Source organism: Leptosomus discolor, chromosome 14 (genome assembly GCF_034619465.1).
Source record: "Leptosomus discolor isolate bLepDis1 chromosome 14, bLepDis1.hap2, whole genome shotgun sequence".
Lineage (NCBI taxonomy): Eukaryota > Metazoa > Chordata > Aves > Leptosomiformes > Leptosomidae > Leptosomus > Leptosomus discolor.
In genome coordinates, this window is record NC_141404.1 from 15,654,615 (window position 1) to 15,879,184 (window position 224,570).

A 224,570-nucleotide genomic window follows, 5' to 3' on the forward strand; every position below is an offset into this window, starting at 1 on the left:
CAGGGAAAACATCTTTCTTTCTTCTTGTTCCGCGTAAAAACCAGGCAGAAGTTACCACTGACACTGCTTTTTCAGCAAGGATTTTTGCTGTCTTTCCTTTCAAGGTAAGAGCCGTCTGCTGTGGATTGCCGCTGTGGATTGCGCGTGGTGCTTTCAGGAGCAGCGGGAGCTGAGCCGCATCCCTGCAAGCTGCGTGCGAGTGTGCGAGCAGGCATGCGTGTGGGGAGGGCAGCAGCCCCGGCGTGGGCTGTGGCACCGGTGTAACGCACAGAACACGCTGCAGAGCAGCTCCGGGCTGGGCTGAGGTGCTGCTCAGAAATGCTGTTGTGGAGCAGGGCGATTGCGATTGCCGTGGTCAGAGTACTGTCCCCCTCTCATCTGCCCCTGCTCGGTTCAGTCTCTTCTTGCTGCCTCTAAAGCCCTTTTAAATGGTAACAGGCTTTCGGTCAAATGACATTTTGACAGCATCTGATCTGCTTTTTGTGCTCATACCTAGCACATTTGCCTGCCTTCCTAGTCTCAGTATTTCCCTGTTTCTGGAGCAGGCAGAAGCCTGTGGCACACAGGTAACTTTCCTGAGGCCAGGAAAGCTGGGGTGGTGTTGGCCACACTGCTGTTCCTTTTTTAAAAGGAAAGAGGCTGGCCTCGGTGAGGAGCCCAGCTTCTTTGGAACTCTTGACTTTGCTTTTAAAGATGCGTTTACAAAAGCCTGGAAGCTGAAATTTGTGTCTGTTTGTTGTGCAACGAAGCTGGAAGTAGTTGTATCCTTTTCTCTTATTTATTTATTTAATTTTAGTGTGGTTTTTTTCCTTTTCTAAATACCAGAAGTTATTTTTTTGTGGAGGAAGAGCTCAAAAAATGTGCAGTAGCAGCTTTTGAAGTGCAAACATCCCTGAATGTGGTTGGTTATGAACAAACGCTGCTTCCTGTCTCAGTGGCTGGAGCCACTGCTCACGTAGGCAAACCAAAGCCAAATCACTGTGGGTCTCCAGTTATCCAATGCAGGAGGAGCAAGGACAGCGCAGACCGTGTTTCTGCTCGTGGGAGTGGATCTCGGCTGCGCTGGGAGGCTGACTCAGAGCTGCACGGGGCCAGCGCTGCGCCATCAGGGTCTGCGTGTGAGTTAGACTGGCCGGCGATCTGCTCCGTCCTTCTCAGATTTGTCTTGCCCTTGGTGATTTCATCCAGGGGGAAGCAGCCTGAAGCGCCCATAGCTGCTGCCTGGGAAGAATGGCGCTAACAGACCAAATCTTTGGGTCTCCAAGCAGTGCAGGAATTATCTGTGACTGTCCTCTTCCTGGCATTATCTATTTTATGGTCTGTTAGCATGTGTTCAGCTAGGACCTGTTCTGGTGGGGTGATGTTCCCTGGTCCTGCTGCGTGCCGTGGTTCAGTTGTTTTTCACAAGTGGTGCCCACCATACCCGTTTGGAGAGCAGGTCGGGTGCACAGACCCTTCCTCTTGCTGTGTTTGAATCCCAGACCGTTTCCACAGCGATCCTGTGTGATGTAGCAGAGGGAAACACAGCCAGTGGGGAACAATTGGACCTTAACACATCAGCTCCTCTCATCGCTGCTGTAAGCAGCTGGGAGAGCTTTGTGGTTTTGGATGTGTCAGTAATGGGAACCGTGGGCTGTGGGGTATTGATCCCTGCTTAACTAGAGCCGGGGTTGCTGAGCACGGGAAGGAGGTGGATTAGAAAGCCTCGTGTTTCCTCACATAGGGCTGTGTGCTGCCCCACTGGCTCTTTGGCTGTGCTCACTGCTGTAGAGAAACCTCAGACAGACCTCTTGGGGATGGGAGTTATGCCCTGATCTGGAGGGGCATCTAGAGACCTGTTGCCACAGGTTTGTTTTTCTCCTCGCCCAAAAGCTGCCTGGAATGAGATCCTGCGTTGACCAGGGAGCACAGAGCCAGCCATAGGGGAGGACGCACAGATTGAAGGTGGATCCAGGGAGGGCCAAGCCCTTTCTGCCTTTGGGGCTGCGATGGAGACGTGCTCTCCTGGTTGTGTCCGTCATGCTGCCGTGCCCCAGCAGGGCTAATGGGAGCGGTGGGAATCTGGATCTTTTCTCTTCTGTTTTCTTTAGCAGATCTCCAGCCTAGCCTACCTGTAGGCTCCCATGCAGCTGTGGTTTAGTCCCTCGTGTCCATGCTGAATCCGAGCCACCCATAAAGGCCACAAGCTCTGAGACAGTAGCTGTCTAGAGGTCACTGATCTGGCCTTGAGGGAGATGACGGGCTTGCTCTGAAAGCACAGTGCAGAACTACCCTGCCGGAGCTCGGTGCGCTCAGCCTAGCGGACCAAAGTCTGAGTCAGGGTGTGATGGCTGTTTGCAGGGAGCGGAGGAAGCTGTTCAGGCTCAAGACTGACTACAAATAAACTGTAAGGCCATCAGAGCAGTGGGGGCCTGGAACAGGCTTCCCATAGGAGTAGCAGGGGCAGGAGAGCCAAGACACTGCTGGCATGTGAAGGGAAGTTTTGGGGTGTTGTCCCCAGAGAGGGAGAGACGGATGGGCTCATCCAGTGGGTCCCCTCTGTCCTCTGATCCTTGTCCTGCTTGGTTTGTCATGGTGCCAGCCCATAGGAGCCCTTTGCTTGTCTCCTATGGTTAACAGGAGCAGTGTTTGCAACCATTGTGTGGTGGGTTCATCTTCTGTAGTTAGTTTAAAAAGGAGCCAGTAAAAGCTGCTCTTCCAGTTGAGAACAGCTAATCTACATTTTTAGCTGGAAATAGCATCTCCTCTCTCCATCCTTTTACTGGTAACTGACTCCTTTTGAGCCTTATGATTTTGCAATGGGCCCTTGCTCCAAAAGGGCCTGCACTAGACATTGGTGATTCCATCAGATTTTGAACTTAAGCCTGGTAAACTTTGCCAAAATGATTTGTAAAGCTTTTATTTTTCCCCTAGGTGTTCAGCTGGTCTATAAGCGTGGTTATTCTAGTAGGCATTAGTGCGGATGCAATTTCTGCAGTCTTTGGGAATGTTTCTTCCCATGTGAGAAGAGCTAGTTTTGTCTAAGCTGTTTTCACGACACACAAACGCACTGGTGGTTCGGCTTTAATAAGCGAGCACGGTTAACGTGGGACAGCTTTGCAGCGTGCTGGCAGAATGGCTCGTCGTGCTGGCGGGGGTGGCTGGAGATCCTGGGGCGAAGCGCAGCCTGCCAGGGGCATCCTCCCTGGGAAGGGTGCACCAGGCTCTGCGTGCCGCAGAGTCTCTGCGGTGAGCTGCCACCGAACTCCCAGCCTGTCTCTCTGGTGGTACCATGGGCAGGAGAAGTCTTGCTTCTGTTTTGTAGGACAGAGGGAGCAAAGTAAGTCATCTTTGCCAAAAGCTAGTGGGTAAACCCAGAAATGACCAGCAGCAAGAGTCCGTGTTACGGGGGATCATGCTATGATGCAAAATACTGCCATGGTTTTGATGCAAAATACCGCTGTGTTTTTGTTCAGTGGCTGGATCTTCCAGCTCACCTGCCTGTGCCCCAATGCCATCAATCTGCTTCAGCCCAGAAGGGCTCTCCTGCTGGGGCACGCTCCAGGCTCCGCTCTCTCCTGCGGTGGGTGGGTGCTGCTCAGGAAAATGCTACCTCTTTGCAGGGGTGCTGCTCGCTAGCTCCCGAGAGCAGGGTTGCCCTCTGCACTGCCATGGAGTTGCTTTGCTTTGTCCATGTTGCTTTTGAGAGGGGATACTGCAGGGCCATCCGTGCCAGTGTGGCGAGGGATGTTCAGGGGTAGCTGCGTGGAACAAAAGCCTTGTGCCCTCCATCTCCCCATGGAGCTCTCTGGCAGAAACAGGCTGGGGTGGATTTTGTGCTTCTCACATTAAGATAAAAGAAAGTGCAGGAGAAACAGCTTCTAAGAGGCTTAAAAGCAACAGGCTTTCTTTTCCTCCTGGGAAGGGCACACAGCCAACATCTTGCTCTTTACAGCTCTCCCTTAATAAGCAGAATATTGCATTAAGAGTGACTGAGTCTGCCACATGTGAGCGGAACAGCTCTGCAGCCCCTGCAGCTTCCTCCATCCCGGTGCACGCGCAGCTCTGAGGTCTGCTGGCCGTCACCCTCTTGGCTGCCTTTTCCCACTGGTCAGGGTGGCAGGATTGATTGCTGGCTCGGGCTGGGGCTCTTGCTTCGTTTGACGGGTGTTTCTAGAGCGGCTGGTGGAGCACTGAGTGGGATTGCCTCGTGGTCTCCTTGTCTCCTGAGATTTCTCGCCAGCTGCTTTGATGATGGGGCCGGGAGCAAGGCCAGGGAGTGGTGAAGGATGTTACGTTATGGGAAGGCAGCGCCTGAGCGGTAATGGGAGGAGATCGTTACGTTAGAAAAGCCGTGGGCTCGGCTGGCCTGTGAGGGCAAGGAAAGCTCCCTGGCAGGCTGGTGTCCCCAGGTAAGGACTCGGGGATGCTCCGGTTGGGCTGGGCTCATCCAGGAGCCCTGCAGGCATGGGGACAGGAAGGTCTGAGGCCCCTAGGTGTGCAGGGTGGGTTGGTTGGCTACTTTCAGACAAAGAGGTCCTCCTTTTCTTTACATCCCAAGTGAAGCTAAAAAGAGCACGGCCCAATTTGTTGCTTTGTAGGTCACTGAAGGAGAAGGAGGGCTCTGCAGTGCGCTGCACTTCAGGTGCTTTCCTCCGCCTGGAAGCGCTCTGTGCCATGGCAGCTCTGCTATACTCGCTGCACAGGCCGGCTTGCCTTCCCCTGGCTCTTAAGGAAGAAATTGGAGAGAAAAGCAGGAGGAATATAACCCCCAACTGCCCCAGTATTACACTTTGAAGTTGTATGTCTGCAGCATACCACTTCAGACCTCTGGGGAAAATATAAGTAGATATCAGTAGATACAGACATCCTGGGGAGACTGTTCGTGTTGGGGCTTTGCTCAGCTCCTGGGGGGACAGGCACGCTCCTCCGCAGGCGGGGAATGGTGCTGCTCCGCGATCGGGAGCGGGGAATGGTGCTGCTCCGCAGACCTGTGACCTGATTAGATTTCCTGCCACCTTCCAGGGGGCTGCTCGGAGGCAGGGAACATGGGTTAGAAAAACAGGAGTGGAACAAAGCAAAGCCAAGCAGGTCAGGGAGGGATGAATCTTCCTGTGCTTGCCGAGGCCTTGGCTTTGCGTGACCCAGGAGCCGCAGCTGGAAGTGGCTGTGCTCCACGGGCACCTCTCCGGGCACACAGCGTAGGTGGGGCTGGGGTAGCGCTCGCTGCCTGTCCTGGTGCCCCTGGAGGCTCGTGCCGTGCTGTGGAGGTTGGCATGTCCTAGGCAAGTGGCCCAGCATGTGCTGTTGGTGCCAGGGCTGGAGGGAGCCTCACTGCCTCCTCCTCCCTAAGCAGTGACCCCAGGGGAGTGCTGCCTGGCTTGGCCCCGCTCTGGCATCCCTCGGCCCCAAGCTCTCTGGGGCTGAGCAGGCAGTTCGAACCTCGCCAGGGCTGCAGGGCAGCCTGGCCAGTTGTGCCTCAAGGTGGGCAATGTGGCAGCAGGGCTTGCTTTGGCTGCCTTTTGGGGTCCAGAGCCACACAGCTTGTGCCCATGGGATTTTTGTGGGCTGCTTGTAGCCTGGGTGCATTTTTCCCGCTCAGGTGGGGAGCTGTTGGAGTGGGACCTGTGGGACCGGCTGAGAAAGCACCGTCCTCGCAGCATGCTGACCTGCTTCGAGGAGAGCAGGAGACCAAGGGGAAGGGGACAAGCAGGGTCATGTTTGCTCCTGGCTTGTCTGGTACAAAGGATGGGACGTTCGGGTAGCTGCTCAGACCACAAGGGGAGCTCCTAGCACTGCTTCACGGGCACTGACAGCAATGTCACTGCGTCCCATGCCTGATGGCAGCCTTCCCAAGCACCGAGTGAACAGCCTCTTGTTGGTATTTCCCAATTTAGTCACGTCCTACCAGTTATAACTGAGCCAGAGTAAACAGGGAAATGATGCCGTTGCACTTCCTTGGTGTTCAGAGCATGTCGGTCCCACGTGCTGAGGACGCACACAGCCTCGTGCCTGCCGTTGAGAGGGCACACGTGGGGTGGTTCCTGCCCAGAGCCGCTCTCTCCATGCCTGCACCAGGGAGAGGAGGACGTTTGTCGTGACGGCCAAGGCCGCCCTGTAGCACTTTGTAACTCGCTTGCTGTCTCCTGTCACACAGATTCGGTGGGGTAAGCCAGCTTCAAACTACGCTACTCAGAAGAATTGTTTTTCTCTGCTCTGTCGAGGCCTCTGAACTCCTTGCTGCAAGGAAGAGGACAGGTAAATTTTACCCCAAGTAAAATAAAGTCTCCAGCTGTTAAAGATGGTCTTACCTTAATTCACTGGAGAGTATTTAGAGATGCTCTCTGTGGGTTTGTGCCCTCTGCCCCAGAGTTTGTGCTTCAGGCTCAGGGGGACCTGCCATCCCCTCGGGGTACAGCGTTGTATGTCAGTCTGCTGGGTGGAGTTGGGAGGCTGTAGGCAATGTGGGCAGCTCTTCCCCATCTCTGGTACCGAGGAGCTTGGCAGAGCAGCTTCTAGCCCAGTACTGCCCCGGCGTGCGGGCCCTGCAGCCGTGAGCCCCACCGATGAGCCGCTGTGCCCCACGCGTGGGCGTTACAGGGGAAGCCCTGCGGAGCCGGCAGGAAGATGTTACACCTTGGATTCGCTGCCTGGGTCGAAGCCTGCCCAGCTTTGGGGCCACAGCCCTGTTTCTGCCCACGCTGGGTGCTGAGGCCGGTGCAGTGGCGGTGCCAGCTCCGGACCCCTCCGTTACCTGCCACCTCCTTCCCCAAGCACTGTGCAGCTCCGGGCAGGTGCCTGTGTGCAGCCAAAGGCTGGTGTCTCTTCTAAAGGCTTCTGTCCTTGCAGGGCCACGCTGAGCCATGTCCAACGACCCTCCGCCACCCTACCCGGGAGGCCCCTCGGCACCGCTGATAGAAGAGAAGCACGGCCCACCCCCTGCGGCAGGTACTGGAGGGGGGCTGGTCCCAGCTGCTCTGGGGTGTTGGGGTGACGTTGCTGAGCGGGAAGGAGCCAAGCAAGTGTGGTTTCCCTGGGAGCGCCCTGGCCATGGCCTCTCCTTGCAGCTCTGCCCCGTGGCATGCAGCGCATTGGGGAGGGTGATGTGATGTCCCGCTCCATCTGTCACCTTACCACCCTCTGGAGAGGCAGGAGGTCCCAGGGGCAGTGACAAGAGCAGAAACCACTCCCTGCTCAAAGCCTAGCTCTGCTCACTGCTGTGGGTAATGTGGGATGAATTTGGGCTTCATGTGGCCCAGAGGATGAGGCGGTGCCACCCACCCCGTGTTGTGTCCCCGTTCCCTGCTGGGGCCAGCCCCTCAGACCACTCAGCCAAACCACCATCTCCCCATCAGCTCTGCTCCTTCCTGCCCTGGCTGCTGACTCTGTGTTTCCTTTCAGATGGCGTCGCCCCAGTCGTGGGACAGCCCCAGGGGGTTCCCATCCCCCCTCCTGAATTTGGGCCACCCCCATACGAGCCACCCTCGCAGCCGGGGTTCGTGCCCCCCCACATGCCCACAGATGGCTCCGGGCCCTATGTGCCGCCTGGTGAGTACAGCGAGGGGCTGCATGAAGCAAGGGCTGGCGATGGGCAAGGACACCCATGATGCACGTGTCTCCCGGCGCCCCAGGGAGTGAGGGGGGGACAACAGGGTCTTGGGGGCTGCTTTTAGGGCCTAGGAGCAAGGCTGCTCCGGGTGGGGGGCAGCCTGGAGCAGGGTGTCCTGCTGCCCCCATATGGATCTGGCCTCTCCTTCTGCACATGAAGGTCTTCACCTGTGTGTGTGTCTCATTCCCAGCAGGTTACTACCCCCCGCCAGGCCCTCACCCGCCTATGGGCTACTACCCTGCCCCGGGCCACTACCCGCCTCCCGGCGGCCACACGGCGACGGTGCTCGTCCCATCAGGGACTGCCACCACAGTGACAGTGCTGCAGGGAGAGATCTTCCAGGGTGCCCCTGTGCAGACGGTGTGTCCCCACTGCCAGCAAGCCATCACCACCAAGATCACCTATGAGATCGGGCTCATGAGCTTCCTTCTTGGCTTTTTCTGCTGCTTTGTGGGGTAGGTGCTGCCTGAGAGCTGGGGTCTCCCTGATGCCAGCAGCCCTGCAGTGATGGTGAGGGCTCAGCCCTGGTTCTGGTGCCCCCAATGCTGGTGACCTTGGCTGAGCTATTGGGCATGGCGGGGACCTCGGCACTGAGGTGTTACTGGGGCAGCAGCTGGGTTCCTGGGGTGACAGTGCCTGGAGACCTGAGCTTCTGTCAGGGGAGGGGAAGGTGCCACTTTCAAAGAGCTGTTGTAGAACCTGACGTCAGAGCAGGAGCTGTCTGTCCCCCAGCCCCGAACCTGCTGCACTGCAGAGTGGCACGGTCCCTCACAGCCAAGGGCTGGCAGCACTGGGGGCTGTGGGAGGGGAATGGGGCGCTTGCCCTAGCCCCCTGCCCCAGCAGTGAGGTAGGTCAAGCCTCGGTGCCTGCCTGTGTCTCCTCAGGCTCTCCCATCCCTCTGGGCGGTGCACAGCAGCACACCCCAGGGGCAGGGTGCTTCAGCAGGGGGTCGGGGTTGTCTCCCAGGGGCAAGTACTCCCCATGCCCTAGAGTGAGCCCCAGATATGCCCCGACCCCATGTGCCCAGGGGCTGCCTGAGCTTACCGCACTCTGCCTCTTCCTGTGCTCCAGGTGTGATCTCTGCTGCTGCCTGATCCCCTGCCTGTTCGATGACTTCAAGGACGTGACACACACGTGTCCCAACTGCAAGGCCTACATCTACACGTACAAGCGCATGTGCTAACAGCGCCCTGGGAGCCCGAGCCGCTGGAATGCCACCGGCCCCTCTCCCGCTGCCATCCTAGTCTACGCGTGTGCAACACTTCTTCGCTTAACCCTCCTCCCGTGGCGTGTGTGTGCATTTCCCCAGCTCCCTCCTGCTCAGAGCTGCGCCCACCTTCCCCGCGCTCCGGTCCTCGCTGTGAACGGGTGGGAGGGTGACGCTGGTGCGGGTGCATGGGGGAGGTGGGCCCAGGCCCCAGCTGCTGTGTGCGGGGCTGCCCTGCAGCATGCAGGAGTGTGTGTGCGTGTGGGGGAGCATCCCTCTGCACCCCATTATGCACCGGGGTGCTTGTGAGGCCCCTCGTGCCTGAAGCAACCGAGGGAAGAGCAGCAGCTCCTTGAGGCACCCACCCCTGCCTCCCCCCTGCCCCTGCAGCGCAGGGGGTGCCTGGCTGCAGGGACATGCAGGGAGCTGCTGCAGGAGGGAAGCAGTGGGGACCTAAGCAGCCCATGGGGAGGCAGCATGGCCCTTGTGGCACGTTTAGGAAGGGGCCCAGTGGTGGCTCAGGGAGGGCAGGGCCACATATGCCAGGTTTCAGTGTGGTTCACAGTCCTCTCCAGCCCATGGGCAAAGCCCCTTCCCAAGGGGAGGCGGGCAGAGCCGCCTTCGAGGCACAGCGCGGGGACAGCGGCAGCACTGCACCCTTGATCAGCACCTCCGTCCCGCCAGAGCGGCCACCAGTGCCGGGTGGCCACGGCTGCTCCAGCTGCATGCGCCTCCTCCCAGCCCCTGCCGTGGCTCTTTCGGGGAAGGAAAGCCCCTGGCAGTTCCTCACCCATCTGGCAAACTGTTAGCAAAAAATGCACCCGGCATGTCGCCGCCCGCCCCGGCGCTGTAGATTAGAGGTTTGTTCCCAGGCCGCAGCTGGCTCACAGCTCTGGAGCAGACCCGTGCCCACCTGCTGCGGAGCCACGTCCTGCAGCACCCGTCCAGCCCCCCACCACGGCTGCACCCTGTGGGGTTCCTCGTTGCATGTGGGTGTAGGGGTTTAGTTTAACTCACTTGATACCGGGCAAGCAGGCAGTGACAGGAGCTGCCCACAGCACTGTGACGGACGAGGGCAAGAGGACCTGGGAGCCATTTTCAGCCTCTCGGGCTGCACCTCCTGCCCCCTCCCCTGGCCCGCAGCCGCGGCAGCTGGAGCATGCAGCCCCCAGAGCGAAGCGGGGGGGTCTCTCGGTACGAAGGTCTGCGAACGCAGCCTGGCCTGCACAGGCAGCTGCTGTTTGCTCAGAGGTAGAACTGTGGCACTAGTCATAGTTTTTAATGTAAATAAATAACAGACCCTGAACTTGTCTAAGTCTTTTCTTCTCCCAGATCTGCCCTAGGGGTGCTGAGGAGGGACAGAAGGGAGGGGCAGGGCCCAGCAGTGCCAAGCACTGGAGGAACACCAGCAACTTCCTTACCCCAGCCCAGGGCAGGGCAAGAGAGGCCCTGGAGGTGACAGGAACCTCCCCTGCCCCTCCCTGAGCTGCAGCTGGGGCTGCCCCTGCTCTTGGGCCCAGGCACTCAGCTGAAGAGGCAAAAGCCCCTGGCTGGGGCTAGAGGAAGGCAGAGCTGTTCCTAAGCCCAGGGATGTTCTGAGGCCCGGCCCTGGGCCAGAAAGCAGAGAGTAAGGGGCAGTTGTGTCACCCAGAGCACCTCCCCCAGCAGCGCAGGAGCCCCTTGCCAGGGGAAAGCCCCAAGCCCTGCTAGTGCCTGGCTGTGCCCCTCGAGCAGGGGGAAAGCCCAGGGGAGGCAGCAGGGACAGGGTGGGGGGTAAGCGCAGGAGAGTCTGGGCCCAGGTGAGTCAAAGACACACGTACAGCAGCACAGGAGTCTGTCCCCACTCCACTCCTCCCCGTTAACCTCCTCCCCACCCCTTCCCCCATCCCCCCACACCTCCACCTCACAGCACAGTTCACTCCTCCCCACCGTGCTTTTGGCTCTCCCCAGCTACAGCACTGCAACTTTTTATTCCAGTCAAGGCTTTAGAAAAACAAACGACAACCCACAACCTCAGTGTTGCACAATACACATTTGTCACCCCCATACTCCCACCCCTGGGAGCTTCCTTCAACCCCAGTTAGATTTGGTCCCCAGTACACGGCCCCCAGCAGGACGCTCCTCTGAGCTAAGGACCGCCCCCAGCACAGCCACTTTGGTTTCTCAGGGTAGGACAGAGGGCTCTTCACTGAAAAGCCTGGTGACACTCTCACGTTGCAGCCCGCGGCAGGAAACTCCCTCCAGCGCCTGCTCTCGGGGAGGAGATGGAAAGCCACGCACACGAAGCCTTTGCCAGCACAGGACAAGACATCTCAGCCTTAACAGCTGCCCCAGCCGGGGTAGGGCCGTGCTGAAGTGGAATCCTCTCCCCGGCTCAGTCCTGTACCCTAGTCAGCTAAAGCCATTATCTTACAGCGCGTGCGTTACTGGTGTGCAAAGAGTCTTTGACAACCCCGCAGGATTCCCGTTTATTTTCGTACTTGCACCCTGCAGCCAGCTTACCACCAAGAGCAAGGGAACAGTTCGGAGGAGGACAGGGTACGTGTCTCAGAGCCCCTCGCTGCTCTCCCCATCACATGAGGTACCACGCTGCAGCTCCTGCTGCCACGGCCACGCAGGCTGCCAGGATCAGCTGCACAAGGGGCTGCTTCGCCAGGGCTGCGGCAGCGTGATAGGGGCAGCCAGGTCCTGCCTTGCCTGCAGGGACACAGAAAGCGCCGTTAGTGCTGCCAGTCTGGCGCCACGCGCGTGCGGCAGCTCTGTGGTTGCCCAGACCCACCTAGTTTGTCCGCATAGTAAGGGCATTTGCGCAGGTCTCCTGTCCCATCGTAGACTGGAACGCCTCCGTCTTGGGCTTCGTCTGTCAGTGCCCTGCCGAGCTTGTCCAGTTCATCAAACACCTGCAAGCAGTCACGGCGAGCATGTGAAGCGGGCAGAGCCAGGCAGCTTTCACCCACACCTCGGGAGAACAGGCAAGAGCCACGGCAGGAGCCGCTCCTGCCTCCCTCCCCCAAAGACAGCCCAGCTACTCCTTTCGGCGCGCCCTGCAGGCAGGCCTGTGGTGACAGCTGGCACATGCTATGGCTCTGGGAAGGCACAGCCCATGCCAAGAGCATCAAGTCGGAGCCAGGAGGGAGCCAGAGGCAGCATCCCTCTGCGGTTTGCCTCCCAGCCTGCTGCGGGTGGGAGTATGAGGCAAGATGCTCTCCCCTCCCTGCTGCGGACCCTCTCTGGGGCTCACTGCTCCCCTTCAGGCAGCGGTCAGGCAGCCCCTCCAGCCCCGCTGCCAGGGGTTTCTGTAAGGATCCTGACAAAGGAGCCAACCACATCCCACCACATTTCTGTCCAGCTTAAACCACACCGGCCCAGACTAAAGCTTTCCCACAGTAGCAAAGACTATGTTCATCCCCCTGGGGCAGGGGGGGGCAGCTCAGGCAGGTTTTATTAAAGGCAAATACCACGGGAAGGAACAAGAGGCTACAGACATTTTTGGCCCTTGGGCAACATGTCAGGCGTGAGACAGGAGATGAACTGTAACCAGCGCGGTGCTGTATGTTCAAACTGTTTGAGGCTGTCTTGGAGCAAGAGCTCTGCTACCCCAGCTGCTTCAGAGCCACACGGCCCAGGGGAATCTTGTCGTGAAGTTGTCTCAGTTTTGCCCTAATCGAAGGCTCGGCTGTGGTGTTGGAGCATGGGAGGAATTTCTGCCCTGCATCACCCACAGCTCCAGAAGCTAGCAGAAGAGCTATTCAAACTAGAATCCCACCTCCCCCAAGAAGGAGGGGCTCTGGTGGTCTCAGACCCAAACTATTGCCTGCAAGAGCAGTCTGACTGAATTAATCTGGGCCCAAGAGCTAGTCCAGACCCAAAGGCAGCAGCACGTACACGTACAGGGGCTGGAGGGCTTTAGTACCTGCATGTTAAATCTGAAGGCTTGGTTGGCCTCTTCCACGATCCTTTCCTTGGTGGTCTTGTCCAGGTCTAGAGCATTCATCCTCGCTCTGTAGAGCTGCTTGAACTGCTGCGCATTGGAAATGTTGTCAAACATGTAGAATTGAATCCCTTCCTCAGTACTGGGCAACTTCAGGGCCCTCTGGGCTACTTTCTTCAGCACTTGGCCACCCGAGAGGTCCCCCATGTAGCGTGTGTAAGCGTGAGCCACTAGCAGCTCTGGCTCATGTTGTCCCACATGATGGATTCTGTCCACATAGTGCTGAGTTGCCTCTGAACACTGGATCTTCTCTTTCCAGTCTTCTCCATAGAAATATGTCAGGTCTTTGACCAACGCTTCTCTCCGGTGAAGCTCTAGCGGGAAATACAGAGGAGCAAAGACTGGGTTGTCCTTGTTGCGATCCATTTCCTCTTCCAGAGCAGAGTACGTGAAGTAAAGTGCCACGGTGGCCAGCTATGGACAAAGCACAGCTTACGTGAGAAGCCACTCACTAGACCAGCATGTCTCACCTTGTGACTGCTCCCCCCCCTGCACGGAGTTGGGGTAAACAAGGAGGAAACCCCCAGGCTTGACAGAAAACCAGCCTGGAGAGCCCGTACCAGGCACGCGTCACTTGAAAGATCAGAGGCTCTTCTCTACCTGTGGTCATAACAACACTGCCTACCGAGCATGAGCTAAGAATTCGTCCAGTGTGGCCAGCCGTGTGCTCTGGGCCTCCTGTCCCCTTGACAGCAAGGCATAGGGACTAACTTCATCCAAAAGGTACAACTACCACCAGCTGCCTGGTGTTACAGCAGGCAAATGCCAAGATCTTCAGGTTCAGACAGTGCTGCTCTGACCCAACAGGGAAGAGAAAGCAGTCTGACCTGAAGTCTACAGAAAACAGCCCAGTCTTCACCAGATGGATTCAGTGCTGTAATCCCACCAGGATTTCACTCCTGAACAGCTTATGCCACTAGTACCTGCGCTGCAGCCACACCTGCCTTGAGGGGTCAGCAGATGAGTGGCCAGAAGCCCAGCACTTCCAGCTAATCAAACTTATGCTGGGCCAGCAGGCTCCTCACCCTGCTGGGCCCCAGCTGCAGGATACGTCAGGCAAAAGGCCTGGACAAGGGCCCTCCTGTAGTTTTAAGCGTGCCCCCTAGAAATTGGATTCCTCCCCATCCCCTGCGCACAGAGCTGCAGGGCTCTGCCTCAGAGTCTGCCTCAGGCACTGGATACGTCCAAGAGCTTCTCTACCACGGGAGCAGAGCAGCGCTCACCTTGAAGAGCTCCTTCTTGATCCGTCCTTTCAGGAAGTCTTTGACAAACTGAGTGTTCTCTGCACGGTCGTGGGATTCCTTCGTCCCCTCCTTCAGCAGCTCCGAAAGGTCGGTGGGACTGCAGGCAAACAGGGAGAGCTCCTTTCACCCCACTCCCACACGCAGTCATGAGTTTGCCCTGTCCCTGTTGGGAGGGATCTCCCCACTCCCTACCATCCCAGGTCCCAGTGGAGAATGTACAAGGCGAGATCCCTCAGCCCCACAGGCTGGCACCGCCAGGAGGAAGCAGCAGGGTGGCAGCAGCCACAGGCTCCTTCCACAGACACGGGTGCCCAAGTGCCACCCAGACTTGACATCCTGGGAGGGCTGGGGCTCACCAGGGGCTCAGACCCAGGAGGCTGAAGCAATTGCCAAGGATCCTCTGATCCCTGCACCATTACTTTCACTTCTCATCCATGTGAGCCCCAACACCACCACAAAAGGAGGCCTCAAGTGTATGAAAACCAACTACCAGGGGAGGCTAAATGGCACGGGAGCCTCAGTGGTATCCTCCTTGGTCACTCTGGGGAAGGAGAAAGGCTCAGGCGAGAGCAGATGCATACACAGGCAGGACCCCAGCTTTTCAGACTTGGGTATCAACTGCGGGAGAGGAGAGCACAGCCAAACGACAAAACAGGGCAAGAACGCCCTGAAAAAGTTTATGTATCCTGAATCACACTGGTTTCGCAGGTTTCCACAAGTTGCCTTTCTAAAAAAAAAAAACCAAACTCTATCATTTTAGGTAACAGCCACTGCACCTACCTGGAGTTTGGTACAGAGTTCTCAACACCTACACTCACTCAAAATTATGCCAAAGTGCACCTTAATGGGGTTCATGACTAGTTTGCCACAGATCAGATGTCTGTGTCAGCTGTCAGAGAGACGGACTTTGAACACTCCAGACCCACTGAGCGGCTGAACACTGCAGCCAGCAGGCTAGACAAGGCCTGGACATGCCAGGAGAGCCAGGTAGCATCAACTTCTCATGAAACTGAGCCTGGCAAGTCCAAGAGAAGTCAACCAGCCTATCTGGGTGTTCTGGAAAGCACCCTGTTCACCCTTCCCGTGTTCCAAGTCTGAAGCCTTGGCTTTTAGCACATGAGCGTTAATTTATTTTTTTTAAAACTAATCTCCAAGAGAAAATCCTTGCCTAGACCAGCAGGTATTCTGCAAAGGCAGGAGAGGCAGCTCACTGGAGCAGAGTTCACCTCTAGAGTCATCTTTCAAAACAAGAAGCTGCTATCACATGAGACCGCTCAGCAAGCCATGGAAAATTGGCTCACGTCAGCCAGGAAGGCACAAACACAACTGTCAAATGGTCAAAGCATTTCTGAAATGCAAGTTTGATAGTAGAGACTAAAAAACAACTGCTTGTTGTCAGCCTTTGCCAGATGGCTCCTTCCCATCCCTTCCACCCTTCTAGTACACTTTGATTAAACAGATTTTACTGCACATACATTTGATTAATTACCTATTGGAGTCCCTTGCTCCTTTTCAGATGAGGAGACAGATCACTCCTTCACCTTGAAGGTCTCCTGCCTTGTTCAAGACTCTGTGTGTGCCATGTTGAGACAGGACTCACCTGACATTGTCATCTTCTGTTTCGTCGTAGCGCAAGATTTCCCCTTCTTCTCCCCCCTCCGAGCCCTCCATAGCTGATGGCATTACTGGTCAGTGCTGGAGGTCAGACAATCTGAAAGGCAAAATCAGAGAGGGCTTTTAGAGGGAAGCTGCCTGAGCAAAGGGATGGGAATGAAACGCTGAGCAGTTTAGCAAGGAGCCTCAGAGCTGCTCCACCACACCGGGCAGCAAGGAGCAGCCACTGGCCATTTCCTCTGCACACCAGGCGCTTCCAGTCCTGCTCGTTCAGCTCAGCTGCTGCAGGTGAACCTCAACACCAACACCCGGTTCACAAAATATTAACCTCAGAGGAGACCTACACCACAGCAGGCAGCCTGCGTTAGCTGCCCACTGCAGGATGGCTCCTGGCTGAAGGTGATCAGAGACCTCCCCGTTCGCAATCTGCACTGAAACTGTGAGCAAGCTGCTTTCCACTGGTGCTACCACGTATCTCATCCAACGTGAGACTCCGAGCAGGGTAACTGGAAAGGGAAGCACCTCTCCTTCAGCCAGGAGGAAGAACAAGCTATTTCGTTTCCACAGCAGTACAGAGCCTCCCCTGGAAGAAAGCGGCCGTGAATTAAGCCAGCTAAGCTCTGAAGTCAGGCAGCTCACTGGGGAAACAAAAGGCTTCCCTGCGACAGAGTATATGGAGAGGAGCTTCCAAAGCAGGGGCAGACTTCACTGCTCTGTCTTCCCTGGGCCATGTTCCACGAAGAATCAAAGCAGCCACTCTCCGAACAGAGGGAGCCGCAGATAGCTCCTGCTACCACTCACAGACTGCTTCCCTGCCTAGTAGGGTTTGCTTCAAACCCCAGAAGGAACTGGGTTCTCCCTCCTCTTTTCCAAAAGGAAAAAAAAAAAAAAAATCTTCTCAGGTGTAGCAGGGTGCACAGGACTCACCCAGGAGCAAGACACCTGGCTCACATTCGCTGAGCGCCCCTGTCGAGCCAGAAACCAGACACCTCATCTGCACAACGGGCCTGTAACCAGCTTGGTGCAGAGCGGCACCTCCACTTACAGGCAGCCCTGCCCGATGAGCAAGGAACCAAGCTGCTTGCTGGCTCTTTGGAAAGCTCTTTGGAAAGCACTCACCCCCCCTCAGTGGGCTGCACCCGCAGGCTGGCAGAACAGCAAACAAGCAGCTGCAAGCTCGCCAAGCGTGTTAGCCCAGGGCCAGCACCAGCACATCAGCTGCTGGCTCTCAGCTCACACCAGTTATAAATTAACTGCCCTCCAGCTCCTCACCCCCAAGTTTCACGGCCGCTCTCGCTGCCCTCCACAGCCCTGCGCGGGACTTGGCCAGGAGGGCTGGGAGCCGGGTCTGAGCACCCACCCCTGGGTGCAACACAGCAGGGTCCCCGGCTCGGGCACAGCACTCAGCTTGGAGGACACATCTCCAGAGTGAAGATTTCCCCTGCGATCCCGCAGCCTGTGGGCTCACTGGGACAGAGCCCTCTCTGAGGGCAGGACTGACCAAAACACGTAACTTGGCGATGCCAGCTGGCCCAGCGCAGCAGCAAAGTCGTTAGGGGTGGCAGCTCTACAGCCCCATCACCCTGCCCCGCAGGACAGGGCACGGCACGGCCTCCCCACCCTTGGATAGAGATGTTCAGGGCAGGATGATGCAGCCAGGGCAGAAAGGGCTCAAACATGTGAGGAAACCCATTCCAGGTGCTCTATTGTCTGCTTGATCACTCACTAGACAGCAAGCACCTTCACACCAGGTCAGCAAACGGGACCTGCCTTCACTCATCACACACCTTCAGCTTCAAACATGGGGCAATGCCCACCGTGGGGAAGGGAAATGAAAGCAAAGAGGCAAATAACCCGCCTGGGCTCAGCGAGGGGAACAGCCTCCTGCCCGTACAGATGCCCGAGTTCTGATGACACCCTGGCTTCCTGCTCAGCTTATTTCAGGCCAGGACTCCAAAATTAAACTAGACAAACTGGTTCAAACTTATCTTATACTTCCAGAAAGCCGGAGTCCTGGAGGCAGGGTGTGCTGCCTCTGCACACAGTTGCCGGTACAAAGCGGTAGGAGAGAGCAGAGCTACAAAGCGCACGTCAGCATCGCTCATCCCTTGGAAGACGCCTGAAGGTCGATGTTAAATCGAACCCAAAGGAACACACCACATCAAGCCTCAGAAGCGAGGAGCTAACAGCAGCGGTGGTTCAAGGCTCCCAATGGGCAGACACACAGAGCATGGCTCCCGAGAGCATCGCTGCATAAGACAGGTCTGCCAACGTACTCGTTACAGCCTCCACACCCTCGTGTTTAGCAGCACTCACTGACACCAGGACTTCGCTCTCCATACCACACAGGGGGCATCTGGTGGGGTCTCAGGGGCCGTTACCCAAGCCTGTTACCAGTGTTGTAGAAGCACAACGGATCACAACAGTGAATTACTGTCCCAGTAGCACTGTCTGCTGTTGGGACAAGGGCTTAGGACACAAAAAAATCACTTAAGGACTTCAGTGCACTCTCAGACTTGCATCTCCCCTGACGTTTTGCATAGAGGCTCAGTCTGACACGTCCATCTCTACAGCAATACGCAGGGCAGTGACCACACCAGTCCCTTTAACCCAAGGTGAGGACAGTACATGTACAGGAAAACACGGAAGCTTAGATTTTTCCTGATACAGCCTCTAGTACAGACAGCTCCCCGATGAGCCATGAACTCAAGAGACAAGTCCACACAGATCAACCCCCTGTCCTTTTTAGTATTAGGATACTGCATGAGAACTGGGAGGAAGGGAAGTCAAAATCATTCTCTCTCTCTTACCACCACACATCACTGCTTGTATTCAAAAACTGGCAACTGAAAGCCCACAACGTGGTCACTGATCAAAGCCCTGGTTTCTCAGGGCATTCTGCTCCTCTGAAAGAGGCAGTGTCCTACCCACCAAGGGAGGTTCAGGCAGCTGCCCACCTCCACTGCAGAGGGCGGAACGCTGTTTCATTTGCTACGAGGAGCTCTGTTCATCAAGCGCCTGGCTGACGTTCAGGGTAAACACACACCTGCCCCGACAGCAGCCTGCTTGGGAGAAACCCAGCAGCTACAAGAGTTGGGACAGCAGGGCTGGAGCGTGGAGACAAGGTTTGGTACAGAACACCTCAGCACTCCAAACATTTCTTTCCCAATAACGGTGTCAAACCCTCTGTGAAAACATCCCCATCTCATCTAGCCAGCAGTGAGTTTGCCCCTACACACATTTACACAGCAAGCTTCACACTCAAGATGCACAGCCGTTCTTCTCAGGGTAGGAAGACTTAATCCCAATAACTCTTGCTTTTGAAGGAAGCAGACACTGCTGCTGCAGGGAAGCAGGACTAGGAGCCCTGGCTTTCCTTGGGGACCCTCAGGAGAAGTTCGATAACTCACAAACGCCCAGGCAGAACAGAATTCACATTTGCTGTTAACTAACATGCAACTCCAAGGTATTTCCAACACGCAGAGCTTACACCCTTGCTTTTACAAGCAGCAGAGCACGGCTGGACCTGCCCAAGCACCACTGGCGAGCCCCAGAACCCCACGCCTGGCAGCCTGAAGAATCCTCACAGAGGTAACCTGGCAATCACATCAGGAGAGCTTCACATCTCCTCCTCCCTCTGGGGGGTATTTGGCACTGGCTGCCGCTGGAAACAGAGCCTCACAGAATAAGTTACATTACCTGATCCCAGGTAGGTTTAAGACTTCACCTGGACGCAGCCTAAATTTAGGCAACGATTCAAGTCTAAGACACTCTAGCAGTGCTCATGCAAACGTTACTGCTGTCCACCAGAGCTGCAGTCCAGCACCTCAACAAATTGACTGACGAGGGAAACCCCTGGTGAGTTCACAGGTCTTGTCCCGTTCTGCACTTCGGTAAGCGGCGCTCAAGTCAGGCAGTGCATCAGGAATCTGTTTTCTCACATGGGCTAGGAGAACAGCGCAAGGGGCAAGTCAGTCAGGGTTACCTTTGGGGAGAGGAAGAGCGCAATACCACAGACACACGCGAATATATCAAACAGCCTTTGCTCAGGGGAGAGGCAGTGCTCGCCCTGCCTGCCCCAGCACACAGTCAGCTGTGCCCGGGACACCCCAAGCAGGACTGGTGACAGGCACTTACGGCTGATGTACGCAACACAGCACTGCGTGCAAGTGCTAGGCACTGTGAGGCTTGAATAAGACATTTGTTTCACCCAACAACAGAAAAGCAGGGACCACAAGAGGCCTCAGAGGCCTTCGTCATTCAAGCTCTTCACTAAGCTCGGGTGTGTCAAGAAAAGCCACCGGGCCAAGCCGGCGCAGGGCTCCCGTCCCGAAAGGCTCGGGCACCCTTCACAAGGAGCTGCCCGCAGGCCTCGCTGCGGGGCCAGGAGGCGGCTGCAGCCGCAGAAACGGCAGGAAGAGATTAGGGAGGCCCGCATCGCCGCCGGAGCTCGGCCAGTCACGGGCACGCAGCTCCTGGCCCTGGAACAGGCCTGGGGAGGACCGTCCTGCCGCGCCCTGCGATGCGCCGCACCGGCGCCCCCGCCAGCGGCTCGGCCCGGGGCGAGGCGGGCAGGAGGCAGAGCACGGCCACGGACAGAGCTACGGGCCGAGCGCTGCCCGCAGGCCCCGGCCGCCCCAGGCCCCGGCGGGCAGAAGCGCACGGAGGCGGTCCCAAGAAGGCCTCGGCGGGTTTCCCGGCCGCGCGTCTCCCCGTCGCAGGGCACCGGGCCCACCTGTCCCCGGCAGCGGGGAGGCCGCGGCCGCCGCCTCCCGCGGCAGCTCCAGGGAGCGGGGCCTGCCTCCCTCCCACGGCAGGGAAGCGGCGAGGGCCCGGGAGCGGCGGAGCAGAGCCCCGCGGGGGAAGGGAGCCCCGAGGGCCCCGTTACCTCTGCCCGGTGCCGCTGTCGCCCCCGGCCCGGCCGCGTTGCCATGGAGACGCGCCGCATGCACTCACCCGCCGCCGCCGCCCGCCCTCTGCCCCGCGGCGCGAGACAAAGGCTCGGCCCGGCCGCCCTGGATTTATTGACGATGAGGGCTGACGGCACGGCCAATCAGGAGCCACCGACGGCACGCGCCGGCGCAGCCGATTGGTGGACGTCACCCAGTGGTTCTAGCCCCCGCCCCACCTCGCCGCGCCGTCAGCTAGCGGCGACCTCCAGGGTCACGCGAGGCCCCGCCCCGGGGGAGTGGCCGGCGCGTGACGCCGTGCAGACGGTGCCGGGCCCGGGGAGCGGATGGAGGCGGCGGTGGAGGGAGAGCGGCGGAAGGGCTGGGTTGTAACGGCGGTTTTATTGGGCAGTTTTAGCAACGACCGCGCCCCCCGCCCGGCTCCCGCGGGGACACCAAATCCCGCACGGCCGGCGCCGCGCCGGGGGCAGCCCCGGGGACCGGCAGCCAGGCGGGCCGGGCCTTTGGCTTGTCGGGGCTACCGGCCCAGCCCTCGGGCCGAGAGGGGTGACGCTGCGCCTTTGAACAAAGCAGCGGCAGGGAGGGAACGCAGGAGCTTCTGCGTGTCCGGCAGAGCGCTGCGGGCTCCGAGATGGTCCATCTGCTTCGCTCCGTAAAGTGTCCGAAACGCGGGCGCAGAGGAAGGGCGGGTGTTCACCGTCCTCCGAAATACACCACCGAGTCCAGTCCAGCCTCTTCACACGACTTCCTTTCTCCCCCTCTCCCGAGAGCTCTCCCTCCCCACACCACCTCCTGCCCCTGCTCTGGCACATGCTCTTCCCCAAACTTCCACTTTAGCGCCTTGCACCGACTCTCCCCCTCTTTCAACCTATCTCTTTTAGGACTCGATCTCCTAAAAAGAAATTCCTTTCACCCTCCGCAAGCAGGGTAAAGGGAGAGGGACACTGGGCTTTGCTCCCCAGGGATGCTCAGAAGGTATCAGACCTAACTGCTCCCCATGCCCGCTCCTCCTACGGCTTCCCACCCCTGTGGATCTGCTGGTGCCGGAGGAGCGCGGAGCTCACAGTGAAGCCCTTCCCGCAGTCAGCACAGGCGTAGGGCCGCTCCCCGGTGTGGATGCGCCGGTGCTGGATGAGGTGGGCGCTCTGCCGAAAGCTGTCCCCGCAGTCAGCGCAGGCGTAGGGCCTCTCCCCAGTGTGGACCCGGTGGTGCCGGAGCAGGGCTGATCTCCACAGGAAGCTCTTCCCGCACTCGGTGCACTCGAAGGGGCGCTCCCCGGTGTGGAAGCGCCGGTGCTGGATGAGGTGGGAGCTCACGGTGAAGCTCTTTCCACACTCAGTGCACCCATAGGGGCGTTCGCCCATGTGGAACCGCCGGTGTTGGATGAGGGCTGAACTCACGGTGAAGCTCTTCCCACATTCGGAGCACTCGTAGGGCTTCTCCCCGGTGTGGACCCGCTGGTGCTTTAGGAGCTCCGAGCTCTGACTGAAGCTCTTCCCGCACTCCGCACACTCATAGGGTTTCTCCCCGGTGTGGACCCGCTGGTGTCGCGTCAGGGCTGAGCTCACACTGAAGCTCTTCCCGCAGTCGCTGCACTCGTAGGGTTTCTCCCCGGTGTGCACTCGCTGGTGCTGGACAAGCTGCGAGTTCCCGGAGAAGCTCTTCCCACACTCGGCACACTTGTAGGGCTTCTCCCCGGTGTGGGTTACCTGGTGCCGGATAAGCTTCGAGCTCATGCTGAAGCTCTTTCCGCACTCGGAGCACTCGTAGGGCCTCTCCCCTGTGTGGATTCTCTGGTGCTGGATGAGGTGCGACCGCTGCCGGAAACTGTCCCCGCACTCAGCACAGGCGAAGGGTTTCTCTCCAGTGTGGATCCTTCGATGTTGGATGAGGTTGGAGCTCACCCGGAAGCTCTTCCCGCAGTCCCCACATATCGTCAGTCTTCCCACAGAAGGATTTCTCTGCTGGATAGTATCTGGCAGCCTCCTGAAACTTTTTCCACGCAACGTCACTCGGCTTTGCCTCTTCCCCAGAGGTCTCTGAACCCTTTCTGACCTGCGTGGGAGGACTGGGTCCTGTGCAGGCCTCTGGGAACTGTTCTCCTTGGAGAGACCTGAGAGTAAATCCCCAGGCTCCACTGGCCCAGGGATGCCTTGGTGGGCGTTTTCCTCTTTCTTGCTCACAATCCCATCTTCAGCTGCAATAAAATGAGAATCCAGAGAGAAGTCACAGGCAGGACAGGAAACTTTGGACAGGGGAAATCAAAAGGGGCCAAATTCTAAAAATTCATCAGATTGACTTTAAGTATACGAAGTTCTGATAGTTCCCTCCAAACTACACAGTGGATTTTTCTGAGTGTTCACAGGAACAAACCCTGGAACTAGCCCCTCGTGCTTCACCAGGACCCGAAGCTACTGAAGTTATTGGCAGATTAGAGGTAAAATTTTAGCACTCGAATGGGAAAGATGGCTGCTCTTCCAGGATGTTGTATCTGAAAACGGTATTAAAAGTTGAACTGGGGGTCAGAGGAGGGCCCTAAAGAACTGCCTTGTTCAGCAGAACATGGGCTGCAAGAGATACAACCTCCCTGCTCTTGTGCTGCTATTATTGGCAGAGCAAGAGCAGGTGCACAAAGGAGACACTGGCCCTAAGGCATGAGACCCAGAGACGGCCTGGAGCCTGGCTTATGGCAATCTTAGAGCAAAAGAAAGGTAACTTTATGCTTTCATTGGTGCAGACCAAATCTGTTGTGAAAGGTGCTCGGTGAACTGAAGATCCTCCATGGCTGATTCCAGATAACGTGCTGAGGAAATGCGCTAAATGTGGAAGGTGAAGGTAGTGCAAGTCCGTGAAGTAACACTACCTGAAGAGTTACGAACGGCTCCTGGGACGAACACATCCCTGCCCTCTTCCTCACACAGAGTCTTGCAGAAGCACAACCGGGATGAATCTATGCTGTGCAGACTCAGGCTCAGCTGGAAGCCTTCCCAAGACAAGGGGCTTGCACAGATTTCCAGGGTATTTACACAGAGCAGCGACTCCTGCCAGCCCACTGCTCTAAAGTGGTTTGATGAGCATCCCAGCGGGTTCAAAAGCACAACAGTGCCGTGGCTTTTGCTGCCAGTGGGGAAATGCAGCTCCTTGCAGGCTCACTGAGGGCTTACACACTAAATGGGCAAGACAGGACCCTTGTGGCACGCACCCTTGTGCTGTCAGGGAAGGTGCAATGGAGAGGGACGTACGTGGGATGTAGAAATGGCGACATGCATCTCTGAAGAGAGGCATCACATCTAGGTTTAAGACAGAAAAATCAGGGAAATAGATTTCCAGATGATCTCTTTATATGGACTTCCAGGGCTGAAAGATGACTTGCTGTTGACTATATGTAGACCCAAAATACGGAACAGGCTGAGGCCGCAAACACGTAGACCTCCAGGTTTACCTATTCAACGGCTACCTCCTGGTTCTCTGAAAACTTTGGTGAAACAAGCAGGGAACATATCAGTCACGTGGGACTGATGTACAAACCTCAGGTGCTTCCTGTGGTCTGGCACAGTTGTGATAGGGAAGTGCATCCCTTACTTACTGAACCATAAGTATGCAATAAAGGAAGGAGAGTGTAGAATTTCAACCCAGACTGATTACGTACACACTTAATCTTCCTCTTTCTAATCAGAAGAAGAAAACATCACAATACGATTTCACAGCAAACTCCTGAGATACCTTTTATGGCAGTTTGGTGTGGTACTGATGCCATTCTTCCCTCATACAGTTTTCATTAAAATCATCCCCTGAGAGGAACAGAAACTGGAACTCTGCTATTCACCAGGAGGCATTCCCATTTGTCTGCAGCTATTCTACCCAGGCCTGGAGGAAAAGAGAAAGGTGATATCCAAAGACAGGGCAAAAAGAGGACATTTCTGGCAGGCCAGCCTGAAGCTCTTGACCCATACGTCAGACTCACTGAGTAGACGACAGAGCTAGTGAAGTTGTGCTGTTGCAGTTGTGCCCAAAGAAATATCCTTCACCCACCCTAGCTTTGGTACGTACACAGGATTTTGGTTCTTTACACAGAACTTGAAAAGGCCTTCAAAGTACATGAGAATCAAGTCTTCTGTGGTGTTCTGTACTCTTTGGGGAAGGTCAGGAGTTTCAAGCTTCTCATTACAGCGATTATAGTCACGGCTCCAGCTCTCAATTTCTACGACCATTTTTGTTCCTTCTGAGCTACTATCTATCTTCACTGGCACCCAGGACAAGTTGTCTGTAAAGGGTTTGATCAAAATCATGATGACAGGAACTCACTGGAGGTATTTTTAAGTGGAAAGAGAGTAGGTTCACTATGCTGAGGAATTAATACTGGAAGCACAAGGCTGAACTGGCAAAAACTAATAAGCAAGAGAGATAGGAAGAATGTGCTTCTTCCTCAGCCCATGCCAATTTGGGTTGATGGTAAGACCTCTGATATGCCCGACTGCCAGTGCTACAGCTACAAGGGAAGCTCCAGGTAAGCAGAGTAAGTATACATATTGGGAGAAAACCTAAATATCACTTTAAATGTACCTTGGATCTCTCTCTCTCAAGAGAAGCAGTAGAAGGAGTTCTGGCTGATGCTGTGGCCTGTCTAGCAGCAGCAGGAGGACACAGCAATCGTCTCCAGCACCAAATTCAAGAGTTCTCAACCCATGAGAACTATTAAAAATAACACATCACCCTCACGAGTAAGCCTCAGGCTGCTGGATGACAGCAGACTATGCTGGGGAGGTGTCCCTGTATGCTTATCCCCTTCCCTGGCATCCACTTCTAGCCAGTCCCCGAATCCTTGAGACACAGCTCAGAGCTACAGAGACCTTTGGACTAAGTCAGCAGGGCTGTTCACACAACCTCAAAACACTGCTGGACTCCTGACTGTGGTACCTCACTGCCGGGGGACTGGAAGGTGGCTGATGTGATGGCAGAAAAAGGACTCGAGGGGAGATCTGGGGCCCAACATTCTTAGCAAATGAACAGAAATTGGAGTAAGAGAACTAATGGACAGACGGGCAGAGGGCAGATTGGAGAAGAGCTGGCGTGGCCTTTGGAAAGAGATGTCTCGCTTCACAAACCACTTCGAGTTCTTCAGAGATGTCACCAATTTAAGCAAAAGAGGGACCTGGAGTCCAAACGCATTCACAAAAGACATTCATCCTTCACTGAAACTGATAAAGAAACTAAGCTGCTGTGTGATGAGTGACCCTCAATAAGGTGGTAAGGGAGGGAAAGGGGAGGTGGAAACATCTGCTGATGATTCTATGTTATTCAGGGTTAAAGCCACAAAGGCTGACTATGAACTGTGGCAGAGCCTTCTGATACTGACCAGCCCAGGTGACAGGGGAATGACAGGGGACATTCACTGCAGGTAAACATAAAGAACTGCAGAGTGGAACAGCCTCTATACCTCACACTTAGACCAGGAGGGGCCTAGGATGTTCTTGGAATCATTCAAGATTAGCACCTCGGCGTTAGAGCAGATGGATGAAAACTGCAACTCCTTGGCAGCCAAAACAGCTAGTCAAATGTTAGTGATTGTTGGGACAAAAGACAAAATAAGAGAGAGTGTAACTGTGCCTTGCTGCTCAAACCCCACATCCTGACTGTGTGCAAGGGGGAGGATGGATCCCCCATTTCAGAGAAACTCTAACAGAGATGAGGAAGATACAGAGGCATGACACGAATGATCAAAGGCACGGAACAGCTTCTGTATAGGACATGATTCGTCTGCCCATTCTGCTGGGAAAGGGTACAGCTAATAGAGGATATCACAGAGGACTGTAAAACACAAGTGGCCTGTGGGGTGGGTAGGGATCCATGCTGCACCATCTGTTCTAAATTAAGAATACTGACATCAAGTGAACTACTAGAAGGCAGCTTCAAAGCAAACCAAAGGAGGCAGCGACTCACAGAACAGCTAAATAAGCTGTGGAACTCTCGCTGCAAGCTGTCATGGATGCTAAAACGTACACGACTTCAGAAGGCGAGAAAATACACAGAGAACTGCAAGATACTGAGACATCACACGTCTAGTTCAGGAGTTTCTGAAGCCACGGATTGCTCGGGCCTGGGAAGGCACACCGGGACACACCACCGCTCGCCTGCTCTTCTCTGCATCTCCAACACTGGCCATTGTCAGAGACAGCAGGCAAAGCTGGGAGGACCACAGTCCAACCCAGTACCAATGCTCTCGCACATCCTGGTGGAATTTGGGGATCCTGGAGCAGTGTTTCTCACCGACAGGTTCACAGATGACTGCACCGGCCCCTTACCTGCACAGGTGCCCCTCAGAACACTCTTCCCTTCGCAGGCGCGGAGGTGGGAGAACCACAGTTCCTCCTTCTGATCCGTGTGGGAGATCATCTCCAGCTCCGCTCCGGGGGTCCTGCTCCGGGAAAAGAAACGGGGTCACACCAGCTGGGCTTTCGCTGGCTGCTACGAGCAGAGGGGCTCCTGCACTTGGCAACCAGCAACTCCCCGCCGCGCAGGGACCCCAGCTCCGCGGGGCGCACGGCGCGGAGCACCGGGCTCCCCAGCACCCCCGCTGCCTGTCAGCGTCCCCTCCGTCCCGGGGAAACCAACGCAGCCGCAGGGCCGGGGGTGGGGGGGCGCTGACCGGGGCCTGAGCGGGCCGGGAGCGCCCCAGGACCGGGCCCCGGGACCCGCGCTCGGCCCGGCCGGCCCCGCCGTCAGCGGCGGATCCCGAGGCGCCGGCGGCGCTGTCACGTGACGGCGGCGGCCAATGGCAGGCGGCGCCTTCGCCTCTGAGGGCGACCGAAAATGGCGGCGCCGGGGGTGGCGGCGGAGCGGGTCCCACAGATCTCGCAGGCGGCGGTGCCTCCTCGGGCCGGCTGGCGCCGAGGGGCGGGCCCGCGCCGGCTCTTCCCGCGCTCGGACACCTGTAGGGCCTCTCCCCCGCGGGAGGGTTACCGGGTGCGGGATCCGCTTCGAGCGCACGCTGAGGCTCCCTCGCACTGGTAGGGCCCCTCCCGTGTGGGTTATCCGGGGCTGGAGGAGACGCCATCGCTGCCGCAGGCGAAGAGTACCTGTGGAGGGCGAGACTTCAGCTCTGCGGGTCCAGGCAGGCTCATCGGTGTTGGGCAAACAGCAAATGCCCACCTCGGGGGGCGACATGGACCCTTCGTCACAGAAGCTCAATGACCAAGACACGATAGCAGCCAGTGCCTCCGAAGCAGAAGAAAGTATCTAGAGGACACCAAAGCAGAGCTCTGGAAATCTGTACTTGGCTCAGTGCCCTGCCAAGAGATGAGGACCCACCAGGGGCTGCTGGAGCCTCCCAGGTCCCAAGAGAGGAGACGTGGCCTCTGGTGTGGGAAAAGGAGGAGTGGGCTTGCGCTGAGCTTAGGCACGAGCTTAAATCCTTAGCAGTCACTTAAATCCTTAGTGAGAATTCTTTCCTTAGTAATCTTGGCTGCCTGGGCAGTAGAGCAGCTGCAGAGGTGAGGAACCTGGGCAGAGAAATAGTGCAGGTACCTCTGAAACCCTCTTCTGGGGGACAGCAACTGAATGAAGCGATGTCTTTGCTGAAGGCTGTGTCACCTCTCCCAGACGCCCTGTGTTTCATTAAACAACAATGCAGTGCCTCTGAAAGAAATTTTATGCTGGAATGATCTCAAAAGCAAAACAAGCACATTTGAAATGTACTTCCCAAACAGCTCGTCCCCTTGAAGAACTGCAGGAAGGATTGCTCTCTGATTACCCCTTTGATATCTAAATGCTGGTGGTGTAAGTGTAATACCTGGGCTCTGTTGGCCCATAGAAGGGGAAGGCACAGCAGTGGCCACTCTGCGCTTTACTGCATTCTCGTATTTTGTAGTTAAATTGGCCCCTCCGTGGGTCTTGGCCATGGCAGAGACCACGCTGATGGATCATATCCACTCAAGAAATGCCATTGAGACAGGGTGGCTTCTGGAGTAAGTGGACAGGCAGAACTGCACCCGTATAAGAAAACAGCTCTTTTCTCACATGCAAGATTACGTAAACATCTGCAGCACAGCTTTTCAGAATAAAACATACTGAGGCTATTTTTTTCAGGCAGGAAATGTGACAATACACAAACCAACATGGTGGTGGTTGCAGGGGAGTATCCATAACCAATCCCACAGACCACTTGACTGTCACAGCAGATTCAGAAGCAGCGTTTTCCAAAGCTCACTCAAGAGGTCACATGGTGCATCTTGGTAAAACCTGTTTTCTCTCTGCAATGCCAGTAACATATCTGCTCCTTTCTTTTAAAAAACAACTCATACCTTAGTTGAAAAGTTGGGTTTTTTTTCCCTGCAGCCTTGCAAGTGTTAGACAGAAGTATCAAAATATTTTTGATAGCTGTTACTACACAGTTGGAAATAAAAAATGATGATAATGTATTTTCCAAGACAAACGAGCCTGCATTAGGAAGGTAAGAAACCACAGAAATATGTACAAATTGAACTGTTTGGCAACACGTTATCACTGGCAGATGGCACGACCAGCGTTAGCTTGGGGAGGCACGCTTTGCTTACAGATGATTGAAGCAGGCGAATGAATAATTGCTTTCAATTAATTTGCAGTGTATGTCAGATAAGTCCTTGTGGTCTTGAAGGCTGTAAAAGATTTTTAAATCCTTTTCTCATCATCTGAGAAAAGTTTTAGAATTAGAACAGACGTTTCAAGCAACAAGGAAGCATCGAGGCAAGCCTCCGCAAAGCAGTCACCTCCAAACCCTGACAGCACAGATGTGGTATTTAAAATCCTCTTTCTGCCTTAGGCAAAGACTGCCCAGTTGCAAGGTCTAAGGATGACAAAGACAGGAGGATGGAGACACTTTCAGTAACTAAAATTCCCATTTTTTTTCCTAACATGCTAAAGAGTTTTTTAGGTCACAAAGCTGGCTGAGCGATTGTGATTTATATCCACTGATCTGTGACACTGCATTAATTGAAAAATAAGATAAAATAAAGAAGGGATTATAAAATCTTTGACCATAAATATAAGTCTTGCCTAAAAACAGAACAAAAAAGCTGGGAAGGGATCTTACTTATTTTCCCGTATTAAGACTGGTAAGTAGGACTGAAGCCTTTTCTATGTTGTGAAGTGTGTACTTGAGAGAGCAATACACAGTACACTGAGGGAAACATTTCTCAGAATGCCACTTAAGACAAGCCTTTCCACGAAACAAAGTCATCTCCTGGCAGCTCTTGCACAAGAAGGTGTGGGAGGAAAAGTGATGTGACTGCCAGGGAAGAAAACTATCCCAAATTCCTGAAAATTCACCAGACATGGCAGAAGGCTTTACTTGGAGGTCCCCCCACCATTATACATGCCACGGACAGCTGACAGAGAAGAGGAGGTTCCTAAGTGGACACCCATCTCCTCTTCACCGGCAGCCCTCCTCTCCAAGGCAGACCGGACCCTTCCCCACAGACCCCAACACCTTCCCGCCCATCTCCCTTACCTTTCGGCTCCACAGCCCAGAGGAACCAGGCAGCTCGTCTCTCTCCAGGGAGCCACTTCATCAGCCACTGCCAGGTGATCCCTCCTATTCCACCTCTCCTTCCTGCTGGGTGCCTGTGGCAACTCCTCTTCCTCCAGTTCTCTGCTCGGGCTTTCAGCCAGCACGGGCGCAGACTGCGGACTCTGCTGCTTTCAACTAGACCCAACGTTACCACTTAGAACCCCCCAAGTCTGTCATAAGACATTACTTACAGTTTATCATTAGTACCTTACATATTGTTTATTGTATATAATATAAATCAAATAAAACCGAGGATATAGTGTATCAAAAAATAGAAAAAATATGTTCCCAATATATAAATACATTTAGAAACCCGGCTCCTTTTTTTGAAGTGTATTGTTTAGTGAGACCCTTTGCAGACTCAGAACTACCAGAACAGACTAAAGTCAGAAGATGTTGTGAAAGTAAACACATAAAAGATGACAATTTAGGGTCCAAGACTTCCCCGGGAGTCCCAGACAGTTTAGAATCTAAGATCAGTCTAGTTTGGAAATGAGACTGGCTTTAGAACAGGATGTAAGAAGTGCTGAAGAGATCCAGTGGTCACTATAATACTGTCTTAAAAACATCTCTGTCGAGGACAGACTCAAGCTGCACTGACGACGTGAAATGGCACTCCGAAAATGGAGCGGACGGTATCTTTAACACCGATCCAGCAGGCAGTGAACATACACAGCCGAATATTCAAATCTGAAGGGCTTCTGCAAGACATTTGGTGTCAGAGGGCACTTTCGGGAGCCATCACAAAGAGACTACAAAAACACCTCCGCTGTTTTGCAGCCATTTAAGAAACACAGATACAGGAGTTTTACCAGAGATTCCAAACTGAACCAAGGAGAGAAGAAAGGCATTGTATTTTCCACAGTGCTGCCTGCCTTAACAATCAGCAGGTCAAATCATATGCTGAAGAAATGAAGATGGAAGTCACTGGGCTCTAAACACTCAGTGCTTTACACAGGGGAGAGGGACCAGTTTCTTCCAGGCAGGTTATTCTGCTGAATACTGGAACTTAAAGGGTGAAGCATTTCACAGCCCAAGGCCAGGGAAAAGGTCTTGGCAAGTGTCACTGGGGGAAGCACCTGCCTTTAGAAGCACCACCATGAACAAGAGCTGGGGGGACCTAAAACCTACTAGAAAAATGGAAAAAAAAGAAAAGGGACAGGAGGAAAACTGGGGTGGGGGGAGAAAGAGGCTCCAGGTGACCAGCGTGCTGAAGGCAGCACAGCGACGGGACGAGTTTGTGCAATTCGGAGCAGAGGGCTGGCAAGGGGAGCTCAGTTCAGACCCACTCTCCAGCATGTCATCTGGACAGCAGGCCACAAGGAGGAGCAGTGCACCCACCGATCACAGCACCACTGCTTAGCACCAGCCGGCATTGGGTTTCCAGCTTATCAGGAAGGCCTCCATGTACAAAATTTTCAGGATGGAGGAGTGGGTTCCATTCAGTATCGTCTCCTCTGTTTTTTGTTCCCCTTTGTTTTCTGTTCCTTCTCTTTCCGGGCTCCAGCCGTGGTAAATGTGATACAGTGAGCATCTAAAAAGTCCAGCAGCTTTGCCTTGGAAATTTTAATGCCGTTCTGTTTCAGCTCTATGTGCAGATCAGCCAGCTCAATTGGCTCATAAAAGAGAATCCTGCGGTACAGGGCTGTGTTTGAGCGGATGTAGCACCTTACTGCCTCCAGCTTTTCTTCTTCTCGAGCTGCTGCCTGAGATGCTGGAAGCTCCTCTCCATCCTCCTCAGATGCAAAAGCACAGGCTTCAAATCCATTCATGAAAGAACTAAAAGCGAGATCAAGTAGACCAGAGATCAAGGAAAGAGCAGGCCATCAAGGACAGGACCAGAGCTCCCCAAATCCCTGGTGGCCAGCCCCTGGGACTACCTGCTATAGGATCACAGACTTCCCAATACCAGCACCCACAAAATGAGTGCAGCAGAAAATGGCACATCCTTGGCAGACTTCCCCATCACAGCCATGACAGCGCTGGTCCTGCTCACCCAGCCCCAGAGCTGCCTGGCACTCCTTGCTCCTGACCCATAGCACCTACTGCGGCCATACTGTGGCAGCCTCTGCCGAGCAGGGCTGTGCCATCCTCTCCCTACTCTAGCTGCAAGTTCTCAGTCAACATGGAGTGCTCCTTGTCACTTCGACTTGCAGAGACCAGGCACGCCAGATTTGGGCCTTGCCCACATGCAGCCACAAGCACTTCTGTGTTCGGAGAATAGCTCACTGGGAATTAGACTAACAAAAACAAAGCCTATTTCTTTTGTAGGAGTGTGCTGACCTTCAAATGACACGCCCAAGGAGGTGGTAGGGCTGCTGCAGACCACATGGACACTCACCTCTGTTTGCCACACTCCTGGCTCATCTCTGCACCATGGACTGTTTCGTCTAGTCTTTAGTTGCCTTACCTCTGTGAACCAAAAGAGATGTCGCTTCCATCCCCCAAAGAAACTGCAGACTGCTGAGACGCTGAGAGCATTGGTTCCTCACCATCAGCTGGCAGAGACCATCTCTCTGGAGACACAGATGACCTTTTCTGCTCTTTGGCTCCTTCTGGGTGATGTGTCACTTTAGTTCTCTCCTTGGGTGCTGCACAGCCTGTTTCACAGGATCCAACAAGGTCGTCATCAGCCCCCTGCCCAGGGAGCACTGAAGAAGCCGTAGCAACCTGCTTCCTTTTGCCCCCCGCCCTCGAGGCACTGGCACGCTTTCCACCTGCGGTCTGGGCTGCCTTTGACTGCCTAGAGCGTTTGGCCGGGGACTTCTGCAGGGGAGGCTGGGAAGATGGGATTTCATCCTCAAAGTCAGAGTCCACATCCTGGTGAGTATACTGGAATATCTCCTTCAGCTTCAACACCATCTGGCGTTTTGGGAGAGCACGAACTCCAAATCTGAAAGAGAAAGGTGGGAGCTTCAGTTAAGATAGTGCTGCACCTTCCACTGTCACAGCTCAGGAAAAGCCTCAGGCCAGGAAGCCCAGTGGTCAGCTGGAAAAGTGTGACATGACCTCAAAAAACACTGACTGGAGCTTCACCATGGTTTCAACCCCAGGAGCTTTCTTTCACGCTACCTGCCAGCAAGTTTCTGCTCATCAAGAGATGTACTCGCAGAGGCAATGCTAACCTGCTCAACTCCTTCTTCAGCTGTGGGGTCTCCATGATGGAGTAAGCTGGCATTGGTGTCACTGGAGTGCTGGGAGGCTTGTTGTTCTCCTGATGGGAAGGTTCTGCAGCAGAATGAAATTACCACAATCAGAATTAGTACAGAAAGGACTTAAAATGGCTGGTATCTTCCTCTTTTAGTGGCAGATATTGTAATAGTATATAATAATTGTTTAAGTAGCACCACTTTCCTACAAGCTCTTTTAATTGTATTTAGTGAGACACTACGAGATCGATTACTGGTCTTAGATGGAAGGAACCATGCAAGGATATGTGCCAGGCACGCGGAGGTCTGCTGCAAGGGCCCAGCACCAGCCAGCTGAAGGCAGCACAAGACAGCAGCACACCAGCAGAGCTTTGCAGGAAAGCACGTGTGGAGCCTACCCACGGGCAGGGACAGGCACCCAGCCCCAGCCGGCTGTGCTCGCACCACTGTGTAGCTTACCTGATGTCCTCGAGTACGTTAGCACAAGCATCACTTCGGGAATGCGTGCAAAGCAAGACTGTACAGAGCACCCAATACTACAGGGAACAAATAGCCACTGGCATGCAAGCTGAAGGCTGTTTTTGTGTTCTGTTTTGGTTAGGTTTTTTCCCTCCAGGCACCCATAGCTTCCACAAGGAGTACCATCGCTATCAAAGAGCCGGTGTGAATGAAATACAAGCGGCTATGCTCCAGGAATCCCACATTTTGATATGCTCTCTCCCACATCAGATGACTGCACCTTCTTTGTGCCTGGCCCTGACAACTACTTCAGATCAGAAGGACAAAAGACCCTTTCAGTGGATCAAGTGAACCACAGGTGAGATGACCACTTAAAATGAAAACAATTTAACCTAGTCCAATAAATTTAGTATCAATACAAGCTCTCACCAGGAGTCTTTACAGGACCTGTCCGACAGGCAGCTGCTGCAGCTGACAACCTCCGAGACAGAGGAAGCATCTCTGGAGATTCAGCTTCCTCTTCTCCATTCCAGTCATCCCAGATTTTGGAGTTCAGGTAACTTGGCCGACCGCCCGCTGATGAACATGCCTCAATAGGACTCTTTTCAAGACAGAGCAAAGCTGTTCTTCTGCCAACAGGACTTCCTCGAAGAGGGGTACTGCCCTTAATCTCCTGCACGTGGATTGGGCTCTCCCACTGGTCATGCCAAGAGCCCGGTCTGGGGCTGCTGGCAGCGTTGGTCTTCGCACTGCTGACCTGGTTGGAGTCCTGGCTGTTAGCTCTGACTGGTGACAGATAGTCAACATACCAGCAGTCATCAACAGGGAGTGGGGGCTCGTCACAAAGCAAGACACTGCTACTCAAGGAAGGCAGACTTACTTCCTTTTCACTGTCCTCTACCTCAACCACACTGATAATTGTTTTATCTTCCAATGACTGCTCATGGCACGGAGGCACAGGTTTGGACAGAAATGAGATCTTGGCACCTTTGCTTTTTATGTTGGTGTGGTCAGGGGAGAGGAGAACTGGATCCGCTGAAGAAACTGGTGGGGAGTTCTTGGAAAATGATCCTGCTGCTGGGCTGCTGGAAGGGCTCTTTTCACTGACTGAGTTCTCCATAGGCAAATGTTCATCTGACAATGTTGTTTCACAAACTTTTATATAATTTCCAGTGATTTCATGGTTACTATTACCTGCTGCTAAGTTCTTTGTCCTAAGTTTAGATCCTGGACTCTTTAAAGAATTAATACTTGTGACCTGAGTCTGCGTTGAGAAACTTTTGGTTTTGCTCAGAACCGGTGTGTCTGGCACTAGCCAGGAGCTGTCTGCACCTGAAGACATTTCATGACTGAGCCTTTTTTCAGGGCTCAGGTTTGGACTCTGTTTGCTCTCTGTACAAGCATCTATTTGTCTGCCAAGAGGCAATTTGGTGGACATTTTCACATCATTACTTATATGCACTTTATCTGTAATGCCACATGAGACATGGGTTGATCTCTCCTCTGTTTCAGCGACTGATGAGTTATGTTCAGGTTTTGGTATCTCAGAACCTCGTTCTATGTTTGTACACTGCAGCTGCCCAGGGATTTCCATTTTCTTCAGAGGAGAGCCTGACTCTGGCGACTTCTCGTCTTGTTGTAACTCCATTTCATCATCAGAAGATACAACGATAACATCACCCTCCTTCTTCCCCTGGGCTGCGGCATCCTGAGTTCTGGTGACCAGCGATGACAACGCTGGGACATACATATTCTTGCTTAAATCAACGCAGGGAGGGTCTGCTGGAGAAACTGTATTCTTGTTTCTTGATGCAGTATCCAGCTCGTTGGCTTTCCGAAAGTGTATTTCATCAGATGGAAATGATTTTTCCTTTTTATTTTGCTGTGCTGTTGACACATGTTCTCTAGCAAACATTCTCTCTGATTTTGGAGATGCAGGTGAAGAGCCAACAGCAGGAAAAAGGGGCACGTAAGGTTTGGGAGGAAGACTTCCACAAAAACCGTTCCTACGTGGAGAGAGGTCTTTTTGTGACTTGCTGTACGGAAGTGAATCATTAACATCAACATGTTTTTCACTAGGAGCCTTTCCTGATTCTTTGGTAACTTCTTCCACTGGGGAAGGCTCACGGTAATCTCCCTGAGTTGCAGAAAACAAGCGTTCATAACTTTCATTTATATTAGTATCATCATGGAAGCTGGGAAACTGTTTTTCACAGTGATCTGCCTCGTCATGTGAGACCTGAGATGCCTTGGAATCCTTCAGACCTTCACATCTCCTAACAGTCTCTCCTTCATTAGTGGTGGCACCATGGGATGCTACGTCCCATTTTTGAGGTTCACTGTGGTGAGGCACAAAAGTGGTCTGTGGATCATTCATGCTCTTGCGCCTATTTATATTCTGCATTTTCTCTTCTTGTGCAGACAAGTCACATTTAGATCTTTCCACATCGTTGTCATCCCTCAAATCTTTGAAGCTCTTACTTATTGAAGCAGATTCAGATCTCTCCAACTCTTCCTCCTCGGTTTGCTGGTTTATACCTTGGGCTGCCTCAGTATCACTGCAGATGCTGCAGTCTGTTCCCTCGCTCACCTCTGTTTTACCTTGAACCATCCTTCTCTGAGTTGCAGCAAACTCATAGATTTCCTCCAGCTCCTGTTCACCCACCCCATTTTCATCTTCCTTCTGGCATTCAGGGTTCAGCATAGCTACTTCTTCCTCATCTTCACCCACCCACACAGACTTCAAGAGATCTTGGAAGTTCTCAGCTCTGTCCTCACAATCTTCATCATCCCTCACAGAGATAAGATCATCTTCTGAATCCACTCCAGAAGATACCTGACTCTCTCCAGTGTTGTTTTCACACTTTGCCATCAGTTCCCTCACACCAAACCTGCAAGGATATAACAGTAACGTTATTATTTTCCTCCTCCAGTATTTCTTCACCATTTGGCTGCCTGATCACTCTTGTGAGCCTCGCAAAGCATTTGCATGAGGATGCTGGTTTCCTAAGATGTACAAGATCCAGTATACTCCTAAAATTTGGAATTCCCTTTTCCAGGTGTCACATGAAAGCACCAGGCTCACTCTTCCTTTTTTATGTTTGAGACTGAATAGCTATATGACTGCACTAAAACCCCTTTGCCATCTGCACTGGTGAGAGCCCTATGGAATGGCTGGGGCTGGATAACGTCTGTCATATGCAAGCTTCATGGCTTTTTGGAGTGACAGGGCACCTCTGTACATACATTTTGGCAAGACCCAAACATCTTCCCCCTGTATCTCAGCAACTGCTCGTATTTCAAGCTCTTTACTTAGCACACGCCTGGGATCACGACCAAGAGTATGGCTGTGTACAGTAGAGTTCTAAGCATTCAACACATTCTGCAAGTGTTGTTCAGATTAAGTGCATCGCTAGTGCAATGCTTTGAGAATCACATATAAAAGATATGCTCACCATCGTCAACATCTGCTGTCAATAAATGTCCTGAGACAAAACTCTTGGCAAACGTCTGCTGAGCAGACACTGTACACAGAAAATCTCACACACATACAACCCGAAGAGAGACTCATGGAAAAAATGGGGGTAGGATGTTCTTATGTGCAAGTTTCATTTAAGATGTAAGCAGAGGACTATGGAATTTGTAAGCCACTAAAACTGCAACAGAAGGTATCAGGTTGGGGTCTGTGTGGCTGAAAGCATGAGGGGGATCCAAAACATGCTCACGAAACAAACCTGGCAGCCAGAGCCCCGACCTGGGGCAGCAGCCCAGCAGGCACATCAGCATCAGCAGCATAAAGGTACCGCAGGAATGCAGACACTGCCTCTCCCGTCACATCACTCAGCAGCACACGGCGTGTCTGCGCATTCCCATCCTCCTCCACTAAGAACCCTTGGCTGTGAACCTGGGGTAAGAAGAAAGTAAACAAAGTCCATTCGCTAGTAAAGGAACAGCAACACCAACGTTCTTGTCCCTGTCAGCTTACTCCTGTCATTTGCCAAAGTCTTACTCCGGGACCAGGACCTGATGCCTCAGAGGGAAGCTACGATGACCAGTTATGCAGAGCTTCATACGGAACAGGCCATTTCCTTCCCGACCCTACAGCTGTTAGCTTCGGTAAAGTTTAACTACTCATTTTAGTCACACATATAAAAGATGGTCTTAAGAGTTCTCCAGTTAAGTTTTGGAATCAAATTACTTCCCAGAGCACAATTTCCAGAGTTATCTACACTTCCCTACAAGCGAGCTTCCTCTGATCTGTTTTGAATTTACCTACCCTTGATGCACTGCCAACATTCCAGTTTTCCTGGTGTCTCACAGGAAAAGAGGCAACATACAAAATACTACTCCACTGAATCCAACCATTATCTGTGTGGGTCCAACTTGATCTCAGCTTTTGGTGAACATGCATCTCCAGTTCAGCAAGGTCTCACTCCCCTTGCAGCCAAATCACGTACTGTGCTACCTGAAACTCTCTCCAAAGTCAGGGGACGCCATGCAACAGAAAACACGAGCTCTGAAGTCATCTCTGATTAATTACTGTCTCCTTGTTACCTAAAATCTTCAACAAAGAGCACTCCCTCACCTAGACAGAAACTAAACATGAAATGCTGCACTGCAGGCAGGGACTTACAAGAAAACAACCCTCTGCAGGCATAAAAAATACAGCATAGGACATATTCTGTCCACACAAATGATTCCTGGCCATGAAAGCAGTGGATGGGAATGCTGAAGCCAGACAGAGTTGCAGGGAAATAATAAGAGAACATGGCTAACCCAATAGGTTTAAAGTCCTTTCGTTTGTGGGCATATGCACATTTGCTAATAGTTGTGAAGATCCCTCAAAAAATCGACACTAAGACTGCTGTATGGCATATCCGGACTTGCTTCCCCTGCCCAAACATTCATGGACCCCTTAGAAATGGCCTGAGGCACCTTGGATGGAAACTACTGCCAACAAGCATGAGGATAAAACTAAACTTTCCAAAAGGGCAGCTTTAAAGAAAGCTCTCTTTGTCGAGAGTATGGACCAGTACGGACTGGTGGCAGCTCTGTCAAAGAGCAGAGTTCAAATGTTAGGCTCAGAGCCTTTCACTGTCCTGACAGGAGGATGCATAGGAGCAGGCTGGGAACTATTCAACCCAAAATACTTTGGGGAACATGAAAACTACTTCATTAGCCTTGCAAAAAGCACAGTTCAGTGCAGCTACCTCCAAAGCAACTGTGAGGGTGACAAAACCTCTGTGTAGGTTATTTTAAAGGACTTTCCAGAATCCTTCTTCTCCATACTCAAGCTTCCCAGCCTGGGTGACAGGCAGGACACACCAAGACAGAGACGGCAGTCTGCACTTGCACAGGTACAAAAATTCAAGGGCAAAAAAGCACTTAGGAAGCTTCCTCTGCTCATGGGCAGAATGCAAGGAAGGATCCTTGCCTCCCCACAGTCTCTCCAGATAAAGTACCACGTTTTCCGCCATTTTGTCAGGATTCTGGTTTCCTAAGCTGAAAAACCACTGCAGGTCCAGAGGCGCTCGCCATTAGGCCCAGCAGCACTCTGTGCCGATGCTGTTGCACAAACTGATTGTAGGTGGCGGCAGTTCGGGCTTTCCTGAAGCAGAGGGGGAAAGTATGTCAGCAGTACTTACAAGCTGAATGGCCTGGGGACACCGTGCGTACAACACAAACATGTGGGCATAAAGGACTTCCCCACAGTCCACCTGGAACTGGACATCACTTAAGTGGGGGTTGTTGACCATCGCACTGAAATCTTCAGCCAGCAACCTGAGAGAGGACTAGAACACAGAAAGAACACAAAGACAGAAGTTACGTTACAGCTGTCAAACATTTTGCTGAAAAACAAGAAGGGATTAACCCAGTCTGGACACACTGCTTTTGCCTCCTTAGTATAATCATCAGCTTTATCAACTTCAGGTCTTCCATATGACAGATTAGCAGACAAGTCTAACAGACATTTCTGGCTTTGTTTTCCTCCACTTTTTCACAGCCTGGCAACTGTAAAGAAAGGGCAGTCGTGTTGTATTCTATTGTGCTTGTTCTGCCTTGTATTACAGCACATTATCACCCTCAGATCTTCACCACACCATTTCCTGATGCGGTCTAGCCACTGCCTACAGCTGGCCTCTTGATCTACTGCCTTCCACCACATTTTTAGGAAACTGTAATTTCCACTCTGATGGACTTGAACTCAATTCACTATAATTAGAGTAAGAGGAAAGAGGATGACTCAGGGATGGGGTAATGAACCTTTCTTCTCTTGTTCACTGTCTGGCAATGACAGCCAAGAAGAGCAGCTCTGCGACAGGGGCCCACATAGAATGAAACTAAAGGAGGTGCCTAGTTCAAAGGAACTTACATGCTTGTTACTGCAACCCCTTTTGAAAATTCCTCTCAAGTGATAAAAAAGGATATAATTTCTATTATCATTCAGGAACCCCTTGCTTGAATTTTGGGGAAGGCTTGTTGGCTGAGCTACCTGTGACTGGTTACTGGTGATGGTAAGGTCAGGCCTGGGGCATACTGCCAAAGACAGCAATGATGAACGCTCTGTTCTGCTCTAGAGCTGCTCCCAGTACGAACCCACCCCAGCAGTCTTCTAAAGACTCAGATCCCTCTAGGCAAGTGTTGTGGCTCTCGAGGTGGCCAGAGCTTCAGGGGAGTGTGAAACACCCTCAGCTCGTGGTTGAGGGGCTGTCTGATTGTAAGCGGAAACCAGTTTATAGTTAACACACTGATCATTGACCTTGAGCTTTTCAAACCTACTGCAGAGTTCAGGAACAGCAAGTTTTATTCCAGTGAACATCTGCATGAGATGCAGTTCCACCTGGAACAACACAGCTCTTTATTTTATTAGCAGGTTTCTACATTAGCAGTAGACTGTGGAAACCCAACCTTTCTACTTGCTCCAGCATGTGTTTGCAGGCAGCCAACACTAATTAGCACCAAAACAGCAGCACACACCAGACTACTTCTTCCAGGCCTTCATAGGTGGGCTAGAGAAGATTCTGCATGCTGTGGCAGTGGTGTGGACTGATCTCCAAGGGGAAGACAGGAAGCTCAGTCTGGAAACTAATCTGATGTTCCTTGCTTTCTTATTCTTGGCAGGTAGGATACCTGCAAGACAGTACCTCAGGAAGCCAGCAAACACAGACTCCTGATGCTACGTTCCAGGCAGCAAGCCCAGAACAGCTTTCCTGCTGATGCTAAAATTATGAATCAGGACTGGGGAAATTAAATAAGGCTCGAAACCTCCTGGCTGCACCAAAAGCAAACAGACTGGTCTGAAGACAGCCCTGACTGGGCACGTGCTCCTGTCGGAGGACACACCACAACACTCTCCCCTACAGAGGAGGCCAGCTACACTGGACCCCACAGACGTGACAAGGGTCTTAAGCATGGGTGGGGGGATGTGTTACCAACGCAATGGGCATATTTGCTCTACATGGTTACGCTTGGTCTGTGCTCATCTAAAGCACAAATCTATCCCACTGACAACCCAACTCTTCAGCAACACTTCATTTGCTCAGGAAAACTATCACGGAATCAAACTAAATCTGAAAAGACTATCATACTGGTTTTGCTGGTAGCAACTGAGTTTCAACCAATCAGTTTCTGTATTGCTAAAAGCCACTGGTTTAAGAGACGCAAAAGCTTATAAAACAGGATGTTTTTTCCTGTTAAGGATTTATTTTTTTAATACCCCCAAAGAATATCTAGAGTTTCTGTAACAACTAGCTGGGATGCTCAAGTTTAGTAGATTCCCACCTCACAGAACTGTCTCCTTTTAGAAGCCTCTTCATTCTATTAGCACAATATGAAAGTGCTCTCTCAAGGCACCAAAATTTACCTGGCATCAAAAGGTACTAGCTTTAATGGCATGATTGTTTATTATCAAACCAAAGATAAGAAGTTTCACCAGATAAAGTGGATGACCCTGGTAAGAAGACAAATTAGGGTTTTTTTCTATGCACTTCAGTTGAAGAAAATTGATTATACATCCATGGGGGATTACATATCCACTAGTGCACCCGGGGTAAGATGTGATCTACAGAACACTAATGGCTTGATAAAAAAAATCATCTGTGACTTACTAGCCTGTGTTCTTCACCTAGGCCCCACAGAGAGCACACTGATTTTCAAGCTAGATCCTCTGGTACGTGTTACCACAATTGAGGATTTTCTATACTAAATCTTTTAAGAGCTCACACTAGCAGGAAAAAAATGCTCGTCTTCCACGGACCTCACAGCATTCCACATCATCTATCAGGCTTTTATGCCAGATGAGAGAATTCAGTGTGAGTCAGCCAGTCCTCACAAGAATTCTCTCTTCCACTTCAAGGCATGGTGTGGAGAGGAAGGTGACAGAGGAGGGCCAGCTCCATTCAGAACCACCCAAAGTAGCTGGGTGTGTGAGCCTGGAGGAAGCACCAGCCAGCTTTCTCTCGGATAGCCTGGGCACTAAAGCCTAATGTGGTGCAGCTGCATCCCTAGTTCCTACCCCCAAATACTCTTAGTGCCATGACATAACTCTTTAACGTGGTTCTCTTTATATAAACTATGCACAGACTGGCCTGATGTTACCTGTCATTTTAAATCATCTCTCTCATCAGGTAGGACAAGTAGTGAAGAATCCACAGGCCTGCTGGCAGGCATCAATGAAATACCACCACATGTCCTGATCCCACCTGTGCCTGTGATGATTCCTGAGTGCCTGGGAACCTTAGGCACGTCTTTGGGAAATAGTCGATACTTCTATGAATCGCACAAATGCAATAGCTTCCTTTTTTACAGTGATAAACAAATACAAAAAACGTGGAAAAAAGGATTGTCCTTACTCTTTTACAGGTGCTTGTCAGGAGGCTCTTCTCTTTGGATGGGGGCACAAAGCCACTATGTGGAGTAGTACTGGAAGTCAGTTCTTTTCCTCAAAGAAGAAAATGCACATCACCAATCACACAGAGCAGAGTGATGTAAGAACTCCTAACAGAATCCTTGCCATGACAGCTCCCCGAGACGGCTGCCATAACCAGCCTGACTGAGCTGAAGGCTCAGCCTCTCCCTCAGGCCTTTATTGGAGAGTTTGGCTCTGGGCTGTGACAGGCTGCGGGTACTCGAGTACCATTCAGCCAGGAGCAGCACCAATCTACTGCAGAGATGTGTGTGCCATAATCATCCAGATGGAGAAACTGCGGAGTGCAGCATGCTTCTTTGCTTTCAGGGCTCAGTTTTCCTCCAGTGGGAAAAAACCTACGACAGAGTGGGATGCAACACGCCACAGTCTCATCTTAGCAGACAGGCAGAATGTGTCTTGGATCCACATTTCAACCTAGACAAAACGCTGGGGGCCCTGGTGCTCAGAGGCAGCCAGTGAAACCAGTTTCACACAGCCTGAGCCCTGCGGTAGGGTGCAGAGCAACAAAAAGAATTAATGTCTTCAGAAATGGGTCCTGGTGCATTAGTGTCTGCAGTGTTTTTTCCCCACCTTGTCTCATTTACACATGCAACACACATTTATGTGTGGAAATGATTTCCCTCACCCAGGAAGCTACATCCCCACTGGAATCCCAGGAGTAGTTTCATAAGACCAGGAACCATTTGCTGCAGTTCAGTAGGGGAAGTGAGGAATATTATACCCAAGTGAAAATGCAGACAGGTGAACTTAGCAACCATGTTCTCTTTCACAGGCGAACAGGGGACACACATTCTGCTGAACAGCCAAGCAGTATTATGGGCTATCATTGGTGCAGTTGTGCACCACATGAAACTATGACTGGGGACATTAGAGAGCTGCCCACAGAGGAATTCTAGGTGGTTCTATTTTCAACCCCATACAGGTACAGATAAACTTCAGGTTTGTGTATTCAATGTACCAACATAAAATCATCTCTCTTGCACATCTCTCTCATCCAATTGTCTCAAGACCTGAAAAGACAATGCACACAACAGAAAGACTGTCCAAACAGCAGGGATGAGGATTTTGTCCCAGCTGTTGAGCATGTCCAGGCTCCCTCCTGGCAGAAAACACTTTGATACCTTTAAGGGAATTTAAAAATAAAATTTCTTATCTGCTGTCCAGTTCTCTTAAATTTAGGAATAATTTCAGAAACATCAGCTTGATTGTATCTAAAGCTTACTGCAGAAAAATGTCCCCCCAACAATATCACCTCTTGGATCAAGATCAACATCCTGTGGGTGCTGGCACGGCTCTCCTAACTTAGCACAGCCCAAGTTTGGCTCTGTGCAGCTGAAGGGCTGGGATAGGGCTCATAAAGCTGCCAGAACTTACCTGGCTGCTCCGCTGTCTGTACGTGGTCAACATCAAGGTTCCACTGTGTAAGGGTTAGTCCTTCCCTGGCCAACTCAACTAGGTCCTGTAGGGTCTGAACATCCTTCTGGCTGTGAGATAAGGACTGCCCATCTCCTTCAGGGCCTGACTTGGATTCATCAGAAGTTTGGCCTCCAACCTCTGCGCAAGTGGCCTCATGAGAACTGAGGTCAGGCTGAATTTGCTGGGATACTTTTGGCTCATCAGATCCCACCATGGCAGAGGATGGCAGAAGGTCCTCTGGCTTATGATTCTGATCAAGAGGAGGGAAAAAAAGACATCAATAAATTAGGTCTCGTTTTATGTATTTGCAGAGCTCAGAGTACAGTCTCTACTTCATACTTTTGAAACATCTAGTAAAGGATTGCAGAGCATTCCCCAGGTACATGGGCTTCTGAGGCAAAAGGTCTCTGCAGTTTTATGAAGGACTCTCCAGAGACAAGACAGCTCTGAACAGAAGAAGGAAAACTACAACAGAAAATGCAGAAAAGGTGGTTTCTCCAGGAGCATGTCTGTGCAGGCAATTGCCAAGCAGGGAGAAAGGATGGTGGAAATGCTCCCACTTCAACATCTAAATATTTCATTACAGCTGAGGTGCCTGGCAATAGTCACAGCTGAAGCTCTCCAGGTGCTTCTGTTCTGAAATGCTTTTGCAGTTACATGTAACTAAATCAAACTTTCACCTTGGAGCTGATATTTTCCAGGTTTGGTCTCTGTTTCCCAATAAAAATAGCTTTGTTTGTTTATTTCTAAGTAAAAATGGTTTAGCCATTTCTGTGAATGGAAAGAATCAGAGGGAAAACACACGCTTGCCATAATTTTAAAGGCCTTTCTACTTTCTATTTTTAAACTTCTCTGGCGGTTTTTGGCTTGAACAAAAGGTCAAAAATCTTCATAGGATGGAGTCCCTCCACTACAGCCCTAGCCTGCAATAAGCCAGTGAAAAACTCTGGGCTTTGACTAGGGAAGAAGTATTAAATAAAGCACCTATAGATGCACGGTAGTTTTTGAACAGAAGCACCAAACAACTCTTTAAGGAAAGAATAAGGGAAGGAAGAGAAGTGATATCCTTCTTCTCAGAGAGCAAGTATGTGGTAAGATGAGAGACTAAAAGAGCATTGAAAGATGCAGGAGATCTAGGTGAAAAACAGAATGAAACAGTGGAACTGAAAACTGGATCAAAGCTTATATGCACCAGGAAGCAGTGGGAAAGCCTGAAGTGCAAATGCTTCCCTTTACAACTCTAGGTGCTCCAACCTTCGCCGCCATGCAAGAAAACTATCAGTCTTTAGTTTAAACCTTTCACCCAGATCCTTGCTGAGTGGAGCACATGGGTGAAGCTCAGACTAGAACGAATCAGAGAAAAGCGCCAAGCAGGAAAATGAGTCAGGCTGCCGTAAACACGGACAAGCTAGTGGCAAAATGAGCAGCATGGGCTCCCCTTACTCATTACTCTCTGTTCCCGTCATTTTTATTTTCTGAAAGCTCAAGTAATGCCATGGTAACGTGAGCCTCAGTCTCCTCTCCAAAACAGAGGAATAAAAGTTCAAGACCATAAAACCTAAGTGTGTAAGACCAGGGGACAACAGGCACGAGCAGTGAGCGTGCAGAGGCAGGGGATCGCTCGTCCACATACCAAATGAGGAAACGGAAGGGTTACAGGGCGAGTGAACCAGGGCACACAAATATCAGAGCAAGGACAAAAGAGCATCCCACCTGCACAGGCTTCCAAGGTACAATTAGAGGGGTCAATGCAGGAGTGTAGAATGAGTCAGGGTCATAGGGTCCTGTCAGAGAACTGATATTCCATAAAAAGCGCTCCTCGGTTTTGGACAATGGCAAGAGCCAGGTTGCTTTCCCCGATTCATTCTCCAAAATCCTACTAGTGGGAAGCTGAGGGGTGGGAGGGAATTCCACCTCTTCTGCAAGCAGCATAGCTACTCGCTCTTCGATCCTTTTGCGGGCCTTCTCCGGGTCCTGAAGCAGTAATGGTGGAGTTGCAGTTGGGCCTCTTTTACGACGTTTTTTCTCTTTAAAAAGGAAAGGAAGAGGAACCCAAATAAATAAACAGCTGAACACATAAGGCAGAGGAGCTCAACATGCCAGCTCCTTCAAGTGCTGCAGTCAGTGATGACCAAAAGGCAGCTACAAGCTGAGCACAACTCTTAAGATTTCCGCAGGTAGTCCGAAGCTTCACATCACCCTTACAGGAGAAATGAACTCCAGGAAAGACTGACTCCTGCTCGCACTGCTCTGCTGCCTGTTGGAAGCTGTCACATCTCTAAAAAATCTGATTGTTATGGAAGCAGCTGATACCCATGCAGCCTACCTCCCAGATGCATGAAATGGTGCCTGTATGGCAGTGCTACACATAAAAAGGGAGAGAAAAGTGCCAACAAATCCATGAAGGACTCCTTTTCTTGTGTACTGGTCACTGATAATACCAAACCATAGCTCTCACACAAACACTGAGCAGATTTCATTTGGAAATCCTGCGTCTTACTACCTTTGCCTTACTAATGCCCAACCCCAAACCCAGCGGGGAGTACTTTTTGGCAGGAGGAGACCTGAGCACGGTCATCAAGAGTGAAGTCCCTCTACACAGCATTTAACACTCTCCCCTGGCAGCTGTTGTCCCTTTTAAATCTTTCTGCACACTGAAATAAATAGCAAAGCACGTGCTCAACAGCATGTAGTATACATATATGTCCACTACAGAAAGAAAACAGAGATAAGAGATAAGGCTGAAAAAGCTGCATTAATCCAGGTTGCAGCAGGATGAAGAGGAAAAAATCTAATGCAGGAGAAACAACAATAATCTTTTCATGTTATTTCTTTTCACTTCCACAGTTTACAAAACCCAACAGCTTATCTTAAGAATATTTTACAGATCCAAACCAATCAATCAGTGAAAAAAAGCATGAGATTCTTAAGGGATTTCACTAAAACCCACGGACATCCTGCAGCCTTTCTTGACTGTGTGTGGATACTGCATATTGTTGAAGCTCTGACAGCTTAAATAAACCAGAAACAGGGCTGTCATCCCTCCTATACCCAACAGGAAAGTTTCAGTGAGAAGGAGGCTGTGTTACATTACTCCTCCAATAACACAGCCTTTGACACTAACTTGCTTTAACACATACCTGATCCTGGCTTCCATTTGATTGGAAAAGCAGCCACTGGTTTCACATTTGTAACTGATTTTGCTTGTTCCTGCTTTTCTTGCTCCAACAGAGAGCGTGACATTGCCATAGCAACCAGCAAATCTTCATCCTTAGTCTCCATTTTGGCCCTCTTCTGCATTTTCTTTGAGTCCTCTTTGGAGGAGCCTTTTCGCTTTGACCTGCTTGGTTGATTGCTGAAATACAAGAATGCAGCAGGAAGCCCAAGTTAATGTAACTGGATCAGAGACAAGAAACACTGAGCACTCCAGACCAGCTGCTCTACTTGCTCAGAGAGATTCCCGTACCAAGGATAATGAAAAACTACTCAGTACCTTCTTCCCTAGCAGAGAGCACAGGATTTCTTCTCATACATGGAATTTAGAGCAATTTAGAGAAAGTCTTATTTTGAAAAGGTAAGCACAAGACCACAGCACTGATGTAAGCACCTGCTATCTCTACCTTGAACGCTTTTTTTTGTACCAAAGGGGAAAAAAAATCAAGCTGAAGCAGGGCAAAAACAAGATCACCACAAAATGCTTTCCCACTCTTCTGCTTCCACAGGGAACAAGCAATGGTCCTTCCTCAGCACAAAGGGTCTTATGAGCCCTTCTACAAATTCAGTCAGGCACCACTTGCTGTGCTCTGAAGATTCTGCTCAAATCCAAGACAGCAGATGAAGCTCTGTACCAAGCACGTTTCAAAACATCCTGTCTGTTTCCTCTCTGGCTAGGGGTGTAAAGCACATATAGCCAGTACAGCCACAAGCCGAATAGCTGAGGCACTGGCACGACTCGGGAGAGACTGCACACTCGTACGATGTGGTTTGCTTTATAAGCTCAAACACACCATTCAGCTTTACTGCATAATTGCCTCACGGAGCCCAAATAATTCTGACAAGCTAGTGTAAGGTTATTTACTCCCCATTTTGCTCCTGCCTGCTGACTTTTAAAGTCATCCACCGCCTGACCACTCTTGAAGGAAAGCAAGATGATTTCTCCAACTACCTACCACGTTCTCCCCACAGGATACTGGGTCATGGCTCTACTAGACCTTCTTTGGACTTGGGGCCCACCCAGCATGCGAGTCTGCCTTGCTTCTACCACTCACCCCCAGGAGCACAGGTTCAATATCTCAGGCCAAAGAAAGTAACCAGCATTTTTTATTTTCACCAGCTTACCTGGGACACTGAAGAGGCGCATCACCAAGTGTGGACACCTGCAACTGCACCGCCTGAAGCAGCAGCTTAGGAGGAACATCCATCTCGACAGCACAGCGCTTCAAGTGACTGACTCGGCTCTGTGGGGTTTGGAACTGTTTCCCACAGATGGGACATTCAGGGACCAGTGGTTTGCTGGAGGATGACATCTGTGCTTCTTCCATCTCATCCAGACACCTGTGAGACAGTGGCAAAGCTTACCTCTGAAGACTTTAAAACTGTTCATGCTAAGATTCAAAACATATTAAAGGAAGCACAATCATCTCTAATATCTGTAACAGCCAATTACTAGCCCACCACTGTGAAGACTATGACATATAACAGCTACATGGAGATTATGGCCTCAGGTATATTAAAAACATGTTGCTCAAATGCAAGTGCAGGTAATAACTTCTTCAACTTCATCAAGTGTCCATCACCTAAATCTCTCCTTCTGCATCCATTCTAACATTCCAGCTAACTTTTAAACCACCGTAGGAAAAAAAGACTCACCTTACCAGAGAAATGGTAAGTCTTCCTCACCCAAAACATAACGACTTCCTGTCCTTCTTACTACTTTTATAGGCATGACCACAGGCAGCGTCAAGAACGCAAGAGCTTTCAAGTCAGCTATCTCCCTTGACAAGGACAGTGGTTTATGTCACAGAAAAGGGAGCAGCTGAAACTAACACCACACTCCAGAGTGCAGAACTTCTAATAATTTCTGGTAGGCCAAAGCTATGTAAAAAAATGTAATCATTCTTTTACTGTCCTCTGCAAAGAGATTCAGAGTGTGAAATCTGGGATCTGCAGTGTCTATTATAAAAATCACTCCCTGGTTAGGTAACGACACATACTACCTACACGCACAGGGCTGTGTTAAGAGATCATTCATCTGATTAGGACTGGTAATTACTAGTTTGCCACTGCATCGATCCATCTGTACCTCATGTGACGTAGACTACTGTTAAAAAATCCATCGCTAATAAAACCTTGTAATCTCATCACATGAGTACATGCTTAACAGTTCAGAAAGCAGATTTAACTTCCAAAAAGCATTTCTGACACACTGTCCCTGTTTAACAGCTTCTGTCCTCTCTAGCAGCAGTAAATATCTAAAGACAGAAACAGCAGTAACACCTCTAAAGCTGCAGGTGCAGACAACCCTAATGAATGTGAGCCACTCAATAACGTGATGTAGGACTGGACAAATTAAATCACTCTTGCCTTCTGAAAGTGCTCGAATTAAGAAATTAAAACCATTCAAATGTGCTGTTTCTGATAGTTTCTCAACAGAGAAGCACAGACTTTTAATTTACAAAGAGCTATCTGTACATAATACATTAACACTACTTGGTATTTACCACTGAGGAAGCCGTTAAATTAAGGGCACTAATTTCAATTTAGTCATCGTTCTGAACAGTATCACCTTTCCCTCAGCAAACAGCTCGGATACACAGCAACACACTACATGTCCTTAGATGAACAATTTTTAGCAAAATAGAGCAAACGTTACTTTGTTGGCTGAAATTGGTAATCTCAAAATCTGCAGTAGCAGCTCCTCGTTAACTTTGATAGCCCCTTTCCAACCGCAGCTCCTCTGCCGCACTACTGACGGAAGCAGCATTGGCCTTACCGCACACATGCGGAAGCCCTGCAGGGCAAGACAATCGGCCTCTGCTTTGAGATCAAATCCACTTGCTAATTCAAGCCATAAAGGTCAACACCACTCCGCAGATTCCCCTGCCACCACGCTCTTTAGTGGCTAAGCTGAGGGAGCAGCCTGCGAGGTGAAGGGGGAGAGGATGCGGAAAGGACAGATCACGCTGGTCTTTCACCTGTTAACGTGCTGCTCTCGTCGCGTCGTGTTCATGGCCGAGAGATCCTTCTGGCAGATCTGACAAAAAAACAAGCCTGCATCCTCCAGGCTCGCCAGGGCTTCCTCCTTGGTTTCCTGCTGAAGAGCCAAGGCCAGAGCACCGTCATGTTCCATGGATGGAAGATGGTGGGTATCTGGCAAAGAAGGGAGAGATGATCTAAGACAGAAAACTAAGAATCCTGCATGAAAGGCGTGGAGCCGTTACACTTGTCATTATTAGTTCATTAAACTAGACACATAAAACTTAATTGCAATCCTTCTGCATCTTCACACCTGACCTCTCACACGGGAACGTACAAACTGTGCTCTTTAAATGCCACAGGACTGCGCTAGCCGAGGAGCAGGAGGTGGCAATTTGTTCACATGTCAGAGCCAAACAAAGGGCAAGCGTCAGCTAAAGTTTCTGGGGAGAACATGGGATCTTATACATGACATATTAAAACACAGAACCAACAGGGCCTTGATTTATAAAGAACCAAACCAGAATAAAATTGCTGTGAATTCAATTCATCTGTACAGAACATACTACCTCATAGAGTGCTTGGAGACCTACCAAAGATGGGGGCTACCCAAGAGCCCTATTTACCTAACAGCTACCTAACACTGTCCCAAGGGAAGGATGACAAAGGCCACTGATCCTGCTGGAATTTCAACCTGTTTCCAAGAAGACAGTTATCCCTCCGGAATCTAACACGAGGTTAATCCAGCCTTAAAGAAGAGCTGGGAGAAAAGTACGGATAGTCCTTTAACAATAGAGAAAGCAAGTTTTCTCAGCAATCTGGAGTGATTTACTCAGTGCTGCACACTGAGCCACGAGGCTAGCCGGGAACAAAGCCCAGGAATCTGGACTGCTGCTCACGCCACTGTTCTCCCCAGCCCACGGCACTCTTTCTGCACGTACAAGAGCTAACAGGAGAAACGTACCATTCTCTGGTGGGTTCTGCTCCTGGCTTTCGTCAGGGAAATCCCCGCTGGCTACAGGCTTTGGCAAACTATCGTCTGTGCTGTGTTTTAGCTGCTCAGGCGCCACTCTCTTGAACTGCTGCATTCTCTCCACTACCAGCTCTGCTACCCGCACCTTTGACCCTGCGAGCGGCGGTATCTTTGAGGTGGGTGAAGAACAGGTCCCTGGCTGTGTAGCAGGATGGAAGGATAAGGTAGTCTGGGAACAGCCACTCAGAGTACTTACTAGAAGGGGAGAAAACACCAGAGCTTTACCAGTCAGTTTTAAACACATAGCTGGGCTGCCCAGGGAGCTGCTGGGAAGCCTTCCCCAACAGCAGCCTAAGCCAGGCTCCGTTTTGCAACCGCCATTCTTGGAGGAAGAAGTGAACATTTAGCTATTACGTGACTTTATACTTCATAACCACAGTAACAGTATCAGGCTTCTGTGCTCCAGTGGGGTTTAGATATCTCTGTACCCCTTTTAGAGGAAAGAATATTAAGGGTGGTCTTGCCTGAAGGTCACCAGCAAGAACAAGCAAGGCAGCCCACTCTCCCCCACGTTCCCACCACAGAATGTCCCGTGGTTCCTGCTGTTCTTCACTCTGATCTCCAAACCCTATCCGTGGCTCAGACTTTCAGGCTCTGAGCTGAAGGAACCCGGAGTTCCCAAAGAGAGGTGGTAACAAGCAGGAGGCAGAGAGTATGCAGCATACTGCTGCTCTGCTTGAGGTATCCTGTGGATACGGGCAGCACACAAGATGGGACCAAAGATCTCGCCAGCCCAGTATCTTGTTTCTGAGTGCAGTCAGAAACATATACATAAGAAAGGGTGACCAGGACAGGACAGGTACAAAATGGTCCTTTTCCTGTCTGACCTTATTTATCAGTTTAAGGACTTCCTGCACTGGCGACTGCATTCTGGCCATCATGTTTAATAACCACCGAAGGACTAACCCTTTATGAATTAATCCAACACCTTTCTTAACTCATTCATATTTTTGGCCTTGATAACATCCAGTGGCAATATATTTCACCATATAACAATGTACTGGGTGAAAAAGCATCTCAACATATTCTAAGCTTGCGTCTAGATGATTTGAGGGTTTTTTCCTCAGTTCTGGTACTGCAAAAAACAGTGAATAATGACTTCCCAACACATCACTTTGTACCAAGGCTTCACCGTACTGAAGGACATCTTCTGCCTGCCTGTAGCACACTCCTAGGTTAAACCCCTAGATAAGCCTAAGTACCTAAGTGTAGGTGGAAACACAAGAGGCAAGCCTGCTTTGATCAGTGCTGCTATATGTCCCCTCCAGGTGAACTTCTGAAGAGCTCCACTGAACTACAGAGTCTTTTCAGTCCTAGCCTACATTCTGTTTGAAAGATTTCTGTTCACTCACCTGTCAGCATCCTCTGGCTACACTCACTGGCCACTGAACTCAGCTGGCTGGCAGGGAAGGGGTTTCTCTTTCCATCCTCTTGTGTAGCCTCACCACTACTACAGGCAACGGCGTCACCATCTTCTTTGTGCACCAATGTTTGTTCCTTTGGACCGAAATCTTGAAGCAAGTTTGTTTCCTTCACTGCTGGTAAGTGATGATGGTTTTGGCTCTTAGCAGCAGCTTTGCCTCTTTTTAATTTGCTTCTTGCTGCAGTGCTCATTGACCTGTTCTGAGCTCTCTTCACTGTCTCAGCACCCTCAGCCTTTTTCTTCGCTCCACCCAAAAGATTCGCCCACAACTCTTTAAAATCATTGTCCTGTTCATCCATTGGCCAGCGGGTTCTAGTAACACTGTGAGGACTGGAAGGCAGGGGGAGACACCAGAATCAGCTCAGGTTTCCATCATCCGTGACCTGCAATTATCACCAATTCCCTTCCCCCACCTCAGAGATCTCCGTTCTCCAGCCGTCAATGAGGTCACAGCCGTCAATGAGGTCAGAGTGGGCACTTCCGCGCTGTTCTGACAGTTCATTCTTCCCCACTTAATTCACAGCCATTTAGTAGAGCGCATTCTCTCTCCAAGGACCCCACTTGCTTTCACAAGCTGGTTCTTCAGAGGTCTCTAGACGATAAGCTAAGCACTTCAGTTTGTGTAGAGCATGTGTAGGATCTTCACGATATGCTATAGGGCTCCAGAAAGACACTTAACTAAAGCCCTTAAATAAAGAAATAAAAAAAAAGTGGTTATGTAGGATGGTATATGCAGATGCAGTGTGGGACAGGGCTGGTGCAGCACCTTGAACGAGAAGAGAATTTGTATAGAACAGTACGATTCGAAAAAGCACGTATTGACCCAAAACACATCGCTATAACTGTACTACAGACATGCACGAGCTGCATGAGGAAAGAAGAGGAAAGCTTTCAAAACAGGCATCTGATACTGGGTAGGCTTTCGTCCTGGAGCTCCGGATTTGAGATTGTCTTTTTTTTATATGCATTCATACTTACATTTATATAACACTAGAACAGCGAATGCAGCAGGGGAGAGGAAAAAAAAAAGTCCTTCAGATGGAGCAGCTATTCTAGAGTGCAAAATTCTGCTTTGCGACACCACAGCTTTAAAGAGGAGAGCCCAACCTCATTTTGAGAGGTAAATAAAGGCAGTTTCTGGCATTTCAGAAAGGTTTCTGGGACAAGTCTGAGAACAATTCTCATGGCTCATCCTTTCTCTCCTCTTACCTCCATGGCTGCTCATGTTCAGGATCAGCTCTCCTGCTAATACTGAACTCCTTCTCTGAGTACTCAATAAACCATGGCACTGACCATGTTTCACAACCTGCTGTCAAATACACAAGGTAAACAGACAAAACAAATGGTATTTTTACATGTAATTTTATGGTATTTTAATCTTTTCAGCTACAGTAAGAACAGCAGTACTAGCTAGGGATCACCTGGAACAGCACTGGGTACAACATCCAGATGGAAATGCCATCAACCCCCAGGCAACATTAAAACTAGATCTCTATTCTTAGACATTTTGATTGTCCTCTTCTTCCTAGTCCTAAGTTCACTATGGTTCTGGCTGTTTTACCAGAGGTTTTATATTGCTCCGATTTCTTTCAAGCCTAAACCAGAGTGTTTCACTTGGAATGGTAGCAGCTGTGGTTCAGTTTCTCCAGTAAAGCTCTGGGCACAGAAAGACTCAAAAAGCAGGAAAAACACATGCGAGATTGTTTTCTCAAATGGCTTGGCTGCAGACATGCAAGGCTAAGGAATGCCGGTTACACACTTTCATGGGTCAGCCTTTCCTATAAGCAATTACAGATGTTAATGGATTTATTTATTTTAAACTCAGGCTCCCAAACCAGCAGAGGATTTTGCTACGAATCTTGGAGTCATTTCCTGTTAGAGAGAAACTGAAGTTTTATGTAGCCAGTTCATAAATTTAGTTTTCCTGGACAGAATCTTGGTGTAGTTATCACCGCAAATTGACCATTTTCTTCTAAGTAGAAGACAGCATGTGGAGAAAAACAGAATCTCACATCCTCCATGGCTTTAAATACCTCTCACAGACACATTTGTGCTGTTGTATTATTTATGGTGAGTTCCTGATATTAAACTTTGAAACAGATCAGCACTTTTGCATTTGCTATCAATGTTCAGTGTCCCAGGTAGACTAAGTCAGACATACAAACGATGCAAAACTAACTAAGAATTCATCTGTCTCACCTCTCCCTTTCCAGACTTGTATTTACAGGCTGCTGCTCTGTTCTGCATCTCAGTATTGCTGCTGCTGCTGCTGCTGCTATGGGTGTACCCAACAGCCAGCTTTGGCAGCAGTTTGTAGAGCTCGAAAAGTAACGGCTTTGAAAATAATTTCTTTCAGTGTAGTATTCAATTCATTTTGGAAGGTTTTAGGACTCAACAAATCACAAAGCTGGTCAAATAAAACAAACAGCAGCACTTACCTATCCACTTAGATGCCCAGTCTAGAGCCCAGCTGTGCCTTTCAAGTAAACGTGGATCAGCAAAACAGTACAAAGCAGGACCAACACGAATGAGAACTGTAGCCTGCAAAATGGTAGGGGAAGGTTAGATTTAGTGTATTTTGTACTGTCTGCTCTTTCTGCTCAAGTTCCAAGTTGCAGGGTGAAGGAGACAGCAATAGCACATGCTCTAACGGTGCTAAGTTCTGTCCCTTCCATTGACCTGTGTACCTGAAATACATGAGTTAGATGCGTGGCTCAGGACCTGCTCAGCTCAGCAGTGCGTCCCCAGCAGCAAACAGCACCGCACGCCGCTGCAGAAAAAGCCCAGAACCCTTCAGGAGGCATAAGAGGTCAGACAAACTGGATAAAGCCCTGAGGAACCTCGTCTGACCCCATAGCTGACCCTGCCTTGAGTAGGACCTTGGACTAGAGACCACCTGAGGGCACTTCCGGCCTGAGTTTATCCTGTGATCCTACAAATTGCCTGTCCTTGCCTTTTCCATTTGGGACTAATTTTGTTTCCTGGTAACTGTCTTTAAACAGAGCCACAACCATTAGTTCTTACTGAAATCCATCGATGTTACTATCATAACCCTCCAGCCATGTAACACCCTCACCTTTTTCCATCCTGCCGTTTTTAGGCTCACAGGCATCTACTGAATTGAGTTCCTTGTTTAAGTGAAAAAAACCCAGGAGAAAGCATCCCTTTTCATCAGTTCTGTTTGCTTCCTTTGTACGTCCTTGACTGTCTTCTGTTGAGACAAGGAGGACAGAAGCTCCAATGGTGGAACCACTCTCGGTGGTCTCAAGACCACTCGGTATTTTATTAAATTATCGGTATGACATCCTCCAGTGTCTGTGCTCTAAAATAAGAGTCCCAGTCTTTTCTCTTTTCCTAGGTGAATCTTTCCTGGCCCCAAACCATCTTCACCAGTATTACCTGAAACTCCTTCACTCTCCATTGCTTTTTTCTGAGACACGTTGACCAGTGCTGCAGACAGGAGACTGCCGATATTGCTGATGAAGAAGTTTTATACTGTTCACCTTCCTTCCCCATCCAGGCCCCGCAGAACCCAACAAATATTTGCTTTGTTTTGAAAGCACTTGCTTGTTGAGCAAATGTTTTACCTGAACAGAGATGCCCAGGGCTCTTTCAGTATCTGGTATCATTAAGGAGTTCCATATGATTTATCTCTTTTTCCACCTCCACGCTCTACTTTACACTCCTCCTCACTGAAGTTCACGATCAGCTGTGTTACCTGCAGCTTGGAGCCTGCTGGAACCACCTCTGATCTCAACTGAGTTGAAAACACCGTGTCACTGCCCAGTGGGACCACCAGGCACACGCCGAGGCGGATTCAGAACGAACCCTTGGATGCTCTTTGCTACCTGTCAGCCAGTTTCCTCTCCCAGATCATTTACCATTCACAGTAATTCTTTAGCTCTTTCCCCTTTTCAAAGGATTTCTAACCAAGCTACATTAATCCATTCTTTATTCCTGATTCGTTGACAAATTCAAACCACTCCATTACACTACTGAGAGACAGTCTACTGGAGAAACGAGGCTACCATGTTGATAGGATGCTATCAGGTTAAAAATATATAAGGACAGACATCTACAAATAACTTGATCATCACTTAACCATGTTAATAGGAACATATAAAAGACTTACTGCCTTGTAATTAGCTCAATCATGGAATCCTTCTTAAAAAAACACAACAAAACAACAGGTAAAACATCTGCTACCCTCCCACCTTTCAGAGCAGCTTCTCTTTTAACACCTGAAAGCGTATTTCTACCAGCAGTCCGACCACTTGACGCCATCTCTTCTAAGCTCACAAATATACATCTGAGCCTGCTCACTTGCTGCTTTAAACAGTCTATTTTGTTCCAGGAACAATTCTCCTGCCATTTCAGTCTCCAAGAATATGTCACCACTATGGCTAGAAACTGTAGATCAATGCTAGGCAGGTCTCAACAACTTCTGCTCAGTAGATACCTTCTCCCCTCTCGACCCCGCAGTGGTGTCTCAGTCCATATCCTCCCCAATTCCTCATCTTTAAAGAACACCTGACTCTGTGCCCTCAAAAAAGGAAAGTGCCACGCTGCCTTGGGTTGCATGAGAAATAGTAGGGGAAGTGGGATCACTTAACACTAGAAAGAGAGGCAAAAAGTAACCTGAATTTTTTTTTCATACATAACATTTCCTTGTGGTGAAAGTACAAATGACCCCATTCTGCAGACAGTTGCTCTCTCCCCATCTCCACCAGGGAAACAGCCTGACAGGTGGCTGCATTCCTAACTGCGTGTGGGAAGACGAGGTTCCGAGTCTGCAGCACCCGCCTCCGCCAGGCAAGAAACCTGGAGTGAGGCTGTGTTTGCGTGCCTGGCAGAGTGGGTCGCTCCAGGAAGGGTGGCACCTTTCTCAGCAGGAGCACCTTCTCCCACTTCCTCCACCAGCAAGATCGACATCGGAGGGGTCCTGCCAGGCCTGTAAGGCCGGCCAGAACTTAACAAAAAGTCAAAGAATGGGATCAAAGTGACTGATATTGCCTCAGTCTTCAGAAATGAGTTAATTCCCACAGCCTGTATGAACCTAGGTGGCTAATTACAGAGTGCTGTCAGTGGCTGGGATGATGCGACACACGCTGCTGCGATGGCACTGAAAGCTTTATCGCCGCCTCCCCTTCTCTTTTTGTGAAAGCTGCGGCCTGAAGACCTGAACATTGGTAGCAAAACTTTAAATCAAGCCAGTCCAAATACTGCAAAGGGAAAGAATTTCTGCAGTGTTTGTTCTGGAAACCACACCAGAAGGCAGTCTGTAGGGATTCTTCCAGACCAAATCCTGTAACAAAAAGTCTTCCTACAGGTTCCTGATAGAGAAGAACCTGCGTGTCAACAGTATAACTTCTGAAAAAGTGAATTATCCTCCATACTTTCAGAGATTCTCTTCACTAGAGCCTGTTCTCTCCAGGTTCCTGCACTAACCAATACCTTTATCACCAACAGTACTCTGCTAAGACACAATACTAGACCTGTACGGTGCAGAGTCTCTGTGTCTGCAGAAGTGCAACTTAACACTGCGGACAGCAGCACTTGGTCTAGAAGGAGAGAACAAATCTAAGTGCAGAACAAGAATTCAAAGTCAGGTATCAACCCTCTTGCTCTGGTCTCTGCCAGCTTTCCTGTGCCAGAAAAGGATAAGAAAACCAGACGTGGAAAATAGGAAATGACAAATTAACCCATGTCTGTATAAGCAAGGAAATGATAGCTAGGAAAATCATAGCCAGATTCTAACGAGCAATCTTAGCAATGACCAGCATCAGCGTTCACTTGACAGTACCCACTTCTGTTAACTGATATCCCACCACAGTACCATGCTCATGCTTCAAGACTACACCTCCCCCTGCTAGTACCTTGTACATATGGCAAAGCACTTCATAGCCAGCAAAAAATCTATCACATTCCAGACATGAACTTTAAATCACTACTTACATGACAAAATGTCCCTCTACCTTCCGGCTGCTGTAGAAACTTTCTTTGTAAAGCACTTCACTGAAACAGAAAATTTTTCCTTTATACCTCCCCTGGAAGGGTAAAGGGGAAGTGAATATAAAAATAAAAACTAACGGTTGCTCAGGTGCAAATGCCCATTTGTATGCAAACGCAGTAGCATACCAATCAGAAGGATATGCAGCTGATGTTTCAAAAATGCTTATTTGATTTGACTGAAAACAACAAAAAATACTAATTTAAACAGAAAAATACAATTGAGAATTAAGGACTGAATAAAGACATTTCAGTAGAGGCCCCCTAAATCAATAATGAAAACAATACTTATTAAAACCTAACGTGGTATTCAGAGACAGAAAAGTAATCAGAGCAATAATAAAAACAAATCCATAAAATAACACCACGGTAAGGGAATTGGATAGCATGGAATATGAACAATTACTTGTACTAAAATGAGAAGGAGGTCAAATTACGTAAGATTAGTTGTCTGGTCAGAAAAGTTAAGGACTTTCAAAAAGACCTTTTTGGTGCACATCAAAGTCCAAAAGAAAAACCTACAAAGGCCACTAGAGCATTATAAAACCAAGTGTAGAACTGTTAATACTGAGAATACTAAATATTCTTGTAACATCCCTTCCCTGACGCTGATGAACGTCGCCTATTCTAACAGCAATCCAAAACGCACTGAACAGCAGCCACTGAAGATATTTCTGTCCACAGAATCAGATCATTTGCAAGTAGAAGTCACTGTGATTTTTCAAAAAGGACAATTAGGGAAGTAAACACCCATCTTTCAGACCGAGATCAACGCCAGGCTGACAAAGAAATGGCTTCTATGGGAATTGATGAATAACGATGGATAATAAAATTAACACCAAGCAACACAGTTTTATGAAAAACAAGATGTCCTGTGTTAATACCTTTTTAATGAGACCTCTGTGTGTTAAGAGAGAGGTAATTCTTTTGTAAACCATTTAAGAAGTATCGAGGGACAAAATGATTAATTCAAACCATACAAAACCGATACAACACATTTAAAATTACTAAAATGTAGCTAGATAGGTTTCAAAATGTAACTGCAAACAGGAGGTATTGAGCACGTATGTTTCTAGAATCATCCCACAGAGATTCATCTTGGGTTTCTATTATTTAGACTTATGAAATGAGCTAGGAGAGACATAACCCAGCACTGATCAAGCTGTCTGACGGTGCAGAGAAGGGAACTGTTAAGACAGTGCCGATGACAGAGAGGTAGAACAACACAGACCCCTTGGTAAACTAGCGCAAATCTCCACACAAAGACCCTCTTTTGGGACACGGCCGTACCCACAGGTCAGGTAAATCTATCCTGGGAAGCACCAACAACAAAGGAGCCGGAAGCCCGGACAGACAGTCGGAACAGCAGCGGGCCCCCGTACGACTCCATGCCTCACCGATACATTCGCTGTAACAGAAAAAAGGTTCCGTTTCCTTTATAGTTGGCACTGGTGAAAACTGGTGAAACTGTTCCCGTGAGCCTATAGCACGGTGTGTCCTGAGGAGGCCACAGAGGGCCAGAGGCACGCAGCTCAGGAGAGGTGCTGTCTCACGCTGCCTTGTCCGCCCCCAGCCCAAAGCCTCACTCAGCCCATCGTTCTTCCACACGGCCCACAGCGTGACCTTACCCCCGGTGTCTGACTCCGCTCCGATACGGACAGTTCTGACCAAGTCACATAGTTCTATCATCGTGTAGATCAAGAACAGAGCAATCAGCGTTACGGATGTTTGTGGCAAGAAAATCAAGCGAATAATTAATGAAGAAGTGAATACAAAGAGAAGTAAGAACACTTCAATGTTAAACATTCAAGCCACTTCTTTCCAAGAAGACAATGTTATCCTAAAGGGCACATTCACTTAAAACACTGCAAGTTCTACTGATACTACTGAGTCCATCTTCTGATTTGTGATTATGTCGAAGCTTATCATCAGAAAAGCCAAATATAAAGTGAAATTTAACACAGTATCTCGATTTCCCCACATTCTCTAAAATAGAAAGATGCTTGCTTTGAAAAGGTGACCAAACTCATCATGGATTTGTACAGGTGAACTAATAATATATCTTTTACGCTGGTGTTTCATGACTTTATAACAAGGAATAACTTGCTCTCTTCTCAGCTAGAATCACATACAAGAGCTACAGTAAAATACACACATACTACTTTGTGGATATGTTGCTTTACGATGCTTCTGTGCTATCAGATCTGATCTCCACTCTGTAGTGTCTATTACATACAAGCTTGGTCTACCATTCTGAAAATACATTTTTACATTTCTTTCTATCAAAATACCATCTCTTCCACAGACTACTACAGGAACAGCAGGAGGTCAGCCCTCAGACAGTGATGTCAACTCCCCTGTATTCAGCTTTCAGGAAAATTCCTTCTAGAAACTCTGGACGAGGACCTTGCATACAACTGAGGACCCCAAAGCGCAGTCTGAGTTTCACTAGCACGCAGTAAGTGTCAAACATCCTGTCTAAATTGCTAATCTCTACTATTTGACAGTTTCTTTGGAAAAAAAGTGTAACGAAAATTGACCCAGTAGGAAAAGCAAATGCTCATTAAGAACTTCAGGGCTATTTTCTCCCAAATGTAAAGCATATGATAAGAACACTTTCTGTTTCCTGTCTGCCTCTGACACATCCGTACAGTGTAAAGCAGTACAACGACTTCTGTCTACCCAAAAAACTGTTTTAATCCAAACAGTAAAATCAAAAGGCAGAGGAGGGACCAGGAGGGAGATGAAGCACGGGATTTTAAGTAGCCATGAAAGCCAACCACACAAGGGGCTTTTTTTGTAGTCACAACAGGGACTGTACCCAGTCTGTGACTTTTGAGAGTTTATACAGGAGCCAACAGACTGAGCGCAGTCAATGTTACTGTCTTTAGGCTTTACTAGAGTCAAACTATTTAGTACAAATAATACACGCTTTTGCTCAACAAATGCGTCATTTTGGCTTTACTGAAAAACAGCATGGTTGAAAGAAGCACCTGTGTACCTGCAGGAGCAGGGACACAGCCTTATCAGTAAAACACCCACTGTTTCCCCTCAAGCCAGGCCCATCTGCTGTTCCTCCTGCCCCCGAGCCTGGAAGAGAAAGACAAAATCCCACAGTGCTTCATGAAGCAGCTGACAGACTCCTCAGAACTGCTGTCCCCAAGAACATCGCTTGAAAGAAGTTTGCTTTGAGACTGGACGCATTAAACGAAGTTTTTAATGAATCCGCCTAGCAGCCAATGCACGCTTAACCTCCGGCACCCTCGCGATCAGGCCTTCCATGAACAACTGTGCCTTCAGCACCGGATTTTTGCTTTCGGGGCCGTGTGAACACCAAGGACGGAGGTCCGCCCTAGCAGCCCAGCAACGCGCTCCCCGTCCGACCCACCCTGACGTCCCCTGATGCGTCAGCGCTCCGAGGCCACGCCTGGAGGCGCCCCAAGGTGTCTGCTCCCGGCTGGAACCGCGATGACCCCCCCGGGCCGAGGCCTGGGCTCACCACAGGCCCGGCGCGGCCAGGGAGACCTGTGCGGACCAGGCCGACCTGTGCTGACCAGGCCCGCGGCTCGACCCTGAGCCGCGCCCTGTCCCGCCCGAGGGACCCTCCTCCCGCCCCTGAGCGGGATGACGTCCCACCACTGACATGGCATCCTCCCGCGGACGACGTCGCACCCCGGGGGTGACGCCAGACCATGGGTTCGACGCCACCGCCTCTCCGCCAGCAGGTGGCGCGGCGCCGCGTTGCTGGCGCCGGCGTCATGACGTCACGCCACCCGCCTCGCACGGCCGCCGCGGTGAGAGGGCCGCCCCGCCCGCTCGGCCCGCCGCCCCCCGCCCGCCGCTGACCTCTCCGCCGCGGCGCGGGCTCCCGCCGCTCCTCGCGCCCCGCCGCCGCCGCGGCGGGGAGCCCCGATGCCCAGCCGGAGCGCATGCGCGGGGCGCCAACCGTCTCCCTCGCCCTGCAACGGGCCCGGTACGCATGCGCGAGGGCGCCTGTCAGCGTCCCGCTGGCAGGGCCTGCGCATGCGCCTGTGCCGAGGGCCGCACCCTCCCCGCGCAGGCGCACGGGCTTCCCGCCACTGGTTTCTGTGGCGATTCCCCCCGCGGCCAGTCGCCGGTCGCGCTGCCCTCAGCGGGGCCCGGCGGTCGCCGTCCGTCCTGTTAGCGGGGGGCGAAGGCGACATGGGCCCTTCCCGCCCGGAAGCCTCCACCCGGGCAGGCGGCGGCGCTGGGCGGTGCCTCCTGAGGCGAACCCGGCCTGAGGCGGACGGTCCGGCGGCCACCGGAGGCGGCCGTGCTCCAGGGGAAGCGGCGGCGGGCCCGGCCGCTTCCCGCCGCCATGCAGAGCGCCACGGCCTCAGCCGAGCCCGGCCCCAGGCCGGGGGAACGGAAAGAGCTGGGGCGTTTAGTTAGGGACTTCGGTGAAGAGCTAGTCCGGAAAAAATACCGCGGAAAGCGGAAAGTGTGCAGCATAACATTGCTTTTTACTGTCTTTAAAGAATTCGAATCTTTCTAAATACTCGTATGTAGAAAAATATAAACTAAATAGAGAAATACCGCCTGTTCATGAGCATGGGACTATTGCTGACAGTCGCTCATGGTCAGGCACACCGCTGCAGGCTGCGGAGCCGCAGCTGAAGCCCGTTGCAGTTGCAATGCTTTGGGGTTATGGCAAGTGCTATGCTGCTCGTGTGGAAATTCCTACAAGCATTGAACTTTCCAGGTGAACAGTTATGCAGCTCAAGCTTTTAGTAAGCTTATCTGTCAAAAGAAAGAGCATTGCCTTTTTATTTCCTGCTTCTTACAACCTAGGGTTGCACAGGAAAATGGTTGCCATTTTCTCACTATGTTCAGTTGAGGCTCAGAGGCCTCAAAGTGAGTATTAACTTGGCTCAAGAACCATTGCCTCCAAATGAATAGTTAAATGTGGCCAAAGGTCTGCAGGTATAAAATCACCAGTGATGCGGTGGGTTTGGGGATGAGGAGGTTCACACACTGGATTTGCGTGTTGAAATCAGGGTTTCTTCCTCAATGCTTGGTGTGGATGCGGCAGGAACCAAAATCACTCCTGGGTAACGCTTCTTAACAGGCCAACAGGCAGAGGGGAGAGGTTTAGCGGCACACAGAACACACTGGGGCTGATGTTCCTGTTAGTTTGCTTGAAAAACATCAAGATAGGCACTGCACTAACAAATGGAAAGCACTCCTAATTGTGAGCAATACGCTGGCTCCTTTACACGTTACATTTATTTTACCATAATTATATCTTGATCCGTAATTTGACATCACCAAAAGCAACTGATGCTGTCATAGCATCGCCTGTTTGGAAAGCTCATAGAAAAAAATTAACTACAACTTTAAAAAGGTGCCATGCTGTTCCGCTTCCAGCAAAGCAATTTAATTTTTAACCTGTGCTAAATTAAAGCAATTTTAGCTGGAAACCCTTGAATTTTAAGCAAAGAATTGGTGCCCCTGGTTATTTGGCAGGACCAATGGGTGTGTTTTCTGCAGTGAATCTCCCCGGGAGGTGCAATGTGCCCATGTCAGTATGAGAATCCGAAACTGATATGAAGAAATGCTTTTGGTTTTGGTCTTTCAACACTTCTGTTAGTTTATTCAAGTTCTTTCTCAAGTTGCTACACTTATGGGAATTAGAAGCACTCTGAAGAAAATCCTGCAAGAACTTGCAAGCACACATTGCACAAACCACCGAAAAATACTCCGGCTGTGATGTGCCATGTCAGTTCCACGAGGGCGATGAAGCCAATTCACGGAAATCTTTTGTTGCACAAGCCGCTAAGTGCAAACTGAATGCAAAAGCACCAAATATTTAAAAGAATAACCAGGACTTGGAGGGGCATCTCCATCTCCACAAGGCACTGGACACCTGCAAACCCGTCGCACACGTGCGAAGCGACACCGAACACGGCAACCACGCGTGTCTTCAGCCAGAGCAGCCTCCCCGCTGCAGCTGCCAGGCAACGCTGCAGCCTCCAGCTCTGCTGCTGCATTTCATCTTGTCAAACACCGTTTTCTGTTCCAAAAGTGCTGAGGCACCCAGGAAAAGGGCTCCTGAGAAATGTGGAACATAACGATGCACAAGCATCTGCTTTTTCACCATGTGCATCCTTTAAGGCTTGTGGTGCTGAACGGGAGGAGCGCACACACCCTGAGCCTTGCGGGTGTGTGTAGATGCAGCATTTTAAAAATCTGCCTTGAAAAGAGCCAAGGGAACAGTGGGATGTCCAGTACAGATGGGTCCAGAAGCACCAATGTGTAATGGTACGTCCTGGCTACCAAACAGGTATCTGCTTCACAGGACATTTTGAGGCCTCCAGCCGTTCCTAAAGAGCAGGGACGCGGCTGCTGCGACAGGCTCCAGCCGCTGCTGGCACCCACCCTCAGCTCCAAGGCGCAGCTACAGCTACAGGCGTAGCGAGGAGCACCAGCTCGCCCAGCGTCGGGCAGCTGACCACCGGCAGACCATCTCATTTGCCATGTGGACCCACGGGACTTCTGCTCCCCCCCAGGGAACCGCTCGGTACCAGCACTGGCCTAGGACCCCAGTGCTTTAGCCTCCAGTATGACCATCTTGGCTTAATTTAACGCATGCTAGAGGTACTCTGCCATGGATTACAACTGCATAGATGCAGGCAGGTCCCTGGAATAGCAACCCTTTGGGTAGGCGTTGCGAAAGATGGGGTATTTACCATCACACTTTGGTTTTGAGCTGTCTCTGCAGAAAACAACCATTATGGAACTTGGGGACACTATTGCCAGTACTAAAATGTTTTTAAAATAACTGTGCTTGAATTCATTCTGCAATGGTATTTATGGTAAATATGTAAATCTCCTTGTCTATCTAGGTATGAATACACACATTACATATTGTATAGACATATACACATTTATCCCCAGTAGGCTCCGGTCAGCATGTCTCAAAGTCTGCGTTTCACTTTGTTATCTCTGCTCAGTCTGACGGGCAGACCCACTGGTCGGTGCTAAGACTTGTAACGCTGCTGGCTCTCTGGCAGCTCCAGATGAACTTTTTAAAGCTTTTGATACAAATTGATTCAGTCCAGGTCAGCAGTGATCAGAGAGGCAGCCACAGGGACCAATTCAAATGAGTCAAGTTTAGGGTTTGCATTAATTTATGGTATTAATCTGCCCTTCTCATGGACTCTGGCTGCACTGGATGACAGCGCTCAGCAAAATACTCAGTGCACTGAGCCTCTGGAAAGGGCAAAACAAGCAATAATGCAGCATTTCCCTCAAGAGCAGGTTTGTTTTGTTTGTTTTTTCTCTGAAGTGTGGATTTTGGGATGGTGCGTGCCACCATATGCATCTTCTGTAAGCCTGCCAGGAAAAATACATGTTTCCATTCAGTAAGTCAGACAGCACGAGTTAGCGTGTGCATGTCAAATCAACTGGCTATAAAGCAAAATTTGTCTTGTTCTCCTGGGAGGTGAAATGAATCATAATTTCCAAGAAGAATCCCCACCATTCAGTAAAGGCACTGGGCATTAGACACATGCTGAGAATCTCTAAACACTTTAAAAATACAGTGCCCAACTAGAAAATAATCCCTACCATTTGATTTCTTGAAGCGTATTGCAAGATAACTTACACCACTTGTTCTTTAAAATATCTGCCAAACCACTTGAGACAGAACAAGTCCAGTGACTGAGATACATTAGCAAAGCAGAAATCAGGCTGAATCTCACTCTGCCTCCTCTCACCACTCTGACTTCCTGAGTTTCTAAGGGTTTAATCTGGGACAGTTCCATGAAGGATTTACTTACTGATTTACTTCTGGATTGGGTTTAACCCCAATTTCCCCTCATTTGCTTGGGCTGCAAGAGAATTAAGCTTTGCTTGGCTTCACAGACTGTGGCTTTGTTAACTGCTAGTACCTGACCCCAAATCCCTCGCAGATCATACCCTGATATTTGGAATAAAGTTGGACAGATATATTCAATGGCAATTAATTACAATACCTTTTGCCATACAGATTTAAAAAGAGGAGGAAACTCTGCTTCTTTCACCAATCTTTCATCCATCCTGCTGCTGTAAATAGATTAACAGCAATGAGGCCATCAGGAGTCCTTACAAAATTCAGTATTTACAGAAGCCTTTGGTCCCTGCACTCCTGCCAACTATTTCATTTCGACCAGGACTTTTTTTTACCCCTTCCCACCTGTTCACACTCCAGACTGTTTCCAGGAACAGTGTGATGGGAACGGGTTTGAGGTAAAATTCTTGCTGGAAGGGGCTCCAGGACTGACAGGGGGAGACAGCACCAAGGAGCACCCTTCTGTCATGGGTGAGAATGGGAAAATGACTCTCCAGGCAAATAAACTCCCCTCTTGGCCTGGGCTGCATTGCAACCACAGCATCAGCTGCTATGTGCTCTAGAGAAGATGGAGGTCCACAGTGTCAAGGGGGAAGGAGGTCAAGGAGAAACAAAAGATGATCCTGAGAGCAGTGGTAGAACAAATGACCTTTTTTTTTTTTCTGGAAGGAAACCTTCCTGCTGATGAAAGAAAAGGAAAACCCATGTTTAACCCACTCCAGAAGTGTCAGAGGTGAGCTGTTCTGGGTAGAGAAAGATATTAGGATGGATTTTAGCATGCCATTCTCTTCTTCCCAAGCAAGAGGGGAGATGACCAGCTGGGAAGGGCTTTGTACAGGATCATTCCAGTAAGCATCCAAGCTTCCAGGTATTCTCCAAAATCCCAGGAATTTCTGAACCGAGGAGTTGCTGGGAAACCACGTGATTTCAACAGATAAAGTCTGGGCAGACCCGGAACTGCCCTGGGAAGAATTTCCAAATGAACAGGGTGTTGGGTAGAGATGCTCTCGAAGTTGCTGTTACATTTGTGCTGATTGCCTCATCCAAACCCAGCAGGTATTTGTCTTTGTGCCTCTGGATCTTCGAGGAGGTTTGTTTCACTTTGTGCTGGGATTCTTGAGCACTGGGCTGTGTCCCTCACTCAGAATCACTGTGTTCTTAGGGAATTTATTTAAGCTCCATGCAGACCTTATTTGTACAGCAAGAATAATTCTGACTTACTTCACAAGGAGGGTGGGGGGATTAATTAATAATTGTGAGGCACTACAGAAGTGCTAAACATTATTAATGGCTCCCAAGTTTTCTTCTTTTGGAAACACTGGACATTTCTTCCCATAATGTTTTAAACAGTTGCTGCTCAAGGAGCTTAGATTGCAGATTCCTGGCCTGTGGTTTGTCCATAAATCATAGACCTGGAGCCTACCCAAGACACTCTTGATAGTCTCAGCAGAAAGTCTGGACGAGAGAAAACTGTTCTCAGTCTGGCCCAGTGAACTACTTTATGGGCCAGTCCAGTTTCAAGGTCCTCAGCCAGACGTGAGAGGGATTCTGTCCAAGTGTAAAAGCACGAGGTCTCAGGAATGTCCTTTCAAACTGGATTTCACTGCCTATAAATATTTTCCAACTTCTGCCCTGGAGGATACAGGTTTGACTCCACAGCTGATGAGCCTGGGCAGAGCAGGAGAGAAGGCCATGCTGTTTATCACCAACAGTTTGTCAGCACACAAAGTTTAACTTGTAGGAAAATGAACAAAAAAATCCCACAAAAAACCCAACAACAAGAAAGAGAGACAGCCAGCAGTTAATAAGGTCCCAGTAAAAATTAAACCTGATGGATCAATTTTCTGCACAAAGCAGGGTTCAGCATTGCTCACAGCCAAGAAACCAAATAAGGTCCATGAGATACTTCCAGGTTGGAGATCCTCAATTCCATCCCATGCAGAAATGGGGAAATCTGGTAGAGCAAATGCAGAAGTAAAGGACACAACCAGCCCACGCTGGGCTCATCGCAGCACCGTTCCCACACGTTGCACACTCTTGGAACTTTTGGTTCACCTCAACATGCAAGAAAAATCAGGGGGCACTACGCTCGCTGCAGGAAGAAAACAAACCGGATGGAAACGGCTTGGTGATCCAATGCGTTTGAGGATGAGTAATGTAGTATCTGACTGGAGAGGGTGGGAGCTGGAAGAGCACAGGAGCTGGAAGCACACAGCCGCAGCTTCACCACTACAAACAGCACTGAAGTTCTGAGGCAAGATCCATACAGGCCACCTCTGCTTGCACAGCCTGTTTTGAGGTTGTGCAGAAAGTGAAAAACCAGGTTCTAACTCGCTTCCTGTGCCTCCCTTTTACTACCACGTTTCAAACAACTCAGCCTTTACACTGCTCGTTTACCAAAGAGCCTCTGTTGCATTCCACGTGGAGGCCCTTTCAAAGTCATCCACAGACTCACTTTTGAGAGACTCGCCTGTATTCCTGTCAGCACTTCAGTTTGTGTTCATCAACGTCCCCTTTTCCACACGGATCTGTTCTGTTAGCCATGCATAAAACTTTCACACACCAGCACTCCCTTGCAGGTATTTGCAAAATAAAAGGGAAAGCTGTGCCTGAGAGGCGAGGACCGGGAGAGGCTGCTGGTGCATGCAATGATGAAGCTTAGACAAAGCAGCATGATAAAATACCTGAAATTTGGGCCAAAGCACCCTCTTGATCCTGCTGCCACTGCTCCTTGCTGCATACAGGCTTCCAGGACTCTCGCCACCTCTCACCGTGTTTGATGGGTACAGTGACAAAGGGTAGGTTTGCACTCCAGTAACAGAAACTTTACTTGATCTTTTAGTCACAAACCTCTCATGGCAAAAAATTAGCACCTCGAGGGCTGCTGGGATTCCCTGAGGATTTCCAGGACCGGAGAGGTTAAAGACGTGTCAGACAGTTCATGCATCAAATTTTATAACCTAGCATCCAGCTGCAGTTCAGGCATTCTATCAACAGATGCTATTTTTAGGCACTTTATCAGTGAGCACCAGGTAACCGGCTTGCAGGCTAATACACTCATCTGCTGTACTGTTGGCATCAGAAAATCACCAAAGGTTTTCATTTCTTCAGTCTGTGTTCATGAAACACCCTGCACTGTGTTGTATTGCTCCTTTCAAGTGTCCTTCAAGGCTCTGAACATCCACATGTAGCACCTCGTCATTTTTTCCTGCATATTTATGTCAATTTTGATGGCAAAGGATCTTACATCCACTTGGAAGACAGGAATGCTGCCCAGTCTCTGAAGCGTATAGCTCAACTCCACATCTGTTGTCTACTTCCAGAAGCAAAACCTTACGCATGTTTACCTGTGCGAGCTTAGCTGGCGGCTAACTCTTCTGACCTTTGAGGATGGACACTTTAAGGGTATGTTGTTATTGCACAATCAAGGAATCCCAGCATAATCAAAAGATGCCATCTGCATCTTACCGCAAGCTGGATCAAGACCTGTGGCCTCCAGCTGAGCTACCCAGCTACCCTAGAATTATAGAATCGTTGAGATTGGAAAAGACCTTTAAGATCCCCAAGTCCAACCATTAGCCCAGCACTGCTGAGTCCACCGCTAAACCCTATCCCTCAGCGCCATGTCTACATGTTTTTTAAATACCTCTGGGGATGGTGACTCCACCACTTCCCTGGGCAGCCTGGTCCAGGGCTTGATGATGCTTTCGATGAAGACATTTTCCCTAACGTCCAATCTAAACCTCCCCTGGCACAACTTGAGGCCGTTTCCTCTTGTCCTGTTGTTACTTGGGAGCAGAGACCGACCCCACCTCACTCCAGGCTCTTTTCAGGCGGTTGCAGAGAGCAGTAAGGTCTCCCCTCAGCCTCCTCTTCTCCAGGCTGAACATCCCCAGTTCCCTCAGCTGCTCCTCACCAGACCTGTTCTCCGGTCCTTCACCAGCTCCGTTGCCCTTCTCTGGACACGCTCCAGCACCTCAATGTCCTCCTTGCAGCGAGGGGCCCAAAACTGCACCCAGCGTTCGAGGGGCGGCCTCACCAGGGCCGAGTCCAGGGGCACGATCACCTCCCTGCTCCTGCTGGCCACACCATGGCTGATCCAATGTATCAGAAGGGGTGCAGGATGTAGAAGGTGGCTCCTTGTTCTTCTCAACACCCTCTAAACCATCATGTTAGTTCCTTTTTTGCATCTGAATAAAAATGAAATTTTAGGTGACGTTAATAAAGCTTCTAGAATGGTGTCCTAGGTTACAGTGTAAAATGTGCCAAAAGAAAAAAAATGTATTCCATTACCATCTTCAGGAGCTGTTGAGACCAGGTGGGGCGGTGCTCCCTGCCTCCCCCCTCTGGACTGTCTTCTGTTAATGGGCACCACAATGCCTTATCGCCTGACCCATCGATAACTCGCTCCTGGACTATCTCCTGTTATTGGCCCATCAAGGAACTGCCTCATGACTCCCCATCCCATTGTGAGATGCTCTGCCCGGGGGGAAGGAGCCAAGCAGTCCATACTAAATAAAAACTGAGAGCTCGAACACCCTAGCAGCCTTCTTTCGCTGGATTCCCAGAGGAGTTTTTCCCCCACTGGAGTTCCAGAGGACAAGAGCTACCTACCTACCACTGGACCTTCGGAGGAAGACCAGACTCTTTTACCTGATCGCTGCTTCAATTATATTATATCCAATATATAAACTATATATATATTAGTAAAGAACTGTTATTCCTGTTCCCCATATCTTTGCCTGAAGGCCCGTTAATTTCAAAATGATAATAATTTGGAGGGAAGGGGGTTGCACTTTCCATTTCAAGGGAGGCTCCTGCCTTCCTCCGCAGACACCTGTCTTTCAAACCAAGACAAATGGTACCCCATGCAGCAGACCCTTTTCATCCCTCTTTGCACAGCCAGGCTTCCCGTAGCTTAAAGAGCTGGAAGTTGTCCTGTCCAGCAGAGCATCCAAACAGCTGACAAAATCCAGTTCCAGAATCTTAATCTGGCAATTTAAAGATAAGCTAAACAAGTATCATGGCTGCCTCAGAGCCCCCACTGAGCAGGAGAAAGAACACTTGTACACCAGTTCGCATGGTGTGAACCACGCCCAGAGGGAAATCTAGTGTGGCATTTTCCGTTACAAAGGCCTCTTCTGTGGAACGGCCATCGCTCCTTAGGAAGGACCCAAAGGGCTAAACTCCATTTTCAATGACAGGGCTAACGGGGTTCATAGTTACAGATTCTCCTGTTCTCCCTCCCCACTCTGCTACCACCTACTGCTGTTTTCACAGCCCTCTCTTCCCACCACTGTCCAGAGCTTGATGCCCTGAAGAACCAAGCAGCATCTGAAGAGAAAGCCAACAAATCACCATCTGGAAGACACAAAGACCAACAAAGTAAGGGGAAGAAAGAAGAATAGAGGGGTCTGGAAAAGAAGAGTAGTTTATTTATCAGAAATACAGATCAGCTAGGCATGCAGTTAATCCCACAGAAGAGGCAAAAAACCCTGGAGACTCTCCAGAAAGTCACACGCTGGAAAGCTGTTTTCCCATTTACTTCCCTTTCTCCACAGCAAGACCAGGATGAACTCAATTATCCAGCAGCTTGATGATCTTTTCTGCCATGGGATTGTACTGCTATGTTCCACCAACAGTGTCTGCTAATGGCAGCGATCAATCTCCATGCCAGCAAACTCCTCCTGCCTGGTCAGAGGTGGAGGTTTCTTAACAAATTAATTAATTCTGTCGGTGCTTGTTCGGAGCACAATGGTGCACAGGGATTCAGTGGACGGGGCGATGTGTTCACAGACCTAACTGGGAATCTTGCTGCCAACATCTGTTTTGGGAAAGGCCTTTTCTAGAAACAGTATGAAATAAGGCTCTTCAGGCTTGTGTCAAAAATTTGGGCATATTGTTTTAGCAGCAACCTCCGGATTTTGTTCCCACTAAGAACATCGTACTTTGAACAGGCTGATGACATACGATCTAATAATTACAACTGGCTCCTGCCTGTGCAGCGAGGGTTGGAAGTCCCCTGCATTATCCCTGGCTCCCTGCCATGCGAACCCTTCGCTGCACAGTGTCTGCAAGCAGATCAGCAAAGAGTTCATCCTTCAGTCTTCTGGGGCTCAGTTCTTCTCCAGGATTCTGGTGAGGAGTTCATTCAGCCGGCTCACCATTGGTCTGGGATCCTCATTCAGTCCTGCTGCTATCATGGCATTCTCATAAATCTGAAAAAGAGAAGAAATTAAATAAGCAGCAAGAGCGAGCTGGATGAGAGCTGGGGAGGAAGCAAATGTCACTCTCCAGGACTTGCATGCTGAGACCAAGCATGTCTTCTAGGCCATCTGGTAGGAAAACACATGGACCACAGGTACCAGAAATACCCAGAGTGGGGACCACAGAAGGATGTGATTCTTGCCCACTACAAGGGCTTCACCCTGTTCAATGCCACACATGGTGTCTGAGGAGGACGGTGCTGCTTCTGGAGAAGGCCTCACTCTCACCTGATCAAGCAATAGCTGGGCCAGATCAGGCTGACTGTCTTTCAGCTCGTTAAGCTTCTTAATCAGAGCGTGCCTGTAAGAGTGAGAGAGATCAACACTAAGACTTGGTATTTTTGGACATAACGAGAAATTTATTTCCATAATGAGCAGCTAAGCCGAGGTGGGACAGAAAAGGTTCTACCTAAAGGCCAAAATAGCTCCAACTTCCTTGCTCCTGTTCTGGGGGCTTCCCTCTTCTCTCCCATCCTGTCCCTGTAACCCCCATGGTCCTCAGAGGGCTGGACACAGTGTGAGTGGGTGGCTCATGTCGACTGCACCATGCAGCCTCACAGAATAAGGCACTGCAGCACACACTGCACTTCACAGGGAGGGCTCTGCTGACTGGCAACCTGGCATTGCCTCCGCTCTGCCTCCCAGAAAGACAGCAGTGCCCCAGGACTAGCACTGGTATTATTCCCCCTTACCCTGTGTTGATCTCCAGGGTGGGCTGCAGGAGCTGGGCACGCTCCTCTTGGGTCTTGGCCAGCTGCTGCATGCGAAGAAAGTGGCGGGCAGCCCCCATCTCAAGCACAGTGATCATGGCAGGGTGGGTGTCCAGCCGCGTAGTCACCTGTGGCCGAAACAGCAGTCAGTGCCGAGATGGAAAATGCACATGGGTTAGAGGTGGGAGAGGTTCAAGGACTGAGTCTCCTCAGCACAGATCCACACCAAGCCCCCGCTGGTCCACAGGCAGTAGCTCGCAGCTGGACCCAAAGCACTCCTTGCCAATAAGCCTTTCTAGTCCACAGGCAAGACAGTTACCAGCCTGGACGTTGCTCATTACACATTAAGATGTGGTTCTTCCACTGCCACGCTGACCATCCAAATGACAAATGCAGCATTCATACCGTTCACACAAAGGGAGCACGGAGAAGAATGATTTCTCTCAGGGTCCAAAGAAAAATCTGTGGCACCAGATCCCAAATCGACCAATCATTATTACCTCCATGGATCTCCTGTATTCAGTTACCCAGACACAGAACACCTACCTTAACACCAGTGACTCGAGAGCCTAAGGCATTTCTCATCCAGGCCATCAGATCCTCAGCCTCTTTCTCCGTCAGACGTTCTGCAGCTGGCAGGGGAAAAGGGCACATCTGAGCGTGCATCTATAGCGAGCTTTAGTCCTGAGCTCAGTCCATTTTGTACTTCCATTTATCTCTTCTCTTGTGGAAAGGGGAAGGCACCGCTCAGGACACACCTACGTATACGCCCTCATCCTACACCGTGCCATACCCAGGGAGGGCAGGCTCATGCCCTGCCAGTGCCTGCCCCTGTCAGGGCACCAGATGTACGCGAGTTGTTAAAACTCAAATCACGGAAACTCCTCACATGACATTCCATCTGTTTAAATTACCAAATCACTTAAACTTTGATCACGTGGGATGAAAGGGATCTGCAAGAACTGCAAGTTCAGAGTACAAGAATGGCAGGATGGAAAGGAGTGCTCTTGCTCACACGCTCAGGAGCTGCAAGAGCACCAGAGGACGTGTACCCTTGCTGGCTGGCACAGGGCAGCAGGAGCGCATGCAGCAGGAAGGGCCAGGGGAGCCTCACGGTACCTGGGTGGCTCTCCTCAAACTTCTCTTCCTTATAGTGATCAACAACAATATCTGTCTCCACCGAGATCAGTTTCTTCTTGTCAAACTCACGAAGGTGCAAGAGTGTCAGCTCATCAAACTGCTCATAGCAGAACAGGACCTGTGCCAAAAAAGGGGCAACAATGCGTTGTTTGGGACACAACAGTGTTTCCTCCTTCCCAAGACAACTCTGCACCAAACATCACAAGGGAAACGAGCAGGTTCAACCCCATCGCTCAGGGCCCCAGATGAGAGCAAACCCTTGGAGGGCTTTGGGTGACAGCTCTGCAGCTGAACAAGTCCTGCTGCCCCGTGGAAAGTGAGAACCAGCACTGACTCCAGTCCTGAAAGTGCCACCTGCCCAGAGGACACCTGTAGCTCCATTACCAGCCCTGCAGAGCAGCTCCTAGGCTGCTGCTCTGGGATTCAGTGAAGGTATTCAACACATACCAGACTGAGATGCCTGCACAAGTACTAACCCGCCTGCTCAGAGCATGAGACGGGTCCTTCCTGGCCTCACGCCGCAGCAGCCAGTCTGAGTGGAGACAGAGGGAGCCGGGGCAAAGACACCGCAGTAGCGGGGGTCCGTCACGGGCCCCACTGCCCTGCTCAGCTCTGAGATCCACATGAGCCCTGACCACTGACGCAGTAGCTCAGGGTGTTCTCCTGGCCATGCCACACAGCTCACCCACCTCCATGTCCTTTTTCTTCATGGCCTCAAAGTATGGGGAGTGCTCAGCCAGGTGCCGGTTGGGCGCACACAGGTAGTAGATGTTTCTGCTCCCTGCCTTCATGCGGGAGGCATAGTCGGTCAGGCTGGTCAGCTGACCTGCGGGCAGGGCGGACGATTCGTAACGGAGCAACTTTGCTATGTCCTCCTGGAAGAAATGTGCTCCTGTGAGCTGAGGGCAAGCAACCATAGCCCCACCTGACCGCTCCCAGCCCCAAGAATGTCCTTTGTAGCATGCAGGCCTGTTTGCAGCCCTGCAAAAAGGCTCAGGGGATTCTGAGTTCCTCCTTTCCTGCTCCAAATATTAAGGAGACAGAAAAGTGACCTAGGCAGGATGTAGGGCAAGCTCTCCTGAAAATGGGAATCCAGGCAGAGGACAACAGTAGGGGAAAGCCCTGCTTTATTGCCTGCTGTAGTTCAGATTGCATCAGGGAGGGCTGACAATGCAGGGTGCATACAGAGACTCTGCAGTGTCTCAAATTAAGTAGGAAGCAGCACCCAGTCAGAAAGAGTGAGAGTTTGGGCCCTAGAGAATCTGCAGGTCTTGTTAGACCCGGGAACACAAGTTATGGGCACGTGACATTCACAGAGAAGTAGCAGTCCCCCTCATCCTAGGTCATGATAGGAGCCAGTAATCTTTCCCATCAGCTGCAGTGCTTCAGGACTCCTGGTACCTTGACATCCTGCTCTGCTATCGTGACAATCCCCTCTCTCATGAATACCCCGTAGTCCTCAAAAAATTTGGCATATTTCTCAGGGTCCTTCTTGCTCTGGTCAATGAAGAACTTGATCAACCTCTTCTGCAAAACATCTCGGAGCTTCCTGCAGCAGGAGCAAGCGTTTTTAAAGATAGCTGCTAGACCAAGACAAGAGATTTTAGGTGAACATCTCTCCTTAGCAGTGTTTTAGTAATGCATTTGCAAACATGAGGACAAAGAAGAAACTTGGGGTCCACTGTCTCCATTCCCTCGTGGCTCTACATCTGTTCTTTGTATCTCAGTCAAGAGCAGTTCTTGAGCTGCAGCGACAGCTAGAGCTGTGATACAAACGTACTGCTGAAGCTCAAATCTTTGGGAACTCGTGACTCAATGATGCTGCAGTACATAACCAATGTGCACCTGGCATCTGCCTCACTCCCACAGCCACCCTTAAACAGAGGGAGGAAGTGGCTTTAAAAGGGTTACTCTTGGAGGAACCCTTTCTGAACTCCTGAAAAGCCACTGTGAAATGGCAGGGTTAATTTGGTGACTGTAGTGAAGACTGAGGCACTTCACCAGCTGTAGAATACAAAGTTAGCCATCAAACCTAACAAGATAACAGCACCAACGCTAACCAGTTGGAGCCTACCCATATACTTCCTTCAAGTTCCAACAATGGCAGATGTTTGAGAGGGGACCTGAAGGACAAAAAGTAAGGAGAAACCAAAGCCAGATCTAAGGGGTTCTTAGAGACTGGCCGGCCAGCAGCCAGCTTCACTGGGCCTCAGCACCAAACAAAAGCCCTGCTGGCTGGCACTTGATTTCTGACAAATATGTGAGTGAGCACAGCAGAGCTTTGAAGGAAATCTGGTAACAAGAGGCACAAGGTGCTGTTTGGAGATCTACACATAAATAATGGTGACACCAAAGTACAGCCCATCTTCCTAGTGCTGACAGCCGACTTACTGTTTGGTGCTGTTTTCCAAACCAGGCATTTTAAATAGCAAATCCACTGTTACTGCCGTAGACCAGAGATACTGAAAGGCAGCCTAGGACAGGAGGGGCACATGGCCCAAGCAGGTGGCAGCAGGTTGTATGACACTGGACACTGCTCTCATAGCTTGAGATGTGACTAGCACAGCTGAGAAACAACTCACTTGGAAATGCGACTACGGAAATTCTCAAGGATGGAAATGCTGCAACTTGCACGCCAGGTCCCTCCAAGCCTCTCTAACTACCCCACAATGTCCCCTCCTCAACCAGCAAGAAGCCAGAAGAGCCTCAGCAGTCCACAGCACCTACCTCTCGCTTACCTGATAAGGGCACTCTCCTGTAGCAGCTCCCTGCTGAGGTTCAGGGGTATATCCTCACTGTCCACAACACCTGGAACACAGAGCAACCCTTGAACAGTGAGGCAGAGGAGCGCCAGGATCGGGAAAGCAGCCCCTTGCCTCACCCCCTGTGGAAGCCATGGTCCAGAGCCCACTATTCTTGGTCCCAGCACACACCTCTAAGAAAACGCAGCCATTTAGGCAGGATGTCGGCAGCTTTGGTTTGGATGAGAATTTTGCGGCTGTAGAGGGCAACGCTGGAGCCCAGTTCCCTGCTGATGTCAAACATGGATGGTTTCTGCAGGAACAAAAGACAGAAGGGTAACACCAGCGCTGTGCAGGGTGCCCAGCTGCACACTGTGCTGCAGTATCTCTGTGGCTGCACCAGCTGACCGGGTCACACTGTGGTCTTCCCTACCAGTGCTGAACCCAGTGAGAGCTGAAACCTTGGCTGTCTTCCCCAGGGACCTCTCTGAGCCACCTCCCCACTCCTATTGTGGCTCAATATCCCAACAACTATCCTGTGGCACCCAGCCCACTGCAGAGATGCCACGCTGGATATTTCTCCTTGCTGTTCTGCAGCCTTAGCTGCCACCCTTCCCTATGGAGCTCTCAGATTTCCTCTTCTTCAGAGCAACTGGGCAGATGTCCCACTGTTCCCTGGACAGAAGGGCACGTACTTGCTCAGGCACGTAGAAGATGCTGCGGATGTTGAGGGGAGCGTCGGTCTTGTAGTGCAGGACGTAGCGGGGCTTGTCGTAAGCCTGCGCTATGAAGCGGTAGAACTCCTCGTGCTGCCACTCGCTGATGTCCTTGGGGTCCAGCATCCAGAGTGCCTGTGGAGGAGCAGGGAGATAAGTTCCCATCAGCTCTCAAGCTCTGCAGCCTCACAGCAGAGGCCTGCTCTTTCCTTCCAGGATGCCGGAGCAAGGAAGTAAGACTTTCAAACAGACAGTCTCCTCTGCACAGCCCGGGGGCAGTGGGATGTATTATGTACGGTTCAGGCACATTATCACAGACTAACAAATTACTGACCCTCAGCTGACCTCAGGTCACCTCTCACAGAGGTACTCTTGCCCTGCAAAGGCAGCTTTGTTTAGCCCAAAACAAAAGGGGTTTGGATAACCTCCATTGCCTCACACTTGCTACTGGCCAAGAGCATCCTGGAGAGTTACCACAGCTCAGCTGACTGGGAGTACTGGTCAAGTACCTCAAGGCCTGACCAGCAAAGGAAAAGTGAAAGTTTAAGTGGGTCTGTTGCAACCAGCCTGCCTCCCTGATGGAGGTTACTATCCCACCACAAGGTCAGCTGAGTGCTGGTGAAGCAATGCCTGGATTGCCTGTTTTCTGCTGATTTGTTCTGGAGCAATTCCGGAGATGCTTTGTGAACCACTCGGCCATCCCTGCTGCAGGGTCAGGAAGTGCTCCACCAGTACCGTTTCACACATCAACACGTGAACCGAAGTCATGAGCTCCAGAGCAGGTCCTTTCCCGTAGCCGTGCTTTCCACCTGCTGCTGCTCAAACCCCTCCCCGTGCTTTCTGGAGCACTCAGCCCATGCTCATATCACATTTAAGTTTTCAGCACCTCAGCAAAAGACTAGCATCTAGCAAAGATGTGGGAGGTTCTGCCCGTTTAACAAGCATTAGGAGCCAGCTAAAGAATCTCACGTTTCCAGCCGGGTGAAGCCCACTGCCCTCACTGCCACTCTTTGCCACTGAAGCCCTAATGAGCAGTTACTGGGACCAATACAAACATCCAGCCCACCCTCCACCTATCAGAGTCCAAGGGATTCAACCCTGCCATGCTGCCACACTCCTTAAAGCCTCTTCTGCCTCAAAGCCTTATTCCACAAGTGGCTTCATAACATTTCCAGCACATGCAAGTATCCTGGAGGGTTTGCAGGATCACAGGTAGGATTACGGACTCAACCGGGTACTAAGGTGCTTTAGAGCAGCTGTTGTTAGGTAAAGTGCTGCTTTCCCAGGCGCTTACTTGTAGCTACAGTTACCACAGTTAGACCAGAAAAGCCTCTAACTCCACAGTGTCAGCACCACGGCAAACATTCAAGAGCTTATCTAGGAAAGCCCACACCAGGGAGCTAACTATGGCTCTGTTTACAGCGAACTGATGCTGATGTGTGGAAAAACGCAAAACCAAGATCCTGGATAAAGAAAACCCCTGAAATGTGAGCATAATGAGAATAAAGCTGTGGCCGTATCCCAAGGGAGAACGGACTTTCTGATAAGAAGATAAAAGTACATGACTCTATTAAGGACATTTTACCCCTTACTCTAGTACTGCTTTTCTCTAGGGATTCTGTTCTATCGATTGTCAGGTAGAAAGAGAAAACAGCCGTTTAAAGCTGTTTCTGGTTTTGTAATTTAAAGGAAACAGCTAGAAAGCCTTTGGAACAGAAACACTATTATGCAGAAATCCAAATAAATATCCATGACTAATAACACCAATTACAGAACATTAGATAAATTAACATGATAAAATATTTAAGTACAGTCTTGAAAGTCTGTACATTCAGTCCTGCATTCCAGGAAACAAAAAAACCACACACATGCTCTTTACCTGCTCTCTTAGGTGAGGAAGCTTTAAACAACCAGAAAAGGAGATGCTGGAGAAAAATGATTCCTAGATTTTTGTTTTAAAGATAATTAATATCACCGAAGTGATTCCTGCAATTGTGCCAAGAACTTTTGACTAAAACGGACCTGGCTGCACTGTAATTTGAAGTGGTCCGAAAACGCCAACATCAAGCAGTCCTCAGCTTGAAACCCAGGCTGTGAGCTGAGCCACTAAAAACCGACCACTCCCTGGCACCGGCTGTGCCGTGCTAAACTAACATCCCTAGAGGCTTTATGCTGTTTCCCGGCTCCAGTTGAGGGTTACAATGGTTTATCTCCATGAGTGACCTGCCTGCGGCCCTCCTACTCACCTGCAAGGTGTTAATCCTTCTCCCATTGAGGTACAGTGGGAAGCTGATGAAGTTGCTGTATTTTGTCACCACCTCTGGAATGGAAGAGTCACGTTTGTGAAAACAACACAGTAAGAATTTCCTCAGTAACAGCAGGCAAAAGGTGTTCCAGGAGAGGAAAACCACTGTGAATTCCCCCCCCACTCGCGGCGCACCAACAGACTTCACACAGCCCCTCAGCAGGTAACGGCATTTCCCTCCTCCACTCACCCTTGACTCGGTCTTCATTTGCAAACTCCTTGCAGTCTTCTTTGAGATGTACAATAATCTTAGTCCCAGTTCTGACACCAGATGCTTCTGCAATCTCAAACATTCCTGAACTAGGATTAGAAACAGATCCCGTGTCAGCGTGTGCCTCAGATACATCCACAATGGGACATAAAAATGTTTTACTAAACGGAGAGCACACACAACACTTCAGCACCAAGAGGAAAAGGCAAAAAAATCTTGAACGCCTGAAGGCTCCCTGCGCCTCTGAGAACCCCCCCAAACATGTGGCTGTCTTCCCTGCAGACTCCAGACCCAGGACACACTGCGCTGCAAAGGCACCAGCAGCCTCGACTGAAAAGGAAACAAACTTGGAGCTGCGCGAGCTTAGCCTTCAACTCCTCTCCTACACTTCCTACAGCGACTGCAACACCCAAGGCTCCTGCCTTCTCCCTTGACAACTCTGACTTGTTCGTGGGCCCTCACTCGTACGTCCATGGGAGAATGCAGTAACTGGACACAATGCAAAGCAGCTGGGCTCTGCTGAGGACAGCCCGCTCTGGATGACCATTCCTGCCCTATTGCTAAGTGAATGCCACGTGGGGATCAAACGCTGGTGAGAGCACTGACCCAGGGGAGAGAACCCACAGCGATGACAGACAAGCAAGCCTTCAAAGTGTACAGGCTGCAGCCCACAGCAGCCTGACTGCAGCCCAAGACAGTCTGAGGTCTCAGCTACAAGATGTTTTTTCAAGAATTTGAATAAATTAGTACGTTCTTTATTCGTAGGGGGTTTTAAGGGGATGCAGAGCTTGTCACCCCCCCAGAAGCTCCAATTTCAACACGGTCCAGCAGTGCACAGCTTTGCCATCACAGATGTTTGCAACTTCAAGCAAAAAGCCACGGAGCACACAGATCCGACCGTCAGAAGACAAGTGCCTACAGAGCCACAGCACTGCGCGAGCCCTGCCTGCTGGGGGTGCCCTCCAGAAAAACCCAAGGGATGAGTAGCCCAAAGAGACTCAGTTGGTCTCTCCAGTCTGGGGCACTGCTAAGATGATTGCCTGCCAGCAGAGAAGGAACAGGAGAGGCAGGTACTCTCTTTGTCCACAACACGCTTGCTCTGACAAAGCAAGCTTGTCCCTGTGGTTTTCAGCCTGGCACATTTGGCCACACTTTGTTGCCATGTACAACCTCAGCAGGATCTAAACCAGTAAGCCTGGTCATGAAAGATCACACAAGCCCTGTCTTGCTTTGCACAGCTTTCAGTCCATGCCTGCTCTGGACACAGCCCATCACCACCTCCATCCCATTCTGCAGCCTTACCCGTCTGAAGACCAGTGGTAGCCCGGGCTCCCCGGCTCTGCAGACTGTGAGAACACCTCCACTTTATCGGCCACCATGAAGGCTGAGTAGAAACCCACTCCAAACTGGCCAATGATTTTACTACTTGCTTCAGCTTGGCTCTGCAGAGCATCCAGAAAAGCCTGGAGGAACAAAGGAGACATCAAACAGCACACAGTGACTTCGGGTGCTACTGGGAGGCTGCAATCCATCCTCCAGCTGGGCTCCTCATGCACTGGTGCAGCCCTACACCAGGTACCACAGCCTGGCAATCCAGCACCCTCATCCCTGAGGATGGTGCCCAAGGAAAAGTGTTTCTCCCACAGGAACTGCACCTCTAGAAAAAGGGAGCATTGCTTAGGGCAACACTCACTGCCACTAGCAGTAAAGGAAAACAAGCAAGGGCTCAATCAGGAGCATGAAACCTTAAAATGGGGAATTCAGAGATGAAAACAAAAAATCAGGTACATATATGTCACAACTTGCCAGCATGAGGACACAGCTGCTGCCCGCCTAGACACAGGGTGAATGCTGAGCGAGCACATGCCCCTCCACAACGACGGCTTGGGGAGGAAGGCATTTGGGAGCGAGGGCAGCCACATGCAGCAGCATTACACACGGGGCCCGCGAGCACTGCTTGGGCATCACGGCCCTCCCACAGCACACAGCAGAGACCACCAAGAGCTGGAAGACTCCACAGATAGGTTTCACCTTCCAAAAGGGGTGTAATTTCACAGCTGGGCTGGGGGCCAAGGACAAAACAGAATGAGAAATTACTGGGAGGACAAAAGTGGCTGTAATTGAGGACGACTCTTCTAAGCAGGGGAGAAGGGGTGCCTCATCCCAAGTTACCTTTGAGCCTGACCGAGCAATGGTACCGAGGTTAGAAACCAGCTCCTCCTGGGTCATCCCCATACCTGTGTCCTGAAAAGAAACAGCAACTGTAGCTGAAATATCACTAGAGCATCGCTTTAGCAAACAGCACCCAAGCAACTTCTGACTCCCACTCTCTCCCAGCCAGCTGAGCACTAAATGCAATAGCAGACTTCTAGCTGTGGCTCCACCTGCACATGGTCAGGACAGTGGACTCAAAAGGCACAGAGCTCCAAGGGGCAGCCCCAGCTGCCTGGTGGCTATAAATCACCAGAAAGCTCAGCAGCTCATGCCATTTCTCGAGAGAAGACAAAAGCATGCCAAGATGGGGAGGTTTCTACACCTCTCTAAAAATGCACAGGATGACAGCGCTGGAAAGAGATCTCAACCCAGACATGGCCCCACTGCGCCAGGTGCTGTGCACGTACGGAGACAGTTTCCATTCCCGAACAGGCCCAAAGGGGAGTTGAGGAGCTGTGAGAAGCAGCTTAGTCCCAAACCGCAGATGGGGAACCGATGCCCTCACACCAGGAACCAGTGGCAGAGCAGTGAACCCCTTAACTCTCAGGTAATGCAGCCCCTTGTCTACAAGCACCACATTCACTGATCCCCACGTACTCTTGTCTTTTCTTTCCTCCTCTCCACCTCACATTATGCTCCACAAGACTCGAGTATGAAGCTGTCAATGGCCAGGTCCCTGAGACCTGGGTATTGTGCCTGTGGGAACAGGCTAACCCCAGCTGGAAGAACAGCACAGTGGCCACACCTCACGCTGCTTTGTCCAGGCTTCAAAGGCATGTGGCCTGTTGTCATCCCCAGTTTAATCCAGATTTGCACTGCTGTGTGCAGATAAATCTCTCCCTGCTGCTAGCACAAGGCTCAGGCAGCAGACTCCACAGTAGCACCATCCAGAAAAGGCTGCAGCAAGCCTCAGACTAGGCTGCAACTTTGCCACAACACATTTGCATGACCCCAAGGCAACACAGACAACAGCGACCCTCAGCTAGAAACGGCCACCCTCTCACACAGGACACCAACAAAAATCTTTCCCACTTCGTGGTCCAATGTATTTTCACGCTTGCTCCACCCACATCTTCCACAGAGCTAATGCCCTCCAGGGTGCCACTTCTGAAAACCAAGGGCCATTCCCCCTCCCAAATCCCAGCAGCTTCTCTACCTGACAGAAACATCCCGAGAAGCCACTCTTACAGGTTCTCTGAGCTACTCTGTAAGGCAGCAGCAGCGCGAAAATTAGCCAAGTGAAAGGTGATTCTCATTCATGTGAGTTCAGCTCTCCTCGAGTACCTGTGAGCACAGTCATTGCAGCTGACAACAGCCTGCACAGGCAGAAGCGGGCTCACACGCTCCCAGTGTTGTTAACGCAGCGGTGGGATTCAGTGTGCAGGAGTCAGCAAAATGAGCTAGAGTGGAACTGGCTGCTGCTAAGTGGCTTGGAGGTCAGATACCAGAGTGACTTCTGGCACAGCACACCTCTACCACCCATGTGAAGTATTTACTGGGCTTATTTACTACACATTAAGTTAATACCGGTACATATTCTTTAATACAGTGTTTATCTCCACTGACGGACCAAACTGTGGTCAACTTGTGAGGTTACCGAGCGAGGCACCATGTGGGTAAGACATTCTTCTGCATCCCCACAAGTCACAGCACAGCGACACCTTTCCCTTGATTAAATATGTTAAGGCCAGTCAGTCGACTTGGCCGAGTAAAGGGATCATGCCCAGTTAAGATCTCAACAGTGGGAGATGAAAAGCCAGGAAAAACAAACAGGGTATGGCAAAATCTCAGGAATCTGACATGGTTGCTTCCCCCAGGGAAGAAAAAGCCAGAAAGAAAAGTTTTCAGCATCTGGTTCAGGTTTTGTTCACGCCAGACCCTGAACAGAACTCTTAACTCCTCTGATCCACTCCTATTTATAGCACAGAATGTCATACCCAAATCCCAATATGTTAAAAAAAATAAAATATATATATCCCTACCCCATGAATTTATTTGGCTATTGAATTCCCAACGCCCTGCCAAACTTATTGCAAAATGCTTAATGGCAGTTCCTGGAGACTAGTTCGATGAGGGTGAATCGCAGCGAACAAAGGGAGCACGGCTCAGAGCAGTCTGCTCCCCCAGCGGCGCCGAGCTGCTGCCAGGGAAAGCGGAAAGCGTCCTTTCGGCCGAAGATCCGGGCAAAGCAGACCCTTCCTACTGCAGGAAAGCACCTGGGCGGCTCACGATGAAAACGCCATCGAGATTCAAACCGCTCTTGCCGTGTACGTGTTTCCTGCGGCTGGCCGTGGCACGGCGCTTCTCGGCTCCCTTCACCAGATGGTGCTGCGCCGGAGAAAGGGAATAAAGTGGCGGCGGCTGAGAGACGGGAGCTCGGCTTCTGCAGAGCAGGCCCTCTTCAGCGACGGGGAGCAAACGAACCTGCCCACAAACAGCCCGCCTTGGGCTGGGCCGTCGCGAGCACTGGCAGCACTAGCTCCAGGAAACCCAAGGAAGGAGCTGGCGGGACTTGCGCTGCCTTTCTCGCATCGCTCGGCACTGCTCGGCCTCCTCGTCTTCACCAGGAATGACCGTGCCGTCACACAACCCCCCGCAAACACTTTCTACCCGCCATCGGCCAGCGTAACTGCAAGGATTGCCATTGCTCCAGCAATGTTACAGCTTTTCGTCCCTTGCAGGCAGTTTCAGGACCTCCCTTCAGTCTGCACGAAAAGTTTTATCAGGCAGAAAACAGTCACAGCAGAGTTAATCATAAAAGCACGGAGCAAACTGTACGTGGGGCTTCACAAATTACAAGACGTGAGGGATATGTTCAGACTTCAAAGTGTCAAATGCTTCTCCACAGCTTGGAGAAACCCATCACTGCACACCATGAAACGGAGTTCAGTGCGCTGACACTTCATTAGCTGAAGGTTAATTACAGAAGCCCTTCTGTTACTCAGCAGAACAACCACCTACTCACCTGGTTGAATTTCCCTTCTGGGACTTCGCAGGGTGCAGAGTTCAGCCTCCCCCTGAACCACCCCCTCTACAGCCCTGTTCCTCTGCAAGACAACACAACACGCTGCAGACCTTCGCCCCATCTTCTGAGGGACTCTGAGGAGCTCTTTGGCCACACTTGTTGAACTACGCTTCTAAACTAAGTAACATTTACCCCGAAGGGGCAGCAGCTGAACGTTGCTTTTAGCACCTTTTTGTGTGTGCAGCCCTCCCGGATACCCCCGTGCTGTTGAACTGCAGCAGACCTTTATGCTTTCCCTGCACTTCGTTCTAACCTTTGTGGCGTGGGTGCTGGACGCTTGCGAACAGAGACTATTCTGTGTAACGAGGGCTGGGTAACTGCCCGGCACGCAGTACCTCAGCGCTCCCTCCGTGAAATCCTCTGTGTTTGCTCCACAGCCCTGAGCACCTCCGTCTTCCTTGACAGAGGGGTAAAGGAACATCTTCAGCCCCACTATCAGTCTCATCAGATCAGTCAGTCCGCAGCTCTCATATTCATATCATGCTTTTTTGATAAAGCGGAAACAAACTGCACATAATTACAGCAAGAAATCTAGTTTAAATCAATAACTGGCTTAGTTTAGCTGGTAAACAAGAACCTATGTAATGTAACGTCTTTGCTCGTTACCTGAGTCCAATTTAAGGTACTGCAGAGCCTCGTTACACCAAACAATCCATTAACTAAGCATTAACCGCTGCCTTTGCCACAGCCGCATCTGAAAGAACGCTTGCAGTTAGAGGTACACATCTGAGCTATGGTGCCTTTCGTTCTGCTTTGCTGCAAAGCAAACACTTGAAACACTTTTTTCAGTGCAAAATCTCAACGGAGCACCAGAAGAATACTGACTACATTACAAAATAAGGACTTGCTGCTTTCGCCAACTGATAAGATAATAAAATCCCAAAGTGTCCGACTAACAAGTGTCCCCCCTGTTATTTAAATACCTTTCTTCTAGAGACTTAACATTCACAAGACCAGGACAGCAGCCGCGCTGGAGCAACGTTCTGGTTTAGAACCAATACGGCATCGGCAGCAGTAACCAACAGAAGAAAAGGCACAATAAAACTGATGCATACGGGTACAAGGTAATCTTGGCCTAGTGCATGGGAAGCGGTCCAAAGCAGAGCCTGAGGCTTCCTTTCCAATAATTCCCTGTGTTAACATTATTCCCTACAATGCCAAGCATTGCTACAGGCTCAGCCTCTGCCCATCCAGGTCTAAACACCTGCTGTTCAGAAAAGCACTTCCTTTTATCCATTTTGAATTCCCCATTTTTGAATGTGACATGCTCTTATTCTCACATGGAGAGGAAGAAAAGATTCTGCACTTCCTTCCCTAGGCCACAGGTTATCTGAGATGCGTTTGTATTTCTGGTTCCCTGGCTTATTTTCTAAAGATAATGCAACAACTGGAACTCTAACCCACCCCTCCAACCAGTGCCACTCTTCTGTAAGCTTAATTCCACCCAAGGCTTGTTCAAGTACAGACAGCTTTACCCCTCTGTCTCCACCTGCATTACTGTTCCCTTTCCTACTCCCCTCCTCCCTCCAGCCCAAGTGGCAGAGGGACGGTGCAATGCTGCACACAGCTAAGGACGTAACCCTCTCTCTGCTGCGCCTGGTAGCACAGGGTGGCTGCCAGGACCGGCTCCCCACCTGCACCAAGCTTTGGTGGACACGCGGGTGCACCTGCTAAAGCCCAAACATCTCGGCACCTTACGAGAGCCTCAGGACAGCCCAGTCCGTGTTGCAGACGGTTTGTACCTGGCAAGTCAGGAGAGATCTGCTCAGTGATACAGGGAGCTGTTGCGGGGAGGAGCGGTGTTTGCAGTCATTTTAACTCCTCCCAAACACAGCAAACTTGTTATTTTGTGGCTTCAGAGATGCTGATTTTGAATGACGGCAACAGTGAGAAGAAAACCCAGCAAAGAGAACTGAGCAGCCCAAGCTCTTGCAGCAATTATGCTGCTTACCCTGCTAAAACAGCAGTCACACTCCCTCACCCAGCAGCAGCAGCTATTAGCTCTGTAAACATTTCAGACAATTTCCTCTGAACTGCTAGCGCTGTCCTAGCCCTAAATTAAGCAGCAGCACCAAGCGCAGCTTCAGCCCCCAAGCTCCCACAAACCCAGGGTTACCACCAGCTGCCGCAGTACGGCAGAGCTGTGCGGCAGCAACGCCGCCTGCACCGCAGCCAAGCGCCTGTCACCAGCCGGCCACGGGCGGCCTCATGCCGGTGTTGAAGGAGAGCTCTGTGGTCACAGGGCTTTGGGGTCTGTAAGGGGTTCTCTGTTCCCACCTCAAAGGGTCCAAAAGCGCGCCTGTAAAGCCTCAGCACGCAGAACTGCAGAGCTCTGCAGGTCTCTCCTCATTGAAAACACACCCCTAACATTTGCAAGTGGATTTTCTTAAGAGATCTGACCTTGCAGGCTGTGGCTGCTACCAGATGGAGCTGTCCTAGAAACAGAACAAGGCAGTCTTCAAAGGGGTGGAGGAAACACTGCAATTTGCTAAAACAACAGGACTTTGGTGAAGGAACTGAGGTGGTGTAAGCCAGTGGATGAGACAGCGAACATTTCCCTCTCAGCAGATACAACGCTTGGCAACGCCTAGGTAGGGTATCCCTGAACGAGGACATGGTATTGAAATTCTGAGTCTTGCCATGCTTATGATGGAAATCCAGTCCTTGGCAGAGAAGTAAGCAGACCTGCAGTCACTTAACAGAGATGAATGTAGTCCTTTACTGGAGCTAGATAATCCTCCCAGGAACACGCCCGTAAGGGAGGCCATCACACATTACAGACCTGCCTTTTCTCAGCTGGTGAGACAGGGAGATGCTACAGGGCTTGAAAGGGGAGGGGAGAGATCCAGCAGATCCAGGGGCCAAGAGCAGCATGAGAAACTGAGGACAAGGACCGAGGGATCAGAGTGAGACAACGGGACCTTTCTAGAAAAAACTGGGGCGACCATTGCCACAGATCACACATGAAGGACCTGCTGCTTCTGTTTGGTGGGTCCTAGTGGGTACAGAAAACAAAACAGTGACTAAGGGACAGGTTCTTCTCTGCCTCAGGCATTGCAGGCAAGTTTTTTTGCACCTTTGCATTCCTGAAAGGTAGGGAAATGTCCTGAATGAGGCTTGTTCAAAGCAATCGTTACATGCAGTATGTTTCTTCAAGAGGTTATAAATAAACCCTTCACTGGAGGTAAGGAGCTTTAGGCACTACTGAGAAGGCAAACCTATTAACAGAGATTGGAATAGCGCTGTTCTCTCTCCCTTCTCAGACTGCAGCACTGCTGCAGTTCAAAGCTTCCCAGTTAAGACTCATTTAGTCGCATTAGAGCTGTGCGGGCAGCTAGGTAGGGGGTTATAAAAGACAAATCCCTAACACGTGTAATTGGGGACAACGTCAAACGCACCCCATCTGCAAGGTGGGCAAACAGGTCTCTCAACCAAACCGCCAAAGAGGAGGACAGCTTCCACAGTTGTTGGCCACGAGTTGTAAGAATGTCTTGACAGGTTCAGAGGCTACGTGTCCACTGTGATCGCAAGAGGGAAAGACGAGAGCCAGGCAGGAATGACACCCTGCTCGGGGCTAAGGGAGAGCTCACTAAAGAATCCGTGTTACATAGCAGTCAGAAAAATGCAATAAGCGGGTGTGATAGGAATAGCAAAGCCTCTGCATTACGGTTTGAGAATCTTGGGGTTGATGACTGTCTTGCCCACTGACGAGCGCTAACTTCCCCATGGCAACCGCAGCTGCTCGTTCTGCAGAGAAACAGAAGTATAAAATAACCAAGCAGCCTCTAACAGCCAGTGCTTTTGTCCCACGTGAGAAATATCAGATCAGGTGCTTTGTCTGTGCCACATCTCCCCTGGACCTGCTACGGTCAGCCTTCACTCACATGCTGCTGCCTGCCTCATTCTCCGCTCTCCTGAGAACAGTCCTCAGCTACACCTTCATGGTTAACTCTGGTCTGTGAGGAAAGTTCCAAGAAAACATCAAAACTGAGCCTCAGCCTTCCACCCTGAACAAGAGCAATCAAAGTGCAGAGAGACCAGCTCCACCCTCCCACTGAGGCACACCTGCGCTGATCACGCCCTCCTGCTAAGCATTTTGTCACCAGTCGGGAACAACCAAAACCAAGGCTGCAGAAAGGACAGGTAAGTGCTACGGTACTGCCACAATCTACAGTCCCACCTGGACGTTAGGCAGAGCCTCAGCATCAGCTGGACTTAGCCTGTCCTGGAGCCCAGAGACAATCAGCAATGGGAGGTTCTTCTCACCACCCCAGCATCTCCCAGTGACCGAGGTGAGAGGGAAGGTCCGCGAACTACCATGTAACACCTCAGGCTGAAGGAGGTGAGGGAAATCCTCCCCAAAGGTCAAGATGAAACCAGACTCCCAATGTTTCCACTAGCGAGAAATGCACAACAACCTAGGAAGCGCACCAGACAAGGAACTGGGAGAAAAGCTACTGGTGGTTCCTAGTAGGGAAGGAAGGAGCAGCAAATATTCCTACATGGTGGGGACAAGTGAGGAGCAGATAAATTGGTGGTTTCTCATCAAATCCTGAGGTTAGAGCCTCAGGAACCAGTGTCCAGCTGAGGACACAACACTTCTTAGGCAGGCCTGGGAATCCACGGGATTGTGCTGCCACTCAGCTTCCACTGACCCTTCACAGGACAAAGGCTAGTGACAAGAGCAGCAGGGAATAACACTCTCCTGTTACCAAAGGGAGGTACCTGGATAGTGATGGTTCCCTTTCCACTGTCTGTCTGCAGGTGGATCTCCATCTCGGGCAAGGCCTTCCCTTCTGCCATCAGCCGATGACGCAGTTTCTCCAGCGCATCGCTGCCATTGGAGATCAGCTCCCGGATAAATACCTGGGGACGAGACACAACCCGACACTGCAGCCTGTCCTTGCCCACTGCACAGGACTCCCAGAGAGCTGGGAACCCATTGCCTCCTCACAAACTCATTCCCAGCTCACTAGAAAAAGAACTGCATTTCCCCATTATCTGCCAGGAGAACAGTGTGTCCAAACTCAGTGTTAAAGCTCTGAGGCCCACAGAGTCACCTGGCCGTACCTACAAATTGCTTTGAAAACACATTTTCAAGGTGTCTTAAGAAAACGTTATTCAAGAAAGCACGCCATGTGAACAGCACCGGACTTGCTGGGAAACTGAGCAGGTATTCTCCCAGCTCAACCCTTTTGGCTGTAGCCCCTGACAGACGGGGCTTTGCCAACGGAAAATCTACCAGCAACTAGTGGGTACCTTACCTCCTTTTCTGAGTACAAGGAACGGGCAACAATGTCCAGCAGTTTCTTTGTTTCAGCCTGAAACTCATGTTTAGAGGCTTCACCTAGAATAAAATCACAAACACACTTTTAAGGCACTTCCCCAGGGTCCTCTTGGGAAGGAAGGCAAAATTGCAGACTTACCATGTGCTTCAGCTTCCCAGGAGCGAAAGCCTGAAGCGGGATGGAGCACAGGTATCTGTGGGCTCCAACAAGGTGACAACAAAGGTGGTGTTTACACACCCCTGCGAGGCAGCACGCTTTGCAAGGAGACACTCGGCCTCTGCGACTCAGCTCCTGGCACACAAACCTCAAGGCAGTCAAACCCTGCAGTGCTGGTCACCATGTCTGGGCTGCAGAGCAATCAGTAGGGACAGGCAGTTCCTCTTGCTCCTAACACGTGGCTCCATGCAATCCCCAACCACTCTCTCCAGTGCCTCCCGTGGTTTATAGCCTGCCTTCCATACTCTTCCTTGACTCAGCCTTCAAGGGAACCACCTGCATGTGCCCTGCTCCAAGACCCTCTACAGCCAGGCAGCATTTCTCAAGCCCAAACAATACTCAGAGCCTGAAGCAGAAAAAGGCAGATTCTCAAATGTCTCTGTGGAGGCGGCGAGGGAGCGCGTACGTACAGCCACCTCTGCAGGTAGCCAGCTGTGCCCAGAAAGAGAATTTGCCTCAGAAAGAATAACACTACAAAACATCTCTGCTGATGGCCTTTTAAAAATAGCATTTCTGCTGCTAGAGTCACTAGAGAACCCTGAAGCAACCTGGGGGAAGCCATGGGTCACACATCACCTCTGCCATGCCTTGCTGGCGAGGACCTGCATTCCCCAGTGACGGGGTGAAGCTGGGGTGCGGACAGCGGCAGGAGCAGTGCATCAACCCCACCGGGGGCTTCACAGCCTGGCAGTCTCAGAAGTACCTGCCAGAAAAACCACAGGAGTGTGGAGTGAAGATGCTATTTCTGTGCTTGAATAACTCACGTGACTTTGCTTCAAAGCACCTCTCCCTGGAGATGTGCAGAGCAATTCATTCTAACCAAAAGGTTGACACCTGGATTCTCATTAGACTTCCACAATCCACAGCAATGACCTGGGGCAGGCACAGGTTGCTTTTGGGACAAAATGTCTCTTTTTAGGCAAATTCTAGTGCCTGTGGAGCCTCTACGTATGCACATGACCATTAGTTGCCTGGCTAAGCCCACAGATGCAACTTCTTTCAGCAGTCTTGATGGCCTCATTTCTCAGTAAAGGCCTCTCCGATCTACATGTTCCAGTTTTGGGGGGTTGATGGTGCAATGCAAACTCAAACTGTACTCTGCCAGCTTGGATGCGACAGCCAAGACCTGTACCTCCTCCAGAGGCAGAAACAGGACTGCCGAGGGCTCACCCTCACAGTCAGGGCACAGCCGCACCTAGACCTGTCCCAGGTCTGCATGTACCCCAAAAGTGCTCCCACAGGACACCTGTGCTCGTGCCCACCTTTCACGTTCTCCGTGTTGCTGATGATGGTGTGCAGGGGCTCTTCTTCCTTGTTCTCCACTGGCTGTGTGCTGTACGTCCGGACAGCAGAGATACCAGTGGCAGGAACGTTGTACTGGAGGCTCCAGTGACGGAGTATTTGTCTTTGGAGACATGCTGCTCCTTTTGCTAGAAGACACAATTGAAGATCTTTCAGTATAAACCACAAGTATCAGCAGCAACAGGAGCTCTCTTTAAAGGTCCCACGTAAGCAATCCTGTGGGGGGTTACACTGTCCAAGCAAGACTGAAGCTCCCTTGCCATCGAACACCCACCATTTCCCTCTGGCATTGCCCTCACAGCGTAAGAAGGGCAAGTTGCTACTTTAGACTGTCTCTTTGGAACTAAAATTCTAGCCAGAAGATGACAATTAGTAGCTTTCACAACAAATTAACCAGTGAGGACAAGGCAGCCTGCAGCTTTCATTGCTGTTACCTGGCCAAGCTGAAGCAAAGAGGGAACACTTCAACTCCCACATTACTGCCAGTGAAAATGTAAAGCCCTGGTGCAAGCAAGGCAGCCTGGGCCTCCAGGAGATGCCTCTGCTGCACACACAGCTTCTCAGGACACCGTGCTAACACTCACCACCAAACAGGCCTCTAGGTACCAAAATCTATTTCCTCCTGCTCATTTTCATCCCACCAACAGCAGCCAGCTCCTTTCCAACAAGCTCATCCCATATCCAACTCCAGCCCCGTCTGGCCCCTATCAGCCAGCTGAGCAGTTACTTTATGGCAATAAATACGTGGCCCTTGGCTGTCCGAGCACAGTTAACAGAGCACAGGGATTACATCCTCCGACAAAGCCAGCTCTGGGGTCAGCAGCACACGCAGCAACAAAGCAATCAGCGGGGGAAAGAAGAGGTCAGGAAATGGCACCAGCCCCGCTAAGGACTGGGATTCCCAATTCTCCTCCTTCCATTGTGCCCAGGTGAACTGAACAGTCTTCTCTCTGTTGGGGGATGAAACAAAGCCAAACCTGGCCACAAAAAGACCACTTGCAGCACGAGAGAGCTCTGTCCAAAGGCAGTGACTTGCTGTGATTTCTGAATTGTAGTGAGAATGGCCTGTGCTGGAGTAAGAGCGCGGAGGGTGCGGATCTGAACGTGCGGCTGCGCTGGGGGCAGGCGGTGGCTCGGCCTTCCCCAACCCTACAGTGAACATAAACGGACAGGGCTGTTTTGGGAGGCAGAGGGGTGACCAGGATGGCCTAGGCACAGCGGGGGGAATCTAGGCAAGCAGCAGAAGTGGCTGGAAGTGGTGACAAGGCTTTTCTTACGACTCACTGTGCTCACGGGCCGTTTTGTCAAGCAAGGAAAGGAGGCAAACCCTACAGCCTGGGCCTGCAAAAGGCACAGTTTCAAGGGGTACTTTCTTTAGGTGAATGGGTACGAAACCACCTGAAGACTGAGCTGAGAACCACTGGCATGGTGAGAGGCCCTGCACTGCACCTGCAGCCTCTCTGGAAATGGCTTCTTTGGCACCCACAGCCCTCCAGTCCAGGCAACCCACTGGGAGAGGCCTGGCTCCCTCCTGAACCTTCCTCCACTTTGTCACAGCCCTTTCATCAACATCCCTCGTCACCCTACAGCTCACCTTAGGAGGTCTCAAGCTCCTTTCACAAGTCCTCTGCAAACCTCCTCCCCACCTTAGCAGGCACTACAGCCAGTATGGTCATCGAGAACACAAGTCTTGCTGCCCCAGACCATCAGGCTGGGCTCTCACTCACTCCAGATCAGGTGAATGCGAACCCCTGAGCTTTAACAGTGCTTGTAGCTCCTACACCTCGTCCCCAAGAGCTGATGGACAAGGCTGTCAGTGCTCATTCTTCCTCCTCCTCACAGAAAGCTTTGAATCAAGATCCATTTCTCCAGCCAGAAGCTTGAATTACTCCCCAGTCATTCTGCCCTTAAAGAAAAGAGCCCACAAATAGTTCTTAATGCATCTGAACACCTCCCACACACATCACTGTTCGCTCTCTGCGTCACAAACAGTTCTGCCGCATTATCACAGGACACGTTCTTCATCTTTCATTCAACTGCCTTTCTTGGGCTCATCTGAGAAAGCAACAAGGAAACCAGCCCGGGGGACTGAAGCGGAAAGCAGCAGAGAACCCACCGTGGGGCTGTCCAGCCTGTCAAGCCTCAGACAGGAAGGGCCTGAGTCAGCCCAGGGTTTACACATTTTATTTACGTATTTACACAGGGTTTATATATTTTATGCTCATTTTATGCTACATGGTGTAGGAAACTTTGAAAAATCTGCACTTGTATGTACGCACGCACACACATTTCCCAGTGAGCAGAAAAAGAGAGGGAATTTTGCTCCCTCCCTGATTCCGGAATCCAAACAAGAAGCTGATCAGCACCAGCTCTGTCATCAGGCCACTTCTGTCATCAGATCTTCAGGGAGCAGCCCTAGAGCCAACAAACAGGTCACCCCCCCAGCCCATAAACGCTATCTGACTCTAGAAACTACGGCTATTTATAATTCTTGATGTATTCACATTTTTTGCCTCCCTACCTCCAAAACACGATAATAAATCACTGTCCATCAATTCAGAAGTTATTTTTGGGTTTGTGTGATGTTTAGTCTTATCATCCTTAATTAAGAGCTCGTCCTGTGCCAGGTAGAGACAAGGCTCATTAAATGCAAGCCGCAGCATCTTGAGAGCGTTTGTCTCTTGCAGAGCCCTCGCCTCGCCACCAGCGGAAAGGCTCCTGGCAATTCTGGATATAAACCCCACAACTATCGGCACACAAAAGCTATGGAGAAAGTGTCTGCCGTGCAAACAGGGTAAAGCGACACTGAGAACGAGCCCGGGAAACAGATTCCTAAGACGGAGAGATGAGGAAGGCACGGCTCTTGCCCTGGTTGAGTGCTGCCATGTGCTGGGGCAAATCAGGTCTTTTGATATCGAGTTAATCAAATGCTGGGTGTTATCACAGCCCACGTACCTTCCTACTTGCATCACTGCCCCACCCGCACTGTGAAAGACGGCAGATACCCACGTCACTCTCCAGCTTCCAGTCCGCTGTGAATCCCAAGTGATCCTCTGCGTGTGGCCACAGAGCGGCCTTGCACACAGAGAACATGCCACGGACAAGGGAAGGACCCTCGGTCTTAGGGACTCCTTCCCATCCAGGCATCAGGATGCCTCAGGGATTCCCAAACCCAACCAACCACCCTAGGAAACACAGCCTCTTCTGGGAAAAGGACTGCAGCGAGCCAAGCCGAACATCAGCTAGAAATTTAGGGTGGGAAATCGAGCACAAAGCAGTACACAGCTCAAAACAAAGAGGGGAATTTGGGTCAGCAGAAATTACCATAATAGCTTGATTGCTGCGCAGTCGCAAGCCTGAGGATGCTCCTGCAGAGAAGAGCACTAGCAACGAGACGCTTCCAGCTCAGCTCTCACCAGAGGAAAGGGCTCTCTAGCTGGGCACCAGATCCTGGACGGATCTAGGGAGAAGAGAGTCCTTAACTGATCTGCTCACACCAACACACCTCCCGAAAAACTCGGCACCAGCTTCAGCCTTCAGCATTGCGAGAGCCGAGAGAAAACACTGCTGAAGGGAAGGGATGGCCGTCCCCGCAGCCAGGGATCCCTGCCCACATCCAAGTGGAAGGACACCACCTCCTGCTCCTCCCTCTTTATTCCCACCCCACACAGCCTCTGCTCACTGTTTTTCCCCTGAAGGACCTGAACGACAGGTTAAGGAATAAAACTCTGGCTCTGCTGGAGGACATCTAACCCCACAGAGGCACATGGCTTCCTTCTCGGACACGGACGCTAACAAGCCACTGGGGATTTCTGTGGTGGAAGAACTGAATTGCCCAGAAACACCCAAGTGGCACTGAATGGCATCATAAATCTAACAGCCCGACCCCGACAGTGACCCCAGTTGTCACACGATTTCCTCTGTCACATTTTCTCTTCATAACCCACAGGGAAACCACAGACCACACTGACAACCTACCAATCTGTCGATTAGGGGCCAGATGAGGAAATGCTGAGCACAGCACGGGCTGCTCGCGGAACACACGCGGGAAGCTTCGCACCAGGCCTCGCTCAACGACAGCTCCCGAGCACGTTTCCAGACCTGCGCACTACGGCCTCGGTAAGACGGTACATCCTGAAACCGAGACCTCAGCGGCTTTAGTTCCTCAGCCTTTAACCTTGTCAGCTCTTAGGGGAAATCTTGGGTGCAGCCCTGGGAAAGCCAAACCCTTCGGGCTGGTCTCAGGTTATCTTGTACTTGAAACGGCCAGAGAACAGCACAGCAACGCTGCCGCCTTCTGCTCCTCTCTCCCAGCACCCAGCTGACCTGGACATGCTACGCACCCTGCATGTATGACCCAGGACATGAGCCTGGGACACGCCACATGCCCTATATGAGCCAGGACATGAACGTGCCCGTGCTATCCCCCCTGTATGAGCCAGGGCACGAGCCTGGACACACCACAGAGCCGGACAAGCTATATGCCCTGCAGGTATGACCCAGGACATGCGCCTGGACGTGCCACACGCCCTACATGAGCCAGCAGACGACCCTGAGCACGCGACTCCCCCTACACAAGCCCATACGTCCTGCCCTCCCGCGGGACGGGGCGCTTCCAGCTGCGGCTCCCGGGGGGAGCGGGGGCTCCGGCGCGCAGCTCCCCGCGCCGCGGGGGGGCACGGCGGCACCCCACCGTCCGACTCCGGCGAGCAGGCTGCGGCGGGGCCCAGCCCAGGGTGAAGCCCCGCTGCTGGTGCACACCCGGGCCCGGGGGTCCCGACGTCCCGAGGGACGCGGCAGACGCGCACGGGGGTGGGAGCAGCCCCGGGAGCCGAAGGACCGCGACGGCCGGCGGTGCCGGCGGTGCTGCAGGCCGGGGCCGAGCCAAGGGAGACCGGACGCTGCCTCAGCCCGCCGGGGCCCGTGCCCCAGCTTCATGCCGCCCGCCCCCCCACCCGCTCCCCACCGGGCCTGCGGCTCCGGTCCCCGCCAGGGCTCCGCGCAGGTGCCCGGTCGCGGCGGGGTGACGGCGCGGCGGGGCCGCCTCTGCTCACCTGCGGGCGCCCGTGGCCCGGCCCCGGCCCCGGCCCCGGCCCCGGCCCCGGCCCCGGCCCCGGCCCGCAGCAGCGCCGCCAGGCACCGCCCCCGCCGCGCCGCCGCCGCCATGCCGCGCGCACCCGCCGCCGCTCTGCCGCCGGGCGCCGGGCGATGGCGTCACAGGGCGGGGCGCGCGGGGACGTCACGTTCCGCCGCAGGACGCAGCGGGGCCCGGGACCGGGCCTGGGCCCGTCGTCCGCAGCGCCGGGAGGCGGCGGCCCCGCGCCTGGGTGCGCCCAGCGGGCGGCCCCGCCCTGCCCTGAGGCGGCTGCGACCCTTCCCGCGGGCACGGCCGGGCACAGCCGCCGGCTGCGGGGCGAGGCGCTCCGCCGGGAGAGGGGGCGGCCTGCGGCTCCGCTGCGCTGGGTCCCTCCCACCCGGCTCGGCTCGGCTCGGCTCGGGTCGCCCACGCGAATCCCGAGCCCGCGCCGGGGGCCCTTCCTGCTGCGGGTTTTCAGGGCTCCGCTGCCGCGTCTTGCAGCCGTGGGCGCCGCTTCCAAACCTTTCCCGTTTCGATGTCTAAACCCCCTCCCATGTTTCTGCCACCCTGAGGTCTTGGCAACGGGCAGCCAGACACACCGGTTACCGAATCGCCCACCTCTCCCCGTACAGACCCCCGTGAGGGTCCCTCACCGCTAACGAGCCCGTGTGTGCGCTGCAGGGAGCCCGTTTCGTGCCACAGGTTGTGGCAGAAGTTCGGCTATTGGGGCCGGTGAAGCTCGGCGCCCTGCATCTCTCCCGGCTTTCCCCACGGAGGGGGCCGAGGGAAGCCCCCGCTGGGCTGGGAGCAGTCCCTGGGAAGCCCCCGCGTGCTGCACCTTGGCCAGGCTCCCCTGCTCAACTTGGGGCAAACAACTTACAATCTCATTTTTCCCGTTTCTCTGAAATCCCTTATCTCCTGGGGCTGCTGTGAGCATAGATAATCGAGACCTAAAGGGCTGAGGTACTGGAGAAAGGCTTTGGACGGGGTGGGGGTGAGAGAGGAAATAAACCTCCCCGGTGAGAGCCGAATCTGGGAACGCGTGCGAGAGCAGAGCCCGGCCTCAATGAGCACCACAGCCAAAAATAAAATACTGAGCAGGTCTCGTTTCAGCGAGCACTAACTGCTTCCAAACAGAGGAGATGAGGGCCCTCAGGAGGGAGCTGTGACCACCCACCGGACAGCTTTGTGATCCCCGCGCTCGGGGGAGCTCGCTGGGAAAGCTATGGGTGCAATTCACACGTGCTTGCAACTTATCTGTGGGACCGTACCGATCTGCGCGTTGTTTGGGAGGTTTGCATCTAAGAAACGCGAGCGTGCAGTGGGGCTTTGCGGTGCTGGATGTTACGGGTTAGGTGCAACAACCCAACGTGAGCCTTTGCATCGCTCCGGCACCCTTCCACCGGGCTGCATTTCCACCTGGAAGCAACCCCAGCCCCTCCTCGAGATTCCTTCTGCTGCGGCCAAAACCAAAACGACATCTGAGGCCGCTTCCGAGTGCTCCCCTCCTACTGCTGTGTTCAGCGCTACCTCCAGCTGACCCCGCAGCACTCCTGAGCATTGCTCTGCCACGACACCGTACCAGAGCTTTTACACCTGCTGTGAAACACCCGAGTCCTCCTCCTACCTCACCTTGCGCTGCGTCACCCTCCTGCCTTGGGTGCGCTGTGACCATGTAGCCATGAAGCGTGTTCCTGCAGGGAAGGCTTGGGGACGGCAGGGGATCTGCTACAGATCCTCCCCTCTGTCCAGGCTTGATTATCCGGTGGTTGGTGCCGACTGGCTTCAGTCGCTGCCCTGGCAGCACGCTGGGGGTGGCAGAGATCACCCCGCTCCCCGTTTTAACTTCCCGGCCGTGGAGAGAAGCGCAAGGAAGGGCAGGTTGTCCCCGCACAGCAACCTGCGTGCTCTGCCGTGCACCCCCACCTCCATAGTGGCTGTGAGATCTTCACTGCGCTGAAAACCACGGGCTGCCATTCGCTTTGGGAGGCACCTGGTGGGCACCCAGATCGCCTCGTGAGCCGCTCGCTGCTGGCACTCACTGCTGCACGCTGCCACCAGCTCGGAGGAACGTTACGCTGCTGCGGCTGTGGACACACACCGCTTGTGGCTTCCGACATGACTGACGGGGTGACTGTCCCCAGTTTTGGCACCTGCTGCACCCCCGGCAGGAGGGCTCCTCTTCCTCAGCCCACTGCTGCGGTCACAGCCTCACGCAGGTGAACCTCAGCTGGAGCAGCTGCAGCAGGAAACGTGCCCGCAGCCTGCTGCGGTAGCAGTGTTGGCAGAAGTCAGGACAGCCAGCAGCAGAGCACGGTGGACAGCCGAAGAAAAGGAGAGCTGAGAACCAAGTTGTTCAGGTTTAAGCACCTTCTTCCCCTCCAGAACTCGGTATGGGGGAAGGCCTTAGCCACGCCCGCTGGCGACAAGCACCCTGCACCGATCTCCAGTGTTCTTGCCTTACAAATTCTCATGTTTCTAGGATGCTGATCCTTATCACCAGTACCTCCCCCATCAAATCACAGGCAAGGACTTAAAAATCAGATGCCCATCCAGTCTTCAGACACGCTGAATGTCCCATCACCGCTCAAAGGAGACTGGAGTGAAACGCCCCCCGAGACTCCAGGGGCTGCACACCAAGCCCAGCCCCTCCTCGTGTTGGCTTCAGCTTTGCACTTCCCTCCTCTCCCTGGTAAAGCACCTGCTCTTTCCTAAAACAATTGCTCCAGGAAGCTGGGATGATCAGATCTAAATCTATCCCTTGCTCCGTGCTCTCAACATGCTCCAGGTTGTACTTAAAAGTAGCCCGTTATTTGCTTCCCATCAGGGTTTTCTCTGCTCTTCCCCAGGAATGGGAACCCCAGCGAGCCGCAGCCCGAGCGCCACACACCTCTCTGCTCCAGCCAGGACTCGGCTCATCCGAAGGCGGGAGCAGTGCCGACGTTTTTAAAGTGGATGCTACTTAAAGGTACGAGCGAGACTGAGCGCAGTGATCTTAACCTCGGGCGTCAGGCGTCGCTGATCCTAGCGGGCACCAGCCAAGGGGAACCATCCTTCAATCCAAGCAGTTTTACCAGCTTTTATTAGAAACACCAGCACATTTCAAGTTTCCTCTTTTTGATCACAAATATAGTATTTTTCCTCTTTTTAAGTACACAGCATGAGACACAGCATCAGGGCTTTCCATCTTTTTTTTTTTTTACAGCAATTTTTTTGGACAAGCTTTGGGTTAGCGTTCACTGACCTCACCCCAGCCCCAAATTTTGACATCTTGAATTGCTGAAGACAATTGCGTGGGCAGGTGAATCCAATGGTGGTGAAAAAGGTACAGTAGCTAAAAGTTTGCAAGAAGAGTTTAAGCAGACACCCTCTACAGTGAAGAGGACGGCAGTAGTGCCACGGTGCACTACGATTTCCACAGTACGGGGATAAAAGTCAAGATAAATCATTTGTTCTTCTCCCCCGTCCTCCCCCCTCCCTGCTCCTATAAAAACGTAAGGCTGGAGGAAGCGCTGAGTTCACGTGAAGAGCCACGTGTGCCCCTGCTCCGCGCCGGGCCGCCTCGCTGGGTTTGCTGCCGATCCCACGCCAGCCGCCCGCCATCGAGCAGCCTCGAGGTCCGAGTGACGGCGTTTTAGGCTAGTCGGGGTTTTGAGCTCACACCTACGCTGGGAAAGTTTCCCTGGAGTTTTTAACTCCAAGAAAGCAATTCGCTGGGGGGGAGGGGGGGGCAAGTATCCCGGGAAGGGGAGGGCATGGTGACAGGATATTAAAGGGAACATGTACATGATTTGTTATTTTTTATTCCACAGAAAACCCTCAAATCTAGACTCAGAGTTAACAGCAGAAAAATAGTGTTAAAGTCAATAGGTTCATATTTTACTGTAGACTAAATAAATTAGCCTAGAATTAACTCAATACTCTCTATTTTCCTTTCATTGGTGATCCTTCTCTAAATTAATGCAGTTTTTAAAAAGCAACGGCTATTAATAATTTATTCCAGTTAACCCTTACGGATGAACACCTGCAAATACCCCACGGCTGGGAACCACTCCCCTCTCCTCTCCCTCCCCAAAAAGGAAACAATCACTAAAGGGTGTTGTAAAACAGACATGCTACCTACAATACTCCATGGATCGTGCCGCTCCTACCGATGCCTCTGGCTGCTCTGTGTAATGAGTGAATATTCATAGCTATGTCTTACAAAGAACATGATCAAAAAATATATAAATAAATAAAAACCTTAAACATTCTTACATGGATTTTAAAGAACAGAATACATGTTAAAAACTTCAGTAATTTATATCAATTTTAAGCAATACTTTATATACAATGGAAAAAAGACATGCATAGTCCAAATACAATGTTGAAAACAGCATTTTCATAACAAAAAACCCAAACACTAAGGGTTAATACCATGTACATGAATTCAAGAAGGACCACCCTTTTTGTCTGTTGCACACAGTTTATTTAACAATATGATATTATAAGTAAGAAATGAGTTTTTGTTTTTCTTTTTTACCATTCTATACAGTGATTGAATCTTCTTGGATTTTCTTATTTATAGTAATTATAGCGCTTGCATGATTTACACTAGAATTGCTTTTCCTCATTTCAAGTTTCACACAGAAGAAAGAAAGAAAAGAATGCTTCTTCTCTATTCAAATCAGCACGGTCTAAGAGTGATCATCCCTATTTTCATCTAAAACCAGTTTTATCAGAGAAACAAAGCAACAATTTCTACATCTGCAAGACAAAGATTTTGGCATTGGCCAATGTGTGTTTGTGTGTGCAAGAGTCAATTCCTACCTTTCCAGGGGTAATACTTCAAATGTCTGCAGAGTTCACTATAGAAAAAAAAAAAAAAAAAAAATCTTCCCGCAACGTGTCAAAGTTACCGGGATACGCTATAATGTTGCATTATTTCAGGAAACAGTTTCTGAATATTATTTTTTCTTCTTTTAAACGCAAATGTTTAAAGTCTTGAAAATACAAATAAAAAATATGAATATAATGAACTTGTTTTCCCCATTAAAAAAAAAAGGTATGAGTCAACAGCAACAAAAAAATAAAAACCAAAAAAACCCACAAAAGAGACCAGATATTTTAACCGCCTGGCTTTAACAAAAAAATATATTCTTTGTATTGGTTTTTTTTTTTTTTTTTTACTTTTTATTTTAAACAGCAATTCATTCTTCCACGTGTAGGAAGCAGCAGTTCCATCTAGGATTCAAAACAACCCAGATGTCTGAATTTTCAGTACAAAATGTCCAAGAACACGAAAGGAAAAAACAAAAAGTGATGCTCCCATAATGCTACAAACCCTCCACAAATTTTTCTAATGTGTCACCGGTGGTGTCACCGACCAGAGACAATTCGTTAGACAACGCACTCCTGTTCGGGGTGTTTAGTTGTGGAAGCATTGCACTCTGTTCTGGGTTGCCCAAGTGTCCCTGATCCATGGAGCTAGCCATAGTGACTGCGAGTCCTGGGTGGGGGGAACCAGTCTGGGGAGAGACGTGGTGAGGTGACGGTTGGGGCTGTATCCTGGGTGACGGACTGGAATGTGGCGGCTGGGACTGGGGACGGGGAGACTGAACGGGTGCTGGGGACCGCACCTGGTTGCTGAGGGAGGTGGCGATCTGCTGGCCAGGGAGATGAGACGCCTGCGGTTGTCCTGAGAGCATGTGCTGCTGTGGGCTCATGGGGTTGGGCTGGCCGGGGGACCCTATCTGCTGTTTCATCTGCTGCTGCTGCAGGATCCGCTGCTGCAGGGCCTGCTGGATGTTGGGAGTGCCGTCCGCCCCCAGGCCGGGCTGGCCCATCTGGTTCAGCTGTCCCATCTGAGCCATCTGTCCCATGGAACCCCCCTGTATCGAGAGATGCTGCTGCATCCGCTGCTGCTGCATGGCTTGAGGGTACCCGCCCGGCCCTTGCGGCTGCTGGAACTGGTTGTGTCCCGCCATCCCTCCTGCCATGCCGGCCCCTCCTTGCTGCTGCTGCTGCTGCTGCTGCTGCAGTAACTGCCGCCTCAGGATCTCTCTGTACTGCGGGCTCATGTTCGCCATGCTGGGGTTGTGGCTGGGGTTCATGATGTTGATCGCCTGTCCCTGGGGATTCATGGCTCCTATCCCTTGCTGCTGGGGAGGAACGCTCGGTCTCTGCACTCCCGCTTGCATCGCGTTCATGTTCTGCAATCCCGCTTGAGCGTGCATGCCTGGCTGTTGCATGCCGGTCTGCGGCTGCTGCATCCCAGGCTGGGGCTGGATGCCTGCTTGCGGCTGCATCCCAGGCTGGTTCGCCACATATTTGGCCGTTCTTTGCTTTATAAAAGCTGCCATAAGTTGAGGGTTGGATTTAAGGATATTAAGAACCTGCTGTTGCTGCTGCGGAGAACTTGGCGATTTCAAGGTCCTCAGTAAGTCCTGAAGCGCATTCGGGGGGATGCTCCGCGGCGGCTGCTGCACGCCCGGCATCCTCGGCCCGGCCACGGCTTGCGGCGTCGCCATTGGCATAACCGGTCTCGCCATTCCTGGCTGCATGGGCTGCTGCTGCGGCATCGGGGGCGACTGCCACTGCCCAGGCTGCATGTTGGACATCACCGGGCCGCTTACAGGGCTGGGCCGGGGTACATTCATGCTGACTTGCTGCATCTGGTTCACTGAACCCACCGTCGGGTTTACTAGTCCTGGGCGACCAGGAGGCAAACCATTGTTAATGTTGTTGACCCTGTAGAGCTGCTGCTGCTGCTGGGCAGCTTCTCTCTCGATCTGCCTAGCCGCTTCCACAGCGGCCGGCGGAGGCTGAGCCGGAGGCGGAGGTGCGGAAACCGGGTTTGCGGGTTTTCCTGCCGAAACAGTAGTAGGGGGCTGAGTTCTCGACACACTGGGAAAGCCGGCCGGTGACATACTTACAGGGGAAGGCTGGGGCTGGGGAGGAGGCTGCGGTGTTTGCGGTGTACTTGGCTGCTGCGTAGGGGTACCAGGCGTTGCTGAGGTAGGAGAAGGCAAACTTTGCTGAGGCACGTTTCGGGTGTTCATGGTAGCCATCCTTCTGCGCATGAGCTGGGCCTGCTGCAGGCGGTGCTGGATCTGCTGCTGTCGAAGTTTGTGTTTGATATTGAGACAGAATGGCACAGGGCATTTGTTCTCTTGGCAGTGTTTGGCATGGTAGCAGCAAAGAGCGATGAGCTGTTTGCACACCGGACAGCCACCGTTGGTCTTGCGCTTGCAGCCCTTGGTGTGCTGGACAACCCGTTTCATCTTCTGGCAGGATGGCAACGAGCAGTTTGCATTGCGGCACTGACAGGCGTGGACAAGGGACTGAATGCAGCGCTGGATGCTCAGTCGTCGCGACTCCTGGGGGCTCTTGGACTGTTGCTCTCCTTGGCTGTTGCTCTCATCATCCAGACCCAGGCCCCACTTCACCATCTTGTGGTCATGGCTCTTAGTGTTGTAGCAGTTAATGCAGAGGTCGTAGTCCTGAAAGCAAAGAAAATCCACATTCAGTTGGCTGCAGAGCACTAACCACGGCAGCAGAAGAGCAGATGAGTAAGAGTGGTGTGAGGGGAGCAACACCAGCCTGGTGCAGAAGCCCATGCTGGGTTTCAGCGGGCACAACCCACGGAACAGACGCAGGACAACAGCCACGCGCTGTGAACAGCTCCCAGTTTGGATTTACACCTGGTACACCAAGGCAGAGAAGCGGCCACGGAGCCTACAGAGGCAGCAGGAGCGGACCTTGGGCAGAGAGTGCTGGGCAGCCAAGGGCAGAGGCCACGGCAGCTGCCTCAGCAAAGTGAGCCTGCAATCCAAGTCCTGACTACGGTGGGTAACGACACGAACAGGGGCTGTCATTGTGCCTTCATTTTATTACAAGAAAGAGTCTTGCAGGAATTGTTTGTGTTTTGTTTTTTCCTCCGCTTTTCATTACAGAATTATTTACTTTTCTGGGATGTGTACTGGGGTACCTAGGTAACAAAGGCCAAAACCTCCAAATAGTAAGACAAACGTACTGTCACTGCCTAAGAAGTAGGGCTGGGCTCTCCGTTTAGCTATTCTTAGTGTAATTACTGACTAATAATTACTACCCCGAAATATGTATTTTTTTAAATCTCTAAAACAACCCTCAGATCAAGTGCAAGGTTCATGCAAGACAAACACTTACCTGAAAACCTGTCCCCATGTTTTCACTGCCCTGTCTTTTTTTTGCTGGAGGAAGGGCACTCCCTTACAGAGAAGTACCCAGAAGAAACCTAAAGGCCATACTTCCTTCCACCACTGAATTGCCCTAGTGCGTACGATCCATTTCCTGCGGTCCTGCCTCAAGAAGCCCTGTTCAATGCTTTCCTCAGAGGGATTAATTAGGACTCTTCCACCACAAACCTGGCAGTAACTTGCAGTGTAAAAACTAGGCTGCACTTTCTCAAATTTTTTTTTTTTTGGTTCAGCTACAGGCAGAGGTCATCATGAGCCCTCTAGAGGCCACCTTCTCCTCAAGTCCACAAGCATAACTCCACGTGTAATCGCTCTCTAACATAGGTTCAGCAGAAGTCACCTCTGCTGTGAAAGGACTAGTCATTAAAAGCATCGAGCCAGGTTAGGAAGCAATTACTCTGATCTGAAGGGCAGATAACCACTAACGCTGGGCCGAAGAGACGACGATGAAGAGTTGGGGCAGCCTGGACACGTGCCTGTCCGCACTCCTTACACCACAGAGCACCATGTGTAAAGCAGAACGGACGCTACCTTGCAGGAAGGTACGCTCAATTCTCTCGGGGACATCCATTTAGTGTGGATGAGCTACTGCCCTGCTGATTCAGACTCGTTTGATGCAGCCACACCCTACCACCCAGTCCTAAAGTTCTTTAAAATTAAGTTAAACACTTGTCTATGCAGAGGAGCCCCAGTGGCATAAACGACACAGCAGCAGCCACTCCAGAGAGCTGGTGTTTTCTGTGTTGAGAAAGTAAAGACACTTACTCCAGAAGAAGAGGTACCTCCCTGTGGTGGTCACCTTCCTTGAAGGCTTACCAGCCCTTTTATCAGGATAGGCTTAATTTGGAAGAACTTTGGGCAATATCCAAAAAACCAACCCCAAAACCCAAAAAAGCTTGGCTGTAGGGCAAGAGAGCGCAGCAGTCTCTGGTGATATACACCTACCTCACAGACAGTGCAATGCCACCTTGTTTCCACGTGATGTTTGCACTCATTGCACGTATAGACAAAGCGATCCTGCCCTTGAGTGTGCAGTTCTACCAGCATGCAGAGCGTGGACCACTTGGATCGGCGTAGCGAGGAGAACTCCCAGTGCTTATCTCTGGCTAAGGTGAGGAAGGCATCTCGCCCGTCCATCAAATCACAGCTAAGTAATGGATCAGGGTCCACAATGGGAGGCAGAGTGTTAATTACAGGCCCAGCATGTAAATGAATCACAAAAAAGACCTGCAGACAAACGGGGAAAAAAATCAAGGAGGTTAGAGAACCTTGCAGGAAGAAGCTCGTGTTCTCTTGCAGTAACGGTATGCTACAAACGTTATCTAATTAACTCAGTTTAGGCTAATCTCTTCCAACGCATTGTTATACAACAGAAGAAATTCCAGTGCAATCACAAGCTTTACTCCTCCTGATTTTGCAGTTCTGAATACCATCATGCCTGGTTTTATCAGAATAAAATCTTCCCTTTACGCAGCCTATTTCGACAGTACCTCTTTATGCTTCTCCATAGTGGCATACAGTTTCTGAGACAGATCATTGGACACATTTGGCATGCTGGGTTTCTTCTTGTTAGCTCTGCTGATGCTACTCTTATTCTTGTTGGTTTTTTTGTTGTTCTTTTTCTTGGCGTTTTTGCTGTCGCCCTGGCTTCCCTGCAATAAACGCACAGGAAAGATGTTAGGCTTTAGAGAGCTCTCTCCCATTCAGTGTAGCTGTAAGCGAAACGCTTCTGCTGTCAGTAACACAACTTTGTTCCAATGCCTACAAATCGGCCGTGCTGTGTTAAATATATCCTATCTTCCAGGAAAAATCAAAAGCCAAACTGGCAGGCAAACAAATTCAAACACTGTTTAAAAATAGATTTTTAAAGTATACATATACCTTAAAGAATTCCTGTCTTACACTCAGTTTTTTCCTTCTCAAACACTGTACTTCAGCTTCCGCCACTTGCTTTACACGATCTTACAGATATTTGATGATTAAATGAGTTACAAATAAAATGGACTTAAAAAATTTCCAGAAGGGCAGCATTTTGCTTTGTTGGGCATTTGGGGTTTCACATGCTTGCTTGAGCTCTGACTTAATGGTTGGTTGCTTTTGCTGGACAAGTCTAGAGCTAGTACACAGCGAAGGACATTCAAGATTTGAAACTAACAAAATAAAAAGACCAGCAGACAAACAGGGCAAAAACCAAAAATCAAGGAGGTTAGATAATCCTGCAGGAAAAAGCTCATGTTCTCTTGCAGTAACGGTATGCCACCGATGTCGTTCTTCATCCTGAAGACTTACGGCCGCATATGCAACTGCAGAAAAAAAAAAAATCCCCAGAACGTTCACTTGTGTCTAAGTGACAACAACATAGACCACTGTGACCATACACTGAATACTAGATGTAAGCAAAGAGAGTAAAAAATAGCAGATGATGCTATTTAGATGACCTGTGAAAACAGAAATAACTTTTAGACTTCTCATGTCCTTGAAAAATAAAAACCCAAGCCCTCAGCAGGGAGCTCACCACTCAGTAAAAATCCCCTCTCCGACTGCTAGAATGTCTGTTATTGTAATATTAAAAATAAGCTACTGAAAGAATCTGATATACACACACACACACGCAAGAAAGTTTCATGAACACCAGGTATAAGCAAACACAGGGTTTCTCCGCAAGCGTGTGTATTCCACAAAACCAGAAGCATCCCAACTGAAGAAAGCAATTCTACGTACAGACTGTTGCCATCCTTCCACTCCACTCATCAGGCTCAGGGAGGAATTCCCTGTCCAATTTCAGTTTTTCTGTAACTAATTTTATTGACTTTTTGACCAAACCTGTTTGGAAATTAAAATGATACTATTTTATGGGAAACCAGAACTCTAAGTGATTTGAAGGTATTCAGAAATCAGCTATTGTAGGTTTCCACCTTGACTTCTTTTCCCCAAAATCTTCTGCCACCCTGATGGAATCAGGGCATGTCCTCCTTAGCCTGTGCATTCTACAGCATCAACATAGACTGTAAAATTTAACACCAAAAGGAAGATCAGATTGAAACTTAGCTAAGAGCATAAGTCTAAGTTTTCTTTCTACTCCACCTTTAGCACGTTTCTGTTTGCACAAAGCTATTCCAGAATGTTTTAAGAAGCCGTAAGATGGTTTTTGTACTACTCCATTTCGACAGCAGGTAACCTATCGAGCCAGGTTTGCCAGAGCCGCCACCAGCATCGTTACTCAATGAGCCTTGTCCCTTCAGAATCTTTTTCAAGCGCTTCAGAATATCTACCAGCTCTTTAGACTCTCTTTAACTATACTCACAGCACATGTTGACTTTTAAGAAGCTTCTTCTCCACTCTGTGGAGTTTAGGACTAAGAATTTGAGAAGACTGACAGATTTGTATCATCTCAATACAAGGCAAATTGCAAAGATTCATCAAGTGCTTCTACCCATGGAGATCCCCATTGCTGGGCATAGTTTCCTCCATAAAGTGACACAAGTTTAGGTGACGGCACTGGAGAAGTTCTCATGCTTTCGATTTTACTCCTCCTTCTAAGCCAAGTGGCAAAGACCACGCTGTTACCTTTTTCATTGCACTCTTGGATGCCACCGTCAGCAATCTAGAGGCAGGTTTTGTTCCCCTGCTACCCCAAGCAACATCAGTGGCATTAAGTGGGAACAGAAGGTTGTTAACAGTCAAGGCTGCCCCTTCTCACTTCAGGCAGACAGTTTGTACGCGTTTCACAGTCAGCTGTGCTGGGCTTTTAACACACCTTTCTCCCCTCCCCCTTAGACACAGAGGTTTACATGGGCATTTTCACTGGAAGGGCATGCTAGGGTTTATTGAAAGTGGTACCGTTAGCAAAGGGACTGCAATTTAAATCCCAGGCCTTGTCTTTCTGTTACTTTTATACTGCTATGTTTGTTGAAATATTTCAATAAGAAAAGTTACATTCAGAAGGAGTAAGGTGAAAACTATTAACTTTATGGTTCCATAAAAAAACATAGCAACAAACCGTATTAGCTTTGAAGGAGCTGCAAAGGTTTAATAGAAGGAACTTTCTGACATAATGAAGTTGATGGATTAAGGTCTATCACTCCACATCAATCACACGTAATACAGGCTGTAGGCAAATTGTCACGGCATCTAAGCTGAATGCAGTTTTTCTCCAGTTAAAGCTTTTGGTTCCACCTCAATCTGCCAGACTTCAGATTTTCTTACTATATTTATTTTCAAAAAACCTTGCTGCAAGCCACAAGTAAAAGGGACAGTACAAAAGCGCTAAGACCATTTGGTTATAGATACAATCAAGACAGAAGTAAAAATGAATAATGAAATTCTGGCCAGGACCCCAAAAAGCTAAGTTGTCGGGTTTTTTGTTTGGTTGGTTTTTATACACAAGGAGAGAACGCTGGTGAAGGAACACCACCATCAGGATCAACGTTTCACATCAATGCAAACCTGGGAACAAATACTTTTAAAGTTCAGGCCCCTACTGTTACAGACGACTACAAGTACCTTTGCTTAAACAATAGCAAAACTTAATTCAGCTTTGAAAAATACAGCATCTTTCAAAATGCAAATACTGAAGATGATTTGCAAAGGTGTGAACCAGAAGCTCAGGCAAATGACTGCAAGCAAACGTAGCAGTCATGATGGGATCCAAAAGTAGCTTAGCACATTTCTCTGAGAACAGAGATGCTGAACTGACATAACTGACTTCTGATTCTGTTAAAAAAAACCCCCAAACATCACAAAGCCCCAGCCATCATTTTTGTTATCCAGAAGAAAACCAGAAATGCAGTTACAGGGAGGGCTGATTGGACGTCTGATGCGAACGACCTTCTTTTCTATCTTACTGAAATGTGACTTCTCTAATTGAACTCTCTAAGTGCTAACTGTCAGCTTTGTGAGCTAGAAGCAAGTACAGCACACAAAGTTAACTCACCTCTGTTGTTTCACTAGCTGCAGTACTTTCTTCCTTTTTCCTTTCCTCCTCCTCCTGCTCCAACTCCTTAATGCTTTCTTCCAGCACATTGGGCCAGAAATCACCTTCAAAGTAAGGCAGCTCCTTGGCACTTGTCAGCCTGTCCTCAGTCGCTTGTTTGAAGATGTCCTGTTAAACGTGTCACACAATACCAAGAATAAATAAATGAAGACCACTTGGGAGAGAGAGAACCAGGGACATGCTCCAGTGCTACGCTGATCAGCTGGGCCTCGCTTCCAGCCCGTGGCCCACTCCTGGCAGGTCTCCTTTTCTGGCTGCAGCTCACACACTGGCTTGGCAATACTGCTGTCAGCCCATTCCCCGTCATCTCAGGAAGAGAGCTGCTGAGGCTCTCCTGAACCCTCACCACACAACTGGTTCCTGACATGGTGGGAGAGACTGAGAAACCCCTTGGAACACGCAGCAAACCCCTCCCTGGTAACCACACCAACCGCAGGTGAAGCGCTCACAACTCAGCTTTTCCCACGCTGCTCCCGGACAAGAGCAGGAACTGTTCTAGGGCCAGCACGTGCATCTCTAGTGCCCAGCCCTCTCCCTGACAAGTCTGAACGCGGGTAAGCACTTCAGTGCACGTGTCTGGGCTGTGCATCACTGGTGCAACGTCCCTGGTAACTCCAGGAGGAGTCGCTGAAAGCACCGGCCAACCGTTCCACACAGCAATACTCCAGTCTGGCTGTGGCAGGGGGACTCTACACTCTACTCCCTGCTGGCTGAAGCTCTGGACCACCCGGCCAGAAAGACTGCGGACCTCTGAGAGGAACAGGTATTCTGAAAAGGACAGGTACTTCAAACGGTTGTTCTGGAGCTGCCTTTTTTCCAGTGCCTTGCCTTCAAGAAGCACGTACAAGACCAGCCAATTTTCTTCTTCGGATTCATTTCAAGACGACCTTATTAGGAGAGACACAGATTTTCTAGCTCTTTGCTACGCCAGATCAGATGACAAGGCTTGCTATACGCTGTTCTATTCCACACGTTTAGTAACTGTCACTTGCAATCAAAACACCAATTTTTTCCAGCGCTGTCACTACCATTAAGAAATTCTTGTGGATTTTAGCATGTAAGGAGTGGCAAATGCTGCCTTTGCCATCTTTAACTTATTTCCTTGGGTACATGTGTGATATTCTCCAATTACAAAAATAATCCTTTTTCTCTTCAAGTGAAGAAGCTGGTTTATAAACAGTTTTTTTGATTTCACATTAGTGGGGTCAAATTAGTATTCTAGCTAATCCTTCAGGGTCACCCACCAGAAGCAAACAACTTCTATAAACCTTAACCAGCTACATACGTCCTTGCCTAGAAGACTGCAGTGAAAGACGAGTATGCAAAGGCAGGCTCCTGCACACTTGTCTTAATGCAGAAACCAAACCTAAGGAATTTTCAGTCTGAAAGGCAGAACCTCCAGAAAAATCTAAGAAAATGAAGGTACCAGGCTGAGACTAAAAATCCTTGTACAACACTACCGTGGTTTCATGCGTTACGAAACAATATAAGCCACCTTCAAATGAAAAGCCCATAAAAATTAGTTCAGGAAGTAAACAGTAGCAAACCTTGTAGTCATGAATGATTCTCTCAGCAAACGCCTTGTCCAGCATCTTCTTATACCATTCTTGCAAGCGTTTGGGTTTGGGTATTTTCTGATCAGGTGGATGGCAATGGAAAATATAGTCATCTCCTTCACTTGGGGGACAGGCCCAGATGTGTCCTGTCACATACCTGCATTTCACACACAAGAAAAAAACCAAACTTAATCATTTTGATCTTAATTAAGATCATTAAGATCTTATCATTAAGATCTCCCATCTTAAAATTAACCCAGACAAACTGAGACAGAAATTGAGACCTCTAGATGTTTTTTTTTTTTTTCTTCTTTTCTTTTTTCTTTGTAACAAAGATGCTGAGGCAACAACCTCTTATTTATACAAGAGACGAGAAAAGGTCTGGGATGTAATAATGAAGCTTAAACACCAAGTGAATCTCTGATAAAAAGAATGATATGCTCAGTTTAAGAATCCTAACATAGAAAAACCACCTTAGTGACAACAATCTGTATTTCTCTCTCCACTAGAATAGAGGCATGTGTTCAACATACTTCAGACAGGGCAGAAGGAAAGAGAGACTACCCCAAGTGAAAAGCTACTTGGCATCCTGGATTAAAAAAAAAAAAAAAAAAGCTAAGCAAAAAGATTTCTTTCTTTACAAAGATCTCACTCACCCAAGTTTCTTCACGTACTCCAAATATCCAATGAGGATTTCATGATAAACTGCAGTTCGGAGACAACGGGGGCGGAAGAAATGAATACTATCTAGATACGATATGTACACACGCCTGGAGTAATGAGAGAACGACAGAAAATCACGTATAGCTGAACATCTGGTTTGTCTACTGAGAACTGACTTTTATACTAGATACATGCACAGCCATACCGAACAAAGAAAAATTAACGGTGGCATTATTTTAACGCATATTTAAGCATCTTAACATGGCACAAACAGTTCCCAAAAAGCAAAAGATGGGCAGCATTTTTTTTAGACAGCAAGACTATACATCAAGAGGCAAAATTAAATACAGAATACACAAAATTGTAACACTTTTGTTCTGGTTTTCCCCTTCAAAGTCACCTGCAGTCACACAGTAGGACTTATTTGTGCCACAGAATTGGAATACATCTCCTAATCTTCTGTATTTGAGAGTAAATGCACAGAGAACATCTTGCTACAGTCACTGGACATGCACCACCAGTACAGAAAGGAAAGAGTACCTTGTATTTGGAGGGGGGCAATCCGAGCCATACTCCTGTACATGCATGCCGAAGAAGCACACATCTACTCCATCGATCTCCTCAAATGCAAACAGAGCTTTGGTACGGTAAGGGAAAGATTCTGACATCTCACCAGAATCCACAAATCTGAAGGAAAGGAGGGTAGGAAGGAACAGGGGGGGAAAAAAAACAAACCACACAACAAAAAGCCAATTATTAAACCAGTGTCCTACCAGAAGGAGGAAATTCTTTTCAACCTTATTTTTACCTTGTTAGAAACACTTATGCAGAAGGTAAACAGGGTCAGATCAGAGCTGTATAAAACCAGGGAATCGTGTTACTGTAAGACTCAGGAAAGACAGTTTCCATATAGTTAACGTACGATGCAGGGCACGCATCGTATAGGCAGGCACCGAGTACAAGAGCATCCCCAGGAACTGCAAGCTTTTAAATATGTTGCAGAGCAGATGATCTGATGCATGACAATGAAGTGATGTCACGTAAACACTGTCTTTATGAATTAAAGCCAAAATACTTCATAGAATAAACCTTTTAAGCTTTTCATTTATGATGAAGGGACTTAGAAATAACTTTTGAAAGCTAAAGTATTTATAAAAACACAACAAAATGAAGGAACAGTAAGGAACAGAATCTCAGCAACTGTTCCAAACTAAACTATCAATTCTGCAAGGCAGACTAAAATGTGGTCAGACTCTCTCTCAAGGTTTAGTAATACAAAGTCATAGTAGTATAACCAAAACCAGGACGTCCCCGTAACCCCTCCAAACAGTCAAGATACAACTGCCACCTCCTTCGAGTTAATTTACTGTTTACCGCCTCTTGTATCTTTCATAATTTTTCTCATGCCTAAATTGCAAAAACGTGCAAAGGGATTATGGTGCAAACTGACACGGTTTTGCAATATTTATGCAGGGAGACTAAAAAAACCCCACCAAGATTGCATTTATTGTAATTAATAGAACTAACCTGGATTTCATTCCTGGTTTAACTTCTACTGTCTTATCTGAACTTGCTACTACTCTGACAAAGACCTCTCCAGCTTCAGGATGATTCTGTCGCCGCAAAAATTTGTTAACTCTGTCTTCTAAGTGGTTTCCTAAACGCGTAGTCTGCAGCCCTAGAAATGAAGGGGGAGAACACGACAATGGAAACGTTAATACTGGAGAAATGGCTGTGAAGTTCAAGGTGTTACCATGCTTGTATGGTCCTTCATCTTGCTTCTCTGTATCGAAGTAGGCTTTTTTTCCCCTCTTTGTTTTACCTCCATATGAAAATTTGATGTTTTTATTTACGCAGTGAAAATTAAAAAAGCAAGACCATCCATGTTTCTAACCAAGCCTTAAGTGCTTCATACCCTGTTGTGGAAGCTAAAACCACTATTGTGGGAAAATTATTTAGCAAGTGAACTAACAAAGGAGGCTTTACATAGCATTTTTAAATTTGCAGGCTTATTTTATGAACACTGCAAATGTTTTCTCCTAACAAAACCACTATCTGGCTGTTTGACAGAGATTACATCACTTTATAGATCTGGCTCAATGCCACACCTTTTCAAGCAAAGCAAAGCAAATCAACAGAAATGAAAAGCCTTTTGACTTCAGTGGAGATTTCATTTCTTTTTCTTTTCTTTTCAAGAGAGCTTTTAGATTGAACAGTTACAGTAATCTGCACATAAAGCTCAAATAGTTCTTGCACAGCGATAGAGGTCTTTAGAAGTTCAAGTCCACATATTGTCCAGATCCCCCCTCTCTGTCTTTACATTTACAATTAGCTTTTATGGGGATAGCTGGATTTGCAGTATTACAGGATGTAGGGTTTTCAAGTAAATCCACAACAAGTTACAGAAATTAAGACGAAGATTTTGGTTTAAATTAAGAAAACAGAAGTAGCAGCCTGTTTTCACCTAAAGATTTATGACTATTTGTCTTACCCTGCTGTACTTATTCTACCAACTAGTATTTCTACTTCATTTTTACGGTCAATCTGCTATCTTCTCCAAAGTGATGGTACAATGTACAGATGTTCGCTATACTAAAATGCATTTAACTTTCAGCTCTCCATTGCTTCATTTTTCAGTTGTTATTTGGCTACTGACACAAGGCTGTTGGTTCTTCTTCCTTACTACTGAGCCTGTATATGGAATGCTGCAGTGAAATACCGATGCTAAAAATTATTTTAGGCGCCAATACTGTGGAAAAAAGCCACATACATTCAAAGGAAGATCTCACTTTAAGGGACTTATATACTTAAAATTTTATTTTACAATTGGTTTATAGAAATTGCCAAACACAGCAATCTTACTTTACATCTTTTGGTTTGTCCCCTTGTCCAGTGAGATTCCATGGTTATGACCAGTACAACACAGTCTAAATATCATTTACCTGGGAGCTAATAACTAAATTTAAAGGCAGGTTAAAGTAAAAATACACTGTGCTCTTTACTGATTCCAATACACTGGCCTTTCCGTGTTTCCCAGCCCAATACAATATATTGGGCTTTACATACATACTAGAAGGGGACTGATTTGAAAGGAAATTCAAGGAACTTTCTTTAAAATTCAGAAATACTTTCTGAAGAAGTTATCCTGTTTTGCTGATTTCTCCAAAGACAGAGGAAAAAAAGAAACGGTTCCATTTCAGCTAACGAGTTGGTACATTTTTAGGAAGCCATTTTGTTTAACTCTACTGTCTCGTTGTGTTTTCATTTTATCATCCTTCCAACGCTAAGCAACCAAATGATATCTGCTTCCTTCCTTATGCTGCAATGCATTAAGACTTGAAAAACAAACAAACAAACAGACCAGATAAGAAGATAAAAGAAACAGGCAGCATTAACAACACATGCACTGTAAGGAAAGGCTCTAAAAGCATGTTTTGATATATCAGAACATGCAAATTCTTTTAGAATGCCACCGGATTTTGGTTCTTGGACACCTCTGACACATGTACTTCTAATAAAATCAGAGAATCACAGAATGGTTTGGGTCAGAAGGGACCTTAAAGATCATCCAGTTCCCATGGCCATGGGCAGGGACACCCCCCACCAGACCAGGTTGCTCCCAGCCCCATCCAGCCTGGCCTTGAGCACTGCCAGGGAGGGGCAGCCACAACTTAAAATAATAATAAAAAAAGCTCAGGTCTCAATGAAAACTGCAGTGCAGACTTGAAAAAAGGCATTCAAGCCGGTAACAACACAGAAGGCTTTCAGGCTGCCGGAGTACAGCAGTTTTGTTGCAGTAGCGATGGCCAGACATTTGTAACTGGATGAGTAATTGGACAGATAGGAAGAAAGTCAGACTTCTGGCTTACTGTGACTCTGTCAGGAAACTACTTTGGATGACTTATTTGTCAGGATATCTTTTGTCTTTGAACATCTCTTCATTAACTACTGGTTAAGTAATATTTGTAGATCATCTTAGCAAGAAAACCACTTCAGAAGTCACGGATTTCACAGCATAATCCAGCTGTACACTGGTTTATAGGTTATATTTGGCATGCTATCAGTCAGCTTTACGCAACTTACTTGCGATGTGGTTAAGCAATTTTACTTAATATACATTAGGAATATGAATGTTACAGTAACAGCTGGGCAATAGCTTGCAGCTGAGGGAAATGCTACCTTGACTATTAGCAGTTGTGCCTGCCTGCTTGAGAGAGCATAGAAATACTGATGGCAATTAAGTAAGTAAAGGTTTTTATGGGGAGGGAGGGGGAGAGGAGACGAAACATGTTAAGTTTCAAACTTTCATTGCTCATGTTTGGTTTTAGGACAGTAGTAAGACCAAGGCTTTGCTGATAGCAGCAGGTTTTCCTTCCCTGCTCTTGTGTTTCCACTAGAGCACTGTTAAAGAAAACTGATCTCAGGAGCTGAGCCCACCAGTGGATTACAGCTGGCAGCAGGACCCAAATCATCATGGGAAAAAGGAAATAAGATAGACAAACAACAGGGAAAGGAGAAGGAAAAGGACATCAAGGGAAAGGAAAAAGCACCATTATTTCCCTGTCCAGACCCCCAAAGAATGGAACAGTTACCCTGAACTAAACAGCTGGTTACTCAAACTTTAAGCAACGTCACAGAACAACTGCAGACATCCAAGGAATCACATACTTACTTCAGCTAATTTACATCAATATATGCTGTGAAGTCAGCATATAACAGAAGAGACATCTATTTAAAATGCTTACCTAAAACTACATTTTTAGTTCATCATTTTATTAATGTTCTCTAACAATCTTAATCTGTCTTTAATGAGACTAATTTTAATCTCTTTAACAATACTATCTTGCATGCATCGGGTCAATCCAGAGACCGTTTTGATCACTGTAACCTAGTAAGTCTCATACAGCATTATAACTTCCAAATTATCCCCCTTCAAATCTCTTATTATGCAATCAACCACACACGAAGTTACCAAGAAGTTACACTTAATGCCAAACCACTCGTTATTACCATTTGGAAGATTCACGCTCGCAAAGTCACAGCATAACAAGGTAATGCCCAGAACTTCCAAGGACCAAAGAAGAACAAGGGAGGAATCAAGTGTACCTGCCAGTTCTAGCTGTTCAAGTGTCTGAATCGCCCTCTTGGTTTCTACACTGGTTTTCTACTTTATGCCACTGACACTGCATTCCCAATGCTAGCCTCTACTCTTCCCCCCAAACACGTATGAGTACAAGTTACCAAACTATGTTCTCTGATGTTCCATGCATACAAAGAACATCTGTGTGAGGATTACTAAGGAGACTGAGACAACTTGACCTGGCAGCTTTTGGTGCTCTTTAGTGCACATTTCAGGAAGACTATGACAATGCTTACTTCCAAGAAAATCTAGACACGTAGTACAATTGGTTACTTATTCCAGTGGACAGTTCTTATACCACAGTCCACTCCAGAAGCAAGAAAAGCTCTTCAAATACACTAGTACTTAGCAGTACCACCGTATACCTGAAAAGCAGTACAACTTGTTACTACATGTTATTTGAAGGGCACAGAGGTGACAGTCATTTACTACAGTTTCAACACTACATGGAAACATGTCTAAATATAGTCAGTAAAGTGCACACAGCCTTATGTTTCTCCTCTTCTGTCTCCCTCTCCTTTTCTTGTTTGAATCTTAGAAAAAATAAGAACATAGATGCCAAATACCTCAAGCAGCATTAAGACTGACCACAAACACATGAAGAGCAGGTCCTTAAAATGTTGATTAAAATTCTGACAGCTCCTAAAGCCTTGCGCTATGCTACTCCCCATTTTGCAAATATTCCTGTACTGTCTATCATGACAACCAAAAGTCTCAATCAAAAAAGCTATTAGGGGTGGCAGGGAGAAGATTAAACTTGAAGATAAAACCAGAAATATCAAACTCACTTTTAGCACTGAATTTGTTTTCTTTCCGTGTTCTACCAGTTTTCTTCAGACAATTATCACAGACAAACCTATTAAAAAAAAAAAATTGCCAAAAACTTAGCATAAACCCATTATTGGCTAGCTTAAGCCTAGTGTTTGAACCCATAATTTAACCATCAGAGTACAATATATTTGTCTCTCAATTTGAACAGGTTGTATCTCTCCATTTTCGGGCGACTTAAAGCCTTTATGAGCTGGCTTAATTCTGCCAAGCAGTTACACCTGCATTTGCGTTCTGCGGTATCCAAACTCACCTCCAACCAGCTTCCATTGTTTAGTAGTTAGAAAGAACCCACAGAAATCCATGTACATGAACAAGTTGGTTCCATGCACATTTTAATTTGAATATACTGAAATGAGACCCCAAATGCCAAAAAATGTATTTTACTTAGAAAGGCTTTGTCCTTTTGTACTCAGTTCTTAAAAAGGCAGTGACTGCATATTAAAGAGCAAAGGCAGAAAGTCTGTATTACATAAACTATGTTGGTCTTACTGTACCATGAGTAGAAAACTAACAAACTTCTTACCCTGAAGGCCAAATGATATCGTAATGTAATACGCAAATCTGGTGCATCTTCCGACCACACTCTTTGCAGTCAACAAACCTGAGAAGAAAAAAAAGCAGCCAATCACTTGTGGTGTTAGGCAAGCAATTTTCCAGAATTCAGCAAGAAAGAAGGACTTTCCAACCCTCTGCTAAGAATCAAATCAACTTCGGCAGGCCAAATTTACACGTCAGTCTAAAAAAATCTCATTAAAATAGCTCCAGATATACATCTATCAATCTCATGTGCAAATAAGACAGATATATATAGATGTAGAGATACATATACATAAAACCCCCCTGTAAAATGTACTAGTTTAAAAATGTGAAATTGGCATTCAAGCACAATTTCTTCTGGATCTTTTTTATCCTTTTCTAAGCAGAGTTCTGAATTTTCCCAGCTTCAAAGAATTCTGCTCAAGAGTACCTCTACAGACTTAATTTGAATTGTTGCAGTAACCACAAGCTGACTAAATTGTTGCACAGCTCCCTGTAAATATAAAACTAGTGAATCACTGTGCCAAAAAAACACGTATTAGCTTGTCTTCGCCTGCATGGGTCTCTTGTAGTCCTTTTTTTTTTTTTTTTTTTTTGGTAAAAATAATATGTCAAAATTCTTTTTTTGGATGGGAAAGCTGTTAGAAGTTTTCCCAGTCAAGATTACAGTAGTGGTTATGATGCCAAATGCACATGGGTATATCTCAGCAGCCAACCTTCAAAGGTCTAGGGGAGGAGCTCTATTAGTATTTGCAAAGACGAGAAAAGGAATCAAAACGTATTACGTATCAAACTGCCAAAGTAGCAGTAAGATAAAAGTCTTGTTTCAGTTAAGGACAGCAGGAAAAGCAGCCCAGTGCTACTAAAGAAACGTTCAACTTGGCTTTTACTGAACTTCCCGAGGGTAATGAACGCAAGGAAGGAGGGCGGACCTTTCAGCAGGCTAAGCACTCAGGTGGACAGCAAAATGTGGTTAAGACGTCTAGCTAAACCAGAAGAGGAAAACGCAGAACTCCCCCCCAGGTACCGAGGGCTCGGTGCGAGAGGCTCTGTACAACGGAGGGCCGCTTTCGGCCAGCTGCACAGTGCCTTGCAGGACACACCTTCGGAACCATCCAAGTAAACAGAACTAGAAACTGCCTTTAAAACAGGCTCACGCTTTCCTCCTGGCTATCAACGGTAGCCACCATGTCTGTGTGAGCTCTAGAGAAAGATTCTGCAGCCTGTTTGGGCAGAGATGGGGGAAAAAGGAAGACTCTTTATCAACTGCCTCATTTCTGAACTGCTGGCTGAAGAACAAGTGAAAGCGATGAGATTATCTTAAGAACAACAACAGCCTGGTACTTACGGCTCTGGATCTAGTGTATCGTTTTTCTTCTTTTCAAACTGATCCTTAGAGATGGTTCTAGAGACAAAGAGTTAATATGAAAACTCAGTAGTACTTTTACATCAGAGGCCGAGATAACATCATGCTTTTCTGAATTGCAGCAAATGAGCAAACCTCAAGTCAGAAGAAAGCATATCAGTATTTATTTTCTATTCAGAGAAAGCAATTCAGTTCATTTTATTTTAAGCTACAGAAAATATTTTTCCCATTTCACTTTCTGTGCAAATTAAAAGCAAAATAAGAGATACCCAAGTACACACATAAATTTAAAATTGTTAAGAACAAGGGAAGCTATCGTCAGTAAAGCACCACCTTCCAAAACAGCTTGTATTCCTCAAATCTCGAGAGCGTCTTATTTTCTGGTCAGGTTAAAGACAAACCATTGGTTTCACAAACCAAAGCTGTACTTCAAAAGGGGAGACATCAGAATTAGCTGAAGTCTTTCATTTGAAGAGGTAATGGATTAGTGACATTTACTGACAGAGCTTCCATCACCCCCCAGCCACATTAACTAGTGTCGGCCACCCCCTGCAACCAGCCTACGGGCAGCTCCCGAGTAGCGCAACCACAGACAAGTGACATTGTTGGGCAGACCAACAGACCCAACACAGTAATGACCGTTAATCATCTGCTACTGTAAAAATCTCCTATTAGTAAGGGAGCAGGCGTTTCCCCACAAACACCCCCACCGGCCACAGGGCTTTACTATCAAACCAGGACGACCTCATCCCTCCTATTTAAGGCATGCAGAAGAAAGGAAGCAACTTACGTTTGAGGCTGGGAAGGGTCATCACCCAGGGTGACATTCTCCCCCTGGATTTCAGTGAAACACTTCTCACAGAAGTGATACCTGTCAGCAAGAAGGCCATATTTGGGTGAACTGGTCCAGCACAACATACAGCCACCCAAGCACGGAGCCACCAACCAGAGCAGGGCAGATCACCACGACGAAAGGGGGGGCGTTGTTGGTTGATAGATGGGTCAGTGTGGACAATGAGGAGGAACAGAGGGGAGGGGAGGGCAGGATTAGAGAACAGGGGAGGGAACAAACAGCACAGACGTAAGAGGTAAGACGCAAACACCAAGACAACACAGAGCAGAAAGCCAAGGCAAAGCACAGATTAGCATTCGGTCTCATTTCACACATTACTAACAAGTTGTCGGGTGTCAAATTCAAAATTTGGGGAAGATTAATGAAGTAGCTACTAAGCGCTACGTTTGTATAGGCTTCAAATTTAAGAATTTGGATTTGATTTGCATTACTTAGGAAAAAATGCTCTTTCATTCCAGGCTTGTGACTGATCGAGTTTCCTTTGGGTAAAAAACCAGCCTGTCAAAAAGCTTTACGAACAGATTTTTATTACAGATTTAAGTAATCAGAAAATATGCTGAAAGCATTTACTGATTGTCAGTAAAAACTGTAAAAGCAGAAACACTTGGTATTGAAAAAAATCTATAAAAATATGAAATTCAAAAGTTATTTGACTGTAAGATTAAATGTGACCAATTGCTCAGCTAATAGTATTTAATACAAATGAAACCAAATCCATACTCTAGACAAACATTTAACAGAAATGCAATTATGGGTCAGAGTTTCCAGCCATTTATCTATATAAGTACAATATATGTATATATGTGAACAACATTAAATATTGTACATACATACAATATATTTATCAGACACATTAAAGATGCAGAATTAAGCTTTACAAATTGAATACAAGAGGCTAGGTACAATTTTGGTCACCAGACCAAGAGCCAATCCAAGTTATACTCAGCAAAACCAATACTGCAGTTTAATAAACTAAGCTGAGTAAATTGGAATGCAACTCTACGAAAATACAATCTGCATTTGAAAAAAAAAATAAAGTTACACCATTTTTTTGGCGTTTTTTTGTTTGTTTGTTTCAGATGAACTGGAACCAAAGTTTTCAGGGTCATTAATACCAAAAAAAAAAAAAAAAAAAAAAAAAAAAGAGGCTAAACATTTGGAAAGGATATGAATTCACACATGAACAAAGGTAACAAAGAGAGGCCACAGCTGTAAAATGCAGGAAGGCCACAAAGGATCATCAAAATAAAGGAGCTTTATGGAGGATCAAGAGTGAGAGAGTACAAGCAGCAACGGCAGCACAGTAAAACGCAGTTTTAGTACTCAAACACTAGAACCGTAACAGTGGTAAGTATAAAAGGCATCAAACAAGACTCAGTGTCACAATGAACCAACAACTTAAGGGATGGAGATTAATAAATATGGCAGCTCGCCCCTTCAAACACATACTCATACACTTAAACTGTGATCTGGGTGACAGACTTCCAAGGCTGTGCTCTCCTGGGGACAACCAAAGCCATTTACAGGCACTTATTGAAATGTATGGATCGGAATTCCCTCCTGCGACACACACTGGCCATCACATCACCACTACATGTTCTCTAACTGCCTGCGAAACACGGCGCGAGCAAGCAGGAGCGGGTCCTTCAGCAGCGCCCAATGAATCGGGGACAGACGTTCTGCAGAGCAATCTGTGTCCTCCCCAGGCTGGAGCCAGGTCTGTGTTACCACAGCATAATTTACAAGAGCCTGAAAACTTCTGCAGGCTCTGCCAGCTGGCTCAGGCTTCAAGAGTTGCTCTGCTAGCCAAGAACCACTTAAATGCATCAGCACACTGAATACTCCCTTCTACTGTGGGACTGACACAAAGAGGAAAAAGGTGTATTTTGTTGTAGCTAATATAGCCCATACTGACATATCCACCAGCTAAACTGCAAGTGACTTCTCCTGGGTCGGCTCAACTAGGATTAAACACATCACCTCCAAGGAAAACCAAGGCTTTTGGAGCTGATAATAGAACAGAAAAAGGCCAGGAGAAAAAAAAAAAAAAGTATTCCATTAATTTGTAATAATTGGTAATGATACATGTATTATGGTTATTACACAGCAATATTACAAGAGAATTTTAGGAGTGGATACTGACACTGCAGATCTCATCTATGCCTACCCCTTGCCCCACACCCCTCAACTGACACAGTATAGTCTAATAATTTAAAAAAAAAACCAAACCCAAACATAACAGATTCGGAATTTCATATCTCTCTTGCACATTGTCCATGTCCTTTTTTTTTCCTATAATGTGCTTCTTTACATTTTTCATCAATTAAAAATCCCCACTAATTATTTTCCTAACAAGGTCGCACCCTTTAAGACTCGGATTGGGAAGGACTGAAACATAGGAGGATCTAAACACAGGAGTGTGTTTAGAAAAATCCATGGTCGAGGCTACTATTAATATTTTGCTATATTTAAACAATCCCAGAAAAGGTTAATTCTGATCCATTTTCAGAATAATTTATGAGCTTTCAAAGCATTTGTGAAACTGAGCAACAAGGCTGCCTTCCACAGTGGATTTAAGTTACACCACAGAAATCTCCCTCGCTCCACCGGCACAGCTATTCCACTCTCTGCTCACGCTGCGGCTGCAGGGAGCTCAGTCTCGCGGGGACGAGTGCTTTGGTGTCAAGCACGTGCTGCAGCGACCCGCGGATGCGAAGGGGAGTGCAGGGCGCAGCATGTGCTGCAGAACCAAAGCCTCACACTAGCAAGAGTCAAGCCTTAGCCCATGATATTAAAATGAGGAAATAAAAATTGAAATACAGTGGAAATGAACCACCTAAAGATCAGGAACATTTGTCCATAAAATAACCAAGGTGAAACAATAGCTGTAACTTATTATGAATGTGGACCCTCAGAAATGGAGACTTGCTTGTAATCCCCTGACTTCTGCATGTCACCACAAATAGCCAACAAAACCCACAGAAAGCGTACAACACTAGTTATAACAGTCACAGAAAATCCAAGGAATGTACTTATTGCAACACATCAAAAATGAAAAGCTTTTCAAATGCAGACTGTTGAGGTGACTGATTCCTGTTTATCAAAGATTAACATTATGGTTCAATACCAAAACGCAGAAAACACTCAATCTGCATTAACAGGTGAATTCCCAACTGTAATTAAGTGCATTCAAAGGAAATTCTGAACTAGTAATTGGATGCTACTAGTGATAGGAAATACCGGTTAAATTTCTCAACTGGACACATGAAGTGTATTTTCTGAATGCTTACTTTAACCTAAACCTCTGGAAGCCAGTCCCCTACCAAATAATTAACTTTTACTCATTGAACTGTAGTGCCAGAGTTCATGGAGTCAATGGTGCCAAAATATTCTTAGTTGTAATTTAGTTATGCGATACGCTGGACTTTGTTCTGTAAATGGAAAAAGCCAAGAACTTTTGACCAATTACAGAGCTACTAGAACCACAGAATTTGCTTTTCACAAATTTGCTGCTCGGTTAAGAAAAATCTAAGATTTGAAGATCACCATCACAGGCAACAGTCAATTTGTTTTAGAGCAATACAGCTGAAGAATAAGGGGTTTCTATGATCTGATAGCCCAAATACACACTTAAAAATATGGTGATCGATCTTTAGAAATATTTTGTTAAAAAACCCAACCTAAACCCATTCATCACTGAAATAAAAATCCCACACCACCCCCTCAACTGAAAACCATCCCAAACCCCCACCCCTTTCTCAAGACACCTGGATGAACAGAAAGCGGCACCTACTTCTGTTCTGCTACCAGCCTGCTGACACTCAGACAAATCGCCTCCCTTTTATTACCACCCTTTCAGACCAAACTCAGTGCAAACGGACTATCACATTCATAACAGGTAGGAAACAAGTACTGCATCACCAAGTCCAGGGGAACCCACTGCCCCATCAAACCTGGACTTCTTGCTAGTAACTAACATCGCTTTCCAGCCAGTAACCCAAATGATTTAACACTAATTTAAATAGGGAAGGCATAACTGAAACAAAAATCACCCCTTTGTCAATTATTTTTGAAGTTGCTGTTCTTTTCAAATACAGCACTGCCCGGACATGCAACAAGAAAAGTATCTGAAATTCCACTCCACAGAACTGATATTTAAGGGTTATTTTTTCCCCACTTCCAGCATTGAAGCACTATCTCTTTAAATGCATTTTAATTGCTTTATTTCTCTTCAGACTGACTTTTTTTGGAGTTCACAGCAGCTGCACAAAACCTTTTATGAGAGCTCAGGAATTTACATTCCTCTGCGGCAATGCTATCTGCCTCACCAAGGCCACCTCAGACCCAACCTACAATGTAAGACGACGCGTTTTCACCTCCCACACTGCGCTGCTTCAGCTCGGTGGTACCCAACAGCCTTGCACCATCTTACAGCACGTGTGGCGAGGTGGGGATTGCCCCAAGAGACAGTCAATGCAAGCACTGACTGACTTAGTTCTGTAACTTCAGTTAGACAACAGCCTGCCCTGCACTTCAAAGCTGGCAAGACTTACAGACCGCCAGGCTGCTGGAAAGCAATTCAAAACATTGTTTTAAACAGGGAAAAGGAAGTTTGTGTCTTAGCCCATTTATGTTTTGCATTTTTTGGGGGGAGAGAAACATCTAAGAAACCAAAACCAAAGCCAAGTTTTATGTTTGCTTTGTTATTACAGCACTGTTGATTTAAGCATTAAACGGAAAATTAATATTGTAACAATTGTTTAGTAATCATACAAACACCAAATCCTAATATTAATTAAAAAAATAGTAGAAACTATTGTTTTCATAGCTTCTCATGGAGTCTCTGGGTAGTTTTTAATGCTAATTCAAAGCTCATTTAAATAGAATTGAGTACTAACTAGGAAGAGAGAATATAAATCTTGCAATCAATCACCATACCCTTCACTTTGCAAATTCTGACACTAACTTGAAAACAAACCCGTGTATTTTTACAATTCTCCCAGAACAAGGTAACACGATTTTTCAGTGCCTTTCGCAGTTCTGCCCTTTGTCTCCAGCAAGCCTCGCTACTCATTTTGTGGGAAACACGGACAACCTCACTTCTCCTTAAGCAGTGCATGGTGCAGCCTAGCTAATAGCAAGCACTTAAGTATAGTGCGTATCAAGCTGCAGTACGGGAAACTAAAGGGTCACCTGCAAAAGGACAGCATGCAAAGACACAGAAATAACTTTTTCCTGACTTAGCTGACAAAGAAAGAAAAAGTTAATAATCCTCCTCTTCTGTATGCGCAGAGAACTCAAAGGATCTCACTTCCTGAATAAGGAAACAAAATCCAAAGTCAGGGACTTACCTATTCTGGTAACTGTAGTAGGCAGCATCACGAGGAATAGTACACAACTGCTTGCCGTAGCAGCACAAGGTCTGTGGAGAAAACTCATACTGCAAAGCAATAGTGAGAAAAGAAGCTTTAAAATGTAATCTTATGTTAATCAAGTATCTATTAGGCAAACCTGACGCTTACGGGTATCGTAATACATGGTTCTGGTTATCATGCTTTTCCAAGCTATTGCAAATAGATTAGCACAGCTCTCAATTTAGTTACAATTACTAACTATACAAGCTAAATAACTGACCCTCTAACCACCTAATTTATTGCATGGGAAACAAGCAAAGGATTTTAATATTGCTTATGACCAAAAAAAGGTGTTCTTTGAGGGAGAAAAATACAACAATAATAATAGAATAGCAGCAAGAAGGATACTATCTACCTTTTTCAGCCCTTACCATGCTTATAATAAAGCCAAACTTTTAGCAACCCTTTAATTCAGTATTTCCATTTTTAAAGAGTATACGAAGTATATATATTTTATATATACTATACTCTGTATTTTTATATATACTATACTCTATTTTTAAAGAGTATACAATTTTTTAAAGAGTATACAAAGCTAATGTTTTATCTGATCAATCAAGCTAAGTTCTTTGGAAGAATACAACTCTGTCCCTGGAATACGTACCTTGCGCCCACAACAGTAGCCAAGTGATTGCATAACAGGATCAATTTCTTGTTCAAACACCTCCGCGAGTTTAGTGCAAAACTTATAGACCCTGGACGTCTTGCGATTGTAAAGCCAGGCATTGTTAAACATTAGCCAAACATCGTCCACATACTGCCAAGGTTCTTGGTACTGCCCAGTATCCAATTTACGTTTAATGGTTGAAAGATCCATAGGATTCTTCACAATGTCAAAGTAGTCCTTCAAACACACACAAACCCCTTTATTTTTAACATGTCAACTATTCACAATACATTGAACAGAAGAGACAAACTGTTTAAATGAGCAAAGACAAAACACAAAAACATTTTCTTTTTTTTTAATGCCAACTTACCGGAATCCCTAAAAGCTGGGGATCCACAGGCTGTCTGAAAGGTAGAGACTCTGGGTCCTGCCGGTACAAAGCTTCAAGGGTAGGCATGAGAGCCTGGCGCAGCTCCTCAGGTTTGAAAACTGTTAATGAAAGTCAGAAAGGTTAGAAAATTTCCTTCCACATTTCCTAACCTCGAGTCCCCCAAAAAAACAAAGAACTATGTCAACATAAAAATCTTATGAGGGATTTCCTGATTTGTATAGCTGATTAGAGGCAACACTTACAATCAGGAGGCTACCGCACACCTTTTATGTTTACTCAAATCACAGTAGGTGATATTCCCAGATTAAGGAGCTAGGAACAATTGTAGCCCGTAACGGAACATACTCTAGAGAATCCCCTTAATTTACCCAGAACCAAATTAATTCAATTGCTTCAACATGGACGAATCTTTTCTCTTCAGAGAAGAGACTAAGCATATTTTCCTCTCCCTTCCTTCTAACCTTATTTGCTATTTCCAAGCCAAGATTCCTCCAGCAAAAACCACCGTGGTGGACAGGGCCGAACAGCCAGCTCTACAGAGAGTAACCAGATGTCTTGATAACTGGCACAGGAATTTTCTGGCCGTAGTATACAAACAGTCCTGGTCTGATGGACTGTTAATTGATTTTGAAAGTGTTAATACTTCCAGATTTATATGCATCATTACAACCACTTGGCAACAGTGGCATGGCAACAGCCATGCTTCTTTCAATAGTGGATGACAAGGACAAGAAAGGCAATGCATTTTCTGAAAAATAATGATAACTTGGAGAGCTCTTTGAACATCTCAGCAGTGTAATTACATTTATTTCCTTAGGAACAGAGTCTTTAAATAGGGAAGTATGCCTATTATTGTGGAAAAAAGACAACTAAGGAAAGCAGGATGGCATCTAATATTTAACTACCTGGCTGAAACGAGAATGATACCAATAAAAAGGAACAATTAGGAGTTCTGTTGAAAGCACTTAAATCAACAGGGCTAGTGACCCCTTCGAGGCTGATCACTGCTTTTGTCACTCAAATGGTATTTTGGTAAGATACAAACTGCTTTTTTGGACTTCTAGTTAAAAAAAAAAAATCTATGATTCTTAAAAAGCCCCCCCCCCCCCTTTTTCATTTAGGTGATATTTCTCAGAGGAAGTCTTTGTCTCAACTACACTCACCAAAATTACACACAAAAATAAAGCAAGACAAGAAATGAAGTTGCCACTACTCAAAAAAATTCTCAAGCATAAAGTTCCCAATTGTTTTAGCCGTTCATAGATGCTCCTGCTCCTGGAAATCGTTAGTCAGGATGAAAATCTTAAGACCATTTCAGTGCGCTGCCTCTAACTGGAGAAAGGATTGCTGCTCATGTACACACAGGCAAGATACCACCCAAGTCACCTGAATCATGGCAAAAGACTAAGCAAGCTGCCAGAAGGCTTCTGCAGGGGCTTGCCTTACAGATACATCAAGATCTCATGCTGCTGCTACTGAACTCAGACTCGCCAGATTAAAACCCAGATGAGATAAGGAGGCCTATATTTGTTGTCACGACGAACGCAACTCAATGATCATTTCAGTTGCTGCCACAATCTCAGTCCCGACAAAATGGCAATTATCTTCCACATTTACTGATACCATATACGAAGGCACTTCCCTATGAAAGGAACCCTATCATATACGCTTAAGGTTTTATTAACAGCTACTAAGTTATATTATGGAATTCTTGAGAACAGAAGGAAATACTAAATTTCATTCATGAGAAAAAACATTCTTTATTGCTTCTGGAACCACCCTTCTCTGGCTTAGGTAGTTCATAACCTGATAATCTGAATTTTTTCATTTAATGAAATTTAAAGGTCAAAAAGCACCTTTTAATAATCTGTTCTAGCCACCTGCTTGACATTGCTCCTACAATTTTCCCTGTAGTGACCCCTATAAAAACATACCACTAAGATAAGAGTATCTTTCAAAAGAAATCCAACCTTAATTTAAACCCAAACTAAAGAGATTCAGCCCAACTTTTGCGAAGTTCCTTAAAGCCTGATTACGTTTGCTGATAAAGTTTACAACCCACTTCCATTTTGTAGTTTGAAAAAAAAAAAAAATCAGAATCAAAATCCAGTTATTATTTTGATTTATGACTTCACCTAAAAGCATAAAAAAAAGTGGCCTTCATCTTTAGCAGTAAAAAAAGCTGCTCTGCCTCCAAGGAATATGACTAATAACAGATCATTTGATCATAGGATCTCCCTATACACAGATTTTACAAGAAAGTTTCTGTTCTCGCCTCTCTCCCTTTTCCAAAATTAAATGCTCTCAGTTCTCCTCCGGTAGCCAGATGATCTTTGTAAGGAGCTGGCATCCAGTTATCCCATTTTGTCTTGGATGCGTGGGTGGTAAAAAGAAAATGGAATTTTTGCCTGAATTATGATGATACATTATCTGCCAGAGAAGAGTATAACGCTACCTCTTAAAATTTTCTTTCAAACACAGGAAATCCTGCTTACGATTACTACGGAGAAAATTTGTAAATAGAGACATCTTCAAAAGAATGAGGACAATACACCTGAATACCCCCCCCCAAACCAAGCCCTTGCAGGTTTTGCATGATTACGTATTATAAAAAAGGGAAGAAACCAGCAAAACTGAACTTGAAGGTCATCAAACTGAGGCAGCCATCTACAATGAGAGGAGGAGACAGGAGCTACCCAAGTGAGCATTACACTGTTTCTTTTGAGAAGACTGCAAGGGAAGAGGCAAGGAACCAAAAACCTTCCTTTTTTGCTTACATTACACTCACAGAAAAAAAGCAAAACCAAATCAAACCCTGAATTTGCCTGCATTTATGAAGGCAAAGCCCTCATGAGGAAGAAAATCTTGCCGAAGGGGTGTCTGCACTTCTCCAAAAAAGCTACACTACAAAAATTCAGGTGTAAGTGAATTGAGCAGACCAGCACCTCAGCAGTATTACCTTGGTCTGTCTTATAGCCCGTACAGTCTTTCCCACCACTTCGGTCAGGTTACAGCCTAGTTACGCTAAGTGAGCACAGCCAGGCTGAGGGTGTTCAGGACACCTGGATGGGTGGTACAAACAGATCAGATCCCAACTCCACAACATAAGCCACTTGCACCCAGAAAAAACCCAATCCTTTGGGGTCCAGATGAATCTTTTCAAACATTAAGGTACCAGACTACAACTTGCTCCGCTATCTTACAGCACACGCTCCACGAGGCTTCCAGCTGCGAGCCCTCCCTTCGCAGCTGCAGCACCTCTCTGCTACACCCCAGGCTCCTGCGGGGTGCGCCTCAGGCATCTGGCTGCATGGGAAGGAAGAAGAGTTTCCAATACTTCTGTAACCCATGCAAAACTCCAGAGAAGTCTCATAGGTAGTTTTAAAGTCTCATATAACCCTTAAGCACACTTCACAGTATTTGTTCTCGAATCCCTCTTGGTTTATTTAGCATTTTAATACAAATGCTCTATTAAGGTGAGACAAACTACTTGGTGAGAAAGTGTTATTGTTTAGAATTGTGCATATGGCTGTACGTGCCCACACTGCACATGTATCATACTACATGGTTAGTTAGTGACAATATTCCAAGATAAAACTGTGTTACTAAATGAGGTATTGGAAATAGGTAGTAACCCAGACTGAATCAGCAGAAGGACACAGTGCAGCTTCCACAGATGAATTCTGCAAGAAACTTCCTCTTTCAACCACTTGCCTTGGTTCACTTGCAAGCGCACTCCTCCTAACAAGCAGCAGTGACCCCCTCCACCGGGAATACAACTGCTTTATAAATGCTAACAAGCTTTCCACTCCTGGAGTTACGTCTTCCTTGGAATGGGCTCTACCAGTTAGTTCTGCAGCACACTCTCATTTGGCTGGCCCACTGTGCTACAAGCTGAAAATACCATCTATATGAAAATGTGCTTTATACTGTTTTATTATCAACAGATTATGCTTAGTAATTTAAATGCAACCCAAAGCATATACAGGAGATTAAGATTCAAGCTGCATAAAGTTTAAAACTTTGAAATTCTTTGATCACATTCTGGAAAGCACACATCCATAATGTTCTCCTAAGGTAGTTACCTGCCGTTTCCCTCGCAAAGGAAGAAAAAGTAATTAAATGGATCATCACTTTCCCTTTTTTAACATTCGCAGCATGTTGAAAGCTTACCTTTGGTCAAAACCTAAAAACTAACCATCGAAAACATCATCTCAAAAAAAGCAGATTCCAAGAGACAAAGGTCTCTAAACAGTCTCTATGGTTTTTGAGTCCAGAAACTTTTCTTGCAGGCTCTCACAAAGCCTGCACTACAAGTGAAATACTGTAAGAATCTTACTCATTTATTCCTTACTAACCCAAGGCATGTATAATCATTTATGTAAGTCCATTCAGGACCTGTATCTATGCTAATGCTGTAGATTATCTTAAGAGACTACTGACCTAACTATTTCTGAGGAGAAAGCTTTCAAATGAACACTACACTGAAAACTACACAGGACTTCAACTTTCTTAAGTCTGTTGGAGCAGCCCAGCCCTGGAGGAATACGGATTCAGGAGAGGAATTCAAGCACCTAATTCTCAGAGAAGTGAAGGCTAAAACTCAGTACGAAGGCAGTGCGTTCAGCCTCCAAAGTAAAAGCAAAGCAATGGATATTCTTGGTTACTCAGAGCACTCTTAGCTACACTAAGCTCCCTTGAAAGAGCACTGGCCAAGATGTACATAGGGAGAGGTTTATGCATATCATTTCTCCAGCAATCACTGCCTTACTGCCTTGGTCCTTCTGGGCAGAAACGGCAATGTCCGAGAAGACTGCTGGGATCAAGACCACAATGACATGCTTTTCTCACCTGTGACCCACGTAACATTAAAGGAATCCTACTTTCATAAACAAATTAGAGTATTGATCTCCTAGATCTCCACGTGCTGGAACACACGCACAAAACAGACCTCCCAGCAGGAGCTGAGACCATAGAAAACAAATGCTAGTAAAACCAATGTACACAAGAAAAACTCAGTGCTCATACACATACTTTTTTTGCGGGGCTGAGATGGTGATGTGGACTGTGAAGTGGTTCCATTAGTGCCGCTCTCCTCTTCCTCTTTAGCATCTACTTTTATTTCAGGCTTCTTTTCTTCTATTTCCATTGGCTCCTGTTTCAGTTCTGTTCCATCTGTTTCTTCTTTTGTTTGTGAAGATCCTTGTAAATCCTCCTCCACCTTAAGAAAGGATGCAATGAGATGTACTATTACATCTATGACCCAACTTCAGTCACCAAAATATTAGTTTGAGCTTGTCAAAGCACTCTTCATCCATGGCTTTCCTCGGGACAGTTACTTTCCAGTAACTACCCTCCTCTTGCCCCTTAGCTCACCAATTCAGACACATCATTAAGTGCTTTTATATCTACCACTGCTTTCAGTTAAGCTGTATAGAATCTCATTTACCTCAGTCTTAGCTTCCACTTGTGTCTCACTAGTCTCTGGCTCAGTTTCTTCAGTTTTAACTTCTGATTTGCTTTCTAGCATTGGTGCATCTGGTCCTAGTTGCTGGGAATTCGTATCAGCACTAGCAACTGAGGCAGGGGTGGGGACCCTGTTATCAATACTAGCTGCTGCCTGGGATAGCTGTTGTAAAAACAGTACAAAAGAAAGACACTGCATATATAGAAATATTTTCCTTTACTAAAAATGAACAGCACAAAAGAGACATGAGATGATATTCTAAAACAGTGCAGAACATGGATACAGGAGCTCACTGTAGCCAAGTTTCGATACCACACATTTAATAACTCTGCTTTACAGAGGAGAGGCCAAGGAAGAATTCTGCCCCAAAGAGGCTTCTTTTACAGAGAAAACACCTGCCCAGTAAAACACTGTACATTCCTTGAAACGTGCATTTGTCCTGACTGTGTCTTAAAAGAAAAAAAAAATTTATGCAAATCTCATGATCAGAGAAGGCCGATTCTGATTAAGGCCAAATACAGTATTAGGTCTGTTGTGCCTCATCTTTCTGTATGCTGCTGCCATTTTTACTTTGAGCAATTCAAAGTCATTCCATACACCCCCCTCCTTCAAACGATGCTGAGAACATCTGAATGCACACGTTTTTACAAATCTCTATAATGAACCCTTTAGTCTAAAGTAGAAGCTACTATTGACAACTATGGGCTCTACACATCCACGACATGGTGCTATCTATGCATAGGGAGAACTCTTGTGGAATGTCACTATGCAAGAAAACTGCAACTAGCTGGTACTTACTGGAGTGCCAGGCGGCTGCGCCTGCACAGATGTTGGCTGTTGCTGAGATGGCTGCGGGGTTGGCACAGACTGGGGTTGAACTGGGGTCTGAGGCTGCGGCGTGACTTGAGCCTGTGCCGCAGTCTGCCCTGTAGGTGTGCTTTGTGTCTGTGTCGCGTTGGGAACAGAGCCCGGTGTCGGTGTTGGTGTTTGTCCTGAAGATGAGACTGGTGTCGATGGCTGAGTGGGTGCTGCTGGCTGAGGAGGAGTCATTCCAGTTGGCGTTTGGTGCTGAATAGGTGGCATCCCGGCAGCAGTGGACACAGGAGGTGTCGTCTGATGCAGAGGTGGCTGGGTCACTGGTGGACACGGTAACTGCCCACTCTGCGGTCCTAGCATGTTCATGGAGTTGGGAAGAGCAGCACTGGGAACCTGCCCCTGCTAGAGAGAGAGAGATTCTGCTACAGACATGTGACTCCCAAAACTCTGGCAACCACACTTATCCTTTAAATGACAGCACTGAAGTCTTCTTTACAAGTATACTGTAAGTCTCAGATCAGCTATAAACAAATGCTGCTATTGCAAATGACTATGCTCTGATTTCTCTCATTGTTTTTATCAGCTCTTAGTTAAAGACCTTGCTCTTAGACCTAGATGTGCCACACAAGTCTTTTTACGTTAATTCTACTGGCACAAAGAGGGAATCCTCATGATCTCCGAGTAACACAGAAACCCACAAGGAGACAATCTTTAAATTATGCCATTAGCTGGGCAAAGGTCAGACTTTGCATACAAAATGGTTGTGAGCAAACACACATTTTAGGCCAGGACTCTAAAGCAGTTGTGCTTCAGAAGACAGTTCAACACATTTATCGCCTGCCCCATCTCACAGTGCAAGACTTAGGGGTTTTTTTGGGTTAGAGTTTTTTGTTTTGGTTTGGGTTTTTTTTGGTTTGTTTGTTTGTTTGTTTTTTTTTAATTCTGATTAGGCTACTCCGTATGCTTAATAAAATTGTGGATCTGTTTTTCAGAGCAGCAGCAATAAACTACTCTGGATGTGCGGACTTTTAAACTATACATTTCACTAAAGACTGCATCAGATCACTTGTGATAAAAAAAAAAAATATATCCTCAGATGTACCTTTTACTCTCAGAAATCTAAGTCAATTAATAGTTTCCTGCAGATGAGGTTTCAAATCTAAAACATGCTTCTATATTGCCTGTACATAGTCAGTTTTACCGAACTAAAGGCATTAGGAAAAAAAATTGTCACCACAAAGGTGGTCAAACTGAGCCAGGGCCCAAGAAACTGCAGATACTCTGTCCTGAACATATTCCAAACTTGATTTGACAGAGCCCTTCGTAACCTGATCTAAGTGATCTCTCATGCGAGGATGGGGCTGGACTAGAGAGCTCTGGAGGTCCCAAATAACCTAAATTACTTGGACTCCGAGTTAAAAACCAAGCCTCTCCCTGTGGAAAAGCATATACTTTGGCATCTTAAGCACAGCTGCTACTTCACTGACCGCTGCTCTAACAGAAGAATGTTACAACCCCCGCCCCAAATTTTCTCTTCAGAAGTAGAGAGGCTGAAACAAATGAAAGATCTTTCCTGACTTTAGTGCAACTCTTGACTTAAAGTTAGCTACTCAGGTCCACACAAAAAGCATATGTTCATAAACATTCCATAAACTGACTTCTGATACTCCCCCTAAAAGCCTCATCAGCATACACTTTTTTTAAAAATTTAAATCAGGAACTACAGGGCATTGCCCCCCAGTTAGCATAGGAAGGCAGGTTACATATGAAGGCGGTAGATGTAACCCAGGATCCCCCAAAGTCAGGGGTGACTACAATAAACAATTGAGATATATATATATAAAAACAAACAAACATACATAAACTAAATAAACTAGAACAAAATAATTAAGAGTAAATAACGCTTATATTAGAAAATACATCTTACCTGTGCCACCCCGGCCTGGGCTGCTGATTGACCCATGGCCACACTGTTCACATTCATGGCCCCACTGGATGCTGGGAACTGATTCTGGGGCAGGAATTGGTTCTGGGTAGGAGCCTGACCCATCATGTTGTTGGAATGAGCTCCCATCATGTTCTGTGGCTGAGGCATTCGGGAAGGAGACATTGCCATCTAAAAAATAACACCCAAATTAAAGATATTACCATTTAGTATTATGTAGCAACACAAAGGAAAATACCCTCAATGTAATTGACCAAAAGATAGGACAAAAAAAAATAAAAAGGAAAATTGCCTTCAGTAAACCAAATGGAAGTGGGCATATGCATATATAACTTCAGCACTTGTTCCACAGTATTCATGAGAAAGTTATTTTTAAACAGGTAATAGTCAAACTCTACTAAGAGTGCTAAAACTCCCATTTTGTTCTCTGAGCTAGCAGAGATAATCCAGTGAAACCGAAAATATTTTCATTTTTCTAAAGAATAAAAACATGTTTTCATGGAGGAATAAAGAAGGTAAATACACTGCAAAGACAGTTTCTGAAAAGAACTATGCTCTTCAACAGACTGTTGGAAATTATTGCATCTCTGGCACCTACCTCTGAAGATTTTTTTAAAAAAAACCAACAAACCAAAACACAAATATTGAAAACGAATGCCTCAATAAAAGCCTGACAGACTCAGTACGTCTCTGTGAAATTACCCTACAATTTACAGCACCACTCTACGACACTGTCTTTTCAGAAGAGCATTACCACTGCTAAATATAATCAACCAATTTTGAGAAGAACTTGGTAACAAGAAGTACGAACCGCAGGAACAGCGCCCATGTTGTTCATTTGTACAGGATGGTTCATTGGAGAAGCTGCACGGGGTCCCATGGGTGCTTGTGGCATCTGTACATTCCCTATGGACATGGGGTTAAACTGATTCATTCCTGCAAATGTACCCCCAAAACAACTCATTAGGAACAAGCCATCAGAATTTACGTACGTATACTATAAAATTAACATTTATTATCACTAAAGTTTGACTGCCTTACGCTTCACTCTTTCTTTTAACTTTGTTCAAATTACTTGGCTTAAGAGACAAATCAGGACGCAACAAGTATTTTAGAACAACATCAGTTAGGGTGAAATACAACTTTTGGTGTGTAAAAAAAAAAAAAATAATGCAAAAGATGAAGACTGTGGATGATATGCAAAGATAGGATGCTATTTGTAAATAATACCTTGGGATGGTTTCCTAAAATCAGGCATTTACTTTGATACAGCAAGTCTTATTCAGCCCTCACTGAAACGGTTGAAGTAAATAGGATAAAAACACATTTTATATATATATATATGAAGGCAACTTGTAGCCTCAAGTCAGGACAAAAGCTAGCAATATGCTTAAACAGGTGTTGTGGTTTTTTTAATAAAACATTTAACCCCTCCGAAAAAACCAAACTTGTCTAACAGGAATAAAGGTGTAAGTAAGTAGGGAGCTGTACCTGCCATCAAGCTTTTCTCCTACTGAAATGAATTTTAAAACAATGTAACGTCTCAAACACATTTCAACACAAGTTTCAACTCACTACTAACTCTGAACCAAGAAATAAAATAATTACGGACACTTTGGTTTTTATTTTTCAGGAAAGAAGCCACCTGTAAGTCAACATCTGCCTAATCAGTGATGGCAAGCCATCAGTGCTACAAACAAGCTACAAGGCTTTTTCAGACTTTGCATCAGAAACCAAGAAAGGGTATCATTAGCTATACAGATTCCAGGATTAATGTGCTAAATTTCCAGCTACAGGTATATTTTTGGCTAATTAACTGATGAAAGCATGCCAACATCCTCCTCCCCACCCCGCCCCTGCCGTTACAGTGTTTTAAATGAGATTATCCACAGTATTCTTGTTTGTGCTCTCCTCTTTTTGAAAGGACTGAACTACTTTCCAATCACTAGCAAAGTATTGGGTATGCATTGCCAGTTCTTGAGACAAGACTGCACTGAGACAGTTTCTGCCACAGAGCAACAACAAAGAATGATGCTGAAAAAGGGAGACCCAGTAGTTGTTTCTCCCTCAAAAGAAAAACAGAAGATCAACTTTTCCCCCTAACAATTACTTTGAACCCACAAATTGCAATTAGAGAGAAAAACACAGATACCTTGAGAAACCTGCATACGACTGATAGGCACGGTTGGCATGGACATAGGCCCATCTGCAACACAAGAGAAGACCGGTCAGATTCAAAGTCAATTTAAAGTACAGAAGTCAATTTAAAATACAAACTCAAGATTCGCATGAGAGCCCAGGGACACAAACTGTGCAGAGCTACAGCTGGAGCGCAGAAGTATCTCCCACAGAAGTACTTACTGGGCGGCCTCACGGGCTGTGCCTGGCCCATGGCAGCAGCCACCTGGGGGATACCAGGGGGCTGAGGTCCTGGGGTCTGTAAGGCTGGCTGATTCCCCAACATCCCTTGCTTATGTAGACGAGACCTCCGCTTCTCTTCTAGTTCCTTTTGTATCTTATAGATTTTCTCTGCTAATAAATGATAGTATTCATCCTAAAAAAAGAAAAAAAAAAAAATAGTACTGGGCATCAAGTATAACAAAACAGCAACAAAGCTCATACAGTCACCTGTGTTTTGTTTTTTTAAATGTATACACCTGCCTATTTAAACAAGAAATATTTCTTTTCAGAATTCTGTTAAACTGAGACAGTCTCATCACTGCTTTAAGGCAGAGAAGGAAAAACAAGGCTTCCAGAAAACACGCGAGACTTGACTTTATGTCTATCCATCATATCTACTCTGAGCAGATTAGTAGACAAAGGAGAAGACTGTAGGTACCCTGCTGCTTGGACAAAAACCAACAGGAAGCTGTGTTTTCGTTTGTAAGTCCTAATGATTTTTAAGTGTCATTTCCATAACAAGCATTTCCACTAATCCACAGACAAAAAGATGTCCCCAGCAACACGCTTACATTGAATAAACTTCAGGAGACAGACTTTAAGGTCAGATCCATTTTTACATAAAGGAAGGAACCAGTGTTTTCCTAAGGAGTCTGACTACCAGCAGTCATTGCAGGGAATAAACAAAACCAGACAAAACCTCAAAGGAACAGAGGAAATCGATGAAAAATAGTCAAGGCACAGACAACTAAACACTACATCTGTACGAGATGAAAAATCCATTTTACTCAATCCACACTGACAACGGATCAAACAAGACAGTCACAGTGCTCAATGAGGTAGACAATTTTGTTTGTCAGCAATTGCTGGACACGCATCTGCCAAGTGCATAAGATTATGCACCTGTTAAAAGGCAAAATCCCCCACAAACCCTCAAGAGAACATTTCTTTTGTGGGGTCACCTGTGCTCTTAAAACCCAGTGTTACCCAGAGCAAAGGCTGAGTGATGCTTGTCCCACAATCATTTTGTCTTCATCCGATTTTCATCAAAACTAGAATTTGTTATTACAGTAAGATTGATCTAATTTCAGAAAACTAACATAAGAAAGGTGTTCCTTACCAGCCTTATTAAGAAAGTCCAGTGTTGCAATATTAAGCTTTGGTTTTAGGTCACTTAACTCCTCCAACTATCCCAAAAATCAAAGTGTCAGCACAGACACTTTCTGCTGTCCAATTTAAAAGCACTACAGCCCTTTCCCTCCTCCTGCTCAAGACACTTCACCTGTAACTTCCCACTTGTAAATTTAATATTGTGCTACTTTCACACTGCAAAGATTCCTGAAAAAGAATGTGTTCACAAGGAGCACGTACTACTAAAACAATGTCAAGCTGCTTACAATGATGCCTCACACTAATCTGTTTTTCAGCGTCAAAGCAGAATGGATGCTCGTCAAAAAGAAGGATTCAATTCCACACGGCATCGTTAATACATTCTAAACTACTTCCTTCTTCCGTCTTCTTGCTGCTTGGAGCCAAATACATTACATCAATTCCCATAAAAGAGACTTCTGGCAACAGAGCCCTGACAGGTGTTTTAAGGGGTGAAGATACTTCTGGGTATCTGTCTGGCATAGAGGTCAGAAGACATTTAATTTTATAACCAGAAATTTACTATGCTCATCCTTACTGAGAGGGTATTTATATGCCTATGCATGTCTATGAAATCCTCGTTCTCTCTACAGCTGATCTCTAAAGCCGCAGGGTGATCAAGGGTGATCGCACACAAGTCTTCCTTGCTAAACAACCTCTTGGTAGCCACAAGCAGAACATGTTACTGTCGCTGACCAACGCTGACACAGCAGCAGCATTACAAGCACAGCCACTGCCTATCTGCCTCTAGGAAATAAACCTTGCATTCCATCTTCAGCCTTCTGTGAGATGGTCTGAGAGGCACAGACTAAGTGTTACTGCCTTGCTGGATGATTATCACCTGAAATGCCACTAACTACTCTCTTTTTAGATACTCTTACCTCATCTATGAAAGGACCTCAAGATTCTGACCAGTTAAGATCTCACTAACTACTATTACTGGTGCTACTAACACTGTCTTTACCTGATGAAAACTTTCAGGGAGTGGTTCCTTTAGGGTAGAATCACCAGTGTCATAATCAAATCGTATACTCAGTGTCAATCAACAGGGGTTTGCTTACTCTGAGTAACAGAGATTTGAACTGACACCTCTTTGCAGACAGCAAAAATCACGAACGAGAACAAGAATTCTGACTTGTTTTCCATGCACAAGGACAAACGTAGCAAACTGACTTCTTATTGAGACTTGAACCAGCTATGTGTCTCAGCCAAATCACTCTTGGTGTTGCTGAGCAGAGGGGAAATAGTTCCAACAGTGTGGGTAAAAGGTATGCAGTATAACAGGACTGAGTCCTAGAGAAAGCCTCCGATGGTAAGGAGGTATTAAGAAAGTTTTAAAACTACTATTTACACAGACTTCCAGAAAGGAGAAAGTCAGCAAGAGAAACATCAAGAACTGCAAGCTGTGCTCTGACCTTCATGCACATCAATCACACTTTCAGGAGGAATGCAAACAGGGCTGCGATGATGTCTAGTTTTCATGGAGCTGAGGGAGGTGAATTAGCTTGGAGTGACATTAATCAGATGGTTTGGGACTATACAAACACTGCCACAGACAGAAAGCATGACTTTCCTCATCAACAGAGCAGTGTAATGATTCTCTGTGGTTTTCATTATGCTTATAAGATTTGTGATACTACTGTACTTCAACATATACTGAATACCTGAACTGAAGCAACATACCCTGCTATTAGCAGATTCATACATATCTCCTTCCACTTTCCTGGCATAAGCCACCAAGTTCTCCATGCGGCGATCCTTCAGTGCTGCCGGATCAGGAGTGGGGAAGATGGCTTGGACACTACAAGAAAGGAGAAAGAACAAAAGAAAAATTCTTCAGAGAGAAAAAAAAACTTCAAACTTCAATACAGCTTTATGATACTCATTCTGGACATCCCCTTATACATCAGACATGTAGAAGTATATCAAAATTGCTTAAAACCCCCCTAAATCAGTATTGTACTATTTCCTACAAGATTAAAGCAAATTCAATGATAAAAAAAAGGGGGTTTTAACAGTCTAGAGTCTAAATACTTCTTTACTACAGCAGAGTGAATTTCCCAGCAATATAAACTAATTTCACGCCCACTCCTTAACCAGCACGAAGAACTCAAGAGGTAGGTTAAAGGTAACAGCTCAGCCTCAGCAGCCCAGCATCAGAGAACCACTACCGGTAACTTTCTCAACAAGTTTTCGGCTTAACTGTAGAACTGCTGTACTGAAATCCTCTAAAAACATTCAGGAAAAAATACCCAGTCTTGGTGAATACTCACAGTTTATGCACTAAATGATTGCGCAGGTCCTGAGTGACATGTTCATGCCATGCTTTCCTTACCCCGGTACTAGAAGGAGGTGCAGCTGTTGGCATTGAGCTGAGGTTTCCAACATTGCCAGAATTTGTGCCATCATTCATTAGTGGGCTAAAATAAAGAGCAAAGGGACCGTTACGGTAAGAGAACGCAGAGTTTTGCGGTATGTTTGAGGCCTGAAGTAATTTTTAAGTAATTGCTTTCATCACTTTTAGCTATTGCCTCAAACATTCTCAAAGTGAAATTCTGATATCAACAAACCTGCAGGACAACCAGGGACTCGGGCCCAGCCAGCAGGGGTTCATGAAGGGCAGGTCCTGCTTAACCAACCTGATCTCCTTCTTCTAGGACCAGGTGACCTGCCTAGTCGATGAGGGGAAGGCTGTGGATGCCATCTACCCGGCCGTTAGTAAAGCCTGTGACCCCATCTCCCACAGCATTCCCCTAGGAAAGCTGCTGGCTCACGGCCTGGATGGCGCACGCTGAGCTGGGTAAAAAACGGGCTGGACAGCCGAGCACAGGGAGTGGTGGGGAATGGAGTTCAGTGCAGGTGGTGGCCGGTCACAAGCGGTGTCCCCCAGGGCTCAGCAGAGGGACCGGTCTTGTTTAACATCTTTATTGGTGATCTGGATGAGGGGATCAAGTGCTCCCTCAGCACGTGTGCAGGTGACACCAAATTGGGTGGGGGTGTTGATCTGCTCGAGGCAGGAAGGCTCTGCAGAGGGACCTGGCCAGGCTGGATCGATGGGCCGAGGCCAATGCTATGAGGGTCACCAAGGCCAAGTGCCGGGTCCTGCACTGGGGTCACACCAACCCCCGCAGCGCTGCAGGTTGGGGAGGAGTGGCTGGAAAGTGCCCAGCGGGAAAGGCCCTGGGGGTGCTGGTCGAGAGCCGGCTGGACATGAGCCAGCAGTGTGTCCAGGTGGGCAAGAAGGCCAACAGCATCCTGGCCTGTGTCAGCCATGGTGTGGCCAGCAGGAGCAGGGGGGTGATTGTGCCCCTGGACTCGGCCCTGGTGAGGCCACCCCTCGAACGCTGGGTGCAGTTTTGGGCCCTTCACTGCAAGGAGGACATTGAGGTGCTGGAGCGTGTCCAGAAAAGGGCAACGGAGCTGGTGAAGGATCTGGAGAACAGGTCTGGTGAGGAGCAGCTGAGGGAACTGGGTGTGTTCAGCCTGGAGAAGAGGAGGCTGAGGGGAGACCTTACTGCTCTCTGCAACTGCCTGAAAGGAGGCTGGAGTGAGGTGGGGGGTCAGTCTTCTCCCAAGTAACAAGCAATAGGACAAGAGGAAACGACCTTAAGTTGTGCCGGGGAGGTTTAGATTGGACATTAGGAAAAATTTCTTTACTGAAAGTGTAGTCAAGCATTGAAACAGGCTGCCCAGGGAAGTGGTGGAGTCACCATCCCTGAGGTGTTCAAAAAAAACCATTGATGTGGCACTTGTAGACATAGTTTAGTGGGCATGGGGGTGTTTGGTCAACGGTTGGACTTTATGATCTTAGAGGTCTATCCCAACCTAAGGGTTCTATAATTCTATGAAACTGCAATGTCTAAAGCAGCAAACCTCAGGACTTTATAGACACGGTATGAGGGCTGAAGAATCAACACTGTTAAGGTTTTTGCACACCTAAAAATACAAAATATTCTTCCTTTGGGAATTAATTTAAAACTACTAAATATTCTAGGGCTCTCCGGTGGGGGCAAAGTGGTAGATATAGAATTGAAATAGGAAAGAAGAGCGTAGCTATAGATGTGACTCATCGTTTCCATGCCAATACAATTAGTTTTTAAAGCATGCTCTTTATTTACATTCATAAGCGTGTAAATAAATGTTTAATTGAGCAAGAATGAAAATGTGTGCATTACTTATTTGTCCCAAGGGATGTTGGAAGAGCAGTTTCAGAAATTAGACTAGCTTGCTGGTCTGTTGTTATTCCTCCGGTGGGAAGGTTCATCTGGTTGGCTCCTTTGAGACAAAATTAAACATCATTGGTACCCAGTTCACAATTTTGACAACAACATGGCAAAGCTACACTTTACTGACGCAACTGTTTAACGAAAGAAACAGTCTAACAAGTAATCAGGTAAAATCAGGCTTTTATAATATCGACTGTGGTGCGTGTACGTAGCTACTTATGGAATCAAGTTACTTTCAGTCTGAGCATTTTTTTTTCCTACAAAATCTAGTCTATTGAAATTCAAAACTTAAACTCTTAAGATTAGTTCAGTAAGTCAAAAAGAAAATACTAACAATTAAGTTCCAGAAAGAAATTAGCATTTGAGAGAGAACTGTCTGCTAGAACAAGTGAAATACCTGTTAAACCAAAATCCTTCAGCAATTCAGTCTAATCACCTGAGACAACAACAAGCTATGGACTATATTTTACAAAAAACTAAAACTACTGCTATTTGGCAGAAACAGTAGATTCAAAGCTTTCTAATATTCCAATGTAAATGAATGGTAGTGTTTCTAAAGAGTAAAATCTCAAGTTTTTAATCAACGTGAAAAGAAAGTCACTACTCTGATCAAGTGAAATACGAGACTATACTAAAAATTCAACAGTTCAGTTTATTTTAACACCTTGGTTTCTTGGTATTTTTTCCACCTACCCAATGCATTAATGGTCCTCATTTGCTGGTGAGCCTGAGGCTGTGCCGGCTGTTGGCCTTGTACCTGGGGCTGTAACTGTGTTTGAGGCTGGTTGCCATATGGCAGTCCGAGAGCAGCGTAGGCTCGTTGCATGGAGCTGGGGTCAATTGGATTAGGATTACTTAGCGATGGAGTATTCTGCTGCCCTGTGCCAACAGAACCGATGGAATTTTGGATTCCACCAGCTGGAGACCCTAAAAGGGCTATAAAAAAGACAGGATAAGAGAAAATTGAAAATCAGTGTGGACAAACAATAAACTAAATCATGCCAAGAATCAACAGAACATGCATATAGTTACATAGCATATATCTTTCTGCCAAAGGACAGAACGACACCCGAGATGCCAAGGGGGAAACTCAGCCTTTGATTCTACAGGACAGAAACCATCCTACCAATTAACACATGCAGTTTAAAGAGAAGTGCTGTAAATTTAGGGCAGATAAGCCCATAATTACTGTAATACACATGAAGTATAGCCTCCAATATAAGGCTACATAGGATTTTCATGCTTGGGACAGTAGACTAAGGGGGAGAAAAAAAATTAATTCCTCTACTTCCCTCTTTCCCATCAATCCCATTTTAGGTCAAAACATTTGGCTCCAGAACAGAGATCCTGAGTTCAGCAGAAATACTGTGTCCTTGGACACAAAGGTAATACTGAAGATCTGTTGATAGAAATTTTCATTCCAAGCAGTCACCAGATGAATCCTCTGAAGGCCAAATTACCCTAAAACCCGAGTTATTCAGAAATATGAAAAGCCCTGATGGGTTTCAGATTGTACTGACAAAATCTAAAATAATTTGAAGAGTCAGAAAGGGGATGAGCCTGCCATGGGTTTTGCCAAACAATTTAGATAAGGATATTTAGGTAGTCATTAACCTATATGACCACCACAACCAACCAACCTCTCTCACTGCACAGATGTATGGAAGAGTCATTTCCATTGTAGACAGGAAATGGAAACAACAGGGAAAAGTAGTTTTTAATAAACCCAGAAGTGAATAAAAATCTGCTTTCTGGACCTCATTTTAGCTGTCATTCTAAGTAATAACATGTCCACTGTGAAGGACACATGGAATATATCCTTCTCTACAGAGACACTGCATTTTGATAACCGAGACTCTGGTAGAAGTAATACATACTCCCCATTTTCCCCCTCATGTAATTAAGTATGTAATGGGCATTACAAATTTGTGCGCTAAACATAGCAACAATAATGGCTTCTAATATAGGCAACAATAGCTGCTTTATTGAAATATTAGGAGAGGCACATAGTCAGAAATAAAAAAAATCAGGAAAACAAGCCTTCTGAGACATTAACAGCATTATCTAGGCTTTCTTAAATCCTTACCCCACTATGGAAACTGAAAGAATCACTGAAAGAGATACGCATGCTTTCAGCTTCCACCCAAGAGAAAACACACACAAAGAGCCCAGACTTTTCCCTCTCCAAATGAGAATTCAATTTGAGCTCACTTGCTAAAGTACTACAAATAAATGTAGTCAGAGACACCCTCCCCCCAGAATAAGCAGCCCCACAGAAAACATCCATTTTTTTCCCCTCCAAGGACAATCAATAGCATTTTCAACACTGGGTTTACCATGGAAATTAGGCTAGCACAGATCTTCGGAGGATTGCAAGCTTGGCTCAAAGCTCACATTCAAGCTAAGACAGAGCTTGGAGAAGTTAACCACCTCTTGCCCTCAGCTTTGGGCTCAGCTTTGGCAGAGGGATCAGTCACTATGAAGCACAAGTTCAGCCCTTGTGTTAGAGCAGCTTTAGGAACCACAACCTAGCCAATTCTAGAGAAGTCTACTTAAGCAAGATCAGATTTCCAGGTCTCTCTTCCTGCCCCAGACCAGAGACTACTTATAAAAAGTCAGCTTGCGTACTTGTCAGAGTTGACAGTCTGAATATCACTTTAAAAGTGACAACACGGAGACTGATTCCATACTAAACAGCAAAAAGCCCCGCTGTTGCTTCATAAAACTGCAACCATACTGTGAGGGGACAGTGTATGAAGACCACTATGTTGACTTTGTTTGAAAAGTTTGAAAAGACTAATGATTTCCAAGAAGTTCCACATGTGTGAACATACCTATTCAAGCAGGCAAAACTCAGAATATTTACTAACAGCCAAATATTGCTTCAACACTTCAAACTGAAGCATTATTGTTATGGGACAGACTACGTTCTTACAGCGGAGGTACACCTGCAATGTGGAAATGAGTGGCTGTCTATTCGGTCTCCGCTTTTCAGTATTTTATAACTCAATTAATAGTATACTGTATTGAGTATTTCACATCATCAGGAGTCTGATTTTGAAGGGGTTTTTTGTCTGTTTGTTCATTGGTTCTATATGAATGTGTGACACTATCTCAATCTGTCAAACAAGAAGATGGAGGAAGAGAGTATTAAATTTCCATACTGGACAGATCAAGTGCAAATGCAGTCCCTTCTGTGGCAGACACCAGAGGAAATCCAGTCAATTAAAATAAATATGGGACTGAAACAAACAGGAGTTATCACATTAGGCCACTGCTCCATGAAGCAATGTCTACTGTGAGTTTTTTGATTAACTGATGCTTCAGACATTGATGAGTTTGTGACAGAAGCTACAAGTGTGAAGACAACTCTGTACAAGACTGTTCACATTCTAAATGCTTTAAAGACAACTGAGCTCTGTATGTCGCACTGTTACAAAGCCACATGTGTTTATAGATCTTAAGAGTGAAAGTTCAAACAAGTCAAAGTTAAGCAGCCCCAAAACTTCCTGAACAGCCCCTGTTAGGCCCTCTTGGGCATACGCATTAGGATATAATCTAAATGGTCAAACACTGTCTCCTCTACAGAATTCCTGTTTCAGCATCCAGAGTAGGTAATGCTGCCTTAATGAAACTGCATTCATGTCTTCTAGAGGGGAACCCCTCCACCCCTCCGGATGATTAGAATTTATCTTAAACACAGACTCCTAATGCTATTTTAAGTACGGATGCCCAGCACTTCTCTAACCTGACCACCCCAGCGAAAGCAACACGTTAATCCATTTTTGAGAAGTCTGATTTCAATTTTTCATTTTGCTTCCAAATTCTGGAATTGAGACTCATTCAGCAGTGTTCAAATGCTCTGTCCTGCAGCTCCTTGCTCCGCTCGTTACATCCATTCTAGCTTAAGGTGGCTGGAGCAAAAACTGCTGGCAACCTTGACTCACCTCAGCACAAGCCTGTCCTGCACCCAGAATCAGGCAGATATACAAACCTGAAGTGTACACGATCCTTTAATTAAAGGTTGTATCATGAATCAAATCATGAGGTAAGTAAAGATTTTATGAGCAACTTAAAGTTGGGAAGTGTCAGTATTAAACTTCACCCCCAATGCCGTTTTAATTTTTAAGTTAAATATTAAACTAAAAGTCTTCACAGCATAGCATCGTATCAGTCAATGAAGGAACCTCTTAATCTGTGGGCTAACCATCTATCATGTGGCTCAGTGGAATAACTGATAGCTGGTAGGTCACCATTATGTACGATTTCCAGCACCTGGAGAGACACATTTTGCTTGTAGATTTTACAGAGTTACTGACAGTAAGACTTGAGCAAACTGGATTTAATTTCCACTTTTCAAAGGAAATGGGGTCTAGTGAAGAAGTTGCTGCTTAGTCCTTCTGAACACATTTGCCTGCACACCAATGCACTCCTTCCTTCTCTAGAGAGGGTTAGTTCCCAAACGCTCTACAGCCAGGTCTTCATCTTCTGCCCATACTGAACAATGTCCTCCCTCAGCCAGCTAGCTCCTAGTCCCTGTTTCCATTTCCCTCATGTCCTGGTTTGGGCTAAATGAGAACTAATTCTGTTTTAGTGCTTTAACTTTTCAGTTAAGTCTCCTCTAACGGCATTTTCTGAAACAGCAGGATGTTTTTCCAGACAGTGACTGCTCCCAGCAGTGACAACCCCTGATGTTTATAGTTCATACCAAGGAATGGGATGCAGAGAGGCCCTTGCTTGTACTTGTTCTTACAGTGACCAAGGTCACTGCTAAATCTTGTACTCCATGTTGGGGTGCCAGGTTTGAAAAGGGTCGCACCTGCAGGGAGGAGCGAACTGGACAGGTGACCCAAACCTGACCCACAGAGTATTCCATCCCATAGACGTCATGGTCAGTATAAAGTTGAGAGATCACGAGGGTCTCTCTCTCTTCTTCGATGGCCGACATCTGAGGAGGACTCTGTCTGTTCTTCTGTTGTCAATCCCGATCCTGCATCCCTGAATCCAGTGCCTGAGTCCAGCTCCTGCATCCTATCCCTGTCTGCTGCCGAGTCCAGCCTGGGACTGCCCCAGTGCCAGCCCTGCAGTGTGGTGGGGACGTATCGTCATTAGGGTGGGGGGAGTTGGGCTCGGTATTGGTTTTGTATCTATTTGTACATATTGTATATATTTCATTATTTCCTTAGTCTTATTATTATCTTTTATTGTTATTGTTTCATTCAAGCTGTTTTAGTTTTCTTTTCCAAACCGTAAAGTCTCTCTCTCTCTCGTTCTCTTTCCTTTTCCCTTTTGGGAGGGGAGAGGGGTTAGTAGCGTCTGTCATCCGTTAGGGACCGGCCCAGCCTCAAACCATGACACCTCATCAGATTCCCACCCTTCATCCCTGAGTTCACGTACTCCAGAATTTCTGGCCCAGTCTTCTGTAAAAATCACATTTTTAGATGAAGATTAGTTGTCTCAAATGTACTCTTTCTCAATTCAGACTTTTCCTCACTGCATTTTACTTAAAATTCTCCTACAAGGGAAAAAACAAGGGACACTAGCTCCTTGTTCACAACTCCACCTTCCAGTCTCACTCAGCTAAGCAGGGATCCCACAGATTTTCTACTGTCCCCTGATCCTGGAATGAAGCATTGCATGAGGATGACCCAGGTCATAATAAAGGGTCAGCACAGCACACTTATCACCACTGGCAGAGCTGCAAGGGGAAGCATACCCAGTAGCTGCTTGGTGGCACGATACACACCTGCCCAGGCCAGGAACAGAAGAACTAAAAAGCACAACAAGACGAATCTTCAGAAAAATAACTGTTATGACAGAGCTATACAACTAGGAAATATGAACAGCTCTTTGCAAGAGTTTATAACTCACATTGCAGTGGGCTCAGCAGCGAGCAAGAAGTACTTCCTAACAAAAGCAACCCTGCAACCCCAAAACATTTCAACCAAATTTCAAGTCATTACGTCATATCACAGGAGTCACTGGCCTATTCAAAAGAAAAGCTTAATGTTTTAGCACATGCAAAGTAACATTTGTTTTGTAATTTTCCCCTACGTCGTCCCCCCCCCCAGAGGTAACACATGGTATACACAGTAAGAGCTATGTGGAACAGAAAGAGTTTCAAACTTATCCCAACACGTCCTATTAACAAGTCATGTTACTACCAATAATTAGAATAAAAGACAGTTCAAGATTACTTTAAAAAAAAAAAGTATACAAATGAAACCTGGCACAGATGTTCCTTGCAGAGAATCTAAGCACTAAAATATGGAGTAAGATACCTGTAAAGAAACAACTCCACAGCAATAACATAAAACCCAAGACTACTTTGCCACATGCAAATCCCCCAAAGAGGAGAACTAGATAGCAGCTACGAAGAGCACACGAACCACTAAAGATGGGAAGGGTGGAAGCAAGCCACCACACTGCCACGTTCCAGAAGTGCTGAACTGCAGAACTTTCTAAAAAGATCAGCACTCTTCGAAGGAGCCACTTGAAAGCCCAGCACAGATACAAGACGACTTGAAATAACCATGGTAAAACAGGCACGAGCACGGGAAGGAAGATTCTAGGACTCAAAGTCTTTAATGACCATTACATCGCCATTTGTTCTGTAAGGACGACAGCCTGAGAAAGGTCACGAGGGTCACTGTACTTCTCATTTCTTTTCCCCCTTCTAAGTGTTCTCATTGTATTCTGCCATATGCAGACTCCCTCCTCCCCACAATTTAGTAATGCTGTATTTATTTATTCATAAGAGAGCCAACATTTTCTTCAAGTCTTAAACTAACCTAGCTTAGGATAGTTTTCACCTGATCAGACAGTGTTTTCATAATGCTCATGTTAATGTACATCATTTCATAAACATTTCTCAATGCCTAAAATGGGGTATCCTTCACAATATATCCAAACAAGTATTTTTAGAGTTCAGCTTTTGCCTTCAAACAAACCACGAGGTGTTACATGTATGACTCAGAGACAAAATCCAGAACAAAGAACCTTGTACGTCAGCATACTAAGCTGCAAATTTTCATGGTTACTACCATTGGATTATTGATTAATTGAATACAGAAGAAGGAGATTTCATATTTATCTCCCCCGCAAGCAACAAGAGCGCCAAACTCTAAACGTATCCATTATAATTCTGTGGCATTCAAACAACATCCTATTTGATCCCATAACAAAATTATTTTTAAGGACTGTTTCCGTTCAAGTGCTTTCTCATTTGATGAGTTGTATGAATGATGGAGAAACAAATACTGCACAAACTACTTTTCTACAGCAGCTTGTATTGAAAAAAACAATTCTGTTGTGCTGGATGTTCTTAGCACTTTGATAACAACTGTGTAATAAGGATGTTATGCACAAATGGACCATGTCATTAAAAAGCAAAGCTTTCAATGCATTTTTCAAAGGCCAAACATAACTAATCACTTGCAGCAAATTACTACTTTCAACACACAAGAGGTTATCTTGTTTACCAAGGAGAACTTACAAACTCCTTACCTCCAAGTAGCTGTATATTTGTATTTTTTCTCAGTTTTGAAGGGAAAAAACCACCTTCCTGAAACTATGAGTATCCTCAATGTGTAATTTGGACAGTCTCACCAGCTACTCTCTCCTCTGCCTTAATCTCACCTAACCTATGAGCTCCTCTCTATCCTCCCAGGTTTGTTAGTGTTCCTCACTGCAGTCTCAGCCTAAATGGAAATTAGCAGAATGCTTCCAACACAATTCAAATGTACAAGCTTCGCAAGTCCTCCAGCTATTTTCCACTTCTTAACCCTTATTTAAATATACTTAGGCATAACGCTACTTAGACTTCTAGAACTGCTGCATCTATGCTTTAAAATTCTATCTTGGCATCTTTTCAAAGGATTTGATGAGAAGCAAACCTACCAACATAAGTTCAGTATTTTCTGTTTCAGAGCAAGAGGGAAGAAACGCACTAGAAACTGACTGCCCCCAAGCATCAGTTACAGCCAAGCTATTATAAAACACAAGCATGGGCAAACCCACTATGATCTGCAGAACTTCAGCTAGTCTATACCAGCATTAAACACAATCATTAAGACACCCAGATCTTTTCATGCACAAGATTATTTTTTCCTGAACATTTTTGTTTATTCTTAATCACTAGCATGTTGCTTTAAGTGGTTTCTAGCAGCAAGAAAAACAATGAGGTAGCTTATATCTTCCCCCAAACCCTACCTACATCCAAAACTGCATTGTAACTGGAATCTATTGACCTGCCTCGCAATAAAGCACCAGTCAGAAGTTGCTACACCCTTTAAAAAAGGATGTGTGCTTGTCCTTTTCAGTTACTGTGTATTTAAGTAATAAATTGTATTCAATGATCAGAAAGAAGAATTCACTAGTATATTCATCCTTGTACAAGATTATTAAACAGCTATGAAGTTTCTTGGGACACTGTCAAAGTTTATTCTTATGCTGCACATTTGGTCAACTTTATTTTAACAGCGTCATTCCATTGTGACAGCAGTAAAACGACGACTTACGTTGTTGATTTCTTTTGTCACTGGCATTTTTCAAAGGCAGGCACACAGGACAGTCGTGCCGAGTACAATTCTTCCAGTGGGAGATGATTTGTCTTGAAGATGCACAATGAGCAACTGTAACAAGGAAAAGCGATAGAATTAAGGTCACCCCTTGGTTAACTGCTTTTGAATTAACTCATTTTTTAAAGCAACTCTATCCTTTTCTCCTTCACAAACAATACTGCACATATAACTGAACACGGCTAAATGCAACTAGACTTTTTTGGGACCCGCCCATAATGCCATAACAAGTGAAGGAAACTTGTACTACAATCTAAGACAAAGATACAGTGGATATCACACCCCCTTTATACAACAGAGGAGACAAAGACACTTGTAAGGCTGCAGTGGTACTATTCTGCTTCTAAAGGGCAAATACTGCATTCTGTTTTCTAAACTGACAACTGCAGAGAGACCAGAAACAGAAACCAGGAAAAATAATGAAAAAGGGAGCAACTGTTTAATTAAAGAACCGGTTTTGGCATTCATTTGTGTCAGGTATAGGGATCTTCTTGACAAGCAGTGAAACACTGCTGACAAACACGCAAGAAACCCTACACAGCTCATTGGCAGAGCAGCTTCAGCAACGTGCGCTCACCTTGACAGGCCTTCCCAGCTTGACAGTGGGTCATGTGGTTGAGGACGTTTTTCATGGTCCGACAGTGCGGGAGAGCGCAGGCCCGCACCTCTCCATTCGCTTGCTCCCGTCTCTGACATTTGTGAGCGTGAAGCAGCAAAACCAACTGCTGCTGGATCAGTTTGCGCTTCTCCGGATCTGCTGTGGGTCCAGTTGCCATGGCCTGCGTCGGTACGATCCCCACTTGTTGTACTTGGGTTTGCATCTGGGACTGAGAACAAAGTTTAGCATCGCGTTTGCAAGTCTCAGTTCTGATCTTAATATTTTACAATAATTTGAGCGTCACAAGACTCTTTGCCAAGCATTCTGCTATGACTGGCTACAAAGATTATTACACCAGTCTGTAGCATTCTCAAGTATTTCAATTCTAACCTTGGAACAGCAAAAATGTATTAGAGGTTCCTCTGTTAAGACATTTACAAAGAATAGTTTAAGTAACAAGCCATCCAGAGATCTTCTGTTTATTAGACAGAACATAATTCCAACAGGAATAAGCTCTAACCAGACTTGGAGGTGGAATTCAAGTCTGTTTAGTATTATATTTTCATATTATAGGTTTTATACACTTCAATCCTAGTTTCTTACCCCCAACAGAAAGGAGGCCCATGGGAGAAGACAGTCAAAACTACATGATTGTCTCTATGTATTATGGTAAAAGGTAGAAATGATTTTCCAAGCCTAAATCAGCTTTTTTTCTCACCAGTGAGTGCTGATATTCCTTTCACAGAGAAAGCTTCCAAGGTTACAGTTTTCTCCCAGAAAGGGCCACCAAAATCTGGATTGCATTATGTTCACAGAAGTGAACTAGAATTAACTACAGGGTGATGCTAGCTTGTAAAATCCACTGTGATTTATTTCCAGCATCCATTCTTTCTGGACACACTTCTGTACCAACACCCAAGCCCTGCCTGACAAAGCCTGCATACCCAGAGATCTTCAATCTAAGACATAACTCCTAACAGTGCAGAACAGAAATAGTTTCCTTAACACGTCATTCTTCAGCACAGATTTAGAAGCTTTTCTACTACCTTCTTGGACCTTTGAAGGACAACAGATGTAGAAACCTGGTTTTCAAAATTAAACACATTCACAGCCTGCAACGACTCCACTAGCAGGAGCAGATACGGGACTGCAAAAGTGCTTAAACCCCTGGGATTTGCAGCCTGAATTCATCTCATGGACAAACGTGAAACTGTCTCAAGAATCACTTTGATTATGTACTGTACAAACAGGTTACCACAGAAAAGCTCAGCAACTTCTAAGCCACCCACGGAAAATCAGCCATTAAACCCACTTATAAATAGAACATAGGAAGAACAGGATTATACGGTGAAGGTAACAGAAAATAGTTCAGTGCTGTCTACAGAACTACTGACCAAAGCCTGCTTGCTACGTTTAAGGAAAATCACACTCAAGTGACAGAATATACCATTTGTAGCCTGTTCTATTTTGAGCTTTGAGAAGGACTTCCCAGAAAATTCCACAGCCTACAGAACAGAGCACATAACAGCAAAACCCCCTTGTTTTCTTAGGTCAACAAAAGACTCCTGGCACAAGTTCTCACTACTCCAGCAGCAAGCTTTGTCCTCAGCTTTGCCACCTGCACATCAGGTTTTAAAGAGCTGGCTCTTCTTCTGCAGAACGAAGCACACAAGATCAAGCAGAAAACACAATGACTGGTGTTTGATGGAGGAGGTGGAGACTCTGCCACTGATAATGATTATACTAAGTCTTAAATAAAGAGCAAATGCTGCATCTGTTTGTCTTAAGCTTGCAAGAAAAAGAGCAATAAAAGGAAAGAGGGTGAAGGAAACCCATCTACTTATGCTCCCAGTGCATGCAGCTGAAACGGAGTTTTCCATTTCTTCTGTGAACAAATCTACAAGAGCAGACAGGTTTCGCTGAAACAATTCTTGTGTCACAAATAGGAAACAATTAGTTCAGCCAATCTACAGAAAAAATATAGAGAACACGCCAAAGAAAATCTTGTTGGAAGCAATGTTTGCATCCCAGTCAAAGAACTGTTTCCCAAGCCAAGTTCTCCTTTTGTTACTACCCCACTAGTTAACAGACACGATAACAGCTGTATCAGCACAGATGCCCTGGCCCAAAAGGATTTCTTGATGACTGAATAACAGAAAAGCAGAATTGTGGAGTATCAGTAGTTAGATGAACAAGCAGCCTTGGTCCAGCTGACAGCGTCTGCAGGTAGGCACAAAAAAACCAACTCTGAGCATTGCCTAAGCTCTATACAGTTACGTTGGTCACTGTTTCAACCTTGTAAACCCTAAACCTGCAAATATAACAAATGATCTTTCCACCATCTGTCTTAATTTCTGGACTGTTGACTGTTTGAGGAAGCTTATCGCTTCCCTGTTAATTTGTCTTTTAAGAACAGTGGCCTGCAGGACCAGTTCAAAACTGGAGATATGCTAGTGCACTGCAGTCATGCAAAGGCGCGCAAATCCTCTATCAACCACAGGAATCATTCCACTCCAGAATGAGCAGGAGGCTTTGCCTGAATGACTAACGATCTTCTTGATGAAGTAGGAAATTCAGACACTTCTGCTCCCACAATTAAAATAAATGCTTCAACGGCCAGATACATGAGGTAAAAAAGATAGCTTTGCTTCTCTTGCTGCCTGGCTGAGCTCCACCATAAACAGAACAAAGAGATCAGGGGTTGGAAACCTGCTAAACCTCCAACAGAGATAGTAGCTTCATTAAACAGTTTTCTAGAAACAGAGTAATAACACACTTGCATAATATAAAGCAGCTATTAATACCATTTAAAATCACGGAAACTATACATTCATACAGGAAAACACGTCTGCCCTGTCCCTATTCTGAGGAGCAAAAACCTCCGGTGCTTTTGGGCAGCATAGATGCACAAATATCTCATCTTCATGGACCTGGAAGGACACAAAGTTCCCTGGTGGTTTTACTTTACTGAGATGACCAGTGATCCTCTATGTTTCAATGTGTTTATATTCAAAAGCCTCAACATCATCTATCGAGATCAACTACTACACATCTCTTCTTATAAAAGCAGGGACCCATTTCAGTAGCACTAAAAATGCTTTCAAACAGGTAAATAATCTGATATAGAACTCAGTGTCAGCCTAGCTTCCACTTAGCACTACGTTTTTAAAATACATTTCCTCTTCCATAATTTCTTTTTATTTCCACATTCTTCCCTTCTCCCTGAGAGAAAACCACCACTTTCTGGAATCACTGTATTAGGACAAATCCTGCATTTATGAAATGTCTTTTAATTCTTTAAGACAGGTTTGTAATCAACAGTGGATCTTAGACAGGTAATTAAGAATCCACTGCCACAAGGGATTACTATTTTGATACAGTTGTTTGTTTTACAGACCTGCCGTCTGGTTAGGGTGAGGGAAGGTAGCGCTTTATACTTGGGGTTTCTCACTCTCCTGACATCTTGGATTAGAAAAGGGACGTTATTTACAAGTGACAAGGGATTTTTAACGTGTTAACCACATGTGCATTTACATTATGGGCACACCCAGTCTACAATTAACACTCTAAAAAAAATCAACCCTTGCAGTATCTGCAGAGCGCAGGGTTGCATCCCACCTGGGTGAAAGGCACCCAAACCTCTTCAGTTCCCCTTCAATCACAGGCCTAAAGTGTGAACTGGAGGGTCCCTTTCAGAGAAGGGATAGTGGGCACAAAGTGGATCTACACATGAACTGCAAATCTCAAATAACACTTCTAATTAGCAACACTTCCATCTGAATTAAGTATTCACAGTGTGATCAACTCCAATCATGAACCCTGCATATTTACATTAAGATTGAAAGAAGTCCTTCCTGCAAATAGGAATTGCAGGAATGCTCTAATAAGCATTGAACGAGCTGCAAACAGCCCAGGAAGCACTGCTGTGCCATGAAACTGCAACTGCAAGGAGAGCTCAAGCAGCACCTATCTGATGGCATCAAGGAGGAGGTGTTTCTCAGTGCAGTCACTTAATGAACCCGGCTTTCTCCAGTGACTACCACAGCTTCATCACTGTGAAAGTGACACGGAATCGGTTTACACTTCTTGTAATTCACTCTAATATTCTCTATGTGAGTGGTGATTTCTCTGGTTCCACCAGTTACGGTGAACAGGCATGGTCTGAACAGCCTAGTCCTATCCATACAGGAAGGATCTTTCCGACACCAGCAACATTAGGTCTGCTTTGGCTCGAGAAGTCCAGGCACACACAGAACCGGCTGACACGAGCAGAACTACTAACAAGTGCATACAAGTGTGCCCAGCAACCCTACAGTGCTGCATTTTCTCATCCAAGCATCAGAAGGAATCAGAATCTGAGTCTGTATCATGGGCAGAAGCCTTATGACAAGGGAAAAAAGGCTTCCTGAACTGGACACAGCCTCTGAAGGGGGTCATGCTCCCTGGAGAGAGATCGACTTGAGTGGCAAGAAATGACATTAGCCTGTCAGCAGCACCAATCTGAGAGCTTGCAATGCAGCTCCAAACGAGAAGGGAAGGCGACACTCCAGCTCCCACTTACAAAGCTGAATGATGGTCTTAACGTGATGCATGGTCCTAACAGGAAGTACGCTGAGAGCCCAAGACTTATTTCAAAGCTTTGGCACTGACATGACTACAGGTGGAGTTTTCATGTCAGGAGTGAAACGGAGTATTTTCATCTTCCAACTTCCACTTGTCACTATAGAGTATACCTCTGAAGCTGGTACTGGGGAGTGAGCCTTGCAAGCCCATGGCAACCACAAAAGGCAAGAAGGCTCCTATGGTCACTCCATAGAAGGAACTTGAGAGTCCTAGAGAGCACCCTCAATGCACTCGGCTTTTAATCACCAAAAGAGTTTTCCTCTAAAACCAGCAAACGCCTCAGTATTATGCAGTTGACTCTGCTGGGAATCAAGGCTGGATCAGCATCTTTCTTAAAGACACACTTTTAAAGTTTTATCTCCTTGTCTTTATAAGCTTCTTGATTTGAAGGACCAGCAAATGACAAGAAACATACAACTAAGTATTTCAAAGCAATAAAATGGAACTAAGCTTGATACAGGACTCTGCAGACAGAGTCCAGCTCTCACACACAGGAAATTAAGTGAACAAAATTTTAAGAGCTTTATATAGAATTTACTGGGCGATAAAACAAGACTGGAGAACCATCAACATTAAAAATCCTTATCTGTGGACATCAGACAAATGAGAAATTTTAAGTGAAGGAAAGCCACACTGTCAGAGTGCTGGCTATGTAGTACTTCACCTCAACTGGAAGACAGTAAGAAATGGCAATGGATATTCTCTACCACATATATTCATATATGGAGGATGGGAGAGCGGAACATGAGCCAGAGTGCTGGGGAAGAAGCAGATCCTCTTTTTCAGCTTGTTTTTGCCAGTCTGGCACCATTATTTATCGATGATGCAAAAATTAAAATGTTCCACCATTCAAAGCAATACACGTTCCCAGGATGAACCTCTGCCCCAAGACAGAATAGGGATGCCTACTTTGCTCCCAACACAGTTAACACAGTTTCTCTGGCACTGGATATTATCTGTTAGATTTATTTCCAGGTTATTAAGATCTTTTCCTTTAGAAGACCATGGCTAAACAACACCGACAAAAGCTTTTCCCAGCTGTTTGCTAGGCTGCTGCTCCACTTCAAATCAGGTGGGATTTTCTTGAGGAAGAAGAGTGAGCATGCCTGGGAAAAAGAAACTTTCAGAGTGCAGGGCAGGCACAGGGAAGGTGAGCAAGCAAACAGCAAGCCCACCAGAGACTGGGAGACTGCTGATGAGAGCAGCAAGCAGACACACAGCATGCCTCTGGGGCGACGGTCACAGGCCTTTCCCGCAGTGAAAGAGAAGACTGAGTTTGCTGCAAGAGAGGAAAAAAAAGAAAATCACTGAAAGGTTAAGAAAGCAAGCCTTCCTCACTGTAAGGACACAACAGAGATTTTTTCATAAAGCCTTTTATTTCTGGTCTCTAGAATAAAATAAGAGTTGTCTATTTTAAGTAGCTACAGTTTTACTTGTTCTAATTAAACCCGGCCTCCCAGTTTAAAAGTTTTCTTCCTCTCTCTAGGAGGTGCACAGCAAGACACACCTAAGCATCCCCCAGTCATTGTTTTCCTCTCTTCTGATCAAAATCTGTTGATAAAGAAACCCAAAGGACATAAAAAGAAACAGAGAAACAAGGAAGAACAAAACAGAAAATTTGAGATGTAGTTTAATAAGAGATCAAGAAAAAAAATGCAAGAGAAGATGTGCCACTCCAATTCTAAGTCAAGAGAACCAAGGAGAAATCATTTTTCTTCACTTCCGAAAAGTAACATTCTCTCAACTCCATCTGCTGGTCATAAGGATAACTGTGACACCAAGCTGGTGCCTGGAAGCCAAACTTCACCCATTGCACTCCTAACCCATGTAGAAATACTAGATTTACTGGAATGTCCACAAAGAAACGATCCATCATCACCCTTGGACTATGTAGCACTGTGGACACCGCAAAGCTTCAGCAAGTTTGATGGAAAAGTCTAACATGGTTCCCCCCACTGACAGCACATCCCAGAGTCTGGGTACTCCAAAAACAAGAGGCTCCCAGCTTCTGTACAGGCTGCACACTGCGTCCAGTGCCAAAGTGCAAAGCATGGCTCACTTCCACGGTCCAGAGCTTCTGCATGATCTCACTGCAGCAGAGCACTGCCAATGCTGCATCAAACAATTTAAGTGACACAGAATCTCAGTAGTGTGTCACCAAAACTTCCAACAACGTCAGAAGCAAGATCATTCTTTTGGAAACAAGTCATTCACTCAAGATTTCAAGCTGCCCATTCTGTAAGGAAAATGGATTGTATTCTGTAGCAGCCACACAAAGCAGTAACTAATACTTTGTTCAGATCCACAGTTAAAACAAAACAAAAATCAATCCATCCATCTGGCACTGAAAATTAATACCTTAATGCTGACCTTTTAATCATTTTAGTACCATAAGGTTTGTTACTCCTTTCCTAATTAAAGAGATTAATCCAAATGTGCTTCTCAGGGTCTAGTGTAAGGTCATGCTTGGAACAAGGGCTGGAAGATGCAATGAACTAACGCTTCTGAGAACCACTTCATTTGGGAGGCGAGGGGGAAGAGAGAGTGTGTTGTCCTTAGGAGAGTGGTAGCCTGGATGTGGATTTAAAAAAATCCACTGCTGCAGCAGAGGTTGATCCTGGATCCCAGCGTGAGTGTTACGCCTGGCAGTGGGAAAGCCAGGGACAGCGGTGCCACATTTAGCATTTGAGACAGGGGCACCACACATGATGCTTAGAATAATGTGCGTTAAGAAACACACTTATCTTTTGCCTTATTTTTTGCAGCAAGTACATAAGGTTACAGAGAAAGGCAAAAGGCTGAAAGGATTATTTAAAAAATGCCTTGCTTTTCAGGACCAAGGGGTCTTAAGACAAGAGCTGCACCCTTCTATTTCCTCTTATTCAGATATTCTTAGTGGTAACCAAGGTGTTTAAAGTCATGCTGGAATCTGGTTTGCTGCCTCAGACATGCCACTTATAACTAATGTTTTCATTCACATGGGTTTGTGTCTCACATGGAATAATACTTTCAGGGCCCTTTAAGATAAGGATAGTACAGAGGGCTGGTTTGAGAAGACACGGGGTTCCAATCATCTCACAAAAAACCCTGGAGGCCTGTAAGAGACCTTGTCACAATTCTTTTAAAGAGATGCAGTTGGCCTTTTGCTTGCTGTAGTTGATGGAGTCTGAACTGATCCTCCACAGGTTCATTTTTTTGCAGTCGGTGATTGGTAACATAACGCTACACCCTTTTCCACCTCACTCCTGCCTCCTTCAGGAAACAGGACAGACGTCTCCAGCAGACCATGCAGAAGGCCAAATATATTAAATTAAACCAACCAACCCCTTTGGGGTCCTAAAGCATCACGGGACATAGCAAATGGCAAAGGGATTGCAGCAGGAAAGCTTGGCGCAACAGTTCAAACACTGCAACTCTGCTCTGGGGAGCTGCCTCTGTCACAAGCGACTTTTCACAAGTGCTGTTTGGGTCATATTTTAGTTGCCCAATGTGAGAGACAGACATCACTTCCATGAGTTATGGGAGCACAGATCTGACAGACATAAATGTTACTTCACCCTTAGATAATGTCTTAACATACAAAATGAGGAAGGCTTTAGCAAGCCAGAGCCTACAAACCTCAAGTTCAGAGTCAGCAGATTCTTCCAGTCTTACTCTCTCTGTGCTTCTCAGCCTCAGGTTTAGAACTGGGGCAACACATCTCTATCTCAGAGAGACACTGTGAAAATTAACTAATCCAAAATATATGCCTGCTCCTGTGATGACTGCCACAGAAAAGACCATTTGGAAAAGACTAGTTAAGTGAAATACATTACTGCATACAGTCAACAAGACCCACAGCTCCACACTGAGCAGCAAACCCACAACAAAACATTGGCTATATGCTCTTTCCGAGGGCACCGTTCATATTGCACGCTGCCTAAAGCAAAGTCCCCGTGGAAGGAATAGCATATGGCCATGTACGTACTATCACCAAATAATTACACTGCCTTACCCACTGCTGCCAAGTAAAGGTTAAAATTTAACAAGTCTGACATTTCCTTTTAAATTCTTGGCTTTGCAATAAAAATGTTTAGATGGAAACTTCACTTTTTAAAGATGAAAGTTCCACCCCCATCAGGACCACAATCAGACTCTAACCACCACATGACCTGTAAGCAGGAATGAGACCTTTTGGCTGAACAGCACAGACATCTATCGGCTGAAATGGCTATTACTCTCTACATTGGCTTGAGGGAACAAAAGATATATTGGACATATGAAGCTTTTGACACCTGAGAAACAAAGAAAGACGGTTTTGATTGTCCTCTCAGAAGATAACTGTTTTTTTTTTAAAGAAACTGCAATTGATAGTACTGGGAAAGTAAGTTTTCCTTACTTTCCTGTCTCTTGAACAAGATGTGAGAAAGGAAACAAAGTTTTTTCTTTTACTTCCTCCCCCAACACTAGACAAGCCTTGATGTCAAATGCCTTTTTTACACCACCTGAATACCTGCCATTACATCCTAGTAAGCGAGCACATTAAGATTTAGGCTTCCCAAAACGCGACATTTAAATGAGCACAAAATTAGGCTTCGGAATCATCCAGTCCCTGAGATGAACACAGCACTTTGGGCAGATCTGAAGGTTCTCTGCAGAATCAAGGCAATAATTCATCTTCCTCACACCTGATCCAAACTCGAAGTATTTTAAAAAAACAAAATTAGAATAGTCACACAGCAAACGGTCTTTTACAAATATTCTGCATTAGTGCAAGTGGTATTCTGAACACGGTCTTAATCCTAGTCACCAGCTCCCTTCCATATAGTCATAAGCAGTAAATTACAGATGTTATTAAACAAAGATTTCGCGGTGTAACTAAAGGAAAATTAGGAAGTGATCCTCTAAAATCAGGAGAAAGAGGAAGTTTATTACATCCTGTTCCCTCTCCTATACAGCCTTATTAGTGACAGGGAGGTAGCAAACTCACTGATGGAAGGACAAGCATCGCTTGTGCCAAAAAATAGCTGGTTTTCTAGTTAATTTTAAAAACAAGCAATTTGCATCTTATGGAAGGTTTTACAAGTTTCTATAGTAACTGCTATCATGTATAAGAATATAAAGTGCAACAAGCTGGAGTTTCCATAGAAACGACACAAGCAGTTTGATTAATACGCAGACGTACTGAGACAAACGGGAATATTTAATTTCACTTTATAAAGAAAACTCTAGTAAACAGAATACTACAAACTTCGGCAAGGTATCCTAATAAGAACTATTCTCATAAGCTTGTGAGCTGCAAGCCATGCACAGTAAAAACTGAGAAGCATGTGGTGTGTTTACCACATTAGATTCAAAGAATATGAAAGGTACTATTTAGTTTCAGGAAGCTGATAATGTATCCAACACATCCTAATTGATTTAGGAATTTAAACCTACAAACAGTGCTTACAGAGAAGACAATTTCAGCTGGTTTGGAACTAAATGTACCAGGCAAAACGAAAGGATGTAGTGTAATTCTTGTAACAAAACTCTGTGACTGCTTAGCAAGTTAAATTACTGCATAAAAACGTACACAAACTTTCTACATGCGCTGCAAGAGTGGCAGTGAGGAACCATGGGGCAGCCCTGACATTTAAGTGACCACGGAGAAGGAGTCCAGTAATGTTGCAGCAGCCGTATCACACAAGAATGTCAAAGGCACCGTCGTGACATAACGCATAAGGGGAAACAGGCAGGTACAACTCACCATATTTGGCACACTGGTGACGGGAGTACTCTTGATGTCGGCAGGAAAGGGAGACAAACTATTCGCCATGCCTGGCTTGTTTGGTAACTGGGGATTCACTCCTGTAGCTCCCATCTGCTGCCCTCCAGTTTGACTGAAAGGCTGCCCAAAGGGACTAGTGTTACCTGCCATTCCCATCTGGAAAAGAATGAATGAAATTATTATTATTTCCTTGATTCTGAAGGGACATTAAAAAAAAAATAAAACATATGTCAGATATCCATCTTTGTATTCACACAGACCAAATTCCGGTTTAAGTTGCTCAATATCAAATTCTCAACTTTAATAAAATTTAAATTAAGTTTTTAAAAAAATATTTTACAAATTTACAAAGCTGTGTGTATCTGAAGTCATGTAATTCAACTTACAAAATCATTGTGCAAATGTGAAGGAGAAAACAAGATTATCCTTCCCAATCTACATTGACAGAAATTACTTTTTCCAACACTGCAAAAACTTTTGAAAACGAAATAAACCTCAAATCCTGTAACATTTTGTGAATTCTGTGCACAAAACACGACTTTGTACATATACTAGATGGGAAGGGAGAGGAATATATAGAGGCATCTAGCACATGCTTATCTACTTATGTTCTGGTACTTGACAAAAAAACCTCTGAGCAAAAGGACATCTATCTGAAGCTGACATCCTTGACAAATAACACCTCCAAACCTCCTTCAGAGCAGCAAGCAGAAATACAACCCCCCTGAATGAATAAAGAGAACGCTGTCCATCCAAAGAGCTGTTTCGCCTGAAGAACAGACTCCTAAGAGAAGTGGTGAAATCTCTATTACTTGAGTCAGTTAATACTACAGAAGGTCCTGAAAAGACATTTACCTCTTTTAAAGATGATGACTAAGACTGGGACCCTCCTTCCCCCTCCAAATAAAGAGGAACTAGAAGTGGACAGATCGTGTTTGTGCTCCCCCTTGCCCTGCACTGGGAAGATTTCCAGACGACTTTATCACCTGTCAGAACGTCTTAAATAAAATTCAACCACTGAGTGAGTCTTTATCTGAAATAATAAACCCTGTTTTCCCCTTCCTTTGACTCCTCCAGCCCTTCCTTACATGACACACTAGTTTTCCGTGGTCCTGGTCTTTTCACTTCCCTTGCCAGCAGGGATTCAGGAGGACTGTTCCCGTCTCTGTAAGAGGGATCGTGCACATCAGCTTGTTAGTGCAGCAGCCTCATAATAAGGAATTGCTCAGTGGTTGCTTTTTCATGCTTATAGGAATCAGACTGAACGACCAGTTGATGAACCACTGGTTAAGGGCAGTAAATTTTGTCGGGACAGAGTCCAATAAACACAATTTGACTGTGCCTTGTCCTCTTTGTCAGTGCACTTTGTACGCTTGGGTTTCCGACAGCTAGCCCAACCACGCTCAAAGTGGCTTTACATTAGGAAATACTCCCTTAACCTGTATCCTGCAGAGCGACTGTTGCCAGATTCAGGCCTTTTTCCACTGCACAAAATGTTGTATCTTTATAGAACAATCTGACCCACGATATACACGTTAAAAAAAAAAAAGCTGGTACTTGGCAATGTAAGGGGTTATCATGTATATGCTGAGTTCCAGACTGAAGTTGAATAATTCAAATAGCACGTAAGACCAAAAAACCCCAATTGCTTAACAGCATCAAAAGCTCAGTAATAAAGACCGCTTTTAAAGAAAAGTGGTATTAGCTACTGTCACATTGCACAAATACCAAGAATTTTATTTTCTGTGTTTTTGTGTTTGTTTTGTAGGACTGTAGGTTCAAAGAAATAAGGTTTTTTAACTTACCCATTCATCTTAACCCACTATTTTGGACAAGGTATGAGAAAACAATCACGTGGTACCTACAGATATTCATTAATACTGTGATGGTCTATCAGATTAACAGTGAAGAAAATTTCCATAAACTAAAAGGGAGATTCTGAGAAAGTAGCTTACGACTGACTATTTAAACCTTTCAGAGGCCAGAAACGGGAACGTTAGCTCTTTGGCTGTTACTCGGTTTCCCCTTGTGTCTAAATCCCCAACTACAAATCCGTTTGTCTGCAGAAGGTCTTGGCCCTTCCAGTCTTCCTTGAACTCGCTTGCAGGTTTGGTGAAGCTTTTTAAATTGAATAACGTATTGACTATTCTGGCAACCACCGTTATACCACAACTCCTACGAGCCCCTACACCCCTGCAAAGCACAGTGGTGAGCCCGAATGGGGGGGGGAGAACTGCTGCATACACATGAACCCACTTTCACAACATCCCTGGCCCTGTGTGGGCCACAGCAGGAGACAGTGCAAGTGAAGTCGTCCCCAGCCCGTGCAGCTTCAGGCTGGAGCCCCTCAGCCACCGGGGAGGAGATGGCAAAGGCTCGGTGCAGACAGTGAAGTTGCCTAAGATGTATGTGCTGAGCTTGTGCAGCGTAATGTTATCAGCCCCTGGCAGAATTTTAAACACAGCTGAATTTTCAAAAGCAGAAAAGATTTTTTTTTTTTTTAGGCAGTGAGAATGCTAAGCAAATTTTACAAGATATGTAAGTTCTTGCTCCAAGAGAGGTGTTGTTCATCTCATTTCATTATCAGGAAAGAGTAACTTCTTTTTATGAAAGGAGAAATTCTTTAAAAATAGATTTTTAGGAGAAATACTACAAATATTTTGGTCTCAAAATACAAAGAACAGAAATTTTTGTTTTAAGTTTGTTAAAATTCTTTATCGCTAGAACATCCGAGAAGCACCAAGAAACTGCAATCCTAACAGGTACCACATGGTTGGTTTATCATATCTTAATATTTCCTTTTCAATAGATCTTGTTATTAAACATATCACAACTCAGTGCAACAACAAAGCAACCTTTCAAATCTTCCAAACTGAGTGCTAAATATGATGAGGGTAATTCTTCCTTTTCTAGGGGGTCATAGGTACTTGACTGCAATTTTAGGAAATGCCTTGCTGTTCTTTAAAATCAAGCTGGAAGCAGAGTAGCCTCCTCCTGAAACTTTGTATTTTTCTAAACCTACTCTCTGCCACACGGTATTTCAGCGTATAAAGCTGTGCTTCCCTAAGGGAAAGGAACCTAAGGCTAAAGAGTTACGCCTGTCTACAACTTTAAAAAAACCAACCCCAGCAGATAGTATGATAACATTGTAGAACATTAGACACACCCCTTAACCTACACTTCATTTTTGTAAATTACTGGCACCGAAACAAACTGACTTTTATTGTTTGAAGTCCATCTTAAAAATAATCTGCAAAGGTGGAAAGACCCATCTTTCTTATGTGGCAATGCCTTAAGTAAACACGGAGACAAAAATCAGGAGGGACTATACACAAGACGAGTTTGTAGTTTCAGGGTTTTTTTAAAACTCAGTTTTGCCTCAGAGGAGTTAATCTTATTAACATGACTGATTTCCAGAGACCAGAAGAGCACAACACAATGCAAGAACTGCTCTAATGAACTCTTATCTATTTATAACAGTCTTCAACCAAGTCTGGGATCGACAAGGAGTTTTAGTGGCAAAATAATCTGCTGCCAAACAGCATTCAGACCAACAGCGTTTCAGAGCTGTTACTGGTAACCTAAGGAGCAGCTCGGCATTTATTCCAGCAGCGATCACCTCCAACAAATGCAGTCAGGTAGGGACTCCAGCAAAGCCAACACTGTCAGCTCCTCACTGGTGAGAGGGCCACAAATAGGAAGTGGAAGGAAAGGAAGAATCAGGCAGATCCCCTGCATATCAAATACTGAAAGATATCTGAGTGCATAAGGCATTAACTGGCATTTCCTGGTTAATTATCTGAAAATCGACATCAAGTGACCTTCTGTGGAACTTTATCTAAACCACTGCTAATTGAAATCTCAAAAAAGTAACTGGTAAATATAATCAGATGATTGAGCCTGTATGTAGTAAAGATTTTTACACTGCTTATTCATTCTGCAAACTGAAACCGGCAGCTCCGAAGCAAACAAGTCAGAAGGCTCAAACACTACAGCTCCTTCCTCTGCCCCCAGGTTTTTTCCTATGTGAAATGAGGGGGCAGGTGAGGAAGGCAGATACTCAGAAGACCTTTGCTTTTATGTAATGAAACAGAACTCTGATCCCAAATTAGGTAGTTCAGGGGAAGATTACTACTAATTACAAGTCATCAAAGAAGATAAACTAGCAAGAACATGGAAGTTAGCAACCTGGTAAGAACGGCTGTTTTCATGCGAGACTCTGAGCCATCAAAGAATGTATTTTGCCTAAAGTTTGTTAAATTTACTTCCCTGAAAGGAACGAAAGCAAAAAAGCAATCCAGTGCAAATTGCTTCTTTTTCCACCTGCAACAAATGAGCACGGATGTGCATCATGGGGCTACTCAAGCATCAATACATCAGCATAACAGCCGGTGCAATTCCATTACAACAAAAGCAGAAAGCTTCTCTGAAAACCTGGGTTATGTTGCAGTTCACTCCCATTTTGTTCTAAGCTTAAGAATGTTCCCCTCCCCTGTTGCTTTCTCTTCCTCTTTATCAGTTCATTCAGCTGTCAGTTCATCTCCTTTCTCTACCCAATACAACCACCATTTTCTGCAGGCCCTGTTCTCTGCACTCCATCCCAGGGTGGCTCCTTTCATCCCTCCTCATCCTCATGTTTCTTGGGTGAAAATTTGTGCAACTCTCGCTTCCTGCCCAGATCTTTGTGGTCACAGCTGCAATGACTTCTGACGGAGTAAAGCAGACTTCTTCACAAGCGAGGTGATGGAACGGCTGCGCAGAAAACAACTGCAATGGGGGAGATGCAGGGGGGCTATAAACCAGCCCAGCACAGACCCTCAAGTCAAGGCCAGAAGTGCCTGACAAAGTAACATGATTAATGCAGGACACCAGCTCAAATACATTATTTCTACTCCGAAACAGTTCTTCTCAGACATACGATAATGCTACTCTCCTTTAATGAAAAAGAAGCATTTAATTTAATAATTCTGCTATCCCAGAAAGACAAGCAGATACTGTTCCCTTTTTTATCACTATGGCAACTCTCTAAGATACTGGAATCTATTACCGAGTGCGGATAGGAAATAGGGTTTTCACTCTGCTCTCACAAGCCAAAGAATGTACAAACTTCCAAGCTGAAAACAGAAAAACTTAAATCTTTGTTTAGCTGACTTGGACTACACAAGACATCTCGCACCGCAATGTTTTCAGCAGCAGGTGTGGGAGGCACTTCTCTTTGGTTTGCTTTTTAGTTATTTTCAGAGCAGAACAGCAATTCAATTTCCCCCAGTTCCTGGAGTTTCACAGATATTAGAGATCAAGTCTGTGACCAAATCTATATACCCTACCTGATGGTGCCACTCTGACTTGATATGACAGAAATGAGAAGTTCACCAATCTAATTTAAAAGATACCTTAAGACCAGACTAGTTCTTCATACTATGCTATTTCTTCTATTTTTAAAGCTTACTCTTCCTCCCTTCTTTATCACTGGTGACATACCACAGTACTACTTCATCTAGCCCAGCATCAGGGAGCTACTCCCTCTTTGTACAGAAACCATCTAGGCCATAAATAAATCCTGCCCTTTCCTCCTACTCTTAAGTTTTTATTAACATCCCTTCATCTCTACCACCAGTCAGTTCCCTCATTCAAGCAGCCAGAGTTACTCCATCACCATATATTCCTCTGAGGCTCCCAGGACACGCAACCAATACAACACGTTGCAAAAAACAATTCACTGTTACAGGCACGTAATTTCCTATTCACAATCCCTTTTTTAGCTTCCCCTCCAATACACTGTCATAAACCACAGAACTGTACACAGCTCTGCTCCTTGCTACCCATCTTCCTTTGGGAAACTCTGCTCTCCCTTGTTGCCCTAACCCACCTTTCACTACCGGGTTTCCAAACTTAATAAAAGGTCTGGCAGGACAGACTGAGTTCATTATCAGTCTTCCTGTGAGAGAGAAAACCCCCTCATTTGCAGGCACCCACCTCTGACGACACTCCTGGTTTTGTATCTTTCACCACCGCTGCCGACATAAGTTAATGCTGTAAGTCTGGGTTTTTTTTTAATTAGTTGGTCCACACAGATTAGTCCAGAAAAAAACCCTGATCTCTAAGTTAAATGTTGATTTTCATTAAGTTTTGAAGCACTGACTCTTCTGCACAAAAATGGAAGAAGGTTATTCTGGCCAAGTCTTTAAAAGCAAAACAAAACAATTCCACCAGATGCAGACTAGCGTGGCAGCTGAAAAAAAATACTGAAAGGTTGACATGAGAATCAAAGAACTCAAAGCAGCACAGGTTCAGTGGAAAATAAGCCTGGCTGAAGTAATCTGATTATGATCCAATCCTGTAAACTAAAAATAGTTATAATTAATATTCAATGCAGTACCTACTAGACTTTTAACTGGAAAGTCTAGAAAGTCCTAGAAAGAAAGGGAGCAAGCTAGGCAAGCTTGGCTGGACTTTGAAAGCTGTGAATCTGCAAAGTGCTTGAGCAACAAATCTGAGCTCTCAACATGACAACAAGAGGTATGAAAGGACAACTGGGTAAGTGTAAAGCAACAGCTTCACGCATCAGGCTTGATGTGAATGCTATTGTAATGACAACAATCATGCTGTATTGGTTCTTCGTGAACGATACGTAGAGATGACAGCATTCAGAGAGGCCTCAAGAACTATTCAAAGGACTAAAATGCTTGGCTACAACAGACAGTCCAACTGCAATCTAATAGCCTAATTTATTTAGCTTACTATTTAAGCTTATTAATTTGCTTATCTTCTATCAAGGCGAGGAACTGAGGTGATCCTAAAGCACCGATTGTGGGAATAGAAAGGTGAAAACACAACTATTTGCTACTTAGCAAAGACTTATCAATAGGTAAGAGATGAAGCTCTATAGCTTCAAAGCAAGAATTAGAAAAAAATGTAAGTGACCAAATAGCACTGAAATTCTTAAGACTGTATTAATCTTATCTAAATAGTGTGTGTTTCTACTCATCAACAGGAATTAATTCACAAAAGCCGCAAGGCTTATAATCAGAGGTATCATGTCTGAATTTGTACCACTGTCATTTTTATATGCTTAATTCTTTATAAAATGGAACCTAACAATAGAAAGAGAACCAGAAGTTCCCTTCTGTTTGTCTACAGACAACACAGAAGGGTGAGAAAAAAAAAGTTATCTTGGGAAGAACAAATGATCTAAGACCTTGATCAAGCTGCCGAGCCCATTAACAAAACTCAGAGACAAGTATCAAAGTCCAGGAAAGCAGAGGTGCAGAACAGAAGCCAAAAACTGCATCAAACTACTGTATCCTCCTCTGCGCCACAGAACTGTGTTAGACTGAGCATGGCTATGTGCAACTTCAGATGATGCTCTACTCATCACAGGAGATCAGACACAGGGTGAACCGTGAGACAATTTCATTCACTCAATCCAGCAGCAATTAAGTTGCCTCTTCAGACTGACACTGATTGCAGGATCACAAAACCAGTCATGTTGTTAGCTAGGTACCCTAAGGAAACCGGGCTTAAGCGATGGTGCTGTGACAATCAGTGTCCCATCTCCTCCCCCTCCTTCAAATCAATTTTTCCTCTAATCACTTTGGATGTCACTGGTCAATTTCACCCATTTTTGTTAAAGGTCTCACTGATAATTAAGTTCCTAAAATTGCTGAGTAGAGACAAGGACAGGTGGATTATGACACTCAGATTAACATCTCCCCAAAGAAAAGGCACAAAGACCTCTACCATTACCCACTGCATTTAGCAGCAGACAGCGTACCCAGGGCTCTCAATGAGGCACCATTATTGCCAGTTTTGTCCTGTCAGCACCACAGATTATCTGAGGACAGGGGAGGGACCTGAAAGCATGATAGGAAATGGTTTAGAAACCCTTGGGGAGGGGTGCTGTGAAGAACTACAGCCTCTATAATGGCAGCGTGAGGATACACAGCCAATCTGCTGGTTATGCTACTCTCAGATCTGCTTTGGCAATAGAAGAATAGGAAGGTCAGAGCCTTTTTTCCCACCCAGACGTACGTTCACATACCTCCGAATCTGACAAAATTGTGTCTTCCTCCTATAACTAAGACAGCCTTCTAGTGAGCCACCACCATCCTCGTATTATTCAGGACTTAGTCTATGGTACAAAAGCTAAAATAAATTTAACTGCAAGCCCCAGATTAATAATTTAAATTATTTCAGAGCAAAGAACATGCATGTCACAATTAAGGAAAGATGATAGAGCAGAGGCATCCTACATAGGATCTGTTTTGATAAAAAGCCAGATCTTCACAAACTAACAGCAGTGTTAAAGAGGTGCATACATGAGAGCTTGCCTGTTCAACAGAATACATTGCTCTAGTAAGACACATTCGTCACTCACTACTGCTTTTTTCTAAATCCCTTGTGTTTGCAAGGAAGGACATTCCCCCTACTTCCTCCTGCTGCATCACTGAAACAACCCAGTGTGGAATAACATGCTAAATCCGGAGGAGACAATAACTAGTTCCACCTTTCAAAAGCTACCTGTAAACTACAATTCATTATACCATAACCCATACCCTTAGGTTGACAAAGCAACTGTGCATAAATAATCCAACCCTTCTAGAGCCATTGCTACTTAGCATCTCACATGCTTCATCCAAAATCCCCTATTACATCACTGATAAACTGTTAGGGACACTCTTCCTCTTTCTCTCTCTCTCTTTTTTTTTTTTTTTTTTTAAAGCAAGCTGGCATGAAATGGAAGTTCTGCACCTCCCACTACGACCCACAGATCCAAGAAGCATCCTTTGGGTTCAGCATGAACAGAATGTGTGGGTATACAGAAATGGTATACTGCTCCTGCCTCCAAGCTACCACTGTCATAAATCACGACAGGACAGGGATTATTCAGAACTTGTGTACTTGCTGTCACCAAGCCATGCAATCCCACTTTCCTCTTCTACAGGCCCTACCAAAACCAGTCACTTAATACTCCATTATTGGACTAAGCCTTCAAATCCGTTGTCAAATTACTACATCTACTTCAACATGCAACTTGGTTAAAAAGCTCAGCATTCCGTCCCCCTTCCCTCTTGCCATCCATTGAAATGTTTTTGATACCAAGAAGTGTGTCACCTTGCTTGGCTTAAATAATTTTAACTTTCTTCCTTTTGGTCTTTCTTATCTTTCCCTCAAGACAAGGAGATCAAGCAGTCAGGTGTCTCGGATGTTCAGAAGTTATCAATTAAAGCATACAAAGTACTGTGAATGCACGAGCAGATCTGCTCTAAGTAAAGGAGGAACATCAGAAGTTCAGATCCAGCTGCTTTTAATACTGTTAGTAAGCACCAGTGGAAGAGGACAGAACTGCTTTCAAAAGGCTTGTTTCTGCTTCCCAGAGTGGTAACTCAATGAGAGACAGAGACCCATGCTCAGCCATCTGCACCGCTTCACCACTGGTTCCCACATGAGTTTAACACACACCAGTTCAGTGCTACTATGATCTGGTATCAGCCACCTGGAGTTAATCCCTCCTCAGTCCCTGTGTGCTATCGCCACGACTCCCATCAGCCGCTCTGCCTGCACGCTCAGTACAAAAGAGCAGCTTTCCAGCCAGGCACCGCCAAGGACTTCGCACTTTGGACTCTTATCTCCCTCTGGTATGAAACTCAAATCTCTAACGTGAAGCAAGGTCCACCTAACTGATTAAGGGCCTCAGAGAAGTGTAAAAGAGAGGTCCATCAGGAATTTATGTTCACTTGTGAAGTGGGAAAGACAGGCTTTCTTTACTATGTTGGCATCATCTTGTATCTGTTTACTGACAAAAAAAAAGTAAGTCTCTACTAATTACCATTTCATCCTATAGTAACGTCTTCCAAAAGAAAGTCACCATGGTGCTTGGAATGTATATGCCAGAGGGACAGATGGAGAAGCAAGGAAAAGATTAATCATTTCATGGCAGAAAGCCAGTGGTGTCACCAGAAAAAAAAGTGAATTCAGTTTCAGTGCAAGAATGGTGGCAATCCTATTATCTCCACTGAGGTGAGAGCTCCTCACCTAAACCAATCTGCAGATTTGGCAGTTTGACAAAAATACTAACATAAATACTCGCTTTTTAAGTCAGTGAGTAACAAGAATGCCTTAAAAAAAGGTAACATTTCAAGAATCAGTTTTAAGAATTAAATTGTGATCTGCCTAGCAGCGTTCAGAGGAAGCCTATCTTGTGCTGAACATCTCTACTCTCTCTCTTTAAGCTAACTTCTGTAACAAATGCTACTGCAACAGATGCATGAAGCATTTAGAGTGTCTTGCTCTTCAGTAACTCAAAGAAAAATACTCAAATGCCCAGGAATAATTGTAATTTATTTCATCCTTTAGTACAAGATGAAAGATTTGGTAAAGCTAGAAATGAAAAATTTTTAAATCCCATTAAGAGGAAGCCAGGTGTTTTATTACCTCTTGTAATAAGATTTGAAATTCTCTTCCAAGCATTTCACAGAGGTCAAAGACAAATTTACTTGTTCCAAGGCAACAAGACCACTTAAAAAAAGTACAAATGTTTCCACGTAATTACCGAAATACAAAAGACTAAATTTCGTGGCAAAACACTCTTTACAAATGACTGGATATATAGAAAACAAATTCTTTTAATACATTTAACTAGAAAACAACCTTTTCCAGGAAAATAAAAAAAAAGCTTGCCTAAAGAAAACGTCTCCAAAATTCTGCATAAGCCTGAGTGCTAATACAACAGAACATACTATAGGAAGATTCAAAGTAATTTCTGCACCGATCATCACTTTGGTACTTACAAATCAAAACCAAAGCTCAGAAGGCTTACTTTGTAACGGGTGTCACCTCTGCAAATAAAAACCTCAAAGCTCTAATGGATAATTAGCCACAATTGATCAATGTATTTCCATTGCTTCAAGAGCTTTCACGAGTGCCAAGCAGGAAAAGTGGCTTTCTTCAGATAAACAACAACTATTCTCACTACATAAGAACAGAAAGTTAACCAGAACCGCAAAATTAAAGATGTTTCGAAGGTTTGTTTCACCAAGAAAATCTAGTTTGGACACAAACAGCAATTCAACAACACTTAAAAAGAAGAAACTGAAAGACTGAAATGCAGTTGGGATACAACTTTACAAATCCTTGACTGCATATTCACAGGCCAAAATCTTTCAGTTACTTCCAGAAGCATCATCAGCATGCACTAAAACACATTTATAGCTACATCAAAAAAAAAAAAAAAGAATCGTGTAACACAGGATCTCAACTCAAATATCCCTGTCCTCCCCCAATTCCTATACTTCATCATCATTAGGCTAATGACAGGTTTCTAAATCAACAGCAAATCTCAACACAAAGTACGTGCTTCATCCTTATTTTCTGTATTGTAGATACGAGCCTTTCGAAATGTGGCCAACAGGCCACAGAAGAATTTACAGATGTTTCTGCCGGCACCTCAGCAATTCTGAAGTTCCTATAGCTGGCTGGAGTAAAAGGAGAGCACATCATGCTCCAAAAATTTAGTATTATAAGGAATAAACTGTTTCGGTAAGAAAAACAGTACTGCTATTTAAGAGATGCTTTCCCATTTATCTCCCAGAAGCCACCAAAGACAGATTATCAGGCAATCTGTGGGATACGATATTCTGCAGAGGTGGGGGAAAAGGCACTCGTAGCTCTACAGAGTAACAGCAACAGGAAAGGTGTCCCAAAAATATAATGAAAAAGAGGCATTCTGTTTCCTTTCGTTACAGAATGTACTCTCCTTGACAGACACGAATCCTAAAGGAAAAGTGGACACGCTGAAGGGAGAGACTGTGCTTCTAAAAGAAGTAATTATTCTATTTCAGTCCAGAATGGGGGTGGGGGTGTCAAACAGACAAGAAACAAATTTACACCACAGGTTACATTAAATACATTAAAAAGAGAAAAACCCAATATAGCTTACTCAAAACAACCACTTAGCACGAATTTCACAGCCTGACATTAACAGTAACTAAGGAGAAACTATAAATAATTTACACTGTTGAAATAATTTTTAAATAACTTTAAGGGCCAAATAAGTTTATTTTGAAACACCACACTGACTTCCAGAGGTACCTTGAAATCTCCAGTCTTTCTGCAGAAACATGCTCTCCCTGAAGATTTAACAATTCACATGAAGCTATCGAGACACTTCTCAGCAGGTTTTTAAACAAGGTAAGATCTGATGATTGTCTTTAAACTCATTGTTAAAACTGAACAGGGTGAACAAGCTAGGTCTTTACACACAGCTTCTCGTGGAAAGCAGCCTGCATGCAGTACTATCCAGAAACGTCTTTTAAACCAAGATGTCCAGTATCAGACTAAGGAAGCAAACACGACTCATTCCAAGAGTGAAATCTCATCTTTGACTCGTGCTATTCCAACACTTCTCCATCTCCAGGGTACAAAGATCCTCCCATCGTAAAGGTGGTTATTGAATTTAGTCCATTTGCCAAAAGTTTCAAAGGGCACTTGCTTTTTGTTTGTTTTTTAAAATCCCCTTAAAAAAAAGAATACCATACAGCTAGGAAAGTTTTACGCTGCAGTCCCTCTGACAACACAACACCTTTCTGCCCCAAAACATCAGCATCTCTCAGAGACTGCTAAATAATCTATTTACTACTCTCTTCTAAAAGTCTATTTCATAGTCAGGTCCTTTTGGCAAGGGTGTTCCTGTAGTTCACGTGCTCTATTTCCATTATGATTCATTCTAAAACGAAGGCACCACTGAATCCCTTTTACGGCATAGTAGGCTTCTCATTTGCCAAACCTACCAGATTTGTACATGTGCGTACCAAAGAATACGATTATCACTCTGGGGCTTGAGCGTCCTCACAACACTTAAGTACTAACATTTCCAGATGCTACTTAAGAGATAGTTTTTGTAGCATCAGGCGTTGAAAAAATCACCTGAAGTCCTTATTCATCTAAATCTCAATTCTACAAAGTATTTCTGGCCTTAAAATTAAAGGCATTGCTTGGATTACATACAAGCAGTTAAAACACAAACAATAAGCTTAGTATGCCACTTCCCTCCCCAGTCACAGCAATTTCTGGAGTAAATACCCTTTACTGTAGTAGCAAGGAGGAAGAGAGTGGGGAGGAGAAATAAGCACGTGCCATTGAAAGCCAACAGACAAAGCTGCAGCAGGCAAACTGTCTATTGATGCCACACAAAAATGGACGTAGGCTTCCAAACAAAAACCAACAGGTATTTCCTCTGAACATTCACACGAAGAAAGGAAAATGCTGCTATATTTTGCCCTTCCTTATAACCAGCCCTGCAAAGTGAACTAGCAACTGCTGTCAGTAAGAATTCAGGATTTTTTTTTGAGATGTGGGGGAAACTGTGTATTGAAACATCTTTTCTAGTTTGAAAGTTAATCTTTAAATAAAGGTGAAAAATAGCCTGCCCACTATAAAGCAGACTTGGGCATGCCCCATGCAGCCTCTTGTATTGAAATTTCAATCCCCCAGCTAAACGAGGGGATTTCAAAATAAAGTGCAACTTCCAAATGTAATGTTATTTTTTGTCTGATGGTAGGTGGTGTCCCGTTTGTACTTCCAAGTGTTTTTCACTTTGGAAGCCACAGCAGGAGAACTGCCTCCTCTCACTGCTCCACTCCTGATCCGTGTCTCAGGTAGGTTGTCACAGAGTATCATGCTATACACAGTTTTCCAAGTTTCCTGCATTGCCTTTTTTCTAAGGAAAGAGACCATCAGCATTTAGTTTTCAGACCATAATACTGCCCGCTTTGACACATTTCTGTATTTACTTCCAATTACAGGATTCCCAATACAATTACAGCTCATTGTCAAGTACAAATATTTTTATCTTTTAAGTAAGAAGTAGTTTTGAGACCTGCTAAAAGGTCTCATAATCAGAAATGCTCCTGTGAAACAGTATTTATATACATGATTAGAGTCTATTGAGAAAATTGCTACCACAGAGACATTTCCTTCTGACTGAAGTAACCAGGCATTTCGTAACTTCTACACACCAACATGTAAGTTGGCAGGTTTTCCTCCCTCTCAACATCTGACTCAATTTTTACCTGTGTATTAAAAAAAAAAACCAAACTACAAACAGCAGCAGGGAAAAATGTGAAAACAGTATAAAAACTAGAGAGAAATAATTTCAATGACACCTGTTAGTAAGGACTTGGAAGTTTTTGTCATTTTAATAAACCTTCTAAAACAACACTGGAAATCTTGCTTTTAATCTGTGACTTACAGAACCGGTGAACCCTTTAGTTTCACTTTCAAAACCTTCTTTCAGATACACTATTTTAAAAAATAAACCCCATTCCACCAACAAAAACTGGAGAATTACAAGACAGTAACCAATACAGTTTAGAGTTAGTGACAATATCCTTAAAGTTTGTGCTGTGTTACCACAAAAGAAGAAAATTGCACAATTCTACCTGAAAAGATACCATAAACATTGCATTTTTGTCAGCTGAATGATAAGCCAATGTAAGTTAACGGAGACAGGCTTTTTAACTGCCTGAGCTGGAAGCAGACAGAGGGGAAACCAAGTCATGGTCTGCCCCCCAGGAAGGCTGACTGTTCTGCTTCTTGCAGCACCAGAGCCAAACCGAACCCAGATACCTGCTTAAGCAGAAGACGAGCCAAGTGACTATCGCTTCGAAGATCTTCAGTGACATTGCACAACAGCAAATGAAATTTCACTTACGTACTAGATATCGGAAACAACTCAACTTCAGGTGCCAGGAGTAATAGTTGTGGTAAGTGAGCTTTTTCAGTTACCAAATCTGTTCAATATATCAGAGGCAACTCATCTGGGGAGTACCACTTGCACGGTCATGTTTCAAAACAAAACTGTGTTACATATACTGTAATTTTACTACAAGTCAGTGAATTTTGCTGTTATGTGTTTCTATATATTTATATCCTTCTTCTGTTCGTATTATAATAAATGCACATGTCTCTCCTCAGTAAAAATGGTGTTTCGGTGATAGTAACTCAAGAGAGAACCAAGCAACTATGGTCAAGACTGTAACATCATTAAGAGTCCCGTGGAACTGGGAAGCAGCATTATTTGGAATACAACTTGGACTGGCTACTTGTGCTTGCCAGAGGCATGGTCTGCTAGGAGACAGCCTGGCAGCCTAGTACGGACAACTTAGAGGATGAGAAGCAAATTAACTGCAAGTCATGTTGAAACAATTCAGGCAGATTCAGACAGATTGAGAGTCACCAGAGAAACAAACAGCACCAGCAGTTCGCTAAAACACACAGAACTGCAAAGGAATGAGAACATCTTCAGCTGATTTAATTCACAATCAGCAAGCGTATCTAAATCTGGTACTTAGCAGTATCAGCTGCATAATCTGTTTAAATAGTTTGCTTCATTTTTTCCTCATCACAAGTTTTCCTTACTACAGATTCCTCAAAACACCAAGTAACACAACTACATACACAATTTAAGTCTTGTATCGGAATTCTTCCTCTTTAACGTAGTTCATTATCTTACTAAATTTACTCAAGATTAATATCCAACACCAAAACATCACTCAGTGAACAACGGGGAGCAAAACTGTGAATGTGCTTGTCAAAGGCACATGTATTACATATACACACAGCCTAGAAACAACAAATAACAGAATCCAGTTCTTTTATAGCTCAACAATTAAAAAAAAAAAAAAAAAGAAGACACAACTGGTTATTCTCTTGGTAGATGTAAAAAACAGTTTTACTGTTTTTTAAAGTTCACTTCTGGTAAGAGTTCCTCCTCCTCTTTAATCTGAGACTTCTACTGCAACATGCACTGCCATGTGGCTATTTTGACTAAAACAAAGCTGAAAACAGGCACTATTCAAAAAAATTAGGCCAATACAGTTAAGAGAAAAAACTGTACACATACACAACAATCCAGCACAACAGATCCAGTTTTCACAGTTAGTGGCTATTTTGAACCTGTTAAGATTGATGTCAATCCCACTACTGGCGTGCGGCTTACACATACACAGGTAAGGAAAAGTCATCAATTGAACACAGCACTTGGAAATCTGTATCTAAACTCGTCGCTACCAGATCATCTCCTGAAATACCACACTGGAAGATGTGCCAGGCACATCAGCTTTTCCATCAGCTTCTCCCTGCCAGATGGATTCTTGCTTATATCAGTACAAGTATCTTCCTTTAGAGCTTTCAAAATATGTAGAATGAGGTTACTTAAAATCTACAACTTTGAAAAAGCTTTTCACAAAAACCCCAATAATCCTCATAACCAGGTATGAAAATAAACAACCATTTTCTCCTCATCTCTTTATAGATTCTGACCAAACAACTACATCCTTTTCGAGGGAATACAGAGCCCAATAACAAATTCGATTAAACTCCAACCTTTCAGAAAGAAAACTAACTTGGAGGTAGATTTACTAGCTCTATAGAGAAAACCACTTTGAAAGGAACTCCCAGCAAGCTGTAGTTCCACTGCAGCTTAAAAGCAATGGCTTCTGCAGATCAGCCACCACACACAATCCAGGATTCTTTCCTTAGTTTCTGCTGCTGGGTACCAACATATCCTTATTGGAGTGATACAGCTCTGAAGCTACTGAAAAGTGATTCCTTTTACACAACTGCATGAGGAGGCATTGTACCTTGGAAATGGATGAAAAAGAAAACACTCAAGAGTCCTACTCATCTCAATGGGACTTTACGGCTTCTTAAGGGAAGGAGTCAAAGCACCAATTAAGTGAATCACTGTCCGAAACACTTACCAGAGTGCAAAAAGGAAGTATGAGAACATACAAAATAAATGGGGACTTCCCAGAATTTTCTTCTGATTTTCCACAAGCTTTGATATCAGTATTAGGACGAGGGGAATGCATCTCAGCAAGAGACTATACAACATCTAATCTACAGAAACACCACTTCAAGCTCTTGCCAGCCACAATGAACTATACGAAGGCTTCATCTTCCCCATTTGAAGATGAACTCTTACAGCAACAGGACAGTATTAGGCACAGAGCATGCTTGCAACGAAGGGCTCATTTCTACGGAAGCAATAGACCATCTGCTTAGCTTTGCTACTGCTTAACATGTTCGACAACTAGCAATCTTAAAGAAACAACTCTAATTTAAAAAGATTTTCTAGATGGTTTGAACACATTTTCTGACTTAATGGACTTTACAAAAAAACATGGTACAACACAAAAGGACCATTCTGCTACTACTGGAAATTACTGTGACAAGATGATCTGTTCCTCTACCCCCGCCAAGTGAGAGCTGTTCAAAAGAAGAATCCTTCTGCTCTTTTAAGCAGATTTCTTAAAGAACTTCAGCCCAGTCAAATGAAAACTATCCCGGTAGCGTTGTCTGAGAAAATAGGGTCACAACGCCACAGTTACAAGCAAAATTGTTACAGGAAAGGAGTCTGGTAGTGAACAGAGAAGAGATGTGTACAGTAGCCTGGAAGAGAGGTTTCCTGAGAGCTTTCCATATGATCTCAGCCAAGTCAAAATCACGAAGCAGGCACTCTAAATAAACCTGAATATGCAAACTGCACCATCACGGCCAACAAAGAACTCAAATCCTTGCTACAGGAAGTTGTTGTATCTCTAATTCACAAAACTTTCTCAGGGACTACTCTACTCTCTATTCTAGGCTATCAAGAACATGCTGTATGCTCCCAAGAGAACACGACTACGACTAACAGCTACTGTTTAACTTGTATTGACAGGTTGCTTCTTCCGCAGGATCATATGAAATCTAAGAAATCCTTTACTCATGTCTCTACAGACCAAGGAAGTATTTTGCTTTAATCTCTCCCTGCCTGTGGAAAAACATTTGTCTTGATGTCAGCACTTACAGCCCTCTGACATGGACAATCAGTTGGTCTTCATCCCCTTTTACATGGGTTAGGGGTAAGGTTTATCTGCCACCTTTGGTCTATGCAAGCACGTGCATCATCAGCTTGAGTTACCAAGCTCATTTCTGGCGTACTTTTCATTCTTTCCAGAGCTGCCTTAAAATGGCAAGTCCAGCTCAAAATTAACAATATTGGCTTATGATGGTCCAGATGAAATAAATCCCAGTTATTTCTGAGGGCAGGTGAAGAAATCAGATCTGGATTTCTTTTTTCTTCTTTTTGCCTTACTAAAGAGAATGCTTAAAAAAACCCAAACATACCACAAGAATGAAAAACAGAAAAAGCAATGTTTAATCATTTAGTAAAAAAGGTTTAGAACAAAACCATCAAGGAATCAAGGTCTTGCCCAGCAAAACTGGTCCTGAACCATAAAGGGTCATGAGTGCTACATGGTGCCTATAAACACACTGAATTAGAGAAAAATGGGTGTCTGAGCCGTACTTGAGTGACGTTAATCAGTGATGCACCATCACTTATTTTAAACATATGAGAAAAATCTTGTTTTAAAAAGTTATTTTACTTCCACCCCCCGCCCTGCATTTGTATTTCACGCCTCATTCTTTCCCTTAGGATATACTGCTACAGCCAGCACCTACAGAATTTGCTTCCAGTCTCGATACAGTTCTTCAAGCAGGATGGCAGCTACATTTTAAGCTGTTCAGTCAAGTTAGGCACATTCACTATTAGGTAGATCAGCTGCCTCACCACTTTTATTGCTGCGTTTCAAATCTTTTAAGCTGTATACACTAAGTGGTAAACATCAGGACACATGAGATGAAAAACCAACTAACCCACATTCTCCTTGAGCAGAAATTTCAGTTTCAGAAGAACAAACTCACTGAAGTGTTTCTTTACTTTTCTTAAAAGCTTTCATGACAACTGGAGCATCAATAAAGGAAAAAGCTAACACACAGTCATGGTTGATAATCCTAGTAGAACAATAAACTGGGGGATGGGAAGAGACTGTAAAAAGATGCCAATCCTCAAATGCCTACTGAGGAAAATGGCAAAAATAGAGAATACTTCTGCTTATCAGAAGAAAAGTCAGGGAGAAAGTAATTTGATCCAAAATAGAAACACAAAATAGTTGTGTAAAATGTTGAGCTCATTTGCTCTCTTACTGAAAGAAAATTAAAAGTAAAACTTCTTAAAAAAAAAACAACCCACAATGCTTTTAAGCTTCATCTTGTTCAACAAGAGATGGAGCCCCGGAAAATACCAATTTTTCTAGAAGTTGGCCAAGTTTTTAAAACTGTTTTCTCTTAAGTGCTAGCACCTTCACAGAAGCACCAGTTTATCATTCACACTCTGTTATTAAACAGCCCTACTTTTTCAGTTTCTCTAATCCACTGTGTGCAGAAGGACTTCGGAAAGCAGTAGTTTTGCTCTAATCTTTTGGAAATGCATCACCAGTGCTGAGCACAGCACTGCATATGAGGACAAACTAACAACTTCTGTATCAAGGATACTTCTACTATTCTTCTCCAGTTTATTCCGTGTTCAGATTAATTTTTACTTTACTTCTTGAACATACTCTGAGAAAGTTGAGGTTGCCTTCTCGAGCTGATGAATCCCATTTGCAGCTGGCATTAGGCCAAGACTAAAGTCCTGGGAAAACAGGATTTTCCCGAGTGCTGGCCTACTCCTTACCAACGGTGGGTTTGTTTAAAAGAAACCAAGACATCACAGAACCTCCCCCACCAGGTTCATACATACTCTGTCAGACGAAGACCTAAGGCAAGTCCCTTTGCCTTGGGGTAATTCTACTTGAGTTGTTCACATACAAAATCAGTATTTTTACCACGTAACTGTATAGTGGCTAGAAATAAATCTACTCCTAAGAACTTAGGCATCCATAAGTTTAGAGAAATAAGCCAGATAATAATAATTTGTCATTCTTCCCACAAATTTCCAAGAAAAACAAGTGAAAGATAAGCTGAATTTCTCTCTGTGCAGACCAATCTGCTCCATACGCCAATTTTAGCCAATCTGGAGGCTGGAGACAGCTGTATCTACTTTCACATGCTATGACCTTCACTCAGACCACAAGCATCTCTTCCTTAAGCAAAGGGATCCCTTTCACTGCAGAGAGAATGCTTTTTATGTTTTTGATTTTAAAAAAATTACAATTAACTATACAGTACTCCTCAATGATGTCAGCATTTCTTCAGAGAACATGACATATACTTTTACGTCAGGCAATGCATTTTTCTCCACAATTCCTACACATCAATGAAACAACATTTATGTGTTAATAAACTACAATGACAATGACTAGTGATGCGCAAATAGATAAAATAGGTAGAAAAAGATAATTCTTTCTCTATCAGAACATGGTGAGTTTGCCATCAAAATTTCAAGAAGGAACTGTACCAAAGCAACAGAGACAAGAGATGAGCACTGAAAGACAGGAGGGACAACCACCAAAACACCTCTCTAAGCTCACACCTGGAAAATTAAGAGCTAAAAAGCAATGACTACATCAAGCAGGGACCAGAGCAGTGCCCCAAGAGAGGGGCATATACTTCCAGGTGTATATATTCCCTACCCAGATCTGTAATGGCCACCAAATTAAGACTTCTTGCCCTGACACAGCCCTTCCCTTTCACAGAGCGTGCATTAGCTTGACAATCTATGTGAAATTCAATGTTTTCAGAGGAGTTCCTCTGTATTTGAAAAACATTCACTGCACAGCTGTTGACAGTGGTCCCTGACAACAGGCCCAATCACTACACCTCTCCCTTCAATCTACAAATACTTCTCTAACAGCTTCCACATTGCTTTAGAAGATACTGTTATCTGGCAGCTAAATTGAGATCCTGCACAGAAGCAATCATCTGCTTCCTTTCTGCAGGATTACGCTACTCTTTTCTAATTCACCCCGCTAAGATACTACTCAAATTTTCACGTCAAGGATGTGTTTTTCAACAAGTGCTTTCATTTCTGATTACATGAGAAATACTGTTTCAATTACCGTGCTTTCATGGTATCAGTGGTGACTGAAACAGATAAATACAGACTCAAGAAAACGCATTCTTTAGTTCGTCAGAAAAGAATCTACTACATTTTCTAAACACCTGTATAGAGAAAAAATAAGTGCAATAAATAGAATATATTAAATCATAAGTACATACTTTAGTCATTGCTCCTGTCTGTGCTGTATTCAGTCCGGTGTGACCAGCCATCTGTGGAGATACTTGGGTTAAAGTCTCTGCCAGCACACTGCCTGCATTCCCCTGCATGGCAGGGGCAGAATATTGCATTCCTGCTCCCCTTCCTCTTCCAGCTGCCCCAAGAGATCCATTCATTACCTGCCCTTGTCCTTGCTGAGGCTGATTCATTAAACTGTGACCAGAATTACTGTTGAGAAGGCTCTGGTGTGTCTGACTGAAATTAGTATTCATACATATCCCAGATCCAGTCTGTGATGTTGCAGGGCTGCTCGTCACCATCCCCACTTGTTTTTGTGCTTGAGAGTTCAGAGTTTGTGATGCAGGTGTGGTAGGTCCAGAGGTGCTTGCTGCTTGCTTTGCCAGGCCTGAAGCAGAAGAGTCTCCCTGGTTTAAAGGGCTCTTACCCATAGCACCCAGATTACCAATATTAGCACTGTTCGGCTGCCCTTGAACTTGACTACCAACTCCCTGCTGGACAGGGCTATTTGAGTTCACATTTCCAATTCCTGGGTTTAAGGAAGAGCTGCTGCCTCCCCTCAGAAGCTCAGAAAGTTGTTTGTGTTTGGAAGCTGCATCTGGAACAAGGTTCCCACTGCTGTTTAAAAGGCCCAACTCGCCATTGGGGATCAGCTCATCAGGAAGATCGTTTTCCAAGTCAAACAAAGATCCAAAATCTACAAGTTAAAACAGAAACACAGGTGAGAAAAACATGACAAACAAGCAACTAGAACAATCTGCACAACTTCGTACTAGTCTTAGAAAATGACACGCATTAAGGTGCATCTTTACCCAAGGCTCAACATTGCCAGCAAGCAAGCGAGGGTCCCCACGACATGAACTCCAGAGCCTTTCAGAAAGTGCAGTCATTGGTACATACGTTGCACAGAAACCACACAGGGTACAGCACTGGCCAATACATAGTTTTTTTCACAGGACTCTTGATAAAACATTGTACCAAGCTTATGAAACTAAGGTGGCATGAATACAATGATCTAACCTAATTTATCTTGTTTTGGCTAAAAGAAGGCGTCAGAAATATCAAGAGATGTTTTTTCCCATTGATTTACCCTCCCAAAAGAGTGATTACATCACCTTCTCTGACCTCCTATGTAATCCTAAACCACTGCATTTCACCCAGCAATCCCACCTCAATCTTGTAATCTATGTTTGTGCATGGCAAAAGAATGCTTTCCAGCTAGGCCTCGAAGCCTGGTCAAAAGAAACCACTTCTGCAGCAGTTTGATCCCAGTCTTGCATATAAACGTGTTCACTATCAGTCTCTAGTCATTGATTTGTATCATGATCCACCACCTCAAAGATCCCAAAAGGCATTCAGCATTTACTCCTTGTAATGCCTCTCGAATCAAGTCACTTCTCAATCCCTGAATGGTTCAAATAATTCCAATTGTTCCCCAAGTGCCCAGCCCTCATTTATCATGCCCAATATTGACAGAGGTAATCCACACACTCTCCAGATGAGCAAAATAAATCAATCAAATCTTCATTAAGCCACTGGAAGGAACTGCTCTGCCTGGCTGGAACATCCAGATGGAAAAAAAGTGGTAGGGTTTTGTCATTTTGTTTTTTATAAAGGGGCAACTCAGGTCCACTAAAATATTTTATTACACTTCACAAGCAGTGTCTGTATAATGTTATTTTGGTACATAACTAAAACTAGAAAGTTACCTGATGTATATAGGTACTTCCATGTGATAATAAAAGTTATTTATTTGAAGACATAAGGACAAGTGCATACAGCAGTATTAACAAACATGTAAGCAGCCTAGCCTCAATTCATCAGAGCAGATGTCCAAACATGCAGCACATCAGAAGTTTTCCAGTCCAAGGATATGATCTAAAACAACCACTTTTTACTGTAAAGTAACAGAAATGCGTGAAAACTTTCTTTTGCCCCCACAAAGCCAGCCCTGAAAAACCCTAGTCCCTCACAGAGAGCAACAGACAAACCAATTTTTCTCTAGGTTAGGGCAAACAAAAGTTCTTTTCTAAAGAAGGGCATCCCGAAAGCTTCATTGTTTCAAAGTTTAATTCACTCTTCAACCACAAAAAGTTGGTGCAAGAGTCAGGTGGTGAAAGTGGCACAAGATCGTTCAGCAGGTGACGGCCTGGACCACCCTAACTGCATTGAAGAGAAGCAAAAATCAAACAAACACCATGTAACCTGTATCACAAGGCTAACATGCATTACCAACGTATCTCAGCACATGTAAATATATTTCATCAGCATTTGAATTTTCAATTCAACCTAACTGGAAAAAAAAAAAAATCAAAAATTTTCAGATATGTCAATGTCCAGTGAATTACATACACAAAAATGTTAAATTCTGCCTCTTTTGAGGTGCTGGCACCAGCATGTCCTTCAGGGGCCTACATCTTGCCACCAGTACCTACTGAAAGCAATAAGCTCTGAAGAACCCTTCCAGGCTTGCACGATGTTGGCTGTGACAAAATACGCCACAGCTCAGGGACAGATCTCCTGCTCCCTTTCAAGCAGGGAAGTAACAAACTAACATCATCATTAGCCAGGTTCATTAAAGTATTTTTAATTCCTCTCTTACTTGCTGCCTTTCCCTTCAGTCATTTAGTTCACCTTTTCAGCTTGTCTTTCACAGAAATTCCTGGTGTACCTTCAACTACATTTGTTCAGCCAATCGCTTCACCTCTCCTCCTCTTGACACCCACCAGGCTGCAGTCTGTGTCTCTTCCCATATATTTGTGTTCTACCTTCCTTCTCCCAAGATTTCACGATTTTTAAACTTCCATCCATCTCTAACCCGCCTCTGACAAAAACCCCATCGCCTGTTTTCACCGCCAAGCCCCGTTTGGCTACAAGCGAATCCCCAGTGCCCGGGTCCCCGCAGCACAGCCCCTCTCCCCAGCAGGCTCTGCCACAGACGGGGGCTGCAGCCCGGAGCACAACCAAAGCCATCTGCCTGCGCGTCACGAAGGGTGGTGACACAGGGTCTGTGGCTGAGGCTTCGCCTTTGTTAAACTGCTCCCATCACCCCAGCTCCCTGCGAAGTTCAAGGTTTACATCACTTGTTCAGACAACTTTTGTAAATCCCGTGAAACGGTGTTTTTCCAAGCTTCTGCACCAAAATTGTTAATATTTCATGAACAAAAGATGCGTGCGCACACAGGGCCAGGGGCAGAAGTGACAAAACGTGGAGGGGAAAGATGTTGCTGTGGCTTAAAAAAAAAAAAAAGTTTTTTTTTTTCCAGTTCTATTTCAAAATGGGATGCTGGATTAAGTGCTCAATTTTTTTTGTTTGGCTGGCTGGACTCTTAACAGTCTTGCCAGAGCAAGGACTGGAAATGTTTTTGCAGTGTACAAAAGAGTGAAGAAAGCGTTTGGTAGTATTGCCTCTTAAAACCTAAAACAAACTACCACTCTTGAGCTCCTGTAAGCAAGCTATACATTAAGGTCAGGCATGGAAACTTTGCCAGCAGGAAAATAAAAAGCAGGTACACAGCTTAGCAGAGTGGCTGTGTAAAAATTCACTGAGTATTCAGATGTTCAGGCAATGATTAATCTTCCTGCTTTTCTATTTTTAATCAGTCTCGTGTACGTTAAAAACATCAACACAAGACACATTTTACAACAGTCATAAAATACAACAGAAAACAAAAGTCTACTTGAGCATGTCTGCAACAAATCCATAAAGATAAGAGATTGTCTGGGCAGTTATAAAAATAATAAATATATTTATACACATATAAAAATCTGCCATAAGAACGCGGCCCATTTCTACTGGTAGCAAAATGAAAAGTAACCTCAGTTCCTGCAGCCTAACAAGAACAACACGACTGATCCCATTCTCAATGCTTCAACTGTTTCCCAAAGTCAATGGCAGCTACCAAGAGTCTTAAAATCCGAGAGACACCTTTGCCTTTACACACAGCTATCTGAAGCAATGCTCAAAAAACACCTACCCTGAGGAGTCCCACTCCCATCGCCAAGCTTTGCACCTGCTCCGTCTCTCAAACCTGCCGCTTACCCAGCACGCCATGGAACAGAAAAAGCCGTCGTTATTTTAACGGAGGAGATAGACAGATAGATAGACAGACAGACAGATAGATAGATATTCCCTTAACTCTAAGGCACACACGCCTGACTTCAGGGCTCGGGAAGCAGCAGAGCTGACTAAGGCTGCGGAGAGCCACCTCGCAGCATCTCGGCTGTAACACAGCACTTCCCATCCCAAACCTCCCGTCTTTCATTACTTCGGTTACATAAAACCAAATGTCCTCTTAACAGGAGAGAGCAAAAAAGCAGAGATAACATATCTTTCGGAAGGGATGGAAAAGCACTAGGCAACTACAACACCCCCACTCTTTCCAAAGGGCTCCTTTTCCAATTTGAGAATTTTGTGTTCTTTGAGCAGCTATTTTGACACACAGAAGATAACCACACTTGAGACACACTCTCTCCTAATTTCAGTTTTATGAGCTTAAATGTCACAGTTTTCTGCCTTCCTGGACAACACTTTCAGCAAGCAGAATAAAAAAAGATGTTCTGTTTCCTTCCCAGCCTTCTCAGAAGAAAAAAAATAAAACTGTGCTGCTTTCTCAAGGCAGAAAATTTTCATCTGTACGACTACTTGCAACTGTTATCAAGAGACTCTTTCTCAATATACATATTCAATCAACTACCTTGTTTCAATGTCACCATTTGTTTTCCCCTTTAGCTCCACCTGGAGAGGTGACAAACGTTCTAAGGTATTTCTTTACGTGACTACTTATCTCAAATGTATCACAGAGCAAGCAGGAGGAGAACTATCAAATTCAGTTTCATTTTTTTACGGCATAATCTCCACTTGAAACATGACTAGGAGTTTTCCTGTCACAAACTTTGCCTGCCCATCTGCGAAGCAGGCACTGAAGTCACACTGCAGTCCCAGTACACAAGCAGCATTTTCACCGTGCCTTTCTTCCATGCCAACATAGCTGTTACATTTCAGTGAGCCCAATCTTGTTTTGTAAGGCTTCTTTCAATCATGCCAGACCCCAGCAGACAAAGCCGCAACAGTTCAGAGCTCCAGACATTCCCTAAAACTCAATGTCAGGTAACTCAACTCAATAGCCATACTGTTTGGTGCAGCCAGCAATTACCACATCCATTCCAAGCTCCTTTCGAAGCTTGAGGATTCTATAATTTATTGTTTTACAAAAGACAATTAGTGCATTTAATGCTTTAGGGCAATTAAACAAATGCATTCGTAGAAAAAAAATAAAGTTTCCAGTGAGGAAACTTTATATTAGTATCTTAACCTAACAAGACATGCAGGAAGACTGCAAACCGACATGTATCTGACCTTGACTTTCAGAAAAGCATCACTTTTCCAGAACATGATGTTTAACAACCAGGTTGAGAAAGACAGCGATGAGGGACCTGGGTAGGCTGAGGAAACTCTAACGGCTGGGTGGAGGGGGGTGAGGGGGAGAGATCCAACAGCAGGCATCTGGACGAGTCCCAACAAATTCTGGTTTGCATAATAAGAGGTTTGGATATTTAAATTTCTTTCTGCCTGATCTTTTGAACTACACGCATTTGGGATGAAAAAGAAATACAGTCTGGTTTGCTCATTCCTAAGCGAGTGGACTGGTCAAAATTCAAATATACCGATACACAGAAACGAGCCTCACCTTTAGGCGTTCTACGTACTTGCCTCTAGGAAACTCCTTGGACTAATCAGTGCAGTGCTCTCTTGCTTACAGACTCACAGCCACCCAGACTGGAAGGGATGTCAGGAGGGTCTGTAGCCCTTCTCAAAGGGCAAGTGCTCCAGCCTCCTGACCTCTTTGGTATCCCTTCACTAAATGCACTCCAGCTCTTCCATGATTTCCCCAGTGATGGAAGGGAGGCTGACCCATCTGTAGTTGCCTGTATCGTCCTTTTAGCCCTTCTTGAACACAGGTGTTAACACTTGCCTTCTCTTGCTTTCCTGTGGCTGGGATTTTAGGGATAGGGGGATTGAGAAGGAGACATTCATTCTGCCCCACTTCCTTTGCAACTTGTGTTCTGGCAAAGCATGATTCTCTGCAAGATGAATACCATCCAGGGTACAGACATGAAACTAAGCAGTGACACAGTTCCTAAGAATCAGTTAAATTAGATCCATTTTGTGCATCCCAATGACTAAAATGGACACTATCAGCTTAGAATCTAGTACAAGCAGCTCCTAAAATCTCCCCCAACCCATTTTTGTAACACTTCAGCATTTAAATGACTTTTCAAAACTGAAGATCATTATACAGAACAAACAAATCAAGCAGCTAATGAAAAAGAATCTCTTCTCTTCTAACCTCTACTGCAATACTCCCAGTATTATTGATTCAGTTTTAAAAAAAGCTCCTGACACCAGCCCGAACACCAGACAAGTCAGGATGGGGAAAATGCACGTATCTATATCCCCTATACCACAACTAACATGTGTGATACCAACTACCCCTGGCTACCAACTGCCCCTGGCTTCTTTCTCACCTCCCTGAAATGAGAATGGCATAAACAGAGATCCTTCCTTGATTACACCAAGTAGCTCCTTACCTCTCTTTCCACTTGCACACTGTGTACCACAATGTCATAACCTCAAGTTTCTCTCTACTGTGCTTATCCAAACTGTCTCCACCATCCCTCTTTTGCTGTGCTCATAATGAAAATACAATCTGTGTTGAAGGTCCAGAAAAACCTAAGGTACTAGCTTCCTTCAGGAATAATCCTGTTTTCAGATCTACCCCTCCCTTAAAAAAAAAAATTTAAAAATGACAGGTTACTTGAATGTTCCGCTATTAAAAACAAAGTGGTGTACAAGGGCACATTAAGTGCCCCTGGTACCAAAGTTAATATACAGAAACAAATATGAAAAATGCACTCAGGTAAGAAGCTAGTCTCTTTTCTCCTCTCAGATGTCAGAGAGGAATAAAACTAAAATAACCCCCAAAATGTGTGGTGGCAGAAGCAGCCCAACAAGAGCGCTCACTCTGGTCTGGTCTTGGAAGCATCATATGGCAAACGATGGATTGACTTTGCTTTCCTCCGGTCCTACAGAGCCTCTCCATAACCACTCTTCCTCTTAGTTGTTTCCCAAGGTGTCTTTGCTATTTTAACACAATTGCTGTGACTGCTCTTGCGAGTACCTTTAAATCCAACCCAGCAGCACCAACAACACAGACATGACTATTGTTACATTGCACGTGGCAACCAGGCTACATGCACTTACTGACCAAAAGGCTTCAGTAACTTCCTCTGCTCTAAGAGCGTAAATCTAGTCAGAAGGAAGGTGAGGCAAGCAACCTGCCTAAAGACTGGGAGACCACTGCCCTGGTAACATCAGCTTCTCATTCACAAGATTGTCCCGATGAAGATTAATTATTTTAGGGTTCCTGAAGCACGTTAACAGAAGCTAGATCTCCTTCTCATCCTATTAGAAACATACACATATTTTCTGTTGCCCTATTTTAACAGCTGACAGAACACTGAAGTTCGGGATGACCCTTTAAAGAGGAACCATCTGAGAATCTGGTAATTAATTGTGGGCACTTCTTAAGACAGCACAGAGTACACAGCCTGTACCAAAACTGCGTGTCTGCAAGCGAGTGCCTGCAGTTAGCTCACACAACTGACAGAGCAAGTTAAGGCTGTGCCACCCTCACTGCACATCTGGAAAAAAAAAAAAATCACCAGATAACACACAAAAGAGGTGAATTATCCTGACAAACAAACTTGAACTGTGACATTCCCTGGCCACAGACTTATTAAATACACAGGTCAACACAAGGTATTTCAGGTTTTAAATTGTTCAGTCCTCCATCCTCCCCACAACAACGGATGGCATCGGTGGTGAGAACTCCATGCTCAGTACTGCCTTCAGCTGCTTCCAGCACTCCCTTCAGCTACACACGTCCTTCTCTGAAAGTTCCTACTTTCAGGTGCCTTCTGCAACAGAAGCACAGAACAGGTCTATTCTGCGAAGCCTAAAAGAGCAATGATTAAGATGTACTTGAAGTAGTATTATGAAACAAACAAAAGCATTATGCAAGATTACTAGGAAATGGGCAAGTTTTGTGTCTGCTTTATGATGTATAATAGGTGCAAAAAATAGTGTGTCCATTCTCTTTGTTTTAATGCCGCTTTTCCCCCCTATTTCCAATACCAAATTATAAGTGAAAAGTAGCTTGCACAGCAACTCAAATTCAGCTGTGCAAGAACATAAACACAAAATACACCAAACGTGCACAGGGAAGCAACAGCAAATGCGCTTGAAACTAATGAATTTTATGTATTTCACTCTTAAAAAAAAGCTTCCATCTGTAACTGATTGAATACAAAAAACCCAAAGCCCTCACAAATCTATTTTACTTTAAAGGATTCATTTCGCTGAGATGAGGCTGTTCTGAATCACTCTCATTAATACTTTCCTTAAAGGAGTTTATGAATCTTCGGAAAAAACTTCACAGCCACTACAAAACAGATTTACATTCAGTACTTATTGAATTCAAGTCTCTTGGTAATTTCCACATTTCTTTGCTCCATTAGATGAAACTATACAGGAGATGACACAGAAGCTATGTCATCAACAACACCCACTAAAACAGCTATCAAAGCACCAGCAGCGGTAAAGATGGGCAGAGCGAAAGAGCAGCTCGTGCTCTTCAGGCGCGACACACGGACAGGGGTTGGAATCTAGTATTTCGTTTTTGTTCTCACTCTGCCTCAGAAAGCAGCTGGCTCCAAAGTCTGCCTCACGAGGTGTCCAGCAGCAACGAAATAACGTCTGCCTGTGAGACTGGGAGGTGGGTCACCTAGAAGGAGCGACTCGTTTTGACAACGCTGTCTTCCTGGGGAAGTTCCCACAGTATTAAAGACGATCCTCAGAGAAGAAGATTTTTACAGGCTTATATATGTATAAATAGAAACACACACACACACACACAAATTATTGCAAATCAAAAATACTGTATTTATCCAATGTTCCAAATAAGATCCTTATCTCTCAACGGTGGTGAATAAGAAAAAAGGCAAGATGAAGTGAAGCTTTTAAAGAGTAAACGTTAAGAGATTTAGATTCTGAGTTATGATTGCCAATTACCAGTGATAATACAAGTTTCAGTCTTCTTTTGATTCACCTGTGATTCTGCACAATACTTGATAGTGCGAGTTGAGACATCTCTATTAAAGAGTTCTCCAAACAAAAGATATAGGTTCTCTCTGTATCTTAGACATCTGAGAAGACAGATGGAAAACATAACATATGTTAAAAGGAAGATTTACAAAGCAAAAATTCTTGAAAGTGTAAACCAAATTAGGGTGGAAGTGTCAGATTTCTAAGCTATCCCACATGGTTTTTCATTGTATAAGAACATATCCCAGAATTTTTCAATCCTGTTTTTCAACTACTTCCTCCACCCTGATTTCACATTAACCTGCAGTATTTTGCTAACAGAGCAAGATTTTTGTTCACGTTCTCCTCTATTAGCAGGTAACAACAGAGAGCAAATTCTCTAATAAAAATAAACACCAAGAATAGGTGGATTTTTTCATGCGAAGTTGCAGATATAATAGCGAAACACAGCATGTTGCTGTAGAAATAATTAATGGCACTGGACTATGACTCCAAGGAACATTCAGCCAGAATAGAAAGTGAATAATCTGCAACAGAAAACTGGGAATCATTTCACAAGCTATCAAGAGATCTCTGGGGTACAACAGAGACTGACCCCCGAGCACAGCCGTTATTCCTGCCTGCTGTTGGCAGGGCTTCTCCGGCAGCTCTATGCTACCGCACAAGACGGCATTTACCAAGTTAATTTTAAGTCATGGCGGGTGGAAGGAATCAATCTGATAAACTCCTGACTACCCACGCAATTATCACTCAAAGTATGGATTTCAAAAAAAGGAATGGGCGCAATTGTGGGACTATGGACTGCCACATGAAATCAGGCTGGCAGATCATCTGCTCAACTTTTCATCTCACACAGATGTTAGTGTCAAACTCCTTGGAAAAAAATCTATAAAAAAATCCCAAGCAATGAGGAAGTACACAATAATCTGCTATCAGCAATGCTTCATGAGTTTGTAAGAATTAGCTGCGCCAGCCTCTCCATTTCTAGTCTTACAAATCTCCTGTCCTAAATTACAACTGCAGGCATAAAGTTATGCAGGTCAGTCACTTCAGGTGCAAAAAACCAACCTCAGCTTGTTATCAAACTTAACACAGCTCCAAGTAAACATTTTTGCTCGGCATCATCATCTCCCATCCACCACCTCCATCACTACATACATATGCTAAATCTTAAGAAACAATACAGCCATGAAATATCACACTGCATTCTTTCCCACCCCAGCTAGTTACGGTGCAAGTACCACAAAACAAAGGCCAAGTCTGTGAAATCATTAAAACTACATGAACTCCTTCACCTACGTCTTTTCAGAAGAATTATTTCTTCCCCCAATTTTCTGCTTATAAATCCAAGTCACTTGACTTAATAGAACTACCCTTTTTCTTATTGCAGGGAGAGGTGGAGAAAGCACGTGTATGAAAGTGACTCTTACTGTCACAGCGCACAAGCGACACTCAAGTTTGGCATGTATCACGTAAAACAAGAGCAGACCGACTAAACAGGCTTCCACGGAACTTTTCAACCACGCAGGAATGAACCCTGCTAAAACATACACACTAATGCTTTCCCATGCACAACCAAAATCTGGTTTTAGATTACCAGGACGTCAGTCCGTTTGAAGTCTCAGCTAAGTATGTGAACGTAAGCTTAGAAAGCCTCGCTGCCTCTGCTTAAGCTACTCTGTTTTCAAGGCAGCCCGCCTCTTTTACAACTGAAAACTAACTCCACTGAAATACACCTATCCGGTTTTTGGCAGGCGAGTAAGATCAAATCAGGCTGTGTATCGACACAGACTGCCTTCTGCGAAGTCCTGTAGCTCGGTGGGAGTTAGCCGGAGATCTGCTTATCTCGGCACGTACAAAGGCACGTGCGACACGGCCAGTCTTTCCCCAGTAACACGGGCACTGCGATGCTAACACACCGGGCCGTGGAGAGAATGTGAATTACCGGAGAGCTTAGCCTGCAGCTTTTGCAGCAGCAGCCATACTGCTTAATCTGTTTATGATCTGAAGTTGTGGAGGGAAAGAAACAAAACAAAACAAAACAAACACCAAACGCACAAGAAAATATGAGGTGAAAAATCCAGCTCTAACAGACTTTTGAAGCTGCTCACCTCACCTTCTTTCCAACTTCACCTACTTTAGGAATTCATTAACTCACAACGCTGTTCAGGACACCTTCTGCTTTGGCCCAAATTGTGATGTGTCGTTTCTGGAACTCGCATCGCTCTACAACAGCAGAAGGTTTCAGGGTACGTAACGAATACAGATAGAGGCATTACTTGCAACGCAACACAGACCGCTACCTGCAGAACCGTGGTGAAGGGGCACCTGAAGAAAGCTGGCTTTGCTGCTGCTCTATTCAAGCACATTTCTCACAATCTGTGCACACAGATCAGACCAAGACCAGCTCAAGAACGCTGCCAGTTCACGGTAGATTCCGCCAAATAACGCCAGCAATGTACAAAATAACCACGACGCTCAACATTAAATGATATGCTGCCATAGTCAAAGTTACTGTAATTCTAACTTTACTATGAGCCCCCTGTTCTTCTGCAGCACGCTAGATGAGAATGCCTCCTAACAGTTATGGAAGGGACAAACACTAGGTATGAAAAATGCCATGTATCTAATAAAGCTGTAATTAGACAAAAGCACTACTCCTACCTGGCTAGACAAGGAAAAAATCTTTCCCATGGACATTTTACCATAGGAGCCACACTGCACAGCAACAGCAAGCTAAGTTAACAGCCTTACTTAACCTTCCTTAACAATACAGAGAGCCACAGGCCAACAGCAAAATGGGGCTATCGTGAAACTTAACGATGGTCGCAGTACATATTTCTGGTATCCTTTCATCTCTACTCCCCTCTCTGAGACCAGACATTTGATTTAGCTGCTGATGTTTAACAGGAAAGGTCATATTTTCAGAACGTAAGTCGACCAATTCCAATTGCACAAACTTTGCTCCGGTAAGCTGAGGAGCTATTTTTATCAGAAAGATTAAAGGCAGCTAAAATTTACCCTGACAAAAGGAGTTGCTTAACGTCACCGCATCAAAGCATAAAGTGAAATGTAAACAAGGACGAGCAGCTGCTTTCTGCCGAAGGTTCAGGCCTGCCATCAGACCCTTCGCCACCGCTACACTGGGTTACAAGCGTTCGCAGGCTCGGAGCCCGGCTGTTCAGCAAGAGCGCTGCACAACCGGGCCTAACGCGACGTCTTTTAAAGCACGTCCCAGTCATGCAAGCTGCAGCACCAAACAGCGCGGGTTTGTGACTACAATTACAACTCAGTTCACCACCACACAACTCCCTGCTCACTCAGGGCGCAAGCCTCAGACCCCTCTCCCCAATCACCTCTGGTCACGAAGGCAACTTTCCAGGTTGCAAGCTAACTTTTTCATTTAAGCCTCAGTGCAAGGGAGCAGCCCGGTTCAGGCTCAGGAGCAGGTATTTGATAGCAAGCGCTACTTGAACTACCTGTATCGCCTGCTACAACGCACAGAAGCATTCAGCGATCTTTCAACAAGCAGCACGAGCCGCTGGCAACAAACCTGAAGAAATTTTGTTTTGAAAACACACTTCTAAGTGCACAAACGTTATCTGCACTCTCAAGCAGAGGTGGTTTTGCCTGAAGAACACCGGGATGACAACAGAACACTATGGACACACTCCTACTTGTTCAAAACACAAGCTGGGTTTTGCTGTCCCGGTGACCAAAGGCCCCCCTCAGCTGTGCAAGACTTTATGCAGCTCTCGTATCTAGCACCGCACAGAGCTCACCGAAACGCATTAGAACTTGCTGAACAGGACATAATTATGACTGAAGCATTCCAGAACAGACCAAGCGAACTTCAAAAAAGAAAAAAGGACACCGCTTCAAACATCTTTCACTGGCTACTAGCAGAGTCTTAAGACATCTAGCTGAAGAACTAAAGAAAAACTGCTTTTCCTGTGTTACTGTGGTGCATTTCGTAGCAACTTGCACTACCAGCCTTCCATATGATATTCCATCACTTCCACGAAAGGGATTAACGCAGTTCAATCACAAGACCTCACCTAGATATTCCCTGCCAATTCTTACTCTCAATACCCTTTCTTTTTGGTTCGTTTATCTGTAGGCTGAGAAGAAAAGATGCCATAAAAAACCCCCAAAAGGACCGAAGTATCTACAAGCTATTGCAAATGCAGATTAAGCAAATTGAAAAAACCCACAGAATTTATCAGCTCAATTATAGTAATAATTTTTTCAGTCTATAAAAACACAGCAGGCATAGCACGATTAACTTATCACTGTCCCTTCAACAAGATTCGTTAATCTCTGAAAACAGAAACGCAAGTCCAACACACTCCACATTCATGTAAAACCACTGTTTCAGTGATTAAAACAGTTGGAACACTGAAAGACGTCAGTACTCACACACATGCTCTTATGCACACACGTGAGTATTTACAACAGGCACGCACTTGCTGGAAATGAAAAATTTTGATGTGTTTTATTATCTACAAACCCATTACAATTGAGAAAAAAAGCACGGCAAAGGCACTACGCGACACAGACGAGTCGCAGCGACTGCCAGGCTGCTAGGCATTTCACACACAAGCAAACTCACAACTTCAATTATAATCTGCAAATCATTTGTTTTTTAAGGAAAAACGCTCAGAACAGTTTGAGCCAAGCGCCTTAAGACAGGGTCACAGGTGGGAAGAGGGAAAAAAAAAAAAGGCAAAACCTTAACATGCCATCACAGAGTTGTTATTCCATAGCGTGTCGCACGCAGGGGCACAGTGGAAGGGGCTGCCTGCACAGGGCTTTTAGTTGGGGGCGATATATGGGTTTTAAGGAGCAGAGACAGAACCCCCGACCACCCCCTCCAGAAGCAGGGTGGTCGGCGTTCCTGCTGGCTGGCTTCTTCTCCTTCCCTACCCACACCCCGCTCACCTGGGCGCCCCCAGCATCCAAGCTCGAGGCGGATCCCTTCTATCCCCTCACCATCAAAACGAACCGGTGGGTCGATGAAGGAGGAAAGGGAAATTCAACTCAAAAAGCCTTACCCATCTCTCCCAACCGCTATTTATAGCCGGGACGGTACTTGGTGTACGGGTCCCGCCCGGTAACTTCGACTGGAGGAGGCCCAACCGCTCCGGGAAGGATCCTTCCCCCCCCCCCCCCCCCCCCCCTTTCCCGGCACCTCGCCAGGCCGGTTCCCACCCCCGCCGGGAACCGCGGCAGGGCGGGCCGGTCGTCGTCGTCCCCCCCCTCCGGCGGGCGGTTGGGCCCGCCGATCGCCGGGCCCAACCACCCGCCGGAGGGGGGGGGGGGGGCCTGCCGGTGAGGCCCGCCCGCCCCCGCACCGCCCCGCAGGCCTCACCTGTGCTATCGCTGGCGGAGAAGCCCGGCGAGTTGAGCTTGGCTCGCTTGGGGTTGGGCGGCCCGTCGAGTAAGTTCTCCGCCATGGTAGCCGGCTGGGCCGTCCGAGGAGAGGCCGCCGAGCCGGTAATCGTTGGAGAAGGGGGAGTCCGAGGGGGGGCGAAGCTCTCTCTCCCCGTTCCTCCGAAGGGGAACCCACCGTCGAGCAACAGCGCCGCTCAGTGCCCGACCGGCGGCGGCCCCCGTTCCCCCATACCCGGGCCGGGCCGCCGCCGCCGCAGCAGGCCGCAGGGGAGGAGGGTTCGGGGCGGGGTGGGGAAGAGCCCAGCGCCCCCTCCCTGCCGGCCTCGCTCCTCCCGGCCTCTTCCCCCCGCCCGGCCGCCGCCGCCGAGGAGTGCCCGGATGGCGGCTCAGTCAGTCACTCGGGGCGCATAGCGCCCCCCCGCACTCCCCTCCACCTCGCCCCGTCCCCTCCCCTCCGCGCCGGGGGGTTCGCCCCGGCCCCGCGGCGGCCTCCGCCCCGCCGCCCCCGCCCGCGGCCAAACCGCGGCCGAGGTAGGGGAGGGAGGGGGGGAAAGAGGAGGGAAGGGGGGGGGGGATTAAAAAAAAAAACAACACAAAAAACCGGAAAAAAACCGAAAACACCCCAAAAACGCCCCAAAACAATGAGCGCGGCGCGGCGGCGGCGGCGGCTCCCGGTCCCGGCGGCGGCGGTCGGTTGGCTCCGGCCGGCTCTGCCCCGCTGCCCCGAGCCTCTCTGCCCGTCGGCGGCGCTCCGCGCGGCTGCCCGTGTCCCGGAGGGCGGCCCCGCTGCCCCGGCCCGGCCCGGCCCGGCCCCGCTCCGCTCGCGCCGCGCTCCGGCTCCGCGACAAGATGGCGGCTGTTGATTCCTCAATTAAAAAAAAAAGTTTTTTTTTCTCTTCTCTTTTCCAGAGACCATGGGGGCGGGGACGGGGCGGGGCCTGCGCCTTGCGTCACCGCGCACAGGGCACGCCCCCCCCCGCCCCCGCCTACGCCGGAAAGGCGCGAGCGGCGCCGGAAAAAGACGAGGTCGTCCTCAGTTGCTCCGCGGAGCGATCGGGGGACGGGGCGGTCGGGCAGGTTCCCCCGGCCCGCGGTGTGCCGGTGCTCTCGGCCTCCTCAGGGACCCCTCCGGCGTCCCCACAGTTGCCCGTTCGCAGCGTCCTCCTCGGTTGCCCCCAGTCGCTCACCTCAGCCTCCACTGCGTGCTCTTGTCAGGGTTCCCCCCTCACGGTCACCCCCACATTATCATCCCCTCAGTCTCCCTGTTTCCCCTCTCAGTCCTGCCGTGGATGTCCCCTCTCGGTCTCCCCTCAGTTCCCTCACAGTCACCCCCTGCAGTCTCCCCTCTCAGTCCCACCGCAGATGTCTCTTCTCAACAACCCCCTTGCAATGTCCCCTCTCAAGTGTCCCCTCAGTCCCCTCACAGTCACTCCCGGCATTATCCTCCCCCCAGCCCTCCGTTTCCTCTCAGTCCTGCAGTGGATGTCCTCTCTCAGTCGCCCCTCAGTCCTCTCTCAGTCCCACTGCAGATGTCCCCTCCCAAAGTCCCCCTCACTGTGTCCCCTCCCAAGGTCCCCCATCCGAGCCCCCGGCTCCCCCAGGCCCTCAGAGCTGAGGCGCAGGCAGGACCCAACACTCCTGTCACAGCCCGAGGGGGGCCACGCCAGCCTGTGCCCTCCCGCAAGCGCTGAGCTCAGGGGGTGACACGCAGCCCAGGCCCTTGGGGCCACGCTGAGGCCATGGGGTGCTCGTGTCCCCCCAGGCTTCCCTCAGCGCTTCCCTTTGCCTGGCCTTGTTCCCTGCCTTCCTACTGAGACCTGTGCAGCACCTCTGCAGCCTCCTCACGCCTGCCTGTGCCCACACCCACATGCATCCTGCAAGGGGTTGCTGTGGACTGGCTGATGGGCTTCTCCCCCTGCTTTCTGCACACCCATGGGCTCAGCTTTCCCCTGCTCCTCAACCCCCACGTCTGGCTGTGCCGGCCTCCACCGAGCAAAGCCCCTCCATGAAGGCTGGTGCAGCCGGGCATGAGGGCAGATCTCCGAGCTGAGCTGATTGGAGCTGACCCGAATCTCCCAGGCACCAGGGCCGAACCCAGCCTTGCCTTGTGCTCCGTCTAGACGGACTTCCCCAGCCCAAAAACAGGTTTGTAGCATTGGAGCTCATATAGTTCCATGGATTTCCATACTGGTTCCCAACCTGAGAAGCAGGTCGTATAAGCCCCGGTGACATGCCATGCCAATGTGGCAGCAGAGCTCCTTGTACTCAAACTGGTTGCTCGGGGCTGTTTTCATCACCTACATGTTGATATGTCCCCCAAAGAGCAGCCACAACCGGAGGACAGGCTGGAGAAGGGCACTGAGACAATCCTGAGGAGGTCTGATGAAGTCCATAAGCTGCGACGGACTGATCAGCAACATTTTATTGGTTTAAAAGAGAGCTATACTGACACCTTTTTTTCCAAAGAGCAAGTCTGTCTTTTGTTTACTGCAAAACTTGAATTCATTACATTTACATGCATTTCATTACATTTACTTGCAAATTCTGTATTTATTTACATGGTGCCTGTCCTTGCTGAGATCTGACTGTAATCACGCTGGAGGTCTCTTCCAGGCCTCTGCTTCTACTCATTAGCTACACAAGTAAGTGCTCTCTGGTTATGCCTGCTTTAATTTCCTTCAAAAGCAGCGAGTTCCCATCTGTTTTAGGATGGCTCAGCGTGGGACAGGGTTCAGTGTCTCATAGCGGCTCCAGACATGACAGCAACAGCTCTTGTCCAGCAGTGTTTTACTGTAATATAAGGCATTTGCCCCAGTTTAAGTTCAGGGAAAATGTTTTACTGTTGAAGGTGGGGGGCTGGAATTTAGGTCAGATTGTCTGTCGGGCACAGCCGAGGACAGTGGTGCCCTTTGCTATCCGATGCTTCAACTTTTTAATAAGTTTGGTCAGTGCATTTTGAACTGCAGCTTGGATAACCTTTGGCACTTGCCTTACCCGTTATGTCACTTGTGGTCTTAGAAATTAAGGATTTGCTGGAGCAGATGGTGCCAGGAGACCCCCCATGGCATTTTGTTCCCCTTATAAGCCCCCCTTCTCTGATGCTGCAAGAACTCTCCTGCTCTGGTATGAAGTCAGGATGGAGGTTGACCACTGGGGACAGAACCTGAGTGGTCCCACAGCTACCGCCTAGCTCCAGGAAGATGTTGGTGCCACCTGGTGCTGGGCAATACACTGGTGTTACACCAGTACTGCAGCTGTGACCGTACAGCCGAGCAGGAGGCCCTGACACCACCATCGCCCTAACAGGAGCTGGCGTGGCAGTGTGCCTGCCAGGGCAATCCTGCGCGCTTGATGTTGGGAATGGGGAGCAGATGGAAGGACTCATGGAGGCCATGATTCCTCTCCCATTAGCTAGGAGAGCTCCTCCATCTTCACAGCAAGTGCCAGGTTTGCCACTTGGTGAAATCAGAGGGGGGCTGCGAGTCCTGGGGACAGAGTGGAAGAGGAATGAGGTGCTTTGGAGGGAGGGCATCCTATACGCCAGGCAGTAGGGGAGGAGGACGATCCTATTGCTGCTGTGTCCTGGAGTTTCTCCATGGCATGATGTCCCCTTAGGATGGCCCCAGTTGCCCCCTGCCATGGGATTAGAACGGCATTGGGTTAATAGCAGGAGGAAGACTTTGACGCTTATCCACTGCCCCTGGAAGCGGGGCTATGATTAAACAACCAAAAGGCTTATTAGTACTGCAGTGCTCAGGGTATCATAGCGCTTTGGTATCGGAATTGCAAGAGTCAGATGGCCTCACCAGATGGCTGGTAATGCCAAACACAGAACGAGCTCAAATGGAGTAGAAGGATTTTGTGAGAAGAAACTCTTTGAAAGTCACTATATAGCAAGCGAACGAGCCCTACTACCACAAACTTGCACCCAAGATTCCCAGTCTGGACCCCAGTGCACGGCTTCCGGCTCCCCCAGCTGATGGCTAAGCCCTTGTGTGGATTCCTGAGGACTTCATCTGTGGTGCTCAGGAGGCGGTGAAGCAGGTGCTTAACGGACAACTCCTTTAATCAGGGACTAGTTCCAGGAGAAATTGCATAATAAAACCTGCACTGCTGCAGCCCATTTCCAGACTTCCTGTCTCCAGAACTAAGCTGCTTAAAGATACAGATCCCGAGATCCTACCTTCCTTCCCCAGCCAAAACATGGAAGTATCATTTCCACAGCTTGTGACCTCAAAACCTTACAGCCAAACAATGAACAGTGTTTGACTAGCTGCTTCTCAGGAGCTCTGCCCTGTAACTTGTAGTCACAGTGGCATCATCAGAGCAGTTCCCATTGGGAATAAGAAAGTCTGTTTTCCCTGGTAACGTTATGTCCCAGTGCCTGGTTGCCTCGCCATCCCTGTGTGCTGCCAAGCAAAGCTGGCCCAGGCAAAAAGACAAGCCCAGCACCCATTACCTCTTCTCCTCCTGGCAGCTGCAGAAGGTGCTGCCTATTCTTTCTCCAGGCATGTCTGGCTGGTTACGCACACGCTGCACTCGTGGGATTGTGGAGCAACTTTATGTGAAATAACTGTTGTTTCTGGCTTCTGATTTTCATTGTATGTGTGACTTCTTGTTGTGTTCAGGAAGTGGTGGTAACCCCTGGAACCGCAATCATAGTGCTGTTTTGTGTTCAGCTACACGTCTGCGCCCTTCTGCAAACCCTTAGCTCCTTAGGCTACGGAGCCAAACTAACATCCACACAAGTGGTCTCCTTGCTTCATTTTCTGCAAAACAAAGTATCTGCAGGTGGCTAGCCATGTTTTGTAGGTGCCATCCTGTCACACAGTGCTGTTAAGCACCGGTCAGACCCAAGATTCCTTTCCTTTTCAGTACGTATTCATTATTTTAAAGACACTTCCTACCTACTTGTTGAATAGAGTCTAGTGGGGACTGGATGCAAACACGGACATTACTGTGAACTGCTCAAAATCCTGCCCATCGTCTGCCGAGGCCATCCTTTCTACTGGCATAACTCTGATGTAGGGGGCTCATCCATGTAACAAGTAAGGCTGTCTCACAGAAGTGAGAATAACAGTTCAGGAAAAACACGTAGTCTTCTGTCATCAACATGATCCAATCTGTCGCTCCGAGTGGTCCTTTTTTCTTGTGTCCCAAATAAGAAGCCCTTTTGCTGGAGCTGGTCTGAAATTCTGCCGTGCCTGACAAACTATTATGAAAAAATCTGTGTAAATCTGTCTTTACACTTTCATCCTGAGTTGTTGCTCTAGAAATCATAGTTTGCATTTTGAGAGACAACAGTCCATTTGCTTTACCTTTTAGGAGTCAATCTGCTAAGAAAAATGTCTGTCTTCGGGCTCTGCTACACTGCAGTTTTGTCCATCTGACACCAGTTCTCACCCAGCCTCACAGTCAGTTTGAAAATCATGTTTCTATCCATAAAATAGTAATCTGGGTAATCTAGGCAAGCTTCATGTTTGCCAGCTCCCTTTCAGCAGTTGCAATTAGTGGTTTACGGGTGGCTTCAGCCAACACAGGCCAAAATCAAGACATGAAACTTCTTTTTCCCCTGTAGCTTATGGTGAAAGATCCCTTCCCTGAGCACATGGAAGTGCAGGGTGCCCAGGTACGCTCTGGACACTCAAGATGGGAAGATTTCAGTGTTTTCCACCTCCCTGCTCTCTGCCATGTCCCCCTGTCAAAGACTTGACCTTCCCCATCACACAGTCGGTAAGAGGGAGCGTTTGCAAGCTCTTCAGGTGCTGCAGGTCACATCTTGGCATTAGCTTAATCCCAAATGAATGGCAGTCCAAGTTAATGTCCAGCAGCGGGCACCGCTCACCCTCCCATCTCCTAAGGTCACCAAGAATCCACTTCTTGACTGAACTTGTATCTTGGAGAAAGACCTCGTCCTCCCCACTGGAGCTGGTGCCTCTGTCCGTTCTTTCTTCTGTTCATTCCATGCAGCTCTTAGCATCTTTGAACGTCTGCCCCGAGGTGGGGGATTAGGCACTTCCCTGTCCCTTAAAAGGTGTCTTCAGAGTCCTCCTCACCCACTCCTGTCCTCTGCTCTTTCCATGAGGGCGTCGCAGAGACGAGATCAAGGGCTCACCACATTTTACGGCGCTAAGCATGGCTCCTTTCAACCAAATGCAACCCAAGCATTTATTAACCTACTTGGATAGACTGCATATTTCTTTTGTGGAAGTAAATTCATTACTGTAAATCTCATAGTTCAGTTTTTCTCCCTCTGCACATAGCTTTCTTTTATTTATTGGTAGCAGTGCTCACAACAATGCAGTGACTTCCATGTAAGCGTCTAAGGTGACATTTGGAAACACCCTCCTTGCGTTCTGGCTGACGGTTCTTATTTTTCACTGCAGCAAAATCTGATGTTCCCATGAAAACTCTGCCTGAGCTCATAGTCTCACCATCATCCTGTTAGTCACCCACCTGCAAAATTCTGCTGACCTTTCGCAAAACCAGGCCATGGGGACACTGATTGCATTTTTCCCCTGCTCTGCCACTGTCCTGGCCAATGGAGGTAGCTACACCAGGACGGCTCTGCTGTTGCTCCTGCTCCATTGAGCCTTATCTGTCCCTCTGCCCCAGTCATCTTCTTTAGAGGAACTCTTGGTGTTAAACTCGGCTTTAGTGAAAGACCTTTGGTTATCTTTAGGAGCTTCATTCCTGGAAAATTCCCCATACCTTGTCAAGGGTTAATCCTGGCTTGCTCACCAACCTGTAAGCTTTTTGCTTTGGGTTCAACTCCTCACACCTGTGAAAAAATTTATTCCTTAGTAGAGACTTCGTTGAACTCCCAGAGTCACCCAGAGAGCAACCCCAAGCTCTTCTGTAGTGCCAGTCTCCCTCCATCGCCTGGGTTAAAAGCCATCTCTGTGAAATGTTTTGGGTTTAGGTGGCAGACAGGTCCCTCAGCTTCTACACAAGTTCTCAGAGAAGTGTAAAGCCTCAGAGGTGGCTGCCCTGCCCTTGCTCAGGCACTGTCACGGCCCATCATGCATCCAACAGGCCCGCCCGGGCAGAGACCAGCTCCAGAGGCGAATGCACAACAGCACTGTGCCTCTGCAGACCCCGACCGCTGTCCCGAAGCTGAGCTCTTTGGAGAGAAATGGTTGGCTCCTTCACAGAACTTCCCTTCTACTGCTGTCTTGAGCACCCAGTCACCACTCTGTCTGCAGTCTCTGCTCAGCCCTCTCCCTTCCCCTGAGGCACCTAAATTTGGTGTTTGCTGGCACTTCCAGTGATGGAAATGCCTGATGACTACAGTTCTGTGGCTGAAGACATGCAGACCCCTCTAGCTTATGGCATGTGAGACCTCTGCAGCAGTCAAGGCCCAGCAGCTTTGCAGGTGGTCATCACTCCACCCCACTGGCCTGGGGGTCCCCCCACAATCACCCTTCTTGGGGTGCTTCCCAGCCTGCCTCTCCCACAGCTCAGCCCAAAGAGGAACAGTGGTGCTCGTGTCCCTCAAGCCTTTGAGCAAGGCTGCGGACTGCGCTCTCCTCCCAAGGAGGAAAGGGCCCTCAGCGGCGACCAGGAAGCCTTTCTGGGCTGGGTCTTTGGAAAACTGTCCTGCTGAACCAGTTCCAATTTGTATAAAATTCTTCAATATTCATCAGGGCAGGGAGCCCACTGAGCTGGGCTGACAAGGTGAATACATTAACTGCCTGTTTGTTCCTCCAGCCTCGCTCTTCCTCCACCATGAGGGTTCTTTCCTCGTTTTGGACAAAAAAAGAGAACAACTTCCACAGGAGCTTGGAGCTCAATGCTGTCTGGTTCAAAATGGGACCTGTTGTGGCCCAGCCCCATGTTGCTTGAAGAGCACCCCACCGAGCCATGCTGTGGATGTCTGGTCCCCATCACCACGTTGGCCAAGCAGCTGTCAGGAGAGACCTAGCTCCAGGCTCAGCCTTGGGGTGGGTGGATGAATATGGTGGTCTCTTGAGGGCCCTCCTGCCCAGGAGCTGAGGGTTCAGGAGACCCGGGGCCAAACCAGGTAGGCTGTGGCGTAGGGCTGGACATCAGGAAAGCATTACAGGGGCAGATGTCAAAAAAAGGAGACACCTCCCTCTGGTCTGGAGTTAGGAACTGCATTTTCTAAGAGAAATGAGACTGAATGCTGGTTGTCTTCTCAGCATTTCTGGGGGACTGGTAGAACTGGACAATGATGGCTTTTTTCCCCCTCTTTCTAGCAAATAATACGTTTGAGGAAAACTGCGCTTTTCTGCAAGTGGATGACTCTTGCATGTTCAGGTATTCAGTCAGTATTCAGAAAGCCCCTGAGGTTTCAGCTTTTGGAATTTGGAAAGCACTGAAACCTTCTGATCTATTAATTGATAAAGAAAACATTTAATTTCCATGCTGCGTGAGCGAAGCTTTAAAAACAGCTTTTAGCTCTGAAACTGGGAAAATAAAAGGAGTAAGAAAGGACAAAGTGACCAAAATATATCATTCCACCAGCCTTCCCCTCACTGAATTTTTCAATTCAAACCAAATACCATATTTTTTCTTGTTACGGTGACAATCATTTCTCTAGCCCTGTGGATCTCTCAGAGAGCACCTAGGGTAAGGTCTGGCTCTCGCACGTCCCACTCAGATGCATCTCACTTCCCTCCTATTGACTTGGGTCGCCTGCCTGAATCACACCCTCCTGGGTGCCCAGCGTCGAGTGTGGTAGAGCCAAACCCAAACCCGTTCTGTCGAGTCGCTCCAGAGTTTCTGCCAAACACAGTGTGGGGGCTTCAGCTGGAAAACCTTTCTCAGCAGAAATCGCCTTTTGCCATGCGTTTGCACAGTGCCTAAATAATGGGCTCAGGCAAAAATAGAAATAATTGTTGTCATCACGGCTTCTCGCTCAGGTTAAGTGGATCAGAGCAGGGCAGCAAAGCGGACCATTGTGGTGGTGATAAGTGGCACAGGAAAAACTGGGATAATATCCACTGGAAAACCTGTGTGAGAGCAACTCCGACAAGGTGCTCTACTCTGTTGCCTTCAAGGTTGTAAAAAGAAAAAATGATCACCCTCTCAGCTGTGATGTCCCATTCTGTGACATTAATGGCAGGAAAATTTAAAGCCGAAAGAATCTCTTGGCACACTATGTAATTCGCCTGGGGAAATTAGTTTCAAAAAGGATCAGAAAGTTAAATACTATTGCTGGGCTTAAAATGAAGGTGAATAATTTTATAGACAAAATAATATTTTTCTATGATAAATTATGTAGAAGGCAAGAGTAATAAAGTGTCATGCTCCAGGGTATAAAACAATCCCTATAAAGGTCAGGAAGCACTTTTAACGTACGTGCACATCACCACACATTAGTCCAGATGCATTTTAATTTGTTTGGATTTTGTGGCCTTGATTGGACACGACACTCTTCTCGCCTGAAGTTCCTCAAGGCCAAACACCTTGTTGGCTGGACCAGGAGAGAAACCTTCCCTAGCTCTCTCAGATTATTGCTCCATTCCTTTGAGCGTGAAGCTGGATTACTTTGGTTACGCATATTACTCCTCTCCCGTCCTTACAAGACTTGACACACTGTGAGGTCTCGGTGGCATCTCGCCCTCTGATTTGTGACTTTGCCCTTCTGCTGTTTCAACGCTGTCTCTAATTATAACAGGATTAACTTTTCAAACCGACCTGCCCACCTTGCGCATGCTGCTTCCTTCCTGCAGCGCTGAATTCAACAGCCACGCACGTGCACTCTGCGCCGAGGTCTCAGATCAGCCTAGGTCACTTGTTTTTCTGTTTTCTTAAGCCAAGAGCACATCAGGCATTAAGAAGAGAAACTCCCTTTTTTCCTGCTTTTCTTCCTACCCCACATCAGCCAATTAAGCTTATCCCAGCCTTGTGCTCAGCAGGGAAGTGGAGCCAGATCAGCTCCGAACCACCCAGCCTGGAGATCCCATCATCATGATCCTGAAGCAGAGCTTGACATACTACCACACCTTGTTTCTGTCCCCCAGCTCCACCACACCCAGTTTATGGTCACATCTATTAAATCAGCCTGTAAACAATCAGTTGGGCCCCTCTGCCAGGTCAGCCCCACTGCCCATGGCCCAAGCCCACCATCTCACTGCTTATCTGAAGGCTTCTCAGCTGCCTTCCAGGCTCTCCTACACACCAAGGCACTTGGTGCTCACCTAGCACAATTCACCAGACTGGTCTGAATTCGAGAGCTCTGAAATACACTTGTGAAATAAAACCAGACCCAACCTTTTTACAACAGCCTTCAGTGACACTCACAGCATCCTGAGATGCTCGGGTGGAATTTGCTCATGAGCTTTGTAAAATTACCCTCTGGGAGAGAGCAAACAGGGGAGAATTCATGCTAGGAAAGCAAATTTACATTACTGAAGTGTTAAAACAGGACAGAGCTGTTATCTCAAGGCCATATTACAAAAGCAGCCAAAGGCTTGGTAAAATACGGGGTTTTGCATGGATGGAGACTCTACCAGGAAGAGTTTATAACTTAAAACATCACAAAACGTCCCAGAGCCAACACAAGCCCAGTCGCTGGAGCAAGTGCAGTCCTGTGACCCCAGCCCACGCGTGGGGAGAGCAAAGCAGTCAGGAAGAAGAGTGACACCAGACAGCTACAGCGGTGACCAGCCCGGACTGACCCCAACACACGCAATGGCACTTGGGTGACAGCACCGACACCAGCTGCACACTGTGCTCTCGAGCCCCTTCCTGCACCCTTGGTCCTGCCTCCTCTGGCGGTTACAAGGAAGAGGCCAGGGCAGCCAAAGCTGGGTGGGCAGCACCACTAAGGTGCAAACCCACCACAGGGTTGCTTAAAAGCTTCTAGGAGGCACCCAGTGAAGTGGGGGACCTGGCTGTGGATGTCACTTGCTCACAACATGATGCAACATTTACCCTCCTGTGGCTCTGGCAGCTGGTGCTGACTTCTCCATGGTGGAGCCCAGATCCCCATTTCTGAGCCTCTGTGAGCCATCTTTGGTGGTTTCTTGTCCTGCTGAAGCCAGGAAACATCCCGGCACAGTTCAGTGGCGGGTGGGCAGTCTGGGGCTCTGCACCTGGAGTTCAAATCCCTCCTGCCAGACATCTCAGGGCTTTTGGAGAGTTGTTGGAAAGAAATCTCGTTCTCATCCTTCTCCTCCTTTGGTCTGTAAGTGGTTGCTGTCATGACATGATCCTGGTCTCCCTCCAGCCTTTGATCAGAGATGCTCAGAATTATCTCTGCCTCTTTCAGAGCAAAGGCAGCCCCATCTCCTTCTCCACCTCCCCTGGAGCAAGCAGTGGCCCTCTGCACTCCCACTCCAGCGTGTGTTCCCACCAGGACACTGTGATAGCTTTACAGCTTTGGTTATGAATTTGGATCATTGGCTGGCTGTGCCCAAACCATCCAAAAACCATCCCAAAACTGTCTGGCTTTGTATTTTCCTGGTGTTTAAGTTCATCTGAAACCATTAGATCATCTTTTCTCTGTTTTCAGATGCCACAGGTCTTTGCGTTTCGTGTGAATGCTGGGCCCTGCAACTCGGGTTGGAGGAAAACCCCACAGCCCTCAGGAGAGCGGAGCTGCTGTGGGCTGCGAGGGGAAGCGACAAGGTGCCAGCGCGGCCCTGGCGCCGCCAGGGAGGGTTTAAATACTCGCAGCACGAGCTTAGTGCTCCAGCCCAAAGGAAGGGGGATGATCCGGGCACCCTGGAGCCCTCTCCCTCCCTGGCTCGCACAGGGCACCAAGCTCTTGGACGAGGTGATCTTGCAGCACCGGGGCAAGGCAAGAAATCCTCGTGGCTTCACCTACCCAGCTCCCTGCTCGCAGGCTGAGCCATTCCTCCCAGAAGCTGAATTAAAAATGTGCCGTTGAAAATGAGCTAATTTTGCTTTAAAGGCTGTAAGCCCCGGCGAGTGCACCGCTCCCCTTGCGAATTGTCGCAGCACGCAGTTACTGTCACCGCGAGAGAGCTGCAGCTTATTTCAAGGTTGAATTTGTCCAGCTTCTCGTCCCCGGGACATTTACATCTCTGGAAATAATCTGGCGATGTTGCAGTCTGTTATAGTGGAGCTGTCGCTTTCCTTGGTCAGATCTCTCCTAGGCAGGAGCTTGGTTTTTAACAGTCCGATGTCACTCTACCCGCCCCCCCCCCCCGCTTTGTATTCTCTGCTGCTTTTAGCATCAGGGAAAACATGTATTTTATTTTCAAGCTTTTTTTTTGCAGTTGCAAGGACCAGCTACCTTTCTAATGATGAGCGCTGAGTATCTCCTGCAGTCACATGACTGCAACCAATGACTTTAAAAACTCCTTTAACTAAATCACTGACCAGGATTTACCAAAGACTCACGAGGCTGATGTACATGAGGGCTGCTGACACCCAGCACAGACCATATGAGCCCTAAAGTACCTAAAATTATCTTGTGTTAGCTTTTGAAAATATGTCTCCACCCTCCATTCAGAATGACAACTTTTGGCAACAACAAGAAAACAGAAATGACAGATGGTAACAAAATCTGGTACACAAACATGACAGTAGGCAATATAATGAACATTTCACCCACTCGTTCATTTATGCTAATCATCGCTTTTGAGCAACCTGAATTGTTATGCCAGACAGCAGCGGATCTGAAGCATGGCATAGCAAATCTCAAAGGGCCACCAACCTGAAACCAGAATAAAACCCCCACCGGGCTACTCGTTGTGAATGAAATTAAAGTATCACTGAACTACAGCCTGCTCTGACGGCTGCTGAAAAATCCCTCCGTTCCTAAAAAGCACATCGAATTCTCCTCCTGCCCTGAAATTCCTGCCCTGAAAACCACTACAGCCACAAAACAGAAGTAGTCCGGTTTTCCTGCCACCCAAAGCTTCGCCGAAACTCAGATGAACCAGCAAAAATTTGCAGGCAAAGATGAGAATCAGCATCCTCGCAGTAAATGCATATTGTGCCAACAAAACATATTTTTTATTTTCTTTTAAAAACGCTTTCCTCCCAGACTAAGCTCTCTGGTATGAATTCAGTCCCTGCGGGAAAACGTTTACTCTTTTATTTGAAGCCCACTTATCTCGTGCTGACACTCTTAGTGGAAGGTGCTATGTCACCCACAAAACTCCTTTTATTTCCTATAAAAATGTAAATCAGCCCATTTTTTTCCCCCCAACAACCTTAGGTAACGAACAGTATCCCTGCTCAATTATTTTGAAGGCATACATTTAGCCTCTATTTCGTGCAGGAATCTGTAAGACTGAAACCATTCCTCCCCTTCCCTCCCCGCCGTTTCAGCGCTTGCTCCTACAGCTGCTGATGCAAAGGTCTATCGATGTTCCTGGGGTGGGCAGGACCTAAAAGCATCTCAGAGGGCGACGACAACGCCATCTTATTCTCCTGAGGGTATAAAATAAGTTTTCCCACAAATAAATTGCCAGCGCTTTCAGGAAAAAAGAGGCAATCTTGAGCAATTGCCTCAGAGCTGGCCAAGAGATGTAATTGTACAAAACTGTGTATATTTGTAATTATAAATGAGGCCAGGCCCCCATGATGATTTCCGGACACTGCCCTTTATAAGACCTAATTTTTATTTGCTTATAACACCATCAAGCGTTACCTACAGTAGATGAAATGCTCTCTTCTGGGGCCAGAATTGCAGTGAAAACTCACAAGAAAAAAGCAAATTTCAGCCAAACTGTTTCAGTTGATTTTGAGGTGGGAAAAATAATTAAAAAAAAAATCACTATATGGTCTTGGTAAGTTTCCAGTAACCAGGTCTGCAAGTCCTACGCTCAGCCCTAGGAGAAGGGGTTGGAGATAATCTTTGTATCAGCAATGTATCCCCCATCGTCCTCACGGAGATCCACCCAGATCTGCCTGACCTGAGGAAAACAGCTTTTCCTGCCTCCTGTCTTCTTTCCCTTGTCAGCTCCTGCCCTGGACGAAACATCTCAGCCTGTTTAGTTGTTCCTCAGCTGGAAGCAACTCCATTTCTTTAGTCACCCTGGTTGCTCGTCTCCATTTCCTCTAGCCCTTCTGTGCAAGGAAATACATCCAATTTTGAGTCAAGGGGATCTCAACAGCACCGAGCAGTCAAAGCAGAAGCCAGCCATGGAGGGAGGTATGCCAGACTGGCCACGAAACACCCATCCTCTGCAGCGTCCCACCGGCCCCCCTGCTTGCTTTCTCTTTTCCCCTCTGCTTCAGTCTCAATCCTTCTTAAAAAATGATGCTTCCAGCCCTGGCAATGCTGCTGCTGGAGAAGCACTGATCAGCAGGGCTGGGGCCTTCCAGAGACCCTACACGCCAGCACCCCGGCGCTCTGTGGTGCCACCAGCGAGAGCTCCTGTGCTCTGCGGGGCAGGGGGTGTCCTGCACCGCCACCAAAGTCTCAGCCCACCCTCTGAACGACGCTGCTGGCTTTCAGCAGTCCTGCCCTTCCAAGAAGGCTGCTTCAGCCTCATAATGCTCCTCCTCGGCCGGTCCGCACCCATGGCTGGCTCCCAGCCCGTGCACCATCTCCATCATCGGCAAGAAGACATTGCTCAATCTGACCTTCCCAGATCTGACCCTGTCTCAGATCAATGCCCTTTCGGAAGCACCTATCAACATCTGTTGGACCAGGCAACATCTCCTTGAGGCACTTCCCTCCTTCCCCATGCTCTTAACAAGACCAGCCTCCTCCACAGACCGCTGATGTCCCCCTACCAGGACACCGACAGACCATCTGATGGCTGTGGACAGTGCTGCCGATTCGGGGGGACCCCAGGAGCAGGACAACTTCGGGCTGAAGATGAAGGCTTTGGCGGGGAGCAGAGCTCAGCAGCTCTAGGCAGCGGCGATGCATGGGGTGAGGCTCTCCGTGGCTGTAGAGTGGTCGTGGCCATCTGTGAGCCCAGCACCTTCTCCAGCCTCTCCCGTCCGCTGCAAACCGCAGCAGCATGGACAAACTGACAGGGCTGTTGTGTCAAACGTGGGGCCCATCAATCCATAGGTACAGATACCACCTGTTGAAAGATGAGAAACCCTGTTTTGGTTGTTGTTTTTAGGGTTTTTTTTCAAGGCTTTGCATACACACAAAGGCTTCCCGTCCCCTGCCACCAGTACTGCTCCCCTCCTCAGCCCAGTTTCAGAGTCAGGAGGCCAGACGTGATGTGGTGCTTCACTCCAGGATGTGGTGAACTGGCTGGCAGGTCGGCTGGTGGGCAAGGATCTGGGCCAGGACAGGGTGAGGCGGTGAGAGCTTCTGCCTGTTGCTCGTCAGGGAAAAGGGATGATGTCTGTCCTGCTGACACCACACGCTGCTCCTGAAACTGGGAGCACCAGCTCGGGAGGGGGCTGCTCCGACTCCACGGCTGAAGGAGGCTTCACCCTGTGCCCTCGGGGGGTCCCACAGCCTGGGGTCCCTGGGTGCCCCGGTGCTGCCTGCCTGTGGGGTGCCCAGCTCTGCAACGGGGTGTGCAGGGGCCAGGACGTGGTGGCAGACAGTTCCAGTTGCTTTGCCGCAGCCCCGGCGCTGGGACCCCCGACAGCCTCCGGCTGTGCCGCGGCTGTCCCTGCGCCTCCAGCTGGGGCTTTGCACGCTCGCTGGACACGCTCAAAGTTCACTGTGCTATAAATACCCGGGAGCAGGGCTGCCAGTGCGCTCCTGGCCGGGGGGCTGCTCAAACCAAACGGGGTTTCATTGCAATTAACCCTTTGGGTGCTTGACCCCCCTCTACGTGGTCTGAAAAAGAGGAATCCTCTGATTCGGAATGTTTCTAAAGCCAGAAGAGTGCAGCAAACTCCTTCTCTGGGCTGATTCCTGCTGGGAACAGCCCAGGGATCTGTACTGGGAGTGGAGGAGCGCAGGGGGGCCGGTGGGACGCTGCAGAGGATGGGTGTTTCATGGCCAGGCATGTGCGTGACACCCTTGCTTGGGCAGGTCCTCGCATCGGGGACACGGAGGTGTGGGGCCAGCATCGCTCGTGTCCTCCCGTAGAGCAGAGGCTGCCCGTGTGCCCCACGCAGAGCATAGCCTCACTCTGCGCAGCCTCACGCCTCCTGCGCCCCGGGGTCCTACACAGCCCCACACCCTGCCCCATATGGCCCTGGACACTGTGGCCCCACACGGCCCAGCCCCACAGCCCCAGTTGCCCAACCCCGTGCTGCCCATCCCACCCTGTGTCCCTGGCCCCCGTGCAGCTCCCGCTCCTCGCCACAGCCGAGCAGAAGGGCTAAAATACGTCTGACACCCCAAAGGGCCACAGAAACGCACTAAATCAGGATGAGCTCTGTCCCTGGCTCGGGGATAGCCCCAAAACATGCGTCCCTGGCGCTGCCAGCTCACCTGAGGCAGAGCACAGCGTGTCACCCACGGTGGGGTGCGAAGGGGCACGAGACTCCCTGGGGAACCAAACGCGGGGTAGACCCCCACTGCCCACAGCCCCACAAAGCCCTTTTGGGGTGCCAAGCTTGTCTTTTTAACCATTTCCCTGCCACACACCTTACTGCGCTGGGCTGAGGGTTCAGCCGCTCTCCGAGGAAGAACCTCTTCTTCTTCTCACCCTTTGCAGACCACAGGAGATGGACAGCTCGGAGCTCATGGCAGAGGACAAACCCATGCGCCAACAGGAGCAGAGCAGAGACACCAACGGAGCCCCGATGGGCTGAGTGCCACCCTGCAGCTCCCGCTGAGCCTGGACGTAGTTCAGTGCATGCACGGCCCAGGGACAAGATGGGCTCAGGTCCAAGCGAGGTCCTTGTCCCCAAAGGTCCTGCAGTGCCCAGGGCTGATCCCCAGCTCCGGTGGGGTGCAGAGACCCAGTGGGGCTTGGCCTTGCAGCTCCCCAGGGCCCCGCAGGCTGGGGACGAGCCTCTCCTTTTGCCTGGGGATCCTCACTGCTGCAATGAACCCATCACCTCAGGCCTGCGCAGATTGCAGCATCCAGCTGACCGTGCCATTGAAACAACTCAATCGTCACCTTTTGGGCACCTTTGGGCCAAGAGAAGGCGCCTTCATCGCCTTGCTCTCCATCATCTCCCTCTCCTCCCCATCGCCACCGCAGCGCTCATGTTCCCAGGATGCCAAACGCCACCTTATCGCTGCCGGATGCCGCGGCCCTGCCTGGCATTTGCTCGACCAGGTTTTTGGGTTACTCAGGTCATCGCTCCTGATGCCGATGGGTCCTGCCCCACCACGACGCTGCACCCCATGCCCCTGGGCCGTGCCTGGTCCCCCACACTCCCAGCAGTGGCTGTGCTCCCTGTGCTGCTCCGGGATGTTGCTGCCCCAGAGCTGGGCTCCCCCCAAGCCCCATGGCCATCCCGTACGGCACCGCTGGACTCCATGCACTGTGCAGCCCTGGAGCAAACGAGCCGAGAGGGTGGCACTAGGGGGAGATAAAGGCCGGGACATGCCGGGCCCTGTGCCTTTGCCAGCCCACTCCTGTCTGCCTGTCCCCAAAGCCACCCTGTCCCCCCGCTGCCCGAAGGGGTGAAGGGGAGAGGTGCAGGTTTCTGCGTCACAGTTGCTTTGCTTCGCAGGGTCTTTCCTAGAGTCTTTGGGAAGCATCTTCAATGACGAGGGTCCTTCAGGCATTTACACCTTCATGCAGCAGGTATAAAAGCAAGAAGCCGCCTTCTGCCACAGGCAGATAGCACAGGGACACCTGAAAAATGCACCCAGGAGGAAGGAAAACAACGCACGATGCACAGAACAGGGGCCAGCAGTGAAAGGGGAGTTTGGGGACTCAGCTTGGAAGCAGAGAGTGACACACGCTGCAAGACCTCAGCTGGAAACTCAGCCCATCGCTGCCCCAGCTGCCCTTTCCCGATGCCACCGCAGATACGCTTGGCTTCAGCACAGTGGTGCCAGTCTCTGTGGGGTCCCTACACCAGCAAACCAGGCTCCTCCAGGGCTAAAAAAACATTTCAGGGGGACCTCTGGCTCCAGGCAGCACCCCAATACCATGCCAGCACCTCTCCTCCCCTGGATGCTCCCCTCTCCGCAGGCTCCGAGACCCCTCTCACCGGAGATGGGAGGATTTCACCGCATAGAGTTTGGGGGAGCTTCTGGCAGACGAGGAGCTGAACCAGCAGGACCTGCCCCTGTCATAGCTCTTTGCACACAGCCAGATCTCAGAGGCACCCGTGGGTGCAGCTGTGGGTCCTGTGGCGTGAATCAGCGCCGCACACTGGGGTAAGCACGGTGCGACAGCAGCTCTGCGGGGCAGGAGCAACACGAGGGGGGCGCTTTTTGCTTGTAGTTCCTATGTATTAAAAAAGAAAAGGTCAATCTTACCCCCTTTTCCTGGGAGGAGGGACTCAGAGCCCGGCTGGCACAGCAGTTCCAGAGCTGTAACCGCAAGTGACATCGATAAAGGTTTGTACATCGCCCATGGTGCCGTGTCGTGGTGCTGTGCCCTGAGTCTGTGCTCACCGGCCACATCCCTGACCTCCCCCCGAAACACCTGCAGAGCACCTGCCTCCAAACCCACCAACCCGCCCCAAACCCAGGTTTTCTCTCCCCATTGCCCACAGCCTGCATTTCTAGAGGGTTTGGGCTCATGGGCTCTCCAAAGCCCAGCACCAGAGGGAGCTGGATGTGGCAGGGTGGGGGTCAGGCTTTGCTGGCAGCTCCTTGTGCAGAACAAAGCCCATCCTCAGGTCTGCCCTGGCCACCAGCACTGAACTGAACCCGTCCCTCTCCCCATCAGCTTTCTGCCTCCTCCGCCACAGCTCGGCGACAGCCCTTTGGCTGTGAACGGGTCCTTGTGCCCACAGCCACGCCCTGGCACAGAGCAGCACGGCTCACCCCGCAGCCGCATCTCTGTTTTGCTAATATTTAGGGGTTTTAGCATTAAAGCTGTTAAGTTTTCAATACCCTCACTCTTAAACTTGTTGTCTGGCTGTGCTGGAGGGAAACGGGGAAGCTGGGGTGGGCGGTAACTCGATAGGGATGTTGGCCTCGGACCAGGGAGGCTGGATGCAAAGAGGGAAGAAGGCAGAGGGGTGCCCAGGCCAGGGTGTTATCTGAGCCCCTGTGGGAACAAGGTGTCTTTGCCACGATGTGAGCTGGCAAGGGCAAGAGAAGGGAAGGAGATTCTCCGTCAGCGCTTTGCTATGCGTTGCGGCTCCCTGTTCCCTGCACGCATGGACTCACCGCTGCGGTGGCAGGATGCCCGTCCCCATGTCCCCAGGGCTGTGCGGCTCCGGAGTTGCCGCACGCCGGGTCCTCGCTCCCTCCCAGGCCTGGAAAAATTCACATTCTGCTTCGGCTTCGTTACAGACAGACGCTCAAAAAGCAGCAATTTGGTGCAAAGCAACATCACTGCTTTTCATGGGATGAGAGGCGAGCGAGGTGCACACAGCAGCGCCCCAACAGGTCACCCCCGTGCGCAGAGTGCCCGCTGATGGAGGCAGCTCTGGCACGATGCTGCTGTACAAAAGCGCTAAAGATTTGTGCTCAGCCCCCATTACAGCCCCTAAACCCTTTGGGGGCCCTGGCACAAGACTGGGACTTGCACTATTTCTTACCCAGCAGACCTACAGGTTTGCAAAACCACCTGGAAGTAAAGGATCCTTTTTATCTGGTGTTTTTGAATAAAATTAAATGAGGACAAAAGCATTCCTTGCGATTCTGCTCATGGCATCTGGTGCTGTGACTGCAGCACAGTGCCCCCATTGCAAAACGCATCGTGTGCCACCAAGGGAAGCAAGTTCAGGATCTTGGGCTCAAATGGGCAGGTTTTGGGGTTTAATTGTTCCCCATGCAGGAGAAGAGCCAGCCTTAGCGGAAGGCTCAAGTGCTCCAACGTTCCCAAAACCAGGCTGGAGCATTGACTGGTGAACCAGGCAGCTGGACCTTGAGATTCAGCTTGGAGAAGATCCCTTCAGGCCCTGGAACACTCCCGTGGCTCTGCCAGAAACCACCTAAGTCATCCAGGCTTTCAAGCCTCAGGCGTTCCCTGCACGCCCTGGGCCAGGGGCTGGAGATTGCTGCGAGTAATTGGGGTCAGCACCCGGCACCCCAGCGTTGTCACGTGTGCCAGGCTGGTGTCCGAGCGGGGCACCTGTGGGTGCTCTGCTGGACCTGCAGACCTCCCGCATCACCAACAGCCCCCGGGAGTGAGAGGGAGGGAGCCCGAGCTGAGCACTGCCACGAAGCTCCGTGGTGACCCTGACAGCAAACGCACCCCCTGCACATCGCCTGGCTTGAAAACCCCCTCATCTAGTGATGCCCAAGTGTGGGACAGGCCCCTCAGCACACTGCCATCCCGTCAGGCCTCTTCTGGGGACTTGCCCAAAGCTTTCCTTTAGCGAACACCCTTGGGCGAAGCTCCTGGCTCTGGCTTTGCCCTTCCAGCCCTGACCTCTCACCCATCAGAGAGCTGCTGGCCCAGAGCCTCTCGCCAGCTTTTCTCCCCTTTTGACACCTCAGGAAAGAGTCCATGCTGGTTTTTTGCTTTTAGCAAATCATTCCTAAGATCGTGTCACCCTGCAGCGTGTTTTACCACCTTGTTTCCAGGCTCCTGGCTTGCACATGGCCTTTGAAAAATGACATTTCTCCTCCAAGACGCACCCCAAGAATTAAAGCCTGGTCCCTCCCGCTCGCAGGCGCCTCGTGCCAAGCCTAACGTGGTCGCTTGTCTTAAAGCATTGAATACAAAGCATATGCAGGACAGATGGATATGAGGTTTATAAGATAATTAAGCATGTTAATGAAGTTCATTTGCATCTAGCTCTTAAATTCCCATAAACTCCGCAAAGCTGTGAAATGAGAATTGCCGCTCGACACCACAAAGCAACAAAAATTTAGTTACTAAAAGCAAAGCACTGATTAATGAGAACAAAAGCCGGCTGCGGCCCGGCCGAGCAAAGCCCCCACAGGTCCCCGCTCCCCCGAGCGCTGTGGCAGATCCACACCACACGATGCCCCCAACGGGTGCTCCAGGGGCGATGGTAATTGCACACAAATCCCTCACAGGCTTCGGCAGGACTGAAATGTTATGAAACCAGGGAGAGCAGGGGGAAAAATTACTGCTTCCAAGAAAGGTTTGGCCCCCGAGATGGAGGAAAAGCTTTTGGAGTGTTGTGAGAACGAAAGCCAGTCGTGGGTGCGGGGAGCCAGGCTTGAGCGCCCTCGCTGCCCCGTCCATGGGCTGCACCGGAGGCAGGTCCAGGGCCAGCAACATCGGCAGAGTCCTTCGGTGAAGGCACAGCAGAGCGAGGTGGGTGGGCGTCCCCTCGAGCAGAGACTGTGTCCAGCGTGGGCTGGGTTGTGGGGCTGAGATCCAGAGGGAGCTGCAGCAGCCCCAGGACACCATGGGAGCAGCTGGAGCTTGGGGATCCTCAGGGAATGCCCATAGACACCCCAGGGACCCGCTGTCAGGAGCCAGCAGACCCGCTCCACACCCACCTTCCCCGGCACGGAGCCGCAGGGCACGCGGGTCTCCCTGTGCCCCGCCGAGCCCAGGCCAGGCGTCACCCTCAGGGTCTTGCCTCCCGAAGAGAAGTTGAAAAATCACCTCCAGTAACCAGGGGAGGGCACAAGCCGGGCACAGTGTCCAGCCATCCATGCGACCCATGGCTCTTGGGGGATGGCGAGACAATGGTGAGATGGCTCCAGGCGCAGCAGGCCCTGGGGCAAGGTAGACGTTTGTGTGTCTCTTACCCGAGTCGATGGTGGCTCCTCCGAAGCAGCTGACCCCAGAGAAGACGCCAGCCTGGGACTCCCACACCGCGCTACCAACCCACAGGGTCAGTCAGTCCTTACCTTGACCAGGACAATCTTGAACCACAAAGGAGGAAGAAGCCAGCATCTCCCGCAGAGCTCCCTGCTCCCGCAGCACCAGAGGTGTGGGATCCCCAGCAGCGCCCGCAGACAGGAGAGATGCAACAGCCTCCAGGTCGGCCCCGTTGTCCCCCATTGTCCCCACGACCCAGCTGGGCTGAGGACACCGAGCAACTTGGTGGAAAAATGCAGCTTGGCCTTTTGGAAACTGCTGTGAAACACGTCCCGGGAAGGTCTTCGGGCTTTTCTTGCACCCATAGTCCCCACATAAGCTAAACAAACCCAGGGGGCATCTTCCCACACACCCAACGCTGCGTACAATGTGTTCTCGGCCATGAACAAAAGCACAGAAGGAGCTTTAACGGGGGGTTACCGGGGGAGAAGACGCCGTCGAACTGAACAGGAAAACAGGAAGACTGGCTTTATTTGAAATGCCTTGATAAGATTTATTAAAAAATATGCCTCGGCAGTTGACAATCACCACGATCTACAACAGGAACCCGGCTGGATAACATTGGAATAGTTTTCACCTACCACAGAAGGCGAACACCCCGGAGCACCCGAGCACGGCTTACACACACCTATCGGCTTTAGAGCCCTGGCATGGCCTCGGGGAACACGGTGCAAGTGCCGGCTGCAGAGCCAGTCGCACCACACGTGCTTTACAGGTGTGCTGTGATACTTACCTTGTCTTTGGGGAAAAAAAAAACCTATTTAAAGTATGAGGGGAAAGAATAAATGAGCACCTTCGGAGGAACCGGACTCCAACTCTTCACGCTTCCAGGAGGACGAAGCTCTTGGTCTGCTGCGACCTGTGGGAGAGCGGGGAAAAGGGCAACGGTCGCCTGGACTGGGATGCCCAGCCGGACCCGTACAGAAGCTCACGGCCGCAGGGCCCCGCCGTCAGCACGGGCGGAGAGGAGAAGGGTTCGGCACTGCAGGACACAACGGCAGCGGGTCTCTGGCCATCAGCGGGCAGGAGAGAGGAGCAGAGCGCCTGGGCACGGATCCGGAGGAAACCTTCCAATCTTCCAGGTCGAAACCTTACTTTGCGAGGGCTCGGGGCTTCATTAGGGATTTTTTCCCCCCCAGTGAAACACAACGGGATGCTTAAAGGAGACCCCGAGGGAGGGACTGTGTGTGTGCGAGCATGACAGGGCCCCGGGCTTGGCTGCTGAGCCGCCTGCAGCAGTTCGACACCTTCAGCTCTTTGGGCCGGACAGGTTCAGGTTTGGAAAGCATTAAGGCTCCTCTTCTGGGACAGCCGCTCCTGGTCAGACGTGTCTTTCTGTGGACTCTGACTCCAGAATAACAATGCCTCAGCTCCACTTTCCAAGCGGATTAAGAGAATCTGAATAAGGCACTGGTATTCCAGAACAAACCATCAATGCTCTCTGCTAAAGAAAAAAATAACTATTTAAAATTCATCCCCAGTTTTGGCCAAAGCAAGCTCCCCGCGTGGAAAAGCTCTCGAGACCTCCCACCGCAGCCAGCAGTGACAACACGACGGCTGCAGAGGCGCTGCGGGCCGGGCTGCTGCACAGCCCCTTCCCGTCACTTTTGAGCAGCACTAAAATGAGGAAAAATTAGGAATGAGTCGTCTTGGCACTGGGAACACGAGGGTCAATCACTGCCAACCGACACATCAAAGTGCAGCGGGTCTCTGTGACAAATTCCTTTCGCATTTAAAATGCCTTCTAAATATGCACCTAACCAAAAATTAACTTGGTGGTTTTGTGATTTATCAAAGAAACATTGTAAAAAAACAGATCCAAAACAAAGGGCTGAAAAAAATTCTGTTCCAAACTATTATTCCTTGAAACAATGTGCAAACGGCATAGGGTTGCATTTGAAGTCGTGCTGGAGCAAAAATAAAAAAGCAAACCAATTTTAAGTTGACATAGTGTATTGTGAATTACTTTCTCAGCTTTTCTACATCTAAGATAGCGTGAAATGATCTGCCATACAGTAAAACAGTTTAATATACAATTGATTACAGAGCCGTAGTAACGAGTCAGAGATAATACGCGGTTTATCTATATACATATATAGCTTAGTATTTCACAGATACAACTTTTTTCCATTTCGGTTTTGTCCACGAAGCATAGGCAGAATATTTACAGTGAAGCCGCTGCGAGGAAGCCCCGTCCCCCAGCAAAGCCCCCGGCAGAAGCTGCCAGCTTCCCCCAGCGGTGTGTGTAAACAGACCGGCTCGCTCTCTTTTTGCAAGAAGGGAGGGGAGAAGGTAACGGGAACACGGGCTTCGCCGGGGTGGGAAGAGAAAGAAAACCGAGACATCATGAAGAAACAACTTCCAGCCAACCTGGAGACCTTAAAATGTTTTAATAATTCAATTAACGTTTCACTCACGTTCTCAATTAACACTTTCTAGACCATCTCCATGTGTGCTTGTGCAAGGACAGGCAGCGCCGAAGGCTCAGGTAACACCGGCGAGGCAGGGGATGGTCGGGAGTCCACACCCGCGCCCGCAGCGCTGCCCGGCCGGCGGCTGCTCAGCAAACCACGGCCAACCCTGATTTGAGTTTCTCACGTCAAAAACACTTTCTCACAGGCTGTGCTGGGGCACCGCAGCTCCGGACGCGCAGCGCTGGCCTGGCCAGGGTCACCCGCGGGTGTGACACCGCCCGGACCGAGGCGGGACAGCCCCAGCGCAGCCCAGCCCTGGCCAGGCAGCAGCGCCTCCGCTTCTGCCGCACAGTTTTACCAACCAGCTCCGCTCTGCTGACATGGAAACGTGAAATGAAGCCCCCAGGCCGGGGGGAAGACGTATTTACAGCGGCATCCGACGGCCGGCGGGATGACCGTGGACCCGCTCAACCCAGCCAGGCAGCGGGACGCTCTCCCCAGAGCCAACATCCCCGAATCTTGCCGGCCGGGGGGGGCGACTGGCCGGCCTTGGCTGCCTGGGCACTGCTGCGGGACCACCACCATCAGCTCCGGGCCTCTGCTGGGTCCAGCTCCTTCCTGGCTTTCCTATCATCTACATCCCTGCGTTCTCCACCTCAATGCTGCAGGACCCGGGGGTGGGGGGGAAGGGAGGAATCACGCCCCTCCACCAGCAAAGACAACGTTTTATGCTCAATTAAAACACTGTTTCACAGAAAGGAGGAGCTTTTCCGAGCAACGCAATATATAAAGCCATCACACCAGCCCTGGGGGAGCAAGGTGACTTTCCTGAGAGCACAAGGTGGGAGCCTGTCTACCCATTCCTGGGCAATTCGGTGAGGGTCAAGGTCCTCATGGGCTTCAGATACCGCCACCGCCTCCTCGCGAACAGGAGACA

At 47.4% G+C, this 224,570-nt stretch overlaps 6 protein-coding genes across 11 annotated transcripts; 1 reads left to right on the plus strand and 5 right to left on the minus strand.

The window, feature by feature from the left end:
* Positions 1–6,207: 6,207 nt before the first annotated feature.
* CDIP1 (cell death inducing p53 target 1) lies at positions 6,208–8,942 on the plus strand. 2 transcript variants are annotated; one of them, XM_009952435.2, is made up of 5 exons: positions 6,208–6,237; positions 6,829–6,927; positions 7,381–7,527; positions 7,779–8,043; positions 8,661–8,942. In XM_009952435.2, exons 2-5 carry the CDS (start codon positions 6,843–6,845, stop codon positions 8,770–8,772), a joined length of 609 nt encoding a protein of 202 aa, XP_009950737.1. In that variant the 5' UTR covers positions 6,208–6,237; positions 6,829–6,842; the 3' UTR covers positions 8,773–8,942. The 2 variants fall into 2 exon arrangements, with proteins under 2 accessions (XP_009950737.1, XP_009950738.1); XM_009952436.2 differs by having other exon boundaries at positions 7,782–8,043.
* A 1,805-nt stretch (positions 8,943–10,747) lies between these two features.
* Positions 10,748–15,787, minus strand: HMOX2 (heme oxygenase 2). The gene is made up of 5 exons (XM_009952434.2): positions 15,632–15,787; positions 14,011–14,128; positions 12,710–13,201; positions 11,576–11,696; positions 10,748–11,493 (listed from the first exon to the last, which is right to left on the minus strand). Exons 1-5 carry the CDS (start codon positions 15,712–15,714, stop codon positions 11,369–11,371), a joined length of 939 nt encoding a protein of 312 aa, XP_009950736.2. The 5' UTR covers positions 15,715–15,787; the 3' UTR covers positions 10,748–11,368.
* A 5,563-nt stretch (positions 15,788–21,350) lies between these two features.
* Positions 21,351–27,025, minus strand: LOC104346159 (uncharacterized). Of its 2 annotated transcripts, XM_086473168.1 has the most exons (3): positions 26,858–27,025; positions 22,568–22,752; positions 21,351–22,468 (listed from the first exon to the last, which is right to left on the minus strand). In XM_086473168.1, the coding sequence occupies exons 1-3, from the start codon at positions 26,946–26,948 to the stop codon at positions 21,566–21,568; spliced, it is 1,179 nt and encodes a 392-aa protein (XP_086329294.1). In that variant the 5' UTR covers positions 26,949–27,025; the 3' UTR covers positions 21,351–21,565. The 2 variants fall into 2 exon arrangements, with proteins under 2 accessions (XP_086329294.1, XP_009949132.1); XM_009950830.2 differs by having other exon boundaries at positions 21,351–22,752.
* A 3,384-nt stretch (positions 27,026–30,409) lies between these two features.
* SLX4 (SLX4 structure-specific endonuclease subunit) lies at positions 30,410–53,002 on the minus strand. The gene is made up of 14 exons (XM_086473166.1): positions 52,633–53,002; positions 51,212–51,475; positions 50,247–50,421; positions 48,391–48,606; positions 47,193–47,407; positions 45,766–46,079; positions 44,011–44,302; positions 42,560–42,648; positions 39,353–39,499; positions 37,442–37,611; positions 34,137–36,598; positions 33,225–33,327; positions 32,510–32,992; positions 30,410–31,878 (listed from the first exon to the last, which is right to left on the minus strand). The coding sequence occupies exons 1-14, from the start codon at positions 53,000–53,002 to the stop codon at positions 31,542–31,544; spliced, it is 5,637 nt and encodes a 1,878-aa protein (XP_086329292.1). The 3' UTR covers positions 30,410–31,541.
* An 18,975-nt stretch (positions 53,003–71,977) lies between these two features.
* On the minus strand, positions 71,978–97,864 carry TRAP1 (TNF receptor associated protein 1). The gene is made up of 18 exons (XM_086472915.1): positions 97,753–97,864; positions 92,659–92,826; positions 91,157–91,239; positions 90,618–90,758; positions 82,826–82,897; positions 81,956–82,116; positions 80,633–80,742; positions 80,384–80,457; positions 78,117–78,272; positions 77,614–77,734; positions 77,419–77,488; positions 76,082–76,229; positions 75,370–75,555; positions 74,660–74,798; positions 74,087–74,172; positions 73,523–73,668; positions 73,059–73,131; positions 71,978–72,782 (listed from the first exon to the last, which is right to left on the minus strand). Exons 1-18 carry the CDS (start codon positions 97,862–97,864, stop codon positions 72,681–72,683), a joined length of 2,148 nt encoding a protein of 715 aa, XP_086329041.1. The 3' UTR covers positions 71,978–72,680.
* Positions 97,865–102,033: 4,169 nt separating this feature from the next.
* CREBBP (CREB binding lysine acetyltransferase) lies at positions 102,034–199,616 on the minus strand. 4 transcript variants are annotated; one of them, XM_086473127.1, is made up of 32 exons: positions 199,493–199,616; positions 185,117–185,652; positions 184,940–184,990; positions 163,874–164,050; positions 153,502–153,751; positions 152,865–152,978; positions 145,039–145,281; positions 144,295–144,394; positions 142,393–142,539; positions 141,803–141,920; positions 138,932–139,124; positions 138,723–138,776; positions 137,382–137,506; positions 136,553–136,741; positions 134,608–135,027; positions 133,792–133,971; positions 133,377–133,563; positions 128,322–128,440; positions 127,949–128,188; positions 127,282–127,370; positions 121,868–121,948; positions 121,060–121,116; positions 119,698–119,775; positions 119,132–119,199; positions 114,731–114,881; positions 113,744–113,890; positions 113,197–113,310; positions 112,532–112,697; positions 110,925–111,092; positions 107,482–107,643; positions 106,937–107,218; positions 102,034–105,256 (listed from the first exon to the last, which is right to left on the minus strand). In XM_086473127.1, the coding sequence occupies exons 1-32, from the start codon at positions 199,575–199,577 to the stop codon at positions 103,091–103,093; spliced, it is 7,257 nt and encodes a 2,418-aa protein (XP_086329253.1). In that variant the 5' UTR covers positions 199,578–199,616; the 3' UTR covers positions 102,034–103,090. The 4 variants fall into 4 exon arrangements, with proteins under 4 accessions (XP_086329253.1, XP_086329252.1, XP_086329251.1 ...); XM_086473126.1 differs by having other exon boundaries at positions 134,608–135,024; positions 184,940–185,652; XM_086473125.1 differs by having other exon boundaries at positions 184,940–185,652.
* Between the last annotated feature and the right edge of the window lie 24,954 nt (positions 199,617–224,570).

Coding starts and splice junctions, on each gene's coding strand:
- CDIP1 (XM_009952435.2), top strand. CDS start 6,843: ATGTCCAACGACCCTCCGCCACCCTACCCGGGAGGCCCCTCGGCACCG. Junction 6,928..7,380: donor CGGCCCACCCCCTGCGGCAG/GTACTGGAGGGG, acceptor GTTTCCTTTCAG/ATGGCGTCGCCCCAGTCGTG. Junction 7,528..7,778: donor CGGGCCCTATGTGCCGCCTG/GTGAGTACAGCG, acceptor TCTCATTCCCAG/CAGGTTACTACCCCCCGCCA.
- HMOX2 (XM_009952434.2), bottom strand. CDS start 15,714: ATGCCATCAGCTATGGAGGGCTCGGAGGGGGGAGAAGAAGGGGAAATC. Junction 13,202..14,010: donor TCAAGAAGGAGCTCTTCAAG/GTGAGCGCTGCT, acceptor CTTTGTCCATAG/CTGGCCACCGTGGCACTTTA. Junction 11,697..12,709: donor CCTTCAGATTTAACATGCAG/GTACTAAAGCCC, acceptor GACTGCTTGCAG/GTGTTTGATGAACTGGACAA.
- LOC104346159 (XM_009950830.2), bottom strand. CDS start 26,948: ATGATCTCCCACACGGATCAGAAGGAGGAACTGTGGTTCTCCCACCTC. Junction 22,753..26,857: donor TCTGAGGGGCACCTGTGCAG/GTAAGGGGCCGG, acceptor ATTTTATTGCAG/CTGAAGATGGGATTGTGAGC.
- SLX4 (XM_086473166.1), bottom strand. CDS start 53,002: ATGGATGAACAGGACAATGATTTTAAAGAGTTGTGGGCGAATCTTTTG. Junction 51,476..52,632: donor TAGCCAGAGGATGCTGACAG/GTGAGTGAACAG, acceptor CTCCCCTTCTAG/TAAGTACTCTGAGTGGCTGT. Junction 39,500..42,559: donor TGACAAGCACCTGTAAAAGA/GTAAGGACAATC, acceptor TCTGTGTTCTAG/TCCTCTCTCAGGTTGCTGGC.
- TRAP1 (XM_086472915.1), bottom strand. CDS start 97,864: ATGGCGGCGGCGGCGCGGCGGGGGCGGTGCCTGGCGGCGCTGCTGCGG. Junction 82,117..82,825: donor TTGCTCGGTCAGGCTCAAAG/GTAACTTGGGAT, acceptor TTGTTCCTCCAG/GCTTTTCTGGATGCTCTGCA. Junction 73,132..73,522: donor ACCCTGGAGATCAACACAGG/GTAAGGGGGAAT, acceptor TCACTCTTACAG/GCACGCTCTGATTAAGAAGC.
- CREBBP (XM_086473125.1), bottom strand. CDS start 199,577: ATGGCGGAGAACTTACTCGACGGGCCGCCCAACCCCAAGCGAGCCAAG. Junction 139,125..141,802: donor ATGAATCTGCTAATAGCAGG/GTATGTTGCTTC, acceptor TTCTTTTTTTAG/GATGAATACTATCATTTATT. Junction 121,117..121,867: donor GACCCTTCCCAGCCTCAAAC/GTAAGTTGCTTC, acceptor CTTTGTCTCTAG/AACCATCTCTAAGGATCAGT.